Here is a 274,566-nt window from a genome sequence, read left to right as displayed (position 1 = left end):
TTACCATAGGAAGTCCTGCCAAAATTTCGGTGGGTGATTAAGGGTTTTTCCTTGGCCTAGCCAAAATCTCTCTCTCTCTCTCTCTCTCTCTCTCTCTCTCTCAATACATATGTATGTATGTGTATGCCCATGCTAATTGCAATTGATATAGAGCCCATGTCCCTAATCATGCACTTGAAAATTTGTTCTACCTCCCAAGATTCAATTTTGAAAGCCAGCTGAAGTGTAAAACAAAGATAAGAAGGAAACGATTGCTCCATATGAAGTAAAAATAATAAAGCAAGAGTGAACGGATAATTCACAGGTTTGCTACTCTGTCAAGAGGAGAAATCTGTGAATCAGATGGAAGGTGTCAAACCTTTTAGCAAGCAAACTTCTCAATATATTATCAGCAATCGCAGTGGGGTCTTTTGGGTGTTTGCTAATGATTAACCAATGATGAAAGTTGGAAGATGTGTATATGCATGCCAATTGCATCAATATCTTACTTTTGGTTCATTGCTATCAACATTTATGTCAAACTTATAAACGTTGGAGAGCCTTGTTTTCAAATCAATAATTTTCATTTTATATTTTTTATTATTACTATTTTACATGTTATCCACCGCAGCACATGTTTGGATCTACAAACCCACCTCCATCTCATGTACCACTTTGCTTGCATCCTATGCAAGATGAAATTCTTTAACCAAAACTTGTCCATCTCCATGAAATACTAATTACCTGCAATCTTCTTAGTGAAATCCATCCATGACCTTTGTCCAAGCCACCAAGGATTCTTCTTAGTGAAATCCATCCATGACCTTTGTCCAAGCCACCAAGGATTAAAGATATGTATGAAGGAGTAGTAACCAATGTCCGCACTTGTGGAGGGGTGACAACCAATTTTCCGATAACGGTTGGGTTACATCAAGGATCTGCTTTAAGCCCTTTCCTATTTGCGATAGTGATGGATGAGCTTACGAGATCAATTCAAGAAAATGTACCGTGGTGTATGTTGTTTGCTGATGATATTGTTTTGATTGATGAGTCTAGAGCTGGGGTTAATGCTAAGTTAGAATTATGGAGACAGACATTGGAAGCTAGAGGTTTTAAGTTGAGTAAGAGTAAGACTGAATATATGGAATGTCGGTTTAGTAAGCAACGAAGTAGTGATGGGAGTGTAGTGAAGCTTGGTGAGCAAGATATACCGGTGAATGATTATTTCAAATATTTGGGATCCATCATTCAAAAGTATGGAGAAATTGATGGAGATGTAAATCATAGGATAAAGGTTGGGTGGATGAAATGGAAAAGTGCTACTGGAGTGTTGTGCGATCGTAGAATGCCATTGCGGTTGAAGGGAAAGTTTTATAGGACGACTAGTAGACCCGCTTTACTATATGGTACGGAATGTTGGGCTGCCAAGAGACATCATATTCAAAAAATGAGTGTAACTGAGATGCGGATGCTTAGATGGATGTGTGAAAATACAATAAAAGATAAGATTCGGAACGAAGAGATACGTAAGAAGGTAGGTGTTGCACCCATTGAAAATAAGATGCGAGAGAATCGTTTACGGTGGTTTGGACATATTCGGCGAAGGCCTAATGATGCTCCAGTTAGAAGGTTGGAGAAATGGGAAAATATATTTGTTAAAAGAGGTCGGGGTAGGCCTAGGAAGACTTGGATGGAGATGATAGGAAAGGATATGAATGCTTTGAACCTCACCGAGGACATGGCGTTGGATAGAAATGATTGGAGGAAAAGGATTCATGTGAAAGACCCAAAATGAATTTCTTTTTTGGTTCATATCGCTGACCCCAATTGTTTTGGGATGAAGGCGTAGTTGTTGTTGTTGTTTGTTGTTGCAGCTATGTCAGAAGAGCTAAACACATGATTACAGAGTGATACATGAGCAATGGAGCCTGTCTCAGTGCAATAAAACATGGCAGGATGCTAGTCTTTTAAACTTAGGCTCTGTTTGGGAGACTTGAATCAGAGGTGTGGTGCCGTTTCCCCCCGTATTCGTGCTCTCTGTTGTTTGAGTGCAGTGGTGTTGCCAAAACACTGCACTGAGAATGGAGTTGGCAGCCCAACACCATTCACAAGAGGATGTTTTTGGCAACTCCATCCTCAAACACCAAATTTTGGCAAAACTATAGTTTGACAATACATGAATATGGTGTTTCCATCTTAATGACAAGACTTCCAAACAGAGCCATATGTGACATGCTGATGGATCTATTGAGCAATATAACTACAGACTGCTGTAACAATACTGGGCCATTGACTATCTCATTCTCAAACATGAGAAGGATAATGAAGAGTGGCCCATACAACCTACAAATGCTATGTGGATTGCTGTCATAAGTTTCAAAAATTCTACTCTCAAATAATGGGGATAATTAAGAAACCCATCTTTGACACATGAATTGCAGCAAGCAAAATGAACAGAAGTAGAAAGGACAAGAAAATGAGAAAGCCAAAACAGAAAAAATCACATTGATTGCACTCTAATGAGCCCACTGCCAAGCTCCATACTCCTAACAATATCACCAAAAGGTAATGACCAAGGAGCCTGTGAATTGACATGCTTTAGTGACTTAAAAGTATCAAATAAAAATTGCATCAATGTTAGATTCAAAATACTCCTGCTTATGAAATACGCGTTCAAGTTTTCAGCAAAAATGGAAATCAAAATAATGATATTTACTAGACCCCTTATTACTTGGAAGCATAGTCATCAATGCGAGCCATGAAATGATGTTGGTAAGGTAATTTCTGAAGAAATTGTGAAAGAAGAGTAACTTTACTCAAGAGTGCCTTGTGATCTTTTTTAAAAATAAAAAACGAATTTTAAGGAAAATATTGTGATAATGTCGTAATAATGCCTTAATATTTTTGCATTATTCTCATTTTGAAGTTATTTTCAGTTTATCACAAGAGTTTGGACTTTTTTTTCCCAAAAAATATCCTTATTAACAATATGGAAATAGAATCATTTGTGTAGTTTTTCTCTGAGAAACTGGAAAACCACTCCGGGGATCAGAGACCTAGTTATGATGGCTATGCCTGCCATACTTAAGGTTGCTTTCCGAATGGTGTAAACCCATGGCGTACCACTTCTTATATGCAAGGGGCTGATGCCCGTGGAAATGGAACCCTGACCACTCGTCAAGCAGCCAAGGCCCCCTCCCACTATGCCAAACCCCTTGGGGCAACTGTCTAGTTGTTGCATATGCCAAAATGTTGGTTATGATAGAAACTAAAAACAAATAAGTGATAAGAAAAGGAAACTTAAAATAGAGATAATCTAAACATAAACATCCAAAATGGATCAACTCATCACTTGCAAGATTATCACAATGAACTGCTAGGCAATTGAGTGAACTCAAAGACCAACTATCAGCCACTCATTCAAGTCAAGACGAATACCAGCAAGAATACATCATATAGTACCAACGGGGCTCCACTTGTCTGGTAGGAGCAGTTAGTGCACGTCACCTTGTGTTGGGACGTTGCAAGTTCAAAACCCAATGATACGGTTGATTAATAACTGGTGGGGGTCTGCCTAACCCCAGCTTGCCTTTAAAAAAAAATGAATACATCATAGAGGATATATGTTGTCACTACAAAAGGAGAAGGATCACATAAACTAAGAGTTCAATGCAAAAGTAAAACAAGTTAAACAATAAGTTCACTGCAGCAATCACAATAAAGTCTATACAAAAAATACCCCCTTCCTTTGAAAGCAGGCGATATGTGCTATTTAGAGGCTGAACACAATTTTCTAAATTGTCATCACCTGTCATTAAGAAGCAAATAAGACACATAAACAGCGAAAGGAGATATTTCAAATAAAACAGAAATTAAACCTTTTAATTTGTATAAAGAGATTTTTTTTTCAAAAGCGCACCTAAATTTCGGGTGATAATAAAAAACACACATAATTTTTCAATTTTGTAAAAAAGATACCTAAACATTGTCATAGTTAATAAGAAAATACAAGGTTTACTTCTGTCAAAGTTGCTATTAAATGTGTGCTGTGATTGCCAGAAGTTAGATGTGTCTTTGATCATTGCCAGAACATTAGGTGTGTTTTAGAAAATTTTGTCCTAAAATTTATATTGTTTTGATGGTAAATCATTAACTTCGTCCTATTTTACTCAACTTTTTTTTATAGGCAAGCTGGGGTTAGGCACACCCCTACCAGTTATACAATGATACCATTCGCGTTCGAACTTGCAATGTCCCAACACAACGTGACATGAACTAGCTGCTCCTACCAGACAAGCGGAGCCCCAGTTGGTCCTATTTACTCAACTTGGCAACTGATAACTCAAGTTAAATTAACGGAAGTGTGTTTCTGATTAATGAAATAAAATTAACAATATGAAAAACTTAAGTGTGTTTTTAATTATCGCCAAAACTTTAGGTATTTTTTGAAAATTTCCCTTGCACAAAAAAAATCATATCCTACAAGCAGAAGTGCAAGGAACAACTACAAGCTGAAACACAAGATCATGTTATTTTCCTACATGGGTTAATATTTGCAAACCTCGTGGGTAAGGACTAAGGAACCCCTTCATAAAAAACTGTAATAATTTTAATTTTTTAATGTTTTTTGCACATCTTACTCTTCAAATGTGATCTACATATTTGGGTTAGTAGAAATCGGTGTTTAGATCATATTATTCTAATGTGTATGTAAGATTTATAAGGGTCCAAAGATCAATGGCCTACAACTCATCAAATTGTTAACTCTCATAAAATGTAATTTTACATCCAAGAGTCTATTCCTACTATTTTCAGCATTCTGAATACATTCATGATGTTAGATTTGTCAAAACAACCGGCAGCCTACAGTGACCGAAGGGAAGGGGTTTCGAGTTTCGGCATGGTCAATTTGCTAGAAAACAATTATTAGATTTTTAAGCCTTAAAAATTTATGATATTTATAAAAATTTTACACCGTCGATTTTCAAACCTTATAAAAACTTACTTGTGAATGATACAATAGTCTATTCCTATAAATTCAAACACATAGAACACATGTACGATCAGATTTGAGACAAACATGGAAAAAAACTCTTCAAAATTTCTGTAGGCAGCTATAGGCATGGATTGATATAGGCGAGCCTTATCTGGGGCAAGGGACCGACTCCTCGATCACACTTCCTGGCATGGCTCATCTTACACGATCTGGTGCAGACTGACAACTTCTTCAAATCCATCGGATTCCATCTTCCGAGTAAATGTGTGTTGTACAAGACGGTCGAAGAATCTGCGTTTCACATTTTTGGGGAGTGCCTTATTTTTCAAAACATCTTTAAGGTCACCTGAAATAAGCCTGTGGTCAACGTGTGCCAGGAATCGTTCACCATCGACTTGTTGTGGGGTCCTCAGCTAGTTCGCCATTGCAACAAATGGCGGATTATTTGGTGAACTTGGCTTCTCTCGTCTTGGTGGGCCATTTGGATGACCCACAACAACGCCATTTTTTGGCATATTCCGACTGTTTTCAATAAACTAGTGAACCTTATTTTGGCGGACGTGTACGCCATTCTGCGCATCAACCTTCCTGATCTTCAGCGCAATCTTCCACCATGGCCTCCTTTGGATCCATGGTGATTCGTCGATTAGCTGTATTTTGTATCTTGTTTTTCTTTTCTGGGCTTCTTGGCATGTCTTGGGCCGTTTTGTCTTTCCCACAGGTTCAATGTTGGTTGAACCTGTTTCATAATGTTGATGGTTATAGTTTGTCCCTCTCCCTCTCTCTCTCTCTCTCTCTCTCTCTCTCTCTCTCTCTATATATATATATATATATATATATATATATATATATATATATATATATATATATATATATATATATATATATATATATATATGCCCCTAAAAGACTTCATTCATAATTTTGACATTAGGTTTTTGACATTTCTTTAAAATTTATAATTTAATTGATGCATCTAAAATTACCTGCATGTTACCCATCAAACCTCACACACCTTTCCTAATCTGTCTTCATTCATCTACCCATCCCACCTCTCCAATCTACCCAAAAGAAATCGTAGGAATTATTGGAACTTGCTGAAAATTACGGTATGCAGGCGTGTTGAGCCTATATCAATCAAAGTCTTCATTTCCTACTCATTGTTTCTCTCTGCTTATTTCCCAAAATCTCCAAACAAATGTATGCCCTTTCTTCTTCCTCTCGTTGCTAGCCTTCATCTTCATTTGCCATATAAGCTCAACCTCATCCACCACCATCCCGTACCCTTAAAACTTCTTCTTCACCTCAATCAAGACTTGACAAGCTATTTCAAAAGATACTCTCAAAACCTACCCAATCTCGTAGGTGAAGTTCACTTAAATAACATTTTTTATACAAGCTAGTTACAAGGCTGTTACAGGAATAAATCCCTTGATTCAAGAGAAAATATATTCGTTGAACTGCAAAACTGTTACTGCTATAGATGGATTGATCTTTATCCTGACGATACCAAATGGTGCGAGATTTCAGCAACAGTTGGATTTCATTCTGTTACTGTTCTAATAACCTCCAAAAAAGAAGCCATTGGAATGCCCTCTATCTTCTCAAATCTGCAGCCAACCCTTTGACATTTTATTGCTCAACTACTCTGTAAAAGCATAGGATGATGAAAGAAAGGTTATTGTGGGCACTTCAAACTAACTCCCTGCTATGAAGCAAAGAAAGCAAAACCCCAATGTCATTTTTTTATTTAATAATGAGAGTACCCACAGCTCAAACAACCATGATTTTTGAGAATTTTTTGCTACATTAGATCAAATGTGATAAGTTGAGCTTGAGAGGATTTTATGAGATGCATAAAATTCATCCAAAGAAGCTCATTTTGTTTATGCAACAGAAAATTAAGGCTACTCCTTTAACCTGTTGGTAGTGTTTATGCATCAATGAAATATGGTTTTGATGGGTTAGAAGACTCGTTGGAGGTATTCATAAAACCTAAAATCTATTTCGTGAATCGGTCTAGAGAAAACATGCATTCTTATGTAAATGCATGAAATTTTGCATTTGATACATATTATTAATTGGATCTCTTTGGTTCCAGTATGCTTAGAAGTGCACATACATGTATATGATGCATTTATGTTAAATTAAAATCATTAGATGCTTGACTATTATATTTATTTTTGTGCTTATTGAATATATGCATGTTGTCTTGCTATTTTTATTCCAACCAGTTTTAAAGAAATTTTTAGTTATCAAAAAATATTTGAATCATAAGAATCAATTGATTGCTAAGCAGTTCAATTTAAAAGTAAAAAGTATATCTTAACAAATTGTACGTGGTCTAACCAATGTTATCAGTATCGGTGCCTATCAGCCAATACACATCATATCGGCAGAATTTCGATACCCTCACAATCTGCCTTTTTTTAATAAATGCCAAAATTACTAAAAATGTGTTTTTTTTATTATTATTATATTATCATTATTTTAATGGTTTTAACATGTGTCACATTATGGCTAACACATAATATTTTTTTAATATTTTCTGGCTGATATAGAATGATTCAGCTGAATATCGGTATCGGCCAATACAGCTGAATGGGTGGCCCAACGATTCAAGGCCGATACCCATACTAACAACATTGGTTCTAACATACTTCTCTATAAACCAGCATTATGTTTCCAAATTCGTTAGTTTTTTCTCTAACTGTACTTTGTAGATCTTGTGGACGACTTATCAGGTAAAAAGAGAATAGTGAAAATTCTAGTCATACTATTCCTCATAAAGATTCATGGTTTTGTTTCTTGGGATGTCCTCTTCAAGGAAAATCTCATTGGAAGCTGAAAAAGTTTTTTGAAAGATATGGAAAAAAAACTTTCTATTGAAAATATTAACAATTGGAAAAATAAAATAAAACAAAAAGATTAAAAATTTATAGACTGAAACAGAGGTTCACCAACATTTATAAGTTATGACACAAACGTTGTTAGCAAGGAACCAAAATTGTGATGTTTGATGTAATTGACACGCATACATGCATTTTGTAAGTTTTCCCTTTGGATCAAGTATAAGCATACATACAAAAATTGCCACCGCAATTGATGATAATAGATTGAGAAGCTAAAATAAGGATGAATATAATTTGATAATGAGAAATATTGTGAAGGTTCTTGGACTTTATTGGTGGTAAATTGAAAGGATAATGAGCTTAAATGTTCAAGAGAAAAAGAATCAGAACCCTTTGCTTCATTCTAACTTACTCATTTTTTATTTATTGCCTATGAGTTAGAGTACAAATGTTGGGAAGCTCCTTATGTACATGTTGACAATACCCATAAGCACTTGAATTCACCTGTCAATGCTTTTGACTAGTAGCTTGCACTTGACATTACAAGCATTGGGATCTCTTAAAGGTGTCGGTTTTTCTAGAACAATTTGGCTGAAAGTATTACCTCTCTGCAGAGAAGGCTTTTCTAAACCACTGATTTTTAACATTTGAGATTTTGAGACCTTGAAAACTTCACAAGTTCTTACAAACACTTGAAATTGCCTGGCAAGAGTTTTGGAAACTAGATCCACAGACAATTCCCCTCAAATAGGATATGTAAGGTCAATAACAGGGTTTCTACCACTTTAGATACAAACTTGACCTTGAAAACAGCATTTTTAACTTTTACACCCGAATTAAAGTTTATGGAAGCGGCTAACACATCAAAAATGATACAGATTCGATCTTTGGAAGTTTCCTTTAATACAGGCCTCTACAGGAGCCAGATGGTAGTAGCTGACTTAATGATAAGATAGAGACATTAACTTGTCACTAGTCACTCTTTTACCTTGTCAATGAATATTTCTTTATCATTTATTGACATAATAATCCCTAATAACACTAGAAAAGCTTAATCAAGCTCTTTATCCTTATGCCCAACCTAAGTAGAATTAATCAATAAATGAAACCATGACAGTTGTAACCAATCAGTATCAATCAAGATATGACAAATCACAAATGTTTTCCTAGAAACCTTGGCCCAATCATATTCAAGTAGCTACATCATCCATGGGTCTAAGTCCTAATTCAAAAGATCCAACTCAAAAGCTTCATAAATAGGGGTTACCCTTCATTTCTGGATCATATAGTCTACCCACAAGGTCGACTATCCTCTAACCTATCTATCTTTTTAGATGTGTTCTAACATCAACCTTATCCACCATCCTCTATGCTCTTCTTAGGCTAAATGAGACTAATCTTGTCATGCCCATATCATCCCAAATCCTTGTCTAGTGAATTGAAACTTCGATAAAAAAATTCAAAGAAGAAGACTTTTTTTTTTTTTTGTATTTTGATATCGGGGAGAAAACATCAATTTTGATTTAAGATGCATTCTTCAGTATTAGCCTAATGTTACCCTTCAGGAAGTTCTTAAGTGGAAGTCTAAAAATCCCAGTGACAGCAAATTGCCTACTGCTATCATTATGATAACCAAGTGAAAAATGATGCACATGCTCACTTAGAGAATTGCCATGTGCAAGTTCCCATATGTCAGAAATCTAATTGGTAACCACTGAGAAACCAAGCTAACTGAGACGATGACTCTGTTTGATCATGTTAGGTATGAGAGCTAACTTATCAGCTTATCATGCTATTTGTTTCCCTTTTTGTCGTTACTTTAGGTTTTTAAATTGAGGCAACTGTTCAAAAAGGCACCTAACTTTCTGCTAACTTTTAAAAGTGCACCGAACCTTTTTTATAATTTTAGAAATGAACCTAAGTATTTTCATGGTTAACCAAAAGAAACGTAGGTCTTTACTGTCAAGTGCATATCACAGTTATAATTTTACCCTAATTTTGGCATATATACAAAATTGAAGGTTTGATGATCCAAAGAATGCAACATATTTTCCGATGACTACATTGTTTTCTATTTTCAATCAAGTATAATCTTCTATTCTTTGTCAAGAATATTTTAACATGATAATTCACACATATCAACTATGCAAATATCAAGTGCCCCTTCTCAAAAAAAAAACAAGAATGCCTTCTGGTAAATGTGTTTTAATGTCACAGATCTAAAATGTGCACTGAATCTGTATGTGCTTATGTGGAACCCATGCCAAGATTCAAGGTAAGACACCACCAAAATGAGGATCTGACATCCAAGGTGGATCTGATCTTGAGTCCATAGTCACAATCAAGAATGATGGATTAGTGATTTACACAAATGCCTAGACAAGTCTTTTCTCTAAAGGTTTGTGGCGATTGAAACCATCAATTTCATACTCCTAAGGGGGTTGTAATCAAGTTTGAACAATTATTTAGGATGCTCTTTCTCTTTACAAGTGGACGGCTGTTATTAGGTCTAGGCATGTGTGCAGTATTAAAAACAGGCAAGTAGATACACAGTGCCATATTTTTTGAACTAAAGAAATAGCTTATATCTGGATAATTAAAAAAAGTGATGAACATTATTTGTCAACATCAATGACATAGATTAGGCAAGCCTAGACGTGAGTATTCAATAGATATATTGAAATTTGAAAGAAAAGATTCAATTTTTAGTCATATGTTTTGTTGATACTCCATATGTAGTTGGGATGAGGCTTGATGATTTTGTTGATGTCATTGTTTATCATGCCAGTGGCTTAACTGTAGTTCCATTGCAGTTCTGTCAATGCAAATTAGTAAATTTACTTTTATATGTGTTGTTGCTTCGAATCTAGTGCACAACTTTTAGGTTGTTTACCAGAATCTGCTAGTATCGTATCACATTTTGCCTTTCACACACACACATGCATGAATGAGTTTACATGCAAACATGCCAACAACAATAGAAGCATATAACCGAAAAATGTATTATTATGGAAGAGTTTCCTTTTAGATTCTAAAATTAATCAAAAAAACAAACACGATTACAATCATAGTAACGTATTTGCTGGACTCAGATTCAATCTCAGCATCCTACGGAATGAGGCTCACACAAAATGCCTTATAACAAATGTTGCAAGTAATCCTCCCCAAATAATGCTTGACCAATCAAAATGAATGCTTGGAAGCGCATTCATTTAAAATGTCTCATTCATCTTGCTTTACAATTAGCAGAATTTGGCAGGATAATTGTACACTTTCAATTTTATTGTCGTATTAAAGGCATCATCTTCTCACGTCTCATGTTCGCAACCTGATGTTGCTATTTGTGGAACTTGCTGTACATTGAGTTTGCAAGAGGAAAAACTAGTTGCATACAAAGAGGCCCAATATTAATCAAACATGTCAATTATTTCCGTCCTACGTAATGAATAAATGGCAATGGAGTCTCAACATATAAAGCACATTACAAGGTAAAGATACAAACCATGGAGGATCAGACATTGAACAGAAAGTAAAACCTGTCAAACTAACTTCAACTAACAAAACACTTGAAATGCTGCAAACCTCTTGGATCTAATCTCTGGCACCATAAGTTACCAAGCATTCAGAATTACATTCTAGAGGGAATTTTTCAAAATAAACTTTACCATCCAAAAAGTTCATAAAAATTAAATAAAAAATCGCCACCAATAGACACAACAATGAATATGAGATAGCCTTCAACAGAAAACATGAAAAAGCCATATTTCATTAGCAATGAAAGAGTTACAATATGGATTAGAATAAAGATTGCAAATTTACTTGATGTCACGAGACAAAATTCTTATGAGATGACAGACGTTCAACTGCATCTGGATGGGCATCTCTGACAGGGTCTATCAGAAAAAAGTCTCCTATGTCCACTCCCATTGACACTGTTTTTAAACAGCTTCTGAATCACTCTACATTGCAGACTGAAAGATGTAGTCCTCAACTTTATCTATTTGCTATTCTTCTTCAGAGGCTTCTCTCAACCACTGCAGAACATACAACCAACATGCTTTACAGACAAGACCAAGTGGTAGATGACTTTAGTTAACGAACCATGTAAGCATCGCAAATCATAAAATAATATCAGGGACCATTTAGTGATCAACAAGAGGGTTCATTTTTAAATAGGTAAAAGACAGGAACAGAGACTTGCAGATGCACATGGAAGCTGATGAAAACATGAACAGTATGAGGTGTGGTCGTTTGGTTTGAGTGCATGAAAACCCTGAGAAGGGGGATGACAAAGATGTCCTACATTGTTGCCAACTACAACCAATAGAGGTTGTAGCTGGATTTGGGAGATGAGAAGTAGTTGAGACAACCTATATATATATATATATCATGATTATTGGCTTTCTTAATTTTTTCAATGTTTTCAAAAAATTTTGAATTTTTTAAAGATCCTTTAATGGTGTATCTTATGATACAATACATTGTGATACACCCATACCTTAGACCTTTCCAATATGCCTTTTATAACATTGGTATGAAATGGAATGGATGAGCTCATGTCTAAAACGATGTTTAAGCAATTTGGGCATGAAACTTAATAGAATATCTCAAACATTTTGGCAATTGTGAAAGGACTTGGCTTTGTCACAAGGTTAAACCGGTTCAAGCTTCATTTTCTAAAGCCCAATGCACCTTGATAGCCATTCCAACTTGGTGATTGCAGAAACAATCAGATGACAGCTGATGTCAGAGGATTTGGCATTGTAATAAAGGTTTAAATAGTTGATGCTTCATTCTCTAACACCAATGCACAATAGGAGATAGTCCTGGTTTAGTGGTTATAGAAACACTTGGACCCAGAAATGGAAGCATTTTTCTGATATTTTCACAGATCATTTCTTGTTGTTGATTTACACATTTGATAAACAATAACATTGTGGCACTACATAAGGACACACCGTTCTATACTATTGTGATAAACTAAATAGAACAGCTCCAAAAGCCTTGATGACACATTTTCAGAGCTTATATTAGAGTATCAAAAAGTTGGATATGAAAGCTAGGAAATGTGTTTCATCAGCTATTCAGATGGTTTACATCAAATTCTATGAATCTAAGCTATAAAGATAGAGGTGCCTTCTAAAAGATCTTTGACTAAAAACCGTATCACTTCCAGATCATTGTTAAGATGTCACATCCCTAACAGCTCATTTTTTTGTTATCAAATATCTGATTTTTTGATCTTTTCAAGTGTTGGTGTTACCAGTCAAAACCAAAAATAAAATCTTCCATGTTTAAGTGAAAACAGGATACGGTATAAATTATCCTGCTAAAGGTTACAAAATTTGATAGACAATGAACTGAAAGAAGGTGAAGGCTACAGGGAAATAGATTCCGTGTTTAAAAAAAAAGAATCATGCCCACTTGCCTGAATGAAGGATTCACACTGTTTTACAAGGAGTTTATCAGATTCATCAGCTCCTTCTTTCTCTGAAGCCCAAGACATGATAGCATCTTCCGTCACGATATCCTGCTCATAAAGGATCTGCAGAATCTGTACAAACAGACAGAAACTTCAGCCTTCAACAAAGATATGTATCATAAGAGGGCATCAATTTTTTCAGGATGAGCACCATGCAACCCATCACCTATACTGATCTATGTTTTATGCGATGTTAAAACTTGAATGCCCTTGCGAGTAAATGCATCATACTTAAATCCAACATTCAATTTAATCATTTAGACAGCCTTCAACAAAAAGATACAATCATAAGGTGACATAAATTCTTTCAGGATGAGCACCATGCAACCCATCACCTATACTGATCTAGTATGTGATGTTAAAACTTAAATGCCCTTGCAGGCAAATGCATCATACTTAACTCAACATTCAATTTATTCATTTGGACACATTTCGGACAAAAGAAGAGCGATTACATTATTGGATGGAAAAAGAACTATTTTACTTGAAGAACAGGAATAAGGATATAGGCTTGGAGTAACTTAATTTGCATTAACCAAGGGAATGTGATATCATTAGTCATAATTCTATAAATCTTAGAGACAGAACATGCAGCAACTGTTAGAAGGAAAGAAAAGAAGCAAAGAGCGGCTGTAAATCCCAAAATCTCTCGATGACAAGGGGCAGCATTAAGAGTTTTCTATTTACAGGGATCTTAATCACGGATCACAAAACAATGATAAACAAAAACAAAATTACAACACATATATTATGAGAAACCCAAACATAATTAGAATATTATAAATGAATTACAACCTTGCCATTCATTAATGACTTTACAGCTAAAACAACCAAATAAACCTTGGTCCAAACTCTATTTACTCACTGTGATCTCTGAAACCGTAAACCATGTTTGAACATGTGAACATGAGACTGATTTTGTATTTCATGTTAATGCAAGTAAAAGACAACATATACTGCACTTAAAAATGAGAGCCTCAAGCAATATCCTTTGGTAAAAATATATAGGATAGAATGCATAAATGGCAGGTCTATGTTTCAAATCCTAAGGAGGCTATCCCCCAGCTTGACTACCCAAAAAAAAAGGTCCTGTAAATCATAAACGGTGTGTCATAATTGCTCGAAAAAAAAAGCAGCGGTCTTATTGTCAAAAAAAAAATGAGAAGAATATAGAACCAGCGTATCAGCAAGAGTAACTGAATGGTGATAGTAGCCATTATTCTCTACTTGACTGCAATGATGAAAGTAATACATTATATTGCTTTCATCCTAAAAAAATAGAAAAATCACCTGAAAACATTGAATAGTCAAACAAAGGTGAGTTGATCTATCACAGGCTGTAACCTAGTTTTGAAACCATAGTGGTATACCAAGTGTGTCCTGAACTATGTCAAGGTTTATGTGAAATAGAATCTTTTTTCCTTTGTAAATGTATTTTTTAGTACAATCCTTTTTTTTAATTTATTTATATCAAAGGACTCGCAAGTAATTTAGACAATTGAAATATTCACCCTTCTGTATGTAGGGGTGGCAATTTCTGACACGACCCGCCAACCCGCCTCTTAGGCGGGTTCGGGTTGGGCTTAAGCCAACCCGTTTAATAAACGAGTCGACCCGCGTAACCCGTTTGTTAAACAGGTCGGGTTCGGGTTGGGGGTATGCCAACCCGCCAACCCAGCTGACCCGTTTAATAAACGGGTTAGGCGGGTGGCAAAATTGTTTGAATAACTTTCGGGAGGGCTTCCGCCATTTTCCTTTTGGTTCCCTAAAAAAAAAAACCTTCTATATTCTTCCTTTTCCTTTTCCAAGTCCGAGATCAGGTATGAAGGCCTCGTCTCCTCCATCAAACACCCTCGAATCCAACATCGGCTTGCAGAACAGTATCCCTTCTTCTTTCTTTCTATTCTCACTTCTTTTCATCTCTTTTACGCATTGGCGAGTGAGTGGGGAAGGAATCTCTCTCTCTCTCTCTCTCTCTCTCTCTCTCTCTCTCTCTCTCTCTCTCTCTCTCTCTCTCTCTCTGTGTGTGTGTGTGTGTGTGTGTGTTCCTGCATCAGAACTCAATGCCCCAAAACCTCAGCTGAGTCACTCTATCTATCTCTGTCTCCCGATCCTCGTCCTCTTCCCCCTCTTGTTGGGCTCCCCTTCGTTGGGACCCCTCCTCATGCCAGCGGAGACCAACCCGACCCCCTGCTCCCATTTTCCTCCCTTGACGTATCACCAGGATCCCTTCGCTCCCTTCGCAAGAGGCCCTACCTGATGCCGAGAATCCCCTCCCGACTCCCAAATCCTTCTCAGCCCGCCAACCCGACCCGTCAACCCGACCCGCCAACCCGATCCGTCAACCCGCCAACCCGACCCGCGAACCTGAAAACCCGTTTACCCGACCCAACCCATTTATTAAATGGGTTGGCGGGTCGTGTCGGGTTACCCGTTTATTAAACGGGTCGGGTTCGTGTTTGCCACAGCCGACCCGTTTAATAAACGGGTCGGGTTCGGGTTGAGGTATGCTGACACGCCAACCCGCCAACCCGACCCGATTGCCACCCCTATCTGTATGTAGTTACTGTTGCATCATATTCATTATTCAAGTTGACAAGAAAAATAGTTTTGGTCTCTGAAAGAAATGTGTTTTAAACTCAAACCAAACACAAGCCAGAAACAGTGCATGTCAGTGTCAAATATCCTTTTTTTCTTTTTCCTTTTCTTTTGGATAGCTTAGTATGTATTGACGTCATATAAGAAACATCAAACTATTCATAATTTGAGATACAATTCTTGTTTAGAGTGATCACAAGTCAAAAAGCATAAATGCTATTGAGGTTTCTGTCATGCATATACAGCATCCACATTACCGGTGAAAATATCGGAGCAAATTCTTTGGCAGACTCCAAACATATCTCTTCAAATTTTAGCAGTATTTCTACCTGCAGTGCAAGTGAAAACAGTCAACACACCAAAAACTTAAAAGTTGAAAAATGCAACAAATGAATGACCATTAGCACCAAACAGTGTGTCAAATGACCTGCAACTCATTATCATCCATAAAGTAAAACTAATGACATAACATTAAGATCATGTTTGCTTAGACCCCTCTGAGAATCATTCTCTCCAGTTTTGGAGAGAATGATTCTCAGGAGAACCAAAACCTGACATGATTGCAAACGTCAAAAAATGGTTCTCCGTTGGTTTCATAAGAGATGGGACAGATAGAAAAGTGACTCCCCAAGAGAAGAAAGATCATCACTGGGACACCCCCCCTTGGCTCCTTTTCTAGAAAGGAAGACTCGCTTTTGATTTTGAATCTCTTTCAAAGTGCTTGCAAACACGTCCTAAGTTAGACAGTTGAAATAAAAAGGGGGTTACTAAGGCTTGTGAACTAGTGCATCAAAAACAAGCCTCAGGTGGAAGTGTGATATAGAAAGGTTACTATGTATAACAATTTTAGAAACTGACAAGGTCTCATAATGAGGATGAAGGATGCAGATCATAATTATTCCTTCTCTGCCTTTCCACTCACACATCTAAACTCATGAAAAAATGAATCCTTGTTAATTCCTGTGTTGCAATAACATCAATTTGTGTGAAGATCAAACAAAATCAAAGATAAAAAGCTGAAAGACAAAAAATATATCATCAATACTTTTTCTTTGGATCACATTGCCAAGCCATTTTCATAGTTTAAATAAATTTTCTAAATAGAGTCCACATACAAACATATATCCAATACCTGTCTTGGATAGTTGGATAGCACAACCAGGGGCATTTCCCTAATTTAATAAAGATATGCAATTACTTTTGTAGAAAGGGTTCCTTAGCCATGGAAAATGCAAATTTAAAATAAAAACTTCTAAAAAAATACCAAAAGGAATTATTTAAGACAAAACGCTTCTCTGGGATTTGGGAATTTACAAGGAGTAAGAAAAGATAGTGAACTTGTTAACATCCCCTACAAATCATGGTGGCCAGGCATACATACATGAATACATGCATCTATCTGATTTCAAACTACCATAACCAAATTCACAAATTTCGCCCAACTAAGCACATCTGGGATAACTTTTCAGTTCTCACAGTAGCAAGATCATTGACTCCATTGAGTTCACTGCCATGGAACTGCTAGAATATGATGTTTTTTATTACCGTATTGTCTTTGTCATGGTTGTTTGTATCATACGATACGGCATGATACACATCGTTACTTTTTTATATAACAATACAATACACACTCATTTTTCGATACCAGTGCTTATCGTACCCGTATCGGGTGTATCATATGATACACCCGTGTATCGACCAGTATCGTAGTGCACTTTAAAAGACCCGAAAAGGGATCTTTTTCATTTTGGGTTTAAAAGCCCTCTTAAGGGCCGACTTCTACACATGAGTAGAGGCTGTTGGAAGGGAACCCACGCGCCCTAGATTTTGTGAGATCGATTTGGGGATCAATTTGTGTGCAAGGGAGAGGGTTTTTGTGATTTTCTCAAGAAAGAGTACATTTATACTGAAGAAAGCGTGTTAAGGTAAAAAAATCATATTTTTGCTTGTTATTGAGTGTTTTGGGGAGAAGATGGCATCAAAAGATCCAACATGACAATGGTGCACTCAAATAACAAGTGGAAAACGACTGAGAATCAAAACCCATGCACCCTAGATTTCGTGAGATCGATTTGGGGATCGATTTGTGTGCCAGAGAGAGGGTTTTTGTGATTTTCTCAAGAAAGAGTACATTTCTACTCAAGGAAGTGTGTTAAGGTAAAAAAATAATATTTTTTGCTTGTTATTGAGTGTTTTGGGGAGAAGATGGCATCGAAAGATCCAACATGACAATGGTGCACTCAAATAACAAGTGGAAAACGATTGAGAATCAAATGCAACTATTGCAAAAATAGTTTTTCGGGTGGTATCTCTCGGTTGAAGCATCATTTAGCCGAGACACACCATAATATGCAAGCATGCATGTCAAGCCAATTGTTGGATGTCGTAAAATGACAATGCCAACAATTACTTGATGATTTGAGAAGAAAAAGACAAGAAAAGGAGATGAATGAGGTAGAAATGGGGTATGGGGAGCCCTAGGAGGATATATATTACGAAGATGAGCTCCCTACTTCTGATTCTACAGCCCATAGCATAGGATCGAAAGTAGGAAGTTCTGTAGCGCAGGATAAAGGTGTGGCTGGTTCCAGTAGTAGTGTCGCGACTGGCACCGCGGGTACAAAAAGAAAAAAATGAGAAAGAAGAGGAGCTGGAGGGAGTTCTTCAAGAGGAGAACCATGAGGTAGAGCTAGAGGCTTTATTAAAAGATAGTTCTATGATGCCTACGTTCTTTTCAATGCGGCAAAATCATTTTATTTTTAGGTCATGGTAGATGCCATAACCACTATCGGGCATGGATACAAGATGTCGTCATATCATTCATTAAGTGAAAAGATTGTATATGCTAATGTGAAAGAAGTTAAGGCATATTGTGATGAGTTGAAGCAATCATGGAGAGAGACTGGGTGTAGCATCATGGCAGATGGGTGAAGAGATAAACGATCGAGGACCTTAATAAATTTTCTTGTCTATTGCCCCAAAGGAACCATGTTTTTGAAATCAATTGACTTGTCTGATACGCCAAAGACATCATATGTATTGCTTAGAGTTTTTTATCAGGTTGAACCTCAAAATATTGGGCAATTCATTACTAATAATGCAACAAATCATAGGATAGCAGGTAAAGAATTGGCAGAAAATTTATATTGGTAGCATGGATAAGGTACACCAGACAGTTTAATGTTATCAAGAAATTACTAAATTTATTTATAATCATGCATGGGTTTTGCGCCGAATGAGAAAGTATACTAGTGGTAATGAGTTGATTCGTAGTGCAGTTACTAGATTTGCTACAAATTTTTTGATAGTGCAAAGCTCAGTAAAGTATAAAGTTGAACTAAAAAAATAGTTTTCAGCAGATGAGTGGAATGCATATCCCCATGCACACAAAAGAAAGCCCAAAGAAATTGTAGATATTATATTCAGAAGTGAATTCTGAGATTCATGAGTAAAGTTATTGAGAATAATTATACCTTTGGTGAAAGTGTTTCAATTGGTTGACTGTAAAGACAGATCAACTATGAGTTATCTCGATGAGGCCATGGATAATGTAAAAGAGGCCATTAGAGATAATTTGAAGAGGAAGAAAAAATTCTACATACCGATATCAAACATCGTTGATCATAGGTGGACTAAGCAACTTTATCAATCTCTTCATATTGCAACATACTATTTAAATCTTGCATTTAGATACTCCCCTACTTTTAAAATTGATAGGGAAGTCAACAAGGGACTTTTGGATTGCATTAGAAGGTTGAACCATGATTACAGCATTCAAGATCAAATTCATAAGGAAATGAAAACTTATGATAATGCATTGTATGATATGAGAAGACTTGCAACAGTACGAAACCGTGCTACAATGCGTCCAAATAATTTATTTTGTCTATTTTAACTTTAATTTCAATTTTTTTTTATTATGATGTTTTATACAATTGTAGTTGTGTAATTGTCTTATAATTGATTTCTTATTTTTTTCCAGACTTGTGGTGGGTCAGGTTTGGAAGTGATATTCCAAATCTAATAGCTTTTGTCATTCACATTCTAAGTCAAACATGTAGTGCAAGTGGATGCGAAAGAAACTGGAGTGTCTTCGAACAAATTCATCCCAAAAGTAAAAACAGATTGGAGTACAAAAGACTCATTGACATCGTCTACGTTCGCTACAACTTACGACAAAGGCAGAGGTATATAAAATTGTAAAGTTTATTTCTCATTTTCATTCAAAACTCAACTAATTTTAATTTTTTTGTCATCTTTTTAGGCAAATTGAAAAGGTATCAACAAGGAGGCACAAAGAGCAATTTGATTTCATCAATTTAGAACATTTTGATGAATTTGATGAATGGTTTGAAGAAGAAGCAAAAGTTCTTTTGAATAAAGAGGACACTGAATGAATTAACATGGAAGGAGCACAAGAGGTAGATGATGAAGACCCCACGTATCTTGGGGACGATGTGGATATCGAAAAAGGAGAAGAAGATAATGAAGATGATTATGATTATTGATGTATCAAGTATTCATGTTTTATTAAAAATTTTGTTCTTGTGAGATGCTTTTGTTTATATAATATGAAGGTATGACTATTGTGTAAGTGCTTTATAATGTGATTTTATGTATGTAGTTTGTGCAATTCATCATTATTTCATGCCATATGATTTTTTTAGATTTTTTACTGAATTCTTCTGATTTTTCTTGACTTTTTTATTTTTTTGAATTTATTAAAATTTATGTTTACGACAGCCAATATTCTGTACTGCCCATATTAAGGCTTTCACATATAAATAAAATATTAATGGTGTATCCTTTACAATAGTACAACCGTTGGGAGCCCAGGGCTGCCTTTATCCTGTTCTCTATCCTCTTCCCCTCAAGGTACTACTGCAAATTATGAGGAACTTGACAGGTACATGCACTTGTTTGACACATACTTTGAAAATTTTGCCTCAAAGGAACATTGGCTCCCACAAATGTCTCTGTTAACCAAACTATTAGAGATGTTCAAAAGCAGGTAGGTATGCATCACACAAAATTTCATGTCCTTTATCTTAAAGATAAGGCATTTCTAACCACCTAAAGGTTATTTTGCCTTCAATTAGTTGTCTTGAACAACTCACTTTTCGCTATATTACTGCCAATGCACGCTAGTCTGTCAAGAAATTTGGAGCAAGATTCCGATAAACTCAACACTTCTGGCTAGCTCAGTGCCAAGTCTTCAACATATTTATGGATTTGATTGAACCAAGACTATAATTTTGCAATCTACCTATGAAAGGGAATCTTCACCTTAGCCAGAATAGGGAGGTCAATTTGTTTACTTGAGCTTTTTCCTGACTCACATGGTTCGGCAATCATTATTTTTTCTTCTTTTTTGGGAGAAGACACAACATTCTGACTTAAGCTACTAAATGAGAAATATAAGAGTCCACATATGTTTGTGCTATTTATTACTTCAACTAGAAATTTGGAAGATTGTAGACAATCAAGTCTAGGATAACCTTAAACTAATCACATGGCAGATTATGTAGATTAGGCAGTCATTCGTGCTTAGCACCAAGGGTGTTTATAGAACTTGTTTGTTCTTCATGTGGTGGAAGGAACTGTGGTACATATTCCATGATTTGCAACACCTCATGGTTTATGTGCATTATAACATATGTATGCTGCCACAGAGAAAGATGAAAATCTTGCATACCACTATTTTATAGTTCGTGAATTGATATAAGTTTAATTCATTTTCACAAGAAAATATCACAAAATTTTGAAAATAACCTGGAGGGAGAATCTGAATTTGAAGCAATCAACTTGAATCTAGATAGTACACAAACCTACACTCCTGACCTCCGTGGGTGTGAGATCTCTAATACCCCTTGCAGAGTAAGTGATTGTCTGTCTGTGTGTGTTACTCATATGTTCGTTAGATGATTAAAGATCAGCTTTTGACTTCGTCAAGCATCTTTATTACATGTATCTGACTGAATACAGCATGGGCAACTTTGATGAGTGATGGATTCAAGTTGTCATTTTCTTGGTGTCGAATGAGATAGCCAGATGGGTAGGTCGCACTATCATAACCAAGGGGTCTTAGGTTTGAGTTCCATGGGGTTTATCCCCCAGCTGGCACGGAAAAAAAAGTTGCTATTTTGTTTTTGAGATATGGGAGTTGCAATATAGATAATCAAATATGCTCCTATGTTGAAACTTCCTAGCTTTCTTCTTCTGTAAGCTATGTTTAAATGATTGATTAAATTATTTAATACTTTTTGGATTTAATTGTTTAGTCTTATCAATCATCAATTTTTTCGTTTCAACTAGCCAAACCACCCTCTGCCCAGATAAAAGGCATGCAACTACATTCAAGACAAAATGAAGGTATTTTATATGAGAGAGAGAGAGAAGCAAGTCAAACTTGCCCTGTTAAACTTATTTTATGATTTCCTTAAAAATATACAACAACAACAACTACACCTTCATCCCAAAACAATTGGGGTCGGCGATATAAACCAACAAAGAAAATCATTCTGGGTCTTCCACATGAATCCTTCTCCTCCATTCATTTCTATCCAATGCCTTAAAAATATATTCTACAAAAATATAGATGAAGAATTCTATTCAGGTTGTACATTAAAATTAGGATGAGATCCAAGCGTGTGATACATCCTGAGTATACAAATACCCAAATACAAACAAAAAATCAAATGAGGCAAACAGAAAAAGGTTTTATGCCATTTTGAAACTTTCATAAGCAAAATAAATTTGCATCATTCTACCCTTGCATCAACTTTATTTAGTTTTAGATTTACATAGGACGGTTTCTAGGATAACCATAATAGATTCACTCTCTGAGACAATGTGGTTATAAGCATACGCTCAATACTTGGCTAGTCCTGTGTGGCTTTTTGGATGTCATGGACTACACGGTTCTTCTTAAACTTTTCCATTTCTAAGGTAAAAACAGATGCAATTATTTCTTGTTTTCATGATGAATCATTGATTGCCTTCATTATCATATAATCTTTTATTTTTCAACATGAATCGGAAGTGTTGGCATGCATCAGACTTTATTTAACAAATAGTAGGTGACAATCACACCTAGACATTAAAGTAACTATTCGCTATGTTTGGTTAATGTCAAAGAATTCAACCAACAATACTCAAAATTCCAGCAGAGGAAATAAATCAATCAAGAGTCCTGAGTTTCATCAGCACAAACCTCATCATCCTCTGACTGAAGGTAATGACTTAAAAGACCCTTCCACTTCACAATGACACTTTTGGTATTAATAAGCAATTCCCCTGGATAATTTAAAATCTTAATGTAAAAACAACTGGAATTTTTTGGACCAACAAATAATTCCCCAGAAAGAAATTAATTGAACACAAGTATAAAGACATGTATTTGATTTCTAAGCTCAATATTAAGGAGAAAAAGGCCCCAAACTGGCCTGGCTGCCTGTAGAAAGGATGTTTCTGCAACAAATAGAGTATACCATTTCAGCAATGCATAGAAATAGTGCGATTTGCAGTGTAATCCAGAAAAGTGACACATAAAACAAACTAACCCAACCTGCCAATCCTCCCCAGCTAATTTGAGTGTCCAGTGGTATGTGTCCACGTTTGCAAGGCAATATCATATATTCATGGAATAAATTCAACTCAAGTCCTACAAATTCATAAACAAGATCTTAAAAAGTTTTGGTTCTTGAACACTTGTAGACACATTCATATGGATGTGCGCATCCCACAGGCATGCATGCACACAAGGCACATAGCAGAAACAGCATAACCATGATGAAGGCATAAACAACAGTTCCCAATGAGGGACATCTGTCGAAATCTTGAAAGCTTGTGGGCTACAAAGTTGGCTGTCTCTTATAATAATAATGGTCCTATATCACATGAAACCGAAGTTCCTTTGCCCTATGCTCATTCTTTAATATAAGAGGCCGAGCTTACCTGTCAATGAAGCACAGCATATGCCGTATCATCTCTTACTTGACATAGTTCCTAAAGTAGTTTTCTCACTTCAGTGTGTAGCCTACCGATCTCTATGTTGTCACCTTGAACCAAGTGGCAACAACCATGGTCAAAGAATTTGTCACTCTAAGTGCAACATGTTGAGTAGTTGGTTACTCTTTCATCAAGAAAGATAATTGTGATATTCAGATTAGATCATAAGATAAAAGACAACACAGATAAAAACACAGAGAAATTAACTAAGACAAGGTGCAAAAGGATACAATAATTTGTCTCTATAAGGACTTATGTTCAATTAGTGCATAGGATCACAATTATATCTTCGCTTTTAATGCAAGCCATTTGAACCAAAAGAACATAACTTCACACCACGAGCACAATTTTTTAATGAAAGTTCTAAAGAACCAAATGCATATGCAACTTCCTCTATGATTATGGATGCAAACTCCAAATAGGATAATGACTAATATTCTTCAGTCTTCTATGAACTAAAGGCTAAAGCAAATGAGCATGATAAAAAAACACTTCACAAATGACTTGGATTTCAAGTCATTTAATCTTGCAATGAACTACATCATGTAAATGAGTTTATGTTGATGACAACACCTAAAGAGGAGACAGCCCTCGAACTTCCTGCAGATGTTGAAGTGAAAGTCATTTACGATGGATGTTTCATTAAGTTCCTTCTGGAATCCCCAACCTAGATTCTAATAAATGAGACTTGACCAACCAACAACCATCTCTGATGTTCCACCTCTCCAGCTCAACTAGATGTCAGGGAACAAGATGAGATTTCTCAGTAGGATGCTGCAGATCAGAATTTTTGCCTTAATTTAAGAGTCATTGGCAGTGATCAGGACATTGCTTATGCTACTTTTCTCATTACGAAAGGCATTCTCAAACCAATCCTTGTTACTGATTGTACTTTCAGATATTGTGCACCTGTAGGATGGGCATTGCACCAGTCAACCCTTTCAAGATTTTAGATCTGTAACTGTGTGGACCCCCCCCCCCCCACCCACTTGGCTTTTATTTACATTGAGTAGGATATCAGGTGTATGGTTTGTTTATTCAATTGTTCATTTCTTCTTCTTATTCAATTATTGCTTATATTATGTCTATTGTTGTTAATCTTTTTGTATACATGATTTTATTTTTTGTATATTGTTTTTTCACTTTGTTAGTTGTATGGTTTGGTTATTCAATTGTTCATTAATTCTTAAATTTTTTTTAGCAGGCTATCAGTTGCATGGTTTATTTATTCAATTATTTATTCATTTTTTCTTTTTTGAGCAGATTATTTAATATAATTGTTTTACAGTGTTTGACGACATGTTATGTTTTGTCTATTTCTTATTGTTGATTGATTTTATGTTGTATACATGTTTGTTATTAATTTCAGCAGTTTGCTTACATATTTTGTATGCTTTTTTATTTTTTAATTTGGGGTACCGACTAGTCCACCTAGGCCCGACTAGTCTTTTTAGGGGCTTATCACCTAATGCCTTTGACAACTAAGCATAGGTCCCACTTGGCTGAGGTGGCTGCAATGCTGATGTGGCATCCTGATGATGGGTCCCACATAGTTGGTCTGATGAGGTGGTGTCCGAGCGGTGGATCCCACAGCTGGATGGAGCTTGGATCTGGAGCAGCACTAAATGGATCTACTTTGAGTAATTGGTGCATCGGATTTGGATTTGGGCTTGGTTATATTATGTTTACTGTTGACTTGTTAATTTTTTTGTATACATGATTTTATTTGTTGTATATTGTTTATTCACATTGCTAGTTGTATAGTTTGTTTATTCAATTGTTTATTTATTTTTTATTTTTTGAGCAGATTATTTAATATAACTGTTTACGGTGTTCGACGACGTGTTATGTTTTGTCTATAACTTTTTGTTGATTGATTTTATGTTGTATACATGCTTATTATTAATTTTAATAGTTTGTTTACATATTTTGTATGTTTTTTTTAAATTTTTTTATTTGGAGTACCAACTAGGCAATGGTTGACAACTAAGCATCGGTCCCACTTGGCTGGCGTGGTTGCAATGCTGATGTGGTGTCCTGATGATGGGTCCCACATAGCTGGTCTTATGAGGTGGCACCCCAAGGATGGGCCCCACAACTGGATGGAGCTTGGATTTGGAGCATCACCAAATGGATCTACTTTGAGTAATTGGTGCATCGGGTTTGCAATTTGGGCTTGCAACACTCGGATCCACTTTGAGATCTTGGGACAACAGATGCAGATTGGGTTCCTCCACAATTGGGTCTGCATCAGACACACACACACACACACACATCCCTACCCTCAAAAACAAAAAAAGAAAGATGCACACACAAAACATATTTATTTACAAATTTTAATCAGCAACAACAGGAATTCGGTCTAGAAATGTTCATTTCAAGTTCAAGTAATTTTCTAAAGCAACTTTTCCTCTATGCTAAAACAAGCCATTGAGTAAACTAGAGAAACAATTCAACATTGCATATGTAATACATCTAAAATATTAAACAATTCCCAAAAAACAAAAACACCATAACCAGGGTTATTCTAGCATCAAATAGGGTTCTTACAGATTTGACCACGAAGAGCAATGTGAGGACAGAAGTGTGCTTTTTTGTGTGCATATATGTGCATTCTCACACAGATTCAAAGAGAAAATGTGAATAAGACTACAAGACAACCAAAGCCAAGAAAAGTTCTGACAATTCAAGTAAGCCAATAAAGGAGAAACGGAAAGAAGAGAAACTCACTATTGCTAGTATGTGGAGGTTCTAATGCCAATTTTATCAGAGAATAAAAAATTGCCCCAGCACAATCCGAAAATGTCATATTGTAAGCCAACCTAAAGATAACAACAGAAGTTAGGTTTGTAATTTATGATGAAAGTTTGCTGTGAAATAAGTTACAATTGCAACAGATATTATTACTACATTTAACAAAAAGAGAAAAAATAGCTAAATGATTCCTTTAAACATCAAAAAGCAGCTAAATCAATGTTATTTGAAAAAAATACCAGCCACAATTTGCACATGTAACAACCATGAAATTGATCAGACAAGCTTAAGAAGCAATAAACAGAGACTAAAGCTTGCTTGGAAACACAGCTCACCCATTTGGAAGGATTGGATCAAGATCCTTTATGATTTCACTGCTATGTTGGACACAAGACTGGAGATGGTTCTAAGGTGAAATTCTGGAAGGACGGTGCAGACAGCATTCTATTGGGATAGATTTCCTCAAATCTTTTATTTTTTCCTTTCTCCCCAGCCCGATTATCATCAGATTTACCAGCTTCAATATAGACAGGGTTGTCAGGGCTAAATCTTGCTATCTCATAACTCATATATTTAGTTAATCCAGATTAGACATGTCCCTAAGACTTGCTGATTATGATGGTCTTGGAGCATATATTTTTGCCAAATCTCTCGTGATTGATGATATCCAGTAGATTTTCTGGTATTGGGTCCTACTAGGTGCTCTCTGTCCTATAATGTTTTGTAAAATTCAATTATACTGATCCTAGGATCCCTTTATTCTTTTCCTAACAAAACTTTAAGAGTAAAGTAATGGAATAAGTTATTTATCAACCAGAAAAGAATGCTTAATTGCTTAGGAAATGTGGAGGGTTCTATAAATCTCAAGCTAATTGCAGAAGAATGTGACAAACAAAATGGTAAGTCCATTCAACAACACGGCAAACAAAATAGTACTATTTAAATGAATAAGATGTCATTATTCTTCAAAAGACGTTTCTCCCACTTAATGAACTGAGGACATTATAGGGACCACAAAGATGTATCTCCCAAAAAAGCAGGCAGAGTGAGAAATACAAAGGTACAAACATGTAAAAACAATACAGATAAAATACTACTCAAGAAAAAAATTGAGATATACCTAAGTGCATTTATTTCCAAGATCACATGGTCCTGTTCAACACCTTCCACAACAGCCCGGCAGAATGTCTCTTCTACCTGAAAATGTGAAATGCCAAAGTCAAATAAAAATGTGAAATATGAATTCCCACAAGACGTTGAGCTCGTCGTCCATGCATGACCTCTTTATCAAAATGGACTGCCTTCACATCAACATCATCATCACCATCACTGGTACCATCTTCATCAATATCCCTTTCAGGATTGGCTTTTGTACCCTCAGACGTTGGATGAACGTTTAGATCTTGGGAAGCTTCTGCATCAGCTAGTGTAGTAATAATGCCATTCAGTTTATCAGCAGGAATGGGTGCAACAGACTGTTTCCATTCATCTTCCTGTAAATTCTCACCAATGGACCAAAGGACACCAGCCCCTGAAACACCAACCTAGAGGACAGTAAAAGAAACCCAAGATAAATAAATTTAGCTTTGAGACTGGAATTTTGCGATAGTGAACGAAAGAGAAAAAAAGAAGAAAATGGGTCTTGTCAGATTTTGTTGAGAATGACTGAATCAGCAGAATTTTGTTGTATTTGAGTGCTTCCTTTAAGGAATTCAGGTCAATGTTTATGCATAACTAAAGGCAACTCATTTTTGTTCAACAAAAACTGAATGTTGACTTGAAATCTTGCTATTCTGCATCTATTTCTTGGTATACTGATATCAGTTTCTGATTTACTCAACCAGCAATAAATTCTTCTAGCTTGACATGCAGAGGGTTCTAGTAAGAGCAAATGCAAGGATGATGGAGTATAGTAGTTCTCATATGCATCAATTATACAACAAGCATCACCAAATCCAGGGTTCATTTAGATGACCTGCAAACACCAACTGGATGGATCATGTGTATCACATAAGAAGCATTAATAAATCCATGGTTGCATGTTAAGCAAACAGGCTTTAAATTAGGAAGCTACTAATATCAACTATAAGAAAAAGACGTCATCCAACCTTAGAAGTGTCCCAATGCTGGTTTTCAGATGCCTCATGAACTAGCTCCCCATTTTCATCAACCATTACACCAGTCCTTGCTGCAGATCAAGCATCCAATATTATAACACCTTCTGGTCGCAATGCAGTTAAATAGTGACAATAATTTCCAAATTTGTGACATATTAGTTGGTGTAGTTCAACAATGCATGATTCCGTCAAGCATACTAGAAATTATGGGTTCACATATGAATATCTTAAAGCAGTGCAAAATATACAACCATAAAAACCTTTATTGCTTAAAACTGTGGTGGCCAAGTACTGATATTATTCTAGCAACTGATGCTGAAATGACATTTTCAAAGTTCATAAAGTTATGCTCCACCATACTGGTGAAGACTCCACAGATGAATGTAAAGATATCAATGCAGTATGAGAGTCTTAATCTCACAAATTAACGTGATTCAAAGTATGATGACCTGGGTTTCAAAACCATTTTACTCAATAATAATGAAATATGGTAACAAAGAATATGATATTACTCTATATAGCATCGTTTTACAGTCATAGTACTGTATATGACAAAGTTATCGAATAGAAACTTGACCAGTACACTTATGGATTATAACTATTGACTCTACAACTTGTTACAAGTCCAGTTTTAGCAGTAAATATTTTCTGGAAGTGATCTCAACTTGTTACAAGTCCAGTTTTAGCAGTAAATATTTTCTGGAAGTGATCAAGACTATGGATAACTCCGCCTGTGTAGTTATACACTGCCGGTCCCAAGCCCGGATAAAGGAGGAGGGTTGCGGTAGGCCTGTGACAGCCAGCATAAAAACTTTGTCATATCCTATGAAAATGAACCAATATGAGAATTTCGTTGGGGCGTTCCCTACTGAGCGACGCGCTGTACTCTCTAGGCCCGGAGGCAGTGATAAATGTGCAAGGGTTGCTAGGTCGTCGCCCAGAAGCGACGCGTCACACCGGCGCCCGGGTGTGGTGTCAAATAGGCAAGGGTTCCCTCGCTTTGTTGGACGGGTGGGGGTAAAGAAGTTAGTCCAAGACCATAAAATTAGGTTAGCCACTTGGAACATAGGGTCTTTAACTGGTAAGTTGGTAGAGTTAGTAGATGTTATGTGTAGGAGAAAGATTGATATTTTATGTCTTCAAGAGACCAAATGGGTAGGTGAGAAAGCTAAAGTGATAGAACCTTGGGGATATAAGATTTGGTATACAGGAATAAATAGGAATAGGAATGGAGTAGGGATTGTTATGAGTCGTCAGTTTATAGATAATGTAGTTGAGGTCCGTAGGAAGGGTGATAGAATTTTACTTATTAAATTAGTATTAGGTACGGATGTTATTAATATTATTAGTGTTTATGCACCTCAAGTAGGTTTAGATGATTCCATTAAGCATCAATTTTGAGAAGATTTAGATGGAGTAGTACAAGAGACATCTTATGGAGAAAAGCTTTTCATCGGCGGTGACCTTAATGGACATGTAGGCATTAGTAGGGATGGATTTGAGAATATCCATGGAGGCTATGGTATAGGAGAAAGAAATGAAAGTGGAGAAAGGATTTTAGATTTTTGTTTGTCCTATGATATGATCTTAGCAAACACTTGGTTTAGGAAGAGGGAGTCTCACCTAGTAACATTTAAAAGTGGGGTTAATACGAGTCAGATAGATTTTTTCCTACTTAGAAAGAGAGATAGGGGTTGTTGCATCGATTGTAAGGTTATACCAGGAGAAAGTGTAGCTACACAACATAGAGTCTTAATTTTAGATCTTAGAATTAGACAATGCCGCAAAAGGGATAGACATAGGATAGATCCTAGAATTAAATGGTGGGCACTGAAAGGAGCTAAACAAGGAATGTTTGTAGAGCAGGTAGTTAAGGAAGTTGATTGGTGTCTCGAGGAGGATTCAGAATCAATGTGGAATAAGATAGCGGGTGGTATGAGAAAAGTAGCTAAGGAGGTATTGGGTGAGTCTAAAGGCGGTGCACCACTAGGTAAGGATACATCATGGTGGAACGAGGATGTCAAATTAGCTATTAAGGTTAAAAGAGAGTGTTATAGAAATCTAAGTAAGAGTCGTGATAATGAGAATTTGGAGAAGTATATGATAGCAAAGAAGGAAGCTAAAAAAGTTGTTCGAAACGCGAGGGCTAAGGTATATAAGGAGGTTTATGACAAGTTGGATACCAAAGAAGGCGAGAAGGATATTTATAGGCTTGCAAAGATGAGAGATAGGAAATCGAAGGATTTGGGTATGGTTAGATGTATCAAAGATGAAACGCAAAGGGTTTTAGTCAAAGATGAGGAGATTAAGGAGAGATGGAAAGATTATTTTGATAAGCTATTTAATGATAGTCATGCTCAAGATCTTGGAGACTTCTCCATTCCTTTTCATGAGATAAATCGTGACTTCATGCGCAAGATTCAAAAGAAAGAAATTGCAGAGGCTTTGAAGAAAATGAAATCAAGAAGGGCAGTTGGCCCAGATGGTATACCTATCGAGGCTTGGAAATGCTTGGGAGAGAAAGGTTTAGAATGGTTGACAAATCTTTTTAACTTGATTTGGCGAACAAATAAGATGCCTAATGAGTGGAGGAAGAGTACTTTGGTGCCTTTATATAAGAATAAGGGTGATATACAAGATTGCACAAACTATCGTGGTATAAAACTCATGAGTCATACTATGAAACTTTGGGAGAGGGTGATTGAGTCTAGGTTGAGGAAGGTTGTCATGATATCGGAGAATCAATTTGGTTTTATGCCTGGAAGATCAACTATGGAAGCTATACATCTTCTTAGACAACTTATTGAAAGATATAGAGAGAGGAACAAAGATTTGCATATGGTTTTTATTGATTTAGAGAAGGCATACGATAGAGTACCTAGGGACGTTCTCTGGTGGACAATGATGAAGAAAGATGTTTCTCTCAAGTACATTAGTATAATTAAAGATATGTATGAAGGAGTAGTAACCAATGTCCGCACTTGTGGAGGGGTGACAACCAATTTTCCGATAACGGTTGGGTTACATCAAGGATCTGCTTTAAGCCCTTTCCTATTTGCGATAGTGATGGATGAGCTTACGAGATCAATTCAAAAAAATGTACCGTGGTGTATGTTGTTTGCTGATGATATTGTTTTGATTGATGAGTCTAGAGCTGGGGTTAATGCTAAGTTAGAATTATGGAGACAGACATTGGAAGCTAGAGGTTTTAAGTTGAGTAAGAGTAAGACTGAATATATGGAATGTCGGTTTAGTAAGCAACGAAGTAGTGATGGGAGTGTAGTGAAGCTTGGTGAGCAAGATATACCGGTGAATGATTATTTCAAATATTTGGGATCCATCATTCAAAAGTATGGAGAAATTGATGGAGATGTAAATCATAGGATAAAGGTTGGGTGGATGAAATGGAAAAGTGCTACTGGAGTGCTGTGCGATCGTAGAATGCCATTGCGGTTGAAGGGAAAGTTTTATAGGACGACTATTAGACCCGCTTTACTTTATGGTACGGAATGTTGGGCTGCCAAGAGACATCATATTCAAAAAATGAGTGTAGCTGAGATGCGGATGCTTAGATGGATGTGTGGAAATACAATAAAAGATAAGATTCGGAACGAAGAGATACGTAAGAAGGTAGGTGTTGCACCCATTGAAAATAAGATGCGAGAGAATCGTTTACGGTGGTTTGGACATATTCGGCGAAGGCCTAATGATGCTCCAGTTAGAAGGTTGGAGAAATGGGAAAATATATTAGTTAAAAGAGGTCGGGGTAGGCCTAGGAAGACTTGGATGGAGATGATAGGAAAGGATATGAATGCTTTGAACCTCACCGAGGACATGGCGTTGGATAGAAATGATTGGAGGAAAAGGATTCATGTGGAAGACCCAAAATGAATTTCTTTTTTGGTTCATATCGCTGACCCCAATTGTTTTGGGATGAAGGCGTAGTTGTTGTTGTTGTTGTTGTTGTTTTGATCAAGACTATGGATATAATCACAGGACTTCAAATCAAATTGCAACAATCCATCTGAACTAAGTTCCTATAAACTTGAACTTCATGGAGGATAGGCTCAAATCATTAGAATTGATTCGAGTGATATAAACTGATAATGAAAAACTAATGACAAAAATAAAGGCTCAAAATTATAAGAGGAAGTCATGGACATGGATTTGACTGTGGCCGACACAATTATCAATGTTTATAAAGCATTGTAGTGTGTCTAATATCCAGGCCAAAGTTGTGTCCTTTTGACAAGGACCCACATGGCTAAATGAAGCATCCATTCAACCCAGCTCACATGAGCAATAAACTACCATAAGAAAGAGAAATGAACAGAAAACATTGTCAGATTGGTAATTAGATTTAGAACACTTTTGCAAAGTACTCCATAAATGAACAAATATATGTAAACAAGAACTTTTCATCATCATGCTTTAATTCAGAACAAGTTCTCCACATCACAATCAACTTAAAATGACATTTAAAAACAATATACAATACTAGCAAAGATGCAAACAATTTACATGGACTTTCTATGAGACTGTGGCTACTGTCTGCATATTCAAGTTCCTCATCGCTGTCTTGACTGGTCGGTTGATGCAACAAGGATATCTTTGAATAAGCTGGAACTTCAATATCGTGCCCAATCATGACCTGAAATGAAGAAGAAATAATAAATGGTCAAGAAAATAGAATTCTTGTCCTTATAAAATTGATCAAGTTCCTTCTATAAAGAAATTTGAATTTTTAAGTTTTTTATTCTACAATTTCTAGAAGAACAATATTGGGGAAGCATTTGCGACCATGGATTATGTCAGCAAAAATATTTGGAGAACAAATTTACATAGTTACTAGAAGTGCTTAAAGCAGGAATCCCAATTCCTAGGAAGTGGGAAGCGGAAGCTGTTAGAAATTCTTATTCCCAGTCAGTGGATTTCTGATCCCTATGGCCTAGAGTGATTCTCATGACTGGGAATCCAGATTCCCTTAGGAATCCCAATTCCCTTGGCATTAGTAACTTGATTATCATGGCTGAGCATCAAAATTTCCCAGGAATCTTGATTCCCTCAAGAATCATTCACACAATGTCACATCACTTTCTCAATGACTCCCCATATTGCTTCCTACTCACTTCCAACTTCCTGAATCCTATAAAAAATTGAACTGCTTTCAATTCCAATTCCCATACTGCTTCCCAGTGCTAGTTCTTGCCCTAGCAACTAGATAGAAAAGCAGGAATTTCTTTCTGCTCACACGAAAAATAGCACAACTGCCTAATATCAATGAAAGGGCTTTCCTTATGTCCTTTTGCTTACACTCCAAAAAAGGAGCATATACTATTTGTGAAACAAAAGGAATGAACTGCACAATCCAATACGTGCACTTTTTGTAACTCCATGAGCCAATTAGCTAGCAACCAATCACAAGGAAAATTAATCCTAGCTCTACAGACCAAGGTTGTCTGTATCGTAACATACCGTGTCGTACGATACATATTGTAACGTTGGGAGAAACCGATACGATACACACTCGTATCGCGATACGAGTGTGTATCGTATCTATATCGGGTGTATTGTATGATACACCCCTTTATCAAGGCGCATCGTACAATACGCCTTCAACGCGCTTTAAAAAAATCAAAAGTTACTTTTTTACTTTTTGGGTTTTAAATACTTCTTGAGGGCCGACTCCCTCATTTGTGTAGAAACCATTAGAAGGAAACCCATGCACCCTAAGAGTCGTGATAGCGATTTGGGGGCCGATCCGTGCGCAAGGGAGAGGGCTTTTACAATTTTTTCAAGACTGCATTTCCACCCTTTTTGCACTCAAAGAAGTGGGTTAAGATAAAAAATACCTATTGTATGTGTGCGTAAACTTGTCGAATATTTGTATGCCTATATTTTTATTTGGTGGTTAATTAGTTATGTTTTATTTTAGATTTTTCGATATCGTCTTCGCGTTCATCTTATAGAGATCATCCTGCATAGATTTAAGCAACATATTGCAGGTCTTTGTCAAAATGTACGTCCATATGTCCTGCCACCTTTCGTGTTGATGCTATTGTTGAACTAGAAAAAATCAAAGGAAAAGAATTTTGCAAAAATGCAAAGGACTTTAAATCATTGTTCCATATTCTGAAGATGATGATGATGGCCGAAGATAAAGAGATCATCGGGCAGCAGTTGGATGCAACACTGAAGAATTATTGTCCTAATGTTTGGCAAATAGATTCCAAAAAATAGTTTAGTTTTAGGATTTTTATAGCTTAGAACTTTAGAGATGATTGGTATGAAAAACGTTGGTTAAATGTAACGCTTTTAGTTATTATGAACTCTTAGTAGTTTAGTTATGACTTATGACATTTTAGTATAACTTGGATGTGAATTTAATATTGTTAGTTAAGGCATTAATTGTGTTTAAAATTTAAATTATGTAGTTTCTTTTTATTTACATTGTTAGTTATCAATTGCAAGGTTTGTTATCAATGTTGTTAAAAATGCACCTCAAGGCGCAAAAAGCACGCCTCGCTTCAAGGCAAGGGCCTTTTTGCCTTGAGGCGCAAGCCCAAGGCACAACTTTCGTCTCCTCTCCTCCTTCCTCTTTACTGTCAAAGAAGAAGAGAGGAGCAACTGTGTGCACCCTCTCTCTCTCAGGTACATACTCTCACTCTTTGTTACTCCTTCGACTCTTTCTTTTTCTTCTTCTTTTTCTCTACCTCTCTCTCTTGTTGCCTCTCTTACTCTCCCTCTTTCGTCTCTCGCTCCCCCTCTCTTTGTATCTCCCTCTCAGTGTTTCTCTCGCTTTCCCTATTTGTGTCTCCCTCTCGCTCTCCCTTTTCTTTCTCTCTCGTCTCTCTTTCTGTTTTTTTCTACACAAAGTTGGTACCCATCTCATTGTTGTTTTCTAAAAGTTATATGGATGAAAAACAAAATCTTTAGTTGAAACTTTAAGAAGAAGTTTGGAACCCAAACTTCTGATCTTTTCTTTTTTTTCTTTTTTGTTCTTTCTCTAAATGTAAGCCTATACAAGTGTTATGATGAAATTGATGTGTATTTCTTTGCATATAAATAAGTTGGTGTTGTCTTCATCTCTTCTTTTTTTATTTAAATGCATCGAAATCTAAAATTTCTCAAGTAAAACTATGGTGGTACTTGGTTTGCCACATATCCTTTATATGTATACCTTAGTCAGCAATAATATTAAGATTTGAAAGAGAATACAAATAATAATGAAAGAAATAATAGATTTTATTGATTGTTAGAGATTTTGTTACTTAATTTTTTATTAAATTCTCATATTTTATTTCTTAGATACTTACATAGATCAAGTTGTTGCATTAATATTACTTTACATGTTAATCTCATATTATTCGATATTTATTTGAGATTTTTTATTTCTTATTAGTTGTTGCTTTAACAATAAAGAATTTTTTATTTGTATTTTTAGACATTTTTTAATTTTTTTTTAAAGTTTAAAAAAAAAATTAAGGCTTATGTTTTACGCCTTGCTTCAATTTTTGGTAGAGTACCTCACTATACCTCAACGCTTTTCACAACATTGTTTGTTATTAAATTTTGCAGGAGGAGGAGAAGAAGAAGATAATGATGATGATTATGATTATGATTATTGATGTTTTATATAATATTTGTTTTTGTTTTTGTTTTTGTTTTTGTTTTTGTTTTTGTTTTTGTAATATGAAAGTATGAGCCCCGTGGCATGTTCTTAATTACAAAAGTCTTATGTAGCTAATAGAGACATAAATGCTTCATATGTGATTTTATGGTTGTATTACTATTTTGTGCAATTCATCATTATTTCATGTGTTATGATTCTTTTAGAATTTTTGCTATTTTTTTCTGATTTTTTTGGAAATTTTGAAAAAAAATTATTACAAATTTATGATATGTTTATGATACGATACGATACAGTATCACTTTGGGCTCGACCGATACGGGTAATGATAAGATACGTACAACCTTGCTACAGACCTTTTGAGTTCATGCCAAGGACAAGATTAAAGGATGACCATAACTGAGAACAAATGTACATACGATGAAAAAAATGGAATAAGAAAGTGGAAGAGAAGTTCAATAAGCAAACATGTAAAGATGTATATATATACTCTTGTACATAATGTTTTTTGTATTTTTTATTTTTTTCATTTTTGTATTTATTTTTTTTGTTTCTTTATTATTTTTATTTTTAGCTAGTCCTACGTTAGAACTAGTCTAACGGCTAGTAGGAGGGCCTCTTTGTGTATATATTGGGGACTCTATCCCTCTTGTATGTTATGCTTTCTTTGTGCATTTCAGCCATTAATAAAATATTATTTTTTATTTTGTGAGTCCTCTCTTGGTGTGTGTTTATTGTGCCCTTTCTGGTCCTTATGAGTGCGCTCTTAATGGCTGGTTTGGTGGACTGTTGTGCTCGTTGGACTCATGTTGATGCTCTCGGACCTTCACTTGTGGGTGTTCACTTCAATACATGGTATCAGAGTAATCCTATTGGATCTTGAAGTAGAGAGGTCGTGGTTTGTGTGCTCATGGATCTCTCCTTGAGTTTTGTGATTCAAGTGTTCGTGTTTCCCTTTCACTCTACCTTCTCTCTCTCTCTCTCTATTCTCACTTGGTCTTCATCTATGGAGGACAAGGAGAGTGGCACGGTCGTTCCCATCAAACTTAATGACACTAATTACAGGTGGTCTTTTATCATGAAGCACCGCATTTGGGGGCAAAGGCTTGTGGGGGTTAGTGGATGATCCCGATCTGGAGCATATTCTGGTTTGACCAAGTCAATCATATATATATATATGCACCCCAAATTTCTGAAAATGTCGTACCGCACCCCAATTTATTTATGTGACATAGCAAGAAATTATTAGAACTGAAGAACACCTTTCAACCCAATGTGCATATAGATAATTGAAATATACGATAAGACGCCAAGCAGCTCCGCATTCCATTTTGATCCCACCAGTGATTAAGATATCAGCAAACGAAAAATGTGCACCTAATCATGAAATGTATTTTAGCTGTGAAAGGATAATCATTCTTGTGCTACAGAATACATGCAAGGATAGCCATAATTGTGAGTTTCATTGCCTTCTCATACTCGCTATAATTTTCTTCAGCTGCAAAATCAAACTAATGTAAAACATACAAATGGTTTTCAATAATCAAAGGTTGTATTAATAATTACTCAAAAAAGAATAAAGATCAAGGTGGTATACTACCTTAAATGTTAGTATAACACCAGGTTGAAGCGCTGCTCCTGCCTTTAAAACCACTCCATCACATACTATCGCATGTTTTAACTTACAGTTATCTTGGATTGTCACATTGTTCCAGATATAGCAACCTTCAATTGAGACATTGCATCCGACTGAGCAGTCTTGACCAATAGTTGAATTGATGACTAAAGAATAGTCACCAATAACAGTGCCACTTCCAACCAATGAACATGGACCAACCCTTGCAGAGCGTGACTGAGCCACATCTAAGAACAATAGTAAAAAACATAAATAAACAAACACATAAAAGAAACAATCAAAAGTATGGTAGGAATGCCAAAAAACAGTTTAAACTTTTAAGTTTAGCAAAGACCTGTAATATTGCAAGGACCAATAACCACTGAAATTCAAACAAGCATGTTCACAAAAAGGTCTTGCAATCAATTGCAACATGGCAAATTCATTTAAACACTAGTCAGAAAAATGTAGAAGCGATCAGTACCAAGTCACTAGTACCTCCAGAAAACTACCACCAAGCAAACAGACATGTAGCATTATATCACTAACATGATACAATAACAAATAAAGTTTCTTTAAGGGGAGATAATTTTGTAGCATGGAAGTTTTGAAAAATAATAAACAAATAAAAGAAAGTTAGCAAATTGGGTATACAAACAACAGCAACAACAAACAAATAATGTGCTTTACCCTAAAGCAAACCAAGAAACATGCACGCAAATATAATTTCTTATTGTGGCAATCTACCCAATAAGCTTCTTATAGGCATGTAACTTGATCTGGTTTGATCATGTAATTAGAAAATGAAAAAAAAAAGAGTGCAGAACATTTTCATTTAAAACATAAACTGGGCAATCCACAGGAAGATGCACTGACAACCTAGAGTAACAGCCAGATATGATGGCTGCACCACAAATAAAAACAAAAAACTGAATGACATACTGAATGCAAATTGAGTATGCAGATTGTCCATAGGCTGCAAGACTTGTGAAAAAAGTATGAAATCATATAGGCACTAGTGGTAATCCACATTGGAAACTAAAAATCAATGATACAGTGTAGACAAGAATTATTCTGTGGGGTACGAGCTCAAGAATGAATCATTTCAGAAAGGAATCAATATTAGCATAGTTAATTTAAATATCATACCATTCGCTCTGTATATCCCCTCTCTATCTAGTTTAACTAGCGGGCAGTTCCCAGAAAACTGAACATCCGGAACAAAAGGATACATCCACCTCTGAAGTATATCTTTACTAACAGTGTCATAGCTTCTGAAGTTCTCTATTCTAGCTGCATAGCTTGAATCAATTTCATGGGTGAAAATTTTGTAGCCCATTATCTGAACATGAATACCAAAAGATAGTAAACATACCATATATATATGACAGCCTTATAAATTATCTGATAACAAGAATCACAATAAAACTTATGTAAAGATGAGACTTGTAACCTACTAATATGTGAAATTCTTATAAATCCTTTCTGAAAAGAAGAAATTAATAATCTGAATGTACACATCAAAAGATAAGCAAATGTTATAGGAATATGTCAAACCACATGAAAATCATAACAAAGAAAGGTTGACAAGTATAGAGTTCCCTTATGGGTGAGTTTGACACCTGAATTCTGAGCATGAAGTATTTAAAGCGAATCAACTCCCTGTCCACATGAAAATTGCACGGCAATAAAATGAACAAGTTGGAAAGTAGTGTGCACCTCTAGGAATCAAAATTAAGAAAACAGTACAAAAAAAACATCCCAAAGACAATTTTCATGAATGAAGAGGCAGATTTTCTCAAGGTTGCCAAACTAGGAAGCGGAAGCAAGAAACGATACGGGAAGCGGAAGCGGAAGCGAGAAGCAAAGCATTTTAAAATTTATAGGAATCAATTTAAAAGCAAAATATTAAAAAAAATGAAGCAATATGGTAATTGAATAGGAATCGAACAAGAAACAAATAAAAACTAAAATAAAATTGATCATTCTTATATTTCATGATTTTTCAGTAAAAGAGCTAATTTTTTGTTAAAATCTAACAATGATAGTTACTAATTTAAAGAAAGTACATGGAAAGTGAGTGAAAGCGTGAGAGAAAATACATGAAAAACATGAAAAGAAACGTGAGAAAAGCATATAGAAGGCATAGACCGTGTGTGTGGGAAGCATAGAAGAAGCGTGGGGGAATCGAGATTCCCATGAAGTTTCGGAAGCGAGGAGTATCGCGCTTCCGAAGCGAGTTTCCGGGAAGTGAGCTTCCCACCTACCTAAGAAGCTTTCAGTAACTCTGGATTTTCTCATGCCAAGAGAGGTAGAACATCAATTTCAAACTCCGAATGAGAATCATCTCAACTGATCATATAATAATATTGAAAGAACTAAGTAACACAAAATCCAGCTGCCCAAAACGGAGAATCACAGCCTCTGGCATGTCAAGAACTAATTCCTCTGTCATAGCCAATCTCATTCCATTCCATCCAACACCAGCTGCACTACTTCAGCTTACTAGAAGATACATCCATTTGAGATACAGATAAAAGACACTTCTGTTAAGACGTTGTAATGTATCCCTTTATTATACTGTTCAGGTTTGGATCAGATGTAAATCCAGGAACCAAATATGTTCTGTAATACTGTTTTATTATTAAAGGTTGTTTAGTCTTTTGTAGCCCCAATTAGGTTGTAACATAAATAGTTTCTGAATACATATTTAACGTGATTTTTTGCTGCTGCACTTTTTGCCTCTAGCCAATCTCTCTCTATGTTTCTCCCTCTCTCACTTTCACACAGCGTCGAATAACTGCAGATCTGATATTGTTCGATGTTCTAACATGGTATCAGAGCGTTGTGACTGGGCGTGATCAGAAGTGCTCGCTGGGGTTGTTCACTCTCCTTTCAAACTGTGACGTGATTCTAACTGGTTGCGTCATTAATATTGGTGTTGTGAATCTGTTGGGTCATTAATATTAGTGTCGTGAATCTGATTTCTTGTGTCGTTATATTTCCCTGTCATTTTTTTTCCTGTGTCGTTATATTTCCATGTGTCATGAATCTGATTTCTGGTTAATGTATGTGTTGTAAATCCAACTCCTTTATGCCATAATTTCTGTGTCGAGAATCTGACTTTCTAATTAGTATTTGTGTCGTAAATCTGATTTCTTATATCATAAAAATGATTGGCACCGTGAACCTGAACTATCTGCGTTGAAACTGAATTTTGGGTGTCCAAAATCTTTTCTTCGCAAACTATTCTGTATTGTCAGTGCTTCTTGTGGAGTGATACTTTGTTTATTTTATTCTTGTGTCGATTTCTACATTTTGGGTTAATATTCTCCCTTTTGCTGAACGCTTCTGCCCATCATATTTTTCTTTTGTTGTTTACCTCCATTTCTTTCTCATGGATAGTAATGCTTCACAATCCATGTTGTCTTCTAGTTTCTTGACCCAACTTGTTTCAGAAAAGTTGAACAACAATAATTTTCTGACTTGGAAAAGGCAAATTATTCCTTTTATTAAGAGTCATGATCTGTCTGGTCACCTTGATGGTTCCGTTAAAATGCCGTCTAAGTTTATTATGCAAAAACAGAGAGATGACAAAGGGGCAGTGAATGTGGTTTACATCAAGAACCCTGAATATGTGTCATGGATAAAAAAGGATCAAGCAATTGTAGCCTATCTAATGTCTACTCTCTCACAAGAGGTTCTCGTTGGAATTTCAGATGACTGCACAGCTAAAGAACTATAGGACAGTTTAGCCAAAACATACTCTCAAATCTCATAATCTAAAGTTATGTACCTAAGGAAAGAATTTCAAAGTCTCAAGAAGGAATCTTTAACCATTATGGAATATTTGAACAAAGTGAAAGAGATCATTGATCGGTTAGCCTTGGTTGGAGAGGTTGTTTCTGATCGTGACAAAGTTCAACAAACTCTAGCCGGCTTGGGGCAAAAATATCATGTTATCTCTACTACATTGCAATGCTTTCCTATTCTGTCATCGTTTGAAGATCTCAGGCCACGACTATTTTAGTAATGAAATGAATCTCAACAATGTTGCAGGAGACTCTGGATTGTCACGAGATTTTCACAGAGTGTTATTTATGGGGGCAAATAGAAGAATAGGGAGAGGAGGCATCGAAGAGGTCGTGACCGTGGAAGAGCTGGCAACCAAGAAGGCAGAGGTATTTTACCTTCTCCTAATGCTCCAAATTCAAACAGTGTTAACATTGAGGGCAGACGAGTTTCAGTTTGCTTTATATGCAAAAAGTTTGGGCATATGAAAGCTAATTGTTATCACAAAGATGATCAACCCTATAATACCAAAGAGAGCTTTACTTATCATAAAGGGCATACGGTTAGACAAAATGTGAATCAACCACATACTGGAGGAGAGAAAAACTCTGGAGCAGCTAAGTAGAATGATCAAAGAGTTTGAATTCTGGAGCAGCTAGTCACATCACTAGAGACGCAGGTAAACTTTCTAGACTAGTTACATATTCTGAGAAGGGCAATGTTGTCACATGAGATGGTGCCAAACACCTCGGCACATATGTTGGAAATATTTTTATCCCTTTCTCTAAGTCTAAATTTATCAAACTTTTTGATGTTTTTTGCACCCAATGTCAAGAAAAATCGTGTTTCTGTTTTCAAACTTGTTGATGATACTAATTTTTGCATTGTTTTCACTCATTCTGTGTATGTGAATGATCTTCACGTAAAGACAACGTACGTTGAAGGGGAGCGACATGAGAACATGTATGTCTTCAAGAAAAAACTACTACAGAAGTGTCTTTCTTCTTCCTTAACATCAGTTCCTGAAAAGTATTTTGCTTATGCAGTCAGTCTTATCAATAATGTCAGTCTTTGGCACAGTAGGTTGGGTCATTGTAGAAACAAATTTATTGAACACCTTATCTATAGCAAGTTGATTCCAGAAACAAGTTTGAGTCATGACTTAAATAAAACGTTGTGTTTCAGTTGTCAAGTTTGCAAAAATCATGTAATTCATTTCCGTTCCATGAATAAAAGAGCTTTGAAATCTTTTGAAATTGTGCATTCTGATGTTTGGGATCCTGCTCCAGAAAAATCATTCTTTGAAAGTAGATATTATGTTATATTTGTCGATGATTATTCTCGTTATTCGTGGATATTTTTCATAAAACAAAAGTTCAAAGTTTTTATATTTTTTGCAAGTTTCATGCCTATGTCAAAAATCAGTTTTCCTCAAATATTCTTAATTTCCAAAGTGATGGCAGTGGGGAGTATGTTTCTAATGATTTCATTGAATTTCTGCAACTAAATGTAATTGTTCGAAGGGTGGCTTGTCCTCACACCCCTCAATAAAATGGGTTTGAAGAGCGAAATCATCACCATGTTGTAGAAAGTACCCTCAATATGATACATGTCAGTGGTCTACCAATCGGACTCTGGACAGAAGCCTTTCATTCTACAGTTTATGTGATAAATCGCCTTCCCATGGAAGTGTTGAACAGAAAATCCTTGTATTTCATGCCTTATGGCAAACATTTTGATTATACACATTTGAAGTCCTTTGGTTGCATTTGTTATGTTCATATTGATAAAACTCAACGAAATAAATTTGGGAATAAAGCCAGTGTTTGCAGATTTGTTGGATATGCAGATGATTATAAAGAGTATTGATGTTATGAGATTGTCACTAAAACCATTTGTATCTCACGAAATGTCATATTTGATGAGAATTGTTTTCAGCATGATGATAGCGCAAATATGCTTCAAGACAGGCAATCAAAGATTGAATACTATCAACCTTGGCTCAGTGCAGAGTTATTCCCACATGCAAAAAGGAAGGATACAGTTTTTGTTAAACTAGATGAGACATGAACGGATGACAAAGACAAGACAAATGAGCAAGCACACAACAAATTCACAGAGGGACAGGTCTATACCAGATGTATGAGATCTTGCTTTATGCTCCAAGTACCAGGACAGAAAAGACCCATGGGCACAAATGAGAACTCCATGACTTTGAGGTCGACACGAATACATCATCTTGTAGAGAAGTGGATTAGTTATGAAAATTTTAGTGCGGATCATCAAGAATTTCTTACAGCCATAGAATTTCAAGAAGAACCCAAACATTTTTATTGATGAAATGAATGAAGAAATGAAAGCTTTGCATAAATGTCAAACAGAGAAATAGTTAGAAGACCTTTGAATAAAAATGTGGTTGGGTCCAAATGAGTTTATAAAATAAAATATAGACTTGACGGTAGTATGGAGAGATACAAAGCACGACTTGTGGCAAAAGGATTCACTCAAGAGCATGGATTGGATTATGATGAAACATTCAGTCCTGTGATAAAAATGGGTATCATTCGCATTATTGTGTTTCTAACTATTGATTATGGTTGGACACTGAATCAGATGAATGTTAAAAACGTCTTTTTTCATGGTAACCTAAAAGAATAAGTGTACATGGAACAGCCGGAAGGGTACACTCAAGATGATCAAAATGCTTATGTATGTAGATTACAAAAAATCATTTATGGATTGAAGCAAGCATCGCGTTCATGGTTTGAAAATTTTTCTCAAGAAATTCAGAGACAAGGATTTGTTCATTCATATCTTGATTATTCCTTATTCATCTACAAAAGAGAAGGTTGCATAACACTTCTTATATATGTTGATGATATGATAATCACAGGGAGTTCAGAAGAACATATTCAAAGGACCAAAGGACTACTTAGCAGTAAATTCCAAATGAAAGATCTTGGAAAGTTAAAGTATTTCCTTGGGATTGAAGTTGACAGGCAAAAAGAGATGTTAACAATGACTCAACATAAATATACCATTGATTTGCTTGCTAAGAGTGGAATGAGGGATTGCAAACCAGTGGCCACGCCATCTCCCATTCACAATAAGCTAAGTAGCGGAGATTGAGATATATATATATATATATATATATATATATATATATGAGAATGTCACCAACTATCGGAGCATAGTTGGTATGCTTGAATATTTGACTTTTACCAGGCGAGATATAATTTATGTTGTCAATCAAGTATCTCAGTTCAAGCACGAACCAAGGATTGTTCATATGAAGGCGGTTAAAAGGATCTTGTGGTATTTGAAGGGGACAATAAGAGATGGTTTGGCATATAAGAAGATAAGCAAAATCATGGCATACTAATGTTTATGGCATATTCATATGCAGATTGGGCTGGAGACCCCGACGAAAGGAAGTCAGTGACTGGTTATTGTGTGTTTCTTGGGGAAAACCTAGTCTCGTGGAGCAGTAAAAAGCAAAAGGCTTTTGCAAGGTCAAGCACAGAAGCAGGTGTGATGGCTTCCGTCACATCCGAATTAACGTGGATTAGGCATCTTTTGGTTGAACTAGGAGAACTTTTACCAAAATCCATTTTATTATGTGACAATCAGAGTGCAATAAAGATCTCAATGAATCCTATACATCATGGAAGAACAAAACATATTAAGATAGATCAACACTTTATCAGGCAAAAAGATTGAAGATCAAGAACTCGAAGCAAGATACATTAGGACAGAAAACCAAATTGCAGACCTGTTCACTAAAGGACTGACAATATGAAGATTTTGGTTTCTTAAAGGCAAGATGAGCAAGATACAAATGCATGCTCAACTTGAGGGAGGTTGTTAAGACGTTGTAATGTATCCCTTTATTATACTGTTCGGATTTGGATCAGATGTAGATCCATGATCCAAATATGTTGTGTAATACCATTTTATTATTAAGAGTGTTTAGTCTTTTGTAGCACTAATTAGGTTGTAACATAAATAGTTTTGTTGTTGCAGTTTTTGCCTCTAGCCAATCTCTCTCTGCATTTCTCCCTCTCTCGTTTTCACACAGCATCGAATCATTGCAGATTTGATATTGTTCGATGTTCTAACAACTTCAGGTTTCATGATTCGATTATGCACACAAATACCTATTCCTGAAAAAGCTTCACCATTCTTCTCACCAGTCACCAATATTGGCATCGGCAACTTTTGGATAATTTAAGCATAATTTTTTTCCAAAAAAAAATTGGGAAATATTTTGGCTAGTTTTATAAAATAACAACTATAAAAAATGAACAGAAAAATACACCATTGATCTCGGTCAATATGAAAGTAGAATATGTAAACAATCATTAAAAAAATTAACATCACATTTAAATTTGAAATTTTTTGTATAATATGAAAGTATCATGATAGTATTTGGATATTCAAATGCCATACAAAATATGCTTCTCACTATGGTTTGTAGAAAAACCAAGTTGTTGGCAAGCAACTCAAATTGAACTAATTGACAAGCACATCCAAACTTGAGACATATCCTTGTTTCACTCAATCCTAATTTGACAACTTGGATAACTGCATATATATATATATATATATATATATATATATATATATATATATATATATATATATATATATATATATATATATATTCCCCTTATTCCTTTATTTGGTATGTGCCCCTCCTTTGAACAATTGTTGCAGATGCATTGGAGGGATGCCATAGCAGTTATTGGTCCTGCACAGGGCCTGCAATAATTCTTATTGGCTCCAGGTATTAAAAAAAGAAGCAAGAACTGGTATAAAATATGGAGGTGGTCACTCCTACAAAAGGGAGGCAATCAGCTAGGTTGGTCTTGCCATTCTGATAGTGAAGTGCTTCTTTCTCACAAAATGAACAGGCTGATCAGACACGAAAAAACACACTAGACGCTCAAGAAGAGGTGGTTCTTGATTGGCATAGTCTGATTGGTCCGGCCAGTATGGAAGGAGGAGCATTGTCTTGTGAATTGGATAGTTTGTATGTTCTGTCAGCTAAGCTTAAAGGCAAAGTGTAAATCAGCTAGGCCAGAAAGAAAGGCTGGTTCTTGTGACTCACATGATAAGGAAGTGCCACCTGCTGGCTGATTTGGTTGGAAAGTAACCACAGAATCTTTGAGGATATCAAATGGCCGGTAGCAATAATTCACTTATTAGTGAAACACTGAAACGTGAAATTTTGGTTTGGGCATGGTTGAAATGGCCACTCTTAGTTGTCTTGGTTGGGACACGTGGTTGCCCGTAATTTTTAAATTCTGATTTGCAATTTTGTTTTACTTAATCTGCAGTTTTGTTATCTTATCTTATCACCTAGAGCTTTTGATTATTACACTTCTCTTTCATTTAGAAAATAATAATAATATATCTGCCTCCAATCTTGGACCTTTTCTATTGCTTCTTTTCTCACTTCTGTGACTAGTGGTTTCTAACTTTATTCCTTAACAACAGATCACTTGCAATATTGTCCTTTATTGGTAATCCTGAAAGCAAAATGTAAAACTCATGATGAGATAATGCTAGCAAGCAATCTCAAATAGTATATTCATTTCTTTCACATGTTATCCCGTAATAACCAGAATAATAGGCTAAAAAGTGAAAACCACTCAGAAACAATGAATTGTCCCAATCACAACCTCAAAAATAACAAAAAAGCAAATAAGGATAAAACACCTCACTTTGTTTTATTTGTGCACACCTACAAATAGGGGTGTCAATGGGTCGAGTATGGTTCGGACACAGGTAGAACCAGACTTGGGCCTGATTTTCAGATATGGTATCGGGTCCGGACCCGGGTCTAATCAGATTCACTATAAGATAAACCATACCCAGACCCAATAAGAACTATACAAACCAGACCCGGACCATACCCGGTAAAATAATATTTTTTATCATTTTTACATTGAAAATTTGCGGATCTTAATCGGAACTCGGGTCAGGCCCGAGTTTGGTATAAAATTTCACAAACTATACCCGGATCCATGTATTAATCAGACCTTCGGATCAGGACCTAGGACTTAATCGGGTCTTACTATTTATCACAATACCTGGACCCTATAGGGTTTGATCCGAGTCGGGTCCAGGTAAGCCCGACCCATTGACACCCCTACTTACAAGCTAAGTGTTGTTTTATTTAGTTTAAGATTAGAAAATGCCACTAATCATGACCAGCACTGAGGTCATTTCTATTGAAAGAAGTGTTGGAAAATATATACCTTACTCAATGGGTTAGGCAACTGAGTTTGAACTAGGTGGGCTTGGAAGTACGTGTTACACGCAGTATCTTTCAAGGGATAGTTGCCCCACTTAGGATCAAGTCATCGGTGCAAATGGGTACTAGTGTAACTATGCTCCCAGGATACAACCAAGGTTCGAATGATTGGACCACACACTGCACTGGGTGAGTTCGACAACCTCAATAAGGACCACCTTGAAACAACATCTTGACTGGGTTAGATTTGGGTATAGATCCTGAGTTAGATTTGACCATAAATGCCCCCATGCAAAGACGTTGGGCAGGGCAAGTCCAATATCCAAACGAATCCTATGTGGATTTAAGGCTGGTCAAAGTCCATAAATGGGTTAGTCAAAGGTCGGTTTTAAGCTTGGGGATTAAATCCCTCTCAAGTACTAAAATGATTGGTCAAAGACTAAACCGGACCGAAACCCAAACCCAAACCCAAATCCAAAGTCCAAGGTCCAAGGTCAAGGGTCAAGACTCAAGGGGTCAAGGGTTAAAGGTCAAGGTCAAGGTCCAAGGTCCAAGATATAAAGAGGTGTACAAGATCTAATGCCCCTTGAGGGCTTTGCCTTCTAAGACAACACCCCTCTATATAAGGACAAGGGAGGTTCCTACAACTTTCATTATGGGACTAAAGTTGTAGGAAAGACTAAAAACCCATAAACTTAGGAAAGTATAGGGAAAAAGTGTAGGAAAACTTAGATAGTTTTGAGCCAAAAACCAATAAGGAGTACCATTTATCACCTTCTCTAATACTAGGTCAACATTACTTTGCTGCTTACATCATAATCCTCTTGAACACATACTTAAGTTGGTGAAAAATAGCAACTAAACTAAAGTTGTTTTCAAAAAAAAATTGCTTGGCATTAGTGTTCAAATATTTACTTTACAAAATAGAAGAGACAAGCAGCAACTAAAAGTAAACTATTTACTGAACACACTACATATGCATGGTGAGCTATGAGAAATGAATCTAATATTGATTTTTTTCTAATTTCCATATTTTTTTATAATATGTATTGGTGATACATGGTAAATGAAAGAAAGGTTCAGCAAGCATACATCGTCCATAAGAAGCCCCTTTACAAAATCACGACGAAGTTGTTGATAGTCAAAGTTGTCAGTGAAAAGAGAGAGAACTTCTGGAGAGCAAATGTCAATATGACAATCCTGCACAAAGGAAATAAATGATTGACACAAGAGTTAGGGCAAGATGAATTTACAAATCAATAGTAAAAGGGAAAAAAAGTAGATATTCTTAAACAGCAAGAACAAAAGCACAGGGTGTATGTGTGTGTGTGTGTGTTATGAGAGAAAGAGAGGTTCTATGAAGAAAACAGAGATGTTCTGTGAGAAAAAGTGGTTTTCAGTGGCTAGATAGTGTTGTTTGTGCATGTCTTTGAATGAAAAAGTGATCCTTCTTTGTGGATGGGTGTTCTTTCAGCAAGTTCTTAAGCTGGCTTGGAATGATTGGAATCATTTCAATGTTACAATGTTGAGACAGGTAATACCTGCAGATTGAATAATCTTTTGCAATGGTAGAAAACACGGTCCTGGTAATATGTGTGGCTGGAATTCAATAAGCATATATTTAAGGGCATCCAGTGAGCTAGCAATTTTGCTTCAGCTTCATTCTTTTCTTGTATTGTGTTTTCCTAGTGGAATTTTTTAAATATTTGTGTATAAAGTATTACAGTTTTCCAAATATTTGTGTATAAAGTATTACAGCTTTCCCAGACACTTCAGAGAAAACCATAGAGGACAGACCTATCGGTTCTTTCTCCCTACCTTCTCCATGGTTCCACCAATGCTTTCAAAATCACATGGCACTAAACCCACCTGAGGTTGAAAGCACTCGTTCATTGTCTTGGGTTGTCTCATCATTTTGTTCTTTACTTTTTTATTACCATCAGTGTTGACCTTCCTCCTCTTATCATGCCTTGTCTTCCATTTCAAAAAAAAATAGCCTTTAAAGAACTGATTTTATTTCATGATGTTATCATTAAATCAGTTGATAAATCCCTCACAGTTAAGGGCTGACATCATCCCTTTCTCATCATTTTCAAAATCCAACTACTCTTGTACAAAACCAAGACCTTCTCCCACGGCCCAAGTGATATTGAGGGGAAAATAAAGAAAGAGGTTGGTGCAACCTACTAACTTCTCACGCATTTTATAGTGCAGACTTTTCTTAGCATTGCTTTTCCCACTATTCACATGTCATGGATCCATCTTCTTCAAGTATCAAATTACCAAAAGGTAAAACGAGACTCTCATATTCCATGCAATGACTGAAAGAGGTTGCTTCAGTTTCATTCTTTTCTTGTAATGTGTTTTTCTAGTGGAATTTTTAAAATATTAGTGTATAAAGTATTGCAGTTTTCTCAATATGTGTTGACATATTAACTATTTAGAGGTTTCCCACTATTCACATGTTATGGTTTCATCTTCTTCAAGTATCAAATTCCCAAAAGGTAAAATGAAGCCTTCAGTTATATTCCATACAATGAATGATTCTCCCTTGTAGTCGACATGTTAAGACTTTTCGAACATGTGCAAACTGAAGCTCAACATCAACTTCAGTTAAGGCTTAGCAACAATTTTTCAGAATAGATGCCTTCATTTGCATTTGATTGATATGGATACTAAGGCCCTTAGGCCTAGAGGCCCTGCAGCACTGATTTGTGTTGTAAATACATAAAACATATCCAAATACCTTTAACACATTCATATCTCTCACTGCAAAATAAATATTTTACACCAAATCTTACCCTACTCCATGTTTTTGCTCTCTTTTGTCCAAACTCAATCCTCCAGATTACTGCTTTTAGGGTTTGAAGGGAGTGCAAAAGGGATTTTTTGTGTAATATGACTACCTATCAGGCTTAGTGTAGTATTTCATATTTATTGCCCTTACTGTTATTGCATAATGGTGATTGCTATTTTTCTTTATATGTTGTTTTGAGGTTTTGTGCATTATTGATTTTTATCATTAATTGGCATTGATTCGGAAGAGAAAGTTTTGATCTCTTACAAGATTTCTTTTTTTTTTTACCCTAGCATACCAAAGTCCCTAACGTCTGACAACCCACAAGCTGGGCTGCATCCTCTGAACCTGTTCATCATGTGGGCTGAGTATCAACGGAATGATCCAGACAGAAGTCATTGGGATATTATGCAGATAGCCACCATAAGAAACAAGAGAAGAACCAGTTCCTGTCAATGAATCACAAGCATGGAGAAGAAATTTAAAAGACTTAAGAAAGAGAGACCTGCCTCATCAACTGAAACGACGATATGGACATGCTGGATTATAAGCATCAAAGCTAACCATAAGAAGCAGGGAAGAAATGTTACTACTGACAATCAATGAAAGTGACCACATACCTCATACATTATCATGAACAATAGCAAGGAGTAAGAGAGTAGAGAAACATAGAATTGAAAATATAATTGTACAAAGAGGAAAGAACATTGTGAGGCACTAGATAAGAATTTCATTCAAAATTTCTGTTCCATGGAACTAATGCCACAAACAATGCCATTGATAATGAACAACAAACAAATAAATCGATAAGAAACCTGCTTATCATTGTGCAAAAGTATAGCTGGCCTTTCAGATAACAATGTCTTGTCGAATGAAACCATTCCTTTTGAATAATCTGCCCTATCCTCATAGTACAGAAGCTCATTGCTCTCTGGATCGATTCCCATGAATAGTTCATCATTCCCAAGCCGTGTTCGACAAGATACTGAAGAAGGCTTTGACTGTTTGATAACCATGGTCATGACAGCAAGTGGATCCTTCTTCCTTCGCTGCTTATGTTCTTGAAGTGCCTCCGCTAAAGACATGTTGCTTACTGTGTCACCACTTATAAGAACAAAGTCCCCATGTATCTACAAAATTGAACAAGTCAAAACTCTTCTACCATCATGAAGCATGAATACAATTAACAGTCTGGTGTTAGTTAGTATCAGAAAACATGGTAGCTTAAAAGATGAACAAATATAACACAGAATTATGACAGAGTAAACACTTTAAAACTATCATCTTAACAAATTCTTCTAGTAAATCATTCATTGCAAAAAACAAAAAACAAAAAAAACTACTAATAGACTTCCATTAAGAATCTATATTAATGTTACTATTCCACTCTCTCATCTCCAATAAGGATGTGCTTCACCTGATGATATGACAATGGTCAAGGTGAAATGAAGCAGTTGTGATGATACTCCGAATGAATGAATGAATATGCATAAATGATGCATGAGAGAAAGAGAGCATACTTGCAGCATAAATGAGGGAGATGATGATAGTGATGGCAAATGTATAGTCATGCTAGTGATGAACATGAGGAAAATACAAACCAATCTATTGGATGGAAATGGATTAGTAGGACACAATTAAGTGAATAAACCAGCCTAATTGGTTCAGAATGCTTACACACACCTCAGAACATTGTACTCGCTTCCAGCTTGAGCTGAGCGTGTGGAACTGAATTTGAAGTTAGAAATCAAAGACACAACTACAGGCAAAGAGAAATATTAGTGCAGTTGATACCGGCAGCCTCTACTAGATGAAGCTGTGAGGCTAAAACTGCAACTTCTTGAAAACCAGGTTGGCAGGCTATGAGGCTTAAGGTTCAAATTGTTTAGAATTAACAATTTTTCAATTCGCCTTTGAATGATATGTTGTTAAAATAGGACTGTCTTGTCTGATGATAGATTTCATATGTTCTTTTACCATGGAAATTTGTATTTCACTGGTGTAAGGTGATAAACAGATGAAGGTGTATGGTTGCTAATATAAAGGAGATTATCATTCCAAATGCACAAAAGGGTGTCTCTGACAAAGATTAATAAGGCCCAATATTTTCTAGAGTTGCTATTAAAACTTCACTTTATATCACTCTCAGCATGAGAAGGATGATGACTAGCGCAAAACACAACCTAAAAATGCTATATGGGTTGCTGTCATGAGTATTTCACAAATTCTTCTCTCAACTACATGGGGAAAAGAAACGTGCAGCATTTTTTGGGGAGTAGCCCACTTCTTGAGACACTTCCCGGCACATACATCAAGGGAGCCAACCCAACCTTTAAAACATGAATTACAGTAAGCAAAATTAACACAATAAGGACAAGTACATGAGAAAGCCCAAAGGGAAAAAGGCACATAGAATGGACTCTAATGAGGTCAGTTCCCAAGCTAAGCACAGTGTTTTATGAATTGTGAGACTCCATCAACTCCAAATAGTATCACCAAATGTCACTGACCGGGCAGTCAGCAAATTGACATACTTTAGTGCCTTGCAGTATCAAATGAACTTGAAATAATCTTACTATTCAAATTTACTTTAATTGTTGACGCTATTGTCTAGAGATCAAACAAGCTCATACATAACACCTACACCAACTCTAGTGATTGTACATACATAGGAACATACAATACACGTCTACGCTGGAGACGTTGTGTGTTTCCATCTTCTGTTCTTCAGTGTCCATGAGGATTTCATAAAAAAACCCGCTTCGATAGAACACTGATTCTACCAAAGTTTAAAACAATAGCAAAGATCATATAGTAGGAAAAGCAGATATGACCAACTCCGTGAATCGAATCGCAAAAGGCACCAACGAATAGGGGTGTACAAATTAAAAGCTCAATTGCCTCAAAGAGATCATGTTTTCGTTTCTTTTGTTCTTCAGTGTCCACCGTGATTTCATAGAACACGTACTAAAGATAACAACAAGAATTCTATAAAAAAAAAAAGACCTCATCCACTTTGATACGAATAAAATAACAAAGCCAAACGCTTGTATCTTTGAAATCGTACCACATTCTTCTCGTAGATCAAGCGCAAGGCGTCGCCGGCGCTGATAGAGTCTTGGGATTCGATCGCGTCGACTTTGATTCTGGACTGGCCCAGCCACTGAGCTTTATGCAGATAATCCTTCACTTGGTTCGCGTGAGAGCAGCAGAAAACAAAAACTTCGGCGACGCCGACGGATTCGAGCCACGCCAGAGTGTACTCGATCATCGGAACGTTCGCGAGCGGCAGGAGAACCTTTATCAACGGCAAGCTAATCAGAATTAGGAAGCTGTTGCTAGATTTTTTTTTTTTTTGTGGGTACAGGGGTTTTTTTGAGGAGTTGGGGAGGGGGGTTTTACCTTGGGTCGCTCGAGGGTGATGGGGCGGAACTTCTGAGTGAAGCTATCGGCGAGGAGGATGGCTTGCAAGGGAACGGGAACCTCCTCGACCGACATACCCTTCTTTTGCGCCATCCTCTCTCTCTCTCTCTCTCTCTCTCTCTCTCTGACAATGAACTTGGTGAAAGGAATGCGAGCGAGCAGCGTGTTATACATTTGCGTGAGAACCTGCCGACTGGGTGTTTGGATTTCTAAGATTTGGTGGAATTGGAATTCTTGGATACGCTCGGTCTTTTGCTTAAGTTGGAAGCCAAGTCAAATGGGTTAGTAATTGGTGCTATATACTGTTGATTGAGTCGGGGTTCAAGCTTTATCAACTCAAACAGACCATATAAATGTGTTCTAGCACAGTTTTTTTTTTTCTGAAGATCAAACCTTAGATCACGTAATTTCAATCCAATAATATGATCTTTTGAGCTGCAAAATTTTAGAACGTGGGCAGTTGATTTTTGAAGCACTTAAAAAACACCATTTAGAAGCGGTTAGAAACAACCCTCTTGTGTGGGCTTTAAACGTCACTTGCACATAGGTAGGAAAGGAAGTAGGCAGCTCTCTTTCTCTTTATATATATATATATATATATATATATAGAAAAATCAGATTTTTCTAGTCAATTCTATGAATTTCATAAGTTGATTGCAAATCAATTCAATGGAGCTGTTGAAAATTTTCAATCTGACGGTGGAGGTGAATTTTTAGGCCATGCTTTTCAAAAATATTTGAGGGATCATACATCATAGTGTATCATGTCCTCACACACTTGAACAAAATGGGTGTCTAGAGAGAAAACATCACAGCATTGTTGAGCTCGGCCTCTTTATGATTTATGCACACTTACTCTTAAAATTTTGGGTTAAGGCTTTCCTTACAGCCGTTGGGCTCTTAAATAGATTGCCTAGTTATGTATTGGGACGAGAGCTTTTTTTCACAAGAAGCCTGCTTATGATTATCTTAGAATTTTTGGGTCACATTGTTTTCCTCATTTACGGGATTATGCTAACAACAAGTTATCGCCGAGGTCATTGCCTTAGTGTTTTTTTGTGATACAATCACAGCTACAAAGGATATTGTTGTCTTCATGTCGTAACGAGCCAAGTTTATATTAGTAGGCATGTCATTTTTTACTAATCTTACTTCCCTTTCAGAGTAGGGCATAGCAATGACCCCAAGGTTGATCTTCCTTGTTGGCTTGATGCCAGATCTCATACCTGCTCATGTGCCGACTTCATCCAGCTCCACCATCGACCACCGTAATCACATCACTTTTAGTAGCATTAATGAGCTGTTGCTTATGGACATAGAACAACAAGTCATCCAACTCCACCATCATAAAGATAATAACACCCACACTGCTGCAGCTGAACATACATATATTGACTTGGACCAAAACCATGATCTGACCCATTATCTTACCGAGCCGGCCACATCTATAGATCCAACCTGTTTACCTCTCTCTGCCGACACCCCCAAGCCAATAATACCCATACTATGGTTACCCGAGGAAAAGCCAGCATCATTAAACCCAATCCAAAATACTTTTTGGTTGAGCTCAATATCCCTCTTGAACCCAAGTCTGTTAAAACTACTCTCTCACATATGAGTTGGATTCAAGCCACGAAGGATGAAATGTAGGCCCTTTCACAAACACAAACCTAGAAGTTAGTACCTAGGAAACCCAACATGAATATAGTGGGTAGCAAATGGGTATTTAAAACCAAGTTACTTGTCGATGGTTCCCTCGACCACCTTTAAGGCCCGCCTAGTTGCCAAAGGCATTACTCAATTACCTTGGGTAGACTTCATTGAAACCTTCTCTCCCATTATAAAACTCACTATTATCCGCATTGTTTTGTCATCTCACATTGGCCAATCAGACAACTTGATATTAAAAATGTTTTCCTCCATGGGTCTCTAGAATAGCCCATTTACATGAACCAAGCATATGGATTTCGTGACCCATCCAAATCCACATATGTTTGCAAGCTAAAGCACGCTCTTTATGGACTTGGGCAGTCGTCTTGCACTTGGTTTGACATATTCAGCACCTTTTCTTTTTGTTTTGGGTTTTTATGCACCATGACTGATTCTTCTCTATTCATTTGTCATCGACACTCGAGGTTGCTTCTTTCTCTTACTCTACCTCGACGACATCATTATCATAGGCAGCAATTCCGCTTTCTTGGCCGATGTCATTCAATGCTTAAGCACCGAATTCATTATGAAAGATCTTGATGACCTGCACCATCTTTTGGGGATTCAAGTTAAAGGATTGGATGGTGGCATTTTCTTGGATCAAACAAGATATGCTTATGACATTGGATAAAGCTCAAATGAAGGAATGTTGACTCATCTCTACTGCTATGGTTGGTCGCCCTGACTCTCCACTATTTGAGGACATTCAATACTATCAAAGTCTTGTTAGCAGTCCGCAATATCTTATCTTCACCAGGCCAGATGTATCTTATAGTGTGAATTTTGTTTGCTCGTCAAGTGAATTTTGTGTTACATTAAGGTACTATATACTTTGGTATTCGTCTACTTGTGCACAATCCACTTGTTTTATATTGCTTCTTAGATGCCAATTGGGTTGGGTGTCCGTCCCATCACACAGTATCCTACATCCAGTTATGGTGTCTACCTTGGTGGCAATTGCGTTTCTTGCAGTGCAAAAAAGCAACCTACAGTTGCCCGTTTAATCACCGAGGCCAAATATGGATCCTTAGCTTATGTAATTGTTGAAATTACTTGGATCACATTTATTCTCTGGTGTCTACTCGCTCTTCATTAATCAGTTCTTTAGTAGTCGGTTCAAGCACATCGAGATTGACTATCACTTCATTCGAGAAAAAGTGACTCAACTATAACTCATCATTGCTTTCATTCCATTTCAACAACAGGTCACAAATATTTTTACAAAACCACTCACTAAACCGGCATTTCAAGCTCATGCCGACAGCGTGGCCGTCTCTTTGCATTTTGGATGAATGCCACGTGGTTTTGTTGACTTGACTTTTGAGTTTTTTAAAATGCAAATTGGATGGCCACGATGTCAGCATGAGCAAAAACGCTCATGTTCAGCCTGACCTGGTCCGCTTCCCAATTTGTAGGATCTGGTTTGTACTCAAGTAGGTCCTAATCTGAATTTGACTTTGAGGTAATGATACCAGATCCGGACCCAAGTTCCATCGGGTTTAAAAAACATACTAGTGCTATAATGATTACGTGAACTAGACTTGGTTAAAATAATATTTTATTTACTTTTGTACATTGACAAATCATGGATCTTAATCATAATCAGATAATCATAACTTTTGTCAAACTTGGGTCGGGTACGAAATTTAGTAAATCATACCCAGTTCCATATACTAATTGGATCCATGAGATCCCAACCCGGATTCTAACCGAGCATCCTTTTGGTACGGGTTGGGTCCGGATCAAACCCGAATATATATATATATATATATATATATATATATATATATATATAGAGAGAGAGAGAGAGAGAGAGAGGCGCCTTATCCATTGTCACAAAGGGGAACAAGGAAGGCGAAGCAGCAGAGATTTGTGGGTGTATGCGTGTAGGGGCTACGGGGAGGGTTTCTGAGACCACCATGCTGTCTTCGTTCGCAGTTGTTCCAGGAAGCAGAGGGAATGGAGGTCCCCTGCCCCTCGTCCAATCCCTTCATCCTCAAAGGCACTCCTCTCCTTCCATGCCGTCCGTGTTGCCCATGAGCGCCACCCATCTACCTAAAAGCCACGGATTCTCAAGCTGCTCTGTGGGTTCCTCATTTTCCTTCGACAACGAAAGGAAGGCTCCCCACAAATGGGAAATCTACACGGCAGCGGCAGAAGCAACCCAACTCGATGATGACCCTCCTTCTTCAACACCTGACCCTGAGCCCCAAGATCAAAAGGAGGTTCCTCTCTCTCTAAAATGTAGTTGATTTTGACTTGAGGAGTTTAGTTTAGGATATGAGGTTCGTGGTTTCACTAATCTTTTGCTTCTTTCTTGAAGGAAAAAATACCATCTTACCTTTTCTTTTTCTTTTAATTTTTTGCCCTCTACCTACTAATTTAATTTCTTTTCTACGTTTAACGTTATGTGGTTGCGAGTTAATCAGTGGGTTTGAATTGAAAAGAAAGTTAGATGCGTTATTTCGCTTATCCGTTTCTTGGTGTTGATGGAATATTGATGTCACCAAGATGCTTATTTTCTCGAATTCATGTTGTAATTTGCTGTCTCGTATTCTGAAAAATGAAGTTTTGGGGATTGCAGAAGCTCAAGGTTGTTGTCAACCCGCTTAAGAAGCCAAGGCTTGTTCTGAAGTTCATTTGGCTTGAGAAGAACATTGGGCTTGCTCTGGATCAGGTCATACCTGGCCATGGAACAATACCACTTAGCCCTTATTACTTTTGGCCTAGAAAGGACGCGTGGGAGGAAATCAAGGCTAAGCTGGAAAGCAAGCCATGGATTTCTCAGAAGAGAATCATTATTCTTCTTAATCAGGCAACCGATATCATCAATCTATGGCAACAAAGTGGGGGCAATTTGCAATAACTGGTTCAGAGTTGTTATGATGGTCAGATGCAAATCTTTTTTCTTTAAATCCATCTACAATGAAATTCTGAATGCTTGGCAACTTATGGTGCTAAAGATTAGATCCAAGTGCTTCGCAGCATTTAAAGTGTTTTGTTAGTTGAAATTAGTTTTGACAGGTTTTACTTTCTGTTCAATGTCTGATCCTCCATGGTTTGTATCTTTACCTTGTAATGTGCCTTATATGTTGAGACTCCATTGCCAGTTATTCATTATGTAGGGCGGAAATAATTGACATGTTTGATTAATATTGGGCCTCTTTGTATTCCATTAGTTTTTCCTCTTGCAAACTCAATGTACAGCAAGTTCCACAAATAGCAACATCAGGTTGCGAACATGAGACGTGAGAAGATGATGCCCAATGTTCTAGATGGGCATGTATTGAATGCAACTTTGTAATTGTTAAACTTCAAGTTATATGATTTCATGCAAACTAACTGTAATTAATTTTATGTTAATCATATTGACCTGTCTATACATGGAGAAATAATTTTGCAAAACTGTTTGATTTTGCCAATCAATAGGATTTTCTTAAATATACTTCACGAGATTTCAGAATGTATATAGGAACAAGTATGATTCTAGAAATTTGTAAAAAATAAAAAAAAATCGCATATTTGTTATAGTTTCAGAAATATTTAAGTATGATATTTGTGATATCTGGAGATTCACAAATAACTTCATGCGAGAGCGTGTGATATATGCAAAAAAATAAGTTATTTGCGAAATTAGTGGCAAGTGTTTCATATATAAATTTATGTGATTTTGGAAAGCATATATGAAAAAGTAAGATATTTGCGATAGGTGTTTATAAATATATTTATGCAAAATATTGACGTATATGCGAAACTTTGGCCAAAATTTTGCAAATAAATTTATGTGATGTTCGTAATGTCTGAATTCGCATAAAAAAACTTGTGATTTTGTATTTACGTGAGTGTTGGAGATAGCCGACTGACAGTATAATTTTGTCATAAAAATGCCTAAATTCACAATTGCAAAGGTTAAAAGGGTCCTAATGATATTGAATATTTGCAATTTTAGATATTGAGAAAATATTGAAAGTTATAGGGTTTTTAAAGAATCGAGTCAAATTAATGGTACAGTATGGTCATTTTTGGTATATTTTATATTGTATCAGTTTGGCTCATATGCGAATGTTCTGACACCAGTGGCGGAGCCAAAAAATTTTCGTTGGGTGGGCAGACTTTGGGTCCCGGTGCTATGCTCTTGAAGGACGATCCATTTATTCGGACCAGTGGCGGAGCCAGAAATTTTTTGCTGGAGGAACAATCGTTCGTGGAGAGATAAAACTTAAATAAGCCTTTGGATTAAAATAACAATTGTTATAAATACAAACAACTAAATTTATGAACATAATAAGATAAAACCTTAAATTATACTTTTAAACTAAAATAAAGATTGTTCACTTAAGAAATACAAACAACTAAATTCATGAAAATTTTACAATTGGCATCTTCTATTTTTCATATTTTGAAAACAATTCATAATTGCATCATCATTGATGGTATCAAATGTCTCCTTATCTATGTAAGTAATCAAAGCATCATTGATTCATTGATTCATTTATCTCTCATTCTATTACGTAGATGAGTTTTGATATTATTCATATCTGAAAATACTCTTTCAAGACTTGTTGTTGCAACTAACAAAGTTAATGCCAACTTAATCAATAGATACACATGAGAAAATACAATGTGCTTTTGAGTTGCTACCATCATCTCTATTAGCTCTGCTATAGATTTTAAACTTGAAACTGATCATTTTTCACATTTCTGCAATATGTATATCCAATTGATTTTCAAGTCTAATTATGTTTACTCTAGAAAAGTCCTTAGGGTAAAGCTTAGCAAGAAGAATCAACTTATCTTTATCAAAAGTAGAAAAAGAATTATTTGGACTCAAGCATTCCATTGAAAGGAGGAGCTCTTTATTTACTTCAGTGAAATGATAATTCAACTCTTGAAGTTGCAAATCAATAATAGCATAAAACACATCAATACGATAATGGTGCAATGTGGTGATCTTTTCAACCTTACGTCTTGGTCATCCTTGAGGTGTATATAAGTCCCCTAGATCAGGATCAGAATATCAAATCTCTTACAAAATATTGACACTTTGTTTATGAGAGAGTCTCATCCATCGTCTCTCAGACCTTGGAGGCACTGTTTTGATGTAGTGACTAAACTCATAGCATTCATAATGTCTTGATCTTTTCACTGAAGTGCTTGTGAAAGGCCAACAGTTATTCTCAAAACTTCACACATCAAATGTCAGCAAAAAACAAATTCAAAATCTTGCAACTGATGATATAAAATAATTGCATATGAACTTTTTCCTGAATATGTATCTTCTGCAATGAAATCTAACACTTAATAACAGGAGAATACATACTGAGTAAATTAACCAAAGCATTGTAATGAGAACCCCACTGAGTATCACTATGTCGTTTGAAACTTATTTCTTGATTTAATCCTCGTCATATTTCAAGTTCACTCAATGCAAGTGTTTCAGCAATTCACATAAATTCTGCTTCTCGAATAAGCTCAGATCTCTTGCATGAAGTGGAGAAAAAAACTGACAACCTGCCTAATATATTGAAAAACACATCAAACAATTCAAGCCTTAAATGATCTTTGATCTAAGAGTCTACACTACAAGAAAAATGTTATTTAGTGACAGAAATAATTTATCGCAAAGTTGCGACGGATTAGCGAGAGAAAACTATCCGTCCCTAAATATGGAATTAGTTTCAGAATTAGCGACGAAAAAATTCTGTCTCACACTCTGTCACAACTTTACAATGGATGAGCGATACCGTTTTTTCATCGCTACTCCATCGCAAATTTGTGACGGCGTTTGCAATGAAATTTTATCGTCGCTAAATTTTTCGTAAAACCCTAATGCGAGCCTCCTTTCTTTTCTCTTTCTATTTCATTCATCGCACACCCCCGCCCTTTCGCTCGCCCTCCCTTCTCCCCCTTCCGGCGATCACCTTCCTCTCCGGCAGCTTCGCCGACGACCTTTTTCTCACCCCTCTTTTATTTTTGGCAGGGGTCGATGCCCCTACCTCTCTTTTTATTTCTAGCAAGGGCCGCTGCCCCTGCCCCTCTCTCGCCCCAGCCCTTTCTCACCTTGCTCGCTCGATGTAACCCCAGCCTCTGCCTCGTTCCGCAGCTGACTCGCGATTGCATCCCCTTCGTCGGTGAGTCTGTAGGTATACCACCTCTCTCTTTTTGTCAGGCGGTGGCAGAGACCCTGGCGCCTCCTGATGGGTTGCTACCCCTGTCGTATATAAATGTGCTTTGCAGGTGCGTAGCTGAGCTAATTGCGCGATGCTTAGTGCTAAGCATCGCATGCGGCTAAAAATGCAATACAAAAAGAAATAAGAGAGAAATGCAAAGGCAATAGCATGCAAATCGGGTTAATACCCGTGGTGAGTAAGTGATACAAGCGCATCACATGTTATTTTATTTCTTGGATACAACAGTCATGCATATATATTTTTTCACAACAGTAGAACATATATAAGCATGATTCCATCACTATGAAAGTTTTTTGACTGCCTTATAACACATATGTGCATGATTGAATCACTATAAAAGTTTTTTGACAACATTAGAACATATATAAGCATGATTTCATCAATATGAAAGTTTTTGACTGCCTTATAACACATATATGCATGATTGAATCACTATGAAAGTTTTTTGACAACAATATAACACATATAAGCATGATTTCATCACTATGAAAGTTTTTTGACAGCCTTATAACACATATATGCATGAATGAATCACTATAAAAGTTTTTTTACAACCTTAGAACACATATATATGCATAAAAGTTTTTTGACAACCTTAGAACACATATATAAGCATGATTTCATCACTATGAAATTGTTTGACTGCCATAAAACACAAATATGCATGCTTGAATCACTATGAAAGTTTTTTAACAACCTTAGAACACATATATGCATAATTGAATCACTATGAGAGTTTTTTGACAATATTAAAACACATATAAGTATGATTGTGATACAAAAGACATTTATTTGACAACCTTATAACACATATATGCGTACTTAAATCACTATGATATTTTTTTGACAACCTTAGAACACATATCTGCATGATTGAATCACTATGACTTTTTTCTGTCAGCCTTAAAACACATATCTGAATTCTGTTAACGTCTTTCACTTTATTGCTAGCTAGACTATATGTAATTCATTCATGTTACTTTGATTGTCTTAGATTATGTGCATTACATATAATTTATTTCATTATATTTTGTTTATCAATACTAACCTTTCTTTCTCTTGTAGGATGTTGAAGATAATCAACGTAGAGGAGCTGATGGAGGCATGGATGAAGGAGCTGATCGAGACAATAAAGAAGATGATGCTCAGAATCTTGACGATGATTAGATTCATGTGTTGAATTTGTTGCACCTTCTTGTTGTTTCAGAAGAAACTCTTTGTAAATGTTCACTTGTAAATAATTAGAGCTTGGTGAGGATTATAGTGGATCGATAAATTTTTTCACCTTGTATATTGTGTTAAATTTGTTTATGTTGCTTTGTATATATATTTTTTATGTGTACTTTATTTTTTATACACAGGATATATAAATTGTATAACGAGAAAATTTTTCTCAAAATTTATATTTCAAACATTTTTTTAAAGTTTTTTTTTATTTTTGCGATGAATTAGCAATGGTTATTATCCGTCGCTAATTAGTATCAGCCTCCAATTTAACAACGGATTAGAGGCAGATATTTATCCATCACAAAACTGATTTGGTTGATGTTTTGCGATGGAATAAAATCCGTTGCAATTTCATCGTTAAAATAGCGACGAATGTATATCTGTTGCAAAACTAAATCTCTGCGGATTAACGACGGCCTTGCGATGAATCATGACATTCGCTAATTCATCAAAAATTAGCGACGGAAGTAGTGAGAGATTTTTTCCATTACTAATTAGCGACTAAGAACTTACGAGGAAAGTTATCTGTCGCTAATCTGTTGCTAAACTATTTAACGACAGATTTGTGATGGATTACAACCGTCCTAATCCACAGATTTCTTGTAGTGCTATTTTTATAAAACCAAGCACATAGATTCTATTAGTTTGATGAAATTTTAGAATAAAATAAAAAAATCTATCAAAGTCTCAGTGCATACTAGTTTACATACTTTGCTAGTTTACATATTTCAGTTACCACATGTAGTAATGCTTCAGTGCTACGAGAGCTCCTACTCCCACTTAAAGAAAGCTTTAATTTTTCAAAATCCTTGAGGCCTTTTGTTGATCAAATGATATGGATATGATTTACATGACTTTTTTTATTAGAAAACAAGTTTTGAATGTGAATTGGACCTATAAGTAGGTTTTTCAAAATCTTAAAAAATTGGCAGCCCTCAATGTACCAAAATTTCAAAACCTAAAAAACTTATTTTTTGTCAAAAAAGCATGATTCCTATTAAATAAACTATTTTGAATGCATTTACTGAGAAGATATAACTTACACGTACGTATGGTTTCTATTAAGTGGAAGTAGGTACTCTCGTAGCACCGTAACATTATAGAGTGCTTCTATGGTGGTATCGTACAACCATAATGGTGGTGGTTTTCATAGATGTAAGTTCCAAATGCTAAATTTAACCTTTGGACGATGTGTAGCATGTCCTCCTTACTATTTTCCTCTCTTAAAGTTGACTCAAACAGGATGTCTCATACCATTTTTAGACCACCCCTATTTTCATGAATGGTGAGCCCTTGATTTTTCCCCATCCCAACAACCAATTTGATGGTGTATTAAGTAAAATCATACTAAACACATTTGCACGGTTAGATTTGTCATTTGTTGTCTAGATTCATACAAACAAGAGTCCCACCATAACATATCATGAAATAGAACCACTATATATATATATATATAATGAGAATCTACCCCCCACCCTATCCATGCCCTACCCATACTAGATGATTTTTTTCAAAAAAAATGGTATTTTTTCAAAATTCTAACCTTCAGGGTGCTTGTTTTCATAGGAATCAGTTCTTGGATCATTTGATTCTGGTGCGTGGATAGGTTTTTATAATGTTTCAAAATCAACGGTCTATAAATTTTTAAAACTTTTAAGGCTCTAAAAACCATTTTTTTCATTCAAAATGCATGATCCAAGGGTTGATTTCTAGTGAATCAATCATGCATAACACATTCATAGATTTTTGAAAGGGTTAGGCAAGGATGGATCAGGTGTGTATATATACACGGGTAAGGAATCCTAGTTGAAACCCATATAGGGAGGAATTGACCCTTGGAACATAGTTTTTTGACATACAAATATATTTGTTTGAGGTTTGAAAAAATGGTATATTAATCCTTTAATTTTTCAACCATTGTAGAATTTGGCATATACATAAGAAAAACATGATCGAAAGGTCAGTTTTGCTAAATTAATATGTAGGTCAAATCTAAAATGTCAAATGTGCACTAAAAATTTTGTTTTACAAATTTTCACTAAGGGTTCCTTACTCACAAGGGTAGCAAAAACTATCCACCGTGGTGGATCCAGGATTTTGCTTAAAGGAGGGCAAAACCATTTTATAATAAAATAAAATATAAAACTAAAATGTAAAGCGGGGCAATATAATTTTTTATATTTTGCTTAAAGAGGGGCAACAATTATTTATAATAAAATAAAATATAAAGGGGCAAAAATTTTTTATAATAAAATAAAATACAAAACTAAAATTTTAAAACTTGTGGATGACCAAGATATTTGTGCTTAAAGGAGGCAAAAAATTTCAAAACTTGTGCTTAAAGGGGGGGGGGGGGGAGTTTCAAAACTTTATGAGGGGCTCAAGCCCCTTGCTCCCTAGATCTTCCCCTGGTTATCAATATATATATATATATATATGCACTGGTGTTGCCCCTTTTCTCGTTCTATCTCATTAGGCCTTCATATAAAATCAAAGTTTTTTGCATTTTTTCTCCCAACTAATTAAAACCATGAATGTGATCTATAGGTTTTGTTTAGTGAGAACCAGCTTTTGGATCACTGGAATCTGACCCGTATGCTGGTTTTTCGATTATCCAAAATCAATGGCTATGAAGGCATCAATTTTTTTTTCAGCTCATAAAAAAACATGTTTTCATAAAAAAAAAAACATGATCCAAGAGTTGATTCCCACTAAATTCGAGCATGATGAACACATTTAATGGTTCAGATCTATCATAATACACTTCAAATTATGGAGGCCTAATGAGGCAAATCGAGAAAAAAGGGGCCTAATATATATATATATATATATATATATATATATATATATATATATATATATATATATATATATATATATATATAGGGAACTGAACATATTAGGCCTCATTTCTGTTTCTGTCCTATTTTACCCTATAGGTTTTAAGTATTTTATGATAGATCTGAACCGTTAGATGTGTTTAACATGATCGTTTTAGTGAAAATTGACTCTTTGATAATGTTTTTTTAACAAAATACATATTTTTATGAGCTAAAAAAAACTGGTACCTTCATAGCCATTGATTTTGGATCACTGAAAAAACCTGTATACATGTCAGATTCCGGTGATCCAAAAGCCGGTTCCTACTAAACAAAACCTATAGATCACATCTACGGTGTTAGATGCACGAAAAATTACTTAAAATTATGATTTTTGAATGGGACTAACGAGACGTAACAAAAAGGGAGCTTAAAGATTATATATATATATATATATATATATATGTGTGTGTGTGTGTTAGCCCCACCTATATAAATTTTCTAGTCCAACCCCGGTATGTGCAGCCTTGAATATGCAAATGGTCTCTTGTTTGGATGTTTTTTAGATGAAAAATTATTGGGTACCCTCGATTGTAGTAGAAACCACTTGTTTCTTCACATTTTCTTGGTTGTTTTGTGAATCAAGCCCTACGGATACAACCTATATGGTTTGCTTAGTCTAAAACATGTTTTAGATCGTCTGATCGTGTTGTATAAGTATTTTTTTAAGGACAAAATCTAACAATGTATTGTGCCTCAAATTTTCAATATGAAGGAAATCATATTTTTATGTCTAAACCACCCAATGCATAGTGCATCTCCTAGTAAGTGGACCGTGCTGAATGCATTAGTCGGGTCATATCGGCCAAATAATGCTCACACCTATGAGATTCAGCTAGAGAGTACCGTACTCGTCACTATTTTCCTTTATAAAAAAGTTGTTTTTATTTATCTTTATTAGTTTATTTTTGGTAGGGATGGTAAACGAGCTGAATGAGCCAAGATCAGTAAAGCCTGACCCTGCTGAGGTACCCTTTTTTGCGTGTCGCGATATCTTATTTTTATTTATAAATTGTAATTAAATAAACAAGAATAACTCGTGTTTGTTTCTTATTCACGTTTATTGTTGTGTTGGGGGCTCGACTCCTTCCCTTCCCACCACCATCGCCGTCTGACCCTGCTCAACTTTGTGCAGCCCTACTTCCCCTGAATATTTCGCAAATTGGGTTGCTTTGCCTTTTCTTGGTGTCTCTCGCGTACCACAAAGTGGCTACTTTCCATTTCGGCGTCTGAGTATGAGGATTTCTCTTTCTCACTTTGTTTCTACTACCATAGAATATTGCTGTGCTCTTTGATTTGGAACTCTTAATTCGAAGTTGGTGGCACCCATTTGTTCTAAATTTTTGGCTACCTGATTTGGTTTCTTCTGTGATTCAGTCATGCTTTGGGCTACTCTGCATATAGGGAACCGATCATTGATTGAGTTTGTAATTTCATTTTCATGCGTTTTGGTAAGATGTTTATGTTCTAAGCTAAACCAGCAGGGGTTGTGTTCCAGACATTCCTATGATTTTGATTAGGATTTCTGACTTGGATAGGGAATGAAATATTTGCTCGTTATATATTTTCTCTGATTTGCCAAGCTTTTAGTTAGTTTTACTTAAAATCTGAATGTTGGTGCATCGATTCTTTACATGGGATCCATGTACATGTGAGCTTTGGTTGCTAAATTCAGACCAATGTTAGGCATTATCCGTCATCCAAGACATCTTTTTGAGAAGAGAAGGGGTCCCTTTTTCCTAAATGTTCTATACTTCCACTGCATTGAGGATACCTCTGAGACGAATTGTGTGCCGTTGGAGTGGTATGAGAGAGCATATACATCTGTGATCAAGCTGAGCCGGAAAATAAAGAACATCGATAGAATTGACGGAAAGCTGATTAATATTGAGGATGATTCTGTTGTCAGGGATGATACCATTGACAAGAAAATGCACAAATTAAAGTCACTAGCGAGGGATCTAATAGGGAGTCCATCAATGCAGCAATCTTTAAAGGAAAGAACCTCTTCGACTGCACATGCTGTGCCGAATGGGTGCTTTGCTAAATCGAGCGCAAGAGACTCTATCATGCTGAATTCGTTGACGAAAGTGTCTGAAATGCTCAGTATTCCTGTTCAGCATAGAAAGATTGTACGCCACACGTTATCTACTCAAATCACGCAGCACCATATATTGAGAAGTACACTGCAAGAGATACTGAATGAATTGAATGCTGAGATGCAGCATTTGGCTGCTAAAACACGTACATTTCAAATGGGTGAGCAGATAGTTAGCAGCTGCATCGATTTTTTTTCTGAGAGTGTGGTTTCTTCAGACTCTGTCTCGCCTTTGTGGATGCGGCTTGCTTCTACCAAGAAGCCTGATTCCACTCCATTGACATGGGGAGAAGCTTTGGAGATGATTATCGATCTCACTGAGTGCTTGAAGAATGAGCAGAGGCTAGTCCCTTACGTTTCGAAGCTGGAAGCAATGAAAGAAGGCCTGTATCAAATCAAGGATGTTATGATAGATAGAGACATAGGCTATAAGCAAGCGCGGCAGCAAGAGTGCTTGGTTCGGAAGAAGCTATCTCAGAGCTTGGGACATTCTTCTGAATGTCTTTTCACTCTCTTGTTGTATTATCTTTACAGCACTACCAGAAACGTTGAAATAGATCTACGAGGTGGTCTTTATGGAAAAGAGGGTCAGTTTTGCCTGTACTTTGGGAAAATTGCGACTTCTAGTGATGAAAACATGATCTGGAGAGGTATTAAACAGCTTGATAGGGCCCTTGGATTGTTCACATTTGTATGGGAAGCAGCAGGGATGAAGGGGTCATTAGGGGTACAAGGCCACATTTTTTGTGTGGATGCAGAAGAGAGGGTACTTGAATACAGAAAGAATCCATACTTTGTTCATAGAATTGGATTATGATTTTTATTTTTCTTCTTTTGGAAAAGATAATTGGATTCTGATGAATGATGAACTTACAGTGGTTTAATTTTCTGATTGGGGTGGACTTATCAATTTAAAGTTTAGAGTATTTGGGCAGTTTCAAATTTTTCTCATTGGTATGAACTTAGAGTAGGTCATTCAGATGCAAAATTTTGTGTGGGAAAAGGAAGCAACATATCTATCGTCTACCAAATGGTTTGTCTTAATTTCTTGCTACAGTTTGTTTGGTTAACCCAAGTTTCACAGATGATGGTGACAAATTGTGGACACTGATTTTTTTTCAAGAAAAGGATTAAATGTTATCACAGAAGTCTAATTTGCATTGGGCTTCTTTATGAGACGATCTAGTAAATTTGACTCTTACAAGCTCTTTTAACATACTAGTTATTCTGCTTTTTATATGCCTTGGAGGAAATCATTGTAGTCTCAGGAGATAGCTAAACTTCATTAGTTTTTCTTATTTATATGCCTTCTTATGAACACACGTACAGAGGTGCACATGCACGTGTATGTGTGTGCATGCACATGTATCTGTGTGCATTGATATTTAACAAAGGAAAACTTTGGCTAAGGTGGTGGGGCCTGGGGAGAATGATGCCTTGCCCTATGGCCTGCCCTCAAATGGTTAAAACCCCTTGCCTACCCCCTCGTCCATCATCACATGTTTCTAATTTGAGCCTCAGAAGAAGGGACTGAAAAATGGTGTTTGTCAGATTTTGTCCTTTTTCATGCTATCTGTAATAAATGTCTCCTGTTGTCCTCTGCAAATCTAATGTTTTTGTGGAGTGGTTTCCCGATGTTTGCAATAGCTTATTTGGGGTTGCCTAAGATTCCTGATTCAACTTTGCTAGAACTCTTGGAGATGCTTGTCTCATTCTTTCAGTGATTCGGCTCTCCTTAAGTTTTTCCAAATATGTGTTAACTTTTGAATGCAACTGCCGTTAAAACATAGGCTTAATTACTTGAAACATGTGGGCGACCATGAAAACTTTTAAGATATCAACCCACTATTTGTAGTGCTTAATTTTGAAATGATCAGGAAATGTCATAGACAACAATCCCAATTGTTGACATCCTTGAAAGTGTGCATCTTCCATGCTAACGGTCATTTTGTCAATGACTAATTTCATTGCTTCATTCACAGGAGTTCTACATATTATATTCAAAGGATCCTAAAAAGGTTGATTTTCTGAGAACTTAAGGTGATATGCAGTTCAGCTTTTCTGATTTATAAAAACCTTGTAGTGCTATTTTTTTTGAATTCCAACCAAACTTTGCATTGAAGGGAACAAACATACACAGGTATGATTGGCTAAAAACACTGTGATCTATTGCAACTTCACTGATGTTAGAAGTTAAGTGACTTCTTGATAATCATTTCAGTAGTTGTGCATTGGTGGTGCAATGCCCTTGTCACTATCTGGTACATCTGTGGTACTTGACTTGTAGATCAAGTGATCAATGTAAACCCGTTTTATGCTCGTGGGTCTTTTATGTTTTGATAGCCATTAAAATAGCAGAAATTCCAGTTGTTTTGGTGCTTAAATAGGTGACTAATATATCAAGGCCAGTTTGAGTCGGAGCTAGGAAGCAAAATGGGTTAAAATTAAAGTCCCAATTATGCTGCTGAGTTATATAGCCAGAGAATGTTTTTTCTAGTCCAAGACTGGTATCCTATATTTAAGTTTGAGTCAGTGGCCACTTGAATTCTCTAAGACAGGTTGTATGTGTAGGTAGGCGTTGCCTGGATTTGGCTGAAAAACTTTGTGCCCTTGTGCTCTATTTATGAAAAAAGGAAATTTGAACTCGTGTCAAGATTGAGTCGCATGTCCAGCTGTTCCCAGATCTTTGTGACAAAGCTCAGTAGATGTCTGTTTAACTTCCACCAGTTTGGTGGTAAATGAGTTCCACTCGGTTCAAATAATACCGCCATGCTGAAAGTTGAAGCAGTAGCTAACTTCCATGAATTGATGGCCACTTAAGCTACCACAAAGCTCGAGTCTAGGCTCAGCAAGGTATGGGCTGAGCTAGTTCACTTCATTAATATAATTTATTTTGTGCTGCAACATAACTGGCATGGGAAATATCACTAATGATCTATTGCGTTATAAGTGTGGGAAGTTACTCGACTTGCTTTGTGATTAGGTGGAAACTTATGATAAAAGAAAAACAGGAAATGTTAATGAATCTTGAGGATGCTGGGGTCTTAGTGGTCTAAAACCGAGTTTTCTTACCAGAGGGTATTCAAATCATATTCGCCGTCTAAGTTCTGCTGGTTAATATGTCATTAAGAAGAGGGGAATGATTTTACAGAAAATGACTGAACTCTACAACTAATTTGACATGTTTTCCAAAATGCCCTACAATTTTTGAAATTCTTTTCTTGTCGGATTTGAAAACCTTTTTATCTTTCGCACATGCAATTTCTTAAATATATGCGATTTTTTTTTCAAATATGTGATTTTTTTGGCAGAACAAATCTCTATTATCATATATGTATCTCTTTGATCTAATGTTGAAAACTTATGTTTTTATAGTCATTGGAAAGCTGAGAATAAGCTAGTAACTTTCATGTTTTGAGTCAGAATCGAAAGCTCCTCTATGGTTTTTGTATTTGTATTGCAAAATCGGAATAGAAACATGCTTTGCAGGCTAGAACTGGCGCAACTGCATCTTTTATGTCTGTTCTATGTTATTTTTCAATTACATGTGTTGAAAATCAAGAAAAAAGAAAGAAAGAAAAGAGATAGATTAAGTCGTTATCTTTTCAACGCCACCAAGATCACCTTGATCTGATGAGCGATTGGAGAGAAACGTCATCTGGAAGATAGACTATTCAATTATTTCTGTTTGCATGGCATGCTTGTATTCTGATTTTTGAGCTAAAAATTGAGAATCCTAAAGAAGTTTTTTTGCTTTGACTCAAAACAGAAAAGTTATAGGCTTATATCTCAGTTTTTCAACGATTGTAAAACGCAGGTTTTCGACGTCAGAGTAGAGAGATACGGACTTGAGAATAGGGACCGTTCTGCAGAAAATATATATGTGATTTTTGTATATATATTTTTTGCAAATTATTCTAAAGTACATGCGGTTTTCCTTCTATATATGCTATTTTCTTCTAAATATATGTGATTTTCTCTTATATATATATATTTTTCTTCTAAACATGTGATTTTCTCGTAAATATATGCAATTTTTCTCCTATATATGCAATTGTTTTTATATATACGAATTTTCTCCTAAACATGCAATTTTCACATATATTTTTATATGATTTTCTCTTAAATATATGGAGAGTTTCTCTTGTATATGTGATTCTCTTATATATATATATATATATATATATATATATATATATATATATATATATATATATATATATATATATATATATATATATATATATATATATATATATATATGTCAAGTTTCTCCTATATATGCGATTTTTTGTTTATCAAAATCATATATATTTAAGAGAAAAATCACATATAAAAGAGAAAAAATACATATATTTAGAAGAAAATTATATATATATAGAAGAAAAATCACATATATTTATGAAAAAATCATATGTTATGAAGAAAATCATGAATATAGAAGAAAATCACATATATTTAGGAGAAAATCACATACATAGAAGAAAAATCACATATACTTAAGAGAAAACCACATAAAATATATGCAAAAATTGCATATATATTTTTTAGAGAAGATACTATGTTCTCAAGTCTATATCTCTTTTCTTCGATGTCAAAATTTTTTGTTTTTATGGTCATTGAAAAGATGAGACAAATGCCTACAAGTTTCCTATTTTGAGTCAGAGCTAAAAACCCTTATAAGGTTCTTGTTTTTTAGCTTGAAAATCAGAATAGAAGCATGCTTTGCAGACTGGAATAATTGAACAGTTTATCTTTTAGTTGATGTTTTTCTCCAACCGTTAATCAGATCAAGGTGATTTTGTTAGAATTGAAAAGCTAACGTCATGATCTATCTCTATTTTTTCTCTCTCTCAATTTAAGGCGCAGTCATGCCTATTCTTGTCTGTAGAGCATATTTCTATTCCGGTTTTGCAATGTAAAAATGAAAACCCTAGAGGAGTTTTTGGTTGTAACTCAAAACAAAAAAATTACATACCTATGTCTTAACTTTTCAACGACTATAAAAACGTAAGTTTTTAACATCGGATCATAGAGATACAAATCTGAGAATAAAAACTATTCTATAAAAATCAATTACATATTTGAGAGAAAATTTACATATATTTAGAAAAGTGCATGTGCGAAGAGTAAAAAGGTCTTTTTAAAGCTAGATATTTGTGATTTTCGATATAGAAAGAATAACGAAAATTGTGGTGCATTTTAAAAAATGTGTCAAACTAGTCATCCATATGGTCATTTTTTTATGATTTTAACTTGCATTTACTGGTGCTTCTCATCAAAGAAAGACCTTCCATGAGAAAAGGGGTAGAGGTGGGGGGTAAGTTTATGCAATAAGGGCTCAAAGAACTATATATATATATATATATATATATATATATATATATATATATATATATATATATATATATATATATATATATATATATATATATATCACTCGGCAAAGCAAACAGTGGATGCATTATGTTCTCAAGAATAATCTTTTCAGTTTATTTTGAAATCTCACACTAGTTGTGTATTGGTGATTGTTCTATGCTATTACATAGATACGGACATAGACCATGACTAGATGTGCATTTCCAAAATATTAAAAAAATGAGACATGTGGACTAAAAATATTTAAAAACATATTTGTTATTTAAAATATTATAAAATACAAAAAAAATCCATACATGCCATGGCGTGTCACAAGGTGTGTCCATGTGTCCAGTCTTGATCCATAATGGGGTCTCTTGAAACATAAGTATGATGGTTCCAATCAAAGATTTATCAACTACACTCAATTGAAGGGTCAAAGATTGCAACAATAGACGTTTTGAAGAGGCAACATGTTTATTTCTTTAACAAATTCACCATCAAAATGTTTTTTTTTTCAAAAAACGTTTTTCCAAAATATTATCCAAACGGGCCTAACTTTGTGCAAGGTGAAATTTCTTCAGATCATCCAAGCAAGCAGAGGAAAACCTTCGGCTCATGTGAAAAGTTGAAAACACTACCCAACCAAGAAGGAAAGTTGGTGAAAACCCCTCAAATCATAATGCCCACTTGGTTGGTCGGTGAACTCAACAAACACTCTTAGAAATAGCAATTCAACTGTAAAGGGAAGCATAAGCATTGGAAAGTAACTATAACAATCACAAGAATACATTTCACAAAAAATATCACAGTGAGTACCAATAAAGAATTTCCAGACCAAGGGAAACCATTACTGATATTTCATGATGCTTCCATGATTTCATTTTCCTTTCTAAGTACAGTTCTTTGAACACTGCCAATTCCGAAGAACCCAGTGTCAATGGGTAACCATTTTCAAGTTACAAGAACAGATTCAACAGCCTCTGCATGGGCAAGGAAGCTTCCGATCTTTCAAATGGTTGATATATAATGCTGCTGGTTGCCTGCATGCGATCCACTCAGGCTGCAATTGCCTGTTATTAGCCAATGCCACCTTCATCTTTCACCTTCCCCGCACGATTGCTGCAAAGCAAGCTCTTAGGCAAACTAATATAAGTGTCCTTTCACTAGCACTTGCATGTCCCAGTTTTTCACATGCACCACATCGACCAACTTTCATACTGATGGTGCTCCACTATATGAGAGAGAGAGAGAGGAGGGGTGGGGGGCCTGATTATATCTTGGAAGCGCCTGTGACAAGATGGGTGCATGTCTGTATACGTACACGAGAGCCAAAAAGAAATAGCTCACCACCATCAATCAATAGAGAAACTTCATCTTTCTTAAAGCTTGCCCTCCATGGGAGGGGTGGTAGAAAATGTGCCATCAATGCTATATACCATCCTCTTCCAAAATTGGAAAATCCTGCCTAGATTACTCTAGTATTATATGAGCCGCAAGACCCGCATTTATGGTACAGCCAATGAAAGCGAGACATCCCCTTCTTCTCACAGTCATTGCAGAGAATATCCTGAAAGATATTTTTTCTTTTTAAATCTTAAACTGTCATACATAAAAAAAACTGCAAGACTCCACAATTCCTAAGTGTTTTTTTGAGAATTCCACAGTTCTTAAAAGTTGTTGATCAGAATTTAAAAGCCAGAGTTTTCAATCTCCACCAGATCTTTTCCTACCAACCAGGTTGAAAAGTTATTTTAAAATGACAAGAAGCATACTTTAATATGGCTTCAAATTACAGATGTCCCCTCTCAATCTATCACCATCCCCACATAACATCCTTGTTTTTTAATTAATGTTTTGCTACACATACATATACACAGAGGCGGTGGATTCTATGCATGTTTCAAAACTAAAGTGTATTGTATTGTTTACCTGATACCGATCTCTGTATTCCTCCGGAAGCTGTTCTGCAGCTAACAAGGCATCAAGCATGCCAAAGTAGACCTGAATGATTAGCAGAATGAGATGATAATCAACAATGACACTGCAAATATTGTTTACTAGAAATTCTTCTCGTCCTCATATTTTAAATAACAAATGTTAAATTACACATTTAACCCAAAAAAATGCTCTCCAACACAAACTAGCTTGTACCTCCACCAGAAATCATCTTACTGGAGAACTTTTCAAATCAATTTGGAGATAAAAAGTTCACTTACAGCCATGTCTCCCAAGGATTTGCAGCATATTGGACAGGTATAATGAGAGCAAGTGTAGGCCTAAACACCGAAGAAAGAACAAGATGCTCTTTTCTATCAGTTTTATTAATGAAACAGAAAAGTTCTAAAGCAAAAGTTTGCGTATGAATGCTTATAATTTCAGTATAGCAATGGCTCCACAAACACAATACCTGAAAGCATGCTGAATGAATGAAATGACCACAAGGAAGAGCTTTCACTGAAGCACTTGAAGTGAAGAGAAAATCACAACAAATTGGACAATTTGTCTCTAGACCTTTCTCCCGGCACTTGTGCTCTACCAGTTGCATTCCCAGGCAACAGTTGCAAGTCATGCAATGGAAGAAGTCAACACCAAGCCCCTTTCCAAGGCGGCATAGATTACAAAAAGGGCAATGATATACTGTCCTGCAGCAAAGTAAAAATTTTGCTCAAGAATATCCAAATATAATTTAGAATACAACATAGCAAAATTGATTCTTTACATATTTTATCCAGAAGTTAGTACTACAGTGGCATAATCCCAAATTTTCAAGCATAAGAGGATAAAAAAGTTTCAGCATTCAATTAAAAAAAGAAAGAAAGTCAAAGAAGTTTAATTGAGTGAGGATTTCTACTGCTAGGCAGGCCAGCCAAGGCAATAATACTTAATTCTAAACATTGGGACAAGGTCAGAGAGGAACAAGAACAATTGAACAACATAGATTAGCAGTTATCCATTGAAACTGAAGTAGATACTGCTAAGTATGACCCAAACATGAAACACATCCAGTAAGCCACAATGAGATGTTGCTCAACAAGATCATATCATGCAATGCATATACAAATTAAGGCACGGAACAACCTAAACCAATCCAAGTTGAAAATGACATCAGTTGACCATTCACACAGATTGTAGATATAAGCATTTGTTCAAATAATGTAATTTTCTATGAGCATCAAGAATTCAACTAAAATGTATCCTGACCTTTCATCATCAAATAACTTGCAGATATTGCAAAAGTACTTTGCCATTGAAAATTTATCACAAGAGGGTGTCGCACATGTTGACCCAACAGGCTGATTTTTCAAACAATGCATGCACATCATCTCAGTAGTTGCTTTCCTGCAAGGAATGAAGATTAAATATCACATACCTTTAGAAAATAAGATTTTGGTTATAATATATCAGCATCAATCATTTCAGTTTCAGAAAAATAAGAAAACAGACCTGTCCATTGAATGGTCGCTGACTTTATCATGACAGAACCTGCATGTGAACAACTTGTTGCAGCACGCAGCAACAAGCTTGCAATTCCTTTTATAGTGTTCACAGCCATATATCTTATTCTCCACATCTCGAAATGATGGAGAGCACCCAGGTATGTCATCACCATTTGCAGTTTCTCCAGCACTTGATTGAGGCAACTTCTGCTGGGAAGCTAACCAACGACTAGTAGAACCAGAAAAGGTTAGTTCATTTTTTAACCTTATTATAACAAATTGAAGTACAAAAGCAGAAGCAGACTGCTAGATGCCATTCAGGTTAAAGCAAGTAAACCCAATTCAAAATTTAGAAGATAGGCCTGAAGTGAAATTAGGAGCTGTATTCCCTCCTTACCTGGTCATAAGATTCTGAATAAGATAACCCTTTCTTCGTGGGTCTAGTGATGAGTCTCGAGACACCTTTCTTACTTCTGCCTCAAGCTCATTTTGGTTCATTCTGAAAATATCCTTCCATCCTGGCTTGAACATCTGGTCACATTGGTCGACATTTCCCTGGGCGTCATTACCTGGTTATCAGAAGGGCAGAAACCATTAGAAAGCATGTGCATTATATGGAAGGAAACTTTAATCATTTATCCTGATTCCACATACTGTTCACATGAAAAGAAAATGCAAAGGCATAACAATAACTGAAAAATAGCACGACCTTGCACGGGAATGCTATTATCTGAAGTCCTTGATGAAGATGCCTCAGAGCTTCCTTTCCACCATTCACTTAGCCACTCGCTAAACATGGTATTTTTTGTTGCATGCTTCCATGTGTCCATCATTTTATTTTGCTCCTCCTGAGTGAGAGCAGCCGTCACCCATGGCAACATTGCTTGAAGTACCTCCGCTCCTGTAGTCCCAATAATACGGCCTACAATCTTATCCTGCTCCTCAACAGTAAAATGTCTATCAAATAGTGGCCATAGCTCAAGCTCCTCTCTGAAGACATGCTGATCCAATGCAACTCTGAGTGATTTGCACATGCCCTGAAGTTTTGTCGCAAGCTCATGGTGATTTCTGGTCCAATCATTATCATGAAAACTGAACATAGCAAATCCATTTTTAGTGTTATCTACAGATTCCATGGCACCATTAAAGGCTTCATGTAGTTGTGATAGCTCAGAAAGAACAGATGATATATCTTCAAATAATTTCTCCTCCTGCTTATGGTCAATGGTATAGGAGTGGCTAACATTATGAAGGGACTCCTTAGATTCCAAGGCAGGAAATACAATTTCATCTTCTGCATTACTGTGAGCTTTGTATAAGCCCCTCAACAGGCGAAATCTTCCACTGAACTGCCGGAGGAATTTCTCGTCACAGTCCATAAGCTTTCCAGATTCAACATCCAAATAGTCCAAATCTTTTCTGAGGGCTTTGTGAAATTGAAAAATGTTGTCAATGGGCCTTAAAGTTTGCCCAATGCCAGAGCCCATGTCTGATTGCCACGTAAAAAGGCTGGAGCAAAGGGACGGTGCAGAAGAATTATAAGGTAAGGAACGTAAACACTTTGCAGTAGTAAGTGAACTTTTACTTTTCCCACGATTACTGCCACTAACTCCTAATCCTGGGACACAACAGGGCTGATTACTACAAGGCTTCCTAGAATTTACGGCTTGAGCATGATCACGAACATCTTCATATTCTGCCAAGAGGTTGGCATGTTTCAATGGCCTTACGCATTCATCAGCCAGCAGAGAAGATGACTCCCCATTAGATCCTAATGCAGGAACACATGAACAACATTGTCCATAAGAACTTTCAGCAACTCCATTCAACATTTTTACAGGGCAGCCACCAACTTGATCCGACGTTAAACATATAAATGCTCCAGCATCACAACTATCCTGAGCACGGCCTTTGCAAGCCCATCCAGAAAAAAGTGTAACAAGTGCAACATCAGAATTTGGAGCTGCAAGACATAACAATCACTGAGTTCTGTATGCTCATGTATGACAGACAATGTAAGTTTCTGAGTAGAATTTCAACGCAACAACAATGCAAACAAGGATGAAGATCAGACCTGCCAAATGCATATTTTGGAGAACATATTTTGCATCTTCTTCTTTTAATGAACCTACTAGCCATGGTAAAACACGCTCCACCAACCTCAGTGGCATCACACATAGGCTATTGTACAGAAGTTCTCGCTGCTCTTTGTGACTGAAATGCTCCCGTGCAAGAGGAAGAACCTACAGATAAATATTATATTAACTTCTACTTCATAAAAAAATCAATGATAAAAAAATGAAACAGTTATAGTTTCACCTCAAGTTCCTCATTGTGAAAGTGATGCTGTACAGTATTCATTATTTGATCAGCCTGTGCACATAATTTTCTGTAAAACTCAGCCGTAGTTGAATTAGCCTCTGCATTTTGAATATCTTCAATAAGGCACCTAATCTCATTAAATTGAATCTCTTCTTCTGCATGTTCCAAGACAAACGAAACACCTTTCTTGACCTTTGTATCAACAGCCGGGAATATGACTCTGTCTTCAGCAATACTGCAAAAAAGTCGCAAACTAATAAGGAACCATGAGATACAGAAAATTAACATCACAACATGACAAGACATCAGCAGTTTGTAACACAAAGATCATGAACCTGTGGAAGATGCAGACTTCAGCAATAAAATGCAATCTTTCATTGAAAGCTGAAAGATCAGAAAAGTCTCCTGAAAGTTGTATCTTCCCCGCCTCCTCCGCGATATCCTTTAGCTCTCTGTTTATGGAATTATGCCAGTGCAAAATTTCATCTATAGGACATGGTCCACCAAGATCAGGATCATCAGGTTGTTTCCTTTTACCACTTCTGGGAGGCTCATCTGTATCCATGACATACTTGATCTGACAATCTTCACAAGACTTGCTTGGCCTGGTTGAACTTTTTCCATCCATCCAGGTAAAGAAAACCTATGATTGCAAAAAATCCCATGAGAGTAAGTACCCTGTGCAAAAGAAGCAGAAAGAAACAAGTAGCATTTTTTAGAAGTATTACTTGTTGAAAAAGCTTTTCTTCAGGAACTATCTTGAACAAGCACTTGCGCATATCATGTTTCTCCTCTACTGAAAGAGAAAATGAGATCCATGGAAGAAATTCAGCCATCATGCTCACTGGAATACTGCATAAAAACTGCCAGACTAATGCAGCCTGCTCTGTAAATGAGAACTTCTCAATGAGCAAAGGGAAGACCTGCAACAAATCAAAATTTAACAACAAAAAAGTGCTGATAAGATTAATGTTTTGAATACCATACAAAATTCATCAGTAGCTCGAGAATGCAGAACACTGTAAGACCAAACATTGACAGAAGCATAGGTCCCTAGTTGTGTCTGATGTGATACAAAATCAATCAAGAAAAACCTTCATCAGGTGAGATCAACAGTCATGCAAGCAAGATGGAGATCTAGCCCATACTGCCCTAATGTGCTATCAGAACCCATCTTGAGATGAGATAGGTTTGGACACAAACATGAAACACACTAAACCAGTAAACCTAGGCCTAGACGCAATACAGATAATCGGGCTGGTTCAAGTCTGGAAGCATTGCATGAATGCCAAACTTGAGGGACAAAAGTATTACTTCAACTGGACGTCATTAGCAAGTTGACACTTCAATATGCTTAACATGATAACATGACGCCCTTCATAACAAGATTCCCCCTGGAAAAACTAAGCATTGTGTATGGTACCTGTTCTTCTTCCTTGGACATGTGCTGACTAAGAGATGTTTGGATGGCCCTCGTGCATCCTGCCAGTTCCCTCCTGAAACTGTCATCATCACGTAAGTTGGAGTTTAACACTTCAAACAGGTGATCAAAAAGGTCAGTTTCCCCTTTATGCTCCAATGAGTATGCCCGTGCTACGTTCTTCACACGTATATCAAGGGCTGGAAAGATCACCTGTGTTCAAGAAAATTGCTCACATGAGCTGAAGATTAACATCAAATCTTAGCAGTCCATTGCAGCGAGTCTCATCACCAAGACCACTTAAAGCGTTCATGGAAATTCACATGAAAAAAGAAAGAAGAAAAATGCAAGATCAGGATCACATGGCATGCACCATTCAAAGTATAAATCAAGTAGACAAGATCTCGACTAATGGTTTCTTATAAACCCAAGGAGAAAGAACAACAAACAAAATGACCAACCACTGCACGAAACAGACACCTTCAAGAATGCCCAACTCTGAAGTAGAAAGATCATGCGTATCCAAATAAATACGAAGTATGCTTTACTAGGAACATTTGTTAAAGAAATACAGATGCATGTCTATGTGCAATCCAGAGAGACAATGATTAACACCTAACTCATAATTGTGGAAACAAGAAAAATAGAAGCTATGGCCATAAACAGACTAGAGTACATAAAAACAATGCCCTTACATGTCGTGAATCAATAAAAAACATCGCTAAAATACCCAACATGAATGCGTGTACTATTTTCAACTTCACTTCCCCCAAACCAGAAGGCCTCACAAGATGCAGTAGCAGTGGGACGTAAGTTATGGTTAGCCTATGAAATGGATTCGCCGACAGGAACACTTTCCAACTATGGTATTGCCAAAAAATAACAATTTTGTACTAACAAGATTTTTATCGCCACTAATGTGCATCAAACTGATGCAGAGATTTCAAAATGAATCCAATTACCCCTCTATTCAAGAAGAAATAATTCATCAACAAATGCTCATCTATATAGAGTCAGAAGAACACAAGTTCTTTTCGTTATTATTTTGGCGAAAGATTAAGCATAAAAATTTAAGCCTTCGCACATAGACACAACTACGATACCATATGGCTCATTTGGAATCGTAAAATCCCCAAGAAACGACTCCAAATCCTCTAAAACCATAAAAACTTTGACCGAAAATTGCATTGTATAGAGCTCAAGAACAATTCTCATCATCTGCACTCTCTTAACAAGGCAAAAAAGAAAAAATCATTCCAAAAAACCAGACATTGACGGTCGGTCGATTCACAAACTCATGCACTCGGAACAAATAAAAAACCTAAAGATTGAGAGAATTCCCAACCTCAAGCACTTAATACGAATCGAAAAACCACAACAACGAAAATACCACCGTTTCAAAAACAAAATAACAAATTCCCAATCTTCGAACGCGGATCGAATCGGAAACTGTAAACATTGCGAATTTTGTGAATCGAATCGCGATCTACGTACAATTCCAGGCTAGAACCAAAGGAAGGAACGGAATACCTCGTCCTCGGCAATGACGTGATTCTTGTAGATCATCCGGAGGAAATGGTACCGGCCGAGCAAGGCGTCGATGCTGCCGCCGGAGACGGTGGCGAAATCGAGGGCGGCGAGGTGGAGACGGTCGAGCTCCGACCGGATGGCCTTGTGGAAGAAGAGGAACATGAGGATCGGAGACCGGTGCGACGACCTCAGCAGGTTGTCCTTCGCGGCTGCCGTGGCCGCAGACGGGGAGGAGGGCGACGACGGCGCTGAGGAAGAGGGAGGGTCGACTGGGGGGCACACCATCTGCTGCGAGAGCACCCTGTCGCTGTGCTGCAGCCCCGCCAACGGCGTCGCCATCACCCAACGGCGAAACGCAAGAGTTGTATACCAGAACAAACAACAGACTCTCTCTCTCTCTCTCTTTATCAATTGAAATTAAGCAAAGAATTCTGATGATCTCTCTCTCTCTCTCTCCAGTTTTTTATTTAACGTTTTTTTTAGTTGGTGAAGAAAGTGGGTTCAGGAGGAGGGGGGAGACGCGTTACATTCACCGTGGATCGATAAGGTGGGGATCTTATATGCAGGGGGCTCCTGCTCACGTGGCACGGATTTGCCACGTTGGACGGAGGCTGCCACGTTAGCAGCTGAGCGGTCGCACTGTGCTGTGTCCGTAGCAGGTGTCAGTGTGATATGGACCGCTCGGATTGTTTTTCAAGTCTTTTTTTTTTTAAAGCTCGGAGGGTTGAGGAGAAATTAAGGCCTTGGGGTTATTAACGGGAGGATAAGGAGACAGTTTGAAAACTTTTTGACCTGCTTTCCATTGTTTCGCAATAGTATCGTGATCTATTGAAAGTAAGCACTATTTTTTACAATCTCACGTTAGCTTGACATTTTCAGAACGTGATAATGTCGTGAGATATAAAAATCTTTGTGGCATTTATTTCTATTGTCCATATGACAGGCCTTGTTACATGGTAAAGTTCTAAGATCACAACCCAAATTTTACAAGAATTCTCAAGTCTTGTAAGCTTGATGAATGAATGAATTTTTTTCATAACATTGTCAAATTTTAAGGGTAGCTGCTTACCTTGTTCCGTGCCTACTGCCACCTTATTAGGTTTTTGAAGTTTTTTTCAAATCTGACTGTATACTTGTGTTTTAAGTACTTGACTTTATAAGGATGGACCCTTAGATTATTTGATTCAGACACATGGAAAGGCTTTTATAAGGTTTGAAGATTGATTATTTATAATTTTTATGGCACATTTTTTTTTTATCAAAAAACATGATCCAAGTATCATTTGCTAGCAAATTGATTACATCAAATTCATTTGCATGGTCAAATTTATGAAAAACACCCTAAAAACTTTGTTCACTCATGGTAAGCTCCTAACTTTGGTTGGCACCTAGACCCCTATATATATATATATATATAGAGAGAGAGAGAGAGAGAGAGAGAGAGAGTCACTAGAAATTGAGAACTAGAAATATGGGCATTTCCAACACTTTTTTTGCAAATTCAAGCATCTGGATGCCCTTGACATGGTGATTTTGCTAGGAATTAACTACTAGATCATGTATTTTTAATAAAAAAATGCTTGAATATTTATGAAGATTATGAGAGATTGATTATAAAGCTTTAGAAAAAAACATTTATGCATCAAAATGATTTAAGAGTGGATTCTTATAAAACCAAGCATGTAAATCATATTCATACGATTAAATTCAAGAAAAAATAGAACATTCCTAAAAAATCTAGCCTTTTAAAAACTTTCTCAAACCCAAAATTTTGAGAAAAAATTAAAACTTTTTACTTATTATAAAAGTACACATGATTCTCAAAAGTAATATCCCACAAGTTTGTCTATAACCACATTCCAGCCATTCCAAATACTAGATGGCCCACCTGAGCGTAAGCGCAAGCGTATATTAGCCTCCTAGTATAAGATCCATTACTGAATCATCCATAAATGTATCTTGATTAAAAAATTCACATGAGTCCTAAAAGCAATATGCCAACAAGTTCATTTTTGGTCACATTACAACCGTTCCAAATACTAGACGGCCCATTTAAATGCAAGCGCGAGTGTATATTAGCCTCCTAGTATCAGATCTAGTACGAAATGATCCATAAATGCATCTCAATTGGGTTTATTACTCTAAGGATGCTCGCATGTGAAAAAGATACAAAAATATGAAAGACAAAATTTAGCTAAAGTTTAAGATAATTGAGGAGTTACGTGAGAATTCAAATTTTCCAAATCACAAGCATAATCATTGCAGAAATGAAAAGGCAAAATTTAACATTCTTCTCATTCCAAAATATTATAATTCTTAAAGTTTAAAGATAAGTAAGAGTGGATCCTTCAGCCACACAACAACTCGTGCTTCGCTTCGATCCTCCATAAGGTTATCTATAAATGTTATAGGGCATCAACTACTTTCCTATAGAAAACCAAAACTATACTTGGAGAATACAAATCAAGTTGTAATGATGCAATCAAAGTACAATTCTCATCACTTTAAATGAGAGTTAAGGAAATCCATAATAAAATATGTACATAATATTCAATCACATTTATCATCATTCATACCATAGCATTCATATTTACATAATTTGTATGCATGAAACTCAAACTCATATTCTTTTACAAGCATGGCATTCAACATTATAATCATTCATAATCATGACAAGTGTTCACATAAATGAATGAAAGTTTACCATTTTAGCATGCTTCAAAGTGAAGTAAAATGCAATAATTCAAGATAACGTAAACAATTCACTTTCTTTATCTTAGAAGGAAGCATGCTCATATCCAACTTATGACTAAGACACACATTATCTAAATTATAAATTCACATGTTATTTGTCAGAACATTTATGCACTTTGTATATATATATATGAAACAAGCCATAATTCAACCTTTTCTGTGTGTCTCACATAAACAAGCACCTCATGTGTAACAATCAAACTCGTGGCTTGCATCAATAGGTCAAATCATATAACCAACATAAACATATTTTTTTCATTCACATGTAACAAATCATATGCAATAATCATGCAAACCTTAGTAGTATCTACATGTTCACCTCTATATGTTTATGCATATGATATGAGTAATTCTAAAGATCTAATTAATTGTTTCTCTTATTTATTCAGACTCATCTGGTACAAAAGAGGGTATAGTCATCCAGAAATAATTATAGGAGTATTTATCATTCTATATATTTTATTTGCTCTCCTATGACTTAACGGGTTCTTTCATAAATGATTCAACCCTGCAATGCAGCGGTTGAAAAAACGGACCCATGGTCCCAAGTCTTGGCCTACGCCAAACTAAAATCTTCGATGAAAAATTGGGCATGCATCCCTAACAACAGTAAAGAATACCTCCAAAATTAGGATACATGTATAGAAGAAAAGAAAATAGATACCCTAAAAGCAATCATCTGAAAATCATAGACATACCAACAATGCAAAAAAAAAAATTGATGGTTGTGTCTGCCTGGTCAGAGGGGCAAAAATTGACAAATGTTGATATATGATCCTTTAGCTTAAGTAGTCAGATTGAACTGACCAACAAATCAAAATAATCGAACAAAGTGCCAATAAGCAAAACATGACCCTCAGTTCTGTCAGGACTAGGGACCGAGGGTGGTCTGAAGTGTGGCTCGGTGTGTGTACACAGGACACGAGTATGGTGAGAACACTATCGCACTGCATGAAAGGAGGACCTCGGGGCTTTGTTGAAGATAGATGCAACACCTTTGCAACACACAGAAGATGGTCGTTGGTGTTGGGCTCATCAAAGATTCTCTCGTTGACGAAGGTCGAGATTCAAAGGGGAAATGGTCGACAGCTTCCAGTCACTCGCTTGCCAGTCCGAAGACTTCTGGTGACTCAAAACAGAAAGAGAAAAAAGAAAATAGGCACCAAAGGAGGAGAAAAGAGGGAAATTTCTAGAGAGGGAGAAAAAGGTGGTTACCCAATGGTGGTTGAGGCCCCCAATGGTGTGGTAGTGGCGACATGGTCACGACTAGCTGGCCTTCGGTGGAATGGTGGACAATGCCCTAATAAAGAGATGGTGGAGATAGGGGGAATGGAAGGAGGAGGAGAAGAAAAGTGGTGGACGACGGCCTGGTGACTCCCGACGACAGTGAAATTACAGCGGTGGTGTAGAGACTCCCGGACAACGTCCAAATGGGAAAAAAAAAGGAGAAAAGGAAGAAAGGGGAAAAGAGGAAAAGAGGAAAAGGAAAAGGCAGTGGTGGTCACAACGGCAACGCAGGGAGGTCAGCTGCTGGCCGACGCATAAATGGGGAAGAAAAGGCGGTGAAGAGAGGGGTTAGCAGGAGTTTTGGGGAAAAATATGGAGAAGAGCAATGAAAGAAGGGGAGGGTCGAGCGCCCTAATGGCCTCGCGCTTCCCCTTTTTACGTAAGTGAGGTTGGGTTCGAATCGGATCGGGTTCAAGCCTGACCCAAGTAACTTAAAAGAAATGCCATAAAATAATTATATATAAAAAAGTTCTATATAAAAAATTAAAGTATATATATATATATATATATATATATGGACTAAGTCTATTTAGCAAATACTAGTCTTATTTTAGATGAAAGTTTGGTTCTAAGCAATATTTGATTCATTTAAAATATTTCCCATGAATAATTTTTTGACCAAAGTACCCTTTTAAGAATTTGTCCTCAAAATCATTAAAATGTGTCTTGTTAAGTTCAAAACACCTTGAAACATTTAATTTCATGATAATTTAAATATTTTGTTTGACAAAATTTTAGAAATTACTATTTTACCCTTACTAGTCCGAAATGTATAATTAGGCATATAAAGCAACCAAAATTTGACATTTAAAGGATAGAAACACACTTTTAACTCGAAGTAAATCTAATTCTTTATTTATTTAAAATCTCAAAAATTTTACAGGTTTTACAGAAAAGAACAAAAAATCTATGAAAATAGTGATTCACACATTAGTTCTCGTATTCTAGTGACTCTGATTCCGATTCTTTTATATATATATATATCTATTGGGTTATACATTTGTGTTAAATGAAAATTGCTAAATGAGTTTTTTGGCCTTTTTGGTGTTTTTTTCATGATTCTGACCTCATAAATGTGTAGGGCATGGTCTATTTACATGGAATCCACACCTCAATCTTGTGTCTTCAATGAAAAAATGATATTTGGAGCTTCAAAATTTAGAAAGATTTAAAATGACATTATAAAAACCCACCCATGTATCAAAATCAAATGCTTCAAGAGCTGATCTCTATAAAACTAAGTACATAGATCACATATATACGGTTAGAATTTCAAATAAAATAAAATAAGCCTGAAAACTCTATTTAACATGTTTCATTTAACACGCACACACACACACGCACACACACACACACACACACACACACACATATATATATATATATATATATATATATATATATATATATATATATATATATATATGAGTATTGCACTCGTTCAACCATGTTAGGCCCCTTCAAAAATCATAGTTTTCATTATTTTTTCTCATATCTAACACCATAGATGTTATCTGTTGGTTTTGTTTAGTGAGAACCGACTATTGGATCACCATAATCGCACCTGTATACAGGTTTTTTTGGTGATCCAAAGTCAAGGGCTATAAAGGCATTAATTTTTTCCGACTCAAAAAACATTTTTTTTCATTGAAAAATGTGATCCAAGAGTCAATTCCTACTAAATCAAATATGCTAAACACATCCAACAGTTCAAATCTATCATAAAACAATTTAAACTAGGGATGGCTGTGGATTGGGGGACAACGGGGCCCCGCCCCATTTGGACCAGGGATGAAGAGCATGAAACAGGGATGGAGGCGGGGATGAAGGTTAAAATCTATCCCTTTACGTGGATGGAGGTGGGGTACGCTTTTCCCTATCCTCGTCTGAATCCCCGCCTAGCCCCATCCTCAATCCTTCAAGGGATGACTATAGACTAAGGGGAAACGGGGCCCCACCCTGCCTCGTCTGCGTTTGGACCGGGGATGAGGGACATGAAACAAGGGATGGAGGCGGGGTGGAGGTTAAAATCCATCCCCATGTGGAGATGGAGGTGAGGATGGAGGTTCAGAAATTACAACGGGGCAGGGGTGGAGACCTTTTCCCCCACCCCCGCCCCAGTCCACTGCCATCCCTACTTAAAACTACAAGGCTTGATAATAAAGAACAAGAAAAGAGGACCTAACATGTTGAGTTCTCTCTCTCTCTCTCTCTCTCTCTATATATATATATATATATATATATATATATATATATATATATATTGATGATTGAATTTTTTCTTACATGAATGTAAGATCACTCCCAAATCTATTCCTTAAGTTTTTATGGAAGACATACATTCAATGATCCTTTGTGTACCCAATTGAGTACTCTAAGGGATTGTTTGATGCTGGACGCCCTTGCCATCAAACAAAGGATGCGGCAGCCGTGCACAACACACAACCATCTTGTCTCAAGAAGGGTAAATTATTGTTCCATCCCTGTTATGAAAAGAATAGGGATGGGGGAAGCACTCATTAAAAATAAAAAGTCAGGGGAGAAGGGATCCTCTGATGATCTCTCTCTCATGCAGCAGTCCGACAATGAGGTTGTCGGTGATGGCACCTTCGTCTCTCTATCTTTTGCCTTTTTTTCTCTCTCCATGTTCTTCTTTTTATCTCTGATTAGGGTTTTAGAGCTCTGATTAACACTTTGATTAGGATTCAGAATGAGAAATTCCTTTCATAGGGTTTTGATTAGGGTTTTTTCTTTGATTTTTTAGTTAATTTGATTAGGATTTTTTTTTTGAATTTTTTTACTAGGGCTTTAAACCAAAATTTTTAAATTAAGGCTTTTTATAGTTAATTTGATTATAGTTTTTTTGGTTTGATTAGAGTTTTTCTTTGATTAGGGCTTTTATTGTATTTATGTAATACCTATAAAATTTTTAATTAATAAATAAATAAAATATAAATTTTTATATATCAAATTTAGCTTGAATTTCTATTTGAATTAGAATTTAATATGAATATCAAATTGTTTTAAATTTTATTTGAAATTTAGTTTCAATTTAGAGTGAATTTCATTCCAATTCAAATTTAGATTTAATTCAACATGAATTTGAATTTAGAACTTAATTGAATTTAGATTTGATTTGAAAGTTAATTTGGATTGGATAATAACTTAACCTAAATAAAATTGGTATTTAATTTGGATTTAGAATTTAATTTAAAATTTTATTAGGATTTTGAATTAGAAATTTAAATTAATTAATTAAGCATGTAGGTTCTCAAGGGCAGGACGCCCCCATATGTTGGTCTATCCTACCTAGCTAAAATCTTCTACTTTTTCTAACTTGTAAATTGTCTAGGATTCTACCTTAATTAAAGTCAAAGGAATTAGTTAGTTTACTAATTTAAAAGATAGACTAATTAGTAAATCTAAAAAATTATTTAAAGTAATTTAGACCTCTAGGGTGGGACGCCTCTTAAGTGGGCCTCTTCTAAATGGTTGGGAGTCAATTATGGAATGGACTCAACATGAGAAAGGTCCAAGGAGGTGCGACATTCCCTCCTACCTTCCTTATGTTAAGGTTAATTAAAAATCAATAAATCCCTAACTGCTTTTCACTAATCACAACTTGATGAAAAATATCACCCACCCAGGTTAAGTGCCTAAGTGGCAGTGGGCTTGGGAAGAAAGCATTGACCACTTCGTCCCAAGTGGGACTCCCACTGGGTGTGCAGGTGCCTTTAATTGGTGGGGGCTTTCTAAGAGCTTAGGTGTCTGTAACCCCACTCAAGGTTTGCCTCGTAGGTAGGGGTGTCAACAAGTCGGGTTTGGTTCGGACCTAGGTGGAACCAGACTGGGACCAAATTTTTGGGTATGGTATCAGGACTGAACCTGGATCTAATTGTGTCCATTATAAGAAAACCATACCCATATCCAATAAGAACTAACCAAACCTGGAAAACCCATATTTTTTTATCATTTTTATATTGAAAATTTGGGGTCTTAATCAAAACTCGGGCACAAACTATACCCCGATCTATGTATTAATCGAACCTTTGGATCCAGACTCGGATCTTAATTGGGTATTCTTATTTATCACCATACCCAGACCCTATAGGGTTTGGTTTGGGTTAGGTCTGGGTAAACCTGACCCGTTGACACCCCTACTCGTAGGGGTGGGCCCATTAAGTGATCCGGTTCTCAGCGAGGGTTCCTAGTCATCAAAACTCTAGCTTGATAAAATGCAATTTATCAAGCTAGAGCTACATGGAATTGTGTTTTTTTTTTCAAATAAGTATAGGTGGTGGTGTGAATTGAAGCTCAAAACTACCAACCCTTTTGGGCATTGACTTTGATAGAGGTACTTCTATATAATAATAATAATAATAATAATAATAATAATAATAATAATAATAATAATAATAATAATAATCAAATTTGTGGACAACTTGAAATAAAAAAGCTATTTGGACCCAGATTTGTATGGCTATAATTTTAATATTTGTATTATTTTTTAATAATATTATAATAAAATGGAATTTTAAATATTAAAATGTCAAAAAATAGTTTTTCAATAATTACAAATAAAAAATTATGTGTCCTTATGTTTCGTTTTCGAAAAAAAACTGGACATATGAGTCTAACCTAATCCCGTGTCCTTGTGCCCACGTGTCTTAATTTGTGACATGGGTCATAGGGGTCAGGTAAGTTTTGAACTTTCAATGAATTATTTGTTGAGCCATATGCATTAATTCCACTAACCACACCACCATCATCAAACTGACATGGGATTTGCTATTCTATATCCACTCCCTTTAGAGATGTAAATAATTCAAGACTAGCTCATGGGTAGCACCAATCAAACATAACTGGGTCATTCAGATCCAGACTGAAAGGAGGAACCGGCCTGACAGAACATGATCCAGTTGGAATTTTATCTTCAATGCATCTAAAATACATGTAAGCCTGATTCAGATTATACACAGCCTGATTATTTCGGATTCGTATAAGCAAGCACCACATATTTTCAATCAGCTTAGTGGGTTTGCAAGTTTCTATCAGTTGGATATCCTATTCCAAATGGATCCTGACTTATGCCCCGATGCATGATCATGTGCAACCGTGTGGGAATTAGGGCATTTGGAAAGTAATTGGCAGCTTTGGAGAAAATAGAAAAAATAAAATCCCTATCCAAATTTGATTTCATGGGGAAAAAATATCTTAAATAGATTAGTGGAAAGTAAAAATTATAATTTACCACTCAATAAACTCAAAAACGTGCATGGATCATACTTTAAATGCTTTCCCTCCTTGCTCTACAAATCAATGTTATCTGTGCCTACCGACCGATACTCATGGTCTTGACAGAAAATTGATATGGTGCAAGGCCTGAATCAACTATTTTTTAATAAATATAAAAAATATCAAAAATTCATTTTTAATATTATTTAAATTTTTTAAATAAATTCTTTTACGTATTTATTTAGAGTTTTTTAATAAACTACTCCAATGTCTTATATCATACGTATATCTTAGGTAGTTTGTAATGTATACACGTAAAGAAAAACATGATAGCAGAAATAAAACCAAACCCTCACCCTCACCCTGAAGTAATGATCAGTACGATATATAATGAAATAATTTATATGTATATACAACCAATGGTGCTGACATATACATGGTTATATTCACTTTTAGTTAATTATAAAAATAAGTTGATGAGAACCAAGAAGATGGACAACAAAAAGAATATCTGAACAAGCATGATTTGTACATGAAAACTATGTTGAGAAGTGGCGTAAGTGTTAGTTTTGCACTGGGTTATTTGGAAAATAGATATGAATGCGATGGAGTTTAGGTTGTACAAGTCCATGGGATCCACTACTCATGCAGCTAAGAATATTAAACATCTAGTAAAATATCATTACTTATTCAATAATATCCATATTTTTCTCATGCAGTCATGTAGGTCTAATGTTGGGTTGTAGTTTAATTTTTTTGTAGAGTGGTTTGAATATGATGCTTATACTGATTGAATGACTTGTCTAGTGGATGGTATTCCTCAACAAGAAAACATGTAATTATTTTGCATATGTTTGTTAACTTAATTCGTATATATGTATATATATATATATATGTATATATATATATATATGTATATATATATATATATATATTCTTGACTTGGTATATTATTATTACATGTTTTATTGTAGTATATTTGCCTACTGTACATATAATACTTAGGCAAAAACACAAAAATTAATCTCATGCGAGTACGTATTTATATGTCATGGTTTACTATATTTTTGGGATGTAAGTTATAGTCACTTATTTGCTAATATTTTTTATATGTTGATACAACAGATTACAAGAAGCATATGATCAAATTTTATAAATGCATGAAGAAGCAAAAAAAGGAACAGGATGTTGCTTAAAAGAAGGTTGAGGAGGAGACAAAGAATAAAAAAGAAATGCATTTATAAGGTCAAGTAGAAAGAAGAAAATGAGGAGACATCAACTGATGAGATGCTCGATGACCTTGCTCAGAAAGCTGAGTTGTAGACAATTCTAAATCACCATTGTTAATTACTATTATAAATTTGATAGGATTGTAAAACAAAATAATTCATTAATATATATTTTATTTTGCTTTTAAGGATGTATATTTGACGCATTAGATGTAAATTTGACAGAATTTTTGATATTTGGTGAATTTTTTATGTTTAACTTCAGTTTGTGTTGAATATTCTTTCAATGTTTGATGTTTTATAATTTTTGGATATTTCACTTCAGTTCAGGTTAAATGTTTTGTAAATTTTGATTGTTTAATTTCAGTTCAGGTTGGATATTCTGTAAGTTGGATATTTTATAAATTTTGGATATTTTATAAATTGTTTATAATATTTCATATTTCGTAAAACATGAAATAAAGGTAAACATGCGGGTAACAGAGACATAGAATAAGATATTGAAAAAGCATTACAAAAACAAACAAAATATGCTATTGAAAATGCAAAAAAAAGAACTTGAAAATGATGCATGTGTTCCCTACTCATGTTTATAATGCATGATACATAACATATAAATAATAAAATTCGAGGATAGTGACATGCCAATTGTTAAGAAAAAAAGTGACAAACAAACACTCATTAATGAATGATTTAAACAAATAAAAAAATGCAATATGCTATTGAATATGCAAAGATAACTTGAAAACCATGCAATTCTTTAACAAAATAATTGACTCATGTTATTTACTAATTCATGTCTTTGTTTAAAATAATAATTGATTTAACTGTTAAAGATATGTGCTTACCAGAAAACTTGTTGTCGGTAAAGTCACTGATGAAGTGTCGCCAATGAATCATGGAAATATTTGTTGGAAAATTTTATCGGGGAAAGAACATTGGGGACTACAAAAAACCTAGTTTATGCAAAAATAGCCTTGAAATGTGAATAATCGCTTTTATATTGACGATTGTTACATTTAATGCTCGTATAAACATTCACAAAACTAAGAAAAATTTACAAGCAAGTCATTCCTTAAATTTGCGAATGTTTAGAAACTCTACAAACGAGTCAAAACTTTCGCATATACAAGGCAAATTCACAATGTGAATGTCAAGGACATTCTTAGAAATTATATGCGAATATCGTCACACATTTGTGGACCTCCTCGAGGATCATTTACTTAGAGGAAATTCACATCGTAGCTAGTGAATGTCGTACTATATATGCGAAGGTAGTACCTTATTTGCGAAGATCGATTAAAGTGCGAAGGTCGAAGATATTCACAAACATTAATATGTAAATGTCACCACACATTTATGGAGCTCCTTGAGGATCAATTACTCAAAGGAGATTTGCACATTAGCTTGAGAATATCATCTATATATGCTACTTTTGTATTGTATTTGTGAAGGTACACAAATTTCAGATATGAGGTTTATAAATTTAGTTATGCAAACTTTGTGAGGTTGGTAAAATTATCGTGCAAATGTACTTTTTTGTGAGAGGTTGCGAGATAGGGACATCATACCTATATAACGTGCAAACCTTAGGCGGTTCGCTCGTATGAAGGGTAAAATGGTCATAAAAGTCAGCATTTGTGAATTTGGACAAGGGAGGGATTTCAAAAATTATAAGGCATTTCAGAAAATATGTCATTTTCAAGAACAGAATAATCATTTTTCATAAAATAAAATATCCAAAACCCATCTCCTTGGTCAACTTGTCGGGACCATAACAAACGAAACTGCGTTGGCGTGTGCTTAGAAAGGTTGAATATTGGAGAGAAGGCATTTATTTGGCAGGGCCACACGCCTGTTTTCTGTCTATAAAATTTGAAGGTATTTTGAAATCAAGTGCTTTAAACAATTTTTTTTAGAAATCGGGTCATCATCAAGATCGTTTTCATCCCTTAAAGTAGGTCTATCAATAAACCAAGTCTGACCTGGGTCCACCTAGCTTGATAAGGCTCACCACTTGGTATTGGCTTGGGACGTTTCCGGGCAACCGGCGTCCGGCTGAGTCCAAACCATATGCGACCTGCTTCTGCAACATGTCAAAATTCACCAGTGTCCTGATTGGCTTCCACATGGGACTTGTTGAGATCCAATCAGATGGAAGATCCCTGCAAAAATGAGGGATATCCAACAACAAATCAAATGTTGGTTCTTTCATTATATAGGTTTCATCCACATGGTTGAAAGAATCTGGAGCAGGGTGTGGCCCGACCCAGTTCTCACACATATCCGCAATAATTTTAATAATCACGATTTTATGTTGAAACCTCAAAAGTATGATATTTTAAGGATATAATTAAATTTATAGAATATTGCTTCTTATATACTTTCTTATTTTTGGAATTTTACATATGCCGATATTTTCCCCAAAAACGAAGTTTTTAATTTGTCATGAGATTTTATTTCAACTGAATTTGCATGTAAATTATGACAGAAAGCAGCATTCACCAATCAAATCAAATTTGAGCTATGGATGCTTAAATTTGGGTAGGGCTAGGAACCAGATCAGTGGTGGGCATTGGGCCGGGCCTGGGTCTTCCTTTTGATACCGGGCCTGGCGGCAGGCTGATCAACACCTGCTGACCTGGTAAAAAAATTAGGGCGGGCCCACAAGCAGCCCGTGGCACAGCCACGATCTGGCCATGGTTTTGGCTCTTGGCCAAGAGCAGCCTGCAGCTGATCTAGGCCAGGATTGATCTGGCCAACCCCATCTAAACCACTGGGCTAGGCCAGCCAGTTGCCAAGCCCTAATCCAGATCCGCATTCATATTCACCGGATCGGGGCGGAGTCTGTGGATCACGCATCTGGAACTTGTCCACGGCCTCCTCTTGATTTATTTTTAATGAAAAACAGGAAAACCGCGGTGATCTGTCAAATCACATTAAAAAAGTGATTTGACATCTTCACCGTCCGTTGCTTCATGGTCCTTGTGTACATTGTGGACGCTGATGTCAAATCGCTTTTCTAAAAGTGATTTAGCAGATCACTTTATCTGCTCTAGGACACCACTCCTTACACACTGTAACTTAGTAATGCTGGCTAAGCCTACCGTACTTACTGTCGCTGTTGTTAATCCAGATTGTGTTCAAATGAGAAGATTGGCGCCCAAGGCAGTTGGCTTGGCAGCTAGCTTGTGGAGTGATTCAAGGGATGAATAAGCTGTGATATCATATATTGGAATCATAGTGACAAATATCGCGAGATTTATGAAAATCTGGTGATAATATCGTGAGAAATTGCTTGAAAGTTTAAAACGGCAATTTCTTGCGAGTTTTTTAAAATATCATGAGATTTATGAAAAAAACATAAATGCCATTATTTAAACGCGACGTTTTAAACAGCTATTTTTCACCCAAAAAATAATGTATTTTTATTTTTAAATATTTTTTATTAATATTTCCTTATAAAAATATTTTTTATATTTTTTAATTAAATTTTTTATTGCAAGATTTTGCCCCAAAAAATGCAAGATGTATGAAAAAAAAATTCTCGTGAGTTTTTGAAAAACAAGAAATTGCCAATAAAAACTTTTGTCACTGTATGATTGGAACCTTCACTCTCAAGTAATTGGTAAAAGAGGTGAAGAGAGATTAACTGAACCACGTTAAAACAGTTTGTACCTCTTTATGTTCATGTGTTCTGCATGCTCTACCTGCTTGTTTAGCTGTCCCCAGTGGTGTAAACCTGTGGCTCACCCCTCACTTTCAAGGAGTTGCCTTGCTTCGGCGCAACCCAAGGGGTGATGCTCGTGGGAATGGAATCTTGGCTGCCTGCCAAGCGGTCAAGGCCCCCTTCCACTACGCCAAACCCCTTGGGCTTCTCTCTTTAGTTTCTGTTTGTAAGTTACATGGATCCAAACCAACCTGGACCCGTGCAAATCTACCACAACTGACACGTCGTTTAGAGGGCGTGTCATGGGTAGCAAGAGCTGGACACGATATGACAGGCTGACAATACTCTAACATGTACAAATAGTATTTTAATATTTTTAATGATATCTCAAATACATTACAGTTTTTATTAAAATAACAAAAAATAGTTATTATTAATTAAACAATTAAAATTTTGTGCCGTAGTATTTTTGTTTTGTTTTGTTTTTTTTTTAATTTCAAGCTGGCGTGTTGGGTACCCGTATCATGTGTAGAAGCAAATTGTGAGAACCAGACTAACTTTATGGTGTTTTAATGAGGTAAACCAGAAAGAGACTTTCCTTTTCTTTGCCTTTTTATCCGTTGCTCTTTATTTTCCCAAGGGCACCCATCATAGGGCGCCTTATCTAGAAAATTAAAAACTGAATAAGTGGGCTTTTGTCCAGCACACAGTCTCTCAGGGTTGGTAGGACTGGTTTTCCATTGATTGTATATGGGGTAAGGGGCCTGCTCCAAGGGCAAAAGCGTTGGCGTGGCTAGTGGTTCTAGATCGTGTTCAAACCCAGATTAATGTTGGAAAATGGGGGCTTCAATTTCCCAGCATGTGTGTTCTTTGCGAGAAGGCAGTAGAGGACACAACTCACCTATTTTGGTTTTGCCCAGTAGTTCTAGACCTATTCTTTCAAACTTGGGGTGTACCGCCTGTTCAAACTCGTTCGAGTTCTGTTATTCACGACCTCTTGTTTGGTCCCATGAGTTTACGAAACAAAAAAAAGGGAGATTATTGTGGCGGGTATGGTTGTTTTTAACATGGTGGGTGATATGGACTGAAAGAAACGATATCTTTTTCAGGGGCATCAAATTCAATTTTGGAAGGCTACGTCAGCGGGTTATGTCTGATGTGTATCTGGCTCTTAAATTATATAGTGGAGATGGGGGGTTGGATATACTTGTACTCTGAACTGTGCACAGTCACCATCTAGATGGTGGTTGTCTTACTCTTATGTTCCTCTCTCATCGAATATTCGGTTGGATGTATTTTGGTAATGTTGAATGATAAATGTTCTCTCTCTCTCTCTCTCAGAGTTGGTAGCTGCTCGCTGGTGCTATGGACTTTCGTTCTCTTTAAAGCAATGTTATCAGTATCGGTGTATCGGGCGATACACATCGTATCGGCAGAAAATCAATACGCTTTACCTTGAATAGGCTATTTTTAATAAATATAAATTTAATTTTTTAAATATTAATTTAATAGTTTTAACACGTGTTAATTTATGATTGACACAATATATATATATATATATATATATATATATATATATATATATATATATATATATATATATATATATATATATATATATATATATATTTGGCCGAACGATTCACTTGGCCGATAAAGTTGAATAAGTGGTGAAACGATTCAAGGCCGATACCGAAACGGACAACATTGCTTTGAAAATCTATGCGCTATGCTCCACGAATGCAAAAACATACGGGTACGGCCTCTTGCCTATGGTTTGACCAATTTCCCATTCAAAAAAGTATGCCATGGACGATCACTTATAAGTCTTCAGGGCTTTGAAATTATGCGGAACCAAAGTTTCGGGCACGTAAACATTCCGTTAGTTTTGAGCCCATAGCAAGGCTGGGAATTTATGCTGTTGGGACTTTCTCTCTCTAACAGAAAGAAAACAATCTCTCTCTCTCTCTCTCTCTCTCTCTCTCTCACACACACACACACACACAGTTGAAAAGGGCATTTCATTAAGATGAGAGAAGCCATATACAATGGTCCGATGTTAAATTAATATATTCTGTTGTGCTTTTGGTGAGCAACATCAAGTTCTGGCAGGAGGCATCTTTGCAAGTTACCCCCTATCATATTACCATACAGTGGTACATATGGATCTAGCCACCAAATGATAAATCTAACCTTACAGATGTTTTTAGCCTGATTTATTTACTATGTTATAAGTTTTTATCAAGTTTAATACCCCATAAGATTCCTTCTTTCAGAAAATACACACCATAAGATTTCATTTTTAAGACGGCGAAAATCAATGGATCACAATTTATCAAAATAAGAGTAATTTAAAAATGATATAAAATATCATATTTGAGTCAGCTTTAACACATGAAAATAAGAAATAGAATATGCCAAAGATGTAAATCAAGTGTGTACTGTGGTGGTACATTACCACCATATATATATCATAAATACTTGTAAAAAACATAGTTGCAGGTGTTTTTTGCTTAATCCTAACTTGTAGATGTGTCCATCATTGCTTATTCAGTAAAAATCATGTTTTGAATAGAATAGATTCAATAAGAAACCTTAAGTTTTGTTTTGTCAAGTTTCTTTTTTTTTTTAAGGCAAGCTGGGGTTACGCAGACCTCTACCAGTTATACAACTATACCATTGGGTTTTGAACCCACAACGTCCCAACACAAGGTGACGTGCACTAGCTGCTCCTACCAAACAAGTGGTTGTCAAGTTTCAGTGTAATATGAACTGTCAATTTTCAGTCATTCTAAATATGCAGGTGAACATGAAAGAAACATCATTGAATACATGTTTTCTTTAAGTAAGCTAAAAAAATGCATCTATGAGTTTGGATTAAGCAAAATAAACTTTGCCTTTTTTAAGCTATTTAGTAGGTTTAAGAGAAACTCATTACTTTTTCCCTCTCCCCTCTACAATTTCATAAATTTTCAAGGCTCCAAATACCATTTTTTCCATCCAAAATGCATGATCCAAGTGTTGATTTCTAGTAAATCAATCGCGGGGTCAAAATTTTGAAAAAAACACCGGAAATCCACTATCATGTTTCATTTAGTAGGTTTTGTATATTGTAGGTTTTCATTTTCCTATATATATATATATATATATATATATATATATATATATATATATATGAGAGAGAGAGAGAGATTTGGAAATTAATGGCTCCTAAACATTTTTATATCCTAAACACTTTGAAAAAAAAATTCAGGTGCTTTTAGCTTACCTCAAACCTATTGATGTGTTTATCATTGTTTTTATATAAAAAAACATTGTTTTGCATTAAATCAATTAAGTGAGAAAATCTGTTTTTTACTTCATCAAGTCTTAGTGCAATATGAGCCCCACTGATTTTTAATGCTCTAAAAGCATATCTGAACACGGGAATTGTCTAATGAGGTACATGCTTTTTGCTAAGAAATCTATAGAGAATATATCTGTATGTAGGATTGATAATTGGACTGAGCAGCTCGTGACTTGGCTTGGTTCGGCTCATCAAGAACTCATTCATGATCGGTTCATATAGCTGTCAAGCCTAGACACGAGCAGCTCAGCTCGGGTGAGTCCTACAGATAAAAAAAATATATTTTTGTATATAATATATTTTGAGTGTAATATACAAAAAAATCCATAAAATATATATAAAAAGAGAAGGATGAATGAAATATATATATATATATATATATATATATATATATATATATGAACTACTAAGTGTAATCTATAAAAATATATGTATTTCATATATAAATAACATGGAATGCTTTTACACGAGTCAGCTTGACTCTCATTCAAGGACAAGCTGATCTCAAGCTCAGCCTGGCAAAAAAAGAAACATGAGCCGAGCCACGAGCTCAATCCACTGGTAAATGAGCCGAGCCCGATCATTCCCTATTGGGTTCATTCGGCCCGTTTACCAGCCCTATCTGTATGTTCATAATGAGCAGACACTTCATTTATGATGGTTTATGAAATAAGACAGTGCCATAATGTAAACCAAGATTTTTATAGTTTTTGTTTTTTCTTAAATTTTACCGTGTGGATGTGATCTACATGCTTTGTTTTATAAGGAGTGGTTAGTGGATCATCTTATTATGATGCATGAGAAAAATAATTAATGCTTGAAAATCAACAGCTCAAAATTTTCATAAACATTCAAACATTCAAAGATGATCCAACTGTCGATTCCTAACAAATGGACATTGTCGAACACATCTGCAGGATTGAATTTGTAAAAAAGGTACCCAAAATGCTTATAGTTCACTCTAGCTCACGTATTTCAAGTTTATATATATATATATATATATATATATATATATATATATATATATATATATAGAGAGAGAGAGAGAGAGAGAGAGAGAGAGAGAGAGCGATGGTGTTCCGAAACATTTCATTGCTTCCTCCTCACATATTGGCACGGGTTATGGATGGAGTGACCAGGAGACCCGATCAGGAGTACCTATGGCCAAGTGACGTGCCATGTTCATATTATCTAACTTTACTGTGACAAAATACGAGGCAAATAAATTTTTTGATCATTTGAATAAAGTATTAGACTGTGCTAAATTGATTCAATTGTGCTTTCTTTCAAGAATTATGCTTGGCTTATAGATATCTTTCTTCATAATCTAGCTGGGGTTAGGCAGACCCTCACCAGTTATACAATCATACCATTGGGTTTTGAACTTGAGATGTCCAGCACAAGGTGACCCACACTAACTGCTCCTACCAGACAAGCTGAGCCTCCGTTGGTGGGATCGATTATTGTCCGTGGGTGTGACGAAGTCACATTTGATTTATCGAGTTCTCCAAAGTGGATATCATGTCATTGTTCTTTTTTTTTTTAAAGAAACAAAGTTGGTTATTGAGGGTGATGGAAATAATGAGCACAGACAAAGCCAAGCCATATCATGTCATTTTGTTAATCCCTAAATTGGAGCCCACAAGGTATCCATATATAGTCCTCCTGGATTTCCACTGGGATTCCAAGATGCAAAGCCAAGCCAAACATTGGAATAATGTCAAGGCATCTAAAATAAAGACCTTTTGGAATTTCAGGGCTCTAACATTCCAAAATTTTGAACCCTTTTCACTAGACATCAAATTTCAATGATGTGGTCATCCACATGCCCGCCATGCACCTTCAATGACACACTATCATGGCGCACTTTCGGTAGCACAATGCATATATTTGGTTCTTTTTTTAATATGCTCATTGCATTAATAACATTGCTCGATTGCATCACTTTCTTTGATGGGTTATCTTTTTCACTTCACGTATATCCCATCAATCACAAAATATAATATCGCTCAACTTTGCAAGACTGCCTTTACTATCCTGCCTATACAGAAAAGAAAGACTACTTTTACTACCCTTTATCTTTGTTTTAACTTATCTCTCCTCTTTCAATTTAGACTTCCATAGCTGGCTGTCAAAAATCTTCAACATTCCATTCATGCCATTTGGGATGTAGGTGTTTGGTGAAGAACATATGTGAAGTTGGCAAGTTCTTTATTAAAGAACTTGTAAAATTAGTCTTGGATTTTATCATGCTTAATTTCGCAAAGGTTCCCAGCCATAATAGTTGGTCCAGATTAACCAGCACTAGTAGTCAGACAAGTAGAAGTCATCGTAGTTAGAGCTTCATATTAAGCTCTTTTGCCATGAATTCTGCATAATACGATCCTTGGATATGAATTCTCTAGTATTAAACCAAGATAAGGCAAACTCACCTAGCTAGAGGGCGAACACAATTGTCTGCAGCTTTCTGGGCATCCCATCTTCGAACACCGGTACGAGCACCCATAGACTTAATGCTAATGTGAAAAAAATACCTACCTAGGGCTACTGGGTGGTATCCACAGGTGTTTACAATGAAAATGGGTCAGATCCAAGATGGAGATTGTTCAATTTTTTGTTGTTCCATATCTAATTCCAATATGAATCTCCATGTATTTATCTGTTATGGATTCAAACCATTTGCATCTCTAGGTTTTGCATCACAGTGGCCCTGAAAGGAGGTTGATAATGCATGAAATGCATATCATATTATCATAAATCCATGCCATTATATGAACTTTTATAGCTTAAGTACCAGTGTTTATATTGTTTTAGGTACGCAGGAGTTTCACTTCGAATTTCATCAAAATCTGAGTTAAAACGAAGAAATTAAAGCATTTTTGGGAAAATCGAATCCATACCAATGCGAAGTGGATCCAAATCTGATCCAAAACAATACAAAATGGAGTCAAATCTGATCCATATTTCACCTAAACCCAGCCTCAAAGATCCACATTATAAAATATCCAAACAGCCCTTTTGAAAGTGGCACATGGTAGTTTTTAGTAATTTTAAAAAGTTTAGGTACAGTTTTGGAAAGAGTTGTAATTTAGGCCTTCTTTTATATTTTTTATAAAAGTTTATTATAAATAGGGGATGTCCAACAATGTTTCAGTTGTCTTTGCCTAGGGTTTCACGTCATCATCTCCAAACCTTCCTCTTTCTATATTTCTTATTCTTCCTCCTTTCTTCTTTCTCGTATGCAATTTATAGATTTATTCTTTTCCATCGTGTTTCAGGTTTCTTTTTCGTTGTTTAGATTCATATTTGCTGCAGGTACCCACGGCTGAAAACTTCAACTTTGGATTTGGTGTGAACCACCATCTACCACCATGTTCGACGGCCGAGAAATCTCCTCTTGCAATCGACCGATCTCTTTCTTCCACCATCGATCTTCCCCTTAGACAACTCAATTTACAGGCGTGCTGCAACCAAAAATGGATTCCAGCAATAAAAAGACATTCGTGGCATGATATTCGAGGTATATGTCCGCTCTTTTCTACCCCCAAACTCGCCGGGCAACCCTTGAGGTGTGCCTTCCTCCTCCTCTCTACTTTTCGGTTTTTATTTTAGAAAAAAAAAATAAAAAATTCGAACCTTGGCCATTTTTTTTTGTGTTTCGCGTTGAGTTTTTGATATGTCATGTTATTTATCGTCTAGAGTTAGTTTCTAAGGTCTGATCATTTTCTTATCAGAGTTTTTATCGAGTCTTGATTCGTCTGAGTCAAAAAACTTAACTGAAAAGGCCCATCGGGTAAGTTTGGATTTATAAAACATGTCTGTATTAGTTAGTTTAATAGTTTATTTTTATATTTTTATTGATTAGATTAGATTTAGGTTAGTTTTAGATTAGATTCAGTTTTTTTTATGTTTAAATTTAAGTTTTATAAAATAAAAATTAGGCATAAATAGTCTTTTGTCGATTTTCTTGATTTTCCTGCATATTATTGTCTTTCTATTGAAATCGTTAGATATAGTTTAGTTTTTTTTATTATTCACATGGTTTTCAGTCTAGATTAAGTTTGATCTAGATTAGTTTAATTTAGATTAGGTTTTTATATTCACTATTTATTTAGATTTAATTAATTAGGAATTTTTAATACTAGTCGATTAGGGTTTGTGTAGTCTTTTCAATTTATTTTAATTTTTTGTAGTGTTAGATATTGTTTTTGTTTGCTATTTACGTTTAGTAGGTTACTTATAATCTCTGTTTAATCATGTTTTTTATTTTCAGCAATTTAGTTAATTTATTAATTTTAATTATCGGTATTTGTTGTTTATTTGATTAATAACTTGAATTAGGTTAATCAATAGATTGAAGAGTTGATTAGATTAGCTTTCATTTCAGCCGCATAGATTGCTTAATTTTTCTATTCTTTATTAGTAGTTAATTGTTAGTTTTAATTCCAGAATTTAATTTTAGCTTTTAGATTAGATAAATAATTGTATTATTCGTTAATTAGCATTTTAATTAGAAATTTTTATTTTCAGCCGAATTAGATAGTTGTGATTTTTGTTTTAATTAGTTAGTTTCTATTCACGTCAATTCCTGTTTTTAGGTTAATTAGATCAATCTTAGTTAGTTTACTTTCATTAGATCAATTAGATTAGTTTGTTTAAATTAGATTAGATTAAAATTATTTTAGCCAAATTTCTTTCTTTTGCTTGATTTATCAGTTTTTAGAATAGTTAATAATTACTTTTCTTTCTTCAGAAGAATCCTGATTTTTTATATTTATTTCTAAATTAGGCTTAGATTTAATTTAGTCACGTTAATCTTAGTCTTACTTTTAATCCTGCAATTAAGGTAGAATAGTTTATTAATTAAGCTAGCTGATTCTGTATTCTTTTATTTGCATCAATAATTAGCTAGCTTAGATATTTTAGTTCAGTTCTTTATTATTCTCAGAATTCATTAGTTAGTTTAGATTTATTTTAATTCATTAGTTAGTTTAGCTTTAATTTTAATCTTGAAAGTCGTATAGATTAGTTAAATAAGGAATAGTCGATTCTTGCTTTTTATTCATCAATAAATAGTTTAGATCAGATATTTTATTTAGTTAGTTATTGTTTCAGATTTGTTATAGTTAGATTTACTTTCGTACAACACGTTTTATTATTCATTAGTTATTAGTTTAACTGCTTTCTTTATTTAACTAGTTAGCATAGTAGTAATTCAATTCTTGAATTCTTGCATGTTCGGTTATATGTTTTTTTTATTTAGTTTCTTGATTAGTTTTTAAGTTAGTTAGTTAGTTCATTTCTTTATTCATTGAATTCATGTTAGATTAGTTATTTTAAATATTAATCATTAATTGCACAAGTTGATTTTAATAGTTTAGTTATATTCTTTCGCAACCGATAGATAGGTAGTTTAGATAATTAATTTCCTTTGAGTTGATTATTGTCATTTATTTAGTAGTTTAGATTAATTAGATAATTACATTCTTGTATTTTCATTAATTTTAGTTATTTATTTTGATTAGTTAGATTAATTAATTAATTTTTTGATATATATTTGCTTAACTGTTTAGAATAGAGTAGTAGTTTTTCTTTATTTTATTTTACAGGTTCCCTATATGTGCGTAGAGAAGGGTGGACTGAGGTGGTCAGAATGTTTTTCTAAAGCTTCTTGAATTTTTTCTAAAGGTCCCTACGCTTAGTATAGAATAGTTATTTTTATTGTTTTTATTCTTTTTTATTTTAGTTCGCATTGTAATTAAAGAATAGTATAATTTTCTTTTTGAGGTATTAATAAAGTATGTTCTTTTGTGAATTGTGTTGCCTAAGTTCTGTTGCTTGAGGAGACAATCCAACTTGCTACTCGGCAACGAGTGCAATAGCTAGTTTTAAATTATTATTTGGTGCGCAGTTCTTCGTTTAAAAATATTATTTTTAAAATCTCATCAATGGTGATAAACATAAATTTCTTTTGACAATCCAAAAAGGAGCATATTAGGTATAATCACATTGCACACTTTGAGTGTGTTGCAGCACCTGAGAACCCTTCACTTGCAGAAATAGGAGGGCAGATCAGGTGTAATCACATTGCACACTTTGAGTGTGTTGTTGCACTTGAGTGCCTTCCATCTCTAGGGTACAACCTGTCAGTTGTGGGACCCAACAGAAAATGGAGGGCAAATCAAGTGCAGCGGCACACTAAAGTGCACAATGTGATTGCACCTGTCTAAAAAAAATAGTGGCTTCCCATCATAAAAAGAAAAAAGAAGGCCAAGGTATGTAATCAGTATGATGAGTGGAAAGGCTTGATTCACCATATTTAGAGCCACTATAACTTTGTTTGATGAAGTCCTTAGGTTTGTCATCTTTATGTAGTGGATCTCTATGAATATAAGAAAGACTAGTCAGATGAAGCAATCATCATTTATTTGAATTAGTAACTTTTAACATCTTGATTTTGGCCATACACATACTTTCAAACCACTTGGAAATCAACTTGGCCCTGCAAAAGAATGTTATCAACCATCAAATGCCCAACACATCGCCAGCCTATCATTAGCCACTGCGATTAACTACATATCAATAAGATGGAGGCAAATGCATGTGATAGCTCGTTAGATCATTCTACCTCAACCAAGGTATCTTGGCTCCTAGTCCCACCATCCTTGCTTTTTAAAGTTTTAAGAGAGAGAGAGAGAGAGAGGAGGAGTGACGATCATAGTGAAACAAAGAGAACCAAACACGTCTCCTTCCTCCGATGTGTTTTGGAAAAAATGCTCTTATTAGGTTGCACGTGGCACCACTCGACGTTTGTCAAGCCTTACTTTTTCAAAGTTAAAGCTAGGCTAGTAAACATTACTCATGAATAGTAATGGTAGTGAAGTAAAACTTTTTTTGCTATTCAGGTGTTAATAATAGCAGGGCGGATTAAAGTAAATGTTTTCTTCTTGATGTGATCCAAATGGAGAGCTGGCTTTACGATTCAAGATTATGAAGGTGGTTATTTGGCTTTAGGATGGATGACCAGACCGTTCAAGGGACTCAACACTAATGGATAGTTTTGGAAGAGTTATTGTCTTTGGTTCTTCCGAATGCTAAGGTTATTTTTTAGTCATCACGGCTAGATTCTTGAACACAGAGGCCTAACCAAGATCTTGTAGGATCGATACCTCAAACTTAAAGGCATGTTCTTTAAGATCATTATCTTTATAACTTCAATCATCTAACTTTAAAATTTTTGAAGATGCGAAATAAAAATTAGTGCGACTAAGTTCCTATGATACAACTAGGCTTAGATCTCAAGAGAATCATTATTTGGCAAGACCAAGTGACCTCTCCCACATGCAAACTTGCAAAACAAACGAGAGTTAAAATAATAGAAATAAGAAATGCTTGAGAATCAGAAAAAGTTGATAATGACAAGTTTTTATAGACTTAGGAAAACAAAACTATTTTGGGTAAAAAATGAGTTTAAATGGTCATAAATTCAATGTTTTAAAATTTGGATGAAAATAACCCTAAACTGTCATTTAACCAATGGTTAATGACCTCTAAAACCATACAACAATCACAAATGCTCATAACACCTCTTAAATGATCTTAATACAACTTTAAAATTGAAAGTCAAAGCAATCAAGAATGACTCATATAAAATAGTCAAAGGTGAGTTTAAATCTGTCAAAACAGATCTAAGTGTCTCTGAATGTGCCTCGCACCGCTGTGAGTATGCAAAGTGTGCCATCAAAGCCCCCTTGCACACACGTGTGTATGCACGGTTAGAGTGTCTATTCCTATGTGTGCAATACCCACAAGCCACCCTTAAACTCATGAGTTTCTAAAGTATTAAAAATAGAGAAAAAACTATTTAAACTACCAAAAATAATTCTCCTTTTTAGATATGGGATCAAACAATTTTTAAATAAATTTTGGAGGGAACAAAAGGAAATGAATCACAAACTTATTAAAATGCATGCTATTAATCACTGTCCCAACATAACAAAAGAATCTATTTGGAAACTTTTTCCAACATAAATATTTGTTGGGTGCTTGAAGGTCAAGGCCCCCCTCAAATGCTAGAGTTGGACATTGTGAATGTATTTCTTGGTTTTGATCATTTCTGGTGCATTCATGTTACCAAAGAACAAAATTATGTGGCTAGGAGTCTAGAGAAATTAGAAATCTTTTAGGAAGATCGTATTTGGAAGGATAAACCACTGGTCTCTGGACATTAATAGACAAATTGATTGATTATTTTGTTAACTGGTTGGGGTTTGTCTAATCCATGTTTGCCAATCTTAAAAAAAAGATAGCGGCAAATATATGTAGTAGAAATTAAATATGTAATTAAAAAAATTAAGCATGTAACAAGACTTTTCTAGTAAAACACTTGAAGAATATTATGATAAAATTTGTTAACAAATTTATAATATTTTGTAGAAAACAACTTGTTGAATAATTTAGAGAAAAACACTTGTCTGATTCACATATATTAGTTAGGATAATCCTAATGGCGCATGACCTTGACTACAATAATTTCATCTTCATGGACATTTGGAACCCTAAAAAATGTATTATGCTTCTTCGCTTTAGATAGCATGATGCGTGTGACCCTAACAAAAGCAGAAAAAATGTCCCCTTAGCCTTTAATTTTGAATTTATATTACATCTATTTTCTTTTGGTTGGCATAAAAAAGACACCTCTTTTCGTTTTAACCTTTGAATTTAATATTGAACTAAAAGAATTAAAATTTTGTTAAGTTTAGTGCTTTGTCTTAACGACCCAAATCAGAGGCCCAAATTCTTCAATTTTGTATGGACCCAAGTTTGAAGGTCAAGCTATTTGACGCTGCATCAAAAACTATTTAGGGCATGTTCCTACTTGAGTAAACTTTCCTAGTAGAAACAACATCTAAGTAATGCATGAAATGAACTAGTTCATGACCTGACCTGGACCTCATTGAATTCAAATTTTTTTGCTCGGCAATTTTGTGAATTATAATTTTTTTATTGGATTTGGATCAAAACTATTCTTAAGTTTTTCTTATATTTTTTTTATTTCCTTAAGTTTGTGGGTTTCTAGTCTTTCCTACAAGATTAGTCTCATATTGAAATTTGTAGGAAATTATTTTGTCATTATATAGAGGGGTGGTGCCTTAAAAGGCAAGGCCTTCAAGGGCGGCATTAGATTTTGGGCTTGTGCATCTCTTTATTTTTTTATCTTGGACATGACCCATGACCCTTGGATTTCACATAATTTTGTAGTACTTGGAACGGAATTAATCCCCAAGTTAAAAACTGACCTTTGACCATCTCATTATTTGAATTTGAATTTGAAATTAATTCTCTTTGAATCTTTTTGGATCTTATCAGGATCTGTTTGAACCTTACCCAATGTTATTGCATAGGCATTTATGGTCCAAAACGGTTCATAAACCACCTCTTATCCTTGACTGGTTTGACCTTTGACTGTTGACCCAATCTTGGTTGAACTTGACCCTTCCATGGTTATTTTAGACCATTTTTGGTGCCCCTCTTTATGCCTAGCCATTTTGGTCAGCCATGGGTCATAGTAGTTGGCCATTTTGGGCCTTTTAAATGCCTTTATTATGGTTGAGAGGTTGGGCTCTATATAAACCCCATTCCTCTCTCATTTCACTTATCCCTCACCACTCTCCTCACTCTTTTGAGCTCTCCACTCCACGAACTTTGCTCTCTCTCTCGTGCGCGCGCTTTTTGGAGTTATTGTTTGGATTCAAGATTCGATTGTAATTCGGTTCTAATCTTGAGATCCAAAACTGATTGCAACTATAATGCAATCATGAGATCTATATTCCATTGTAGTTCAGATCCAATCCTAAGATCCAGATTTGATTATTGTTCAAATTCAGATCCAATTATTTTTTAGATTCATACCCACTTGTAGTCTGAATCCATATTATATCTGAACCTAGGAACCATACCCAATTCAAGCCTAGATCTTTTTATCCTAGTCAAGAGGTTGTTCATGATGGTTTGTTTTGAGGTTATTAGTCTTATCCATTGCAGGTCTTGGGCCATTTTTTTGTGAGTAGGCGAAAGCTCGGTTATATCTTGGGCGCATAGTTGCACGAGTACCCATTGCACTAAGGACTTGATCCTAAGTGGGACGATTATCGTTTGAAAGATATTGTGTGCACACGCATGCCTCTGAACATACCTAGTTCAAGCTTTGTTGCTTTATGCACTAAATTAAAACAAAATTTTTAATAATTTTTAAGCGATAGTCTTACAAAATGACGATTATAAATATTGAAAATCAAGAGCTGCTTAAGTTGTCCCAATTCAATGACACCAATTTTAAACGATGGAAACACAATGTGTTCATCTTTTTCACGATTGCAAATGTGGTGTACGTGCTCACGGAAGACCAGAATTTATTGAAAACTACAGGAGACTAAAGTGAAAGTAAGATAACTTTATGTGTCTTGGACACATACTGAATACAGTCTTTGACACCATGTTCAACCTCTACTCGAAAGTCATTACAACAAAAAAACTATGGAAAGCCCTTGAAAGCAAGTACAAAATGTAGAATGCAGAAAATCATAAGTTTTTAGTTAATAAGTATATGGATTTCAAATTCTTTAATGATAAGTTATTGTTGTCTCAAGTCCATAAGATGCAGATCTTGGCTAATCATATCAAATCTGAGGGTATGAACCTTGATGAATCTTTCTAGGTGGTAGATGGCCTCCATCTTGAAAAGATTATCAAAATTAATTAAGACATATGAATGAAAAGTTTACCTTAGAACAACTTCTTCAACATCTAAGAATTAAAAAGAAAGATTGATCTTAAGATAAGAAAGATGAAGTAAAAGAAATTTGTACTAAGGTAAATATGGTTAAAAGCAAACTAAGGTTCAAACCTGGACTTAGGAACAAGAATAAGAAATCCAAGTTCATTGCTAAAAAAATTTTTTTTTTGTTATACTTGTGGTAAACTAGGTCACTATGCCAGAGAATGCTGTCACAAGAAGAAATTATAAGGCAATAAAGCTAGTAAACCCGATGATGACTTAGTGATTGTAGTTAGTAAGACATTCATGATTAATTTGAATAAAGGGTGATACGTGAATTTTAGATCAACGATTCATTCATGCAATAATAGAAGTATGTTCAAAACATACGAAACCATAGAGGAAGACCATAAGATTTATATAAGAGATAAACATGAAACTATGGTTCATAAAAAAGGAGTGTGGAACTTCATTTCACTTTTGAAAAATGTTAAATCCTCCAAAATGTGTATCACGTACATACCATCACAAAAAAACTTGTATCTGCCTATCTGCTTACAGGTCATGATTTTAAATTTGTAATGGAATCTCACATTATTATATTGTCGAAGAACCACAAGTTTGTAGGCAAAGGCTACACCACCAAAAGGTTGTTCAAGCTCAATTTAATGAATAAAGTTGATTATGTTTCTATTTATATGTTTTGCTCATATGATTTATAGCATGCTAGATTAGAACATGTTAATTATAAGTTTTTGAGAAGCATGGTTAACTTTAGGACTAATTCCTAGATGCAAAACTGAACATGTAAGAAAATATGATGTTTGTATTCAAGTAAAATTTGCAAAAAAATAATTTCAAAGTGTTGAAAAACTTTCAAGCTACTAGACTAAATACATAGTGATGTATTTGATTTAAAAAATACTCTAACTCATGGGGGTAACAATTATTTTATAACTTTTATTGATGATTTTTCAAAATATGCTTATGTCTATCTCATGAAAATAAAAGATAAATCATTTAAAAAATTTAAGATTTTCAAACCAAAGGTTGACAACTTTCATAATTACAAAATAAAGTCTTTTAGATCTAATAGAAGTGGTGAATTTCTTTTAAATGAGTTTACTGAATTTTGTAAGAATTATGAAATACATGAAAAAAATATTGGTTCATATACTCTTCAGCATAATAGTGTAGTTGAACGTAAAAATCAGACTTTAATTGATATGGTTAATTTAACGCTTATTAGTTCTGGTATAAATTATAATTTATGAAGTAACGTATTGCTTAGTTCATGTTATATCTTAAATAGAGTTTAATATTCTAAGTCTAACACTACACTGTATGAACTTTGGAAAGATGAAAAATTAAATTTAAATTATTTAAAAGTTTGAGATTGTATTGTTTATGTAAAGCTTATTCAACCAAAATTAGTCATACTAAGTCCAAAAACTAAAACATGTGTTTTTATTGGATATTATCAAAATAGTAAGGCATAGATTTATGGATATTGAAACCAAAGCAATTTTAGAATCTATTCAAGCTGAATTTAGAGAATATTTAACTTTAAAATCACTTGAAGCTCTAAAAGTTATTGAAAATAATCCAAGAAAAAGCATTTGTGAGCCTGAAAATCCTAAAATTCAAAAAAGTAAAAGATTAAGAAAACCAAAATATTTTTGTCATGATTTTTATCTCTACATGATAGATAAAGACACTATTTCTTTTTTGAAAGTTTTGACCTCTCTTAACACCCCTTCTTGGAAAGAGGCTATAGAGAGTTAATTTAATTTTATCATAAAAAATAAAACTTGAATTTTGGTTGATTTGCTTGCACTAATGTTTTAAACCCTTAGGATGCAAATGATTTTCAAGAGAAAACTTCGAACATATGGTTCTATTAAAAAATTTAAAGCTAGATTTGTAGCTAAAGGTTTCAAACAAAAACCTATACTTGATTATTTTTTACACCTACACTCATGTAAGTAGAGTTGCATCTATTAGAACTATGGTTATTTTTTCATCGATTTACAATCTTAAAATTCAAGAAATAGATGTTAAAAATAATTTTTTTAATGGTGTCTTAGAAGAATAAAACTATATAAAAACAACTTGAATGATATATAACACCAGGGCAAGAAAAGAAAATTTGCAAACTATTAAGGTCATTGTATAGTTTAAAACAATCACCTAAACAATGGTATGAGAAATTTGATGAAGTAATCATTTCTTATGGTTTTAGAATCCATGACTTTGATAAATGCATATATAACAAAGTTGAAGATAATCATGTTATAATTATTTGTCTTTATGTGAATGATATGATAATCATGAGTAATAATATAGAATGCATAAATAATACCAAAAGTTTTATTTCACCTAAATTTGACATGAACAATATGAGTTTAGTTGATGTTATACTTGGTATTAAATTGATTAGACATGAGAATAGTTATGCATTAACTCAATCCCACTATATTGAGAAAATCTTAAAAAAATATAATCATTATGATTTTAAGTTTGTTGCTATTCCAATTAATCATAGTGTTAAGCTATTAATTTATATTGAAATATGTATATCTCAATTGGAGTATGCAAGTATTATTGGCAGTCTCATGTATGTCATCAATAAAACTAGACCAGATATAGCTTTTAGCATAAGCAAATTGAGTCGATATACTAGTAATTCAGGGCAAGATCATTGTAATGCTATATATCAAGTCCTAAAGTACTTGAGAGAAACTCTAAAATATAAATTATTCTATGAGAAAGAACGTGTTGTAATTGAAGGGTACATTGATGTAAATTGGAATTCTAATTCCAATGAATCATTATCTACAAGTGGTTGAATATTTATCCTTGGATCTGGAGCAATTGCTTAGGGATCCAAGAAGCAAACTGTGATAACCCATTCAATAATAGAAGCAAAGTTGATATCATTAGCATCAGCTAGGCAGCTAAAGAATCTTTTAGTGAAGATATCGTTAGGAGATAAGACAATGCCCCTGATAGCTATGCATTGCAATAGTCAAGCAGCTATATACAAAGCGAAAAGTAATATTTATAATTGAAAATCTAGACATATCAGTCTAAAGCACTATTATGTAAATATATATAGTTTGCTCAAGCAAAGAGTAATCTTGAATATGTGAAATCTTATTAAAACTTAGCGGATCCATTGACAAAGGGACTTTCTCGAGATATCATCTTTAAGACATCAAGGAGAATAAGGTTAAAGTTTGTAAAAGCAATCATCATTAGTTGAAATTCAACCACATGACAAGGGTCAAACTATGTCAAACGGTTCAATGAGAAAAACAAGTCTCTGAATGATTGTATTGAGCACTTAATATTTTTTTGCATTCATAATGTCAAGTGCTTAAATTATGTGTAAGGAGGTTGTGTTCAAATTGAACTCTTAATAAGATCCATAAGCTTTATGGCTGAGGTATTTGAAATAGGTTTACACGCTTAATAGACTTACCTATGTGAGTGTTAAGGTGGGGGTCTCCTTCTGTGGGACTCGAACTTTGTCGCTAGAGTACTCATAAAATTGAGATATAGCATAGGACCCTTAATGTATAGCTTTTGTATATTGATAGACGCACTATGACCACTTAAAGTGAAAGTGTGTGTTACAGTATTTGGAAGGTCAATTATGATTCTCAATTCAAAGCTAATGTTATTGAGGTCCAAGACTAACTAAGACTAAGTAACACTAACGTGAGGGTTCAAACCCAAAAGGTACTTTCACTTATGCACTGAATCTTCGCAAACAACCTTTGTAGTCCTTTTTTATAGTTTTGATCCACATGGAAGATTGTTGAATTTGGCTGAAAACTATTCTTAAGTTTTTCTTATATTTTTCTTGTTTTTATAAGTTGATGGGTTTCTAGTCTTTCATACAAGTTTAATCTCATATTGATAGTTGTAGGAACTTATCGTGTCCTTATATAGAGAGGTAGTGCCTTAAAGGGCAAGGCCCTCAAGGGCATTAGATCTTGGGCTTATGCATTTATTTATTCTTAAACCTTGGATCTTGGATCTTGATCTTGATCCTTGACCCTTGACCTTGAACTTTGGGTTTGAGTTTGCTCTTTGACTTATCCTTTTAGTATTTGGGATGAATTTAATCCCCAAGTCTAAAATTGACATTTGACTAGCCCATTATTTGACTTTGACTTTGAAATTAATCCTCTCCAGATCTTATTTGAATTCTTTTGAACGTTGCTCAACGTTATTGCATGGGTATTTATGGTCCAGAAACCATCCATTATCCTTGACTGGTTTGACCTTTGACTGTTAGTCTTGGTTGAACTTGACCCTTTTAGGGTCATTTTAAACCCTTTGTGGCACCCCTCTTTATATAACTATTTGGGCCTTTATGGTTGGCCGTTTTGACCAGCCATGACCCATAATGGTTGGCCGTTTTGGTCCCCTTAAAGGCCCTTTATTGTGGCTAGGAGTTGGGGCTTATATAAACCCCAGTTTTCTTCCATTTCTTTCATCCCTCACCACTCACCTCTTTTCTTGAGGTCTCCTCTCTCCTCCTCTTTATGAGCTCTTCTCTCTCTCTCTCCTCTTTCAAAGTTATTGTTTGAATCTAAGATTTGATTGTAGTTCGGATTCAATCATAACATCAAGAACTGGTTGCAGTTTGGATTCAATCATAACATCAAGATCTGATTGCAATTAGAATCCAATCTTGAGATTTAGATTTGGTTGTATCTTGGTTTCAATCCTTAGATTTAGATCTGATTGTTGTTTAGACCCATACCCACTTGCAGTTTAGATTCATACCATATCAGAACGCAGGATCCATACCCAATTCAAGTTTAAATCTTTTTATCTTAGTCAAGAGGTTGTCCAAGGTGGTTTGTGTTGAGGTTATTGTTCTCATTTAGTACAAGGTGTTCACCAATTTTTCATGAGTAAGCAAAAGCTCGAGTGTATTCTGAAGGCATAGTTGCACAAGTACCCATTGTACCAAAGACTTGATCCTAAGTAGAGCAACTATTACTTGAAAGCACGTGCACATGTGTCTCCAAGCATACTTGGTTCAAGAACAGTTGTCTAACCAATGGGAGCATAGATGCAAGGAACAATTAAGCTTTGTGGATCGCCTATAGGATCATGTGTTAATTTGAATAAACCCATGCTGGTGTTCGACTCATTGGCAACTGTAACTGGAAGGTGCTTTACTTTAAATTGTCATCTCATGTAAATATATTGTGAGGAAGTAAAATAGATAAACTCGCAATTATCAGATTAATCGATTAGCTTGGTACGTTAATTGTGCTCTTAACCATGTTCATGATTCTAAGCTGTAACTTATCTCTAAATTAAAATGAATGGCATTGAAGATCTCCTAGTTTTGAATAAAAAAATAAATGCGAATGTCATGTACCCACATCTCTGCATGCCATTCAAATCTTATAGGTGTCATGGGCTAGTTTCGACACACAACATTTGATGCATCAAGGTCTAATCCATCCTAATTAAGGCTGCCAGTCGGTCTGGTTTGACTGATCTGAACTCGAATATGTGAGTGGGGGTATCAATAGATTGGATTTTATCCGATATACGACTGAATCCAACTGGGTTTAGTTGGATTTGGTAAGCCAAAATGATATCCGATTATAAGTTGTTGCAGATACAGTTTTGATTTTTTTTATCAATCAAATCTGACAAATATATGTATTTAATGGGATATCTGAATCCAGTTGCAAGTAAAAAACCAGATATAGTGTGAACTTTTAACCAACTGAATCCAAATCAGTTTTGCCAATATCTGACTAGTCGAATCTGGTATTGGTTACTTTTGACCCGAATTCAAATTGTTTATGCTCCTATTTGTTGGTACACCGAGGTGGTATCCCATGTGGTAAGTGGGCTCTTGTGCCAAGCTAAATGCCCAGGTTCGAATCCCTCTGCCACGTGGGGCTTAAGAGTTATCTGGTAGGGGTCTGCCTAACCCTAGCTTGCCTTTCAAAAAAATTGTTGGTACGGACATACAGAAAAGCCCAACTGAACCTCAGAAGGGTTTGGGATATGATTTTTTATGGATATGAGACCTATCTCTGCTTCGTGACCTCAGTATTAGGTTCTTACAGTGTGTGTGTATATATATATATATATATATATAATATCTAGAAAATGTATATATATATATATAGATAGATAGATAGATAGATAGATAGATAGAGAGAGAGAGAAGGTGATTGTTGCTAAACACTTTTCTAGATATTCACCAGCTAACTGGGCTTTTGAAGGTTTTTTTTCATGTTTTTCTTAAATATGATCATATAGATGTGTTTTAGTTGCTTGATTTTATAAGAATTGACTCTTGAATCATTTGATTCTCATACCCAGATAGGCTTTTAGAAGTTCTAAAAATCAACAATTTAAGATTTTCATAAATATTCAAGGCTTAAAAATCATATTTTTTATTGAAAAAACTTGATCCAAGTGCCGTTTCCTAGTAAATTGATCATGTTGATCACATATGTATTGCCATATTTAAGGAAAACATGAAAAAACCCTTCAAAAATCCGGTTAGCTAGAAAAGTGGTTAGAAGCTATCACCTTCTCTCTCTCTCTCTCTCTCTCTCTCTCTCTCTCTCTCTCTCTATATATATATATATATATATATATATATATATATATATATATATATATATAAGAAAGGGATGGTTCTACCCCTTTTTGTTAGGTCTGTTAAAACCTTTCAAAAGTCATACTTTCAAGTATTTTTTGCTTGATTTGTACCATTAGATCTGTTTAGCATTGTTTACTCAACAGAGAACATGTATTTGATTAAGATTTTTTATGCTATAATGTATATTTTAAAGAGATAAAAAAAATCAATGGTTGATATTATAATAAAATTTGTTGATAAAATATTTACATTTTTATATCAAATCAATTTGAAAGAAAGTTTTTTTTTTAGTAAATAAGCAATGATAAACACATCTAACGGTTCATACGCAAAAAAAAAATACATGACAATATAATTTTTAGATAGTCCTGACACGGCATAATAAAAAAGTGGTAGCAATATCTCTCTATCTCTATCTATGTATAATGATACTGTGCTCCAGGAGAACCTACTCCCACCTAATAGAAGCTTCAAATTTTCAAGTTTCTTTCAGTTGATCAGACCCTATAAATATGGTGTACAATCATTATTTAGTGGAAAACAAGTTTTGGATCATGTGATTACCACATGTAGTTTTTTTAAGATCTTCAAAAATCAATGGCTCACAATGTAACAAAATTTTATGACTTAAAAAAACCAATTTTCATGTCCAAAAAATATGATTCCTATCAAATAAACTATGTTAAGTACATCTATAAGGTCTGATCGAGAAGATGTAACCTACAACTATGTTTTTTAGTAGGTGGGAGTAGGTGTAGGTGTTAGCTATATATACCTTTCAAATTATGTGAAAAGTTTGGGATTCTATTTTCTTGTCCCAACATAACTTGATAACCCGAAAAAAAAGATGCTTGTAATATATATACCTTTCAAATTATGTGGGACGGGTTTGGGGTTCTATTTTCTTGTCCCAACATAACCTGACAAAAGGATGCCTGTTATTTGGCAGGTTTGGGTGCACCTGATCGTACCCAAACCTCTGTATGGGGTTTGCTCTAAAAACATATAATGTCATGTTTCACTGATAAAATATTCCTATGTATATTGATAATCATGCTGTAATAAGCTTCATTCTATTCTACAATTCTGAGCCTCAACATACATGGATGACAAGATAACATTTAACTAAACATCATCATGCAAGAAGGGATTTTCAAGAAGCAGGTGGCAATTTATAGACATGCAGTAAGGGAGCAAAATAAATACAAACAGTGGGGAATATTTTTATGAAAATATAGATCATAGGTCAATGTTTTATTCAGCTTTGGATGATGGGTTAATCATTAATTAATGCACTTCATATGCATGAAGAAAATCAAACGGTAACATCACAATGATTTTTTATACTTTTGTTAGTGAGAGATGATAAGGGTGCAGCCAATGCGTGACCTACAATATGCTTCAATACAAGAGTTTTCCATATTTGCATGTGAGAGATGATAAGAAGGGGGACAATAAGTGGAACCGGATATGCTTTTATATTTGCACTTTGTTATTGGAAGTTGTTTTTGTTGGAATAACCATTAAACAATAATCAGCTATTCGTTTGTAGTGCGGGATCCCAAATTCATGGAGACCTTTGCAGGTATGCTCTAGTCAAAGCAGGTATAAGAGATTAGATTGGTTCATGTTCTTTGCAAAGAAATAAATGTTTCACTGGGATAGCTTATTCTAAACTGAAAACATTAAAGACATCTTAGGCATTTCTTTTAGTGGAGGTCTCGTTGGGCTGGAGCCTTATTGAATATGGTGGCATTTCAACCCTTCTCTTTTAAGGTAGGTGATGAGGGTAGTTAGTGTTGGGTAATTGTCTCAAAGTTATAGGGACGCAGTCTTGGTTTGGGATGTTTTTGACTTAGGTTCTTGATTAACAATTTTAGTACTTTGACCTAGTCAACTTTGACTATTTGACAGTGGTTTTAATGGTTCATAATTTGTTTTAGTGTTTGACCTTAGTCGATTGTTGGTCACTTCTTTTTGTAAACTTTTTTAGTCTTTTCAGGGTCATTTTGGACCCTATAACTGTCATTTTGGTTCATTGAGTGCACATAGCCCGTTGACTCTTCTACTTGTTTGATTCACTAAAAGTCACTTATTTTTATTCGTTAAACCCATTTAGGGCTACTTATTGCTAACTATTGTAGCTTTATTATTAGCTGTTAGAGATTTATTTGTAACCATTGAGCTTGAGCTTATATAAACCTAAGCCATCTCTCGTTCTCTCCATCACAATCACCTCTCAAGCACTCTTTCTCTCACAAATTCTCTTTCCTTGAGCTCTCTCGCTCCCTCATTCTCCTTATCCCCTCGAGCTCTTTAGCTCCTTTGAAACCCTCAAGTTCTTGCTCACTCTCTCTTTCTCCCCAAAACAAGTGTTCTGTCTCTCTCCTTAGTAAATTTAGGCATTGACTTAGTCAAGAGTCTGCCTTAATTTAACTTAGGGACTACCGCTTTCAAGCTAAGAGGCTATTCAAGGTGGTCTATGTAGAGCTGCTATTGGTCTCACTCAATGCAAGACATAGGTTGACCTTCGCGAGTAGGCAAAAGCTGAGTTGTATGTGGGGAGCAAAGTTGCATGAATATCCGTTTCACTGAAGACTTGATCTTATGTGAGGTAAATATCATTTGAAAAATAAAACGTCTAATGTGTGGCTCCGAGCTTGCCTACTTCAAGCCTGAGTGGATTTCCCAATGGTTAGGACAAAGATGATATGAATAGAAACTTTAGCACTTACATTACTTATTTGAAAATCAATCTATCTAATGTAAATGCTAGAAGATGCCACATATGCTAGATTAAATTTAAAATCTTATTCACTTTTTAAGTGCAACAAAACTTTAGCTTTTAGATTTCCCAAAGATCTTGAAACAAAAGATCAAGCTTCAAGCATAATTATCCACTCGTGAATTTTGTCACTATACCAACCATATTTGATATTCAAACCCACCAAAGTTAACCTAATAATATATGTTTTTTTTTTAGAGAAATAAACTAATGATAGGAATTTACCCAAGGGTCAAAATTTTATATGATTACATACAATTGTAGCAAAGTACGCTTTCACAAAAGAAGCTACAAGGTCTTCACAGTGCAACCAAAGGTCAGGATGAACTTTAGTAAAGTAGAGAAGGGAATCTTATGGTGAATGAAAGAAAGCACAACCAGAGTGTGGGATGAGCCATTGCCTCTTTGGTGGCCTACAAGAGACGCCTTTAAAGTCATTAGGTGTACCATTTTTTTAATGTTGGGGTAGTGGTGCTATCCAAGTAAGATAGAAGCTTTAGGGATAGTTGGAGTGGTCTGTTATACTCTTCATCATATTCCAAATGTACTTCCGATTGGCACGCAATTTCTACCTGTCCCTTATAGGCTCTTCTTTTCCTCATTAGACTGGATGAGGTCAGTGTGTCAGAGAACTTCTGGATGCCGTTGATTGCAAGATGAACGGCATCTAAAACCTGTACGAATGAGATGCCCATCACTTGAATGGGCCCATACTTTTTTTAGATGTCATGGACGGCATAGGACTGGTTTAAAATGAATGGCTCACAATGAGCTTGTTCACTGTTTTGATGGGTGTCGTTCACTTTTAAGGTGAACGACATACAATGCAGCTCTCTGAGACGGTGTTACTGTTAGAGGTGCCTCTGACGTGATCCTCTCCCTTTCTTTATCTTTTAATACAGGAACCGTGCAGCAGTAATAATAGCACAAAGGCAAGATGCTGCAGTACCACAACAATTCAAGAGTTCAATTAATCATTACCAAAGATCACCTATTAACTATCACCAACAACCCTTAATTTCCAAAGTGTGTGTGCCCGCTTGCTGATATTTAGATGACTTGGTTTGAAACAGTTAAAGCATGACTACAATCTTCTGTATAAGATAGGCCTAAGTTAAGATTTGAAAAGTAATGTAATCAATCACAAACTCTAAAAGAAAATGTATACAAGTAAATGCATAATAAAAAATAAATACCATTAAACAAAAAATGTTGATTGTGTCCATGAAGTGTCATGATGTATACGATGTCATGCTCAGATTAAAAAGTCTTAATAATAAATCTATGTTAAAATTTCAAAGGTAATGTAATCAGCCATAGATTTTAAAAGAAAAAGTCCACAAGTAAATACAAAATACAAAATCGAGATCACTAACAAAAATAAATAAAGGACACAATGTTGAATGTCCATGAAATGCCGTGGTGTGTCTAATGTTGGGTCAGGTGCGGTGTGATATCAACGCAAGACATGCATGATAGGTGAACAATATGAGTGATTAGAGACATATAAGAACAGTTTATGTTTGACATTATGTATTTGTGGGGACAAATTATGCCACTTCATAAAATATTTGACGATAAACGAGCTACTCCAAATGACATTCAACATGAAACAAATTCCATGTTAGGCATATATTAATTATTTAATCTTATTGTTTGCTCATCTGAAAAGCAATTGCTCCTTTGAAAAGGATTCTGTATCCAAAAGTTGATCCATCGCTATCTCTACTTCCAACAAGGTGAAAAAGGTAGTAGCATATGACTTGAAGCCCATTTATCTAACTAACATAATTTCACATATGTCCTGTTTTTTTTTCAAAAAAAAAGTCAAATACACACCAAACTTTTGGTTATAATTCATATGTCCACCAAACTTTTGGAAGTTTTCAATCAGGCATCAAAGGTTTCTCACTGTTAATCAAATGCCCCCATTCCTAAACTGCCGGTTAGGTTGCCCTTGAGTTAGCACCAACTAGTGTTTTAAAGTTACTATTTTGCCCTTGCAGCAATTGGACTGTAAGTCTGGGTTTTTTTTCATGCTTATGCCAACTCAATCCAACTTAAAAAAAGGATTTGGTTACTGAATTCGACTAATCGGATCTGGATTTGGGTCAGATGTTGGGTTACATCTGACCTGTTGACATCCTTAATAGTAAGCATTTTTTTTTGGCCATTGGATTTGGTGTATAGTTTAGGTAGTTATATTTTCGTATGCACTTTTATCAAACAAGCATATTATTTTAAATGTATACTGAATTTTATGTCTTCATTGATTTTTATTTTTGTCATAATCATAATTTTACTTTATACCTCATTTATCTATGGCTGGGCTGGGCCGGCCCGTTGCATCATCCTAATGTGGATAAATTAGTTTGGATATAAATTAGGTTTCTGTTGGTAAGAAAAGCCCAGACTTGCAGTTCAATTGCTGTTAGGGCAAAATAGTAATTTTAAAACAATAGTTAGTGCTAACTCAGGGGCAAGCTAACGGCAGTTTAGGAATGGGGACATTTGATTAATAGTGAGAAACCTTTGGTGCCTAATTAAAAACCTCCAAAAGTTTGGTGTGTATGTGAAAATTTCCATTTTTTTTTTGCATTAACTGTTAATAGAAGTTATTTAAGGCTAGTTTAAAATATACAAACAAATGCCTACAACAATGCTAACATCAAGTTTTGTAATCACGCATTACATACATCAGCCTCCACGCAGCTTCTAAGGATCTCAATGTAAGATTTAAGAATAGAACAATTTACAAAAGAGCGCCTAATCTTTTACGTATTTACAGATGCACGGCCATCTTTTGAACTTTTTCTAAATTGCTCTTAAGAGTATTTACAAGTATGCTAGCACCTAAACAAGTAAAGATAAAATGCGGAATATTAAAATAAAAATGTAATCAATATACCATGTGATTAAGCTCTAACCAATTTCTAAACCTCAAAGCTCTAACCAAGATCTCACTGACCAAAACGGATAAAAAAGGAAGTAAGATAAAACCTTGCGTAGCTGAGAAAAAAAATAGCTTGTTATGAAACCCAATATTTGGTCTATATCAGGATGGATATAAGATCAGTTTTAATACTACAAAGGCCTCAACCACACATGCATGCGTTCACACACGCATGTGTGTGTGTCGCACACACACATGTGGTAACATTTGGTCATGAATGGGCTAGAAATTATAGCTGCAAATTATGTTGACCACAACAGATCTCACAGATGGATTCAACATGGTCCAAATACTAAGAACTGATCTTCCATCGTGTTTTTTTGACAAAAAAACACGATTTTATGAGTTCCTTGAATGCACTGCGTAACTGTGAGCCTCTCACAACTCTATTCACGCACCTCTCTGTGCATCTTTATCACCTGCTGTTGAACCACTTGTCCTCTGCGGATGAGTTTTTGAATCAAGACAAACTGAAGAAAATTAGGCATAAAAAATTTGATCTAGGCATGTGTATCAGCTCCGGTGCACTCATTTTGTTGTGGAATCTTGTCTAGAATCATCCTGCCACGGCTTTACTGATGATTTGGTCTTGCCATCCAATACTCCGTGCACTGATGATGGGAATCAATTGCCTCAAGAGCCTATTTCAGATTAAAAAAGAATGAGAACTTGCTATTGTATGAAGATTCAGCCCATTGCAACTGACATTCCCAACATGCACACTTGATGATCATGGAAACCAACAAATTAATTAATAGTTTGAAATTATGGATTTTAATGAGGTGATTTTTGTGGAAAATAACTCATAGCATGTCTGAAAAATAACATACTTGAAAACAAAGGAAAATACACCCATAGCATGTGCAAAAACCTTGAAATGAATGACGAAAAGATCCACATGACTATAGTAAATAACTCATAGCGTTTGTGAAAACCTCACACTTGAAAATGAACTATGAAAAACTACGTGGAAAAATAACTTATAGCATGTGAAAATTGTGCAGGTTAATTTAGTGCATGTATTGTCATGAAGTGCTATATGTGATACATGATGTACTGATTGTGATATAATATTGTTGTTCATCCCGTACGGCCAAGTGGGAGATGTTGGATCTTGGTAAATGAATCAGGTATGGTCATAAGGGCTCACAATGAAATCCAAGGAGCCACACAATGGTGGTCTCATAACTCACTGAATGTGAATTAAAAGTTTTATTAAAACATATTGAATGAGAATAAAATCCCCATTTAAGGCTGAAAAATTGCTACCCAGGGAAGGACTATAAATCACCAACCCCTACGCACTGCAGGCTATGACCAAACAAGAACCCTCCTGACGCAAGCTATTCTACAATATTGTCCCCTCTCTACCACTCTTCTCTCCTCTGTCTCTCTCAGAGGCATAGCCACATTGACCCACAAAAAAACCTAAGGGGCCTGCAAACTATATGGGCAGTGCCCAACCCAAAGGGGGGCGATGACCCCCACCCTTTTCTCCCCTGAAACCCTAACCCAATCCTACCCTACTCTCTCTCTCTCTCTTTCTCTCTCTCTCTCTCTCTGCGATCACATTACGCAACTACATAGGCCATCGCCTTGCAACTGCAACCCTCCTTATGATCTCACACCGCAATTATGTGGCCCACAGAGGCCCCCATTGGGGAAGAACCTTATCTGCTTGTTGGGGAGGAATTTTGTCCCACAAATGGCTTAATCAATGGATTTTTCGATTGAGGAGTCAAAGGCAACCATCGTGATAGTGCTGATGGCCTTTTTTAGGCCTTTGTTGGCCGCGGGATCACTACCACAACCATCAATGCTTGCACGGTGGAGGAAGTGGTAGCGCTAGGCACAATGTGCCAAGAACCCTACAACTACGAGGCAGATGAGGGTGCAAAGGAGGGTGGCGAGGATGACCAACACATCTGAGTCGATCGTGCTGTTCGCTGCTGCCACGGCTCCTCCAGATGTCAGGGCTAGGGGTGTCAACGAGTCAAGTTTACCCGAACCCGACCCATACCAAACCCCATAGGGTCTGGGTTATGGTGATAAATAAGAAGACCCTGGTCCAGACCCGAAGGTCAAATTAATACATGGATCCGTGTATAGATTGTAAAATTTTATACCAAACCCATGCCCGACCCGAGTTTCGATTAAGACCCACAAAATTTTAATGTAAAAATAATAAAAATATTATTTTACCAGGTATGGCCTGGGGCTAGTTCATGTAGTTTCTATTGGGTTCGAGTATGGTTTCTCTTGTGGTGGGTCCGGTTAGACCCGGTGGAGGCGTAAAACCTATAATTTTTAAGGGTTATTAATAAATAAAGAACTCATTTTTATCTCTAAATTAGAAATATGTTTCTAGCTTTTGAATTTCATTTATTGATATATTACATGTTCATTTCTGGCCAATTAGGGCATAATTTGTATTTATAGAACAATTTCGAGCTATAAATCACAATTTATATATAAATTATATTTAAATATACTTTTGATAGAGTTTGTAAATTATTAGAGTGCATTTGTGTATTATGTGACTCTTGGTAATGATTTATAAGGTAATTTGTCATTTTGGGCTAATCTTGGTATAATTGACATTTTTGAAGTTTTTGGTATTTGCGATCACACATGAAGGTTTGTTGTATTGCTTGGATAGCGGTCTTTACAGACTTCAAAACTCTTCGGTCTTTTGAGTTTCGATTTATTGTTCTTTACATTATTAAAGTAAGTTTTCTTAACTGAACTTGTAGAGAGTATGTTTAGACACTAATTATGTAAGCATGATGTTGTTGTGCTAAATACTTCACTGAATTGCAAATACAAGTTATGCGCATACACAACACGTAATTGTGGATATTTAAGGATGTTATGGTTGTCTATATGTTTAACTAATTTGACTGCAGGATATACTGAAAATATGATACTTATACTAAGTATCAAAACAACTATAAGCTAATATTCATTGAATGCAAAGCAATGCGAAATACAAATCGGGTAAATGCTCTTGGTAAGTACGTGATGCAAATGCATCACCCAATAAATTTATTTTTATTGTATGCAACACTTTCATACTCATACACACCACTTAGTTGCGGATATTTAGGACTGTTGTGATTGTAGATCGAAAATCATGTTGAGCATGATTTTAATCTTGTCGTAGTTCGAAGATCATGCTCATCATGATTTTAGATAGCGAAATATAGAGTGTGTTTGCTGAAGGTACATGTTTGAGCATGCATTTGTGTGAATGAATATTGAATAAATAGATGCGTTTGACATGACCATATTGAATGCTAGTGTAAAATAATAATTGTGTAATCATGCATGAAAGCATGAGCGATAGAATTATGTTCATGATAGGATTATGCAAATACCGTTATGCATGTACTGATATGTCTCATGCTCTCATGAACGAACCATGAATTGCGTAAATTATATATATATATATATATATATTATATGTGAGAAACATTATGCATAAAATACTTGCTTTACATATTGATTCATGTGGTGAAATAATAAATATATGACTTGAATCCGATGTACATAACTCAAACTACGTATGAATTATGTTTGCTTTGTATGATGAGATGTACATAACTCAAATGTGCATGTTCACGTATGCATGTATAGAACTCATGTTTTGTTTACGTATGCTTCAATGTTCAATTTATGTAATGCAATGTTTAAATTCTTGAATGGATGACTTATGGGATGTCCTCTTGTCTGTCACTTGATAATTGATGAATAATATATCATGTATTTACCTTTAAATGCTTGATATATTTTTTTTAAGTTTAAATTTGAGTTGTTCTTCCACACTTTAGCGAGTCTGACCCCATTTTATGGGAGACAGGTAATGCAGATAAAGTATGATGAGTAGTTTGAGCGAACAAATGATCAAGCTACATCTTTGGGGGTCCACTTTTACCTTACGATCTTGGTAAACATGATCTTTTTGTTTTAAGTACTTGATCATGTAAAGACTGAACTATTATTTTTATACTCTGATTTGAAATAGAACTAAAACTCTTCATATTTTAATTTTGTATTGTACATGGTTTGAAATGTGTATATTTCGTATATTTTGATTTAATTGTTATCTTTAGTGTAACCTTGTTCAAAATCTTAGCCATTTTTTAAAATCGTTTCCACATTATAAGATTTAATTTACTTATATAATATATTAAAAGAAAATGGTCTCGAAATTTCAATATTTGAACAATAATTAAGGTTAAATTTTTTGGAGCATTATAAATGGTATCAGAGCAGTTTGGTAATAGTGGTCACGAGATGTGAGTAAGATGACATTTGCAGGTAAGGTATCCGTTTCTAAATCTAGTTGATGCACATAGATGAAATGTGTCAATATTAAATATGAAAAACATGTATGATGTGTGATGTTTGAAATATTGTTGATGTTAACTTAGAAATCTGCCTAAGACTCAGATTTATTGTGTGATCTTTTCTTCCCAGATGGTTTGCGTAAGAAGGGTCAATAACCAGATTAATACTCCCACATGTTTGAATAATTGTATAAATTTTGAGGATTATTTTTTTTAAGAGGAGTAGGATGTAAAACCCATAATTTTTAAAGATTATTAATAAATAAAAAACTCATTTTTATATCTAAATTAAAAATATATTTCTAGCTTTTGAATTTCATTTATTTATATGGTACATATTTATTTGTTTATTTCTGACAAATTAAGGCATAATTTGCATTTATAGAACTCTTTCGGGTTATAAATCACTATTTATATATAAATTATATTTAAATATATTTTTGATGGAGTTTGCAAATTATTTGAGTGTAATTGTATGTTATGTAGCTCTTGGTAATTGTTTATAGGGTAATTTATCATTCTTGGCTAATCTTAGTATAATTGGTATTTTTTGAGTTTTTAGCAGTTGTGATTGCACACGAAAGATTCATTATATTGCTTGGGTAGCAGTCTTTGCGGACTCCAATACTCCTCAGTCTTTTGGGTTTCAATTTATTGTTCTTCACATTATTAAAGTAAGTTTCCTTAACTGAACTTGTAGAGAGCATGTTTAGGCACTAATTGCATAAGCATGATGTTATGCTAAATACTTCACTGAAATGCAAATACATGTTATGCGCACACACTGCACATAGTTGTGGATATCTAGGAGTGCTATGATTGCCTATATGTTTAACTTATTTAAGTGTAGGATATACTAAAAATGTGGTACTTATGCTAAATATCAATACAACTATAAGCCAATTTGCATTGAATGCAATGCAATGCGAAATGCAAATCAGGTAAATGCCTATAGTATGTAAGTGGTGCAAATGCATCACCCAATAAATTTATTTTTATTATATGCAACACTTTTCTACTCACATACACCACTTAGTTATTGATATCTAGGACTGTTGTGATTGTAGTTCGGAGATCATGCTAAGTATGATTTAAATGTATAGAAATAGTAGTGATTTTCTTGTCGTTGTTCAGAGATCATGCTCGTCATGATTTTAGATAGCAGAATATGAAGTGTGCTTGTTATAGGTACATGTTTGAGCATGCATTTGTGTGAATGAATGTTGCATAAATTAATGTATTTGACATGACCATATTGAATGCTAGCGTGAAATAATAATTGTGTAATCATGCACAAAAGCATGAGCGATAGAATTATGTTCACAATAGAATTATGCAAATACTGTTATGCATGAATTGATATGTCCCGTGCTCTTATGAACGAACCATGATTTGTGTGAATGCTAATATATATATTAGCATTCACACAAATCATGGTTCGTTCATAAGAGCACGGGACATATCAATTCATGCATAACGGTTGTAAATGATTGCATTATGATTGTCTCGTTTGAATATATTACACCTATGTATCATGATTGATATGTATCATGAATATCTAACTAATTTACTTAAGTATATGCATGTGTTTCACGTTGGCAAGGTCAAATATAATTTGCTTTATTGTTTATAAGAATTATGAATGTAGGTGAAAATGATGCAATGATCTGAATGTTTTAGATGCATGTATATATTTAAGCGATGACTTGTATGTCTTGAATGCATGTGAATTATACTTTATGATGTGACTTCATGTTAATGAAATATTAAGTGATGAAATGCTTTTAAATGCCTTATGTTTAAATGCTTGAATGGATGACTTATAGGATGTTATCCCCTTGTCTGTCACTTGATGATATCACTTGATGATAGATGAATAATATATCATATCTTTACCTTTAAATGCTTGATATGTTTTCTTTAAGTTTGAGTTTGAATTGTTCTTTTAGACTTTACCTTTAATGAGAGCCGCAAATGCAATAATGATTCAATTGAAGAACATAACAGTTTTATCATTTCTCAAGGTATTTTTTAAACACTCAAATCACCACTATCTACTATTGCATCACCATGGGGACATGGTTTCCTGGATAAAATTAAAAGAAAAAACTGAAATCGAAAAAAACCAAGTTGACTCCAAATTATGCTTATCCATATCATCAACCAGGCCACTAAAATTACTTGAAAATTTTTCATTTTTTTTACCTCAAAGATCAAGCAACTAAAGCAGAATACCTGAACAGTCTGAAGTCTGAAGCAAAACCTGCTTGATTTCATCTATTACGATGTGTTGAGACTTCCAATGTTGTTCTATATGAGATTTAGTGACATATCATGGAAAAAATCCATTGAAATCATTTAACTCAATGGAATCACTTATATAAAGAAGAATGATACATAATAATGACTAGATGATCAAAAAGTTCAATGAAAGACACTTCAACTCACACCAACGGCTTTGTTAGACAGAAACATTCAACAAATATATGTAATGGGAAAAAGATAGAAGCTTTACCCGGATGATTGGCAAGGAGGAAAACCCAAACATCTTAAACCCATCAAGACTTCCTGGCTGCTGCAATGATGGCAAGTTTGGTGTCCCAAGGCTATGCAGTTTTTCAATCTCTTTATTAAGTCTCTGCTTGATCATTTCCCACATTTTTTTTGAAGATTTATGTATGAAGACTTCAGCTGGTCGTCCTCTACTGAGACCTACAATTTATAGGTTGAGGAATCATAAATACTAACATAAAAAATGAACTTGTTGGAACATAAAAAACTTATATCAATACAAGAAAAGAGGTTTTTGTTTAGAAGTTGCATATGGAAAATAAGTTATCATCCACGTTGCTTGTGGATTAGTATATATCATGAGTGTTATGCAATCACACAATGAACTTTAATAAAAGATCGCATAAGGGACCATGAACAGACAAATATTAAAAGATCAAGGAAGAGAATGTCATTGCAGAGAATATAACAAGCTATATAAACACTGATTATGCAAAATGTCATGGATTTTTTTTCCCAAAGCTTCGTTAAGGCAGATCCCTACCATGTGGATTAATAGAGAAAATTACAACTTATTATCAGCACTCTTTTTTTTTTTTGACAAAAGCCTTTATTAGGAAATTTTCAAATGGTGCCTAACTTTTTTGCATATTTCAAAAATGCGTAGAATGTGGAAATTTTCCCAAAGTTTTGATTATGCAGATCATAAACAAACATTTTAAAATTAACCATAGTTAGTGATAGCCTTTCTTGAGTTCGTATACCATTTTACCCTTAAAATTTATACTCTTGGTCTATGTAACATAGACACAACACTTTTGCCACCGTACCCATGTTAACATGTGATGACACAGGTGATGGTAACGGACGCAGTGCGGGTACGCTGGTCTCGCACTGCTCCGGGTCAGGTCCAACCCAGATCCGACCCCAACCAAAACAAAATTTTTTTATACCCATTTTTTTTTCCTCGGAAGAAAGGCAGGCAGAAAGAAGAAGAAGAAGGAAGAAGAAAAAAAGAAACCCACACTCTTTTTTTGGTTTTTTCATGTTGAAACCTTCACCTCCCCACCCTCAAGAGGAGGAGGAGGAGGAGCCGTGGAGAAGAAAAATATGAGAAGGAGAAGGAGAGAGACAGTGAGAAACCGAGAGAGAGAGAGAGAGAGTGAGCAAAAATGAGAGAGAGAGGGGGGCATACCTCCTCGTCTTATTCTTTTTTTTCTTCTTCTTCTTGATGCAACAAGAGAGAAGGAAAAGAGCAAAAGCCAGCCAGAGAGAGAAGGGCGATTGTTGACCGGGTATGGACAAGTCCAAACTAGGTCAAAAAATACATTTTTTTAAAAGACCTTTCTTTTTATTTTTAATATGGATCTTAATATAAATTCATACAAGATCCAAACCCAAACTCTCTCTCACTTTATATATATATATATCGACATGCCTCTGTACTCTTATGTTTTGAAATTGTCGTGTCGTATCTTCCATACCTCTACCCATGTGACAGCCCTTGGTTGTACCAACCTGGGTGTGCGAGGCTTATAAATTAGGTGGTTTAGATTTGGTTTTTTCTTCCACCAATTTTTGACATTATTGTTTTGAACTTATCTTTAAATTGATATTTACAATATTTTCGTCCTCATGTCACAACAAATTGTTCAATTTATAGAAAAGAGAGTTGGAAATTTGAAAGAGAAGGAAAAAAAATGAATATCTGAGATTTCACTACAAATTTAATGCAAAACTCTGGGGTTTGTTGTGCTTAACCATAACAAAGTTTAGGTGCACTTTTTAAAACTTTTGAAATATAGGTTGTTTAGATTATGCCGAAAAGTCAAGTGCCAATTTGAAAATACCCATTTCTCTTTTGGAAAGTCAAGTTGGGCCCCACCAGCTTATTCATTCCAAAAACAATTACAAATTGGTTAAAGTGTGAAGCCAATCTAGTGACATGTAATTCCAGAGATTACAAGAGCCCATCCAAGCATACGATGCCTAGTTCTACATAGTATTTTCCTGGAATGAGGAATAAATTTAAAACAAGTCAGAAGCTACATCATTTATCTGGCAAACAAGGAAAGGAAACAAGCACCCATCATCAATATAGGTCCATGTCCACCACCAAGGATTTCACAGATGTAGTTACAATGTTGGGTTGGATCAAGTTGTTAAAATGTACATATGTATATATTATATTTTTTTTTATTTCCCTTTTTTTTGTATCTAGTTCAGTTTGAACTAGATAGGCTGACTTGGAGCCATTGGAGCTAGTCCAACGGCTACAAATAGAGTCGTTGGACTAGCTCCAACACTCTATTTGAGTCTCCCTTTCCCTCTTATCTCAAGTATATAGTTAAAAGCAATATTAATAAATCTGGGGTGGTCATACGTAATTTAGCACAATTACGTATGCCTACTTGTAAATTTACATTTTACTAATCACCTATTTAAATAGGTGATTAGGGTTAACGAAAGTATCGATCTCTCTCTCATCTCACTCTCTATCTCGTTCATCTCTCTCTTGTCTCTCTAAAATAGAACCAAGGGCAGATAGTTTCAACATGGTATCAGAGCGGGTCTCCCTTCTGGGATGACGTTGTTGTTGCTGATCGTGAAGCGTGAAGAAGGACTGGATGTTGTGGAGTGTGATCTGCTCGTGGATTTTAAAAATTCAGATCGTGTCTAATCATAAGCTGTTGATCGTGAAAACAACGATTGGATATGAAGTTGTTGATCGTGGTGATGAGGTTGTTGCTGATCGTGAAGCGTAAAGAAGGATTGAATGTTCTGTATCATGATCTGCTCGTGCATCTTAAAAAAAAGTATCAGATCGTGTCTGATCATCGTGACACATAAGGAAAAGCACGTTGATCTGAAGACTGCGATTGGATCTGAAAAAATAGATCATGGTTCAGATCAGATTGGTGTCATCCTGGGTGGAGGCTGTTAAACTATGTCGCAGTCGGCGATTTGACCTGAAATAGTGATTTGACCGAAAAAATAGATCGTTCAGATCATTACCGTGGAGATTAAATGGTAGGTGTTTCAGTCTTGAAGTTGGTCGTCTTTGCTGGAAAAAAATTCCGGTCTTGAAGTCGATAGTTTGTACTAAAGAAAAAAAAATTATTTTGTGGTTGTGGTGATGATCTGATCGTTGTTCAAATCTGGAAGTAGATTACACAAGAGACTCTTGTTGCGTAGAAATAGCTGAGTTGTTAAAAAAAATTTGGTCGTGTCTAGTTGTTGTCCTTGGTGAGCAAATATTTTTTTTTTGTTATGGCTGAGTCACGTGCTCAAGATAACGACCAAAAAGAAGAGGTCATTCGTGAATATAAGGCCTTTGTGAATCCATTTTCGTACGGATCCACTTAAGCTAAATGATACTAATTATGCAAGGTGGTCTTGCACCTTCATGATGTTTGTTTCTGGTCATCAGAAAAGGCACGTCCTGTTGGAATTGAAGCCCATAGAAAGAACCAGAAAATATGTCACTTAGGATGAAGACAATGACATTGTGATGTCATGGATAATGAACAGTGTACAACCTCATATAGTTGATGAACTGATTTATTATACCTCAGTTAAACAAATGTGGGACAATCTCTGTGATACATATTCTCATGAAACCAATGAGAGTCGTATTCTACAAGTTGAGCAAGAGATTTACCAGTTGCAGCAAGGAGAACAGACTTTGGCCCAATACTATGCCTCTGTTAAATCTACTTTTCATAGGCTAAATGCACACAGACCCTTATGTTGCATCAAACAGAAGACCCATTAGGAGCAGACTATGGTTGCCCGGTTCCTTACAGGGTTATTGTCTGATTTTTCAGTTGCGAAAGTTCAAATGCTAACTAGTTCTGATGTTCCTACTCTTGCATAAGCCTACAATCGTCTGAGTAGGCTTGCTATCGCTCTTCCTCAAACCCAATCTAAATCACAAGCATCAACCTTAGCAATCACCTCAAGTCATGAAAGAGGTACTTTCTTGAATTTTCGAAGAAGAGGTCGCGGTGGCAGTATAGGAGGAAGAGGAAGGCTTCAATGTACATATTATGGTAAACTTAGACATCTTGAAGATAGGTGTTGGGACAAGACTGGTCGACCTCCTATCCCATCACCTGTAATAACCATAATTTTTAGGCATTTATTTAAATATATTACAATATATATTTCATAACAGAGTGATTTGGGCCTGGGATCCAAATTTCAGATCCAGGACCCATAAAGGGATTTTTTGAATAAATTTACTTCGTAAATTTGATATGTATGTATAAGTACAATAACTTTTAATTAATTAAATAATTCGGGGAATAATTATTTAAAAAGGGGTGCGTAGATGGGTCCGGGATCCACCTTTCGGATCCATATACCCGTATAGATATTTTAATATATAGATATATAATCATAATAAAATAAAGAAAACAGTAAATAGTGGAGACGGATCCACTCTTTATCCAACTCGGATCCAAATTGGGATTTGGATCCCGAGTCGTAGAAGTTCGGACCCATTACCCGAATCTGTAAATAAACTACAAAATGGGGGGTTAAATTATATGAATAATGTTAATTCTAAATTTAACAGATAATTAATATTGATAAAAAGGAGAAAATTTTGGTATATAGGGTCGGACCCACAGTTGGATCCAACTGAGGATCCGTTATTCCTAAGAGGAGGATATAGCTTCTTGAAAAATGCCATAGGAAGGTTACATGGTCTATGTGTTATTTTGTAAAGAGTTTTTGAAGGGGGTATAACAAAATAACAATGAGATAGAGAGTCCAATTCCACGAAATAATGTGGATTTTGATTTTTCACAATGTTCCTGTCTACTCTATTTCTAAAATAAGAAAAGTTCTTGACTACTAAATTAGGATAGCAATAGAAAGAGGATTCAATAAATTCCTAAATCCTTGTGTGTGTGCTTAGAAGAGACGTAAATCCATATGTTTCTTCCCTTGTTTTTTATTTTTTTTTAGTCACTATTTCTATTGCATGTATGCTTGTCTTCATGTGGAGATGTTTGGTGTAATTGGGGGTTTATGTGATTGTGCCTACCAAGTGTTTGTCAAAATTTCTAAAAGAGCTACATAGAAGGGAAGTGTTCCCACTACTCTTGTACTTGGTTTCTCTCCCAACATATTCAATAAATTCCCAATTCTTGTGTGTGTTGTGCGCCTGTGAGAGAGAGAGAGAGGCGCACCCACTAAATTGGCTGTCAAGATCAAATCCTTTGGTCTGACCAGCTTCAACTAAGGCCATCGTTCATCGGTTTACCACCTCCTCCTCCACACACTTCTCATGCTTCTCAAATGCCTCTCTGAAGGGTCCGTTCAGGCGGCGGGCGGCGGAAGGATTGACGTGGTAGAAGGCGGGGAGGATCATCTTGCCGCACCTGAACGCATGGTTTGGCTTTCTAGACAATATGTTACATAAAATATGTGTGTGATTCTCTGGAACTTCTGACTTGGCTTTGTAGATAATATGATCGGATTGCTTATATTTAAAGCTTACACATGTTGACTATAGCAGCATAGGCTCTTTGAATGGAATAAAAGAAAATGGACCCACGTGTATACATAAAAGATGTTATTTGGAATAAGAAAAGGTACAATGCATGGACCCAAATCTGCAAAGGAAAAAACTAACCTTATCATCTAAGTTTATGTTTGTTTCATTGCAAAGCCTTTAGGTGAGAACGAACACTGGTTTTTAAAAAGTACACTCAATCCACATGAAAGTTAGGGAGAGGTATGAATGACTTCATGTAGGGGGTGGCAATCGGGTCGGGTCGGGTCAGCAGGTCAACATACCTCAACACGAACCCAACTCATTTATTAAACGGGTCAGGTAAACAGGTTGGTGGGTCGGGTTCAGGGTTTTGACGACCTTTAACGGTTTAACCCTATCAATTTTGAAAAGTTGGAGGGGGTGTCCTGTCATTTTCCCTTGGAATTTGCGGACCCCACACAAGAATCTTGACAGCCACATGGCTGAATTAACTTGTCCCATTTTTTTATGAGAGGTGATTGGTGGACCCCACAGGCATTAAAATTGTCACATTAAATCATAAACAACGTGAATTTAAAACTTGGGGGGTTGGGGTGTAAGGGATCGGTGGACCCTATAGGCATTAAAATTTTTAACCTGCCAAAATCGTTTTACATTGAAAAGTTTACAGGTTAGCGGGCGAGTTGGTGGGTTGGCATACCCCTAACACGAACCCAACCTGTTTAATAAACGGGTTAGGCGGGTTGACTCATTTACGACATGAACCCGTTAAAGCCAAACCCGAACCCACCTAAGAAGCGGGTTGGCGGGTCCTGTCAGAAATTGCCACCCCTAGTTTTATATATAAAAAGTGGTTTGTGGTGGAAAAAACTAAGAACCACTTGTGCCAACATGTCACTTTCTCATCGGGTGATGATCTGATGTTAGTTTCATTTTTAGTGAAAAATGAATATATCATGTTGCCAACTCAGCATCTTCCCAAGTTGCATGGGCTAAATTATTCATCTAAGTAATAAGAACAAAATTAAAAGTAAATCAATTAATGTTTGATTAGACCACCGAGGTGGTATCGGAAGCAGATCAAGTCATGCTGAACACGAGCATTTTTGCTCATGCCGACATTGTGACCGTCTATTTGCATTTTGGATGAATGCCATGTGGTTTTGTTGACTTTTGAGCTTTTTAAAATTCAAATCAGATGGCCACGATGTCGGCATGAGCAAAAACACTCATGTTCAGCATGACCTGATCGGCTTCCAGTGGTATGCTATGTGGCAAGGGGGGTCCTGTGCCAAGCTGAAGGCCCAGGTTCCAATCCTTCTGCCACATGGGACTTAAGAGATATCTAGTAGGGATCTGCCTAACCTCAGCTTGCCTTTCAAAAAAAAAAGCTAATGTTTGATTCGTTTGACTCACTAGTGGATATGGACACAACGAGCCGAGCTAGCTCGACCCTTTTAAGCTCAGTTCAAACTCGTTCAAAAAAGTAAATGTATTGAGACTGTACATGTAAACGAGCCGAGCTTGAACAAGGATAAATAAAACTTTTTCTTTAGAGAGAGGAACCAAATAAAGCATTGTTAGCAGCACAAAATGAATGTTTTGGAAATTAACAAAATATACAAAGCATATTGGCCACACTAATGTATATCTATCGTCAGTAGTTATCAAAGCATGCAAGCCATGGATGCTTGTAGAAGTGATTTACCGCGTTTTCAATTTTACTAATATCTGCTACAAAATGTTCATGAGGACACTTCAACTGGCAAGGCCAACTAGTGAACGTCACTAGCTTAGCCAGACATCATGAGATCTAAACCCACAAGTGATTGCCCTTGGGAACGACATCATGCCAATCACTTGGCTATGAACAATTTTTGTTAGCGATATAGTAATCAGCTCAACAGTAGCTAGCCTCGCTTTAGCCATTCACTGTACTTGGGATTAAGCTCACCTGATCCATCCTAAACTTGGAGGGAGCAGACTTACTTCCATCCACAAATCCCATCAAATCGTTCGTGATGAGGATAGGTTTGAACTGGGATTCCCAGAGGGAATAGTTCTCCCCCATAGAGTTTAACAGCCAGAAAATGGAGGCTGCTAGGGGTCTGAAACATACCCGAGATCGAAGAGGACACCAAGCCAAAGGAAGAAGACGAAGATGATGAAAAGGACACCACAGTTGCAGCTGAAGAAGTGTCATGGCTCTAATACTATAACAGAAACAAAACACACAAGAAGGCACCAAGTTCTAACACGGTTTGGTTCAGAATAAACCTACGTCTACAATCAATCCCTCACACTCTTATCTTCTTCCTTCTTATTCAGTAGAAACCCCCTTCTTATACATGCTGGATATTTCTTTATGGTAATTTCTAGAGTTACAAGATATGTTTTCCGTTCCCACTGTCATAGGAAGCTCTCTTGGATGAGTTGGCCTTGCCATATGTAGAATTCTTATCTTCTTTGTTTAGGATTCCTCTTCTTTGATTGTAGCAGTCAATCGGTTAGCTGAACCCTTTCCTTTACTTGCTTCATCATTTGATGGCAAGCTGTTGTTTATCTTTGGTAAATTTCCTCGACCGTAGATCTTGATTCCCCAACAATACCGATTTGATCTTCAATAAACCTTTAAAATATCAGCTGGCAGTTTTCTCTAAAACAAAACCATAGTTGCAAAGAAACTCCTCTAGTCTTTCATTGGGCCTGTGCTTGTTTAGAGCTTGGCCAGTCGGGATTTAAGTGCGGCCCGGCCTTGAGATGGGTCGGCCCAGGCCCATTTACTAACGGGCCAAGTTTTGACCCAGTTCTTAATGAGCTAGGGTTTGAAGAGTAGCCCATGACCGGGCCTATTGGCCCAACAGGCCGGGTTCGGCCTAGCCCGGCCCAAATCCATTTATAAATGGTAATAATTAACAAGTTCTTAACTTCTAATGCACCCAATTAATTATCTTTCTAGCTTTCATAAAATTAATATAACTAATTAGGTAAATAGTAATAGTTATCAAGTTACTATCCAATAATTAATTTTTACAATTTTTTATTAATAAATAATACAGGCCCATCGGGCCAGCCCGGTAGGCCCAGCCCATGTATATAATGGGCCCGGTTTCGGTCTTGGCCCACGTATATAACGGGCTGGGTTTCAGCCCGGGCCCATGGCGGACTGAGTTGGCTTGGCCCATTGGGCTGTCTGGCCCGTTTGCCCACCCCTACTAGTACCGGGTACTGGTACGAAACTGGTTTTGGAGACATCAATTTCTGGTCCCATAAATAAAAGAAATTCATTTCTATTTATAAGAAACTTGTTTCCAATTAAGTAGGAAATGATTTCTTTATACAATTAAAACCAGTATCAAACCTAGTTTCATTGTTTGGTGGTGACAGCCATTGTAATATGTTACACAAGGACTCCTAATCAAAATACAAGAACATAATAATATGAAATGGAAGGGTTATGTTGCTGTGTTTTGTTCTTAGCATTTTATGTCAATAAATATGACATCATCATCATTATTATTATTTTTTGATTGGGGAGCTGGGGTTAGATTGACCCCTGCCAGTTATAAGGCAAATGACTTTATATAATTTTTAGAAACTTGTACCATTGTTAAGAAACTGCGTACCAAAACCTCGTATCAATGAGTATGAGAAACTCATGTCAAATTTTTTAGTCATGTTTCAATTAAAACTACCTGACTAAATCAAGCTTCTTGTTTGCTTTCTTTTTCACCAGTCAATCACTATGCGATGATGATAGTGTTTTTGTAAACTTAGCCAACAAGAAAATATTGTAGTCGCCCAAGGTGTTTCATCACTAAGGCAGAAGTAAAAATTTCATTTGGCAGAGATAGTTCAACCCCCAAAATTCACCATAAATTAGGGTACAAGTGGTTTGGATCAGGATTGGCTATCCAACACGACTGAAGGTATTTCGAGCGGATAAAGCCCATAAATTAAGTAACGTTCGTTTGATAAATGGGTTGGATTCCAAATATAAAATGTCTGGTTTAAATGGACCAAAGTTAGAACCAAATAAATAAATAGATTTGAAACTGGGCCTGTGCACACACATTTTTTATCTAATTCACATGAAAGCCAGTATATTTGTCTTATTTCTGTCGGTCCAGAATCATAGGTGGTCAGGTGATATTGGATCCGGAAGTCTAGCATGTGTTTTGATTTGGCCTGGATCTTGAAACAGACCCGCCCATTGAAAGTTCAGATCCAGTGTTGGCCCAACCCTGGCACGACACATATTTGATCTTCCCCAAGTTTTTCCCGAAATTGAGAAATGCGACATTGTTATAACCGATTCGGACCTGCTCTAGTGGCTCCGAATCGGCTCAATATCGGGTAAAAGCTCCCGTGGGTCGCACAAGTACGTTCCCGGCAAAAAGAAACGGTAGTTGAAAGAAAAGGGTCACTGCAACTCTCTGTCCCTCCATGGCTTCCCTGGCGGTGGTTCACAGACTGGCGGTGGTGATAAGGACCCCTTCCGACGAGGACTTCGCCGTCGCCAAGCAGACCCCACCGGAGATGCCTCCCGGCCAAGAATACGCGAGCTACGCCGACTCCCATCTCTGGGACTTGCCTTCACTCGCACTGAAGCCTCTCGAAGGAGAGCAGCAATCGAGTTTCCACGTCGAAGGAAGCGACGCTTGCGTGAACCACATCGATCTCCGTAAATTCGATCTCGACTCGGCGATCAATCAGGTATTTTTCCGAACTAGGGCTTCTGATGGCTTTGAGTAGGGTTCTCGGAACGATGTTCTTCTTCGGAATGCTTTTCTTTTGGTGATTTGTCATGGAAACCAGTTACGGAGGAATGTTGATCGGGTTAGGTTTATGATTAGGGTTTTCTTTGTTGTGGGACTTCGAAATAAGGTATCGCTCTTGAGGTTTTTCTGTATCCAAAGTTTTAGCTTTCTTATTTTATTCAAAATTCTATTGAAAATAGGAGCTAGCTCTTGGAAGGATGTAGATAGTCTTTTGCACTCAATCGTTCTTCGGTTTTCCTGTGAATAAATTTGACGGTTGACATTTGATTATATAACTGTGACTGAAATGATGATGCAATGGAACGGGACGAAAGGAATTGGCATGCTTGAGTGCACGTGTTATGCAGAATTCGACTCCAAAAGGCACAGTGTGATGTTTCTGGCATGCGTTGTTAGAGTTAGATGGCGCTGCAACTGCTTCGGTTGCTTGATATTTTGTAGTTAATCTAAAGAATGAAATGGAGATGAAATGATGCGTAGATTGCGGAATAACAATATAAATCAGATGGATGCTACCATTTTAATGCCTATCGAACGCTTTTGCTGCTAGTTGGACTGAGGTTGCAATGCCTATTGTTGCTGCCTTTCACTTCTTAATCATCTTTCTACAGCTTGATGCCAGTGGAGAATGACAAGTGAAAAGACAATTGGTGGGTTTCTTTTCTTAAAACAATGTACCAGTTATTTCGTCTTGCAAAGTAGTTCAAATAAATGGGCTAAACCATTGGGTACGTTTTTGGAGGGAGCCAAAGTTGACTCTGGTTTGATTGTCATAGTTTAATGCTACTTTGTAACCATCCCATTATGGAATCCTATATTAATATTGCCCTTAGTGTGTTAGCCCCATGTATTCAAGAGGAACATTTGGATCCGTGTGTCTTCTTCTCTAAGGCAGTCCTATCTCTTCTTCAAGCTATTATCACGGAACTCTGCCTTTCAGCCAAATCCACCATGTTGACCAATCATGCCTACATGCTGCACAAATTAATTGGTCAGCACTTGAGTGCCCAGGGGATTTGTCTTCGGTTCTCTCATTGCAGATGGCTTCCCTATTTCCCCAAGTTCCAAACCATTGGTAGTTGCCAACTAGGTATTGTATTCACCATGAGAAGCAACTTCAACAATACATGGTTGGATGTGCTTCTCACAATTAGGAAGTTTTATATGCCATGCCTTGGTAGCATCTAAATCCTCCCACCTATGAAGAAAGTTTCTGAAAATTTGTCAAAGTGTTGGCCTAGCAGGATGGGTATCCTTAGTGTCAAGGTGACAAATATTATGGGATGCAATCCATTCTTTGGCTGTTCATATCGCTGACCCCAATTGTTTTGGGATGAAGGCGTAGTTGTTGTTGTTGTTGTTGTTGTAATCCATTCTTTGGCTGCTCATGTTTTAGCATTTCCATAGTGGTTTTTTTTTTGCACTATTGTCATAGGTGAGACAGTCAGCCTCAGGGCCTATCTTCTATATGGATTTGTATAATAAAGAATTCTTGTGTTTGCTTAAAGAAGCTCAAGAATTTGTAGCACCACTGAACCAAAATGCTTTATCATGGCACATTTTTTATTACATAAATCCACTCATTAGAAATTGAAACTAACTCTTAGAATAACATGGCTTAGTTACAATTTCCATTTCATAAGGTTGAGTCTAGTGTAACGATTTGAGCTTTTTGTAAGCCATGGTCATCTTAGAGTAATACAATCCCTCAAAACAAAATTTGCATCTTATTGGCTATGATCAGGCATGTTGGACAGTATATAGACCTTATTGAATATCTTTAAAAGGTTGGAATCAAGTTCCCAGTGACCCAATAAGTAAAAGTATATCGACCATATAATATCATGGCATAAATATTTGTCTCAGCCAGCTGTATCAGAGCCTAGTTGAGGTGTCTGTCCATTCTAAGTGGTTTTGCAGGAACCTGTTAGGTAGCAGGTACTTTGTCTTGGGAGGTAGTTCACAAAGCCTCTCCTTTCTCGGTGCTAGCGTTGGTGCCATTAGAGAACTCTCTTGTGTATCTTTTTAAAAAGCCTTCCTTTTGGTTCTTTATAGTTTGATAATAACAGACCCTCCCGAGCACCAATTGGTTTTCATCTGCATGCTATGAGGCATATTAGTATGCCTGCTATACACTTTTTTCTATGACCTTCTAGGGAACAACCATTGGTTTCCACTGTTGCAATTTCTTTCTTTTGCTTGGTGGCCAGCGAGCGTTAGTCTGCCGGAAACTGTGATGAGGAATTTGTTGGTTGATGAAATTGATGATGGTCCTGAAAAAAGAGCATTTTCTATAAAATTAGCCTAAAGCTCTCCCACCATGACAAGCAGTAAACCATATTACTTTGAACCCCATCCATTACCCATGATGATAGGACCCCCAGCCATGGAATCGATCAGAAATGAGCAATTCCTCTCCCTAGATGTCTACCACTTCTTACAAATCGTGTGGCCTGCCTATGCTTTAGGATATAAGAACTCCCTAACTTTGCTTATGCATTTCCAATTAAAAAAAATTACTTTAGATTCGATAAGTTTTTATTGATTTTTTTTGAATTTTATTTAATTCTTTATAGTCTAGGATTTTTTTAAAAAAAAATGATTGTTATAAAAATGCCAACTTGCTTTTTGTTGTTTCTTACATATTGAAGTCAACCACGTAAATGTTCTTCTAGGTTCTCACTTCAGCAGGCATGGAAAAATCAGAATTTCAGCTTTGGATGTTTTTGAAGTATGTTGAAGAAGCCGAATTTGGGCCAGATCATTGTGCTAATACTGTATTTATACTTGGAAAGTTGATGTATGACTGCTCAGTTTTATCAGGTTAGGTTCAAAGAACATGGTTTCTAGCATTTTTTTACATGTCTTTTTGGATATAATCAGTAAAGTGTGTGAATTTCAAAACTAGAATTTGTGCTTTGAGATCTTTGAATGAGATTCTATTGCTGCTAATCTGCAGTTTTTTTCATAATCTAAAAGATAGATATGAACCTAGTAAAAAAATGAATAACAATTTGGAGCAATTGGGTTGACATGAGAGAAGGAATGATAGAGTTGCACTATCTTAGACAAATGGTCTTGGGTTTGAGTCCACTTTTGAGTATCCCCTAGCTTGCATAAATAAAAGAAAGAAAGAAAGAAAGAAAAAAAAGGGTTTGTGAGTTTGAAGTACAATATAATAGGTTATGCAATCTACTAAGATTTATGTCTCCAACAGAGTTACCGTAAGCTTCTTAGGTAGGTGGGAAGCTCGCTTCCCGGAAACTCACTTCGGAAGAGCGATACTCCTCGCTTCCGAAACTTCATGGGAATCTCGATTCTCCCACGCTTCTTCTATGCTTCTCACACACATGGTCTATGCTTCCTATATGCCTTTCTCACATTTTTTTTCATGTTTTCATGTATTTTCTCTCACGCTTTCATTCACTTTATATGTACTTTCTTTAAATTGGTAACCATCATTGTTAGATTTTAACAAAAATTTAACTCTTTTACTGAAAATTCATGAAATATAAGAATGATCAATTTTATTTTAGTTTTTATTTGTTTCTTGTTCGATTCCTATTCAGTTACCATATTGCTTCATTTTTTATTCATATTTCACTTTTAAATTGATACTTCGCTTCCCGCTGTTAAAATACATGTAATTCATATATATATATATATGTTTATATATATATATGTAATTGTCTAAAATACCCGATAGGGGTACTTGTTATTCTTCTTTTATTTACCCTTTTATTTTTTGTAATTTATATTTTTTGTTTTTATGTTTTTTGCTCACACAAAAGGGGTCCCACCATGGAGTCGATGGGGCCCCCAACGGTCACATTTGTGACCGTTGGGGGCTCCCAATGACTACATGGAGAGCCCCTAGGTGGCTCTCCTTTTAAGGCCTTATGGCCATCCCCCCTTTCCTTCATTTGTGTATATATAGGGGTGAACCCCTCTTGTATTCTTCACTCTCGAGAGCTGTCTCTCTTTTTCAATAAGAGACATTTATATTTTTATGTTGTGTTGTCTCTTGTGGGTTTGGGTGTTAGCCCTTTTGTTTGTTCATTAGTGAATGTTGTATGTGCTTAATGCACTCTTAGTTTTTCCGCATATTTCATTACATGGTATCAGAGCCTTGTGTATGCTCTTCTTCTTAATATAGCTAGTTGAGTAGTTATATTATTGGTTTTTGTATCTCTCTTCGTTTGTTCTCTTGTGAGTGATTAAATGGAAGGGGAACAAAAGATTGATCTCTCCTTCAAGCTCAATTGCTCCAACTACATGATGTGGGCCGCCGCCATGGAGAACAACCTCAAAGGTAAAAAACTTTGGGGATATGTTATGGGCACCATTCCGGAACCACAACTCCAACTCACTAAGATGGATGGTGATCAAGAGAAAGCTCTTGAAGGAAATGCTCGCATGAAGGCCATTGAAGATCACCAATCTAAGGTGGAAGATTGGGAAAGTAAGCATGCGAAGATTCTTGCTTGGTTCATGAACAATGTGGAGCTCAAAATTTGCGCCAACATTGCTAAGTTTCGGATGGCTAATGAAGCATGGTTCTTTATGAAATGTATGTTTACTCAAAAAGACCTTGCTCGTCAATTCTTTCTTCAAGAAAAAATCCAAACTATCAAGCAAGGAGAAATGAGTGTAAGAGACTACTATAGCACTCTTGGACCCTTATGGTATGAGTTATCTTTACTAGAACCAAAGTGGGTTTCTAGTGTGGATGTGGAACTAAGAAGAGAACAAATGGAAAAAGAACACTTTTTCCAATTTCTACACTGGCTTAGGCCCGAATATGAACAAGTTAGATCTTCCCTTCTTCATAGATCTAAGCCTCTTTCCTTGGAAGATGTCATAGCGGAAATATGTCAAGAAGAAACTCGTCTTGGCATGATTAAAGGAGGAGATGATGTTTTGGCCGTATCTAAACCCGACAATCATGTAAAAACCTATAAGCCTTCACACTTTGGAAGGCAAAATAATTATAATGGCAACTATAGAAAAGCCATTTGCCATCATTGCCATGAACCGGGTCACATAAGACCTAATTTCCCTAAGTTGAATGAAGCACCTAAAAACAAGGTTGCCTCCGTTGAAGAAGCTACTCAAAATGAGGAAACTATCAAAGGGAAGGAATCTTTTTCTCTTGCCCAACTATCGGAAGCACTGCAAACTCTACTCAAGATTCCATCAACCTCGGGTGCCGCCATAGCTTCTTCCTCTCATCCAGGTATATCTTCTTGGATCCTTGATTCTGGAGCTTCCTTTCATATGACTCTTCTTGAAAATGAACTTTCCGATTTGTGTAATAACTCTAAAAACTCCTATGTTTCAACCGCCGATGGTACATCTTTACAAGTAAAAAGTTTTGGAACCTTAAATTTTTCTAAAGATTTCTTTGTGCCAAACGTGAGAGTGGTACCTCAACTTAATTTAAATCTCTTCTCTGTTGCTCAAATATGTGATCATGGATGTGAAATCTCCTTCTCAACTACAGATTGCTCTATACAGGATCTCCGGTCCGGGAAGCAGATTGAGCAAGGCCATAGGAGGGGAGATCTCTATTACATGAGCAACTTGAAACTTCCCACCAACTCTTTTTGTAACCATGTCCAAGATAAAAATATTGAAATTTGGCATCAAAGACTTGGACATCCAAGTTTCTAAAAAATGTACTTTCCATTTGGAAAGAAATTTTGTAATGAGAAACATTTTGTTTGCAAGAGTTGTATTTTTGGCAAAATGAAATCCACCCCGTTTCCAAATCAAACCTTTGTGTCCAAAAGACCTTTTGAGTTAGTCCATTCCGACGTTTGGGGTCCTTCCCCGGTCATGTCTAAAGGAGGATACTCCTATTACGTTACTTTCATTGATGACTACACTAGATATGTGTGGATCTACTTTCTCAATTTAAAATCCGAAGTCTTTGACTTCTTCAAAAAATTTCATATGATAGTCAAAAATCAATTTTCAAGTAATATCTCTACTCTTAGATCCGATTCAGGTGGAGAATATCTATCAAATGAATTTCAAAATTATTTAGAAATAAATGGAATTTGTCATCAAAGATCGTGTCCTAGGACTCCTCAACAAAATGGTTTAGCCGAAAGAAAGCATAGACACATCATGAAAACCACTAGGACACTCCTTATTTCCAAAGAAATTCCAAAGAGTTTTTGGGCCGAAGCGGCTTTAACCTCAACTTACTTGATAAATAAAATGATATCTTCATCCTTACAAAATACATCTCCATATGAAAAACTATTTGAAAGAACACCCGATTTCAATAGATTAAGAATTTTCGGGTGTAAATGTTTTGTCCTTACTCATAAAAGAGACAAATTATCTCCTAAAGCTATTGAATGTGTTTTCTTAGGATATGGAGAAAATCAAAAGGGTTTTAGATGTTTTGACTTGAAAAATAACAAACTCTATGTATCCAAAGATGTAACCTTTTTGGAAAATGAAAATGGTTTTATGAAAACTAAAGATATTGACGAAAGTGAATATGCTTTCTTATTTGATCTTCTTTCCCAAGAAGATGAGACTCCTCAAGAAGAGGAAATCTCTAATGAGTCGTTGAATGACCTAGAGGATGTTCCTCTTGACAATATTGAAGATGAAAGTGATAGACCAATCCAAACCTATGTTAGGCGTGGTCAACAAGCTCAAATGAGCGCCTTAGAAAAATACTCTCAAGGGTCCAACATAGAAGAAACTTCTTTAAGGAGATCCGACCGAATCTCCAATCCTCCTAATAGGTTTGTTTCCTATGAGTCCCTAACTCCAAGATATAGAGCATGTCTAATTGCATTACACTCATTTCATAAACCTTCACATTATAATGAAGCCAAAAACATTCCCCAATGGGTTGAAGCCATGGACTTAGAACTTAGTGCCCTTGAAAAGGCAAAAACTTGGGAAATAACTTCATTACCCACTGGAAAGAGATCGATTGGATGTAGATGGGTCTTCAAAATTAAAACTAAAAGTGATGGTTCATTAGAACGCTATAAAGCCCGATTAGTAGCAAAAGGATATGCTCAGGAATACAGTATAGATTATGAAGAAACTTTTGCACCCGTATCTAGGATGACCAGTGTTAGGACTCTTATCGCCGTGGCATCAGTCAAAAAATGACCTATCTATCAACTAGATGTTAAGAATGCTTCCCTAAATGGCAAATTAAATGAAGAAGTTTATATGGATCCTCCACCAGGAGTGTGTATTGGTAAAGATAAAATTCTTAAACTTAAGAAGACATTATATGGTTTAAAACAAGCCCCAAAGGCTTGGCATGATAGATTTAGTAATGTAATGATAAGTTTGAATTTTCGTTCATGTTATATTGATACTGCTTTATTTGTGAAAAGTGCAGGGTCTTCAGTAGTTATTTTACTACTTTATGTTGATGATATGATCATCACTGGAAGTGATGAGCAAGACATTAATGATATTAAGAAGGTTTTGAAAGAAAATTTTGACATGTCTGACCTTGGTTTCTTAAGATATTTTTTAGGGATTGAAGTAGCGTACTTTCCTCGAGGGTACATTCTCTCTCAAATGAAACTTGCTGCTGACATCTGTTCCAAATCTGGTATCTCCGATGATAAGAAGACAGAAACCCCGGAAGTCATCAATGCAAAATTAAGGTTGGAAGATGGAACACCTCTCGAGGATCCTACTCCCTACCCGCAACTTGTTGGGTCTCTAACCTACTTATCCATCACTCGGCCAGACATAGCTCATGCTGTCCACTCTGTCAGTCAGTTTCAACATGCTCCTACAACCGTGCACATGAGTGCAGTCTTAAGGATTGTCAGATATATCAAAATCACCATAACTAAGGGAGTTTTTCTTTCCTCTGCCTCGTTACTTGATTTAATTGCTTATACTGATGCTGATTGAAGAGGAAATCCCAATGACCGGGTCTCAACTATGAGATTTTGTGTTTTCTTAGGTGACTCTATGATTTCTTGGAGATGCAAGAAGCAGCACAAAGTATCTTTGTCCTCAACGGAAGCAGAATATCGTGCTATGGCCACTACAACTATGGAACTTGTGTGGCTAAGAAGTCTCTTCAGTGATATGGGCATTGTCATCTCCACTCCTTCGAAGATGTGTTGTGACAACTGTAGAAGAAGATGGGATGTACAACCACCTGTGTGTAGAGAGAGAGAGAGAGAGAGAGAGAGAGAGAGAGAGAGAGAGAGAGAGAGAGAGAGAGAGACGGTTGCACAATAGAAAACACGTTAACTTGATTGATTAGGGCTTCTCTCTATATTAAATAGAGAGAGGCAAAAAGAGAAATTACATCTAAGTCCTTATTAGGACAAAATTTCAAAAGACCTCTAATATAAAAGAACTTAAACAAATATCATTCTCTTTCAAATTGTGACAACTTTATTATGAAGATCAACCTTAGAGTTTTTGATTTGTTAACCATGTGGTTGTATTGATTTGGAAAGCAAACCATAATGTGCACAAGCACAAGTCCTACAAGGGACAATACAAATGCCAAAGGCAATACACAAGTGCAAACAAAGACTACAAATTGCCTAAATGTGCACAAGCACACGTCCAATTAATGGCACATCCATAAGATCACAAGAGGCACCAATGGGCATACACAAAAGAACCCAAAAACATAAAAAATAATCCTTTATTGAGGTAGAATGCTTAGGAAAAACATTAACAAGCAAGACGGGGTTTTAACCCCTTTATGTAGGCATTACAAAAACCAATATAGTGGATGGGATGCTCCCAATGGCATCTAATGATCCCATTACTTATACACATAGAGACAAAAATAACTTTAAAATTGCAATTGAAAAGTATAGTGAATCCAGTGAATCTTTTTCATTAAATAACTCTTGTAGAATCGAAAGAATTATGAAAACTCCTTTTAGATTTATTTCCTATGAATCTTTCTCGCCTAAATATCGAGCATGCCTTAGTGCTATTCATTCTTATATAGAACCTAAAATTTTTAAAGAAGCCAATAAAATGATAGAGTGGAGGGAGGCAATGGATAATGAACTTAGAGCCCTTAAGAAAGCCAAAACTTGGGAATTCCAAGATTTGCGTAAAGAAAAGAAAACTATAGGATGTAGGTGGGTTTTCAAAGTTAAAACCGAGAGTGATGGGTCTCTTGAAAGATATAAAGCTCGTCTTGTTGCCAAGGGGTATAGTCAAGAATATGACATTGACTACGATGAAACCTTTGTCCCGGTTGCATGTATGGTTACTGTTAAGTGCCTAATTACAATTGCATCTATTAAAAAATGGAACATATATCAAATGGACGTTAAAAATGCTTTCTGAAATGAAGATTTACATGAAGAAGTTTATATGGATGCTCCTCCGGGTATAAATGTACCTAAAGGTAAGGTTCTTTACAACAACAACAAACAAACAACAACAACTACGCCTTCATCCCAAAACAATTGGGGTCAGCGATATGAACCAAAAAAGAAATTCATTTTGGGTCTTCCACATGAATCCTTTTCCTCCAATCATTTCTATCCAACGCCATGTCCTCGGTGAGGTTCAAAGCATTCATATCCTTTCCTATCATCTCCATCCAAGTCTTCCTAGGCCTACCCCGACCTCTTTTAACTAATATATTTTCCCATTTCTCCAACCTTCTAACTGGAGCATCATTAGGCCTTCGCCGAATATGTCCAAACCACCGTAAACGATTCTCTCGCATCTTATTATGATGTCCAAAGGTAAGGTTCTTTATCTGCAAAAATCTTTCTATGGTTTGAAGCAAGCTCTCGAGGCTTGGTATGATCGATTTTCCAGTATAATGATAAAAAATGGTTTTATTTCATGCTACATTGACACTGCTCTATTTGTCAAGAATTCAGATACAAGTATTATAATTCTGTTATTATATGTTGATGACATGTTAAGCACAGGGCATGATGTAATAGGGATCAAAAGTATCAAATCTACCCTAACCAAAAAATTTGAAATGTCAGACTTGAGTTTTTTGACATATTTTTTGGGCATTGAAGTTGCCTATTCTCACAGGGGGTATTTTTTGTCTCAAACTAAACTTGCTTGTGAGATCATTGACATGCCAGGCATTTCAGATGACAAAATTTGTGATACTCCTGAAGTAGTAAGAACAAAAATGAAGCTTGATGATGGAATTCCCTTAGCAAATCCTACTCCTTACAGGCAATTTGTTGGTTCATTAATGTATCTTAGTATTACCAGGCCAAATATCTCCCATGCAGTGCATATTGCAAGTCAATTTCAACATGCACCAATAACAATTCATATGAGTACTGCGCTTTGGATCATCAGATATGTGAAGGGATCCATAAATAAGGGAGTATTTCTATCTTCGTCTTCTTTGTTGAGTTTAATTGCTTATACTGACTCAGAATGGGGAGGTGACGCGAATAACTGTTACTCCACCACTGGTTTTTGTGTATTTTTAGGAGAATTTTTGGTTTTATGGAGATACAAGAAGCAACAAAAAGTGTCGCTATCTTCTACGGAGGCAGAGTATCGAGCCATGGCACCCACCACCATGAAAATTATTTGGATTCGGCAGCTACTGAAAGATATGAGGGTTAGTGTTCAAAAGCCTACAAAGTTATGGTGCAACAACAAAAGTGCTATATATATTACAAAGAATCACACTTTTCATGAGTGCACGAAGCATATCGGGATGGATTGCCACTATGTTATAGAAGAATACCTAAAGAATGTCATTGATCTACCTTACGTGACATCAGAATATCAACTAGCTAATTTTTTCACTAAGGCGTTGTGTTCACTGCGCTTCCATTTTCTCGTCGTTCATCGCACCATAAGCTTGAGGGGGAGTGTTAAAATATGTATATATATATATATATATATATATATATATATATATATATATATATTCCTTTTGTAATACCCGATAAGGGTAATTTTGTCTTTTCACTCTCTTTTATGCATATTCATCTTTTTTAATATGTTTGTAGTTTATTTTTTCTTTTCTTTTCTTTTTTCTTTTTCTTTTTTAATTTCTTTCTTTTTCATTCTTGAGGGGCCCCACAAGTAGACGTTGGGACCCCTCCAACGGTTAAATTTCTAACCGTTGGAGGGACTCCAACGTCTACTTTGGAGCTCCCACTTTTGCTCATTGTGGATTATATATAGGGGTGAACCCCCTTTGTATTAATTAAGCTTTTTAGCAAAGCTCCTATTCACTTCAATAAAGATTCTTCTTATTTTTTTATGCCTTTGAGCATTTGTGTTCTCATTTATGTGTTGTGCCTTTGTGCACACTTGTTTCAAGTTCTCTTTTTGTGCTTTTGTGTATTGAATTTTTTGTGTCTTTGTGCACATTGTCTCTTTTAAGACATTTTCACACTATTTTCAACCATGAACCCACATTTATCATAATGCAACAAATATAAAATCTCTAAAAAGCATGGTATAAACTGCACAATAAGGAGACCACTAAGAGTTATAAGAGTGCATGAGTACCCAAATCAATATGCCACCAAAGGGCAACAAAAACACATACAAGAGTCCTAAAAATATAAGTTTTTTTTTTAAAAAGTTCAAGAAGAAGCATAAACATAAGAATCTACTAAGAGAAAAATATAACACATAATGGAGAAACACGTTTAATATTATTAAAATATGCATTCGAGTATATGATGACAAGCCATGCTTATGCCATTCAATAATAATCATAAGGGATACTTGAGGCATATACCTAAGAATTCCTTAATCCAACAAAAGTCATTAACTTGAAAATAATCATACTTAATAAGGTATTTTAAAATAGTGCAATATCACTCAAACATACATGGAGTAATACATTCACACGATGATATAAGGACCTTATGAGAGCATAAAAATCATCTACGTTAAAATAGTTCACACAATATATCTTTCAAATTCATGCTTGGTCACAATTAAAATCATCAAAGATAATCCATGTATATACATATGTTAAAGGACATTTAAGAAATAAATATAACATGAAATTTAATATTTTGCAAAACATGAAACACATGTAAGACTTTAAGAAACCACAATTTTTTGCAAAATATAAATTTTCATTATACATATTCATAATATAAAACATATATTTCATATATCAAAAGACAACAATTTCTACATATTCCAAAAAAATATTTATTTTTAATATAACCCTTTTTAAAACACCTACAATACATATGAAAATAGAAAAATCAAAGATACATACTGAAATGCAAAATCCTTGAATCCATACCATTCATTAATACAAATCTTTTTCAAGACCACGATGCCTTGCTCTGATATCATGCCATGAAATGACACGATTCTCGATGCACTCCAAAGTGGACTTCAAGAATCTAAACATAATGTATTTTGACAAAAACGTAAGAACTAAAAATAAAACACAAGGAATGTGAATGAATGAATAATTTCATTAATAAAGAAAATTAAAAATACATAATATCTTCACTACACAAATACACTCACACTCATAAGCCTAAACTACCCATCACTCTCACTTTACAAAGCAGACACCACCTCTATTTATAGAGAAGAAATAGAGGAAAGAGAGGAGAGAAAGAGTCCTTTCAAGCAATGAGGGAGGCACCTCCCAACGGCTAGAATTCTAGCCGTTAGGATCAAGTCAACTAGTTTGACTTAGTCCCAAATATATATTATATATATATATATTTAATTATAATATATATATATATATATAATATTACAATATAAATATATACATATAATGTGTATATATATATATACACAAAAAAAAAGGATACAATATTCCTAACAAATATAACAGAGGACAAAACATGAAAAATAAAAAAAATAAAAGTACAAAAAAACAGTTCTGCCCCTAATTGGCATATCCTATTACTAGGGTCAAAAAACCAAAATACCCCTAGAGGGTATAACCTATTACAATCACAGAAATATATATATATATATATATATATACTTTATATATATTATATACATATATGTATATGTACAACATAACTATATTTTAGCAATATCTAGCTCCAGAACTAAAACCGGAGGAGTTAATTTATGCAATATAATATAAAAGTGAACTTGGATTCCTGTTTTGAAAAATAAATCAAGTTTAATATTGATTAAGGATTTAAATTGCAGTGATTTTATAGTTTTTTTTGTTGTGATAGTGTCTTAACAATTTTACCTCTAACCTTGTCTTGTGAATCACTTTGTTGGAAATGTTAAGTTTTTCTATCTGTGGTCATGAGACACATCATTTATATGAATTTTTGAATCATAGGCTTCTAATTATTGAAAGCTTCAGTACAGAAGGGCATAAATGGATGAGTATTTTGGATGCAAAAAGCTTGCTCATTCAAGTGAGACCAAGAAATGATCGTCTAGGGCCTCTGGTGGTTGCTGGGCTTTTAGATGATTCATCTGCTTCCTCAAAACCCAAACTTAGTTCACACTTTCTTTATCAGGTGAGTAATTTCTCTGGAAGTGCTTGTAGTTGAGTAAAATTGTGTCACACATAAAGAATTATCAATATTAGATTGATTGTGAATAATTTTTGCTGGCATTCAATCTTGGTTCCCATCTAGTTTTGAGCATTCTGCTATGTACTTTGAAATGCTTTAAGATCTCATATCACAGATTAATAAGTTCATCAGTTAAGCATTTTTGGGAAATTCTCTACTGTTATATATATAATATTGCATTAGAATATTAGATAATTAGAGGTTTTTGCTTTCCTTTTTTCTTATTGTTAAGTATATTCATAAGCCTTATCTGCTCAGACTGATCCTTGCAATTGATTTTTAAAGGCATCTTTCCTATTGTTTACTTGAGGTGATGATCAAAGCTTATACTCATTTCTCATTCCTTCTTTGATGTAAGTGCAAGGTGTGTTTGTAGCTTTACTTTGGAAGATACCCCAAGTCTAATGCCGTAGAACCTATAGTTGATGGTGCCATTCTGTTGGAATACATATGCTATGATACTTAAGGCATCCTTCGATTCTCATAAAAAGTTCAGAATAATTTTATTCACAAAACAATTTATAACTCATCAACCTCATAATTGGAATTTTATGATTGGGAGGGCAATGGTATGTTCTGATTTTCCTTCATTAAATTAATGTAAGTAGGGACAACTGCTGCACATAGTTACCTGGGCTATGGATTGCAGGTGGCTCACTGCCCTAAGACCCCGGTACACTAGGGCAGGATCATCTGAACTAGTCAAGGGCCTTAGCATGTGGGCATACAGGGTTACAGGTCATATGGCACAACTCAATTTGGTGAATGTGATAGCCATTCTTTTTGAACTGCTCAGAATAATTCTATATCCGTGTGCCCAGATGTAACAATCAACTTACCTTTTGGTTATATCAGCACAAATGTGACTTGCAAGTTCTACTTTAGGGAGAGAGTTGCATCCATCTGTCCACAGAAGGCAAAATACCATTCCTCTTTCAAGTTGTAAATTCTATTTGGCTGTTTGAATCTTATGATATATTATATTGTACGCTTCTTCTACGTATTTCTGATGAGGGCATTTCTTTATGTTTTCCATTATTGTTGGCTGACTTGGGTTGATCAACTATATATATATATTGCATTCTGGAGATATCTTTATCATTGTGTACTCATTCATAACAGATAATGAAGTTAGATGGACAGGTTGAGGATTCCTAATTTCCCCCATTCTCAATGTCTCCACTTCACGCTTTCTCTTTTATTTCACTCACTCTTCTCATTGAAGAAACTTCCCAAATCATCAAATGAGGCTGTAAACAAGAGATTACAAAAATATGGAGAAATTGCAATATTTTTCTCCTTTCTCCATTGCAAAGACCAAATGAAAAAAAGAAACCTGGTATTAGGAGCCTCTATGCATTACAAAGGCAGAACCTACAGTAAGAATAAAGACCAAAGCCTACTTAATTATATATATATATATATATATATATAGGGAAAGGGGACCATCCAACCGAAGGAAGGTCTAAAATCTACAACCAGCGACGATCGGATGGCTCCCCTTCTCCAATGATTGAGAATCACATCGATCAGACCTCATATATTTGTTCTTTATAATTTTTTTAGTAAGAAATATGCTTTACACAAAGACTTTACAACATATAAACATGTTTTTCGAAACGTGAAAAATCCATGGCTCACAATGCATTTAAAACTTTACAATACAAAGTATTGTGGGCCATTGATTTTTAGCGCTTTAAAAAATGTATCTAAACATCGAAAATTCATAATCCAAAACATGGCGCTCACTAAATGAATGATAAAAATCCAATATGTAAAGTCTGTTCGATGAAAAACTCGATCATTAGACAAGGAATGCCTTTGGTTATCATTGTTGGTAGATTTTGAACCTTTCTTTGGTTCGATGGCCCCCCTTTCCCTATATATATATATATGCTAGAATCTATTTTAGGCAAATATGTACTTTTTTCTTTATATATTTTTATTTCTTTTGTAATTCCCATTAGGGGCATTTTAGTCTTTGTACTGCTAGTTGTTGGGCTAGCTAACGGCTGGCTCAACTAGCCGTTGGACAAGCTCAACAGCTAGTTGAGATCTCTTAGCCCTCTATCATTATGTATATATATGGGTTTTGATCCCTAATCTGTTTATGCTTCTCTTGAGCATTCTTTAGTGATAAAAATGATACTTTTTACTTTGTGCTCTTGTGCCCTTTTGTGTTTTGTGATTGTGTGTTCTCTTGAACTCTTGTATTTTCTCTTGGTGGCTCTGTTATTGTATTCTTTTGCTATTTCATTACATTAATCATGTTATGGTCACACCAAATAATCCTTAAAACAGTGAAGGCACTAATTAAAGACTGCTGCTAAACTGACTAACCCTGTGCACACTGTATCCTCTGTCCAGTTTGAAAATGAACAAAATTAAAGTACTAACAACCTCAATAGCAGTAACATCTGCAAATATTATTAAATATTGTGACATGGCAATAAAATTGATTAGGGTGTCAATTTTCCTAGCAATATCGAACATTGATGTTCTAGTAGCTGCATACTTATGTTGAGACGAAATCAAGCTTCTATCCATATGTAATTGGAAGCCCAAATAAGCACAAAAATGTAATGAGATATGCGGAAATAGATACAATGTCCTATAATGGACATTCACAAGCAACAACAAAGAACAAGTCCAAAAAAGGACATACCCAAAACCACTAATGACTTGCAAGAGAAAAATCTTATAAAGCAAGAATGGGCTTGTAAAAGCCACACTTACAAAAGGGGTTTACCCCACTATTTATAAACAAAGGGGAGTGAGAGAGGGAGTGAGAAAAGATGAGAGTGAGAGGGCATTGGGAGGCCCAATAGGGAGTCGTTGGGCCCCCAACGGTCACAACTCTTAGTTGGGACCCCCAATGTCACATGCATTAAATGCATGTTGAAAAAGGAACAAAAACAAAAAAATAAAAAGAGAAAAAATAAAAGAAAAGAAAAAAAGAAATAAAAATAAAAAAGACTAACATGCCCTTATTGGGCAAAAATTACAAAAATACCCTCAGGTGGGTATGATGTCATATGTATATATGATTACATGTATTTTAACACCCTCCCTCAAGCTTTACGGGGACATAACTGAAAGCTTGTTGAGAAGAAATATGAATCGAGGAGCAACAAGAGCTTTGGTGAAGAAGTCCGCCAACTGGTACTCGGATGTAACGTATGACAATGCTATGGTTCCTCTTAAATATTCATCACAAACATAATGACAGTCCATCTCAATGTGTTTAGTACGCTCATGGAAGGTGTGATTGCTCGTGATATAAATTGTGCTTTTATTATCACAACACATTTTCGAAGTTGTAGAGATGATGATACCCATATCACTGAGGAGACTCCTAAGCAGTGTTGTGAAAAGCGTTGAGGCGTAGCGAGGCGCTCCACCAAAATCTGAGGCGAGGCGTAAAGCGTAAGCCTCAAAGTTTTTTTTTTAAAAAACTTAAAAAAAACTTTAAAAAACTATAAAAATTATCTAAAATTATAAAAAAATAAAAAAAACTTTATTGATGAAGCAACAACCAATATGAAATAAAAAATCTCAAATAAATACTGAAAAAATATGAGATTAATTTGTAAAAGTAACATTAATGCAACAACTTGATCTATATAAGTATCTAAAAAACAAAGCATGGGCATTCATTAAATTAAAAAATAGCATTAACAACGAAATGCATCTTAGAATTAACAATACAATGTCATAATTAGAAAATGCATGTTAGCATTAACAACCAAATGTTAATATAATTGCGACACCATACAGATAGCAAGCACAAGAAGGAAGACTAACACAAATTAACCATGAGATGATGAGATAATAAAATTACTAAACTGCATAGTAAAAATATACAGAACACTTTTTTTTAAACAAAAGTTTAAAAGTGATATTTTGTATGGATTTTAACCATTAATTAATTTCAGCTTTCTGTTTGACAGCTCCAGTGGAAAGTTGTCTTGAAATGTGTTTTCAAAACCTTAGTCGTTTTTGGCTGCATTCTCAGAAATCAGGAGATCCTCAGAGATTACACTTTGAAAAGGACACTCACCATCTTAGGAAATTTGCGACTTCAGCACTTGTAGCTTGTTGATACAAACTAACGCATTTGATTTTGACCTGTCTGCATTTCTTGTTCACCTAACTGAACCAACAACCAGACACTCAAGCAACTCGGCCTACAGTCCAACCCAGCAGACGGGTTTCAAGCACCAAGAACTAATAGTTCATAACCAGAGGGTCTCGATGAGTTAGTAGCCAAGAATCCTCTTCCTCTCCGTCTGCACCACTGCACCCCTCGAGGAAGTAGCCAAGAATCCTCTCCACGCAATCGATGTCGTAGAGGGTCTCGATGAGGTAGGAGTAGCTCGGCAACAACAGATCTTCCAGCATTGCCTGGTCCAGCTGCCCGACGATCTTCCTCTCCAGCGTTGTCTGGCACGACTCTGACGCGCTCAGGATGTTCGCCGTCAAGAGCAGCCCAAACAGAAGCCTCGTCGTCGTGGTCGAGTTGCTGCTCTTCCTCACCAGCATATGGCTCACCATCGTCTCCAACATCTCCCTCTGATCGTCATCCGTCGCGACGGAGTGCGAGGACGGCACCCTGTTCCGTCGTGACAGGCCTGGAATGAACTTCTTGGCGTAGCACACCAGCGACCCCTCGATGCTCTCGACGCACAAGTCGCGAGCTTTCATGGTGGAGATGACCCTCTTGTAGAAGGGTAGCCCCAGAAAGGTGAGCTCATTGTACCACCAGTCGAACCTCACCGGATCCCAGTGCCGGAGGCCTGTCTCGATCTCGTTCCAGAGGATGCTGCCGCCGGGGCTCTCCATCAGATCGCCGGCGACGATGGTCCTGTTGTCGTGCACGAAAACTAGAGGGAGGGAGATAGGTGGAAAAAAAAAAATAAAAACGGGTCGGTTGGGCTTTGTTTAAGCACTATTTTTTAGGTCGAATGAGGGTTTTGACCCTCATTTGACCAAATAAATGGAGCGTGTGCGCCTCAGTCCGAGGCGCGCCTCGCCTTAAGGCGTGCGCCTCAAGGCCTACGAGGCGCACGCCTTAAGGGTATTGCACCTTAGGCCTGCGCCTCAAGGCACAAAGCCCCTCGCCTTGAGGCGAGGCGCGCTTTTTGCGCCTTGAGGCGCGTTTTTAATAACACTGCTCCTAAGCCATACAAGCTCCATGGTTGTAATAGCCATTGTACGATATTCAGCTTCCATTGAGGATAGTGATACTTTGTGCTGCTTCTTGCATCTCCAGTGATATGGGTATCATCATCATAGAGTCACCTAAAAATACACAAAAATCAGTAGTTGAGACTCTATCATTGGGATTTCCTCCCCAATCAGCATCAGTATATGCAATTAAATCAAGTGATGAAAAAGAGGAAAGAAAAACTCCCTTAGTTATAGTATTTTTAATATATCTGATGATTCTTAAGACTGCACTCATGTGCACGATTGTAGGTGCATGTTGAAATTGACTCACTGAGTGTATTGCATGAGCTATGTCTGGACGAGTGATAGATAAGTACGCCAGAGACCCAACAAGTTGACAGTAGGGAGTGGGATTTTCAAGAAGAATTCCATCTTCCAACCTTAATTTTGCATTGATAACTTCAGGGGTTTCTGTCTTCTTGTCATCTGAGATGTAACGCCCCAAAACTTCAACTTGTGTTTTCGAAAACATTGATGAAAAACCTTTTAAAGATTTAAGTTTTTACTTTTAACATCGATAACGGAAGCAATTTAGAAAGGAGGACAAGTTACCAAATTCTGTGTATGTTAGCAGTAAAATCATCATTTCACATGAAACAACCACTTAAAGGAAGTGAGAAAATAAAACAATAGATTATTAATAAAATTTGCAGTTTATTACAAAATGAGCATTTTCCCATTATCCAATAATCTAAAGAAAAACTCAAAACTTAGAGCCAAGACACCAGCAGAAAGAAGGAAAATCTTGAGTCATGTTGCATCACGCCATCGGCCGCCTGTGAAGTCCTACTCATCACCTGCCCATGAAATAGGTCAGTTTCATAACAAACTAGTAGGTACACGAATAAACAATGTAGAATAAAATAAATCAGGATATTCATTAGATAAGCAGTTTATTACATTAAAAGCAACAAGCACAATAAGTAATCTACTCTAGCAGATACAACATATGCAAAGATCTATTGTCATGAAACAAATATAGCAACAACATTTTGAGTAATATAAATCTTAATCATCTACAACTTATTATGAAAATGATATTCTTTAAGTTCTGATATTAACTGGCCTGTGGGTATGCACAGATGCGAAACGTAGAAACAGTCGAGACCGATCCGAGGGTTTATTATGTCAGGTGTTTTTCATTAACCCGGATGGCTGACTGAGTCCGCTCTTAAGGGGACGGTCAATGACCAAGAGAGTAAATCCCCAAAGGCATTCGTGGCCCATGGATGCATCCAACTTCTGCAGAAGTACCTGGGAGTTACCACCTAGGATAATTTATGGTAACTCCAATTCTCCTAACTCCGATGACTGGGAAAGCCAAGTCCTTTGCCCGTAGGGTGGTTGTTAACAACCTGTCCATCGGAGTTTTTGTACCATCCATCCTCTCCCTTGATGAACCGTGAAGGTCGAATAGATACGACGGGGGTTTCTTAACCGCCGCACCATTCTACATGCTCTGGTCTGTTAGACCCACTCGAGCATCTTGCCTATGAAGCTGAGTTGTCACCATCTATGTGATATCTGCATTGTGCCATATGCACGCTTCGAGGTTGCCACAACCTCATCATCTAAAAATCGTAACACCAACGTGACGTACTTGTCTAAAAGTACGGTCGTACCTGCCTGAAGGTATGACTACGATGAGAGGGCAAACTTTTAATGTCTTGCAATTCCTTCAGTTCATACATGATATGCATTGCTCTTTGAGCATTTGGCCTGTGGAGGCCGACATTATTATTTCATTTATTTCAATAAAGTGCTTATTGCCCACTTTGAGGTACTCAATGACCTCTCATACTTCTTTTCGTAATATTTGTACCGTACCTGTCTTAAAGTCCGGTTACGATAGCAAACTTATGGGTTTCTCGATGGATAACCCATCATAGTATCTTATAGAATCGGTAATTTACTTGGCATGCTCAACTACTATGTCATAAGAAATCTTAAACGGGTCTTGAGATCGCCGTGGATCCAATTATTTCTTTCGAGTAACCAACTCGGGGTACCATTAGTTGCATCTAGCAACGCATAACTAGATCACAAGCTTTATAAGCAATAATTCATTCTCGAGGAGTCAACCTTGCACAAGGAAACACCTCCTCTCAAACTTTTAGTGCTTGTACACAATTTCACACCTTTCCAAAATGGGCAAAATGTGGTACGTGCACCTGCACACCCTACGAGACTTGCCTGAGGGTGGCAACAAGATTCATCGTGCAATAACAAGCAGGGCATCTACAGTAAAATCACAACAGTGAGCAAGTACAGAAACACAGTACTAGGGATTTCTGTAGAAATGAGTCTGCCCATATAGCATACATCAAGCATGTAATTTCAATGGAGTAAGAATGTGGAAACACAAAATGGGCAATCACAAGTTAAATAATCCTACAGGTAAGCATGTATGCAAAATAAATTATTCTATCTCAGAATCCTTATATTTTATTTCATTCATCCAAAATCCTTGTGCGACTTTCCCTTACCTCGGGATGTTATGTAGTGTGCGCCTACGAGTGTAGATGATACAGGGGTCGGGCCGCGGAGCACGAACGAGACCCGTTGCGTAAATCTGCAAGAATGTGTGAGCTATTATGCCATAATTGTCAAAAAAGAACAGAAGGGCAGTGGTAAGGCCTGCCCTGTCGGTGGAAAGCATGAGCGGCAAGGGTTGAGACTCCTGTCGTACGGAATTTGATGCGTGGCAGGGGTCAAGGCCCCTGCTTACTAGGAAAGAATTGAACGACAGGGGCCCAAGACCCCTAGACAAAATAATGAATGGCAGGGGCCTGGGCGTCGGCCCCTGCCTGACAGAATAATTAATGGCAGGGGCCTCGACCCCTGCCTGACAACACATCGGCAAATAAGGGGGGGGGGGAGAGCATGGCAGGGACCGTCGCCCCCCTGCCAGCCTCCCGACAACGCAAAGAAAATAATAGGAGGGGGGGGGGGGGGTGCGGCCGAGGCCGTCAGCCCCCCTGCCGAACCTCCAACGACCAACAAAGAGAGAGAGAGATCGGGGCAGTAGGAGCACCAACCTCCTGCCCACCTCTTGGCAGGTCACAGAGGAGGGGCAAGGGCGGCAGGGGTCACCTGCCGGTAGGGGTGGCAATTTCTGACACGACCCGCCAACCCGCCTCTTAGGCGGGTTCGGGTTGGGCTTAAGCCAACCCGTTTAATAAACGGGTCGACCCGTGTAACCCGTTTATTAAACAGGTCGGGTTCGGGTTGGGGGTATGCCAACCCGCCAACCCGACCCGCCAACCCGTCTGCCCGACCCGTCAACCCGACCCGCCAACCCGATCCGTCAACCCGCCAACCTGACCCGCGAACCTGAAAACCCGTTTACCCGACCCAACCCATTTAATAAATGTGTTGGTGGGTCGTGTCGGGTTACCCGTTTATTAAACGAGTCGGGTTCGTGTTTGCCACAGCCGACCCGTTTAATAAACGGGTCGGGTTCGGGTTGAGGTATGCTGACCCGCCAACCCGCCAACCTGACCCGATTGCCACCCCTACCTGCCGGACCCTTCCTGCACACCGAGAAAGGGAGGAGGGTGTGACAAGGGGATAGCCGACCTCCAGTCGGCCGTCCGATCACCCACAGGGTAGGGAGGGTGCTGCATGGGCCACTGGTCTCTGCCGGATCTCCGACGAACCTCAAGAGAGAGAGGGAGACATATCAGAAGACGGGGGAGGAGAAGGGCATACCTGGGAGAGGATCGACGACGATGGTGGCGGCGACAACGTCGATCGGACCAGAGGGAGGAGGCGTTGGTGCGAGGAGGAGGAGAAGGGAGACGCGTCCACCCTCCCCTCCTGTGATGCTCTTAAAGAGCTTGGGGGGGGGCGATCTTCGGGGAAACCCTCAAGGGTTTCCCTTATCCGATCGAGGGGGGGTGGAGCAACACAGACGAGGTACGACACATAGGGGGGTTTTTGTTTTAAAACCCTTACCCTGCGTCAATTTTTTTAAAACCCTAACAAGAACCGAGCCCGGGTCGAGTCCAGACCTGACCTGGGTCTGATTTTTTTTTCACTTGGGTTTTACATGAGATGCCAGACATGAACAAATGTCAGCTGCAATTTTCATCTGAGAGAGAATGTACCCTCGTGGAGAGTATGCTACTTCAATACCTAAAAAGTTTCTTAAGAAACCAAGATTAGACATGTCAAAATTTTCTTTCAAAACCTTCTTAATATCATCAATTCCCTACTCATCACTTCCGGTGATGATCATATCATCAACATAAAGCAGGAGAATAACTACTGAAGTCCCTGCACTTTTCACAAACAGAGCAGTGTCAGTATAGCAAGATCAAAAATTCAAACTTGTCATTACATTACTAAATTTATCATGCCAAGCCTTTGAAGCTTGTTTTAATCCATATAATGCTTTGTTAAGTTTAAGAATTTTATCATTACCAATACATACTCTCGGTGGAGGATCCATATAGACTTCTTCATTTAGTTCACCATTTAAGAATGCATTCTTAACATCTACATACTCTCGGTGGAGGATCCATATAGACTTCTTCATTTAGTTCACCATTTAAGAATGCATTCTTAACATCTAATTGATAGATAAACCATTTTTTAACTGAAGCAACAACAATAAGAGTTCTAACACTGGTCATTCTAGCTACGGGAGCGAAAGTTTCCTCATAGTCAATACCGTATTCTTGAGCATATCCTTTTGCTACCAAACGAGCTTTGTAGCGTTCTAATGACCATCGCTCTTAGTTTTGACTTTATAGACCCATCTACATCCTATAGGTTTCTTTCCAGTGGGCAATGATGTTATTTCCCAAGTTTTTGCCTTTTCAAGGGCACTAAGTTCTATTTTCATGGCTTCGACCCATTGGGGGATATTTTTGGCTTCATTATAGTGAGATGGTTCATTAAAAGAGTGTAACGCAATTAGACATGACCTATAGTTTGGTGATAGAGACTCATAGGAGACAATCCTATTTGGAGGGTTGGAGACTCGACCAGATCTTCTCAAAGAGGTTTCTTCTATATTGGAACCTTGGGAATATTTTTCTAAAGCATTCATAGGAACTTGTTGACCACGCCGAACATATGTTTGAATTGGTCTATTATCAATGACATCATTTTCATTTTCGTTTTCAACATTGCTAAGAGGAATATCCTCTTGGTCATTTAACAAATTTTCATTGGAAATCTCCTCTTCTTGAGGAAGAAGATCAAACAAGAAAGCATATTCGCTTTCATCAATATCTTTAGTTTTTTCAAAACCATTTTCATTTTTCAAGAAGGTTACCTCTTTAGAGACATAATTTGTTGCTTTTGGGATCGAAGCATCTAAATCCTTTTTGATTTTCTCCATATCCTAAGAACACACATTCAATAGCCTTAGAAGATAACTTATCTCTTTTATGTGAAAGAACAAAACATTTGCATTCAAAAATTCTTAATCTATTAAAATCGGGTGTTCTTTCAAATAATTTTTCATATGGAGATGTATTTTTTAAGGATGATGAAATCATTCTATTTATTAAGTAGGTTGATGTTAGAGCGTCTTCGACCCAATAGCTTTTTGGAATTTCCTTAGCAATAAGAAGTGTCCTAGTTGTTTCCATAATGTGCTTATGTTTTCTTTCAGCTAAACCATTTTGTTGAGGAGTTCTAGGACATGATTTTTGATGGCAAATTCCATTTGTTTCTAAATAGTTTTGAAATTCATTTGATAAGTATTCTCCACCTGAATTGGATCTAAGTATGGAGATATTACTTAAAAATTGTTTTTTGACAATCGTATGAAATTTCTTAAAAAAGGTGAAGACATCAGATTTTAAGGTAAGAAAATAAATCCATACATACCTAGTAAAGTCATCAATGAAGGTAACATAATAGGAGTATCCTCCTTTTGATATGACGGGAGAAGGGCCCTAAACATCCGAATGAACTAACTCAAAAGGCCTTTTAGACATAAAGGTTCTACTTGGAAAAGGGGTAGATTTCATCTTTCAAAAAATATAATTCTTGCAAACAAAATGTTTCTCGTTACAAAATTTCTTTCTAAAAGGCGAAGAGTACATTTTTGAGAAACTTGGATGTCCAAGTCTTTGATGCCATGTTTCAATATTTTTTTCTTGAACATAGTTATAAAAAGAGTTTGTAGGGAGATTCAAGTTGCTCATGTAATAGAGATCTCCCCTCTTATGGCCTTGCCCAATCTGCTTCCCGGACCAGAGATCCTGTATAGAGCACCCCTTAGTTGAGAAGGAGATTTCACATCCATGATCACATATTTGAGAAACAGAAAAAAAATATTTAAATTAAGTTGAGGTACTACCCTCACATTTGGTACAAGATTTGTTTTTGAAAAACTTAAGGTTCCAAAACTTTTAACTTGCAAAGACGTGCCATCGGCGGTGGAAACATAAGAGGTTTTTGAGTTAGAACATAAGTTGGATAACCCATTCTCATGAGGTGTCATATGAAATGAAGCTCCAGAATCAAGTATCCAAGAGGACATACCTGGAGTAGAAGAAGATGATGAGGCAACAGCGACACCCGATGTTGATGGAGCTTTGAGAAGAAGTTGGAGTGCCTTGGATAATTGAGCTAAAGAGAACGAATCTTTAGCTTTTGTTGAATCTTCTCTCTTTGGAGTGATTTCTTCAATTGAAGCAACTCTTGGCTTTGGTGTAACGCCTCAAAATTTCAAACTTACGAACCTTTCAGAAAACAGGCAAGAGACTAAAAAAAATCTCTTTCCTCCAGAGTTTGTTCATAAAATCAACAGAAGACTATTCTTTTGTTAATTCAGAAGGCAAGCTGACAACTTTGGGCACGTTAGCTAAAAGAACCAAAACTCACAAAATTCGGATATCCCAAGGAAAATCCGTTACAAACCCAAAACGTCCAGGACGTGAGCTAAGAGCAGGAAGAAGTCTTGAAGCCATCTTGTCATCGCGCCATCGCCCGTGGTGTACCTAATCATCACCTGTACCCATAGAATGAGTTAGTTTCGCAAAAAACTAGTAGGTGCACAAGAGAGACTACAAGAAACCGAATTAAGTATATTTAATTCAGTATGCTAAGCAGTTTAAAGCAGATATGCAGTTAAACAGGTAAGTCGTGCCAGTAGGTAAGCAATGCAAGCGGGTAAGCAGTGTAAGCAGTGCAAGCGGTAAGCAGTTCAAAGAAAGTAAGCAGCGCAACTGTCAAACGCAGCATGACGATTCATTTGATCGTAAGCTGTGAACTACCACGCAATAAGCTTGTTCTCGTTCCTAGAACGAGATCTCTGCATTTAATCATTATCAGGTCATCGTTTGTCGCTCTCACTATTTCTAACAAACTCTTTGTCCTGAACAACCTTAATTAATTCTCATCTCTCAAGGCGCGGCCAACTGACACATGTTATGACTCACTTAAGGCGTCATACTTTCAGAAAAAGCCCACCCTTCTATAGAAGGTCCAAAACATGATCATGATCTAAAATCACTAAAGATCTGATTCTCATATCAGGGTTCAACATATAATCATGCTAAAACAGAAAGCCAAAACTATAGATTCATAAGTGGCTATCCCAAACATTCTCGGAAAATCATCACAACTTACCATAACCTTTTATGATAATAAAAAACACAAGTTCCACGTCGGATCGCTAGGTCTGGGCAAAAGTACAACCTCACAAGGAAATTACCGCCCTAGATGGTATACCTGGTCTTAGATCGTACACTTCCTCACAGGAGTTCACCGTCTTTGCGGCTACCCGTTCGTGGACAGTGTACATCCTCACAGAGAATCTACTACTCTAGCCGATTACCTGATTTGGAAAAAGTACAACCTCACAAGGAAACACCGCCCTAGATGGTATACCTGGTCTTAGATCATACACTTCCTCACAGAGAATCCTTTGGGAACCCGGTCCTCAACAAATGCCATATGCAATGAAAACTATTGCGATACACGCATCAACACAAATGACCGCTCTCAGGGTCGATAGCCACTATAATAATCAACAAGATCAATGCCGGATCACCTGGTCTGGGAAATGTATAACCTCACAAGGAATTCTGCCCTAGATGGTATACCTAGTCTTGGACCATACACTTCCTCACAGGAGTTCACCGTCTTTGCGGCTACCCGTTCGTGGACAGTGTACATCCTCACAGAGAATCTACCACTCTAGCGGGTTACCTGGTCTTGATCATACACACCCTCGCAGATAATCCTTTGGAGATCAGGTCCTTTACAGACATCATACTCAGTGATACATGCATAAATACAATCGACTGCTCCGAACAATTGACCGCTCTTGGGGTCAGTAGCCACAATATGGGCACAAGCATGTATATCAGCAATATGCATCTTATCACTTAACATGGTAAAACAAAACACAAGATCACCCATTCCTCCAGTAAGGTTCTATATCCATGAACATATTATCGTATACTACCAACATTTCTTATCACGTGGCATATCAATCACATTACACAAAAGCATATAATACTACACATTGTATTATTGCCACAAGGAACATTGCAATGCTCAAATAGGACCTCAAAGCATGCGTAAATGACAAATAAGAACACACAGATATGGCAATCCAGCTGATTCTATAGGCAAAGAGTAACTAACTCTATCCGACAGCCAAACAAAACAACTGAATAAGACAAGTATTCACAATAATGTTCGCAAAACATACAATTACCATCAAATGACTCAGTCCATCAGCAAGTAATTAAATTAATCGTAAGGCACAAGCTATTGCATCGCAAACAATTCATAAGCTACACATGAAAAGCAATCATACGGTAGTAGTTATATCACAATATGTAAGCAACTTATAAGATAAGCGACTACATCAGTTCTAGTTGCCACCAGTTCGTAGATTACGAGCTGTATGCAATCACATCAATCATAAGAGATGCAAGCCAATAAGTGCTACGTTACAACAAGCACTAAGCAGTTCGACCAAGGGGTAAAGTAAGTCACATGCTAATATGTAGCAACCAGCATAATGCTATTATTATAAGCATTTAACTAGTATGAGAAGCTAGTTATTACTCAACAAAGAACTGCGTAAGCAGTTTAACCAACTAGAGTAACGCCTTGACAGGCGTGCATAGCTCAACGAGTAGCATACTGAATTACCGAGCAAGCAAACAATCAACCAGTGTGAACAAACCTTATGTTTCGATATTACTTGCCTGCGGGTACGCGTAGGCAAAACGTAGAAACAACTGAGACTAGTTCGGGCGTCTGTTATTCTATGTATTTTCAATAACCCGAATAGCTAGTTGAGTCCGCTCTTAAAGAGACAACTTTAGCCGAGAGAAGATTCCCCAAAGGCAGGTAAGCAGTGCCACAGATGTATCTAACTTCTGTAGAAGTGTTGAGCTAACTATTGTAGCCCCTTTCCCCTAACTCCAATGACTGAGGAGGCCAGATCATTACCCGTGGGGTGGTTGTTAACAACCTGTCCATTGGAGTTTTGTACTGCTCTGTCCTCTCCCTTGACAGACAACAAGAAGCGAATGGGTGCGTTAGGGGTTGCTTAACTAACGACCCATTCTATGCTGTGGTCTTTAAACTACTTGAGCATCTAGCCTGTGAAGGCGATCAATCACCATTTAAGTGATTACCGTATTGTGCATTTAGCACTATTCGAGGTCGCATGGCCGTCTCATTCGATCATCGCAGTACCAGCGTGTAGTGCACGACTACAAGTACTCTAGGATGAAAGGGTATAGCTCTTCAATAGGAGCCTCAACAGAAGTGTTTCACAAAGATATAATGTTTCTCAAACTTTACTTTGCATTCTTTATCTTTTGAAACCACCAACAACTTGTGCCAACATCTGGCATGTGATTATCTCAAATCTCATCCGCTATCAGGGTATCTACATGCCTCGCATGACTCGATACCGGCCTCAATAGACGGGATACATGTTTATCAACAGAACCAACCAATCACATCCTTCCAAATGCTTCGATTTGGGCAGTCTTTGATGCTTTTGCGCAGCTCCCTAAAATCTCAAGTCGACTCTGCAGGACTGCGTACTCGAAGATCCAGGATCCTTGCGAGGTATCCCTCTCCTTAAACGAGGATGTATTGCAAGGCTCTCGACTCAACTCTTGTCGCAAGAGAGAGAGCGGTAAATGCCCCTTGCATCCTCCACGATGATGCCTCAAAAGCGCATGCAATGAGCGAGAACCTGAGCATCATCTGCAATAGCAAGGCAGTAACAAAACATTTACAAAAGAAGTAAAGACTGTAAGTAGGAGTGCAACGCAAAGCCTGAGCGCAATACGCGATGACAAAGTAAAGACTGTAAGCAGGAGTGCAACGCAAAGCCTGGGCACAATACACGACAACAAGGTAAAGACTGTAAGCAGGAGTGCAACACAAAGCTTGGGCGCAATGCGCGACGAAAAGGTAAAGACTGTAAGCAGGAGTGCAACGCAAAGCCTGAGCGCAATGCGCGACGACAAAGTAAAGACTGATAGAAAGTAAATGACAAGGATCACGAAACCGCATCCTTGAGTTAAATGTGTACTTGTATAAATATATATTTGTATATATATTTACTTAATTGCCCTTTTTAGTTAATTAAACTTAATTCAATTGTCCAAGTCCTCCGTGTAATCTTCTCCTACCTTGGGGAGTTGCAAGATTGCTGGCGCCTGCAGGTGTAAACGATTGACGGCTCAGGCCGCGGAGCGCGAGCGAGATCCGTCGTACGAGCAAAAGTGACGATCTTAGCAAGCTAACACAAAAAATAGAAGGTCAGGGACACTGTCGTCGTCCTGACGTGAAGGAAGCAGAGGCAGGGGCATCGTGCCCTTTCGCACATGCTATCAACGCGACGAGCAGGGATTGCGATCCCCTGCTGACCTGCTGTTGGCAATTTACGAGGAGGCAGGGGGTTGCACCCCTGCCATCAGAAAGCGAGGGCAGGCAGGGCTGCGCCCCTGCCTGACAAAGTAGAAGAGTGGCAAGGGGCTTCGCCTCTACCTGTCGAACATGCAAGGAGGCAGGGGCTTGGCCCCTGCCTGATAAAATGTGAACAGGCAGGGGGCGAAGCCCCTGCCTGATGCCAGAGAAGAGCGAGGCGAGGGGGCTTGCCCCCGCCTGCCGAAAAACAGCGGAGGCAGGGGCGATGCCCTTGCCTAAAGAGAGAAGAAGCACAGGGAGGGGGCTCGACCGCTCCCTTTCAGAAAAGGGGTGTAGGGAGGGGCTAGACCCCCTCCTCTGCTGTAACAGAGAGCAAGGAGCAGGGAGGGGAGCTCGACCCCCTCCTTTGTCAAAAAAGAAGCAGGGAGGGGTTGGCCCCCTCCCCTGCTAAAAGTGGTGCAGGGAGCAGGGAGGGGAGCTCGACCCCTCCCCTGCCGTAACAAGAAGCAGGGAGGGGGCTCGGCCCCTCCTCTGCCATAACAGGAAGCAGGGAGGGGGCTCGACCCCCTCCCCTACCTACAAGGGTGCAGGGAGGGACTGGACCCTTCCCCTACAACCAAAGGGCACCGGGAGGGGGCTCGACCCCTCTCTTACCAAACACAACACAAGGAGTCACAGTGCCCCTCCCCTGCGATCTAGGGCAGCAAGGAGGTGGCTCGACCCCCTCCCTACACAACAGAGAAGTGAGGGAGAAAGAGAAACGAGAGAGCGAGAGGGGAAAAGGAGAAAAAGAGGGGAGGTGGATGTGTACCTGGGGCTGCCAGAAGGAGCTCGCCGGAGGGGAGCTCGCCGAAAGGAGGGGGGTCGTCGGTGGCGATGCTCGACAACACAGAGGAGAGGGAGTTGGTCGGGGGAGAGACGAGAGAGCAGAGGGGAAAGGGGGGTTTCGAGAACCTCCCCCCCCCCCCCCCCCCCCCCTTTGCCTCGCTGTCTTTAAAAAGACAGCGAGGGAGGCGGTGCCTCCAAAGGGTCCGGGTCCGGACCCGGATCCGGATCCGACCCTAATCTAATTAATTTTTATTTTTTTTACATTTGGGGCTTTATTTATCTTTAGACAATTTGGCCTTATATGTCTCGGTTCTTGACAATGATGACATATAGCTTTCTTATAGTTGCCATAACCATTTTGTCTCCAAAAATAAGGAGGCTTATAAGTCTTAACATGATTTTCGGGTTTGGAGACGGCTAAGACTTCATCTCCCCCTTTAACTATACCAAGACGAGTTTCTTCTTGGCATATTTCGGCAACCACATCTTCTAGGGGAAGAGGCTTAGATCTATGGAGTAGAGAAGATCTAACTTGCTCATACTCGGATCTAAGCCCATGTAAAATTTGGAAAAAATGTTATTTTTTCATTTGTTGTCTTCTAAGTTCAACGTCCTCACTATCTACCCATTTGGGTTCTAGGAGGGATAGCTCATCCCATAAGAACTAAGAGAGCTAAAATAGTTACGGACACTCATGTCCTCTTGTTTAATGGTGCGAAATTTTTCTTGAAGAAAAAATTGTCTAGCGAGGCCTTTTTGTGTGTACATACCTTTCATGAAGAACCATGCCTCGTTAGCTTTACGAAATTTGGCAATGTTCGCACAAATTTTTAGCTCCACGTTGTTCATAAACCATGCAAAATTTTTTGCATGCTTACTCTCCCAATCTTCAATCAAGAATTGGTGATCTTCAATGGCTTTAATTCAAGCTCCCCCTTCTAAAGCTTTTTCTTGGCCTCCCTCCATTTTGGTGAGTTGAAGTTGCGGTTCTGGAATGGTGCCCATAATATAACTCCAAAGCTTTTTGCCTTTATGCTTGTTCTCCATAGCGGATGCCCATACCAAGTAATTGGTACCATTTAGCTTGAAGGAGAGGTCGATCTTTTGTTCACCTTCCATGGTGAGATAGGAATAGGGAAGCTAGACAAGAGAGCTAAACTTCAAGGGGACACAAGTAAAAAATGAACTAAAGAACAAGAGCACAACCTTGCTCTGATACCATGTAATGAGATATGCGAAAATAGATACAATGTCCTATAATGGACATTCACAATCAGCAACAAAGAACAAGTCCAAAAATGGACATACACAAAACCACTAATGACTTGCAAGAGAAAAATCTTATAAAGCAAGAATGGGCTTGTAAAAGCCACACTTACAAAAGGGGTTTACCCCACTATTTATAAACAAAGGGGAGTGAGAGAGGGAGTGAGAAAAGATGAGAGTGAGAGGGCATTGGGAGGCCCAACTGGGTCGTTGGGCCCCCAACAGTCACAATTGTGACCGTTGGGGGTCCAACGACTCTTAGTTGGGACCCCCAATGTCACATGCATTAAATGCATGTTGAAAAAAGGAACAAAAACAAAAAAATAAAAAGTGAAAAAATAAAAGAAAGGAAAAAAAGAAATAAAAAAAAGACTAACATGCCCCTATTGGGCAGAATTACAGAAATACCCTCAGGTGGGTATGCTGTCATATATATATATACATGATTACATGTATTTTATCACAAAATGCACCCAAATCTTTCGTCACAAACAATTTTCCCTATTGTGTTTCACTAATACAAAAATGTAAAAATTACCCCTAGTCCCAATAATCAAGGATGGGATGATGTTCTCTCTCTCATGTGCACATGTCAGTATTAATCGTACGTGCTTATGTTCAGACAAAAAAAAATCAGAAAAATCTACATGTATTTGCAAGCCCACATCAGCAAGAAGATACCAAGTCTTGCATCACAAACATTTGTTCCGATTTTGATTTAGCAATAATTCAACATATGTTTACTATGTTAGATTTTATGTCTAACATTGTATCAGCTACTCATTGCAAAAACATATTTTGTTTTGCTTTTTTTCAGGAGTATCCTCCAGGCATTATTGCCCTACCCATGGGGAGTAGAACGGCAAGGCCATTCCGTACCACAAACTTGGTTGTAATTGCACCTGATAATTCTACTGATAATTTTACGAGTTCCGTTTTTTCTGCCCATGGAGATGCTTTAATAGTTGATCCTGGGTGCTACTCAGCACTACATCCAATGGTATATAATATTGCATATGTGCCTTGAATTATTCTTGTTTCCTTAGTTCTGAATATATCATTTTATTAATGTGAGTTATGTTAATCTAATGTACTATGCCATATGTGAACAGCTGATGGAGATCGTCACTGCACTGCCAAGAAAATTAATGGTTTTTGTGACACATCATCATTATGATCATGTTGATGGTAATTTTTATTTTGATTGTTATTTTATCTAGTCCTTGGATGTGTTTTTTTAAACTTGAGGAGGTACCTGTTGCGAATTATTATAAAATAAAGTTCTTGTGATTGCATCAATAGAATCAAGATGAAAATGAAGATGCTGATTTCAATCAATGATGAATAAGCTTTGGAATATAACAGTTGAAAATGCAAAGTTTTGCGATGAAAAGAATGGGTGGGGCAAGAACTGCTTTATGGGTAATGTACTTCCAAAGCATTAAAGAATGATCATGAATACACAGATATAAAGGAACCTAACGTGAGTGGGTAGAAGAATGATCTTATTTCAAATCCGTTCATGCATACGGGCTCATGTCATGAAGATTTTGGATATATTTTTGGGATATGAAGGACAACCTTCATATCAATGTTATGTCTTTGGTATATCTTTTGTCTTTAAATATAAATAAAGGGCTTTGAGATTGCTAAATGGTGAGAATTGAACTTGAAGGTGCAGTTGCAACATAGTTAAAGAATAATAATATCATTTAGAATAATTTGAGTATGGCATTTGGAAACTAAGAGTGAAATTCTTTTTTGCAGAGTTAAACTATAAACCAAAATTATTAGTGGGGAAAGGTATTCAAATGAGTTCTGACAAAATTTGCACCTTGTGGGTGGTTGATCAATTACGTATTGAATTTGCATGCATATATTAGTATTCAAACATGACACTGCATTTTGGTATATCCTTGTCTGGTTTCCAAGGCCCAATCAAGAAACTCCAAAACTAGCATCTGGACCATGTTTGTCATCTGGTTTTGCATTCATGTGCTAAGCCGGATGTGTTGGTTTGGGCTGTTTCTATGCCAAAATTCTTAGTGTAGTATCATTTATTTCATGCCTTCACAAACAATTTTAAAACTTATTTGACATGGTTAAACCAAACATGACAAATAGTCTAATACCAAATGTATTTGAATAATTAGATCCAGCTAGTGGTGTCTAGATCTAAGCAAACACAAGTATACCTGTATATATTTTGGATGAACCATCTCAGTTCTGTTTTATATGAAATGCAAACAAAAATAAGATGTATTGTGTATATATCATGATTATCAATATCAATTTTGCGATGATATTGATGAAGGTTATTTTCTAAATAAAATGTATAGATAAGTGGTTTTCTTGGGAATGTTGCATGGTGTTGATGTATAAATAAAATGTAGCTTGGCCAAAATAAAATGTATAGACAAGTATCCAACTCAAGTGGTTATTTTCTAAATAAAATGTATAAAAATAACAATGTTGCATGGTGTTGATGTCATCTTGGGGATTTTAGCAACAAACATGATAAAAAAACCATGTCTATGGCCAAAGTTAAGTGGGATACTTGTCATTCCATATGAGTGGAAACCAGTTGCAATTTAGCTTTCCACATTGTTACCTCTGCTAACTGCTGACAAAGCATACTTTTCTGCTTAACATGTTCTTACGTAATTCTATGCCTATGTATACATATTCTGCTTTTATGTCCATGAAGTAGTAATTCTATGCCTTGCATATTCTTTCAGGTCTTTCAGTTGTCCAAAGATATAACCCTGATGCCATCCTTCTTGCGCATGAAAAAACAATGTCTCGGATAGGGAAAGGTTCTGTATCATCTATTAACTATTTTTTCTGAAGTTCTTTATGCTGGATTTGATGTGAGTAGAGCTACTTCTCAAAGTATTTTTACCATGTTTACTGAGAAATTTGAACATGATTGGAACTTATCAACTTGCTAATGATGTTCGAGTGCATAATAAAGTTTTATGATTTCTTGTTTTTTTGGTTAGTTGTTAATCATGTGGATGCACATGTTTTCCATTTCAAATGGTTGTAATGCTTGTTTGACTTTGTTAGCAAACTTTTTTTTTAATGGTGGGGAAACCACCAGTTTTAGGATTCCTGAGAGGAAATCACATTTATCTCCTCCTTTACAGCATCCTCTAATGTAAAATGTTTCGACAATGCCACAATGGCATGTCTCTAGGTCCTCATACCCCTGTTGATAGGCCAGGACATAGGTATGGGTGCCGGATTCAGCACGAGTATGTGCTGGGTGTGGGTCCGGCTCGGGTTCAGTTAAAACCCAGCGAAAACTTATGTTCATTTTTTTATTCTCCTTCTTTTTCGTGTTCTTTCTGAGAGAGAGAGAGAGACCTACCTCTACCTACCTTTTTCATTTATGATGGTGGAAGGTTCTTGAAATTTCCCCTCCTTTCCTTTTAAAGAGAGAAATAGAGAGAGAGGGGGGGTATTTTCAAGAACCCCTGCCCCCACCCTTTTTTCATTTATGAGGGGGCAGGGGGTTCTCGAAAATACCCCTCTTTCTCCTTTTAAATTAGAAAGATAATGGGTATTATCGAGAACCTCCTGCCTCACTTGTTCCCTTTCTATTTATGAGGGATGGGGGGAAGGCAAGGCCATTCTCGAAAATGCCCTCTTTTCCTTTTTACAAAGAGAGACAAAGAGCTATGAGAAAGGGGGTTCACCACTTTCCCAACTTTTTTTCATTTCTTAAAAATAAAAAAGAAGCTTTTTTTTAATGGATATGGATTTTGATCCAATCCAAACTCAGAACATTTCAGTTTTGTGTGTGTGTGTGTGTATATATATATATATATATATATATATATATATATATATATATATATATATATATATATATCATAGTCACAACTATTGGCGATATTTTCAAAATATCGTGATATTATCACTGTAAATTCAGCAAACAATAATATAGGTAAAATATTACGATATTTTGAAAATATTGTCAATTTGATAATATTGTGATATTATCACGAGAATAGCGTGATATTCTCATGATATTATCAATTAGTTTTACTGTTTTTATTTATTTTTTATATTTTAAATATGTTTTGCTTCTTTTACATTTTTTTGTCATTTCTTTTATTATTTATGCATTTTTTGTCTAAACATGATCTTTTCTTACTTATTTTTGTTATTGTTTATATTTTTAAGCCCCAAACCGAGATTTATCACCAAACCTATAATATCGTGAGAAATAGCTGATACCGATATTTGTGGCTGATATATATGGGTTAATATTGGCTACTAATGAAGGTACAGAACTAATGCGTAAAAATCACTCTTTTCTTCAAAAATTTCCAATTTTTTGTAGATCAAATGTTACGGATGTGATCTACATGCTTTGTTTAGTAGAAAACTTGTTTTAAATCATGTGATTATAACAAGTAATTAGGTTTTTAAAGAGATTAAAAAATCCACGGCCCACAATGTGCCAAAATTCCATAACTCAAAAGATCACATTTTCATATTAGAAAAGCACGATCCAAGGCTTGATCCTTGGCAAAAAAACCATGTTGAACACATCTATGTGGTTAGATTGAGTTGATACAACCTCACCTATGATTTCTAGCTGATTAGTTCCGTACCTTCATTAGTAGCCAATATTTACCCTCTTTATATATACATACAGTCATGCCCCTGACCCACATTTTTTTTAAAAATTTCCATGTTGTACCCTCCGTACCCGCACCGGAATCCATACCCATGTGACAGCACTTGGGATACTTGACTTTGTTAGTAATTATATTATAGATGTTGTTCTGCTAGGCTGCTACATTTTGAGATATTACCTATTTTTGCAAAAAGAGATTAAGATACAAGACTCTTCTTTAGATACCTCAACACTCTTGAGACTGCTTGCACAGGTTGATAGTTGGAGAGTGAATGTACTTAATTAAAACTCCTACAACATAGGAATGTGCGGCCTTGTGATGGTGTGATATATCAATGCAACAAGTCTTTGATATCTTTCAATGTCTTTAAATGGCTTTCTGTTCTTTAGATGAAGTTTATGATTTTGATCCATAGGAGTGTCAATGTGCTTACACTCTTCCATTTTGGTTTGCTTCAACAAATCCAACACATATTCTCTTTGAGAAAGAAAAATAGCTTTTCATTATCTGAGGACTTCAATTCCCATGCAGTACCTCAATAGCCCCTAGTCTTTGATATGAAATGTTTACTTTAAGTGAGTCTTTGGTCTTGCAATCTCTTCTTCATTGTTGCCTGTTCCAACTATATCATCCACATAAACAATAATAAAAGTAAGATGTAGCCTCCTCTTTATAGTTAATGTATGATAAAAAGTGCATCAAGTGAACCCAAAATCAATAATGGCTCTACTAAATCTTTCAAACCAAGCATTTTAATTCATATATAACTTTCTTGAGTTTACACAATATCACTTCCTCTCTCTTGTAAGAACTTGGGGGTAATGGCATTTTCACTTTTTCTTTTGTGTTTTCATGAAAAAGTGCATTCTTTACATCCAACTGATACAATGGCCATGACCTATAAGCCACAAAGGAGAGGAGTACCCTAATGGAGTTTAGTTTGGCCATAGGAGCAAAGGTCTTCTGAAAATCAATCCCATATATTTGACTGTAAATGCACTCACGTCCAACCATCTCTTTTCTTGGAGTTGAGGTATTGTCACGAAACACAACAGAAAGGTAAATAAAAATGATCTAAAGCATAAACATAATTCATTTAACCAAAGACAAGAAACATATTTATACACCCACAAGAACACCAAAAAAATAAATAAATAATTTTTATTAATTACAAATAAACAAAAAATTACAAATGAACCTCACTATAAAAACACTCAAACACACCCCATATGTATATCCATCCTCTCATCTGTACAACAAAAGGATTAGCAATATATAGAAGAAGACATAATGGCTAGTTTGACTGGTCAAACTAGCTGTTAGAACTACTCCTAACGGTCACTTTGACTAGTCAAACTAGCTGTTAGAAAAAATCCCAATAGCTAGTTTGACTATTCAAACTAGCCATTAGAGCAAATCTCAATGGTTAGTTAAACTAGCCATTACAAACCCCAATGGCTAGTTGGTCAATCTCATTTGACCAAAAAGAAAAGTACATAAATAACTAAAATTTAGTCATCCTAAATAATGACTAATAATAATAAAAATAAAATCTCTATTCTACCCTAAAAGTATACAATATGTATACTTATCCTAAACTATCCATTTACTAAAATCTAAATCACAATAAGTATGCTTTAGTATACTTGGAATTATAATAAGAAAGAAAATACAAAAAAATACATATAAATATACCTTAATATACTTAGGTATGTAATACAATGAATATATCTTTGTAACGCTCCAAAATACTGAACTTGTAAACCTTTTAGGAAAATTTTTGAAGCTTTGCCATTAATCATTTTCAGAGTTTAAAATGGTAGTTCAGCGGAAAGTAGTGTTTGAAAGAACAAGTCAATGGACTTTGGGCGCATTACAGGCGAACTTTCTTTTACATAATGGATTTATATCTCCATACAATCATTGAAACTATATAGATTCAAAACAAGGTTTTTGATAATTAAGTTTACACAAAATAAGGTATTACAAAAGAAAACCTTATACAAAATTACAAAACGTTCTCAGGAGCGAAACAATAGAGAGAGTGGGTTCTTGATTTCATCACGTCATCACGCCATCGCCTGTCGCATCAACCTAATCATCATCTGTATCCCATAAAATGGGTCAGATTTATGAAAGCCTGGTAGGTGCATAGATATCAAAAGTCAGAACAAGACTAATATATCTGTTATTTGACGTGTAGTTTCAGAATAAGTAAAAATGAGCATGGTGAACTTGTTTCGATAATTACTGACCTGTAGGTACGCACAAGATAAATGTAGAAACAATTGAGACTGTCCAGGGGTTTGCTATTCTATGTATTTTGATATCTCGAACAACTAACTGAGTCCGCTCCTAAGAAGATGACTTAATGACGGAAACAAAATTCCCCAGAGGCCACTTGTTACCGGGGGATGCATTCGAACTTCTGCAGAAGTCATTTTGATCTACCACTTAGGATAATATTTGGTAACCCAGTCCCCTAACTCCAATGACTGGAGACACCGAGTCATTGCTACTCGAGGAGCATAGTTATTAACAACTTGTCCATCAGAGTTTTTGTACCATCCTATCCTCTCCCTTGATAGAACCAAAGAATAAATGGATACGTCAGGTCTTATTTTATCTGACAACCTATTTAATATGCTCTGGTCTTTTAAACCAAATTGAGCATCTTGCCTATGAGGACGATCATCTCCTTTTATGTGATTTTTTTTAATCATGGTGTATTGTCGCACTACGAGGTTACCATAAAACTCCAATCCAATCATCGTCGTACTAATATGTCAGGCATGTCTTATAGTACCACTACGATGAGAAATATATTGTTTTCTAAAAAAGAAACCCAGACAACGTTTGAAAATTTCAATATCCTGTGCCTTAGGCTGGGAAACATTCGAGTCATTTCGGATATAGAAAAGGACCTGACGTACGTACCACCTAAGCCTACATAGTCGAGGCCTTTTTGTTATGTTGGTTTGAAAAGAAAACTCAGTTGCGAATATGAAAATGCAAAACACTTATTTTGCTTTTCTAGACATTGAAGAATGCGAACTTGAAATCTCGCATGTGAAATCTATCAAAAATCAAGTTTCGGCAAGGATGCACAAATCTGCATCTTTAAATACATGCTAATGTAATTTAAAGCAGGTAGGAGTATGCAAAAACTGCGTACTTTATAAAATTATATATGTATATACAATACATATATATTAAAGCATAAATTGTGCACATTACAACGCGATGACAAGGTAAATGGCGTAAAGCAGGGCCCGATGTGTGAAACCACACATCGAGCTAAATAAGTTACGTAAGTACATCGGGCTAAGTAAATTGCATAAAGTAGGAGCCTGTGCACGTTACAGTGCGGCGACAAAGTAAATGATATAAAACTAGGCCCGATGTGTGAAACCACACATTGAGCTAAATAAATTATAGAAAGCTAGAGCCTGTGCACATTACAGCACGATGACAAAGTAAATGACATAATTTAAAATGGAAAAAAATATGCAAAACTGCGTTCTTGAGTTAAAAGCATATATATATGTCTTTATATATATAACGTAAATATAATACGTATAAATTAGAAGTATTCCAACATTATTCTCGTATGTAACTTTCCCCTACCTTGGAGATGGTCTAGATCTCTGGTGATTCCGAGATTCCGAGTGTAGGTTATAATATTGTTCGTGCCTCGGTAATCGTTCTAAAAATATGGAGTCTCGTCTCTTGTACCGATGTGGTACGCTATAAATGGTTTTTATTGTACTGTGTTAAGTTCTTAGATTTTGTCAAAAGTGGCGATGGTTGCGTTGCAACGATCAGACTTGAACCCAGTTCGAACTGACCTGATCGAGTCAGGCTTGGTAGAGGTTGAGCCGATCTCGACGACTAGCCGGGTTGAGCCAAGGAAAACTGAAGGAGCGGGACAGGACTCGAATCAGTTGGCTTGGTTGAACCGAGTCAAACTTCGGTGCACCCGAGCTGGCTCGGGGGAGCTGTACCGAATTAGGCTGAGCTCGATTTTAGCCCAGCTCAGCTTGGTTTGGCTCGACTCAAGGCTACTGCCGCTGCTTGGGTGCAAGAGGGGGGGGGGTGAGGGCTTGGCAGTCAGGCCGAGTCGCATCTGGCCTAGGATATGACTGAGTCTGGCTCAGTTCTTCAACAAGGGGAAAAAGGGTGAGAGGGCCGACGGCCAGGCCATTGCTGGAGGCGGTGGTTGCTACGGCTCTTCAGACAGAGTAGGGGAAAGGGGGAGGCCGATAGTTAGATCACTGCTTGAGGTAGTGGCCGTGACAACCCTTTTGATACAGTAAGGGAAAGGAGGAGGCCGACGACAGTGGCCGCTGCGACCAGCCTAGGGTCGGGCAGAGGTGGCTTCTTCGGCCACCACAAGAGGGCAAGGGGCAGGTATAGGTGGAGTCTGCCTTCAGCCAAATGGAAGGGAAGGGGGCACCTGTGCGTGCCTCTGTTCTGCTGAAATCAGAGAGAGAAGGGCACCTTCGGGTGCCTGCCGGAAAATCAGAGGGTTGCAGGGTCGCAGGTCACGGGGGTGCTCGTGAGTACCCAGCAAAATAGAAGAAGATGATGGTTGGTGGCCGATTGCCACAGTGGTGGTGCTATGTGCACCCACTAGGAGGGTTTACGGTGGCATACAGAGAGATCAGAGAGCTTACCTGAACTGGTCGGTTTTCGGCGTGGCTTGTTGGGAGGTGAGCAGGGAGAGAGGAGAGAGTCAGTGAGAGGGGTCACCGAGGGGGGGGGGCGCTCTAGTTGGTTCCCAATGGAGAAGAAGAGGGGAAACCACCAGTGGTGGTTTCTGGCGACCATCGTAAGAGAGAGAGAGAGAGAGACAGGAAGAGAGGGTCGGGGGAAAAGAAGGATACGGGAAGAGAGGATCGGGGGAGAGTGGGAGAGATGAGGGGAGGGAGAGAGAGAGACGAGGGGAGAGAAGGGGTGTTGCGGCCTGGAGATTCCGCAGAGGGAGTCAGGGGGGGGGATGCCGACATCTCACCCGGATCCTGGTTGGATCCAAATCCTTTTTTATTTTATTTTGGAGAACCCTTATAAATTTACGGAGTTTACAATCTTAACACCCCCCTCAAACTTATGGTGGACAACCGAAAGTTTCCAAACAAAATACAAGGGACAATAATAAATCTTCAATGGCTTCAAACAATAATCTTTATGATGTCATTCAACAATAGATCTTCCAAAGGAAACTACATGACTCTTATTAGGAATCCAATCTTTCAAATCTCCAAGGACTTTTATCCCAATCCATGACTTTGATTAGTTCCTGTATTGAGATAATGACACAAGACAACTACAATAAAAGGATTATAACTCAAAACATAGTAAAAAAACACAAGATATATATATATATATAATATTAGTTAAATATATATGGAGAGATAATGACCAAACCAAAGTTCACAGTTGAGGAAGTGAGAGCAGGAAGTGAGGCACTTCTAAAATTTTAGGAAGCGGGAAGCGTGAAATGACTTGGAAGCGAACCGAGAATCGTTTTGAAAGCGAGAAGAGAAGCTAACTGGAAGCGACATAAGAATCAAACTGGAATCGAAGAGGGAAGCGACCTAAGATTCAAGTGGGAAGCAAAAGGGAATCGAGCTTTGTCGATATTGGGTTAAAAAAATTATTAAAAGCTAAAATTGTCTAAGCCCCTCCCCCCCCCCCCGAAAAAAGGAAACTCACTTCCTGATATTGGGAAGCGAACGAAAAGCGGGTGCGAAACATGTTTTCGAATAATGAGAAGCATGCTTCCCCATAACTAGGGAGTGCTCTTCCTAATTAAAATGGTTGCTCTCTCATGTAATTCAGAAGTGCCGCATTTCGCATTTCTGAAATGCATTTCGGGGAAGCACACTTTCCCATGTTCTATAGCATTTTCGGTATCCTTGGGCCAAACACACCAAAGACATGAGAAAATACAATATAATTTACAATCATGTAAACAATTATAAGAAAACCAATTAAAAAAATATTAAAAAACAACTACAAGAATCAACAACTAAATACACGTAAGAGATATAAAAGACCTTTCAAACAAGAGTTACTAAACATAATTTCATATCCTCCAGTAATTCTAAAATATCCATAGTCACGAAAACAACACAATTTCCAAAGATAGATATAAGATATTAAAACACTAGAGTCCAAAAAGAATCATATATCAATATAGATTATCAAGAGGCAAGCATGCTCAAACAATATTTCAATAGCTTAGATTGACATTTCATACAAAAATTTAAATCATCAACAATTCAAAACAACTATATCAAATTTTCAATAAGAATCATATAAGAGCAAGACTTTAATGTCTCAAAGAAATTCCAAAGATCAAAGAATCATAACAACATATGTTTCAATGACAATAACAATAACAATATGAAATAAATACATTTAATATATATCAATCCATGCATACAAGGCATATCATGATGCATAATGTATGCAAGGAAATGAGTTCCTTCAAAGATGTTCACTTAATCACCAATAGTGGACATTCAAAAGAGTTCCACCAAAATACCAAAATGAACACTCAAATAACCACACATGGGTTCTCTTGTAAACACCTACTAAAGGGAAATAAAAACAAGAGATAAAAAATAATGATTTTATTTATCTCAACATATGCAAGATTCATACATTTGTAGTGGGACTTTGCCCCATATTTATACAAGTGAAGGAGGCCATAGAGAGTCATTGGGACCCAACGATTTTCTATGTTGACTAGTTCAAATGCAACAAAAAAAATAAAGAAAACCTAAAGAGACTCTTCCTAGTTACATTATATATACATTTACATTTTTTCACCCCCCTCAAACTTACGGTTGGATAACCGAAAGTTTGTCTAAGAGAGTGAAATCTAGGAGTAGTAAGAGGTTTGGTGAAGAAATCCGTCAATTAATATTTTGAAGTAACATAGGGAAAATCAATAGTGTTGTGAAGGAATTCCTCTTGTACATAGTGATAGTCCATCTCAATGTGTTTGGTTCGTTCGTGGAAGGTTCGGTTGCTGGCAATTTATATGAAACTTTTGTCATCACAGCATAGTCGTGATGCTCCTTTACTCTAAACACCCATGTCAGCCAATAATCTTCTTAGCCAGACCACTTCCATAGTGGTTGTAGCCATGACTCTGTATTCAGCTTCAGTTGAAGAAAGAAATTTTTTGTTGCTTATTGCACCTCCAAGAAATTAATGATTCACCTAAAAATACACAAAAACCAGTGGTTGAGTGTCGGTTATTTGTATCACCTCCCCAGTCAGCATCAGTGTAAGCAATTAAATCTAAGGATTAAGAAGCAAAGAGAAGTCCTTGAAAAATAGAAGTTTTAATATATCTAATAATATGCAAAACTGCTCCCATATGAACAGTGATAGGAGCATGCTGAAACTGGCTTGCTGTGTGAACTGCATGCATAATGTCATGTCTCATAATTGAGAGATATGACAATGCCCCGACAAGTTGTTTGTATGGTGTTGGATTTTCAAGTGGTTCCACATCATCAATCTTCATTTTGACATTGACAACTTCGGGATAGTCAACCTTCTTATCATATGAGATTTTAGGCCTGACAACCATATCTAAAGCAAACTTAGATTGAGTTAGTAGATAACTTCTAGAAGAATAAACAACTTCTATACTAAGAAAAAATAAAAAAAACCCAAATCAGTCATTTCAAAATGTGTTTTGAGAAGCTTTTTAATGTGTTCAACTCTCTGTTTATCACTACCAGTGATGATCATATCGTCTACGTAGAAGAGAAGTATAATAATACCTGCATCAAAAATCTTAACAAACAAAGCCGTGTCAGTCAGACAAGATTGAAATCCAACATCAAGTATTACTTGACTAAGCTTGTTATACCAAGCCTTTGGGTCTTGTTTAAGACCATATAGTGCCTTGTCTAAGTGAAGAACTTTTCCTTTATTGATAACTATGCAAGGCAGTGTTTCCATATAAACTTCTTCAGCCAATTTTTCATTAAAAAAAATATCTTTAACATCCATTTGATATATAGGCCATCTCTTCACAGAGGCAAGAGCTACTAAGGTCTTAACTGTAGTCATTTTAGCAACTGGAGTAAAGGTTTCCTCATAATTTATTCCATACTCTTGGGTATATTTCTTGGCATCTAATCTGGCTTTGTACTTTTCAAGAGTTACATCTCTCTTGGTTTTAACCTTATATACCTATCGATAACCTATAGGTTTTTTTTTTTAGAGGAATGGCTTGGACAGTCTAAGTATTCACCTTTTCTAAAGCTTTTCAATCTCATAGCTTCTACTCAGGATGTTCCTTTGCTTTGGCACAGTTGGAAGGTTGTATATAGGAATGTATTAATGCAATGTAGGTTTGATATTTAGGTGAAAATAACTCATAGGACAATTTTTATGGATTTTTGATACTCTAGATGACTTGGTTTGTATTTCTACTTGTTTTTCATCATTGTTATGCTTTTCAAGAGCACATGGATTTTCAAAATTACCACGCCTGGAATATTGGATACAATCTTGATCTGTATGAGATTGTTCTTCACTTATCACATTGCTTTTAACTTCTTGATCTTCATCAACATCACAATCACCAATCTTTGGAATTAAATCCAACAGAAAAGAATACTCATTTATTTCCTTAGTTTTCTCAATTTTGAAACAACTTTCTTTTTCTAAAAGAGATACATTCATTGAAACATATAGCCTTTTAGTTTTAAAGTCAAAACATCTGTAGCCATTTTGATTATTTGCATATCTTAAAAAGACACAAAGAATAGCACGAGGAGAGAGTTTGTTATTTTTATCATTAAAAACAAAACACTTACATAAAAAAACTCTCAATTTAGAGTAATCTGAGACTTGTTTGAAAAGTTTTTCAATAGGAGATATGTTTTTCAAGGAAGAAGATGGTATTCTGTTAATAAGATAAACTGCATTTAATGTGGCTTCAACCCAAAAATACTTGGTTTTTTATAAGTTCTTGTTGTTTCTATAATATGCCTATGCTTCCTTTCAGCTAAATCATTTTATTGAGGGATATAAGGACAAGATTTTTAATGTGTGATACCGTATAGGTCTAGGTAATCTTTAAATTCTTTTGATGAAAACTTTCCCCCTAAATCTATTAAATTATAATCTCTAAACATTGTAATTATATATATATATATATTTTATATATATAAAGGAAGATACATATACATATATATGTACATATATCTACTTATATATATAAAATATATATTCTTTTCTCGTATTAGCTGTAGGGGTATTTTAGTCTTTTTCTCCATTTTACAGATTCACTTTTTGAATATGTTTGTAATTTCTTTTTTTCTTTTTCTTATTTTTTCTTTTCTTTTCTTTTTGTTTTTGTACTATTGTACCTTGGGGGGTCCACACACTAGTCGTTGGGCCCCTCCAACGGTCACATTTGTCACCGCTAGAGGGGCTCCAACGACTATATGGGGAGCCCCTCCAAGGGTCATTGTATGCCCTATAAATATGGGCCTCCTCTCTTGTATTCTTTAAGGCTTTGAGACAAAGCCATTGCTTATTTAATAGAGTTTTTCATTCTATTTTATGCCTTAGTGCATTTGTGAGCCATTGTGGGTTATGCCTTTGTGCACAAGTGTTCTAAGTGTTCTTATTGTGCCTTTGTGCACACGTCATTCATCAAGAACTTAGTGTCCTGATTATAGTGTCTCTTTTGAAGACACTTTTACATGGTATCAGAGCTTGGTTTTTGAAGAAAGAGGATTGGGTGCTTCTTCATATTGTCGGGTGCCTCGAAGGACGTGCCCTCAACTCATATTTTTGATTGGCGTGGAGGCTTTTTTCAATTCATTAGAAGGATACTACAACAAGTAAGATCTAAAATCTTATTGTGATACATATCTTTGTCTCTCTTCTCTACTCTCAAATGGGTGAAAAAGATTCTCATTTCTCTCTTGGCTTCAAGCTTAATGACTCAAACTATCACGTTTGGGCTGGTAATATGGAAGCCCATATAAAAGGAAAAGGGCTTTGGGGCTACGTCCAAGGTTCATTCCCGGAACCGGAGCCTAAAATCACCTTGGTAGAAAGAGGTGAATTTAAGATCCTTGAAGGAGAAGAGAGGACTAAAGCTCTTGAAAAATATAGCAAGAGACATAAGGAGTGAGAAATGAAAAATTTCAAGATCCTATCATGGATTTTTTCATCCGTTGAAACAAGAATCAACGCAAACATTATAAAGTTCAAGAAAACATCTCAAACATGAGAATACCTTGAGAAAATGTATACTTCAAGGGACTTATCCCACAAGTACTACCTCCAAAAAAGGGCTTTGACTCTTCTTCAAGGCGAAATGACCATTAGAGAATATTTTGCCGAACTCTCCTCTATTTGGGATGAGCTTGCCATGATCAAACCAAAGTGGAGTAGAGAAGCTATAGAGCTTAAACATAAACAACTTGAGGAAGATAGGTTCTTTAATTTTTTGAATGGGCTAAGGCCCGAATTTGAGTAAATTAGATCTTCTCTTCTATCTTCCTTCACTTCTCCCTCTCTTGAAGATGTCCTTACAAAATTAAGTGGAGAAGAAACTCGTATGGGCATAAGCAAGCAAAATCCAAGTGTTCTTGCAATGCCTTTAAATCAAGAAGAAAATGATAGAGTAAATGCCGTTTCTAGGCCGGGGAACAACTTGAAAACATACAAACCTCTTTATTTTAAAAATCAAAATCAAGGATCTAATGGTGGACAAGGCGGAAGAAGGGACTATAGCAAAATCGTATGCCATTTTTGCAAAGAACCGTGGCACATCAAACCGGTTTGTCCCAAATGGAAGAAATTGTTGGCTATGACAACCACATCACAACCTCAAAAAGAGGAGAGTTCATCTACTTCCACAAATGGAGTTCTCTCTCTAAATTAAATTATGGAGGCACTTCAACCTCTTTTCAAGGGAGCCTTTTTTGGGGCCGCCGTGTCTACTCCTTCTCCTCCAAGTAAAACCTTTTGGCTCTTAGATTCGGGTGCCTCGTTTCATATGTATCCAAACATTTTTTCTCTTTTCGAATATTCAAAAAATGCATCACCATCTTTTGTTTCAACCGCGGATGACACTTCTCTTGAAATTAAAGGTATTGGGAACTTTGAAACGCAAAATTTCTTTATCCCCAAAATTAGATTTATGCCAAAATTGAATTTGAACTTACTTTCCGTTTCTCAACTCTCGGACCATGGATGTGGCATTAAATTCCCATCTAATAAATGCTTAATACAGGATCGCCGGTCCGAGAAGTTGATTCGGGAAGGCTCTAGGAAGAGAGATTTGTACAATGTGGACTCTTTTCAAATACCTAAAAACACATTTTGTAATGTTGCCCAACAAAAAGATATAAATGTTTGACACAAAAGACTTGAACATCCCAACATCACCAAGTTATCATATTTACAGTTTGTAAAAAATCTTTGTAAAAGTACTTTCTCTTGTAATGATTGCATTCTTGGAAAAATGAGAAGTATGCCTTTTGAATAAAGATCTATGTTTACCACTAAACCTTTCAAAATGTTTGGGGACCGGCACCCATTATATCAAAGGGAAGCTTTATATATTATATGATTTTTGTGGATGATTTCTCTCGATATTGTTGGATATATTTTCTTAAACATAAGCATGAAGTTTTGTCGTGTTTTAAATCATATCATATGATGATTAAGAATCAATTTAATGGCAATCTAAAGATATTTAGGACTGATTCCGGAGGAGAATACCTCTCCAATGAATTTAAGAAATATCTTGAAGACTATGGTATTGTTCACCAAAGATCATGTCCTAAAATCCCACAACAAAATGGTTTGGCCAAAAGAAATCATAGGCATATCATTGAAACTACTAGAACCTTACTTATATCCCAAAGTATTCCAACATTTTTTTGGGCCGAGGCGGCTCTTATATCCGTTTATCTTATTAATTGTCTTCCATCCAAAAAATTTAAATAAAATTTCTCCTTTTGAAATACTATATAAAAAAAAATCCGATTATAATAGATTAATAATTTTTTGATGTAAATGTTTTGTTCTTACAGATAAAAATGACAAACTCTCACCAAAAGCCATTCCTTGTGCTTTTCTTGGTTATTCAGAAACATAAAAAGGGTTTCGATATTATGATACTAAGAATGATAAATTATATGTCTCCAGGAATGTGACGTTTTTGAAAAATGATAGTGGTTTCGAAAAAATTAAACCGTATTTGAAAAATGTCGACTACTCCTTCCTATTTGACTTATTATCTAGAGATTATGATATTTCTAGTGATGATGAATTAACGTGTAATAGTGATAATGAATTGGATGAAAACAACAATGACTCCAACCCCTCTACCACCCATCATCAAGAAGAAATGACATCTAGAGATCCTATCACTTATATACATAGAGATAAAGATACTTTTAGAAGTGCGATTGAACAATATAGCGAACCTAGTGAATCTACCTCTATACACGATATAAATCTTAGAAGAACTAAAAGAACTAGGAAAATTCCCTCTAGATTCGTATCCTTTGATTCATTCTCACCTAAATATCGTGCTTGCCTTAGTGCCATTCACTCATATTTTGAACCGAAAAACTTTGGGTAAGCCAAAAAGTGTGTCGAATAGAGAGAAGCCATGGAGAATGAACTCGAAGCCCTTAGGAAAGCTAACACATGGGAATTTCAAACTCTTCCTAATGGAAAGAAAACTATAGGATGCATATGGGTATTCAAAGTCAAAACCAAGAGTGATGGATCTCTTGAAAGGTAGAAAACTCACTTAGTAGCTAAAGGGTATAGTCAAGAATATGAGATTGACTATGAAGAGACATTTGCTCCAGTAGCACGTATGGTCACTGTCAGATGTCTCATCACCATTGCTTCAATTAAAAAATAGAATATTTTTCAAATGGATGTCAAAAATGCTTTTTGGAATGAAGATCTTATTGAAGAAGTCTATATGGATGCTCCTCCTGGAATGAAAATTTTTAAAGGAAAAGTTCTCCACCTCAAAAAAACCTTTTATGGATTAAAACAAGCCCCCAAGGCTTGGTATGACAGATTTAACTCTATAATGCTAGAAAATGGTTTCTTGTCATATTTTACTGACATAACTCTGTTTGTCAGAAAATCCAATAATAACTGAAAGTGATACTAAAGGAGTTAAAAGCATAAAATAAATTCTAAAAGACAAATTTGAGATGTCTGACCTAGGTTTTCTAATCTATTTTTTGGGAATCGAAGTTGCATACTCTCATAGAGGTTATTTTTTATTTCAAACTAAATTTGCTTCTGAGATTCTTGACAGGTCAGGTATTACAAATGATAAAGTTTGTGAAACTCCTGCCATAGTAGGAGCCAAAATGAAAATTGATGATGTCATTCTTCTCAATGATCCCACTTTGTAACGACCCCAACTCATACCTCTTAAAAATGATTTTTTTTTAAACCATTGCGGAAACATTCTCAGAAACCCAGGGTCTTTACAGTTCCACTCCCAATTGGATAAAACAACCAACCACAATAGAGCTTATCACTTATCATCCCAACCCATAACAACTCATTATTTATTAATCATGAAAGAAAGAGTACCTAACAATAATTGCAAAAGACATATAAGAGTTATTTTAATGACATAAAAGTAAATAAAGAAAAAGACCGAGCCACGCTGTCCCTTTGTGAACTGTCCAGCAAAAGTGTGACACTCGTAGCTTTACCAGAAGCTAGTCGCTTCACTGGTCTCCTGCGACTGCAAAAAGCTACAAATAGAGGGTGTTAGAAATCTAAAGAATTCTGCATACGAATCCCTCTAATGAAATAAATGAGAATAAAGAATACAGATAAGATTCCATACAATAATTTAGAGGAATGCAATTATGATAATTAAATAATTCAATTAAGCATTCATGCAACAAAGAACATTTATTAAGCATGAAGGAATATATAAGCAATAGCAGGAACCACTATTTAAGCAATACAACCATATGACATGTATTAGAAAACAATAATATGCATTCATCAACATTTAACAGTTAAGAGAACAGGTAAAATATAATGTTCTAATGCATAGCAGGATTATGCATGATTTATGTGGAATGCATGAACACTTTATTATCTTTTATTAAAGTTTTTCTTTCCATATGCATGCTTTATTAAATGCATACAATTTAAGTTTCTCTTTTTAATTACCGTTGTCTGTGGATACACCAAACGAGTACGATTTTCCAAGGTAAAGTTAGGTTCCCAGGGTAGCTTAGCACACAAGTTGTATTTTATTTACTGGGTTCCAAACTTAGCCCTCGACCGAATTACCTTCGAAACATTAGACCTCCACATCTAATATCAGGACACTAAGGACCTCCACATCCAATAATGTCCCTTTTTTGGTATACCAAAACAACAGTTGTGTCGAACACACCACCTCTAGGTAAAGTGACAGACTCTCCCTAAAACCATGACTAGGAGAAAAAACCTCAATATCGGGTTCAAGGGTCAAAGTAAAGCACACAGAGTTTTTGTATCCTCGTGATCTCCCAAAACCGAATATTTAAGATTCCCATTCTTCCGATGAGAGATCCCAGAACGTATATTACACTGTTCTTATTTATTATCTTTTTATTAAAAGCCAATTATTGAGTTTTGCAATTCAACATGCAAAAGCAAAGGCAAAAGCTCGCATCTGCCCCTGCGAAAACCATCATGGGACTCCCGCCCATGGAAACACATAAAACAATGCAATATAGTGCAATAAAAATAAATGTGATTTTTGCGATGCATTTAAAATACATAAAGGATGAGCAAACCAAAGCTCGAGGCCCACCAAACCCATGATGATTCATTTCGAACATCGTATAAAAAAATTATAACAATATGTAATTTATGCAATGATACCAACATGATTTCAAATGCACATTCATTCATACCAATTTAACAATGTGCATGAGCTACCACAGTCATATGCATGTGTTCACCATCCATCCATATGAAATTGCTTTCGTGTAATCACTTAACACACATGCATTCATTCATGATTCATAAGTACATGAGAACATTTATGCATGATTGTATATGCTAAACACATATCGATTTCATGTATGCACATGTACTTGAAACAAATCCATAAATGCACGATAATTAAACATGTCCCATAAATGTAGGCACATGAAACTTTTCATTCATAACATGTGATAACATTCACACACATGAACATAACCCGGATCTAGAAATTGAATTTCAGGGCTGCACACATTCATATCATGTATGCACCTGTACCAAAACAAACTTTGCAATAACATGTTAATAGACATGCATTCATATCCAACATGCTAAAATCAAATTAAAACATAAGAACTCCATTCATCAGATTAAGTCCACCATACCTATGTCACACAAGTTTACATTCATGGATCTCTTTAAACATATGCCCCCTTGTGCAACTAATACATATGCAACATAAATCTAAAATTTCAGATTTTACACATGCTCACAAAATTCTCATGTAGTTGACATTACATTTGGACATTGGACACACATTAATAGTTAATCACAGGCATGTGAAAAATGAAGTCTTCACAATGGCAAAAAATCTGGAGATATGCAAAGGCAACACAAAATACAAGATTTGTTTTTGTAAGCAACACAAGGATTCAGCACCCTTAATATTTTCTTTTTCTTTTTTTTTTAAAGAGATTTGAGGCCCAGCTGACTATCAGTTGGGTCGGGTTTGGTCAGCCTCGGGCCGGACTGCCTGCCAGGCCGGGCTAGCCGAGTCAGCCCAGCCGACCCTGTTGGCTGGGCCTGACAGCCCATACATAGATTCCTCTTTTATTATATATATATATATATATATATATATATATATATATATATTTTCTTTAACTGCCCAGGTCTCACTCAGTGATACTACTTTGGTTGCTTGTCCAACAGGTGCTCAACATGTGGATCAAGGTCAGAGCTCCATAATGGAGATGCACAATAATTACCTGTCCAGTTGATAGAAAAGCACCCAGACAGTCCAAGGCTTTTTGTTCTTCACAATAAGCCAATTTAGGATCCATTGCACAGGGTCAACATGAATAAGTATAATAAAAGACTAAAGACCCTAACAATAGTTTTTTTTTCTATGATACGCCCTCTATATCTTCATCTATGAAGATATCTATATAAAAATATAGTTGCAAATCCATAGCCATATTTTCAGCTATGAAGTTTACAATCTTTGGCAATTCATAGCCAGTCTCATGGTAATCACTGCTGAAGAATTAAGAAGAGAGGCATTCTGAATTTCGGCTTCCTAAAAACAAAATCAACACCTGAGCAAGATAGTGATCAAAAGGCAAAAAGAACCATAAAAGATTGTCACACTACAACCTACATAACTATCCCACAAGTTATGTCACACAGACACTCTATTAGTCTATTTTGACTATCCTTCCATATCCCTTCATATACAAGTTGTATTGGAAATTTCATAAAAATTGTTGTACCCCGTATCCGCAGCCATATCCATGTGACAGCCAACAAGCCAATCTTTTTATATTCGGCATAAAAATTACAAATATAGTCCATGGCCAAAATCTGTTAATGATTGTTCATCTATGAAAATCTAGAACCCCTTCACAAGCCATCCAATATTTTAGCTTCCTTAGAGTGAGTTGTGAAGAGTACAACATAACATATTTGAAAGAACTATGTCAACATTTAAAGCTATATCTTAATATGTTTTAGCTGCTAACTATAGGTATTTGACCATACTACATACTTCATACATGTGTTATGCCATACTCCAGGATGGAGATGCTTTGTTCTTGGGCCATCTTGTCTGTGCCAAAAGGTCTACCATGTATAATGAACCAAAATAACTTTTTTTAAAACAATATTCAAAGATTAGCATAGCACTAGAACTACATTACTAGGCAAATCTTGAAGCTCTTGAAGAATATTCTGTCAAGCAAAAGATACCAAGAAGTTGAAGTCGCAAAAGAACACTAATTCCAAATTTTATACCATTTCCAATCTTTTCCACCTAGTTTGTCTCATTTCCTTAAAATGCATTATATGACTGAAATAAATGTATCCAGGTGATGACTTGTTAATTGGATCCATTAGCTAATCTAACGGTTCTGGTGATGATGTTTTATCTCTTACATTGGATCCATTAACTATTGCATGAGAAACACATCTGTGCTCCTTTTCTCACTCGAGATAAAAAAGGGGAACCCGTACCTCAAAATCGACGCGGGGCGAGCGTAATTGAGGACGGGCTAAGGTGACAAGGCACGGGCGTGCTCCGTTGCAAAATCTGCGAAGGTACGACATGTTAATACGAAAAAATGAAAGAAGAAGAAGGGACAGAGGTGCAACCTCTGCCCACTGTCCGGCCTGCAAAAGAAACACGGGCAGGGGACCAGAAACTTAAAGGCAGCAGGGGCCTCGTGTTAGTTTTGGATCATGGATCCGACCCGCACCACATTTCAAGGATCCATCTTGGGATGCGTGGGCGGTGGCATGTTTGTAATTAGTCTTTACTTGTGTAATGTCATACTATGTACAACACTTATAAATATTAAGTAAAAGAGGGAAAACCCTATTGCCGCCAACACCTCTCTTCTCTCTTTACCTCATCTCTAACCCTTGCAGGTGGATATTTTTTACATGGTATCAAAGCACAGGCGCATAAATCAATCATCTAGAAGGCCTCTAAAGACCAACATTTGCAGTTAAAGAACGTAGGTTTATTTCTCTCCCTTCTTCCTTAATCAGTTTTGCTTCTTTCCTCCTTTTTCTTATAAATCTTTCACGTCATTCCAGTTTTTCTTTTTTGGTTCTTCTCATTCTCAATATTTCTGGTACGCACGTCTTAACATCTTGTTTTAGTCTGCCGAGTTTTTGTTTTCTCCCCAAAATATTTTTGATTCTTTCCCTTTTTCTGGTTCGCACGTTACTATTTTCTGTGTAACGTGTGTGCTGATATCTTTTTTAGCACACAGCAGCATTGCTGCTTCCTTTTCTCTGTGTAACTTGTGTGCTGATATCATTTTCAGCACACAACAACATTGCTGTATCCTCTTTCTCTGAATAACGTGTGTGCTGATATTAATTTCAGCACACAGCATTGCTGTCTCCTCTTCAATACACTGTTAGAACAGTTTTGGCTTCTCATTCTTCATATAATCCATGGATTCCAAGTTGAACCCTAGTTTTCTTACTCACCTCATGACCCACAAGTTATCTCATGATAACTACTTACTTTGGAAACGTCAGATTGTGCCCTTTATTCGCAGTCATGGTCTTTATGGGCATCTAGATGGGCGATCACCCGCCCCATCTACACATATCATGCAAGAAATAACAGGTGAAGATGGGAAGGTGAGTCAACTTCGAACCACCAATCCTGCTTATGACATATGGGTACAACGGGATCAAACATTAGTTGCTTACATAACTTCTACACTTTCTGATCGTGTTTTACAAACTATTTTTGATGATCAATCTGCTGCCGAGTTGTGGAATGGACTAGCTCATTCCTTTTCTCAGGTTTCTGAATCTCGGGCTTTGCAACTCAAGTGGCAATTTCAATCCATGCGAAAAGGAAACAAATCTATTACAGAGTTCATGGGGGATGTCAGGGTTATTACAGATCAGTTAGCTGCCATTGGAAGTCCTGTATCAGATAAGGACATGGTACAACAGGTATTAGGTAGCCTTGGACCTGAATATCGCATGTTTTGCACAACACTCCAGGTTGTCTCAGTTCTTCCATGTTTTGATGATCTTCAATCTAAGCTTTTGCAATATGAGGTCAGTTTAAATCAGGAACACGCGTCAGATGATACTCATCCTGTGATGATGGCACATACGCCTATTCAAACAGGAGCCTTATTTACTCCTCCTCGTCCAAATGGAACAACTATAAACAAAGGAGGATTACTACCTACACCAGCTGGAGGAGGCCTTGGCTCAGGCAGTGTACCACGAGGGGAACGTGTTCCTACTTGTTTTCTACGCAACAAGCAGGGACATGTTAAAGCAAATTGCTGGTACAATCCTCAGAACCGGAACAAAACAGGGAGGCCAGGGCAGAGGGCAACTTAGACGTTTGCACGCACTCCTCAGGGACAGGTACTTCCACAGGACGTACAAAATATCCTTATGACTACTTTCAATCAGATGAACTTGCGTCAAAATGATGATGGTATATGGTATATTGATTCAGGGGCAGCAACACATGTTACTTCTGGTGCAGGTAAATTTTCTCACTTGACTCCTTACACTGGAAATGACACTATAGTCATAGGAGATGGATCTCACCACCCCATCTCTCACACTGGAAATGTCTCCCTTTCTTTGCCCGAATCTCAATTACCCTTGTCAAATGTCTTACTCACACCTGCTATTCAAAAGAATATTCTATCTGTGTCTAAATTAGTTGATGAAACAAATTCTTCCGTTGAATTTACTCCTGTTTATCTTAAGGATCTTCACACCAAGAAGACGCTCGCTAAAGGTGAACGGCGTGGGAACATGTACGTCTTTGAAGAATCTAATGTGCCTTTGAAGACGTCGTCTTCCGTAGCCGTGGCTTCTTCAGCTCCTTCCTTTCCAACATTTTTGAGTCGATCTACAGATCATAGTTCTTCATCTAGAGTCTTGAAACTTAATAAGCCAGACTTATGGCATCTTCGTTTGGGTCATTGTAGTCAAGTTTTTCTTGACAAGTTGTCTGCTAAAGGTCTAATACCCGCAGTCAGTTTAGAGTCAAAATGTCCAAGTTGTCATTTATGCAAAAGTCATGTACTTCCTTTTCATAGTATCAATAAAAGAGCAACAAAACCTTTTGAGATTATATGCTCAGATGTTTGGGGTCCTGCGCCCACTGCCTCTCTTTCTGGATCTCGATACTATGTACTCTTTCTTGATTCTTACACTCGTTTTAGTTGGATTTACTTCATGAAAAACAAACATGAAGTTTTCAAGTTGTTCAAACAGTTTCATGCACTAGTCCAAAGCCAATTCAATACCAATGTTGTATATTTCCAGTGTGATGGGGGGGGGGGAGAATACATATCCCATGATTTTAGTGAATATTTGAAGGAGCATGGCATTACACGTAACATTTCTTGCCCTCATACTCCTCAACAAAATGGAGTAGCTGAGAGAAAACACAAGCATATTGTTGAGACAGCCTTGAGCATGATGCACACTGTGGGTATTCCCTTCTCTCTTTGGACTGAGACTTTCCATACAACTGTTTATGTTATCAACAGGTTGCCCATGACCATCCTTGAAGATAATTCTCCATACTTTGTTCTTTATAATTGTCATCCATCATATGAAGAACTACATCCTTTTGGTTGTGTATGTTATGTTCACATTGATCATTCATTGAAAAATAAGTTTCAAGACAGAGCTGTACAATGCAAGTTTCTTGGGTATGCAGATGAATATAAGGGATACAGGTGTTATGATCCTCATACAGGCAAAATTCGGGTATCTAGAAATGTTGTTTTTGATGATGAAAATCTTGACACTCTGGGTTCGTCTTCCACAGATACACAGGACAATTATGATCCTTGGCTCAGTGACTCACTTTTATATGACTCGTTGCCTTATGAGGATTCATCTTTATTAACAGACAATGAACCCTATGCTTTCGATGTGGAACCACATATGGAAGACATTCCTCCTACAACAACATCCTCACGTTTTTCTGGTCTTGTTTATTCTCGTAGAGCCCATCCAGTCAATGATGAGACTCCTCTACGACGTTCCACTCAGATTAGACATCCTATAGATCGCTAGGTAAGTTATAACAATTTCTCTTTGGATTTTCAAACATTTCTAACCAGAGTGTCCAAAGAAACAGAACCTTCCTCTTTTCATGATGCTGTACATTCCCGTGCCTGGGTAGAGGCGATGAATGAGGAAATGGAAGCATTGCATGAATGCAATACATGGGAAATTGTACCAAGGTCAGATAACAAGAATGTTATAGGGTCCAAATGGGTGTACAAGATCAAGCACAAACCGGATGGCAGTGTTGAGCGCTATAAAGATCGTCTAGTCGCACGAGGTTTCACACAACAGTATGGGCAGAACTACGATGAAACGTTCAGCCCAATAGTAAAATTGGGCACTGTCAGGATTATCATTGCATTGGCATTACAACATGGATGGTCACTCAGTCAACTTGATGTTAAAAATGCCTTTTTGCATGGTGAACTAAAGGAAGAAGTTTACATGGAGCAACCACCTGGTTATAGTATGCATGATTCATCCAATTGGGTATGTAAACTTCGACGCTCTCTTTATGGCTTGAAACAAGCTTTTCGATCTTGGTTTGAGAGTTTTTCCACGGAGATCCAGCATCATGGGTTCACTAAAAGTGTCCTAGATCATTCATTGTTCATATTCAAAAGTGATTCAGCTATTGTTTGGGTGCTTATATATGTTGATGACATCATTATTACCGGGAGTGATGAGGTTCACATATCTTGGGTTAAGTCTATGCTGATGGCTAAATTCAAGATGAAAGACTTGGGTCCTTTGCGATATTTTTTGGGTGTGGAAGTTGTTGGAGAATTGTAAACCAATTAGCACACCTTGCCTTCTAAATCATAAGCTAAGTGCAAAAGAAGGCACTACTTATCATGATCCTACTTTGTATCGTCGAGTTGTAGGGATGTTACAATACTTAACATTCACTAGGCCTGACATAGCATACTCTGTCAATCAGGCTTCAGAGTTTATGCATGCTCCTACAGATGTACATATGGAAGGAGTAAAAAGGATCCTTCGGTATTTAAAGGGTACGATTGGAGATGGCTTGATGTACACCAAGGACACATCTTATATGTCAGGGCATCGACTATTCACCTACACAGACGCGGACTGGGCGGGTGATCCTGACGATCGAAGATCAGTTTCGGGCTATTGCATTCTTATCGGCAATAATATTGTAACATGGAGTAGCAAGAAGCAAAAGGCAGTGGCGCGATCTAGTACTGAAGCAGAATATCGTGCAATGGCAGCAGGAACAGCCGATGTTACATGGGTGAGACATCTACTGCAAGAATTACAAGAACCAATCTCGTCCTCTATGCTTCTTTGCGATAATCAGAGTGCTATTAATATTGCCTTCAATCCCATCCTTCATTGTCGCACGAAGCATATCGAGATCGATCAACATTTTGTTAGGCAAAAGGTGGAAGAAAAAGAAATTGAACCTGCATATGTTCGGTCAGATATGCAAGTTGCTGACATCTTTACCAAGGGATTATCCACTCATCAGTTTTGGGCACTCAAAGGCAAGTTGAGCATGATCAAAGACCATACTCAACTTGAGGGAGGCTGTTAGTTTTGGATCATGGATTCGACCCGCACCACATTCCAAGGATCCATCTTGGGATGCGTGGGCGGTGGCATGTTTGTAATTAGTCTTTACTTCTTGTGTAATGTCATACTATGTACAACACTTATAAATATTAAGTAAAAGAGGGAAAACCCTATTGCCGCCAACACCTCTCTTCTCTCTCTTCTCTCTTTACCTCATCTCTAACCCTTGCAGGTGGATATTTTTGACACCTCGCCCGTGCCTGATGAAGACCGAGAGGCAGGTCGATTGCCCTGCCTGACAGGAGGTTCAAACGACAGGGGCCTTGCCCCTGCCTGAGCAACTACGAGGAGGCAGGTTCAAAACCCTTGCATGATACATCCAAAAAAGGGGGAAAAAGGGTAGAGACAAGGGGCGAACCCCTGTCTGCCGAGGGAAAAGAGGGTCAGGGGGGCAGGGGCGCTGCCCTTGCCTGGCTGCCGAAAAAATGAGTGGCAAGGGCCAAAGCCCCTGCCTAATAGAGTGAGGGTAGGCAGGGCTTCGCCTTGCTTGCCTATCGTAGGGAAAAAAGGCAAGGGAAAAAATCCCCTGCCGACAAGGGACATATGGCAGGGGCGTCACCCCTGTCGAAAAGAGACAGACGGCAGGGGGGAATCACCCCTGCCAAACTGCCGAAGAACGAAGAGGGAGAAGACGAGAGGTAGGGGTTACCTGTGAGAGAAGTAGGAGGGTCTCGTCACCAACACTCGCATGATCGCATGAGAAGGGTTGCGGTGGAGGAGGGCGAACACCGAGAGATGGGAGCGAGCGACAGAAAGGGTGTGCGTGTGGTCGCCGACGTCGAGTGCCAAAACACGAGCAGAATGGAGGGAGCGACACTAGGGTTGCGGTCGCATGCAGGGAGTTGGTGCTGTCATCGACCGACGTTGCACGTGGAGAGGGCGGAGCCGAGAGCAGAGCCGAGAGGGAGCCGAGAGAGGAGGAGCGCAGGGAGAGGGGAGGCCTTTCGTTAAGAGAGGCCTCTCCCCTGTGTGTTCTCTTAAAGACACGGGGCGGGGCGGGGGGGGGGGGCATGAATCGGGAAACCCCAAAGGGGTTTCCTTTTTTCTAGAAGGGGAACGGGGGATCGTGACTGTGGAGAGGGGAAAGGGTTTTAAAAGAAAAAAACCCTCGCCTCGCCCTCTGTTTATAACCTTAGCGGGTTAACAGGTCTGAGTCGGATCCGACCCAGATTCAATTTTTCTTTTCTTGAAAAATGAGGCTTTTACACACTTCCTACATACAGCTTATAGGATCCCTGATGTATCTAAGCATTACTCGACCAGATATTTCACATGCAGTTCATACTGCAAGTCAATTTCAACATGCACCAACATCTGTTCATATGAGTGCAGTTATGAGAATCATCAGATACATAAAAGGATCATTAAATAAGGGAGTATTCTTATCCTCATCTTCTGATTTAAAATTAATAGCTTATACCGACTCTGATTGGGAAGGTGACCCAAATAACCGTTACTCCACCACTGACTTTTGTGTGTTTTTAGGAGACTCGCTGATCTCATAGAGATGTAAAAAGCAACAAAAAGTGCCACTATCCTCTACAGAAGCTGAATATTGAGCCATGTCAACTACTACCATGAAAATTGTATGGACTCATCAACTATTAGAAGACATGTGGATTAATGTAGAAGGGCCCACCAAACTATGTTGTTTTCACAAGAGCAATTTATATTACCAAAAATCATACATTTCATGAGCGGACCAAACACATTGAGATTGACTGTCACTATGTTTGAGAAGCATATCTGAAAGTAGTCATAGATCTTTCGTATGTAACTTCAGAATATCAGTTGGCAAATTTCTTCACAAAAGCTCTATACTCTCTGCAATTCAACTTCCTTCTTGGCAAACTTTCGGTTATCATGCCCTAAGTTTGAGGGGGGGTGTTAAATTATAATCTCTAAACATTGTAATTATATATATTTTATATATATATAAATGAAGATACATATACATATATATTTCATATATATGTACATATATCTACCAACTTATATATATAAAATATATATTCTTTTCTCGTATTAGTCGTAGGGATATTTTAGTCTTTTTCTCCATTTTACGCATATTCACTTTTTAAATATGTTTGTAATTTCTTTTCTTATTTTTTCTTTTCTTTTCTTTTTTTTTGTACTATTATACCTTGGGGGGCCCACACACTAGTTGTTGGGCCCCTCCAACGGTCACATTTATGACCGTTGGAGGGGCTCCAACGACTATATGGGGAGCCCCTCCAAGGGTCATTGTATGCCCTATAAATATGGGCCTCCTCTCTTGTATTCTTTAAGGCTTTGAGACAAAGCCATTGCTTATTTAATAGAGTTTTTCATTCTATTTTATGCCTTAGTGCATTTGTGAGCCATTGTGGGTTATGCCTTTGTGCACAAGTGTTCTAAGTGTTCTTATTGTGCCTTTGTGCACACGTCATTCATCAAGAACTTAGTGTCTTGATTATAGTGTCTCTTTTGAAGACACTTTTACATAATCAATGCGAAAAATAAAAATATCATTCTTGAATTTGTTTTTGACTAAATTGTGAAATATTTGAAAATGTGAAAAAACTTCAGACTTGTGTTTAAGGAAATAAATCCAAGTTTCTCTCATAAAATCATCCAATTTATTTTTATAATACATAAAACCACCTTTTGATATAATAGGTGCAGGTCCTCACACATCCGAATGTATTAACTCAAGTGATCGGGAAGAAACAAAGGTTCTTTCTTGAAAGGGTAATCTCTTCATTTTACCAAGAATACAATTTTCACATGTAAAATTTTCAAAATTACAAAATTTTTTCATCTTTAAAAAAAACTAAATCTTGGATATACTAGGATGATCAAGTCTCTTATGCCATAGATCCAGATCCAATTTTTGAACATTGCAGCAAAATGTATTCTTGGGTATTTTCAAAAAATTCATGTAGTACAAGCCTCATTCTCTATGGCCTTCCCTAATAAGCTGCCTTGATTGGCGATCCTGCACTCGACAACCACGAGAGGAGAAGAAAACATTACATCCATAGTCAGATAATTGAGAAACAAATAAAAGATTTCAGTTTAATTTAGGAATATATCTAATTTTTAGAATACAAAATCTTTTTGAGTTTTGAGAAATATTTTTAAAATTTCCTATTCCTTTTAGCTCAAGAGATATTCCATCACTAGTGAAAACGTTTGACCCACTTGAGTCATGACATTCGGATAACATATCACCATTTGGTGTCATATAAAAAGAGGCACTTGAGTTAAGAAGCCAAAGAAATTTACCAGGATCGGAGAGGCCGAAGAAAGAAACTGCGACTTTAGTGGATGAGGATGCTCCTTTGAGTAGAGATTGAAGAGCCTCCACTAATTGTGTCAAGGACATGTTTATAATAGATAGATCACTTGACTCATATGGAGGTCCAAGAGAGGCAACCTTCTTCTCATAAGATTTCTTCAATTTAGGACAATACGTTTTCACGTGTCTCGGTTCACGATAATAGTAGCAAATAACTTTCTTTCTTTCATACTCATTGCCTTCTCATCATTTGGCCTTCCATAGTGTGGTAGTTTGTAAGTACAAACATAGTTTTTTGATCTAGATATAGCTAAAATCGAGTCATCATCACTCTTAGAGATTCACTTTTTAAGCCTATCCTCCTCCATACTTAATTTTTCTATAGTGTCTTCTATCGAAGGGACTTTTCCTCGATGAAGAAAAACAGATTTGGTGGATTCAAACTCCGATCTCAATCCATTAATAAATTGGTAAAAGTACTTCGCGTTTATTTGATTTTGGTGGATTTCTATATCTTTCGGACAATGTCACTTTGATTCAAGAAGAGCCAATTCTTTCCATAGTTGAGACAAACCATTATAATATTCTCTAATTTTTTGTCTCCTTAAACCATATTTCGTATCTTATCTCGCAAGTTGCATACATGTGCAATATCTTTAAGAGAATACATTCTCTTAAGATAATCCCATGCATTGTTTGCATGCTCGAATTTAGCAAGATTTAAACACTTCTCAATGTCGACGCTACTAATAAGCCAAAACATAATCTTGGCATGTCACATTCTTCATTCCTTCCACTTTTTCTCATAAGTGGTCATTGCTTTATTTTTCTCAACCTTCGTAAGAGGTACCTCTTTCTCACCTTCTACTTTGGTAAGGATTAGTTTGGGTTTCGGATCAGTCCCATCCACTAATCTCCACAACCATTTTCCCCATATGAGATGTTTCATAATTGAAGCTCATGTTATATAATTTGAATCATTAGCTTGATGGGTTTTATGGTAACATTTTCATTTTCATCTATTTTACAAGGGTAAAGATAAAAAAAGAGACTAGAGAGGAGAGAACTAGAGCAAGGGTGGAAATCATGAGCACTCCACCACCATGCAAACACAATCGATCAAGAGCACGAACACTTCTTTTCCGTGAAAGCACCAGCAACCTATTTCTTGAAAACAATCACCATCTTACTAGTACTTGAATAAGAATTGCAATAGACTTTCATACTTTCAAATTTGGAGTAGCACGTTTCCCAATGTACTAAAAACAATTTCAGCTTGATCACCAAGATCTTATAACATGTAAGGAAATGAGTTCCTTCAAAGATGTTCACTCAATCACCAATAGTAGAACTTCAAGAGAGTTCCACCAAAATACCAAATGAACACTCAAAAGAACCATAAATGGGTTCTCTCACAAACACCCACTAAAGGGAGATAAAAACAAGAGATAAAAAATAATGATTTTATTCATCTCAACATATGCAAGATTTATACATTTGTAGTGTAGGAGGCCATAGAGAGTCATTTGGACCCCAATGGCTCTAAATAGAGCCGTTGGGACCCTAACGGTTCCCTATGTTGACTAGTCAACATTTGTTGACTAGTTCAAATGTAACAAAAAAAATAAAGAAAACCTAAAGAGACTATTCCTAGTAATTATTCTTAATTACATTACATATATATATATATATATATATATATATGTACATTTATATATATATGTACATTTACATTTTTAACAATGTATGCTAATGGAGATTCCAAAAATAACCATTTCCCATAAAAGAGCAAAAAGGTAGTGAAAAAGATTAGAAAATACATGAAGAGATTTTGGAAATCCCTAATACAACAAATTTTAACATCATAAGAAACAACAAGATTTTTCACAAACCCCAGCAATGTTTTATAAAAACATTAACTTGGTCACCACATGCAATCACCTCATTGACCTCTAACTCAACATCCTGAAAATCCGAGTGTATCAACACATACGACAAGAGATTAAAATACAATATCAGCAATAACCATACCAATGATCATGCACCAACAATACTCGTTATCTAAACTGACAGTAAAAACTAGCTACAACCACAAGAGGTGGACACACCTCACCTCACACATTGTTGTAAAACTGTAAATAACATCAACTACAACGGGTGCACACAATTCACCACACACATGGTTATAAAACTGATAAAACATCCTTAGGTCTTTGAGGCCTCTTTACATTCTTAGTAATAGGAATAGATTTATATTTGGAAACAAAGGCTCTATAGGATTTAGACAAAAAGTGGTAGGGGACAAAATTACACATGGGATATTAAGTGCATGACCTCTTTCCTTTACAGATGGTGATAGGGAGGTCAAGATCACTTGTTGACACAAGTCATGGTTCTGACTCTTTTAGGCTAAACTTTCATCATTGAATGTATCATTGGAATTTTGTGTTCTGTTAGACTTGGGAGAATCATTGTAATGTAGTGTCATTCCTTGTCATCTAGGGTATTTTTTGCATAGTTGGCAAACTTGTGACTTGGATTCGGATCACCTGACCGGTCGACTCGGTAACTCAGGCGGGTTAAGACTATGCATTTTCTAGTGTGAAGATTTGGAAAAAATCAAACTGCATACAGTATAATCACTAAATTTAGCACATTACATCAATGACTAAGTTATATAAGTATTCAACTATACATAATTGTTAATTTTATTATTTAAAACCATATGATTCTTTATAACAAGTATCCTTTTATAGCATTACACATTAAAACCACAAAACACATGACAAAAAACACATAAGAGGCATGTGGAGTGGTGGTCCTGAACCGGTGACCCATTTGCGGTCTAATCCGGGTCGACTCGGGTGATTCCTGAGTCAACTCGCCGGGTTGGCCAACTATGGTTTTTGTTCCCTTTATCCTAGATGTATTCGTTGCATTCCCCTAATGCATTCACTCTCTTCCTCTCATATATTTCTTTTTTTAACTGTTTGGCAGATCTGTGGTCTCTACCCTATATTCCCATATCTGGTGGTGAAAAGATATGTATTGCTGGCCATGAACTAGATGTTATTGCTGCTCCGGTATTTCCAGTCACTTCTAAATGCTCTATTGAAAGGTTTTGAAGTTAAAGCTGTTGCATGCATATGGGGTTATATGTGTGCTTAGTCTTCATGGTCTGTAGACTTTTTGGACTTCATATATATAGACTTCCAGCATAAGTGAGTGTTCCACAAAGATTTTATGAATTTAAGCATAACTATTTGCACATCTCCAAATTTCTGGGGCCATAATTTTACCATCTGGTATACTTCAAGGTGGATTTGCTATCATAAAGAAAAGAAATTGTAATAATTTGAGGAGGATTACTGATTTTTTATTAATAATATTTTTTTTTGGTTATCACATCAGTGTTGTTCAGCCTACATCTTAGTGATTTTCTGGATAAAAATGTCTCTTTTTGTGAATTAATATTCTCTAGGTGACTGGTTCTTTCTAGGAGGTTTAATGGAGATATGAATGTTCGTGTCTCTTCCACCTAATGCATATGGGTAATGAGGATCTGGGTGTGGCGCAAATGCCTTTGAGGAAATCCACCCCATTCATCTAAAAGATGAAACATTTTCAATGCCAACTGAGTGAAGCATTTGAATCTACAAGTTGGGAATTTCTTCTCGAATTTATGGGAGGTTTGGTTTTGGAGTCAAGCAGGAAGAATAGGACAAGAAGATTCTTTTGGCAACTTCATGTTAAAATATAGGTATATATATTCATATATATATATATATTTATATATAAATGTATACAGTTATGTAATAGGCAATGCCCATCAGAGGCATTTTTGTCTTTTTACCCTTGTAATAGTTTTTGTCCACTAGGGACGGATCTGTTTTTTTCTTTTATTAATTTTTGTTATTTTACAAATGTCTTTTTGATTTAATGTAAGGGCTCTATGGTCAAAAGACCATAGAGTCATTGGGATTACTCCCAACAACTCTTGGGAGCTCCCCAAGGCCGTTCCATGTTGTATATATAGGGGTGTTCACCCACCTTCAAACTAATGCTTTTCTTAAGTATTTGTTAAACAATAAAGTGATATTTTTTATGTTGCTAGAGTTCTTTTCATTGGCCTCTAGAAGCCATTGTATGCACTTTTGTGCTTTTGTATTGGCTTTGCTCTTTGTATTGTCCCTTAGTGGACTTGTATTTATATTTAAGAACATTGTATTTTGCATTTCCGCTTGTTTCATTACATAGTATCAGAGCCTCTTGGATTCTTGGACATCGGAATGTGGTGCTCGTGGTGATAAGGGAGCAAGTATTTGTGGTTGGTGTAATCATGCTCATCCTCCTACCTTTCTCTCTCTACCTCTCTTTCTCTTCATGGAGCAAGAAACAAATATTGAACTCTCTTTCAAGCTGAATGAGACTAACTATATGATGTGGTCTGCCACAATGGAGAACCACCTAAAGGGAAGAAACTTTGGAGGTATGTGATGGGTGCTACTCCCGAGCCTCTTCTAAAGCTCACCAAACTTGGAGGCGTAGAAACGACTCTTGAAGAAGATCAAAATAAAGCTATTTATGATAATCAAATGAAGGTCGAAGATTGGGATAATAACCATGCTAAAATCCTAGCATGGTTCATGAATAATGTCGATATTAAGATATGTGCCATCATTACTAAATTTAGAAAGACAAATGAGGCATGGTTCTTTTTAAAGGTTATGTATACCCAAAAAGACCTTGCAAGACAATATTTCTTGCAAGAGAACATTAGAACTACTAAACAATGGGACATGAGTGTCCGAGACTACTTTAGTGCCTTATCCCGTTTGTGGGATGAGTTCACCCTCCTTGAATCTAAGTGGGTTGCCGTCGCAGATATAAAACTTAAGCATGAACAAATGAAAAAAAACATTTTTTTATTTATTTTTGCATGGTCTATGCCCAGAGTTTGAACAAGTTAGATCTTCCTTTCTCCGTAGATATTTTGCTATGCCTCTAGAATAGTGTCTTGCCGAAATATGCCAATAAGAAACTCATCTTGGAATGACTAAAGGAGGAGATGAAGTCTTGGCCGTGGCTAGACCAGTAACAATATGAGGTTATACAAGCCTCCACATTTTGAGAGGCAAAACAACAATGGAGGATACAATTGAGGATCAAGAAAAATTATTTGCCACTATTGTAATGAACTGGCATGTCCTAAACTTAAATACAAGGTGGCTTTCGTTGAAGAATCCACATCTAATAACAGTGAATAGACAAATGGAGATCTTAAAGATACTATTAGTCAATTGATAAAGTCACTCCAACAATTTCTCAAGACATCATCTTTTACTTCAAGTGCCACTATTGTTTTATCATGTCCTCCAGGTATGTGCTTTTGGATTCTTGACTTGGGAGCTTCCTTTCACTTGATTCCACCTTAAAATGTTTTTTTTGATATATGAATTAACTCAAATTTACCTTGTGTTTCAACCGCCGATGAGACATCTTTGAAGATCCAAAGTATTAGAACTTTAGATTCTAAAAATTTGCAAAAATTCTTTGTTCCAAAAATTAGAGTTCCTAAATTAAATTAATTTTTTTTTTCTGTTTTCCAAATTTTTGACTATGGATGCAAAATCTCCTTGTCATCTAAATGTTGTTTCGTGCAGGCAGTCAAAGAAGCTAATTGGGCAAGGCCATAGGAGAGATCTCTACTTCATTGATTTTTTATCTCTTCCATCCAAATCTTTTTATAAGTATGTCCAAGATAAAGATGTTAAGATATAGTTAATCTCTCTCTCTCTCTCTCTCTATATATATATATATATATATAAACCGAAATACCCCTTAGGGGTATTCCGGTCTTTTCACCAAATAGGTGTCAGCCCCTAATGGGTCGATATTTTATCTTTTTGCTTTTGTACTTTTATCTTTTTGCTTTTGTACCTTTTTTTTTTGTTTTTTTGCTGTTCTTTTTCTTTTTGGTTTTGTACCTTTTTTGTTTTTTGCTTTTGTCTTTTTCTATGCAAAAGGGGCAGCTCATATGACTGTTGGAGCTGCCCCAACGGTCACAAATGTGACCGTTGGGTGCAGCCCCAACAGTCACATGTTCAGCCCCTTATTCTCATTGTATTATAAATAGCCCCTTGGGCCATGTATATTTTTCAACTCTTTGGAGTGCCTTTTTATGCAATAACAATTTGTTAAGACCCTTGTGTGGGTGGTTTCGTTGATTCAATCAAGTATTCTACTTGATTGAAAGTGTGTTCTTGCATGTGTATCAGATTCGATCCACTTCATTACAAAAGACATTGTTCCTTGGCATAAAAGACTTGAAAATCCTAGCTTATCAAAGATGTATCTTTTCTCCTTTACGAAAAAATTTTGGAATGAAAAAGATATTTCTTGCAAAGATTGCATTCTTAGGAAAATAAAATCTATTCCTGTTCCAAATAAAACCTTTATTTCAAAAATACCTGTGAGACCCATCTCCTATCATGTCTAAAGGTGACTTCGTATTATGTTACATTTATTGATGACTTTACTAGATATATATCAATTTCGAAGCAATATTTCTATACTTAGGTTCAATTCGGGTGAAGAATATGTCAAAAGATTTTCAAAATTATTTAAAACAAAATCAAATTTGTCATCAAAGATCTTGCCCTAGAACTCCTAAAAAAAATAGGTTGACAAAAAGAAAACATAGGCATATCATAGAAACCACTAAAACCCTACTTATCTTTAAAGATGTTCATAAAAACTTTTGTATTGAAGCTGTCTTTGTAAAGAAAGCAAGAGAAATACCAAAGATCCACCAAGGTCATACAATGATCAAAAGAGAGTGCACAAGCACAAGTCCATAAATGGACAATACACAAGCTAATCAATGGCAAATACATAAGATCACAAGTGACACCAATGAGCACACAAAAAAACACACAACATAAAAATAATAAATCTTTATTGAGTTAGAATCAAGGTTGCTAGACTAAGAAGCAAAAGCGGGAAACAATACAAGAAGCAAAAGTGAGAAGCGAGGCATTTTAAAATTTATAGGAAGTGAGAAGCGATGTATCAATTTGGAAGTGAAACAATAATAAAAAATGAAGCAATATGATAACTGAATATGAATCAAATAAGAAACAAATAACAACTAAAATAAAATTGAATTATTCTTATATTTCATGATTTTTAGTGGAAGAATTAAATTTTTGTTAAAATCTAATAATGATGGTTGCCAATTTAGAGAAAGCATATGAGAAACGAGTGGAAGCGTTAGCGGAAGCACATAAAAAATATGAAAAGAAACATGAGAAAAACATATAGGAAACATAAACGATGCCTTTGAGAAGCATAGAAGAAGCGTGAGGGAATCGAGATTCCCATGATGTTTCAGAAGTGAGGAGTATCATGCTTCCGAAGCGAGTTTTTGGGAAGCGCGCTTCCCACCTACCTAAGAAACTTTCGGTAACTCTGGTTAGAATGCTTATGAAAGCATTAAAGAAAATATGAACAATAGGTCTTTTTTTATATCCAGCGTAGGAGGGCCAAGGGAGCCCCAATATAGTTGTTGGGAGCTCCCAACGACTATAAATATAGCCGTTGGGGAACCCCAATGACTCTATGGTCTAAAAAACCTTAGATACCAATAAGAAGACAAAATTAAAGAAAAATAACAAAAGGTCAAATATGCCCCTAATGTGTTGAACCTATTATAAGTGTACAAAATGACCAAAATACTCCTAAAGGAAATAACCTATTACAAATAATTAAACATGATATACATACATAAATATATATATATATATATATATCTATATATATATATATCTTAACAATCCCCCTCAAACTTACGAATAACCAAAAAGTTTGTAAATACAAGTCTTCAAATGCCTTTCTCGACTATATTCATCTTCATGATATGATGTATCAACAAAAATTACTTTCTCAATCAATATCATCTTTAAGAACATGTGGATAGAATAAAACAAACATTCCATCTACATAATGAAAAATATCTTAATTAAATAGTTTTAAGCAATGTTGTATCGTGTACCGTTTTGTATGATACAATATGATACATTTCATAACTATGACCTAACTCGATATGATACACACTTGTATCACGATACGAGTATCTACCGTATCCATATCGGCTGTATCGTATGATACAACCCTGTATCATACGATACGTGTCTGATGCACTTTAAAAGGGCCGAAACTTGACTTTTTGAATTTTGGGTTTTAAAGACCTCTCTAGAGATGATTCTCTCATTTGTGTAGAGGCCTTTAGAGGAGAACCCACACACCCTAAGAGGCGTAAGAGCGATTTGGGTGCCGATTCGTGCATAAGAGAGATGTCTTTTGCGTGAGCGATTACAAGATATTTAATATTTTGTATTGTTTTTGTGAGATATGCAATTACTTTCTCATAGAGACATAAATGCTTCATATGTGATTTTATGGTTGTATTTTATGCAATTCATCATTGCTTCATGTGTTATGATTTTTTTTTAAATTTTTGTTTTTTTTTGTTTTTCTTATTTTTTGAAAATTTTGGATTTTTTTTATTAAAAAATCATGATTTTTTATGATACGCTATGATACTGATCTAACTTTGGCCCTGACCAATACGTGTAACGATACGCTACTTGCAACCTTGTTTTTAAGAGAAAACAAAAAAGGTTTTAACAAAATAGTTATAAACTATATGTATATAGTTTCAAAACAAATATATTTTGAACAAGTACAATACAAATTAAAGTGAATAGATATAATATTACAATATATATTTAAGCAAGGTACAATAGCCATTAAGATAGACACGATAAATATACTTTAAAAACATTTTTTAGGAATTATTGTTTAGATAATCATAATGAAATACTTAACATATTTTTCAAGAAATTATAAATGCTGAACATAGTAGAATTTTGATCACTAAAGTCTAAAAGACAAGCACATATTAGACATAAAATATCAAGATATAAATAATTATGCAAAATTAAAGTCTCAAAGGCTTCGGTAAACATTTCAAATAATGGTACATATCATTAATTATACTAAGCAAAACACGACAACATGCATGTTAAATGTAAGGGTTTGAAAGAGCTTACAAAAATGCAAGCTAACCAACATGGAACAAATCTAAATATCCTCAACATATATATCCAACATGCAATTAAATCATATTTAATATACATAATGCATGAAATTTTTTCAATGAATAACCATTTTCCATACAAGGAAAAACGGGCAGTGAAAAAGATAAGAAAATACATGAAGTGATTTTAAAAATCCAACATACAACAAATCATAACAAGAGGAATAATATTTGCAAATCTCAATAATAGTTTGTGCACCACAATCAATCACCTCCAACTCAGCATCTGCAAAATTTGAGTGTATCAGTGCGTAGGACAAGTGATCAAACACAAATGTTAGCAATAACCATACCAATGACTGTTATATCGTGTATTTTCACACCTAGTTAAATTTGAGATTTTCGAAAATTTGGCTAAGTATAGAAGAAAAATTGGTTGATTCTCAATTTTAGGCTGATGCTTTGGAGTCTGGGCTTGACCCAGGTCTCATTGTCAAGGCCAAAACGAGCCACTCAAAACGTGAGAAAAAGTTTTATTTTCAACTTTTAAATTCAAGCGAAATTTGAGTTATTTTCAGATGAATTTCGGAAGTGAAATTCAAGTTATATATCGTTTGATGCGTCTCGAAATTCTAAGCATAATGATATTTATTCTTTGATTCGAGCTACGGTTGGCCCGAAAATCGCATTTTTTTGAAAAATTGAGCAGTTTGTCGGTTTGGATTTGGATCAGACCGGATCTGATGGATTTGATCCAAATTAATATGGATTTTGACTCTATCCCAGAGTTACCGGAAGCTTCTTAGGTAGGTGGGAAGCTCGCTTCCCAGAAACTCGCTTCGGAAGCGCGATACTCCTCGCTTCGAAAACTTCATGGGAATCTAGATTCCCCCACGCTTCTTCTATGCTTCCCACCAGTGTTATTAAAAACACGCCTCACCTCAAGGAGAGGGGCTTTGTGCCTTGAGGCACAGGCATAAGGCGCAAAAGCCCTGAGGCGCACGCCTCATACGCCTTGAGGCGTACGCCTCAGGGCGAGGCACGCCTCACCTTGTCAATGTGTTTTTATAAGAAATCAGCTCAATGAGTTTGGGGGGACTTTCAAATCAACTGGGGTACCATCAACTTCTCAAGAGTTGTATTGGTTTCAGCACACATGAACTGGAAAGGTAAGAGATGGAAATTTATCTGGCGAGTGGGGGGCGTTATCTGCTTGGAAGGCAATCTGGACTGAGCGCAACCAGCGGATTTTCAGAGGAATATACACAGACCCTGCTGCATTCCAGGATCTATTAAGGTGGGAAGTTACAAACAGAGAATGGCCTCGATGCTCGACTGAATGGATTGGAGGTAACAAGGCCATTTTTGTGTGGATCGACTAGGCAGATCTGTCCTCACAAATCACAACCCTACATGGCTGCTGGTTTCACTGTTTTTAATTTTGTAGTTGTTGTTTTCTGTTTAAAGGGGTCCTGATATCTCATCACACCCATTCATACGTTCTCTGTGATTTATACTGCTGAAGCAATGGAATTTATTCTTCAAAAAAAAAAATCTCCTGAACTTGTTCAGTTCTTAATTTCCCTTCCATGCATGGCTCAAGGGAAAAAAATAATAGGTTTTGATGTTAATGAAGCCTTATATGCACATACATTATGCATATGAAAGCTTCAACTGTGTATTGTGTCACATGTCACCCGCACAAGCATGAGAGGAAGAATATCACCCGTGTGATGGATAGCTTGGTTCCTCAGTATTGATAGTATATTTATCCTGGTTGCATGGGCGGGTGGTGCTTCAAATTAGCAGAACACTAGCATATGCAGATGCTACCATGGTTCTATAATGTATTCTTTTCCTCAAAAAGTTACTGTATTCAGGTGTCTTGTTTCTGAGAGAGCATTTTCAAGTCTTGCCCTTTCATATGTTACAACATTATGTTGTGTTGATGCATACGATTTTGATAGGTTTTTGCTAATTTTTGCCGTTGGTGGCTGTTCATGCTGCTGAGATTATGCAAATGGATCGGTCGATGGTTGTCGACAACCAAAACCTGAGCGAGCGGCCCCAGATTTAGAATCCACTGCAGGTCATGGTGGCACCCCTAATTAATCAAGAGGATGGAGATGGACTGATCATCAGATCGGGTCTGATCCATAAGAAACCGGGTCGCAAACATAAGCCCAAAAAAAAAATTCTTTCGTGGGGCGCTGCCCCCTACAGGCCCCCACCAGGGGCGGCCCTTCCTGGACCCCCGACCCGCGCCGGGGGGAGCCCCCGGACCCCCCTACTGCAAGGGCAAAAACTCTGAATCAGGCTCCACAACTCATCATCTAGACGAACCGACGTACCTTGAAATCTGAAGAAGGGTTTTTGGGAAAAGGAAATGATTTTTCGGTTCTTCCTCTATAGAAGAATGGCGAGTAGCAGAGAGAGAGAGAGAGAGAGAGAGAGAGAGAGAGAGAGAGAGATTTTATCTGGTTTTTTATAACACTTATGCTTCGGTTTTGCGTCAGTTAGCTTCATTACTTGCTGAAATTGGATTGAACACAGAAGGGGCCCATGCTTTCTCTACTACATATGGCTATTCTCTGGATATTTTTTTAGCTCTGTTTTTTTTTCCTGCAAATGCGGTAAGAGAACAATTTAATTGAAGAGAATTTTGGTTTCTAATGTATGAAAAATAACATAAATAAGATCTCATGCTGTGATTGAATTTTGGTTTCTTAGATACTTAATTAGATCAAGTTGTTGCATTAATGTTACTTTTACATGTTAATCTCATATTTCTTCAGTATTTATTTGAGATTTTTTATTTCTTGTTGGTTGTTGCTTCATCAATAAAGCATTTTTTATTTATTTATAATTTTAGATATTTTTTATAGTTTTTTTTAAGTTTTCAAATTTTTTTTTGAGGCTTACACCTCGAGGCTTACGCCTCGAAGCTTACGCCTCACCTCAGATTTTGGTGGAGCGCCTCGCTACGCCTCAACGCTTTTCACAACACTGCTTCCCACACACATGGTCTATGCTTCCTATATGTTTTTCTCACGTTTCTTTTCATGTATTTTCTCTCATGCTTTCACTCACTTTTCATGTACTTTCTTTAAATTTGTAATAACCTCAAATTTTGTAATTTATTTATTTAAATTTATTTGAAAATAACAGGTATTTTTCTAAATTTGGGCCTCGGATCCGTTACCGGATCCATAAAAGAACGTGTAAATAACCCACAATGGGGTATTAAAACTATACTTATAATAGTTAAATAAATAATTAATAGTATAAAAGAAAAGAAAAAAAGAAGAAGAAGAAAAAAACGAGTATTTAAGGTTGGATCCGTGTTTGGATCCAAATGGATCCAACATATGGATCTAAGATCCATAAAATGGTCTTTATATCCATATTCATAATAAAACTAATAATATAATATATGAATAAAATTTAAAATTTTTATTTATTTAATTATCCGAGGATCCACAGTTGGATCCATTCGGATCCAACTGATGGATCCATATGGTTGGGGGTCGGGTTACGGGCCTCGGGTCCGGACCCGAGCCGCACCCCCTGTGTAACCCTTTTTAAAGAAAGGGGCAACCCGATAAGGGTTGCCCGTTAGGTCTTCAACAAATCAAGAAGGGGCAAGAGGTGGGGGTTACGCAGGCGTAACCGAAACCCCACCCATCTCGGCAAGAAGGGGGGGTTCGGCGATAAATGGGAGGTGGAAGAGGGGGTCTCACCCTCTTCCCTCATCTCCCTCATTTCTCCCTTCCCTCATCTCTCTCTCCCTCGATCTCTCTCCCTCTATCACTCTCTCTGTCGAGTTGGGTGAGAGGAGGTCGCCGGCGAGCTGCGGCAGCCCACGTCCACCATTGCCGACCTCCAGCGATCTCCTCGTCACGGCAGCAACAAGGAGCAGCCCAGCTGACCGTGCCTCCAACCTCCGACCGCCGGAAAGATCGTCGGAAAACCAGCGAACAAGGTACGGGCTCTCTCTCTCTTTTGAAATCGGGTGAGAAAGGGGGTATAAACTGGATGTTATGTAAACTTTTTGTTGGGAAATCTCATTTTTATATTCTGTGAGTTTTTCACATGCTCCTTGAGAAGGAGTTATTTTCAGCAAGCAAGGGAAGTTTCAGCTCGAATGGGTTAGGGTTGCAGGATGGCTTTTTGAAACCATTAAGAATCTGGTTTTTGGATTTAAAACTGTTTTTTAGTTCGATCGGTGTTATAATATGAGTTGGGCATCATTTGTTTTGTTAGGAGTTCATGATTAGGATATGAATACATTGATCCTTCTTGTTGTATGATGTCCAAATTTGTGGATTTACCCTGATTCCAATTTAAAACTATTCAGATATTTTTTTTTTCATGTCTCAATACTCTTGTATGGGCTCACGATTTGAGGTGGTTCAACATACCAAAAATTTGATTTGTTTGTTCACCTAATAGTTTGGAATCCCCTGTTGCATAAGGGATTTATGATAAGTATGAGTAAGGTCTGCCAAGAATGTGATGTAATAATATGTACGTATGGTAGGATCCTGTTATTGTCAGGATATACTGATTTTATTTCTTCTTAATTGCATGTATCTCGGTACCAAGCTCTTTACCCAGAATAGTGATCTGTGGTTTTGGTAATGGAGCGATTGTTGTCATAAGCTCTTTACTCTAGCAAGTTACCGTGACTATTTCATCTAGATATGCAGGTTTATCATACTTAATGAGCATCCGTGGGATTTAAATTATGCTTTCTTGTTAATACATTCATTTTATTGTTTAAGATGCATATAGATTTATTTATCATCTTCATATAAGGGGTTCTATTATAACCATGAGTGGTCCAGTAGGTGTTATTTAACACAAGCATATAATTAAATTGATTCTGAACTTCTGGCTATGGATATATATATATTGACGCGGAGTTTTGAGGGGATTTATTTTTCTAATTGTGCATAAGCATACCTCATGTTCTGAAATTTTTCTTTGGTATTTCTGTGGGTATGCAGCGGGTGCCTGGCAAACCCAGCTGAGCTGGACTCGGCTGGGCAGGCCTCGGCTGGGCAGGCCTCGGCCCCACCCGGCCTAGCCTATTGGCTGGTTCGAGGCAGTGGGCAGGCCCCTGCCAGTCCTGGCCCTGTTCAGCTAGGTCTCGACAGGCTGGACCGGCCTGTCGAGCCTGCTGAACTGAGTAGAGTGGGCATTGGCTGGAAAACACCTAGTTTTCGGTGGGTCTGGCAGTACTTGCCAAGTGCTGGCAGATTCCACCTGAGAAAAAAAAAAGTGATGTTAGTTCAAAGATACGTGTGGTGCGCTGTTCTTTTGAATTCTAGTTTCCTGTTAAGAGGGTGCATTTGAGTACATGTTAAGGAATAGGATTGTTACTTGACAGAATATGTTGAAGGTAACATTGGTGTACTTATACATTTAACTTATGAATAGGTCACGTGTGTTATCACTTGAATACTCATATACTTGACTAAAATGTGTAGTGTATAAGGGTGAGCATAAGGTATGAATATGTGAGTAAAGCGTGTATATGACAGGAATACTTGCATTAACTGAAATTTATGAGTTTTGCATGATTGTTCACATGTTATAATTGAAATGATGCATTGGTCAGGAATTGTGCAATGAATGAAAATATGCCTTGCATGTTGGTGTGAGAACTCATGCTCATGTATTTAAATATTATTGATTTTGTCGCGGATGAATGTGCAATGAAAAGTGTGTGAAAAGAATGCATGAGTGACATACTCTTTATGATTTTGCTTATGAATGTAGTGATGATCAAATTGGATCATCAGGGGCTGGGTGAGCCTCGAGAACCAATCGTTCTCTGTTTTAGTTATCTGGATTGCATTGCAACAAATCAAATGTGATATTATTTTACTGCACTGTTCTATGTTGTCACGGGTTGTGGTCCCGTGAAAAGCTTAGCATGCTGATGTGCAAGCTTATATTATTAATTCTGCATGTAAATTTGCAAATGTAAAAGGAATGAATTAATAACCAGATAAAAGAAAATAAAGAACAGTGTAATTCACTTTTTCCTTGATATCCCTGCTTTAGCGTGGGAATCTTGGATATTGCGGTTTAGGGGAAACCGTGAGGATACAAAAACTCCGTGTGCGTTTTGTTGCCCCTGAACCCGATATTGAGGTTCTTCTCCTGGCCACGGTTTTAGGGAGAATCCGCCACTTTACCTGGGAGTGGTGTGTTAGTCACAGCTGTGAGTTTGTTTGGTATACCAAGAAAGTGGCGCCAGTGGATGCTGTTTTCTATGGTGTCCCCGACTTTGGATGCTGTTTTCCAAAGTTCCGATGGATCGTGTTGTTTCCTGATATCGGTCGAGGGCTAAGTTTGGAACCCGGTAACAAAATACAAATTGTGTGTGAAGCTACCCCGGGAACCCTACTTGACCTCGGAGATTGTACCCGTTTGGTGTATCCGCGGGCAATGATAAATTAAAAAGAGGAACTTAAGGATTGTGTGCATTTAATAGGACATGCATATGGAAAGAGGAAAACTTAAATGGAAGATAATAAATGGTTCACGCATTGTACATAAATCATGCATATTCTTGCTCTGCATTAGTTCATGCATGTTTACCTGTTCACTTAGTTGTTTATGTTGATCATTGTATGATGTTGATCTATTTTACATTTAATTGCCTTATTGATTAAGTTGTGATCAATGTTGCATATTTTGTGTTCCCTCCTGTTAAATGTTTAATTATGCATGAATGGTTAATTGACTTAGTAATTGATTATAATCGTATTCCTCAAAATATTACATGGATCTTATTTGTGCTATTTTTTTTATTTGATTCATTAGGGAAACCTGTACGCAGAATTCTTCGGATTTCTGACCCTCTTATTTTATTGGTTTTTTCCAGGCACAGGTGATCAGTGAAGTCGACTCGCTTCTGAGGGATACGAGGGTCACATTTGTTTCAGACGGCTTCACTTACGGACAGAGTGGCTCTACTTGTATTTTCTTTTAGTTCTTCTGATTTTCTGCAAATTTGATATTTCACTTTGACATTGAACATATTACTCTTATTGATTCATTAATAAAAGGGTTCAGTGGATTGATTATGATTGATAAATGTAAGTTGCTTTGTGGAGTGTGGTTATCCAACTGAAATTGGAACTGTAGGGACCCCAGGTCTCTGGGAGGTTTTCCGCGACTCTTAGAAAAAAAAGAAAAAAAAATATTCCGCATTTTTCAAAGGTAGGAGTTGGGGTCGTTACAAAATTAGTAACTATCATTGTTAGATTTTAACAAAAATTAACTCTTTTACTCAAAAATCATGAAATATAAGAATGATCAATTTTATTTTAGTTTTTATTTGTTTCTTGTTCGATTCCTATTCAATTACCATATTGTCTCATTTTTTTAATATTTTGCTTTTAAATTGATACTTCACTTCCCGCTTCCTATAAATTTTAAAATGTTTCGCTTCTCGTTTTCGCTTCCCGTATCGTTTCCTGCTTCCGCTTCCTAGTTTGGGAACCTTGCTCTATCCAAGACTCATATTAATCTGGATTTGATCCAGCCCAAGACCCATTTGAATTTTCGGAGATGGATTTGGATCTGGATCCAGATCCATGCTCAACGATTTTTCCAACTTTAAATTCATTAGAAACGTTTAAATTTGAGTTAATTAATGCTAAGAAGCCTCCCAAGTTAATGTGGTAATTTTTGGAAGCTTCTGGAAATTTATTTATGATTTAATATTAAATAAATAAATAATTAATTAATTTAATGTAATTCCAAAAATTTAATTTGAAATTTGTTTAGAACTCTTAATAGATCCCTTAAACATACCTAGAAGCATGTAAGAAGGTTTGAGAAACATAGAGTCCAAATGAATTAAAACTTTGAAAAGTCAACTTGGAGAGTTTTGAAATTTCCGGAAAACCCAAGAGAGAAGAGAGCCATAATGGGCTGCACTCTCTTCTCCGGCCCATCTAGGAGGGTGGGGGGCATCCCCCCTTCTTGGCTTATTTATAGATCAAAAAAATAATGAGAGAGAGAGAGAGAGAGAGAGAGAGAGAGAGAGAGAGAGAGAGAGAGGTTCCTTCTTCAATCGTCCGGCGTTTTCCACTATCATTCTTGTTTTCTTTTCGATTCACGGTCAATGTACGGGTTTATCTCTTGTTTCGAACGAGAAAAAGAGAGTGAATTTGAATTCCATGCAATATTTTGGTAAAAAATTAAAAATACATGAATAAGGAGTGGATCTAGACATTTGCTCGAATTAGTGTTTGATATCCCTCTTTTTCGAAATTATTTTTGGGGGAAATTTATATTTTGACGCTTGACATTGTGGAACCCTAAATCGGGGCAGATTTGCCATGTTTGAATTATGTGCAAATCTGTCCCAGATTTAGGGCACGTGAAATCAGGAAATTTTAAGGCAAAATCATGGAGTACATGTATGTTTTTGTGGAAACAAAAGATAATTATTGTATTAGCATATGGTTTGCTTTATGAATCTGAGTGTACGTGATTCCAAAGGTGAGTATATATGCATACCTGTAAAGCGCCTGCTTGTAAATATGCATACCTAATGATAAGAGTGCTTATGCATGATTATGTACATTTGAATTCATAACATATGCTGCTTAAACATCACTGCACTCATGTACATATGTTTTGAATATATATATATCACGATATTTGTTTCTTTTGTGCTGGGCAGGTCGGCTGACCAGGCCTGATCTGATTTTGGCTCGGGCTGACAGGCTTGCCGAGCCTTGGAACCCAGCCGAGTGAGCGCGGCGGGGCAGAACTCCATTAAAAAAAAGGGGGAAACTGTGTGGTGGCTGCCAAGCTTTGCAACTAAACTTTTAGTTTAGTTGCTGGGCTGGCTGGCTGCCAGGCCCTGGCAGGGCGCACACAGGCCCGGCCTGGGCCGGTGTAGTGGTTGCCAGGCCCAGCCGATGGAGCCGAACCCCAGCCAGTCGGCTGGGTGCTGCACGGTTTATATATATATATATATAATGTATATATAAAATTTTTTGAGGGTCCGCAGTCTGGCCCATACCTGGCCAGACCCAGCCGCGTGCTGGCAGCCAGGATAGGCCCAGCTGAACCGAGTTCAGCTGGCCTGGGCTTCCCAGGTCTGCCGAGCCTGTTGGACATATCTGAGTGGGTTCGGCTGGCAGGTTTGTTTTACAAAAAAAAAAAGAGTTATTGTTTTCAGTGGGGCTGACTGTCAGCCCAACTGAAATAAATTTTTGACAGGCCTGACAGGCCCAGGTTGGGCATGTGCAGGGGGCTACCAGACCAGTCGATTGTGTTGGCTGGGCTGGAGCCGAGCCCCAGCCGGCTGGGTGCAGCTGAATGTTTCTCAGAGTATATATATATATATATATATATATATATATATATATATATATATATATATATATATATATATATATATGCCCCAAAATTTCGACTTGTGATTTCGAAAAACCTTTCAAAGATTTAAAGTTTTAACTTTTAAAAACGACAGCGGAAGATATTTAGAAAGGAGCACAAGTCAACAATCCTGGGTACGTTAGCTGAAAAACCATCATTCACATGAACAACAATTTAAAGGAATTGAAGAAATAAGGCAATAGATTAAAAATCTGCAGTTTATTACAAAATGAGCATTTTGTTCCAAAGTTCAATAATCTAAAGAAAACTCAAAAAGACTCAGAGCCAAGCCGCCAGCAGAAAGAAGATAAATCTTGATCCATATTGCACCACGCCATCGACCGCCTGTGAAGTCCTACTTCTCACCTGCCCATGAAATGGGTCAGTTTCATAACAAACCAGTAGGTGCACGAACAAATAAGTAGAATGAAAATAAAGCAGAACATTTATGAGATAAGCAGTTATGATATTTAAACAATCAATACAATTATAATCTATTCTAACAAGTGTAATATGTGCAAAGAGCTGTTAGTTGAAGCATTTCAAGCAGTGTAAGTCTCAATCATCTACAACTATTCAAGAAGATATTCTTTAAGTTTTGATATTAACTGACCCGTGGGTACGCACAGACGCGAAACGTAGAAACAACCGAGACTGATCCGGGGGTTTATTATGTCAGGTGTTTTCATTAACCCGGATGGCTGACTGATTCCGCTCCTAAGAGGACGGTCAGTGACCAAGAGAGTAAATCCTCAAAGGCATTCGTGGCCCATGGATGCATCCAACTTCTGCAGAAGTACTTGGGAGTTACCACCTAGGATAATTTATGGTAATCCCAATTCACCTAACTCCGATGACTGGGGAAGCTAAGTCTTTTGCCCGTGGGGTGGTTGTTAACAACCTGTCCATCGGAGTTTTTGTACCATCCATCCTCTCCCTTGATGAACCGTGAAGGTCGAATGGGTACGACGGGGGTTTCTTAACCGCCGCTCCATCCTACATGCTCTGGTCTATTAGACCCCCTCGAGCATCTTGCATGTGAAGGCGAGTGGTCACCATTTATGTGATCTCAGCATTGTGTTAATTGCACGCATCGAGGTTGCTACAACCTCATCCTCCAACCATCGTAACCCACATGAGACGTACTTGTCCAAAAAGTACGATTATACCTCCCTAGAGGTACGACTACGATGAGAGTGCAACATATAATGTTTTATGATTCTTTTGGTTCATACATGACATGTATTGCTCTTTTGAGCAAATTGGCCTGTGGAGGCCGATATTATCACATCAAAATCAATAAGGTGTTGATTTCCCACTTCAAGATACTCCATGACCTCACATAAAATTCATACCGTACCTGCTTTAAGGTTCAGTTACAATAGCAATTGCAGTGATTTTCTCTCCCAAAGTGAGTCTATTCACAAAGTCAACCTTAAGTATGCAGTTTCAAAAGAATAAGCATGCAGAACAGATAATCACGAGTTAAGTAATCCTACAGGTAAACAGGTATGCCAATTAAACTACTTGATTCTTTCTAGAATGAGTCTACCCAAAGAATTTACATTAAGCATGCAATTTCAAAAGAATCAAAATGAGTAAAACTCTGACCAACCAATACTTCTTCAGATAAGCAGGTATGTAAAAAAACTATTCTATCTTAGAAGTCTTATTTTATTTTGTTCATACAAACTCTTTGTGCGACTTTCCCCTACCTCGGGATGTCGTGCAGCTGCGTGCGTCTACGCGTGTAGATGATACGAGGCTCAGGCCGCGGAGCTAGAGCGGGGTTCGATACGATGTCTGCAAAAGTATGAGAATTCAACGCTACTCTATTTATCATGCGGAGAAATAAAAAAACAGGCCTGTCGATCGGAAAAGAGAGAGGCATCAGGGGTGTGCCCTTGCTGGCCGAAAACAGACAAGTGACAGGGGAGCGAGCCCCTGCCTGCCGACAACAGCGGGGCGACAGGGGATGAGCCCCTGTCGAAAAACAGCGAGGCGGCAGGGGGGCCAGCCCCTGACGACAGCAACGAAGCGGCAGTGGCTGAGCCCCTGCCGACAGCCACGAAGCGGCAGGGGGGCCAGCCCCTATCGACAACACGAGACGGCAGGGGACCAGCCCCTGCCGGCAGCATCGATGCGGCAGGGGAGGCAACCCCTGCCGATAACCATGAAGCGGCAGGGGCTGAGCCCCTGCTGACAGCCAAGAGACGGCAGGGCTAGCCCTTGCCGACAACAACAAGGAGGCAGGGGCCAGCCCCTGCCGACAGTCGAGAGGCGGCAGGGGGCCAACCCCTGCCGACAGAGAGAGGGAGAGAGCTTGGGACAAGCCCCTGCGTGCTGAGAATCAAGGGGAAACAGGGGGGTTATCCCCTGCCCTCCCAGAAGCCAAGAGGCGACAGGGGGTGAGCCCCTGCCAGCCCAACAAAACAAAGGGCGACATGGGCATTGCCCCTGCCAGCCGAGACAGGAAGGCGGCAGGGGCACTACCCCTACGCGCCAAAACCCTAAAGGCAGCGGAGCGAGCCCCTGCCTGTCGGGAAACATGAAGCGGCAGGGGCATTGCCCCTGCCTACAGGTGATCGAGAGGTGGCAGGGGGACTGACCCCTGCCAGAAAGAGAGACCGGGGCGGGGGTGTCGCAGGGGCCTCGGTCCCCTGCCGGCACTCCGGCGAATTCCCAGAGGGAAAAGGGAACGACAGGGGCCCCATAGGCCACCTATCGGGCCCCCGATGGGCACAGGCGAGGTGGGAGGCCGCGGCAGGGGCTGCGAGCCACCTGTCGGCCTCCCGGCGAGGTGACAGAGAGGGGAGGGGGGGTGTGAGGAAGAGAAGAGGGAGGAGAATAGGGAGGAGAACGACGTACCTGGGAGGCGGTGGTCGGCGTCGGCGGCGTTGGTGGCGCTGGAGGCGTGCGCAGAGAAGGAGGAGGTCGACACAAGGGGGGGGGGGGCGAAGGGTTGTGCCTCCCTGTGCCCTCCTGCAGTGCTTTCAAAAGCTTCAGGGGGGGCGATGAATGGGGAAACCCTTGGTGGGTTTCCCTAATCCGCCCGATTTCGTAGGCGGGGAGCGGCGCTCGGGAAGGGGGTTCTCTCAAAATCCCCTTCTCGAGTCGGGTTATTTTAAAACCCTATCGATGGCGGGCCCGGGTCGGGTCCGGACCCGACCCGACCCGGGTCCAATAATTTTTTTTTGTGGGTTTTACAATATATATATATGTATATATATATATATATATATATATATATATATATATATATATATATATTATAATGCAAGTTTAAAGGCCCAGATTTGTCCATGTGCCTTACATGATCAATTTATGTGTATCTGAAGATTAACTTAGCATGTGAAATTTTCAGTTATGCTTGCAAATTTTCAGATTTTTGCTATTGGTATTAGATGTGGCTTTATGCATGCAAAAAAAAGATATTTCTTACATGCTTATGCTTGTTATATCATGTATATTTTGGGGTGTTAATGCATAGTTGTTCCCTATGCATGTGCATACAGGAAATTGACACGTTTTTGCATTCATGAATGGAAATATGCATTTAGCATGATTACATGAACGCATGCATTGGAATATTGAATATATGCTTATGTATATTATTGTTTCATGAACATTCTTAAATTGGCATAAATGAATATGCATTGAGAAGCATTTAAAAAAGAATGCATAGTGGCATGTTATTCATGATTTTTTCATATGAATGCATTGATGATCAAAATGGATCATTTTTAGTTCTATCATTGCAAAAATCAAGTGTGATATTATTGTTCTTATTTCACTGTTCTATGTTGCCATGGTCTGTTGTCCTGTGAAGAGTTTCACATATGGATGTGTGAACTTGTGTTATTAATTCTGCATGTTGAATTGCAAATTAAAAGAGATGAATTAGTAACAAGATAAAAGAAATTAAAGAACAGTGTAATTTACGTTTCCTTGATGTTCCTTTTATAGTGTAGGAATCTTGGACATTGCGATTTTAGGGAACCGTGAGGATACTAAAATTCCGTGTGCGTTGTTGTTGTCCCTGAACCCGATATTGAGCTCCTAGCCACGATTTTAGGGAGAATCTGTCAATTTGCCTTGGGTTGGTGTGTAGACACAACTATTGTTTTGGTATACCAAGAAATTGACACTTGTGGATTTAGATGTCCTTGGTGTCTCAACATTAGATTTGGATGTCTAATGTTCCGAAAGCTGTTTCGGTCAAGGGCTAAGTTTAGAACCCAGTAATAAAATACAACTTGTATTCTAAGTTACCCTTGGAACCCTACTTGATCCCGAAAATTCTTACCCGTTTGAAGTATCCGCGGGCAACGGTAGTTAAAAAAAAGAACTTAAATTGTGTGCATCTAATAGAGACATGCATATGAAAATAAAACTCTGATAAAAGATAATAATTTATTCATGCATTGCACTGAAATTATGCATATTCCTGTTATGTATTAGATCATGCATATTTACTTGTTTCCTTAATTGTGATATATTGGTGAATGCATGATGTTTGTTCCTTAATGCATGCTAAATGTCTTTATCACTTAATTTGTGGTTCTTGTTGTTTATTAAATTGTTCTTTCATGCTTATTAATTGTTTTCTATTACATGAATAATTAATTGAGTTATGAATTTGTCACAATTGCATTCCTCTAAAATATTGCATGAATATTATTTAGGTTTTTTTTACTTATTTGTTTCATTAGAGGGATTCGTACACAAAATTCTTTGGATTTTGACACCCCTACTTTTGTGTTTTTCGCAGCCTCAGATGCCCAGTGAATCGACTTGCTTTGAGAGGAGCTACGAGAGGACCACACGATTGCTTGTCAGATACCTTTGGACATCGTGGCTCTTGAGGCCTTACATGGAGCTCCACTGTCATCTTTGCTAATTAACAATGTTAGTGAGGGATTCTGCCTCTTTGTCAAAAATCCATTCTTGGAATTTATTCAAAGGCTACACTAGTTACTCACTTATCTGCAGTTGTCAGATGCCTTCTTGGCGTTTATTGAGTCCTCTCTTGGACACGTGAAGAGATTGTTAGATCTTGTAGGTCTTGTCATTTAATTGATGCCTCAAAATCAATGAGAAGATATTTTGACTGAATGAGAGGTATCATGGTCATATCATCCCTGCCAAATCTTCATAAGGACATCCCTGCTGTCACTTTTGGCAAACAATAGGAAATTTTAGAATTTGAAGCTGGAATGCATGATGATGTTACAAATATAACTCTTTTTTATATGAGACAAGACTGAGGTGCTGCTTGTTCTTAATGCTTCTTATCTTGTTGATTGCTTTCAGTTCTCAATTTTGCTGACTAGCTCAACATGTACAAGAATTACCTGTTAAAAAATTCATATTTCTAGAAGGTTTAGCACTTTGAACATTTTAGTCTCGTCATCCTGTACAATGCTTTATGTGTTCTATCAGTATAACTTTCTATAGGTTTAGCAAAGGATGTGTTACTTGCTGCTTATAGTGTTGTGCCTATGCTTTTTCAACTTTCAGGGGCATACCGATGGTCACATGGCACTACTTCATACCAGTACAAACTCACTAATTGTTGGTGACCACTGTGTTGGGTAAGTTTTTTTATGTTGCAAGTCATTAATTAATGCAGTAAATTTAACTAAGCAAATGATCAGCCAAATGGTTTAACAGTTTAACTGTTTACATTGGTTAAAGTATAAATTCTGTTATCTTTTGTTGTTTCTTCTCTTTTGGTTTGGTAAAAGCTTGTACCATAAGATTTGCATAATCTAGCCTTTTCTATATGACATTTTATGTAGAATTCTCTAGGAAACCTCAAAAGTCAATCTTAGTAAATTTTAGATCCTTCGGAAAAAAGACTTCCACTGTTCCTTTTAAGGATTTGTTATTTTTTGAATATATATATATATATTGGGGAGGTATGCCTGGAAGATCAACTATGGAAGCTATACATCTTCTTAGACAACTTATTGAAAGATATAGAGAGAGGAACAAAGATTTGCATATGGTTTTTATTGATTTAGAGAAGGCATACGATAGAGTACCTAGGGACGTTCTCTGGTGGACAATGATGAAGAAAGGTGTTTCTCTCAAGTACATTAGTATAATTAAAGATATGTATGAAGGAGTAGTAACCAATGTCCGCACTTGTGGAGGGGTGACAACCAATTTTCCGATAACGGTTGGGTTACATCAAGGATCTGCTTTAAGCCCTTTCCTATTTGCGATAGTGATGGATGAGCTTACGAGATCAATTCAAGAAAATGTACCGTGGTGTATGTTGTTTGCTGATGATATTGTTTTGATTGATGAGTCTAGAGCTGGGGTTAATGCTAAGTTAGAATTATGGAGACAGACATTGGAAGCTAGAGGTTTTAAGTTGAGTAAGAGTAAGACTGAATATATGGAATGTCGGTTTAGTAAGCAACGAAGTAGGGATGGGAGTGTAGTGAAGCTTGGTGAGCAAGATATACCGGTGAATGATTATTTCAAATATTTGGGATCCATCATTCAAAAGTATGGAGAAATTGATGGAGATGTAAATCATAGGATAAAGGTTGGGTGGATGAAATGGAAAAGTGCTACTGGAGTGCTGTGTGATCGTAGAATGCCATTGCGGTTGAAGGGAAAGTTTTATAGGACGACTATTAGACCCGCTTTACTATATGGTACGGAATGTTGGGCTGCCAAGAGACATCATATTCAAAAAATGAGTGTAGCTGAGATGCGGATGCTTAGATGGATGTGTGGAAATACAATAAAAGATAAGATTCGGAACGAAGAGATACGTAAGAAGGTAGGTGTTGCACCCATTGAAAATAAGATGCGAGAGAATCGTTTACGGTGGTTTGGACATATTCGGCGAAGGCCTAATGATGCTCCAGTTAGAAGGTTGGAGAAATGGGAAAATATATTAGTTAAAAGAGGTCGGGGTAGGCCTAGGAAGACTTGGATGGAGATGATAGGAAAGGATATGAATGCTTTGAACCTCACCGAGGACATGGCGTTGGATAGAAATGATTGGAGGAAAAGGATTCATGTGGAAGACCCAAAATGAATTTCTTTTTTGGTTCATATCGCTGACCCCAATTGTTTTGGGATGAAGGCGTAGTTGTTGTTGTTGTATATTGGGGAGGTGGGGGTTGGTTTCTCTATAACCTGTGTCCAAACTGGTTCGTATAGGTGGTTTTAAGGCTTTCTGCCTTATCCATGTGTGCATACAACTAAGGCTAGTTGACTTATCATCACTATTAATTTTTCTCAATCTACTGCCATCTTCAAATGCATACCAAGCTCCTATCAAATGCTAGTTTTACTATTTCTCTTCCTAATTTAATCCCATCATAAGGGCAATCATTTGTAAGACAAAATACATGGAATGTCGGTTTAGTAAGCAACAAAGTAGTTGTAACGCCCCAAAAACTTAACCCAGAAACACCAGGATTTTTTTTTATACATACAGCGGAATCATTTTATAACTCATGGTTAAATGAATGGAGCGATACAGGTAAAAAGATCTTCAAACAATCGACACATCCTTTATTCCACTTTAGTTCATGAAACTTTACAAAAGTATATTTACAAAGAACGAATCCATGATGGCATATCAGTTACAAGTTGGCTAGGGAACCAGTAGATCAAACAGATATCGAAACCTCTCCTGTAACCGCTTGTGGTGACTACTCATGACCTGAGAATGTTAAAAAAAAATAGGAATTAGACTGCCACGTCTAAGCAGGAATTCTGTACTGATAATGCAAGTATATCGTGAATCGAGTGTGTGGTATGAGTGTCATGGTTGAGCTTTAGTGTATATCAAGACAGGTAAGCACTATGTAACAAAGATCTAAATTCATGTACATGAGCAGGTGAACAGTTATATAACAATAACAACTATGCCACATTAATATGCAGGTGAGCAGTTATTTAACAATAACAAATATGCAACATTAATAAGCAGGTGGGGTATGCCACAGTCAATGCAATAACATGTACACTTTCAGATAACAATTTAATTACCTCGTATCCACCAAGTTAAGAATTTTACTAATTTACAAGTTGATAATATAAAGTATCTGAAATACAACTTACATATGTCTCTCTAGTGTCTCCATTGGTTGTGACACCTAACTCTTCTAAATGATGTTTAATTATCTTATCCCATGAGTACACACGGACACAGGTGACCATCTCAGAAGAGAACGTTCGGGGGTATATTATTCCAGGTAATTTATTAACCCAAACATTCTAACGAAGACTGAATCCCCAAGGAAGCGACCAATAGCCGAGAGAATCTCCCAATGGCTCAACTCAAAACTGGATGCATCCCTAACTTCTGCAGAAGACGTGAAACTACCACCTATGACACATAGGTAGTCCTGGTCCCTAACTCTGAGGACGGGGACCCACGAGCCGCTTCACGCTCGACACCAAACACAAGTCCTCGAAGTCTTGTACCACCCACCCTCTCCAAGGTAGGTCTCAACTGAGTAATTGGGTTTCATTAATTTAGTTATTTTCTCAAAATTTAGAACATTTTCACAACTTCTAATCACTGCCATAACATTAAACCCCATTCTTAGTAATACACACACACTCAAACATTGAGTCTCAATTTCCTTGTCATGTGATATGTTCATTATTCACCATATACTAAACATGAGTACCCATCATATGTATCTATCTGATAAATATGACCCAATTGCTCTGTTAACAGAAGTATCATGTACCTTGAGAGTTTGTTCTAACCAATTTGTTTCCAGCTAGATATCTTTTAAAAAAATTAACAATTAAGCTACTCTAAAATTTTGTGGTAAACTACTTTGTGCTGACACTTGTTCAATATAGAATGCAGTTGAACACTGAATTAGTTCAGAAATATAACATTTCATACATAGGGGTGCAGTAGCTTATCGAACAAATTTTTAAAGAAACAGATAGCATATTTGGTAAGGGTTACTTCTTCAGCCAGATTTAATAATCAGTCGTAAACAATTTAAGATGAGATGTGATAATGGCTCCAAATGTACCAATATTCAGGTCACTCATGGACTGACATAATTCACTACATACGGCTAAGATAAACTGATGGAATTAGCCACTAATGGATAGGAAAAGAAACTCATTATGAAGCTACCCTTGCATGTTAACAGGAAATCAACATCTTCAGCAAATCCAAAATAAAAGATTCGATACAATAGTGCATAGTACAAAAATGCCGGACAGTATCAAACAGTTTGTGTTAACATGATGCCCATACAACTAGTCGATCAAGAAAGGGTGCTGGAGAAGTTTATATTATATATATATATATATTATACAACCCTTCCGAAGTTTGAAGCTATCGTTACTTTTGGATTAGCAAGAACAATAGATGAATCGAAAGGAAAAACGTATACAGTGGCTTATCATTACCGCTTGGTTATCATTTGAAGTTAGATGAACAATGAAACTTAAACAATTACAAATTAAAATCGGATGCACGATCACAAAATGCTATTCATCACAAAATCAACTATGAGCAATAAAAATCAATCTGACCCAGAAAAGAAAGCAAATCCTATCAAGAAAGTGAATAGGATCAAACCAAACGCCCAAAACGTTATGATTTGAAGATTTAGGGCTTGGCCAGCCAAACCCCTAGTGGGATAGTTTTGGGAATCATCCACTCAGAAATCCCAACCCCTTTTTTTTTATCGCACCAAGAAAATTAAACAAGAATCGGCACCCCTCATCAAGTTTTACCTGATACTACAACAAAAACCCCAAATCAATGGGATTAGGTATTGCTGTGTTTAGGGTTGGTCAAGAAAACCCCCAAATTGATTTGATTTGGGGATTTCTGGTTTAGGGTTAGGCAAAAAAACATCTTCCCCTCCCAAAACTATCGTTACCCTTACCGGTAACCCCAAGCCACAGCGTTGGATTTTCAGACAACCAAGAACATATTGAAAAGCTCGTACATGCGATAATAATAATAAGGGTTTCCCTTGACCGACCCAACCTCAACCTGATTCAGTCCACACCCAACAAAATCAGAGATAGAATCCTACCTTTTTCTGGCGACAAATGGAGAAGAAAGAGGTTGACGACCGATCTTAGGTGCCTCCAAGACCGTGCTTCTTGCTGCAAACTCTGATGCTGTAAAGAAAGGAGGGATGAGAGGCGAGAGGCGGAAAAAGGGATATGAAAGGAGAGATGGGCGAGAGCACAATCTTCTCCACCTACCTCTTTTATAGCGGCGACCCCCTGTCTCCGATGAACCGGGACAGTCGGTTACCTCCTGTAACCCCTCCCCTCCCCCGATCTTGCTATCTGCATCCTTAGGCAAGAATCGTTCCCTAGGCACGATTCTGATGCTCGAGTTTTAAATAAAAAGGAAAACGGGTCCGAGTTCGGGTTTGAACCCGATAACCCACAATACCCGGATCTACTCTAAAGTGGATCCGGGTCTGTAATAGGTTATGAACCCATTCAAACTGACAGACCCTCCATGACGTGTGTTTGAAATGACACCACTTGGGCAAATCCTTAAGTGGATCCATTTGGGTCCATGGTGAATTCGACCCAACTCATATAGTTCGTACCTTATTGCCTACTCCATTTGGATCCTCATTCAGAGGATGTGGTATTAGGCTTCCCATTAAATACACACTGTTACAATTACTAGGGTACGAAAATACCCATCATACAACAAAGGTAAATTACAATATGACATTAATGCTATTAATGAACATGTGCTGAAATCTGTAATTAGATAAACACAAATTGGGTTTGGATAAGATCCAAACCCAGTTCGTGAATGATGACTTCTTTTCATCCCCCTCAAGTTGTACATGGTTTTGAACCATGAACAACTTGCCTTTCAACATCCAGAATCTGTCTTTGATAAGCCTTTTGGTAAACAAGTCAGCAACTTGATCAGTAGTCCGAACAAATTCTGGTTCAATTTCCTTCTCTTCGACTTTCTGTCTTACAAAATGTTGATCAATTTCAATATGCTTGGCACGACTGTGGTAGATAGGATTGAATGACATGTTGATGGCACTTTGATTGTCACATAAGTGAATACATTTAGATATTGATTCTCCTACGTCTGTCAATAGATGTCTGATCCATGTTACTTCAGCTGTGGCAGCTGCCATTGATCTATATTCAGCTTTTGTGCTTGACCTGGCAATAGCCCTTCGTTTCCTACTGCTCCACGAGACAAGATTTAGGCCAACGAAAACACAATATCCTGAGACTGACCTACGCTCATCTGGATCTCCTGCCCAGTCTGCATCTGTGTAAACAAGAAGTTCATGCCTATGACGTTCATTCATACTCTTTCTGTATAAAAGACCATCCCCAATAGTTCCCTTCAAATATCGGAGAATACGTTTAACAACTTCCATATGTCCAATACGTGGTTCATGCATGAACTGTGATACTTGATTGATTGAATAGACAATATCAGGACGAGTAAAGGTGAGATATTAAAGCATCCCCACTATCCTGCGATATCCTGTAGGATCCTCATACAAATCTCCATCTTGGGAACTGAGTTTCTGATGAAGTACACTGGGCGTCCTTAGAGGCTTGCAATCTTTCATACCTGCCTTGCTTAGAACATCAATAGTATATTTATGTTGGGTAAGTGTCATGCCTTCAATAGTTCTGTCAATTTCTACTCCAAGAAAATATCGCAGCTTACCAAGGTCCTTCATCTTGAACCTGTGATTCAGGAGTTCTTTGACCTGTTCAATATGTTCATTAGAGTTACTTGTAATGATAATGCCGTCTACATATATCAGTAACAAGGTAACTGTGTCTTTACATTTGAATATGAAAAGAGAATGATCAAGAAGAGATCGACTAAAACCATATTTCTCTATTTCAAGAGAAAAACTGTCAAACCAAGATCAAGAGGCTTGCTTCAGACCATATATAGCTCTCTTTAATCTACATACATATTCTTTGGAGTTTCCTTCTGTATACCCAGTGGGTTGCTCCATGTACACTTCCTCCTTTAGAGTTCCATGTAGGAATGCATTTTTTATATCCAATTGACTGATAATCCACTGATGCTCAATAGCCAATGATAGTATGATTCGAATAGTGCCCATTTTCACAACCGGACTGAAGGTTTCATCATAATCTTGTCCTTGCTCCTGAGTGAATCCCTTGGCGACTAGTCTAGCCTTATAGCGCTCAATAGTACCGTCCGACTTATACTTTACTTTATATACCCATTTGGACCCAACCACATTTCGATCATGTGGTCTGGGAACAATCTCCCAAGTGCCACATTCATGAAGAGCCTCCATTTCTTCATTCATAGCTTCAATCCATCGCTTAGAATTTGTTGTTTGATAAAATGTAGTGGGATGATGTTCCTTACCTAAAGAAGTTAAGAAGAGTTGGAAATCCATAGTGAAATTCTCATAACTTACCCATCGATCAATAGGATGTCGCGGTCGAGTAGATCTTCTGGGGACAAATGATAGAGTAAAATCGGAAGAAGAATGCATCTCCTGATCAGAATTGGGGAGAGTTCCCTTCTCACGTTGAGAGTAAACAATGCCTTTATACCTTTCGGGAGGCAAGAGTGGATCCAAAATGACACTTTCCTGAGTCCTTTGTACCACATCGGACATGTGGTCCTCAACTCTTTGATTACATTCTGAAGGGCAAACATCACCAACACTAGAAAAAAGATCAGAGTTCAACCAGGGGTGATAAACTTCAATTTTAGGGAGAGTGTTAACATTGTGGTCAAAATTCAATTCATCAAATACAACATTCCTGGATATTTTGATACGCTTGCTCACAGGATCATAGCATCTGTATCCTTTATGATCATCAGCATACCCAACAAATCAGCACTTCAAGGCTTTATCCTGAAACTTGTGTCGTATTGAACTGTCAACATGAACATAACATACACACCCGAATACTCGCAAATCATGATAATTTGGATGAATACCATGTAAAGAAAAGTAGGGTGATTTGTTTTCCAGGATATTCATGGGCAACCGGTTGATGATATAAACGGCTGAATAAAAAGCCTCTGCCCAGAAGGTAACCGGAAGGTTACTGTCATGCATCATGCTCATTGCACTCTCGACAATATGGCGATGCTTTCGTTCAGCAATCCCATTCTGTTGAGGTGTATGAGGGCAAGACACTTGTCTACGTATTCCATTTGTCTGGAGAAAATTAATAAAGTCATTTGAGGAGAATTCACCCCCTCTATCACATTGGAAACAAAGGATATTATCAGAGAATTGATTTTGAACAAAAGAATAAAATTTTTGAAATAACTTGAATGTTTCAGATTTGCATTTCATAAAGAAAATCCATGTATACCGAGAATAACTATCAACAAAAATGAGATAATATCTAATGCCAGACATGGAAGAAACTGGGGCTGAACCCCGAACATCAGAACAAATAATTTCAAAAGGTCTTGAAGCTCTTTTATTAATAGAATGAAATGGAAGAACATGACTCTTACATTGAAGACAACTAGAACACTTTTTATCATTGACATTGAAACTTAAACTTGACTTGGGAATAAGGCTGCTTGAAGCAAGCTTTTCAATGAAACCACTACTACAATGACCTAGACGACCATGCCAAAGATCTGACTTATTACACTCAGAAAGACTAAAAACATTCTTAGGAGGAACTGAAGAAGAAGATGATATGAGCTTTAAGGTGGAAGGATTCTCTTGGAACACATACATATTTCCTTGTCATTTTCCTTCAGCGAACGTTTCCCTGATATGAAGGTTCTTGACACGAACAGAAAAATGAGTAAACTCAACTGAATCATTGATGTCATCTATAAGCTTAGAGACAAAAACAATATTTTTCTTGATATTTGGAGCATAAATGACATTTGAAAGAGCAAGAGAAGAGGTAGACATAGGAATGACAGAGTTTTCAATGTGAGAAATACGATGGTGAGACCCATCTCCAGTAACTATACTATTTCTACCAGCATAAGGAATAAGAGTTAGGATCATACCAGCATCACCAGTGACATGAGTGGCTGCACCAGAATCAACATACCAAGTGCCCTCATCATTTTGTTTCAAATTCAATTCAACTAGAGCAGATAGTAATAACTCCTTGACTTCGGCACTATTTTTCAATTTGTCTGGCACTTTGCTGGTTCCTGGTTTGCCTTTATTTTGAGGGTTAAACCAGCAATTAGCTTTGATATGCCCCCTTTTATTGCATAGAAAACATGTTGGTATTGATCTTTGCCTCTGTCCATTGGGTGAAATATTGGGTGTAGGTAGGATGCCACGACTTCCTTGTCCATTTCTTTCTTGACCCCCTCTTTCTCGAAAATCAAACCTACCATGTCCTCGTCCATAGACAACTCCTATGGCAAGGACATCATGTGCTCCAACTTGGGCATGAGTATCTTCAGAAAATCCCTTCAAGGTCATCTCATACTGTAAAAGCTTGGCATGTAGATCTTCAAATGTAGGTAAATCTGACAGACACAATAAAGAAGTAACCATCATATGATAATCTGATCCTAGTCCACTCCAAGTTTGTTGAACCATATCTTTGTCGCTAACTGCGCATCCTACGATGGCCAACTGATCTGTGATGGTCTTCATTTTGTTCAAGTACTCCATGATAGTCATGGAGTACTTCCTCAGCATTTGAAACTCTTTCTTTAAAAATAATACTCTGGCTTGAGAAACTTGAGAGTATGTCTGAACCAATCGGTGCCATAATTGCACTGCGGAGCAGTCATCTGGAATTGCCACAAGCACTTCTTGTGACAATGTAGAAGTAATATAAGCGACCAATGCCTGATCTCGCTTCATCCAGGACACATACTCTGGATTTCTAACATAAGTAATAGAAAGGTCTCTCTCACCATTCTTTTCTTGCGGTATGAACTCTGGCGGAACAGGAACAGAACCATCCAAATGTCCAGAAAGATCCTGACTTCTTATGAATGGTATGATTTGTCGCTTCCAGGTTAGGAAATTGGAATTGGTCAGTTTCTCAGACACGAGTTGACTAAGAAAGTTTGAGGAAAGACCATCCAGATCTGTCCATATATATATATATTAATACATAAAAATATACATAAACATGAGCGTAGGAAACAAAAATAAGTATTTTAGACATACCTACATCGATTTCCATGGATTGAAACACGAGAAACTGAAATAAAATCCATGGTTTTCTTCAAAAACATTGCCTAAAGCTTATTTAGGCTATTTTTTTCATCCGAAACAAAAGATAACACCCATACCTTTTCTTAAAGCTTGAAAAGACCGAAAAAGAGATTTTGGAAGACCGAAAAAATAGACGGATGCCCAGAGAAGAAGGTGGAGCTTCCTCCTTTTTTTCTTCTTTTTCTTCTTCCTCTTCCTTCTCTCCTTCTCTCTCTTTTCTTTCTTTTGGTTTAAATAGAAAGAATACTCCCTTATTTTTTCCAGCACCTTCTATTGTGTGCTGGAGATTTGACTTCCCATGTGGGAGTCCATCTCCAACACACTTTCCTATTCCCATAAAATTTCAATCTTTGACTTTTTTTAAAACCTTTATTTTTTTTTCTATTTTTTTGTTACTCCTTTTTATTTATTCTTGTCTTTTAGCAAGTGTGGACTCCTCTAGATTCCCACCATTAGCAACTTTTGAAATTCGGAATTAATTATAATTTAGTAATAAATAAATAAATTGTTAATTATTTATTGCTAATTAAATAAATAACTTCAATTTAAACCTCTGGGAGTCTTTTTTAACTTTAAATAACTTCAATTTAAACCTATATATTGAATTCAAAGTTATATTTTAATTGGATCTAAATTTTGGACCTAAATCCAGATCTAAGATCCAAATCCATATCCAAAATTCATTTGGATCCTAAGCTAGATCAATTCCTTATTAATATGGGTCTTGGATTGAGTCTAGATCCATATTAATTTGGATCATAGGTATTGGATCTAATCCGATCCAAATCCGGATCTGACCCGTCGAGGCAGTCCTTTTTAGAAAAAAGCGATTTTTGGGCCAACCGTAGCCTGAATTCAAAAAAGTAAAATACCATTATACTTAGAATTTTGAGACGTATCTGATGATATATAACTCGAATTTCGCCTTCGAAATTCGCTCAAATTTAACCTGAATTTTGCTCGAATTTAAAGGTCGAAAATAACACCTTTTAATTGGCTCGTTTAGATCTTGTTGATGAGACCTCAGCCAAGCCCAGACTCAAATATTACACCCTAACATCGAGGGTTCTACCTATATTTCTGCAACTCTTAGCCAAATTTTCAACGCTCTATAAATTTAACTAAGTATAAAAATACTTAGTCCGCACTTGTGGAGGGGTGACAACCAATTTTCCGATAACGGTTGGGTTACATCAAGGATCTGCTTTAAGCCCTTTCCTATTTGCGATAGTGATGGATGAGCTTACGAGATCAATTCAAGAAAATGTACTGTGGTGTATGTTGTTTGCTGATGATATTGTTTTGATTGATGAGTCTAGAGCTGGGGTTAATGCTAAGTTAGAATTATGGAGACAGACATTGGAAGCTAGAGGTTTTAAGTTGAGTAAGAGTAAGACTGAATATATGGAATGTCGGTTTAGTAAGCAACGAAGTAGTGATGGGAGTGTAGTGAAGCTTGGTGAGCAAGATATACCGGTGAATGATTATTTCAAATATTTGGGATCCATCATTCAAAAGTTTGGAGAAATTGATGGAGATGTAAATCATAGGATAAAGATTGGGTGGATGAAATGGAAAAGTGCTACTGGAGTGCTGTGCGATCGTAGAATGCCATTGCGGTTGAAGGGAAAGTTTTATAGGATGACTATTAGACCCGCTTTACTATATGGTACGGAATGTTGGGTTGCCAAGAGACATCATATTCAAAAAATGAGTGTAGCTGAGATGCGGATGCTTAGATGGATGTGTGGAAATACAATAAAAGATAAGATTCGGAACGAAGAGATACGTAAGAAGGTAGGTGTTGCACCCATTGAAAATAAGATGCGAGAGAATCGTTTACGGTGGTTTGGACATATTCGGCGAAGGCCTAATGATGCTCCAGTTAGAAGGTTGGAGAAATGGGAAAATATATTAGTTAAAAGAGGTCGGGGTAGGCCTAGGAAGACTTGGATGGAGATGATAGGAAAGGATATGAATGCTTTGAACCTCACCGAGGACATGGCGTTGGATAGAAATGATTGGAGGAAAAGGATTCATGTGGAAGACCCAAAATGAATTTCTTTTTTGGTTCATATCGCTGACCCCAATTGTTTTGGGATGAAGGCGTAGTTGTTGTTGTTGTTGTTGTTGTATAAAAATACACCATATTATATCTGTATTCATAGTTTTTGTTTAATAGACATGGAATGGCCCAACTGAAAGAGAGATAAATACTAATGAGATACTCAATTCAGGTTCTAAATCTGACACTGATGTATGTTGTTCCTCTTGTATATTTGTATTTTGTAGTTAATTCATAAGGGACTTTCTTAACACATCATTATCTGGAGCCTCAAATCTTATGATGAGACAATTGGTTAAAGTAAATGGAAATGACCTTAGCTGAAATTTCAGTCTTGAGATGACACTTTCACGAGCTTTGCCCCTTTCTAATAAGAAGATTCTTCGGAGAATGCCTATAGTTTGATGGGACACTATATAAATTAATTAGTAACCTATGTAACATGGACACTTCTAAAAGGGCAACACACCCGTGTCACACTTGCACCGATGTGGGTGCGACATTTGGACACGGCTTCCTTTGTGTCAGGTGAAGTCAACCACATTGAAGTCCATTTCTATTCGAAAGTGGATTTGGTTAACCAAGTCCAGTTTTATCTATATTATATAGATAAATACATTAAATGCACACACACACATACACATACACACATATATCTGCACCCGCGCACCAACGTTTTTTTCAATTGCCATGTCGGTCCCGCTGCACCTGCACCAGTATTTGCATCCTCTTCGTACCTATGTGACATAGTTAGTAACCGACAATTTTATCAACAACTTGGCATATTCTTATGCAAAGAACTTCGTACCATCAATGAATATGAGAATGATTTGGACACCCTTAGTAATTGCAGGACTGAGATAGTGACACCAAGGTTGCTAAAGAGAGAAGAGGAAGGAGAAAAGGCTGGAAGTAGAATAAAAAAAGGAGAGGTTTAAAAGCATATGTAAAGTGGGATTCACCGTTTGCTTTTAATAAAATGCTTGAGGGAGCTCCCTTTCCTTTCCATACTGTTCATTCTGATGTCCGAGGTTCTGCCCTCCATGTTTCTCCATCTAATTCAAAATATCCCCCCATGATTCTCTTTCTAATTAAAAATGTTACGTCAGTTTTATTGATGATCATTCTCATTATAGATGGATTTTTGTCCTAAAGCTAAAGTCTAAGGTTCTTACTATGTTCAAAAATTTTAAAACCTATGTTGAGAACCAATTTAGCACCACTATAAAAGAAATTCATAAGTGGAGGTGAGTATACCTCCCTTGCCTTAAAAAAAATTCTCCTAAAAGAAACTTTTTGCCCATATACACCTCAATAAAATGGTATTTTTCAAAGAAAGCAGACATATTGTTGAGACTAGTTTAACACTTTTGCATGCTAGTGGGGTGAAGAAATATCTATGGTCCGAGACATTTCATTCAACATTGTTTTTAATTAATTGAATGCCTTCTACAAAATTAGATGGGAAAACCCCTCTTCGGTTGCTTTTTAATAAAACCCTTGATTACTCTTTTATAAAAGTATTTGGATGTGTCTGCTGTGTGTATATCAACAACTCTACACGTGATAAGTTTTCTCCTCATGTTGAAGTCTTCAAATTTGTAAGATATGATGATCATTATAAGGGGTATTGCTGTTATTGTTTAAGGCTTAAATGTATATTGATTTCCAGACATGTTATTTTTGACAAGAACAAGTTCAATGCAGATAATAGGATGAGGCCAAAATTGATGAGTAGGCTGCTTATTCTAAAGTTTTCCTTTAACTAGTGTGGCTGAGCCCAATAAAGAAAATTCTCATGTGGCTATGCAGAGGGTCAGTATTTCTAATGATAGTGATTCATTTATGGCTGAAAAAGGAAGTGAAGAACATGCTGTCCTGGTTGAACAACAACATGCAGTTGAAGAAAACAGACAATAAAACACACTTCCTACATGAAGAGATCTCCATAAAAAAGGAAAGATGAATTGAAGGAAGGAGCCATGATGTGAAACTTTGTGTTACCAAGACCAGGAGACATGATATGCAACACAGCGTTCTCTTGGAAGAGAAAACGAGAAGATCCTCCTATGAACATCACCTTTGCAAAGATTTTTAAGCGGGCCTCTCCCAAGATCGATGCTTCCAAACAAAAATAGGATCACAGTAAACTCCTTAAGCCACCAACTGCGATGATCCACACAACCCCAAAGACTGATCTCAATGCTAACTGGCCATCTCTCTCGGCCGACCTCCTATCCCTCATAACCACACCCTTGGACTTCAAGAACTACATTGTTTCACTGCAGTCTGCAACTCATGGAGATTTATTTTATCTAAAGGGCAGTTCACACCAACGGCCGCAACCCATGGTTCATGTTGGACTTCAGAACCGAGTCCAAAACCTTTTGGTTTATGTCTCTTCATGGAGGCTTCATAGCATGCATCTACCAGAGCCTTCCTTCATCTGAGGTTCTTCTAAAGGATGGTTGATGATGTCGATGCGATCTGGCCACAGAAGAAAGATTTATGGACTACTACTGCACTAGGACTCTTCTCTTTTCTCTCTTATTATTTTCATGGTATCAGAGCCATGAACTCCAACGAAGCCTTGTGAAGACTATTGATGTGCCCATCCTCTACTTCACTAAATATTTCTTCCATATTCTTCTTCTTTCTGCTCTATTTCTTCCTCTTATTTTCTTCAAAATCTATCATTTATCTTTCTAAAAATACATTTTCTTCTTTCCTTCCTAAAATCTGTTTTTCTTTCTTCTAAATCTACACTTTTATAACTTCTTCTTTCTATTCCTTCTCAATAACCTCTTATCTCCATTCAAAATTCTATTCAGCAATCTGAATGTACTTATTTGTAGTCGTTTAAAAAAAAGTTACCCTTGTTTAAGTCATCTGCTAACATCAACAGACTGCATTGACTGTTCGGTCCTTTTGCTTTTCAGTCGGTCTACCTTGGTTCTACCTAGGTTCCTAGACCAACTTGGATTTTCTTGGTATTTACAACAGCAGAAAAAAATGTAAACTTCTCAAAGACAAGGTGTGTGTATATTTGTTGTGATCATGACTTCCTCTTCCAATGTCAGTCAAATTCTTCTTCTTTCAATGCTTCCTTTTGATCTTAGGTTGTCCCCTAGAAGTTGGACTCGACCATTTTTTTTGTGTGGAAAAAATATATTGTGCCTTTTATTCAGAGACAATTTTAGTGGGTCATATCAATGGGGTTGATCCTTGCCCTTTGGAGTATCTTGTTAATACCGAGGTAGATGACAAATGAGTAAGGCAGTTACAATCTGGAATCCTGAATATATAGCTCGGAATACTCGTGACCAGTAGTTGATTGTGTACTAGAATGAAATGGTGGTCTTCCACGAATGCACTTGAATCACTCAAAAGAAGTGTCTAAAAGACACTTTAGACAAGACCCACAAAAGGGTATAAATGGAATAACATAAAAAGAAATAATAAAACTTTATTAATAACAAGAAAATGCTTAACAAGAATTCAGAGTATTTTTACATGAGGGGATGCACCCCTATTTATACAAGTGAGAAGGGGTTAGAGGAGAGCTCTTAAGGAGCTCTCCTTGTAGCGGTTGGACCTAGTCCAACGACTATGCATATGGTCAAGTTCCAATTGGAACTTGATCAATGGTTATTATCTAGTTCTATGAGAACTAGATAATAAATAAATAAAAGGAAAATGAAATAAAAAAAATAAAAAATAAAAATTATATTTACAAAAATATATATAATAATAATAATATATAAATATATTATTATTATATATATGTATTTTATATTTTAACACTCCCCTCAAACTTACAGTACAATGAGCGAAAGTTTGTCTAAGAAGAAGTGAAATCTGGGAACTGCAAGAGGTTTGGTGAAGAAGTTTGCTAATTGATATTCTGATGTGACATATGACATATCAGTGGTTCCATATAAGTATTCCTCTCTAACATAGTGATAATCCATCTCGATGTGTTTGGTGCACTCATGGAAAGTCTGATTGCTTGCAATGTAGATTGCACTCTTATTGTCGCAACACATTCGTGAGGCTTGTGTTGCTTCAGCTCCCATGTCAGCAAGCAGTCGCCTGAGCCAAACAACTTCTATTGTAGTGGTTGCCATGACTCTATATTTAGCTTCAGTGGAGGAAAGAGAGACTTTCTGTTGCTTCTTGCACCTCCACGATATTAGAGATTCACCTAAAAACACACAGAAACCAGTGGTTGAGTGTCTATTATTAGGATCACCTCCACAGTCAGTATCAGTATAAGCAATTAAATCTAATGATGATGATGCAGACAAGAAGAGGCCTCGTGAGAGAGAACTCTTTAAATATCTAATAATACGTAAAACAACTCCCATGTGAACAGAAGTGAGAGCATGCTAAAATTGACTAGCTGTGTGTACAACATGTGCTATGTCTGACCAAGTGATAGAGATATAGGAAAGTGCTCCAACAAGCTTTCTGAACGGAGTAGGATCATCAAGAAGCTCTCCATCATCAATTTTCATTTTAACATTGACGACTTCTGGAGTGTCCACTTTCTTATCGTCTGTAATGCCAAACCTAGAAACAATATCAAAAGCAAATTTAGATTGAGATATCAAATATCCACGAGGGGAATAAGCAACTTCAATTTCTAAAAAATATCTTAATAATCCTAAGTCAGACATTTCAAAATGAGTTTTAAGAAGAGTTTTGATATCAGCAACTCCCTGTTTGTCGCCTCCGGTGATGATCATATCATCCACATAAAGGAGAAGAATGCTGATACCTGCATCAGATTTCTTAATAAACAAAGCAGTATCAGGCAAACAAGAGTGAAATCCAATATCAATCATAACATGACTAAATTTGTCGTACCATGTCACAGACATGTCACAGACAGGTCACGTCTCTTTCATCTGTCTTCTTCTTTTGTTTCTTTTTCCCTTCTGCTGAAATATTTCTTTCCTTTCAACAACATCATCCTCTGTTTCTTGTACTTTCTTTCGCTGAGTTTCTCTGTCGCAGATCTGAAGTAGTTTCAGATCTGTTATTGTTCCTTCTTAGAGCTGAGTTCCCTTCCAGTTTCATTCCCATATCACGCAAATTATTTTTCCTCACACTGCTGCTGTTTTCTGATTTTATTCTCTATTGGTTCTGAACATCACATTATCGCTGGTCTGAAAGCTGCCTTGTCACGTCTGCTTTATTCTCTTTTACTTTAACCTTTTATCTTGCATTCCTAGGTGATAGTTCTTTGTTCTTCTGCAGAAGTTAGGGATGCATCCTGTTTTGGTTTTGGGCCTTTGGGAGGTTCTCTCAGTCAATGACCGCTCTCTTAGGATTTACAGTTTCAGTGAAAGGTGTAGATATGAGATAATTGAATTCATGACTGAGATGCATGTTGCTGCTGTTGCACAATTCGCTTTACTTGCTTATGTATATGTCTGTTACAGTTGTTGTATAGTCTGCTTCACTTACTTTTAAGCATTCAATGAAATTGGTGGCCATGATATATTTAAATGCTGCAAATGATATTACCTTATCATGAGATGAATTCTGTACTCCTGCAATGGTTGATTTGGTCTTGGTAGTGTTCATATATTCTAGCTAGAAACTTAAATTAACAATGTGCAGTAGTTTAATAATGTTCATATTCTCATGCTATGTTTTATTGTCCGTAATTAAACAAATCCCTTGCATACTTGTTACTTAGTATATTTGCCAAATTTACAGTAATTCCTACTTAGACGTGGTAGTCTAATTCCAATCGATTTACTATTTTTCAGGTAAAGAAAATATGGTTTATGAGCGACTGCAGGATGAGTCATCAGATCGAGGTTTTTGGATTTATTGTTCCAGGAATCGCTTGGGTTTATTGTAATTTTTAACTGTTCATATAATTTATAACTCTAATGTTAATTTTCATTGATAAATGGAATGAAATAAATGTGTTGGATTTTCTCTCCACTGTAATGTCTCGAAACACTTAACCCTATATTATTTCTTGTTTCCGCTGTTATATATAAAAAAAAAATCTTCAAATTTTGGGTTAAAATTTTGGGGCATTACAAATGGTATCAGAGCTTGGGAACAATAAATCAAAGATCACGGTCGTGCCATACCCTGCAAGCGCTCTGTGAGTATAAATTATTTTGTTTTGTTATTGGTTATATCACTTGTTCTTTTATTGTGATTCTAATATTAGCATATAGGTGAATTCACGCCTACACATGATTAATTTTGACTTATTAGATGAATGATACATCACGTCTATAATGATTAGCGTTTAGGTTGTTGACTTATCACACTAACAAATCATTAGTGTCAACCTACTAGGTAAATGTACCACGCCTACATAGTTTCATTGTAGATGACCGTATTATGATTGTCTGAATGGATCTATCATATTTATATAGCTTGATTGATGTGTGTATTATGGAGGTTTGACTAAATTTCTTAGTAGATATGTGCGTGCGTTTCACGTCAAAATAATCGAATGTGATATGATGTAAGAATTATCAATGCACGTAAAATGATCTGAATGTCTCAGATACATATATGATTGAAATCCTATCGGCATAACTCCAACTACGTAGAAGTTACGTATCTTGAGGTTTAGTTGATTCTTGATATATAGATGATCACATTGTATAGAACTCATGCTTTGAGGTTAGATTTGGAAAATGCAATGCTTCGAGTGGTAATGATACGATGCAGAGGATAATATGCTTTAGTATGATATGATTGAAATGCCACGTGATCAGAGGTTTTGAAAGCATGCGATATATGCTTAAAGTTCACTAGTGAACTATGATTCATGGAGCCTTATTGGTGAAAAAGTGTGATTTCATGATTTTTTAGAGTCATATGAAGTGATGATGCATATTAATGATATGTATACTTATGCCCATATTGGTGGCTACCGACCTTGAGAGTGGTCGATCGTAGTTATGCATATATCACTATTTTGGCACCTGTTGAGGACCTTTTCCATAAAAGGTTATCTGTGAAGGCGTGTATGACCAAGATCAGGTAATCCAGCTTGAATGGTAGATCTTCGTGAGGTAATACATTGTCCAAGAACGGGCAGCCGCAAAGACGGTAAGTTCCTGTGAGGAAGTGTAATGTCCAAGACCGGGTATACCATCTAGGGCGGTAATTCCGTGTGAGGTTGTGCATTTCCTAGACCAGATGATCCGATGTAGATCTTGTTAATCTTTAATTAATAAAGAGTCATGTCAAATTGGGAGAATTTGCTGAGATTGATTGATATAGCCTATTAGAGATCAATAGATTTGGCTTTAGTTATAGCAGAACTGGATCAATATTGATTTTAAATCTTGATATTATGACATGTTTGTATCTTTTGAGAATAGAAGAGCCACTCTTTGAGAGATTCTAGACCTTGATTTGAGAATATGTTTGGGTCTTGTGTGAAAAGATGGTACCATTTTGAGAATAACATTTTGATCGAGGTTATGACATGTGACAACTAGCCACACAAAACCTTGAGAATTAGTAATAAATAGAGGTTAATTAGGACAAAGAGTCTGTTAGAACTAGTGAGGACAACAAACAACGATGTGATTATGATAAAATAAAGAAAATTTCATCCAATAATCTAGAACAAGCTAAAGGAATAGCAGGTCATGTCTATTATCCGTGACTAAAACAAGTAGGAAGTAGTAAACATACACTCTAACTGCCTCAGGGTAAGACTTTCTAGTGATTCAGTACAAATTTTGCCATTAATGAAATCATGTACGAATTTTGACGAGACCAACTTTTAACTCCAAACTCCTCTTAGAAACTCATTGTGTGTTGTCATGTTCCTTATATGTTGGGAGCTCGCACACATATGTGCATCCTTGTCGATACCAATTCCTCAGACTACGATCTCTACGAGAATCTTGCAATGAAATTTCGCGGACGAAATTCTTTTTAGGGAGAAAGGATGTAATACCCACGATTTTTATCAGATAAATAAATTTAGGTTTTAAGTCATTAAGGTGATACACGAATATTTTATTGTTTTAATTATTTATTCGTAATTGGATCTTGGATAACTTATTTGGATCCTTGAAGTAAATCAGATTTTAATGGGAAAATTTCTACAACACTTTAGTGGGAATTGGTATAGCTTAAGGCGATGTTCGGATCCACAATATTGCATTTGGATCTTCGATATCAGAATTTCAATATATATATCTGGATCCTTGTATTGAAACCATAAAGATCAATGTATATTTAGTCGGATCCATAATAATTCATTTGGATCCATAGTTCCAAATCATATAATTAAAACTTCAGATTTCTGGATCCAAATTTATTAAAAGGATTTACGAAGCACAATGGATCCTGGATCCATATTAAGTTATGTCAATTTTTGGTTAACGTAAATGGATTTATATTAACCTATGAAAGACCCACAAGATCGTATCGAAGAATAAACCAAATGTATTAAGAAAATAATATTTTAAAACTTGTAATATTTTGAATCCTTAGACAGATCCAAATTGCCCAACTGAGTGGTTTCATTAAAGATTTGGGTTGCGGGTCTCAGTGGTGGCCAAACCGAAACCGTACCCGATTGGGGTGTAATATATATATATATATATATACATATATATATATCTAAATAAAAATAAGATAGTAATAATAATACCAAGTATAAATATATATACTTGGATCCGTGGTTGGATCCGTAGGGGTCCAAATATCGGACCCAAACCATCGATGGGCCGTAGATCCAAACCGTGGCGAGATCGCGGGTCATGGATCCAGTTGATCCATGCCCCGCACCACACCGTGCGTTAAGTGAAATGAAAAAAAAATGAAGTTAAGTATGGGGGCACTATGCAGGCCCGATAAAATGAGTGTTAGGGTTCAGAACCCTAACACAAGCCAAATCACAAGAGGAGGAGGAGGGGGAAATGCGCAGCCGCCGTGTGAAGGGGAGGGTAGGAGATCCCCTTCCGATTTTCGTGGCACCCTTCTATATCTCGCCTCCTTCCTCTCCCATTTAGCCGAACCCTCTCTCTCTCTCTCTCTCGGTCTTCCTCAACTCTCTTCCGTTTCTCTCTTCCTCTCCCTCCCATTTTCCTTTCTTTCTTACACCAGCCGGTGGAAGACGCACGACTCACACGAGCACGGCAGCGAGGTTACTTCGGTCTTTCCATCTCTCTCGTTCGTGTTCGTGGAGTCGGCGTGAGGAGGGCTTGGCTTCACAACGGCTAGGGAGAAACAATCGAACAAAGTTGGGGATTTCGCATTGCCGAGGTAGGTTTTACTGTGATTTCGATTATTTACTAAGTTTTCAAGCAGGCTTTGGATTTGCCGTAACTCCCAACTCGAAAAATTGGGGTTTTGGGTTTGCCGTGAATCCCCAAATCAAAATTTTGGGATTTAGGTGTAGGATTTATGATGCTTTGCGCATACGTATTAATCTCCAAGTGTATATTGGTTTTGTCGAAAACCCCAAATAGAAGATTTGAGAATTTCAGATTCCTGATAATGGGGAAGGGGTTTCTTTGTTTTTGCACGAGTATTTCTTTGTTTTTGCGTGAGTATTGATGTCGGGTATGCACTGCTAAACTTTTCCTTCTGAGATTTGTGACTTCTCTGTTTTCTTTTTTCTATGGTTCAGTAGAATGTTTATAAGAATTATGCAGTCATCGTGTGGGTAATAACCTGGGTTCAACAAGTGTGACATATTTTGAGTCGTTGCTTCCTGATTTAAACACCTACCGATTTTGGGGAAGATCAGTAGTGAAACCAGGAACTTGGTTTAACTGCATATCCATGCTCCTGCGTGTGAAACAACACTAAAAGGGGTCTGAATTGATGTAGTCTGGAAGGTTTTGTTAAGCCCTACGGTGGTAGCTCTTTCCCTGAGTTTTTCTTGGATATAATCGACTCTGTGGATGTTAATACTCATATAGATTTGATTATATAACTGAACCTAGGTAAACTTTTTTTTATGGTAGATGGTTTTAGAAGTATACTTATATAACACAATAACTGTAATATGGGATAAGTCTCATGGTTTTCTTTTGTTGCATAAGTTGTATTTCCACTGTAAGGTTCAACTGTTGTAGCTTGTACTGTGTTTTATTCCTATATCAATTAATTAGGGGTCCCTGGTGCTCATTGATTTGTTGTTACTGGAAAAGCCTGTGTACGTTACTCGGTTATGAGTAGGGCATCAGTGTTCAGCCCATATGAACATTGCAGTAACTTCTGATTTTGATAAATTATATGATGCCCATTTACACTGTTATACATACACAGAGTCTGTTCACCAGTACTTGGGTGAACTACTTTTCAAACTTTAAATAAGAGCTCTCACTAAACTCAGAAGAAAATCAAGACTATAATGATTGCCTTGCTAACTACACAACACAGATAGAGTCTGTAAGTGTATGAATAATGCTAGCAGTTTGTTACACGCAATGAATGTTGTGGGTGTCGATCCTCATAACATGATAGTATGGATTTTTAATTTTTGAACTGCCATGTCAGAACTAATACATGATATTTACTGATTACAGGTGCTTAAAAAGGGGTAATACCAGAAACTTTAATATTGATGATTATGATTCCTGCACACTTCTAAATTACATGTTCTTTCACTCAATTCTTATTATACTTCTATTTCACATTTTGGTGATGCCTGTACACTGTCTACATGAAGTAGTAGGATTAGGTTTGGATAATAACACAATGGTGCTTGATGAAATGAATACTTATATGAAGCCGTATACTCGATCCTTTGTGAGATACTTGAAAAGGGAACCTAACTGAAACCCTCTAAATAAAGAACTCCTGACCAAACCTTTGGGTCGGTTATTGCTGGCACCTGGGTGATATTAGATACCTGAAAAAAAAAACACACAAACAAACAAACAAACAGTGTTTTTAAATTGCCATTAAGAATTGTAATTCGTTATGAGATTGTAGGTGGGCTTTCTACTTGTAGTTGGATATATGTGATGCGACATATTTGTGAAACACTATGTTTTACACTTTAGTAATAAATCGAATTGTAACTTGATATAGAAATGGGTGTATGTGCAATTTGGTTTTATCTGAAAATTTTTCATATAAACTGCTGACATTCAAATATGGAAATGTCTGAGTTTTGACTGCTTTCTGTAGAAGAGCTATGAGACATATTAATGAAATGTCATTTATTAAAATTGTATGTTGCATGCAGTCAAGTTATGTGAATTGCTTTCCCTTGTCCACTAAGAATTCAAAATGAATGATAGGGAGTTTGGGAATCATGCCTAATTGGGCAATATGGATTGGGTACCTGATGCAGGTACTTTTGTTAATGAACGTGTACTCAATGTCAATAACATTGGTGAGAAAATTAAAGGTTAATTTCTGTGAGCCTGACTGGTTGAAAGATACCGGGGCATTTGTGTCCGATTGGTTTAAAAGTACCAACGCATTTAGAATAATGATCATAATACTGATAAGAACTTAAATTTAATTCTTGTTGCTCGACTGGTTTAAAGGCACCGGAGCACCTTGAGTGGGTTATGCAATCAATATGACAAAGGATGGAAATTGTTCTATGCACCTTGGTAAAATGACTAAGGTTGAGAATTCTACTACTATGATAGTAAAAAGAAGTTGGGAAAATGCCCCATACTTCGGGAAAATAATTAAATGAAAAGATTAACCCACTCAGATTCGGGCTTACCTTGGAGAGGGTAGGTGGTACAAAACTCTGGAGACATGTGTTTAGTTTCGAGCGTAAAGCGACTCGTTGGTCCCAGTCCTCAGAGTTGGGGGACCCGGACTACCAAATGTGTCCTAGATGGTAGTTCCATATTCTTCTGCAGAAGTTAGGGATGCATCCTGTTTTGGTTTTGGTCTTTGGGAGTTACTCTCGGTCATTGGCCGCTCCTTTGGAATTTCAGTCACAGTTAGAATGTTCGGGTTAATAAAACAACTTTGAATAATATACCCCCCGAACGTTCTCTTCTGTGATGGTTGCCTTGGCCCGTGTGTACCCGCGGGATAAGAAAAGATAAACATCAATTAGAATATTTTAAGTATCACAGTGATTGAAATTACTAGGGAGTCCTGCTTATATTCTTCCAGCATGTTCTGAGCTTGTGATGAAATGAAATATTGAAAGGTGTAGATATGAGATAATTGAATTCATGACTGAGATGCATATTGCTGCTGTTGCACAATTCGCTTTACTTGCTTATGTATATGTCTGTTACAGTTGTTGTATAGTCTGCTTCACTTACTTTTAAGCATTCAATGGAATTGGTGGCCATGATATATTTAAATGCTGCAAATGATATTACCTTATCATGAGATGAATTCTGTACTTTTGCAATGGTTGATTTGGTCTTGGTAGTGTTCATATATTCTAGCTAGAAACTTAAATTAACAATGTGCAGTAGTTTAATAATGTTCATATTCTCATGCTATGTTTTATTGTCCGTAATTAAACAAATCCCTTGCATACTTGTTACTTAGTATATTTGCCAAATTTACAGTAATTCCTACTTAGACGTGGTAGTCTAATTCCAATCGATTTACTATTTTTCAGGTAAAGAATAAAGGTTTATGAGCGGCTGCGGGATGAGGCATCGGATCGAGATTTTTGGATTTATTGTTCCAGGGATCGCTTGAGTTTATTGTAAATTTTAACTGTTCATATCATTTAAAACTCTGATGATTTTCATTAATATTGAAATGAAATAAATGTCTTGGGTTTCTCTCCACCGTAATGTCTCGAAATGCTTAACCTTATTTTATTTCTTGTTTCCGCTGTTATAAAAAAAAAACTTAAAAATTTGGGTTAAAATTTTGGGGCGTTACAAAAGTGCTCCAACAAGCTTTCTAAACGGAGTAGGATCATCAAGAAGCTCTCCATCATCAATTTTCATTTTAACATTGACGACTTCTGGAGTGTCCACTTTCTTATCGTCTGTAATGCCAAACCTAGAAACAATATAAAAAACAAATTTAGATTGAGATATCAAATATCCACGAGGGGAATAAGCAACTTCAATTTCTAAAAAATATCTTAATAATCCTAAGTCAGACATTTCAAAATGAGTTTTAAGAAGAGTTTTGATATCAGCAACTCCCTGTTTGTCGCCTCCGGTGATGATCATATCATCCACATAAAGGAGAAGAATGCTGATACCTGCATCAGATTTCTTAATAAACAAAGCAGTGTCAGGCAAACAAGAGTGAAATCCAATATCAATCATAACATGACTAAATCTGTCGTACCAGGTCATAGACATGTCACAGACAGGTCACGTCTCTTTCATCTGTCTTCTTCTTTTGTTTCTTTTTCTCTTCTGCTGAAATATTTCTTTCCTTTCAACAACATCATCCTTTGTTTCTTGTACTTTCTTTCGCTGAGTTTCTCTGTCGCAGATCTGAAGTAGTTTCAGATCTGTTATTGTTCCTTCTTAGAGCTGAGTTCCCTTCCAGTTTCATTCCCATATCACGCAAATTATTTTTCCTCACACTGTTGCTGTTTTCTGATTTTATTCTCTATTGGTTCTGAACATCACATTATCGCTGGTCTGAAAGCTGCCTTGTCACGTCTGCTTTATTCTCTTTTACTTTAACCTTTTATCTTGCATTCCTAGGTGATAGTTCTTTGTTCTTCTGCAGAAGTTAGGGATGCATCCTGTTTTGGTTTTGGGCCTTTGGGAGGTTCTCTCAGTCAATGACCGCTCTCTTAGGATTTACAGTTTCAGTTAGAATGTTCAGGTTAATAAAACACCAATGCATAATAAATCTCTGAATGTTCTCTTCTGAAATGGTTGCCTTGGCCCGTGTGTACCCGCGAGACAATTCAAGAAAAACATTAAATAAAAACATCTTGGGTCCATCAGTTGAATAAAGGATCGCCAGGTTTGCACTTTAACTTGTTAATAGTCACTTTTGGCTTATGATTATTTAGATTAACATGAAATAAACTCTCTATATCTGTGAGTTTGATTTGAGTCTGATTTTGTTCACATATGCTAGTTAGAGACTTATAATTGTGAGATCGAACAAAACATTATGAGCTTTATACTTGAACTTGTTTACTTGTGATTAGAAAATTGAACATGTGATTAAGTATTTAAACGAGTGTTATTTATTTGATTAGATGTTAATTTCTGTTATGTTTTGTGATTTAGAATTTGTGCTATGCAGTAAATTAGTCTCATGTTAATTATTTCTTAGTGCCATGCTTAGTACCATGCTTTACTGGATATAGTTAATCAAACACATTGCATACTTGTTACACAGTACTTCTGCAAAAATCATAGTAATTACCTACTTAGACAGTTGTAGTCTAATTCCAATCAATTTACCATTTTTCAGGTGAAGAATAAAACATCATGAGTGGCTGCAGGATGAGGCTTCGATCGAGATGTTGATTTATTGTGTTCCCGGGACAATCTCAGATTAAATTTCAATCTATTAAAAATCTTGTTACTTGGAAACTCTGATGTCATTATCTACTTGATATTTGAAATAAAAGAAATGGTATTGCTTGCTCTTTACTGTAATATTCCGGAATGCTTAACCTCATAATATCAGTTGTTTCCGCTGTTACAAAAAAAAAATCCTCAAAATTTGGGTTAAAATTTCGGGGCGTTACAGGAAGTGAACAACAAAACTTTCTGTTGAAGTGTTGTCTTAGAATCGAACTTGAGCATGCTGAATGTGTGTGGTTAAAATTGAGGTATGAAAAATAGTTCAATCATTAGCTAGTTGTTCCTTTATATTTCCTAATTATGGTTTACTGTCCAAGACTCACAATAGAAATTTTATTTTGATAAAAATTGTCGAGCTGCATTTTACTCTTGTCTGTCTAATGAGTTGTGCGCCTACCATGTTTTGCTGCATTCGCCAACTACCGAACCCAACTGGATCAGACCTACAGGACGCCAATCGCCTCTATTAATTGTTGTGTGTTGTTTGGCTTGTTAAAAGTGTTTAATCATTGTGTGTTCATTAAAAAATGATAAATATTATCGAAGTACATTGTGTTATTGGAGTTTGTTGAAAGTTGGTGAAGGAATATTGGAGTGTTCTTATTGCAGGTTAAACATTAAACTAAAATTGGATCAATATAACTTTTGGTGCTTGAAAGAGTGTATGAATGTGTATTTGATTCACGAAACTCTGTTTACGAGAACCAGTCGCCGTTGTTTGAATCATAACTCTGTTTTGGTATCGAAACTCTGCATGTAATGCTCTTTGGAAAGCTATCACATATGCCTGCAAGTTTCATGTTTGGCCCTTTTTCTGATTCCAGCGTCTATTTTGGCAAAAACGCTCCAGAATAGAGTGAACAATCCCGCATGTAACTGTTCAGGACTGTACCAGTCCGTCCCATTGATTGAGTCGTATCGGAGTCATACGACGTCCGATTTGAGTGATTTCAGTTTTTTCGGTTTCAAAACTAAATTTCCTACTTGTGTTTAAGTCATTGACCGAATCCTTAGGGAACAGTCCCGTTCTGGTCTATCCATACTGGACAATCCCAGCAGACCCACCTGTGAACACCGGTCGGTTGATCAGGTGCTCAGCCCGTATCTCGACCATCAGTGGTCAGATTTCCGTATTTTCGGGATCATTAGAAAGGGAATTCTGACATCTACAGCATCCGTTTTGGCACCGTTCCTTCCATTTGGAGCGCAACATGGTCCAAACACCCCTGTATTGAAAGCTCTCAGTTTTTCAAGTTATCCCGTTTAGCTTCCGTGCTTCAGGATCCATTTGGATCTTGGATCATGGATTGGCCCCTTCTGGATCCACATCAAAGATGATCTTCGAAGCCCCTCTAGCCCACTATATGCAATCAAGTGTACCAATCCCCTCAACCCCAAAGACTCTGATCTTAATGCTGGCTAGCCATCCCTCCCAGATAACCTCCTATCCCTCATAACCTCACGCTTGTACTTCAAGAACTATATTAGTTTTACTGGCAACTCATGGAGGTCAATTTTATCTAAAACCATGTGGTTATTGCCCATGGTTCATGCTGGACTTCTAAACTGAGTCGAATACCTTTTGCTTTATGTTTCTTTATGTCAGCTTCTGTAACATGCATCTACCCGGGCCTTTCCTTCATCTGCAGTTCTTTTAAGGGATGATTGATGGTGTCGACGCGATCTCGCCACATTAAAAGAATTTTGTCTCCTTTCTCTCTTATTGTTTTTACGGAGCAAAAAGTGACTAAGAAGCATTTTGGAAGTGACTAATTTTTTTTTAAAATGCATAAACAAAACGTGTCAAAGTTGTTATAACATGTGATACTACTAATTCAATTAAGATTTTTGTTTTAAAAGCATAAGGCATATATTCCTATAATACTTATTGGACCTAAAAATTTCTTAGCTTTTTACTATATGATTATATAAATTAGTTTATTATATAATCTTGCTTGAACATAACTAAGAAAAACTAATTACTTGTTGGTGCTATAATAACTATTAAGCAGTAAATAATAGAAGAATTTTCACATAGCACACTTATAAATTATAATGAGAATTTTTTTTTAAACATTTGCGCCTTAACTTATTCTTTTAAACGAATAACCTAAAATATCTTTGAGTTTAATAAAGATAAAAAACATTTTCATCTTGAGAAATTATAAAAATGCATTGCTATTTAGATATATTCTTAATTTAATTATGTTAACTATAATGTTTTCATTATAAGAACCACATTTCATTAACTATGCAAATGTATTACTTTTAGTGAAAGTTCAATTCTCAATGATGAACATTTGAAGTCAGTTCCCATGGTAAGGGAACCAAATTTCATAAGTGCTTAGCTTCTGCCTTCCCCTGAAGCAAGATAAGTAAAAGATTTCTGTGGACATGAATGGCATATACAGTATTTAGATATGAACAGCATGAATCAGAGGCTTGTACATAGAAACACATAAGACAGTTATAACTTTTTTAGGTTCATGTGGATGAAGTTATGGATCTGGGCATGTACCATATGGTCTCAACAAGCTTTATGAACTTGGTTGGGAAGTTTTATTTTTTCACTGTTTCTCTAGCATTCCATAGAATAAAGGGCACAACACTTTATTCTCAAAGGTTTTTTGTGGTCTTCATGACGAGTGGTGAGAATCAAATTGTATATGAATAACAATTGTGCACGCAAGTTTTGTTGACTCATGCAAATTTTAGCAGTAACTTGAAGTGAATAATATGCCTGCTGATACAATCAAATTTCCTTAGCAACATGCTACTCTAGTATTTTACTTTTGGAATATTAGTATGTTCTCAAGTGTTTTAATCAATTTAATGCCTTTTTTCCCCTTTAGACACGGGAGTGCACTTCTAGACATAACATCTGGTGGAAACATGAGGGTAAGCATGAATATTTCTTTATTTTTTTTGCATTATAGAAAAAACCATCTCTTTGTCCTATGGTCCTCTCCACTCCCCTTTAGTACCCCATTATCCCTTTCTTAAATTTCTCCAAGTCTCTGGATCCAAACCCAGCCAGATGTTATTTCCAGTTCCCATGATCCTCATTGACATATTTTACCTTATTGTAAAAATAAAATCTTAATCTACCTACGTTTTCAATTCTGTTGATCTACTACTACTTTTTGGCAGTTTCAATGAAATTAGGGTAGTGTGGACATAGTTTTTTAACTTTTTGATGTAAGGAGCTAGTGCATGCCTCTATTTCAATGAAAGCTAACTGCGGTGTCGGTCTCTAGTCCCAAAGGCTTGGCAGTTTGTGGACATTTCAAACAAATAGAATCTCAATAGCTCCTTTTGTCTGAAAAACATTATTTTTTGTGGCTATCATTGGTGCTGTAGTTAGGGTTAGGCAACGGGCCAACTGGCCTGAGTCTTTTGGACAGGCTGGTCCTGATCAAGCCTAGACCTTTAATTTGATTGGTGGGGCCTAAACCTGGCCTGTGTATGTGTGTGTGTTCGAGCCCAGTTGCCTGTGTTAGCTCGCAGCTTAGCCTGTGTCCCAAGTTCTGAAGCCAGAATTCGGATTGGGATAGTTGTATTGTTTTCTCGTCCATGATTTCAACACCATGGAAGTTTTGGTGGCATTAATTTCTACTATGTTTTTAAAGTTCTAGTTTTGTGTTAGCTACTGTTTGATGCTCTATGATCTACAGGATTATTTCCAGACGACTTACAAGTTCTTGGAAGTTCAACCACATGCCCTGATCCCTATGCATGGAAGAATCAATCTTTGGCCTATGCAGATGCTTTGCAGTTACCTAAAGTATGAGATAACTTTTGCTGCCCTTATTTCAGCCTTCGTATTAAAATGAGAATGAATTTACATCTCATCGATGATTTGTTTATGGATTACAATAATGCCAGGTCATGTTGCTCTTTGGTTCATCTTTCCCAAGCCTTCATTGATATGCCTGTGATAAACTGACTGTTGATGAAAACTTTTAAATGAGAATCTTGTTATACAATAATGTTTTTCTTCTCCTTAATTTGTTTGTGGATCATGCTTTTTGATTGATGGTATTTGTTGCAACACTTGATTGGTATACGTTGGTCATATGTAATGAACTATTACTAAAAATCTCTCTGACATTTATTTCTTTCGTAAAGGAATACTTATGAAGGTGATCTGTTTCCCAGCAACACACACCAATGTTGTAAGTATCGTACTGTATCGTACGATACAATATGGTACAATATGTATCGTTACTGTGGAAAAAAGTGATATGAATTGTATACCAGAACAACAATGTCGGGGACACAAGGGACACCCCACGTCCACGAGTGCCACTTTCTTGGTATACCAGAACAACAACTGTGTCAAATACACCACCTCCAGGTCAAGTCACGGACTCTTCCTAAAACCGTGGCCAGGAGAAGGAACCTCAATATCGGGTAAATCCCACGAAGTTTTTGTATCCTCACAGTCTCCCCAAGATCGGATCTCTAAGATCCCCATTCTCCAGATGGGAGATCCCAAAACGTACATTACACTGTTCTTAATTATTATCTTTTATTAATAACCATTTATTGATATTTGCAATACCAGATGCATAAGTAAAGGCAAAAGCTCGCATCCATCCCTGCGAGGACCCTTACGGGACTCTGGCCCGTGAGGAAAACAAGAATAGTGTAGTAGAGTGCAGTACCACCAAGTGTGATTCAAGTGATGCAATTAAGTATATAAGAAAAAAAATAACCTAACCCACGTCTCTCCAGGCCGGTGATGGTCCATTTAGGCCATCGATGCATCACATCTCAAAAGCCAAGGTAATATATTATTTATAACACCAAACTCATGTGCTCAAATGCACGTGCACTCATGCAAAACATGGCTATTCATAAGCATGAAATTTTCCAAACCATATGCATCCTTGTCATGTGTATTTCTTGCATAAATATATATATGTATCCTTGCCAATGCATACTCCCTTGGGTGCGGGTGCACGTGAATATACATAAACCCACCAAATGCGCATGTTCATGTTACATAAAACATTAATAATCTGGCAAATGCATGACAACACAATTTCACATGTATTATTGCATAACCACAAGAATGCTCATTACAATAAAAGTCTGCATATATTAAAATTCACATTCCCTACTGTCAAAACACATAATTCAACATATGTCTGGGTTGCTAGTCGGGTATGTCAACCCCGGATCAGACAACCTGCGGGTCAATCCGACGAAACAGTCCAGCCGACCTTGTCGGCTGGCCCTACATACACAAGCGTAGTTATATGTGAACCCAAACAACCAACACTTACAAAAATTTTGGTTTGCATAGCTGTATACAAACTGCCATTTTTTTTTGTACTAACTGTTTTAGAGGCCAACACCCAACCGACATCAAAGGATCCGGCATGACAATTGGGCACTCAAGTAGTGAGTGGAAACCGATTAAAAATTGTTAAAAGCAATATTCACACATTTGAGGTGGTCATACATAATTTAGAATAATTACGTATGCCTACTTGTAATTCTTCTCTTTACTAATCACCTATTTAAATAGGTGATTAGGGTTAATGAATGACGAGCTCTCTCTTTTCTTTTCTTCTTCTGTTTACTCTCTTGTCTCTCTAAAATAGAGAAACATCTGGTAAGTCAACATGGTATCAGAGCGGGTCTCCCTTCTGGGATGACGCTGCTGCTGCTGTTGCTCGAGGATGCTGCTGGTCATGAAGGGTGAAGAAGAAGTGGGTGATCGTGGATCGTGATCAGGCTGCTGTCAGTCGTGAAGGGTGAAGTAGAAGTGGGTGTCATGGATCGTGATCGGCTCGTGGACAAAAAAAAAATCTGATTGTGGTGATGAGGATGCTGCTGGTCGTGAAGGGTGAAGAAGTGGATGATCGTGGATCATGATCAGGCTGCTGCCAATCGTGAAGGGTGAAGTAGAAGTGGGTGTCGCTGATCATCGTGATCTGCTCGTGGATTAAAAAAAAGATATTTTTTCAGATTGCGTCTGATCATTGTGACGCATAATAAGAAGCACGTAGATCTGAAGACTGCGATTGGATCTGAAATAAAGAGAAGATCTCGATTCAGATCTAAGCGGTGTCGTCTTGAAAAAAATTATTTTTTTGATCGTTGTTAAATGTCTGCGATCAGATCATTATTGTGGAAATTAAATGGTAAGGATCTCAGCCTTGAAGTTGGTAGTCTTGCTGAACATTCCAGTCGTGAAGTTGATAGTCTCTCCTTAATTTTTTTTTTATATTCTGTGGTTATGGAGATGATCTGATCGCTATTCAGATCTAGAAGCAAACTACGCAGGAGTCTCTTTGTTGCACATAAATATCTGGGTTGTTGGATTTTTCTTTGTCTAGTTGTTGTTCTTAGTGAGCAAGCATTTTTTTTATCATGGCTCAGTCACATGCTCAAGATAATGACCAAAAAGCAGAGGTCGTTGGTGAATATAAAGCCTTTGCGAATCCATTTTCGTATGGATCTTCACTTAAGCTAGATGATAGTAATTATGCACGGTGGTCTCGCACCTTTATGATGTCGGTTTCTGGTCATCGAAAAAAACATGTCCTGTTGGAATTAGAGCCCACTGAAAGAACCGGAAAATATGTCACCTGGGATGAAGGCAATGACATTGTGATGTCATGGATAATGAATAGTGTACAACCTCATATAGCTAATGGACTGATTTATTATACCTCAGCTAAACAAATGTGGGATAATCTTCGTGATATGTATTCTCATGAAACCAATGTGAGTCATATTCTACAAGTTGAGCAGTAAATTTACCAGTTGCAGTAAGGAGAACATACTTTGGCCCAATACTATGCTTCTGTTAAATCTGCCTTTGAGAGGCTAAATGCACACAGACCCTTATGCTGCACCAAACAAAAGACCCATCAGGAGCAGACTATGGTTGCCCAGTTCCTTATAGGGTTATCATCTGATTTTTCTGTTGCCAAAGTTCAAATGCTAACCAGTTCTGATGTTCTTACTCTTGCAGAAGCCTACAATCGTCTGAGTAGGCTTGCCATCACTCTTTCTCAAACCCAATCAGAATCACATGCATCAGCTCTAGCTATCACCTCAGGTCGTGGAAGAGGTACTTTCTTGAATTTTCGAGGGAGAGGTCGCGGTCACAGTATAGGAGGAAGAGGAAGGCTTCAATGTACATATTGTGGTAAACTCGGACATCTTGAAGATAGGTGCTGGGATAAGACTGGTCGACCTCCTATTCCATCGCCCAAACCAAATGTGTCCAAGGCTCAAGTTGCTAAACTCGAGGCAGAGACTCCCACTACATCCTCCAACGATCCAGTTATCCTCAGTCGTGTAGAGTACGGTGAATTGTTGTCTCACCGGCTTCCTAGTTCGAGTGCTCTTATGCATGTTGCTGATGTTGCATGCTCTACAGGTGATAGCCTGAGTTATCAAGGTAGTAGATGGATTATAGATTCAGGTGCCTCTAGACACCTCTGTGGGACTCCTTATAATTTTTCGAAGTTACATCCTATTGCTGAACCTCGCAATGTTATACTTGCGGATGGGAGATATTCTCCTGTTATAGGCCATGGAAACGTCTCTATATCCCCCACACTTCAATTGACTAATGTCCTTCATGCTCTCTCATTTCTTCAGAATTTACTGTCTATCAGTCGTATTGCTAAGGAGCATAACTGTAGGGTGATATTTGATCCTGTGTGTTGTATTTTTCAGGACTTGCTGACGGGGAAGAGGATTGGTGGAGGTCATGAGGAGGGTGGTGTCTATTATCTACAGTTGGATCTATGAATTCTGTGTCTGAGCCAGTACCTATCAGTGGCATCTTTGTCTTGGTCATGTTCCTTTGCCAAAGCTTCGTAGACTTATTTCTCAGATTTCTCCGTCTGACTCATTCTAGTGTGACGCCTGTCAATTGGGCAAACATCACAGAAGCTCCTTTCCATCTAGTCAGAGTCCATCGAGTCAAGGATTGTTTGAGATTTTGCATGTTGATGTATGGGGACCTAGTAGAGTTCCTAGTAGATCTCAGTGTCATTATTACTTAGTTATTGTTGATAGTTTTTCTAGATTGTCATGGGTTTTCTTAATAAAAGAAAGGTCAGAGGTTGCCTCAATTCTTATGTCTTTTGTCATTGAAATAAAGACTCATTTTCATTCTCTTGTCAAGATTATCCGTACTGATAATGCTCTTGAGTTCAAGTCAAATGAATTGTTTCAATTTTATCTAAATCGTGGCATCCGCCCTCAAACCACTTATGCCCATACATCTCAGCAAAATGGAGTCTGAGAGGAAACATAGACATCTTCTAGATGCTGCTCACACCCTTATGTTGCAATCAAATATGCCACCATACTGGGGGGATGCCATTCTCACTTCTTGCTATCTTATTAATCGTATGCCTTCTTCATCATTGGAAGAGCAAATTCCTTTTCAAATTCTCTATCCTAATGCTCCACTTTTCCCGATTTCTCCCAAAGTGTTTGGATGTGTCTCCTTTGTTCATAAACTTGGACCTAACCGTGATAAATTATCTGCCCAAGCCATCAAGTGTGTCTTCATTGGACATCCAAAGAATAAAAAAGGATACCGGTGTTATGATCCCATCTCCCGTCGAGTGTATGTTAGTGCTGATGTATCCTTTTTTGAATCTATTCCTTACTTTTCTACTACTGCATCCAAACTACATGTTGAACAAGGTGATGCCATGCCTCCTCCAGTTCCTCTCGTTCCCTTGGAGTCGTTTTCACAGACTATTCCTCATTCTCAAACTCCCATATCTGCTCGGTATCATAATCCTCTGTTGGTGTACACTCGCAGATTACCACCTGAATCAGATCCTATATCACTACCTTCTTCAGAAGTAAGTTCGTCTGAAAATATTGAGATGTCTAATGTTGAGGATGACAAACCTATAGCCCTCAGGAAAGGTACAAGACAATGCACATTACATCATATTTCCAAGTTTGTTACTAAAGCAAGGCTTGGGGTTCACATGAAGAATTTTATCTCTGCTTTATCTGCCACATCTGTTCCACTTAATCATCATCAGGCGTTGTTAGATCTTAAGTGGAAGCAAGCGATGCAGGTTGAGATGGATGCCTTGCTCTCATGCGACACATGGGACTTGGTTGTTCCACCTACTGATGTAGATATCGTCGGATGTAAGTGGGTCTACACCATTAAGTATAACTCGGATGGCTCCATTGAAAGATACAAAGCTCGATTGGTGGCTAAAGGGTATACTCAAACATATGGAGTTGACTTTTTTGAGACTTTTTCCCCAGTCGCCCGTCTTGGGACTTCGTTTGGTCATATCTGTCGTTGTTCATTGTAGGTGGAGTTTATGCCAGTTAGATGTGAAAAATGCCTTCTTGTATGAGGATCTGTCTGAAACTGTGTACATGTAGCAACCTCCCGGGTTTGAGGTTCAGGGGGAGTGTAGCAAGGTGTGCAAACTCAAGAAGGCCATATATGGCCTAAAACAGAGCCACCGTGCATGGTTTCAGAAGTTATTTGAAATTATGTCTGCATTTGGCTTCAACAGATCAACATCAAATCATTCCTTGTTTATCAAGAAAACCTTCGCTGGTATTGTGGTTATGGTTATGTATGTGGATGATATTATTCTTACAGGGAGCAGTGAAAAGGACATCTCAGACACCAAAATTCATCTTCAGAAGCACTTTGTCACAAAAGATCTCGGTTCTCTTAGATACTTCTTGGGCATAGAGGTGGCTAGAAACAGTGAGGGGTTAGTTTTATCACAAAGAAAGTATGTACTTGACCTACTGCAGGAAACAGGGATGTTAGATGCCAAACCAACCAATATACCAATGGATCCTAAACTTCATATGTATGATGAACAAGCAGAACCAATTGACACTAGTAGTTTTAGATCCCTGGTTGGTAAACTTTTATATGTTACTGTAACAAGGCCAGATATCTCCTTGGCTGTGAGCAAAATAAGCCAATTCATGGACAGACCAACCCGAGTGCACTGGCAGGCAGCTATGATGATTCTCAGATATTTGAAATCCTCTCTTGGAAAGGGATTGCTATATAAACAAAGCTCCAACCTTGATATACTTGCGTACTCAGATGCAGATTATACAGGTGCCATTGATGATAGAAAGTCCACCACAGGGTTCTGCGTGTTCGTAGGAGGAAACTTAATTACTTGGAGAAGTAAAAAACAAACTGTGGTAGCTCGTTCGAGTGCTGAATCAGAATATAGAGCTATGGCTCAAACAACTGCTAAAATGATGTGGGTTAGGTCCATTCTAAGAGATCTGCAAGCGATGATTTCATCACCAATGTTGATGATGTGTGATAATAGAGCAGCCACCCATATAGCCAACAATACAGTTTTTTCATAAGAGAACAAAACACATTGAGGTTGATTGCCACTATATACGTGACTTAGTGCAGTCGGGGCATATTTCTACTAGTCATGTGACTTCTGAGGACCAAGTTGCAGATGTCTTCACCAAGCCTATTGCAAGTGCAGGTTTTTCAAGATGTTGCAGCAAGCTGAGCATGATAGATATATATGCTCCAGCTTGAGGGGGAGTGTTAAAAGCAATATTCACACATTTGAGGTGGTCATATGTAATTTAGAACAATTATGTATGCCTACCTGTAATTCTTCTCTTTACTAATCACCTATTTAAATAGGTGATTAGGGTTAATGAATGACGAGCTCTCTCTCTCTCTCTCTCTTTTCTTTTCTTCTTATGTTAACTCTCTTGTCTCTCTAAAATAGAGAAACATCTGGCAATGTCAACAAAAATCAAGTGCAACTATTGTCAAAGTTCTTTTTCGAGTGGTATCTCTCGGTTGAAGCATCATTTAGCTGGGACACATCATAATGTGAAAGCATGCACGTCAAGAAAATTGCCAGATGTCGTAAAATAACAATGAAAATAATTACTTGATCTAAGACAAAAAAGACAAGAAAGAGAGATAAATGAGGCATAAATGGGGTATGTGGAGTCCTAAGAGGATGTGTATTACGAAGAAGAGCTCTACTTCTGATCCTACAACCCATAGCATATGATCAAAAGTAGTAAGTTCTGCAGCAAAGGAAAAATGTGTGGTTGGTGCCAATAGTAGTGTCGCGACTATTGTCGTGGCCACAAAAATAACATGAGGGAGTTCTTCGAGAGGAGGACCAAAAGGTAGAGTTAGAGAGCTTTTTTCCTCCTAAGACTGCCCCTGGGGTGCAGCCCAACATTTGTATTGCTATGATTCGGCATTTAGTTGAGCAGGCGGATGTCATAGTTGGGATATGGCTTTATGATGCATGCATTCCTTTCAATGTGGAAAATTCCTTTCAGTTTTAGGCCATGGCATATGCCATAACCAACATGGGGCCTGGATAGAAAATGTCTTCATATCATGCTTTAAGAAAAAAAGTTTTAGATGCTAATGTGAAAGAAGTGAAGACATATTGTGATAGGTAGTCATGGAGTGAGACTGGGTGTAGCATCATGGCAAATGGGTGGACAAACAAAAGGTCAAAGACCTTGATAAATTTTCTTGTCTATTACCCCAAAGGGACCGTGTTTTTGAAATCAATTGATTTGTCTGATACTACCAAGACAACAAATGTATTGCTGAGAGTTTTGACTAGGTTGTGAAAGAGGTTCAACCTCAAAACATTGTACAATTCATTACTCATAATGCAACAAATTATAGGGTAGCAAGTAGAGAATTGACAGAAATTTTTGGGTCATTCTTTTAGAGCTCGTGTGTTGCCCATTGCATAGACTTCATACTTAAGGACATCGATAGCATGGATGAGGTAAATTAGATAGTTGAATGCTGTATGAAAATTACTAAATTTATTTACAATTATGCATTAGTTTTGAGCCTATTGAGAAAGTACACTGGTGGTGTTGAGTTGATTCGAAGTGTAGTTACTAGATTTAACAGTATAAAGTCTAGTAAAGAATAAAGCTACACTAAAAAAATGTTTTCATCAGATGTGTGAAATGCATATCCCCATGCACAAAAAAGAAAGCCTAGAGAAATTATAGATATTGTATTAAGAAGTGAATTTTGGAATTCATGTGTCAAGTTGTTGAGAATAACTATACCTTTGGTGAAGGTGCTTCAATTGGTTGACTGTGAAGACAAATCAACTATGAGTTATCTCTATGAGGTCATAGATAAGTCAAAAGAGGTCATTAGAGATAATTTAAAGAAGAAAAAATTGTACATACCTATATGGAACATCATTGATCATAGGTGAACTAGGCAACTTCATCAACCTCTTCGTGCTGCAGCATATTATTTAAATCTTACATTTAGATACTCTCCTATGTTTAAAATGGACAGATAAGTCAACATAGGACTTTTGGATTGCATCGAAAGGTTGAACCCTCGTTATAACATTCAAGATCAAATTCATAAGGAAATTGAAACTTATGATAATGCATTGTATGATATGGCGAGACCTGCAGCAATGCGAAATCGAGCCACGATGCATCCAGGTAATTTATTTTGTCTATTTCAATTTTAATTTCATATTGTTAATTAGTTATGATGTTTTGCATGATTATATTTGATATTGTCTTATTGATTTCTCATTTTTTAAATTTTTTTTCAGACATGTGGTGGCTAGGTTTGAAAGTGATGTTCCAAATTTGAGAGCTTTTGCCATTTGCATTCTTAGCCAAACATGTAGTGCAAGTGGATGCGCGAGAAACTAGAGTGTCTTTGAGCAAATCTATATTAAAAAATAAAATAGATTGGAGCACAAAAGGCTCAATAACCTCATCTACGTTCGTTACAACTTACGATTGAGGCAAGGGTATATAAAATTATAAAGTTTATTTGTCATTTTCATTTAAAACCCAACTAATTTTATTTTTTTCATGTCATCTTTTTATGCAAATCGAAAAGTTATAAGCAAGAAAGCACAAAGAAATTCGATCCCATCAGTTTGAAACATTTTGATAAATTGGATGCATGGGTTGAAGAAGAAGCAGCGACCCTTTTTAATATTTTTTGAACAGTGAATTAACATGAAAGGAGCACCAAAAGTAGATGATGAAGACCCCATGGATCTTGAGGACGTTGTGGATGTCGAAAAAGGAGAAGAAGAAGATATTGATTATGAATATTGATGTATCTTGTTTTATTAAAAAACTTGGTTATTTAACACTTAATTGTTCATAAACTTGGTTATTTTGTCTTTGTTTATGTAATATGAAAGTATGAGTCTTGTGGTATGTTCTTAATTGCAAGATATTTAATATTTTGCATTGTTCTTGTGAGATATGCATGCAATATTATTTTTTATTCTATATTAGTTGATGTTTGATTATGTCTTATACAGCTCATAGAGACAAATGCTTCATATGTGATTTTATGGTTGTATTTTGTGGAATTCATCATTATTTCATGTGATGATTTTTTGTAGAATTTTTACTAAATTTGTCTAATTTTTCTTGATTTTTTTAAATCTTTTATTAAAAATTTATGATATGATACGATACAATGTTACTATTGGCCTGACCGATGTGGGTAACGATACACTATTTACAACGTTGCTATGGACATCTAAAATCATGATCTATTAACCCAATACCTCAGGTGCACGAAAGCTGAAGAATTGTACAGACATCAGAAGCTCTCTCTACAAGCTTCAGCGTGAATAAAAATGGAGTCTCCTTTCACCTTCACCAATCTTCTCTAATCTTAAATCAGAGGTAAGAGAGAGGAGAAAGGTTGGAAAACAAGAAAAAAGAAAATGATGAAAACTTCATTACTTTTCAAAATGAGAAAGAATACATCTTTTAAGGGTCGACCCCTCTTGGTTACATTACAAAAACTGTTGACCCATAACCACTAACTACTTGCTAAAGTACAGAAATGTCCTCATTAAATAATCTATGTACATAATAAAAGAAGGAAGCACAAAAATAGTAATACATATGATCAATGTTATAAAAAACGCGCCTTGAGGTGCAAAAGGCGCGCCTCGCCTTGAGGCACGGCCCTCTATGCCTCAAGGCGCAATTTTTTTTTTTTTACAACAAGATTTCTGAGACATGATCAACAAGATTTTTGTAGGTTAATCTCATATATTTTCCAGTTATTTCAGTTATGTAATCAGTTTCTTAGTATATTACTATATTTTAACTTTTGTTGGTTAATCTTATATATTTTTCAGTTATTTTAGTTATGTAATTAGTTTCTTAATGTATTTTAACTTTTGTTGGTTAATCTCATATATTTTCCAGTTATGTAATCAGTTTTTTAGTTACTTTTATATGTTAATCATAATTTTTTAGAATAATCTCATATATTTCCCAGTTATTTCAGACATGTAATCAGTTTCTTAGTATATTTTAACTTTTGTTGGTTAATCTCATATATTTTCCAGTTATGTAATCAGTTTTTAGTTACTTTTATATGTCAATCTCATATTTTTTAGAATAATCTCATATATTTTAACTTTTGTAGGTTAATCTCATATATTTTCCAGTTATTTCAGTTATGTAATCAGTTTCTTAGTATATTTTAACTTTTGTTGGTTAACCTCATATATTTTTCAGTTATGTAATCATTTTTTAGTTACTTTTATATGTTAATCTCATATTTTTTAGAATAATCTCATATATTTTAACTTTTGTAGATTAATCTCATATTTTTCAGTTATTTCAGTTATGTAATCAGTTTCTTAGTATATTTTAACTTTTGTTGGTTAATCTCATATATTTTCCAGTTATGTAATCAATTTTTTAGTTACTTTTATATGTTAATCTCGTATTTTTTACAATAATCTCATATATTTCAACTTTTGTTGGTTAATCTCATATATTTTCCAGTTATGTAATCGGTTTCTTAGTATATTTTATCTTTTGTTGGTTAATCTCATATATTTTCCAGTTATGTAATCCTTTTTTTAGTTACTTTTATATGTTAATCTCATATTTTTTAGAATAATCTCATATATTTTAACTTTTGTAGGTTAATCTCATATATTTTCCAGTTATTTCAGTTGTGTAATCAGTTTCTTAGTATATTTTAACTTTTTTTGGTTAATCTCATATATTTTCCAGTTATGTAATCAGTTTTTAGTTACTTTTATATGTTAATCTCATTTTTTTAGTACTTATTTGAGATTTTCTATTTCTTATTGGTTGTTATTTCATCAATAAAGCATTTCTTTATTTATTTGTATTTTAGATATTTTTTTATAATTTTTAAAGTTTTCAAAAAAAAAATTGAGGCTTATGCTTTACGCCTCGAGGCTTACGCCTCACCTCGGTTTTTGGTGGAGCGCCTCGCTACGCCTCAATGCTTTTCACAACACTGCATATGATACAAAGCATATTACCCTTCTCAACATGAAACAGAGGAAATCCAGCTGAATGGAAGGGAAAAAGATGACTTTGACTTTAAATAGAAGGAAAATAATGAACTCTTTCAGGTTGAAAAATGCCTCTTCTCTTTGCATGGTTCTAGTCTTATTTGTTTTTTTTGTGATACAGTGACATGAACTAACCCTCTGGGCTAGGCGCATCAAGAGTGACAGCAACCAAAGTACTGCATTTTTTTATGATACAGTGACATGAACTGACCCTCGTCTCTTCTTATTTTTGTCTTGTTATCTTACAGGCATCGAAGGGACAGGGAATATACTATCTTGAAAGTAATCCAGGATGGAGCAGAAACATTGTATGATATTGTCTCCAAGTGTTATGCCGATGTAGATCCGATGTTATGGGTGCATGCCTCATCAAATGTAAGACTGCATGTTGACCATCTAGCATGTCAAGAGAAACTGCCTAAGGTATTAAATCAATCACAACTTTTTTTTATTTGTTACTTTGCTAGGGGATAACAGGACCAGGAGTCTTCTTTTCATGGAGAGTCGGTGGATCAGAATTAGATTTGGCATTCAAACTGTTGTGGGTGTGGGTTGTGGGTGGGGGGTGCATCATTGGGAGAAAGGTGGGGTTGGGGGTTGGTGAGAGAGTGAGAGAGAGCACTAACCTAAAATCTGCATTTTGGATCCCACTGTCAAATATCAAGCTTTTGGATGTTTTAGGTGTGGACTAAGTTCCATTTACAACTGTTGGTGGATTTTGATATCTACTGGAACTGGAACTTGGTTGTCCACCGAAAACATGCTAGATGATCCAATCTAACCCACATTTTAATGCATAGGTGTACATGTATTGGTGCCCAAATACAAACCCTATCTTATTTGTGTATCTTTTCTGAGATTTTCTTGTCAAAGCCATGTGAAAGTTAAGGAGTTTGAAAATGTCATGAGCAATGATAGCCAAGAAAGTTTCTTTTTTGGCTACTATATTTACAAAACTGTCTTGCTTTGCACAGATCAGAAACCCAAGTTCCAACATACGCAAAATTACCTTATTTTTGTCTTGGGCAGTATATTGTGATCTGGAGTTCTTGTGAACCCAGTAGTCAGTGTGGATTGATCTTATGTTTTCCTTTTAGTCCAATTACTTGCTTACCTCAGCAGTCCTTTCAGGGTCACCAGTCTAGAATTGAGTATGACTCAAGAACCGAGTGTTTGACAGATGTGGGCATTTGGACAGACTTAAATCAAGGGTTCTGGGTGGACCCAACAATCATCCTGCACTTATCATTGATTTAATTATTTATTTGTTTATTTTGTTTGCTATCCATTAATCTGAGTTGCAACTTTGGTCAGGCTCCGCCTTATGCACGACTTGTTCCTACAGTGAACTGTGTCCTTTCTTGTCACATGTAATTTCTTGAAATACATGCACGTGCTCACACAAGCGCATGCATGCTTGCATTAACACAGAGTTGTTGACAAGTTTCTTTGAGACTGATTCTAGTAACCATCTGTGTAGATCAAACTTTATTTTGCTGTTTGTTTTGTTGTTCTCATGCCTTCTTGGGTCAGAAAATGAACTCAATCTACTTAACATATGATTTATCCAGGAATTCACATCTATGGATTAGCTTATGATATAGACTGTCCAAAACTTGAAAGACCATTGGGTTCGTGATAGTATAGTACAGGAGACATATTTGCTAAACTTAGATTAAAGAAGTTACCATTTGCCCCACTATATTTCCTTAACTGAGCTGCACATAGATTTGATTATCTATTGAGATTGCAGGGCTTCTCGTTGGAAAGATTCCATTCCAGCTATCAATCCTTCTTTGAGAAGATGGGTGTTGACGTACCACAGTGAAAAGGACCTGTGGTCATGTGGCAACTGCTATTGCTTTCTTTCTGCCAGCACTATCCTTTCTTTATATAAAGCATAGCCCATTTGTGTCATTCTCCCTGTTCAAAATTTAGATTCAAAGGCTTTTTAGTTTGATTGTTCATTTTGGGTAAGTTTCACTTTTTCTCTAATTGTGTTAACAGAGCTCCATTCTTGTTATCAGTTTGTATTTTCTGTTTCTTCTTTGACTTATCTTTCCATCTTTTGGACAAAGCATCGGTTCGCAAAATAGGTTTTTCATCTTTGATTTGCAAAGGATGAATGGACTGCAGCCCTCTGTCCAAAATTATCTGTTACAAGTTCAGTCAGTGGTTGTGGAATTCTCTGGCAGGAAACTGCTGCATCCCTAGTCAGCTGGGAGTATTCTATTTTGGCACCTGCCTTCTGCTTGCCAATTTCCATGGTTAGTTTTCATGGTTGAGACCCTATTCTCTCATCTGAGCAGGTAGATCTGGTCTACTGACTGGTCAACATCCTAAAACAATTCTTAATGGTTTTCATCTCTCTTAGTAGTCAGTTGAGCACGTTGTTGTGGTGACAAAAAAGATTTAAAAGTTGTCGGTCATTGAATTGATTTGGCAAGCCGTGCACAACTTGCTACATTTGGCTGTGGAAGAAAAAACATCAGAAGACATGAACCTGCGTTTACAGTGACAACCTCATATTGGCGTTTTATCAGCCACGATTCTTTCGGAAGATTCTCAACGATATTTTCTCTGGTTTTTACTGGAAAATATCAGGGGAAAAGGGAAAATAAGAAAGTTGGAAAGGCACAAATGATTGATAAAAATAAATGAAGATTCTCAAGAGTTGCTAAAAATGGATATGTTGAGTCTTGTGACAATTGTTAGCATTATACTTTTTTATGATAAATTGGAGATTTCTCTCTCTCTCTCTCTCTCTATGTATATATATATATATATATATATGGGTATGTGCTAAATGAAACATGTTAAATGGGTTTTTCTTCTCTTTCCGTATTTTTTCACAGTTCTGACCCTATAAATGTGTTGGGCATGATCGATTTATGAGGAATCCACACCTGGATCCTGTGTTTTTGATGAAAAAAAATGATATTTGGAGCCTCAGATTTACAAAGATTTTGGATTGTTGATTTTTCAAACATTATAAAAACTCACCCATGTGTTGGAATCGAACACTTCAAGAGCTGATCCCTATAAAATCAACTTCATAGATCACATCTGTATGGTCAGAATTTAAAAATAACACGAAAAACCTTGAAAAACTTATTTAGCGCGTTTCATTTATCACATACCCATTACTCTCTCTCTCTCTCTCTCTCTCTCTATATATATATATATATATATATATATATATATATAAAGTAATGCACTTGTGCTGCCCCCTTTTCTTGTTCTGCCCCCATTAGGCCCTTTCAAACTTTGTAGTTTTTTGTGTTTTTTTCTAACATCTAACACCATAGATGTGATCTATAGGTTTTGTTTAGTGGGACTGGCTTTTGGATCACTGGAATCTGACCTGTATACAAGGTTTTCCAGTGATCCAAAATCATGGCTATGAAGGCATCAATTTTTTCTGGCTCATAAAAATACATTTTTGGTTAAAAAACATGATCCAAGAGTTGATTCCCACTAAATCGAGCATGATAAACACATCTAATGGTTTAGATCTGTCATATAACACTTCAACCTATGGGGTAGAACGAGAAAAGCGGGCCTAATATGTTCAGTTCTCTCTCTCTCTCTCTCTCTCTCTCTCTCTCTCTCTCTCTATATATATATATATATATATATATATATATATATATATATATATCTTTTTTCCCTAGGAATCACTAGAAATCCTACTTTCAAGTATGTTTTGTTCGATCTGAACCATTAGATGTACTTATCATTGCTTATTTACTAAGAAATAAGCTTTCTTTTAAATTTGTTTGATGTAAAAATCTAAATATTTTATCATCAAATTTTATCAGAGAGAGAGAGATGGAGCAATGTTTTACGGAACACCACTGTAATTGTCACTGGTGCGCCAGTTAGGAAGCTTATGATCTTGTCTTTTGTTCTATGCTTCTAGCTACTAATGAATTACAGACGACCTTGATAGCCTGACAGGTCTTGAACCCGGTCATACACAAGTAGCATAGCGATTTTGAAAATGCTGATCTTGGCAACTATTGAAGCCATGAAATATCTAAGATTGACTTGTTTGCTAACTTCCATTGATAAAAAACATAATTGTGTTTCTCGCTTAGGCCCCAAGATCCTAGCCTCGGAGTTTTGTGCCAATGACTGTAGGTATGGCTGGCTAAGCCAGCACGACCAGCTCTTCATGCTGGGTGTGGTTTCTTTGGGTTATAAATCGAAAAAAAAAAACTTCCTAGTTTCTATTAGATTTGGAAGTCTTTATTCCATTTCGACGGAAAGTCTCAAATCCCATTTGTTTCTCACAATATCAAATATTAATGAGCATTCAGAGCTCCAAATAAAATGTTTGATTTTCGTTTGAGGCCTTGTTTGCCACTGCAAGCTTGAAAACTGGACGTAAAAACTAGTTTGATGCTTCTATTCTGGAATCGTGCAGTAGGTAATTTTTCCAACCATGGAAAATTACCTTGAAACCTCTGTCAATCTTCCAATCTTGATTGACCTTGAAACCTCTGTATGGGGGAGAGCAGATCAGGTGATTTGGCATCCTCACTGTCTACAATATCTACAAAGACCATGAATTCCTTGTGAGATGAATCAATGGACAGTGAAGATATCAAATCATTTCCTTAAAATGATTTAACAGATCACCTGATCTGCTCTCCTGTATGGGTGCACCAAAATGTACCCTATTCTTACTATGAAAGGAATCATCTCACTGTATCTTCACTTTTTCATTCTTAATATAAAGAAGCTTCCTCAAGAACCAGTTGTCTAATTTTTCCTGCATTACCTTCCAGGAATTCAACTCAGCAAAATTTCAGGCAAGTTGTGGGCTTAGTTTTCTGATTCCTTGCATATGGAGCATTGTGAGGAAAAAGATAATGGTAAGGCACGCTGTTGAAAACTTGATGGTGGTTGCAGCGGTTGGAATTGCAGTGCTCATTGTTTGCCGGTGAAAAAGATAATACAAACCTCTCTCTTTCTCTCTCAACAAAAATTAATCTGATACCTGCTTTTATGCATACTTCATTTTTCAGGAAAGCCATCTTCTTTTTCATTGTTGTCCAAATGTGTAATTAGATAATAATTTAGTTAACCATGGATAAAAGGATTTGCCTCTTTGGAGTTGATGGGTGTTTGTTTGATTATTCATGAAAAAGGCATGCATATGCTCAACACATGTACACAAAAAACAAAAAGTGCGTATTCTGTCATGCGAGCTTATGATCTCTTTAGAACCGGTAGATTTTAGACACCATCCAATCCTCACCTCATGATCACTGGTCTCATTTAAACCTACAGCTAATCTATGAATTGAAGAAAATTTAGGTTGGAGATCCTGCTTGTCAGCATTCTCTCTTGCATTGATTGTGCATGCGCATTTACTAAAGAAGGATCCAAGCAGCCCAAGTTTAGTGGGCCTTTCAGGCTTGGCTATTTTTGGGAAAGTTTTGTGCTTTTGACGCTTATGGATGACAGGGCAGCTGGAGCGATCTGCTGGTTTATTCGCTATACAGGGTGGTTGAGAGATTCAATCGCCACCGTACATCTCACTGCCTGTAAAGATCTCGATCAAGTGAAATTGCCCCATAGGATTTGGACCCATGACTCCTGAGTTTTGAAAGTGTGACTCTACCTATCTCATAGGACCCTTTTCTTTATATTTTGTGCATATTAAAAGGTGAAACATGGGCTCACAATGGCCTAGATGAAAAAGTAGAAAGTGAAATATCGGTACAAGTGCAAACCTTGCTTCCCAAGTGTTTTGCACCATTATATGTTTCATAAACCACATATAATATTATATCTAACAAGCTTATAACGTGATCCGAACCAAGCTAAACTCCCCTTATTGATGTTTTGCTCAATAATCCATTAGGGGCTGCTTGTGGCTGTGCTCGCCAAACCTATTTTATGGGCCCAAATAAGTTTTCTATCAGCCAAGCGAAGCCATGAGCTGCTTGTCTAGTTTCCGAGCCAGTTGCATGCACGTGCATACATCTTCTCAAGTAGATAAAAACATATGATTCTTAGCAATATTCATATATTTGTTTTATTTAATAATGAAATAAGCAAATCATATAGTTTATACATGAAAATAAAGGGCATTATCTGTCACGCGAGTCTATTTTTGCACAAGCCAATAATCTCTACAGCTGGTGCCTGTGGGCCGTATTTCATAGGGAACATGTAATAATTTAGCGCCGTTGGATTTGTGATCTGAGTTCATCCTCGGCACATGATCATTGGTGACTGGGCTCATTTAAATCTACAGCTGTTTTGTGAACCAAAGACGAGAGATTGGAGGGGAAATGCTGTTGGACAACTATCCCTCTTGCTTTGATTTTGCAATCCCATTTACTGGAAAAGGAAGGATCCAAACGGGCCAAGTTTAGTGGGCCTTTCATGCTTGGTTACTTTGGTCAAGTTCGCGCTTTTGAGGTTTATGCAGCTGGAGTGCGTGCTGGTATATTTGCTACACTGAAAGCAGCAGGTAGCAATTGAAACTATGGTTACTATGAACAGTGGCGTAGCTAGG

General features: G+C 36.7%; 5 protein-coding genes and 1 long non-coding RNA gene across 13 annotated transcripts; 3 read left to right on the top strand and 3 right to left on the bottom strand.

The window, feature by feature from the left end:
* Positions 1 to 11,472: 11,472 nt before the first annotated feature.
* Positions 11,473 to 54,476, bottom strand: LOC149831464 (Trimeric LpxA-like enzyme). 2 transcript variants are annotated; one of them, XM_090013911.1, is made up of 15 exons: positions 54,284 to 54,476; positions 53,949 to 54,179; positions 51,697 to 52,011; positions 49,177 to 49,284; positions 39,183 to 39,375; positions 38,019 to 38,281; positions 33,310 to 33,439; positions 28,780 to 28,859; positions 27,952 to 28,215; positions 27,792 to 27,868; positions 26,648 to 26,739; positions 23,121 to 23,203; positions 16,165 to 16,236; positions 13,256 to 13,381; positions 11,473 to 11,861 (listed from the first exon to the last, which is right to left on the bottom strand). In XM_090013911.1, exons 1-15 carry the CDS (start codon positions 54,395 to 54,397, stop codon positions 11,832 to 11,834), a joined length of 2,178 nt encoding a protein of 725 aa, XP_089870037.1. In that variant the 5' UTR covers positions 54,398 to 54,476; the 3' UTR covers positions 11,473 to 11,831. The 2 variants fall into 2 exon arrangements, 1 of the variants encoding a protein (XP_089870037.1); XR_016433287.1 differs by lacking the exon at positions 23,121 to 23,203 and having other exon boundaries at positions 54,284 to 54,436.
* Positions 54,477 to 57,815: 3,339 nt separating this feature from the next.
* On the top strand, positions 57,816 to 59,167 carry LOC149831463 (small ribosomal subunit protein cS23-like). The gene is made up of 2 exons (XM_090013909.1): positions 57,816 to 58,239; positions 58,599 to 59,167. The coding sequence occupies exons 1-2, from the start codon at positions 57,895 to 57,897 to the stop codon at positions 58,878 to 58,880; spliced, it is 627 nt and encodes a 208-aa protein (XP_089870035.1). The 5' UTR covers positions 57,816 to 57,894; the 3' UTR covers positions 58,881 to 59,167.
* Positions 59,168 to 67,493: 8,326 nt separating this feature from the next.
* Positions 67,494 to 69,516, top strand: LOC149831462 (exosome complex exonuclease). The gene has a single exon (XM_090011805.1). The coding sequence runs from the start codon at positions 67,991 to 67,993 to the stop codon at positions 69,224 to 69,226; it is 1,236 nt and encodes a 411-aa protein (XP_089867931.1). The 5' UTR covers positions 67,494 to 67,990; the 3' UTR covers positions 69,227 to 69,516.
* Positions 69,517 to 74,542: 5,026 nt separating this feature from the next.
* On the bottom strand, positions 74,543 to 82,844 carry LOC149831461 (zinc finger protein BRUTUS-like). Its single transcript, XM_090013910.1, has 14 exons — positions 82,480 to 82,844; positions 80,953 to 81,162; positions 80,258 to 80,452; positions 79,865 to 80,172; positions 79,527 to 79,764; positions 79,282 to 79,450; positions 77,917 to 79,170; positions 77,605 to 77,776; positions 77,215 to 77,436; positions 76,972 to 77,109; positions 76,178 to 76,412; positions 75,987 to 76,046; positions 75,700 to 75,771; positions 74,543 to 75,337 (listed from the first exon to the last, which is right to left on the bottom strand). The coding sequence occupies exons 1-14, from the start codon at positions 82,816 to 82,818 to the stop codon at positions 75,236 to 75,238; spliced, it is 3,714 nt and encodes a 1,237-aa protein (XP_089870036.1). The 5' UTR covers positions 82,819 to 82,844; the 3' UTR covers positions 74,543 to 75,235.
* A 39,986-nt stretch (positions 82,845 to 122,830) lies between these two features.
* On the bottom strand, positions 122,831 to 135,469 carry LOC149831460 (uncharacterized). Its single transcript, XR_016433019.1, has 3 exons — positions 135,232 to 135,469; positions 130,038 to 130,234; positions 122,831 to 123,814 (listed from the first exon to the last, which is right to left on the bottom strand). It is a non-coding gene; the product is annotated as an uncharacterized LOC149831460 (long non-coding RNA).
* A 4,475-nt stretch (positions 135,470 to 139,944) lies between these two features.
* Positions 139,945 to 273,024, top strand: LOC149831459 (Metallo-hydrolase/oxidoreductase superfamily protein). 7 transcript variants are annotated; one of them, XR_016433018.1, is made up of 14 exons: positions 139,945 to 140,255; positions 142,996 to 143,143; positions 153,632 to 153,786; positions 172,859 to 173,041; positions 173,154 to 173,229; positions 174,780 to 174,857; positions 205,405 to 205,490; positions 226,442 to 226,515; positions 255,510 to 255,555; positions 256,332 to 256,441; positions 268,280 to 268,454; positions 269,785 to 270,004; positions 270,110 to 270,298; positions 270,406 to 270,484. XR_016433018.1 is itself a non-coding variant. In XM_090012078.1 (12 exons), exons 1-12 carry the CDS (start codon positions 139,986 to 139,988, stop codon positions 272,981 to 272,983), a joined length of 1,560 nt encoding a protein of 519 aa, XP_089868204.1. In that variant the 5' UTR covers positions 139,945 to 139,985; the 3' UTR covers positions 272,984 to 273,024. The 7 variants fall into 7 exon arrangements, 5 of the variants coding, with proteins under 5 accessions (XP_089868204.1, XP_089868205.1, XP_089868206.1 ...); XR_016433017.1 differs by having other exon boundaries at positions 270,110 to 270,498; XM_090012078.1 differs by lacking the exons at positions 269,785 to 270,004; positions 270,110 to 270,298; positions 270,406 to 270,484 and adding an exon at positions 272,825 to 273,024.
* Positions 273,025 to 274,566: the final 1,542 nt, after the last annotated feature.

This window comes from Nuphar pumila, chromosome 7, assembly GCF_984573655.1.
Source record: "Nuphar pumila chromosome 7, dmNupPumi1.hap1.1, whole genome shotgun sequence".
In the NCBI taxonomy this organism is placed as follows: Eukaryota; Viridiplantae; Streptophyta; class Magnoliopsida; order Nymphaeales; family Nymphaeaceae; genus Nuphar; species Nuphar pumila.
Note: the sequence above shows the minus strand (reverse complement) of the source record. Positions and strands in the feature narration are given on the sequence as shown.

Bases quoted from the DNA above. Each gene is read 5' to 3' on its own strand.
- LOC149831459 (XM_090012078.1), top strand. From the start codon at position 139,986: ATGGCTTCCCTGGCGGTGGTTCACAGACTGGCGGTGGTGATAAGGACC. The intron at 173,042-173,153 runs GTATATAATATT...ATATGTGAACAG, and splicing joins ACTCAGCACTACATCCAATG to CTGATGGAGATCGTCACTGC. The intron at 226,516-255,509 runs GTAAGTTTTTTT...TTTCCCCTTTAG, and splicing joins GTTGGTGACCACTGTGTTGG to ACACGGGAGTGCACTTCTAG.
- LOC149831463 (XM_090013909.1), top strand. From the start codon at position 57,895: ATGCGTGTAGGGGCTACGGGGAGGGTTTCTGAGACCACCATGCTGTCT. The intron at 58,240-58,598 runs GTTCCTCTCTCT...TGGGGATTGCAG, and splicing joins AGCCCCAAGATCAAAAGGAG to AAGCTCAAGGTTGTTGTCAA.
- LOC149831461 (XM_090013910.1), bottom strand. From the start codon at position 82,818: ATGGCGACGCCGTTGGCGGGGCTGCAGCACAGCGACAGGGTGCTCTCG. The intron at 75,772-75,986 runs GTAAGTGAACTT...CTAATCATTCAG, and splicing joins AATCCTTGGGAGACATGGCT to GTCTACTTTGGCATGCTTGA. The intron at 75,338-75,699 runs GTAAACAATACA...AATATCTTTCAG, and splicing joins AATACAGAGATCGGTATCAG to GATATTCTCTGCAATGACTG.
- LOC149831462 (XM_090011805.1), top strand. From the start codon at position 67,991: ATGTTAGGCATTATCCGTCATCCAAGACATCTTTTTGAGAAGAGAAGG.
- LOC149831464 (XM_090013911.1), bottom strand. From the start codon at position 54,397: ATGGCGCAAAAGAAGGGTATGTCGGTCGAGGAGGTTCCCGTTCCCTTG. The intron at 28,860-33,309 runs GTAAATTGTTTG...CTTGATCTGCAG, and splicing joins CAGTCTCATAGAAAGTCCAT to CAAGGACTGGTGTAATGGTT. The intron at 28,216-28,779 runs GTTGGATGACGT...ACTGTCCTCTAG, and splicing joins AGCATTGGGACACTTCTAAG to GTTGGTGTTTCAGGGGCTGG.